We start from the raw sequence: 288,358 nt of genomic DNA on the forward strand, positions 1-288,358 counted from the left end.
AACACAGATGACTGAAGGTATTCACTTATATCTTGAAGTCCCTTTTCTATCAGCCTATTTCTTTCATTCCTCATTCATTATTAGACCTGTGCACAATCCACAAAGATTTGCAGTTAATGCAGGTCTTTAAAATTATGTCAGGAAGCATCATGACTACAAATTCAAAATTCCAGATTCAGCAACTTTTCTCAAAACAAATTTGATTGTTTTGTTTCACACTGTGTTCTGAGTCACTCTGCAATAGTTCAGTTGTCTCGGTTACTTAAGATGTGTACTCACCTGTTTTCTAGATGGCATAGTAAAATTTCTGGTCAGTGCAAGACTGGTAACTGCACTGCATAGCATCTGACATGTACAATGGAGCATGTCATAGATATCCTTGTTTCCTACTCTAAAAACAGATATAAATATGAACAGAGTAGAAGACTAGAGGTGTTCACTTATAACCCTTGTAGTCTGATAAAAAACTGAAGTACAAGCACTTAATTAGGAACACAGTAACAACTAACTGTACTTGCTCCATTTACCAACACAACAGTTCCATGATATGGTATGTTTTACACTGGGTTGATAGAAACTCTGCAGCCTTGCTTTAGCTACAGTGATTCTCTTTCCCAGTAACACTAAATGTGTGTTTATACCGTAAACTGATAAAAAATCACAACATTTAAAAAATTTATAAGGGATAATTTTGATTCTAATGGAGATATTTATTTCTGGTAGCTTCACTGCTTTTGTGGTAACAAATGAATTCCGTAAATATCTATATATCCGAAGCTGCACAGTCACCATCTAAAGCTACACAATGAGCTTACATTATATTTCATTGATGGCCAATAAAAATTTATAAATTACAACTGTTAAGGAACATATAATCAAATGGATTTAGGAGTTCATACCATCAGTTCATTATAAAAGACACATTTTGCATTTCTAGTCATGCTTTCTGTGTCAGGCATATCCAGTACCATAACTGTTTTCATAGTCATCTGTTAAGGGTACGATATTGCTCTGTAACATCTATATTAATTTAATCTCACCCAAAAAACTAGGTAATTAATTTTCACTGTGTATGACATGTGAATGAGAAACATTAATCTTAAACAAAATAAGGAAAAGGGGGGAACAAGAAAGATGCTATATTGAATTGTATTGCTGAGCTGTTGCTTTCTTCAAAGCTCTGCATCTAGGACTACTTGTTGCTTTAACTTGAACACCAACGTCATTTATTTGTGCTGTGCATCTTTTTACCAGTGCTTCTGCTGAAGATTTATAATCACAATACTGATATGCATATTTTTGGTGATCAGTCTTCTTGCAGAACCAATTATTTGGTAGACTCCTGATTTACATTCTGTGTTGGTGTACATTCCTTTCATGCATTAACCCGATGCAAATTCCAGCTTGTAATTTTGTCTGCAAACACTACCAACAACTGCAGATCTTTGCCCACAAGGGTAATTTCGAGGGAAATGACACTTGTTGTAGGAGCACACTCTATAATAGATACAGCAAAGTGCATAGAGAGATCTGTACCTTGCTTTACACATTTTCAAGAAAAACATATAAGCTACATCAGTCACTGTACACTCATGATAACATTTTTGTCATTTGGCACCAACTGATCATGTAAAAACAGTAATTTCCATTGTGACTACAGCATCATTGGTTTCACTGTATTACATTTTGAACAAAAGTATAGAGTTCTGAATGACAAGCTTTTCTACAGTCTTCTTGTGCTTTCCGCCTCCACAATTACCCGAGGAGAAACAAAATTAACTGTATCTGTTATTCCTTGCAGACACCTACAGGCAAAAAAAAGGGTTGTGTAACATGGAGAATATAAATAAATATGAGCCAATATGAAAACTGCAGTTATAAAACACAATATAATGTGTTCATTTTTCAATAATAAATAACAATACAAATTTGTTTTTTGTTCAGAATAATCACCATCTATAACCCCTAATGGTAGTTCATTCCAATCCTCATTTACATTCATACATATTTATTATTTTTTGAAGATACTTATGACCTACAACACCAACATATTACGAAGTAGCAACGAAATTTAAATGCCGCAAAAATTCCCCGCTTAGGGCCAAATCCTTTACGTGATGAGGAATCTCATTTCAGATTTTTTTTTTTTTTTAATGGGGAAGCAAATGCAATCCTAACCTTCTTCCATAGCGGAACAAAAAACTTATGACACGTAATCACTATAGGCCTACGAAATAACGCATTTCTTTCGTTAGAGGCTAAATAGCAAGGAGTACGTATACAAAAGCTTCCTGGGGTTTCCATTGTTTGATTTCACTATAAACGTGTGTACACTAAGCTCGCCAAGTTCTTTCACAGAAGACAAAGCGGCTTTTAATATCAAACTTTAACCGGTTGTATTAAGATAGGTTCCGTCACATTTGTGCGTCAGGATTTTTTTTTTTTTCACCCACGATCGATGTTGCACAAAACGCAAAGTGACAATACATTTTCTCTGTACCCAACTGAACACGTTAAGTGGTTCATAATTAGAAGCATGATAATAATTAAGTCAATTTGGAGGACACCATACATAAGGCCAAAAAAAAAACGATAATCCGCGGGGCCTTAATGGCATCCTTGTTCTACACACATATCCCCGTGTTGTAGCGGATAAACAGCTACAATTACCAAGCATCAGCAAGTCCTCCCGTTAACAAAGTGATTGCATTACAGTTTGGGGTACATTAGTACTCCTCTTTCAAATAAGTTTCTTTTTTTTTGCATTCGCTGTTTTCAAAAGCGTTCTTGAAACCCTCTACACAGCTAATGCTTTTGGCAAGGAGGTTTAATAGCTATGCGTTGCCTGAAGCTAGTAATTTCACTTCATAATGTATACATAACAGTTGTATCCCGATTTTCTTTCCATTTTCCTACATTACAAGCCAAATAGCTGAGAGGTCAAACATATTAGAATCTTGCCAAGATCACAGATATAACAGTCGAAGACTATGATATTTCGAGTACAGATGTAAATCGATTGGCTCGTTTCACACAGCTCTTCCGTCGAACTATGAAAATTTGATTGATTCGGCTAAAAGTCGAAAAGTTAAGTAGTGTTCACCATTGGTACTGAAATATGTGGTCTTTAAGATTTCTTCTAGCACCTTAAGACCGTCGCTTCACGAAAAAATTCCGCAATGCATTTCAATGGCAGCTTTCATACAAGTCGTAAAGAGAACGTTGCGTCCTGTTAAGGCAATTCACACTGGCTGTCACGTCTCGTCCTGTCAAAACATTCTGTCTTGCACTTCAAATGGCGGTATCCACTCTGGCCATCTCGTTACGTCACGACACCACAGTTTAACATAACAGCCGCGACACTTCGGCTGATTTTTGCTACCAATTGCAGTAGCAGTGCGCCAAACGACCAGCAAGTGACGCTTCTGAGTCCGATATCGGATGAGGGCTAATACTATGATTTACATTGATTTGTAACATAGTTTTTACAATAGAGAGCGTATGTAGTGAAACAAAAATCGACAATAACTAAAAGAAAAATGATACTACATATGCCATCCTTTAGTTTCTTCAGGATACTGGGAGATATGAAGCTCCAGCTTACAGGACGGTTTCTATACGATGTTCTTGTAGCGTTCGGATACTTACTGAAGGTTTGTCCATAAACCGCCTTGTATGTATAGAATGTCATTACATCACTAGTACAGAGTCTCTTTGTAGGTGCCATGGATCAGACATAGACACTTCTTAAACATAATTACAGTTTTCATTTGATACCTGGAATAAACTAGACTCTTTATTGCTGAAAAGAAAAATGAAGGGTTAATTTTGCTTCTTTGTGACAAGTGTCAAAGCCCGGATGCACTCATTTATCGATATCAGGGGCAGCCACTACTTTCTTTGGGTTTTATGAGGAACTTTATCATATTGCCGAGTCTGTATTTTGGTAAATGTTTCCTGTGATAGCATTGCAAAACTGCTTAACAGTAAGTCAGTGCCTCTGAAACTCTCCAAAAAAAATACTGAGTTGGCCACATTTTAGCGATTTTACCTTCTGCTTTGTTGTAATTCCTCCAGTTTTTGAAATATTTATTTTCGTCTTTTCTGCAGGCTAAAGCACAATTTTGCTTACTGCCACCACTTTGACATAGTTATTTAGTGCATTTAACTTACATATTCCCACTACATTACAGACTAAGCAGAACTGAAAAAAATTCCGATTGCTGGTTAAATGTACCACAAAGACTAAACACAATTTTGCTTACTGGCACCACTTTGACATAGTTATTTAGTGCATTTAACTTACATATTCCCACTACATTACAGACTAAGCAGAACTGAAAAAAATTCCGATTGCTGGTTAAATGTACCACAAAGACTAATGTAATGTTCCACAAATATTAAAAATATATGTTAAATACTTCATTCTCCTCTTGCTCCCCGCCGCCCCCCCCCCCCCACCTCCCCGACACACTGAAGATTACATGAACTTGCAATACAGTTGCCTCCATGACACTTGTTTTAGCTCTTCAGTATTAACTGCTGAGACATATGTCACATAATAGCATGAAGGGAAATGGACAGTGATACATATAAAGAAGTTTGATAGCATCTTATGCACTAATATTTGAAGCCTGTTAATCAGATGGTGAAGACAAGTACTTGAAAATAATTCCAAAGAGGCAAATGAATTTATACTTTAATTACAGTGCGTGTGTCTGATTTTTGTTCTCTATGATTATAATTTATCTTCAGTATCTTGATTTCTTATTGACTTACTTGTGAAGCAGAGTGTGTAACTGAGGTGTGAGAATGTCAGCGTTGCAATAAAGAGAAATTAAGGAAGTGTACAGAAAATTTATTTAAATTCAAAGCAGAAATTTCACTCAGTAGAACACATCATAATATATTCAAGATTTCATCTAATTCACAGATCTTCATTTAACCTTTTTATTAGTATACATTTCACTTCCTGTCTACTTTAAAATCTCTCTCTCTCTCTCTCTCTCTCTCTCTCTCTCTCTCTCTCTCTAACACAAACACAAGCAAATTCACTGAAGCGCCAAGGAAACTGGTATAAATGGCTCTGAGCACTATGGGACTCAACTGCTGAGGTCATTAGTCCCCTAGAACTTAGAACTAGTTAAACCTAACTAACCTAAGGACATCACAAACATCCATGCCCGAGGCAGGATTCGAACCTGCGACCGTAGCGGTCTTGCGGTTCCAGACTGCAGCGCCTTTAACCGCACGGCCACTTCGGCCGGCCGAAACTGGTATAGGCATGTGTATTCAAATACAAGGTGGTGCTATAGTCAGAGCGTGAGCGACGGAACACAGCATCTTTGAGATAGCGAGTGTAACGTGAATATCAGGAATCCAGTAAAACATCAAGTCTGCGACATCGCTGCGGCTGTAAAAAGATCCTGCAAGAAGGGACCAACGACGACTCAATAGAATCTTTCAACGTCACAGAAGTGGAACCCTTCTGCAAACTGCTACAGATTTCAGTGCTAGAACATCAACAAGAGTCAGCATGCAAACTACTCAACGAAACATCGTCGATATGGACTTTGGGAGCCGAAGGCCTGCTTATGTACCCATGATGAGTGTTCCAAACAAAGCTTTACACCTCGCCTAGGCCCATCGACATTGGACTGTTGATGACTGGAAACACGTTGCCTGGTTGGACGACTCTCGGTTCAGATTGTATCGAGTGGATGGATGTGTACGGATATGGAGGCAACCTCATAAATCCATGGACCCTGCACTTCAGCAGGAGGCTGTTCTAGCTGGTGGAGGCTCTGTAATGGTGTAGGACATGTACAGTTGGAGTGATATGGGACCCCTGATACGTCTAGATACGATACAGGTGGCATATACACACGCATTCTGTCTGATCATCTGCATCCATTCATGTCCGTGCGTATTACAACGAACTTGGCCAATCCCAACAGGACAATGCGACACCCCACACGTCCAGAATTGCTACAGAATGGCTCCAGGGACACTCTTCTGAGTTTAACACTTCCGCTGGCCTCCAAACTCAACAGACATGGACGTTATTGAGCATATCTTGGATGCCTTGTAACGTGCTGTTCAGAAGAGATCTCCACACCCTCGTAGTCTTTCGGATTTATGGACAGCCCCACAGGATTCATGCTGTCAGTTCCCTCCAGCACTACTTCTGACATTAGCTGAGTCTATGCCACATCGTGGTGCAGTACTTCCATGTGCTCGAGGGAGCCCCACATACACGATATTAGGCATGTATACCAGTTTCTTTGACTCTTCAGTGCTTGTATATATATATAAAAATAAACAAGGTGTTTGGGGAGGAAAGATCAATATTTTACACAGAGACAGTATAAGTAATTCTGAATAAAAAAGTTATATGAACGTAGGTCCACAAATGTTTTGCTAGGGAGGTATGGGTATTGAAAGGAACTTTAATCCTGCAAAACTGATGTGCACAACCTGAGCGTATACGCAATACAACTGGACTGTAACGTGATTTTCTTGCAAACAATGTTACAGAGAAGTACAGTTATATTACAAATTTTTACATAATGTTTATTTAGTTAGCATTTAGTACATAATGCATTACAACATGCATGTTACATGCATTCAGTTGAAAAAGACGTACCACGTCTTTTACAAATGGCTTTAACACCTATCGTACAGATGTTGTACAGTTCACAGAACAGGTTCGAATATCCCACCATGAACGTCAATGCACTTTTGCGCTCTAGCGATAATGTGTTGCTTGTTCAATTGCATGTGGTTGCTTCCTAATCAATTCAGCAGCGTTCATGATGCAATGAAGCAGTTCATCTGATTTACTCCAACCCCATAAACAGAAATCTAAAGGTGTACGGTGAGGTGATCTTGGAGGCTAGTTAATATCACCGCCATGGCCAACCCGGCAATTAGGGTAGGTGTGGTTGAGATGGTCCCTCACACTTAAGGTAACATGTGGAAGGGGACCCTCATGCTGAAAGTACATTCCAGTTCACTTGGCTAAAGGAACGTCTTCCAATAGTTCCACAAATGAATTTTCCAAAAAATGCAGGTACCTCTCTCCCATCAATCGCTGATTGATACTAACTGGACCTATCAAAAGGTTACCAATCATGCCGCAGCGAACATGTATGGCAAAACGAACTTGGAAATTGCCATCCACTGAAGCTTGTGTATTTTCCTGTGGCTATCGATGATTATTGCATGTGTTGTTTATTCCATGTCGTGAAAACTGGGCTTCATCAGTGAATATTATGTATGGAAGCAAATGACTATTCTCAATTACCCAGTGACCTAATCTAAGTCGTCGCGCAGTGTCACCAACATGGAGATTTTGGATACACTGTATGTGAAATAGATACATGTTTTCTGCATTTAATGTTTCCCCTACATGTGTCTGTGGGACATTAATATGCAGGGGCATTATTTGTATGCGCATACTGGGAGTTCACTCAACACTTGCGATAATTTCTTCCTGTTCTTGCAAAGTTTGTTGACGTGCACGCTCCCACGAAAAATGTCTACCTGGAAGAGAGCCTGTTGCAGGCAGAGTGATAAACACTTTGGCAAACACCCTGCGATCAGGTAACCATCGAGTCGGAAATAGCCTGTGGTATTCTTCTCTTGCAGCGGTAGCACTACCGTCGCAGAAGCGATAAACATACACCATATGTGCGTATTCCTCATTACTACAGACGTGTGGCATTGTTAGCAGCAGTTGTACGACCACAGTTAACACCATACTCTACACAGCTAACCAATCTGTCACCAGTACACTACACAATGCGGCTTACACGGCACAACTGCGCAAACAAGTGTACTACGTACATCACATGACCATAATATGTGGTAGGTTGCGTAGTGTAAACATGGCATGTACCCATGAGTTGTTTGCAAGAAGATCACATTACGGTCCAGTTGTATTACATATACGTTCATGTTGTGCACATCAATTTTGCAAAATTGAAGTTTCTTTCAATACCCATACCTCCCTAACAAAGAATTTACGGAGTTACGTTCATATAATATTTTTTGTTCAGAATTACTTGTACTATTACTGTTTACAATAGTGACCTTTCCTCCCAAAACACCCGATATATTTAAAACTTGGAAACATCCAGACTGGAAAAAAGGAGAATGGCAACTGGACCATGTCTGCATGGATAAGAATTACCACAAGGAAATTTACAATGTGAAAGTACTGAGAGGGACAGATACCGGATCAGATCATTACATGATAAAAATTAAAATTAAATTAACCCCATTAGCAAAGAAAAAATCCCACCAGAAGAAGAAGAGAACCTATGACCCTCATAAACTGATACAAAATGAGGATTATGAAGCACAAACCAGGGATATAAAAATAACAGATGATCTGGAAGAAATAATTCCCAAATTGAAACAAATAGCTGAACAAGTTGCCCCTATAAATCCAAGGAAAAAACACCAGTGGTGGAACGATGAATGTGATGAAGCAGTGTTGGATCGACACCAAGCCTGGTTAAGGCATCAAAATGAAAAAACAGAAAAATCATATTTGGAACTCACAAAACAAAGGAAGACAACACAAAAAATAATAAGGAGAGTTAAACGTCAGTACCAAAAAGATATACTTCTAATGATAGAAACAAATAGTGAAAAAACAAACTCAAGAGACTATTACAAAATATTTGGCAGACAATTACAAAGATATGATCCTCCAACATTAATGTTAAAAGATAAAGATAATAGCCTAGCCCATAGCAATAGTAAAAATACAGAAATTCTAGCAGAAACATTTAACAAGTTACTAAATTGTGAAGATCCCCCAGAACTTCTTCAGATAAACACAGAAACCCCAATTAAAACACCAGCAGAAAATATAAATCCACCTACAATTAATGAGGTCTACAGAGCTTTGAAAGAACTCAAAAACTACAAAGCAAGTGGAGAAGATCAAACGTTTGCTGAACTTTGGAAATATGCAGCAGAACCAGTAAAGATAGCATTACACAAATGCATAGTAAAAATCTGGAATGAAGAGAAATTACCAGAAAATTGGACTACTGCTATAATACATCCATTACATAAGAAAGGAGAAAAATCAAATCCAGAAAACTATAGAGGAATTTCCCTTTTGGACTGCACGTATAAGATCATGTCAAGAATACTATACAACCGCTGTAAAGATCAACTAGAACTGGAACTGGGAGAATATCAAGGAGGATTTAGATCCTGGAGAAGCTGCCCAGAACAGATAATCACCCTAAAGTTAGTTATGGATGTCTACAAAAGAAGGCAAAAACAACTAGTCATAACCTTTGTAGATTTCAAAAAGGCGTATGATTGCATCCATAGATCTTCAATGATGAAAATATTAAGGAATTTTGGACTTCATCCTAAATTAATAAAAATGATACAGTTAACCTTAACAAACACCAAATCCAAAGTAAAATTTAGAGGAGAAATATCTGAACCATTTACGATTAAAACAGGGTTGAGACAGGGAGATTGTTTATCACCATTGCTATTCAATTGTGCTCTTGAATATGTAATGAGAGAATGGTACAAGGAAAATCCTATGAATATTAAAATTGGGACTAAGAAAGATAAAATAAACCTAAATTGCTTGGGATTTGCTGATGACCTAGCATTACTAGCTAATAATATTCAGGAAGCCACGAAACAAATAACAAGCTTACAAAATATAGCACAAAAATTAGGACTCCAAATATCATTTGAAAAGACTGAAATAATGGTAACGGATCCACTTGTAATAGATCACATCACAGTGAATAATAGGGAAATTAAAATAGTGAAACAATTTAAATACCTGGGTGAAATTATAACACATAAATTGGACGAGAAACCTGCATGGCGAGCAAGAACTAATAAAATGATAAAAGCTCAAAAACTAACGTGGTCTACGTACAATAAAAAATGTCTATCGATTAAAACAAAATTAAAACATTACAAGACGGTGGTTCAACCAGAGGTTACATACGGAAGTGAAACTCTTTTTAAAGTCACCCAGAAAAACAGAATTGACAAAATTTTAAAAGTAGAGAGAAGAATTGCTAGAACATGCATAAATAAGAAATATCAAAAAGCTGGGCAATGGCGGATAGTTCCAAATGAAGTGGTATACAGAGAACTGGAGCCCATCACTGATACTATACGAAAGAAAAGGATCTCTTTTTGTGGTCACATTCTGAGGACACCAGAAACCAGATTATCAAGGAAAATTATTGAGAAACTCTGGAAGTTGAAACAACAAGGAGGATGGCTTAAGGAAATAAGAGAGGTTATGGAAGAACTGGAAATAACCCTGGATGATTTGCAGAACAAAACGCCAAATTTAAAGAAGTTGAGGGACACAGAAATAAGATTTAAACCAAAAATTGACAAACGACATACAATGAAAAGGGTATTTACAGATGAGGAACGACGAAAAGCATCGGAACGAATGAAGAGATACTGGGCCACTCGGAAGGGGAAAATACCAAAGAAGAGGACCAGAAATGATTGACTGAAGTGGTCCAATGAGGCCGTAAAAGCAGAAGAAGAAGAATATATATATATATATATATATATATATATATATATATATATATATATATATATATGTGTGTGTGTGTGTGTGTGTGTGTGTGTGTGCGTGCGCGCGCGCGCGCGCTGACCATGCCTGCCTGTGCCGAATGCATGCATGCACGCAGTACAACTACTGGAAACAATAAAGTGATCAATAGGGAATTTGATGTGGCGATTGGGGTTTTAAAGCGCGGTAGAATTCCTAAGTTGGTTCTCTCCACTATATTCGGAAGGAGGGCCGGCCGTTGTGGCCAAGCGGTTCTAGGCGCTTCAGTCCGGAAACGCGCTGCTTCTACGGTCGCAGGTTCGAATCCTGCCTCGGGCATGGATGTGTGTGATGTCCTTAAGTTAGTTAGGTGTAAGTAGTTCTAAGTCTAGGGGACTGATGACCTCAGATGTTAAGTCCCATAGTGCTTAGAGCCATTTGAACCATTTTTCGGAATTGAGAAGGCCTACTGCATGGAAGAATAGAGACAACAGCAATTACCACTGCAAGACTGAATTTACTGCGATGTATTGACAAATGCTAAACATGACACACTTAGATGTCAATCCAGATCGTAGTAATAAGTTTTTATGGCAAGACATCAGAGATCGCTATCAATTGGAATTTGGCGTCGTGACTATGTTTTGAAAGCACTATAGAATTCCTAAATTGGTTCTCTCCACAACATTAGAAACGAGGAATGCATGATAGAACAGAGACAACAGGAAATAGCAATGCAAGGTAAAATCCACTGTGGTGTATTGAGAAGCACTAAACACGACACACTTAAACCACGACCCAGTCCATAGCAGTAGTTGCCGTGCATAGATGTCAGAGATCGCTGAAACACTCGTACATCCCACGCACTCACTTCCCAGACGTCCAAACATAACGTACCCATCCCCTCGTACACTGCAAGTTCTTAACGTCAGTGACAACTTTTGCCACGGGTGCAGCCGCAGTCGTGGAAGCGCGTAATGTCAGAGTGCACCAACGCCTCCCATGAAGGGCATACGAGAATGACTGGAATCGTAGGAATTTGGAAGTTATCAATGTGTCCACTGTAACTGTACATAATTTTGAATCTTCTCTCACCAACACACACACGTCCGCTTTCGTCGCTCTCTTCCAGCACACTGGTCGCTTCGTCAACCCTCGTAGCCGTGAGCAAGATCAGACAGGCCTGCGCATTCTTTGAATCCGGCCCAAGCTGATCTAATCCGTTACTTCCGGTTGCCGACTCCTCGAGATCATCGCTGCAGCCAGCCGCGGTAGCAACTGTAGCTTGGACATATACAGTAGTTCTAAACAATTCCACACCAACGTAGACCCATCAGCTTAAAAAATCCACTTTACCCAGTCCGAGACAGCGATATTGTTGACCATATACCTCGAATTTCTCACGCGAAATGTACATTCCTCCAGTTTATACGAGATAGAAGAAATCGGACGATACACTCTATTTCACATCGCTAAAGTATCGTTACCTGTTGTGAAAATCCTGTACAGGACTATAGCATAGTATTCTTTCATCACAGGACTAGAATATTAAACTCATTTTTGGCTCATGATGAGGTGCTAAGATCTACCACTGTCACAAGACTCCTCCTCGCTTTCAGACTCTCTCTTAAGGTAGCAGTACAGAGAAGTTGTAAATATCGGGTTTATACTATCACTTTATAAATTCGGTAATACATCTGATTTTATTATGATGGTCGTGTCTCCCTGTGTAGTTGAGAGATTCAACTATTGTTAAAAGATATCGCAGCAATGAAAAAAGAGTAATATCCGTGGTGCCCTAGAGATCGTCTCCACCCTCCTGGCGGCATATCACTGATATAAAATTGATAGGCTAACTAATTAAATTGATCATCAGAATCACTTCAGACGGCGAATAACTTTTCTTTTTCAGTAGTTGGATTGCACTCAACAGATAGTTTAAATGGGAGTCCCTGGAGGGAAGACAATTCTCTTTTCAAGCAACACTATTGAGAACCGACAATTTAAACTGACCACAGAAGGACTCCACCGCTAGCAACTTACATTTCGCGTAAAAACCGCGCTGTTAAAAAAACGATTACAACGACTATATTACTGTTACCCTGCATAAAACCGGTATTAGTTCTACAGGTACACACAAGAGTCGCTGATAGCGTTATGCCATTTGATAAAAAATGCTATCCGTGATTTGGAATCAAGTCTATCCAGTCAACAACATACTTGTGTTGGGTCTTATAGAGATGTCTTTAATGATTACAGCCACTGGTGAATCAGATTCATGCCACTCTCATGTATCGAAACAAGTAACCTTTCTCGAACCTGTCTGCTACAGCAAAACTCCAATGTGGCTTTAGACAGTCCCTCTGCGTCTTGTAACTGTTCCTCAGACTCTGCCCTGCCCTCCCTGCAGCTTTGTCCATGTGATCCTCCCAATTTAAGTGGAACTGAACAGAAGTCAGAGATCGCTACATCTACCACCTCCTGCAACCTATGTATTTTGTCACTCGATCGAAATGGGAACATGCTGTTGTAGCTCCACCAATCGTGTACAGTGTGTAACGCCAGCACCAAAACGAAGCTTTCTCTTGCAACTTGAGGTAGTACAGTACAGGAACTGAAAGAAGGATGAGGATTTTGCTACTGCATTGCTGTGCATCTCCAAACTACGTACTGGTGCTACAGTCTGAAGGAGATCTGCATCCTTCAGGGTGCATTCACGTGCGTCACACAAACATTCTCTCTATCGTCACTATATTGTACCATCCAACAGAGAATATAAAACTATGAACTATAAAAACTCCGCTAACTTCATCCGACAGAGAACTCGATAAGATTTTACCGCATCTCTGTCTTCTGATATATCGAAAACAAATACCGTGTGTGCTGGCATCGACCATATGTGGCGATCATATTAAATATACAGATATTGATCCACTCAGTGATAGAAATCGCTTGCACAGACCGGTGTAACCTCTCATCGCCTGTACTGTGTGAGGGCCATATGCCACAGACTGTCATTCGCAAGAGAGGGACCCTGCTTTATTATCTGATACAATGTTTTTTCTGCTGTAAAAGCTGGACATCACAAGGTGTCAATCATGTTGCTGCTACTACCACAACGCACATTAGCTGATTGATATAAAAACAGTCACAACGTAAAGGAACTTGAAGAGTATTGCGACATTATGGAGCATTTCCGAACATTCAAATAACTTCCGGGAATTCAGCCAGGTAACACTTTCAGCGACCGCCGATATTTCGGCGGGAGAACACCCCGCCATTTTCAAGGCAAACTGCAACGGACAGGCGGCGTGCATGCAGTTTGCCTTGAAAATGGCGGGGTGTTCTCCCGCCGAAATATCGGCGGTCGCTGAAAGTGTTACCTGGCTGAATTCCCGGAAGTTATTTGAAAGTTGTATACGCCAGGAGAAACTCAGGTCTCACATTTCCGAACAGTTGTCCAAAGGTGATTGATGACCTCTACATTTAAACTCATCTTTCACAGTGATAGGGTATCAGATGGCTCGGCGTTCTGTTTCGACTGATTCCTCACATTGCGGTCATGTACGCGATCATTGTTTCGTAGCTGGCCATCCCCAGAAGGTGTTTCCCTCCACAAAGACTCTTTCTCCATCTCAAACAAGTGATGTGAGTCAAGAATTATGTGGTAGTCAACGGCATACCATTGGATGGATGTGGTAGAAAAGACATTGTCGGTACACTATAGTAAGCACCACAGTTGATAGTGCGATCAATTTTAGAATTGTACCAGTTTTTCCGTAATTTCAGCGCCGACCAATGACACAGCAGCATGCTTCCTAATATCTGCACCGTCCCTAAACATCCCCTCTAATACTCTGTGAGAATCACTGCGAATGTAGATAGATGATGGTGCAGTGGCGTCCATTCATTGTCAATGTTAGATCATATACAACAAAGTATACCAAACAGCGATCTACATATTTCTAGCACTTCGATCATAGGGCGTAATTTACGATTACGATTGCCCATCTTTCCTTCCTCCCCCCATGAACCATGGATCTTGCCGTTGGTGGGAAGGCTTGCGTGCCTCAACGATACAGATAGCCATAACATAGGTGCAACCACAACGGAGGGGTATCTCTTGAGAGGCCAGACAAATGTGTGGTTCCTGAAGAGGGGCAGCAGCCTTTTCAGTAGTTGTAGGGCAACAGTCTGGATGATTGACTGATCTGGCCCTGTAACACTAACCAAAACGGCCTTGCTGTTGAGCTACTGCGAACGACTGAAAGCAAGGGGAAACTACAGGCGTAATTTTTCCCGAGGGCATGCAGCTTTTCTGTATGGTTAAATGATGATGGTGTCCTCTTGGGTAAAATATTCCGGAGGTAAAATAGTCCCCCATTCGGATCTCCGGGTGGGGACTACTCAAGAGTACGTCTTATCAGCAGAAAGAAAACTGGCATTCTACGGTTCAGAGCGCGGAATGTCAGATCCCTTAATCGGGCAGGTAGGTTAGAAAATTTAAAAAGGGAAATGGATAGGTTAAAGTTAGATATCGTGGGAATAAGTAAAGTTCAGTGGCAAGAGGAACAAGACTTCTGGTCAGGTGAATACAGGATTATAAATACAAAATCAAATAGGGGTAATGCAGGAGTAGGTTTAATAATGAATAAAAAAATAGGAGTGCGGGTAAGCTACTACAAACACCATAGTGAACGTATTATAGTGGACAAGATAGACACGAAGCCCATGCCTACTACAGTAGTACAAGTTTATATGCCAACTAGCTCTGCAGATGACGAAGAAATTGAAGAAATGTATGATGAGATAAAAGAAATTCTTCAGGTAGTGATGGGAGACGAAAATTTAATAGTCATGGGTGACTGGAATTCGACAGTAGGAAAAGGGAGAGAAGGAAACATAGTAGGTGAATATGGATTGGGGCTAAGAAATGGAAGAGGAAGCCGTCTGTTAGAATTTTGCACAGGGCATAACTTAATCATAGCTAACACTTGGTTCAAGAATCATAAAAGAAGGTTGTATACATGGCAGAATCCTGGAGATACTAAAAGGTATCAGATAGATTATATAATGGTAAGACAGAGATTTGGGAACCAGGTTTTAAATTGTAGGACATTTCCAGGGGCAGATGTGGACTCTGCCCAAAATCTATTGGTTATGAACTGTAGATTAAAACTGAAGAAATTGCAAAAAGGTGGGAATTTAAGGAGGTGGAACCTGGATAAACTGACTAAACCAGAGGTTGTACAGACTTTCAGGGGCAGCATAAGGGAACAATTTACAGGAATGGGGGAAAGAAATACAGTAGAAGAAGAGTGGGTAGCTCTGAGGGATGAAGTAGTGAAGGCAGCAGAGAAACAAATAGGTAAAAAGACGAGGGCTAATAGAAATCCTTGGGTAACAGAAGAAATATTGAATTTAATTGATGAAAGGAGAAAATATAAAAATACCGTAAATGAACTAGGCAAAAAGGAATACAAACATCTCAAAAATGAGATCGACAGGAAGTGCAAAATGGCTAAGCAGGCATGGCTAGAGGACAAATGTAAGGATGTAGAGGCTTATCTCACTATGGGTAAGATAGATACTGCCTACAGGAAAATTAAAGAGACCTTTGGAGAAAAGAGAGCCACTTGTATGAATATCAAGAGCTCAGATGGAAACCCAGTTCTAAGCAAAGAGGGGAAAGCAGAAAGGTGGAAGGAGTATATAGAGGGTCTATACAAGGGCGATATACTTGAGGACAATATTATGGAAATGGAAGAGGATGTAGATGAAGATGAAATGGGAGATACATTTGACAGAGCACTGAAAGACCTAAGCCGAAACAAGGCCCCGGGAGTAGACAACATTCCATTAGAACTACTGATGGCCTTGGGAGAGCCAGTCCTGGCAAAACTCTAACATCTGGTGAGCAAGATGTACGAGACAGGCGAAATACCCTCAGACTTCAAGAAGAATATAATAATTCCAATCTCAAAGAAAGCAGGTGTTGACAGATGTGAAAATTACCGAGCTATCAGGTTAATAAGTCACAGCTGCAAAATACTAACGCGAATTATTTTCAGATGAATGGAAAAACTGGTAGAAGCCGACCTTGGGTAAGATCAGTTTGGATTCCGTAGAAATGTTGGAACATGTAAGGCAATACTGACCTTACGACTTATCTTAGAAGAAAGATTAAGGAAAGGCAAACCTACGTTTCTAGCATTTGTAGACTTAGAGAAGATTTTGACAATGTTGACTGGAATACTCTCTTTCAAATTCTAAAGGTGGCAGGGGTAAAATACAGGGAACGAAAGGCTATTTATAATTTGTACAGAAACCAGGTGGCAGTTATAAGAGTCGAGGGGCATGAAAGGGAAGCAGTGGTTGGGAAGGGAGTGAGACGGGGTTGTAGTCTCTCCCTGATGTTATTCAATCTGTATACTGAGCAAGCAGTAAAGGAAACAAAAGAAAAATTTGGAGTAGGTATTAAAATCCAGGGAGAAGGAATAAAAACTTTGAGGTTTGTCGATGACATTGTAATTCTGTCAGAGACAGCAAAGGACTTGGAAGAGCAGTTGAACGGAATGGACAGTGTCTTGAAAGGAGGGTATAAGAGGAACATCAACAAAAGCAAAACGAGGATAATGGAATGTAGTCGAATTAAGTCGGGTGATGCAGCGGGAATTAGATTAGGAAATGAGACACTTAAAGTAGTAAAGGAGTTTTGCTATTTGGGGAGCAAAATAACTGATGATGGTCGAAGTAGAGAGGATATAAAATGTAGACTGGCAATGGCAAGGAAAGCGTTTCTGAAGAAGAGAAATTTGTTAACATCGAGTATAGATTTAAATGTCAGGAAGTCGTTCCTGAAAGTTTTTGTATGGAGTGTAGCCATGTATGGAAGTGAAACATGGACAATAAATAGTTTGGACAAGAAGAGAATTGAAGCTTTCGAAATGTGGTGCTACAGAAGAATGTTGAAGATTAGGTGGGTAGATCACGTAACTAATGAGGAGGTATTGAATAGGATTGGGGAGAAGAGAAGTTTGTGCACAACTTGACTAGAAGAAGGGATCGGTTGGTAGGACATGTGTTGAGGCATCAAGGGATCACAAATTTAGCATTGGAGGGCAGCGTGGAAGGTAAAAATCGTAGAGGGAGACCAAGAGATGAATACACTAATCAGATTCAGAAGGATGTAGGTTGCAGTAGGTACTGGGAGATGAAGGAGCTTGCACAGGATAGATTAGCATGAAGAGCTGCATCAAACCAGTCTCAGGACTGAAGACCACAACAACAACAACAACATCTTTCCTTATGTGGATGGGTATCACAGAGCATAAAGCTAGAGATTGAAAGATTTCCTCGCATTGTCTTTGACCAACAATGCCTGCAGCACTGTCGCCGATTTAATTTGCAGCTGACCAGAAGTAGACCACTACATTCCATGTCCCGTGAAGAACAGAGCGAGCCGAATCCGTTACTGCTATTCAGCTAACACTGTTCCACACCAATCTTACTCACGGCACCCATCCAGGTGCACAAAATTTTTCCAGATACGCGCATGTCGAGGAGGTATATAGTGGATATGAGAGTGTTGTAGTTATATAATAGACGGTTACGAAGAAGAAACCTATGGTTTGTGAGTGATAGAGCTCCAGACGAACGTAATTTGAAGCATTTTACGTAAATCAACTGCGTTATTGATTCAGAAGTATTGTTCTAGTGTCTGATGTCGGTACCGAAAATGTACTGATAAGAGAGAAATGACACGTAAAACACGCTATAACGCTAGAGCGGTGCGGTTTCCGATCTATTAGTCATGCGGAATGCAACGCTGTTAATATTCCAATGTAAGAAACATATATGCCCAGCGAATGACACATTCTCCATGCAAGTTTATCTACGATAAACTATGGTGACAAACTGTAAAATGATAAAACTACTGCTTTGCACAACAAAGAAAACATCGATTTTTTGTAACACAAACACTACATAGGTTTCCAGAGGTGTATGACAGCTGCAGCTTATGAGGAAACAGTGACATCTTAGACGGAAATAAACACTACGATTAGTGATCAGTGGAGATGTAACAGTCTTACTGCAGTTTACCACCGCCCCTGGTAACCTGCCTCTTGCACATGGAACTCATTGTCCGATATTAGACAGTATTTCTCATATGTGGGATAATATTGCCGTTTTGCCTTGACGTCACGTCTCTAGAATGCCTCCTTTCCACAATTAAAGTGTGTATATATGGCATCAGTCTACTCTCCTCCTCGAGAACACCCAATTTTATTGATTTTGCTAAGTACTCTTTTCATGGTATTTGTATCTAATTTTATGCATTCTGTCAGTTTCCGTAATTTTAGTAGCTTTTCGCGATTTTACATATTTGATAGTATTTCCTTCAATTTTAACGTATCTCACGTCAATTTTTTGTGATTATACCAGGTTTTCCTCGAATTTTACCGATTTTATGTCGTCTTCCATGTTTTTACCACAGTTTTCCACATGTGTATGCTAATGTTGTTAACACACCCTTATACTCTTCGATTTTCTATGAGAATATCTTCACTTCTCATACACCAACCGACTAATAAATATTAAGACTTACCCTCTCCATAGTAACAATCATTATCGACTTGCATGAAACTGAAGACTCGATATACGTCCAAGATGTGGTAGAGGAATAGCCTACTTCGCATACATCTTCTCTCGTCTCGAAGAGGGTACCGAAACAGGTTTTCCATCGATGGACACGTTTCATCACATATGAGTTGGAAGTCCCCTGATTACTGTGATTTGGGGAGATTTGCCGTTAACGATCAAATATAGCTAGCGCTCTAAGTCTACACAGAACATGCAACTGTATATGAGTCGATTGCCAGTTACACCATGCAATCGATGCACCCCGAGAGAACACCGGTAAAAATGGTTAAATGCGTGATAAATGACCTGGAGCGAGATCTCCCTCTCTCCCCCTCAATTGATCACTCCATCTACCTTCTATCGTCCTTTAATACGGATCCATGTAAGTTTAGAGGGAAATTTTCCAGGAAAGCATCAAAGACAGAAGTCATCTTGCATGTATCACTATTACCTCAATAGCCATACAGTAGAAAGTTGCCATATACAACTGTTTCTGAGCTGACACTGCAAGGCTGTAATTAATGGAGAGTATAGAGAAGCCCAGTGTAAATACAGTTTCTTAGGGTTTAAATCACCTAAACAGTCCTGCACAGGGTCAAGCAGGCAATCCCTTCTGTAGTTTTATACTGCAATCACCCCAGCTGGTAATACACCGTTCTTTAGCTAAGGTCACTTTATACCACGGCTTGTGATCCGAAATACATTAATTTATTACTCTGCATTTGGTGGTCATCCACGTTATGTCATGTGTGGGGATATATTTCTTACATTGGAATATTAACAGCGCTGCATTCCACATGACTAATAGGTATTAAGCCACACCGCTCTATAGTTATAGCGTGTTTTAAGTACAGAACCATGTAATCAGGAATGCTTGTGTTTATGTTCCACAATCATTTCACTCTTACCAGTACATTCTTGGTACTGACTGCAGACACTAGGCAATACTTCTGAATTAATAGCGCAGTTGATTTACGTGAAATGCTTCACATTACGTTCGTCTGGAGCTCCATCACGCATAAACCACAGGTTTCTTCTTCATAACCCTCTATTATAAAACTACAACACTCTCATATCCATTATACACCTCCTCGACATGCGCGCATCTGGAGAAATCTTGTGCACCTGGATGGGTGGCGTGAGTAAGATTGGTGTGGAACAGTGTTTGCTGAATAGCAGTAACAGATTCGGCTCGCTCTGTTCTTCACAGAACATGGAATGTAGCGGTCTACTTCTGGTCAGCTGCAAATTAAATCGGCGACAGTGTTGCAGGGAGCGTTGGTCAAAGACAATGCAAGGAGATCTTTCAATCTCTAGCTTTATCCTAAGAATGCGAGAATGCTCTGTGATACCCATCCACATAAGGAAAAATGGGCAATCGTAATCGTAAATTACGCCCTATGATCGAAGTGCTAGAAATAGGTAGATCGCTGTTTGGTGTACTTTGGTGTATATGTTCTAGAATTAACAATGAATGTATTTACTGCACCGTCATCTATCTACATTCGCAGTGGTACTCACAGAGTAGTAAAGGGGATGTTTAGGGACGGTGCAGATATTAGGAAGCATGCTGCTGTGTCATTGGTCGGCGCTGAAATTATGGAAAAAACTTACAAAATTCTAAACTTGATCGCACTAACAACTGTGGTGCTTACTACCGTACATCGACAGTGTCTTTTCTACCACATCCATCCAATGGTATGCTGTTGATTACCACATAATTACTGATTCGCATCACTTGTTTGAGATGGAGAAAGAGTCTTGGTGGATGGAAACACCTTCTGAGGATGGCCAGCTACGAAATAGTGGTCGCGTACATGACCGTAATACACTCCTGGAAATTGAAATAAGAACACCGTGAATTCATTGTCCCAGGAAGGGGAAACTTTATTGACACATTCCTGGGGTCAGATACATCACATGATCACACTGACAGAACCACAGGCACATAGACACAGGCAACAGAGCATGCACAATGTCGGCACTAGTACAGTGTATATCCACCTTTCGCAGCAATGCAGGCTGCTATTCTCCCATGGAGACGATCGTAGAGATGCTGGATGTAGTCCTGTGGAACGGCTTGCCATGCCATTTCCACCTGGCGCCTCAGTTGGACCAGCGTTCGTGCTGGACGTGCAGACCGCGTGAGACGACGCTTCATCCAGTCCCAAACATGCTTAATGGGGGACAGATCCGAAGATCTTGCTGGCCAGGGTAGTTGACTTACACCCTCTAGAGCACGTTGGGTGGCACGGGATACATGCGGACGTGCATTGTCCTGTTGGAACAGCAAGTTCCCCTGCCGGTCTAGGAATGGTAGAACGATGGGTTCGATGACGGTTTGGATGTACCGTGCACTATTCAGTGTCCCCTCGACGATCACCAGTGGTGTACGGCCAGTGTAGGAGATCGCTCCCCACACCATGATGCCAGGTGTTGGCCCTGTGTGCCTCGGTCGTATGCAGTCCTGATTGTGGCGCTCACCTGCACGGCGCCAAACACGCATACGACCATCATTGGCACCAAGGCAGAAGCGACTCTCATCGCTGAAGACGACACGTCTCCATTCGTCCCTCCATTCACGCCTGTCGCGACACCACTGGAGGCGGGCTGCACGATGTTGGGGCGTGAGCGGAAGACGGCCTAACGGTGTGCGGGACCGTAGCCCAGCTTTATGGAGACGGTTGCGAATGGTCCTCGCCGATACCCCAGGAGCAACAGTGTCCCTAATTTTCTGGGAAGTGGCGGTGCGGTCCCCTACGGCACTGCGTAGGATCCTACGGTCTTGGCGTGCATCCGTGCGTCGCTGCGGTCCGGTCCCAGGTCGACGGGCACGTGCACCTTCCGCCGACCACTGGCGACAACATCGATGTACTGTGGAGACCTCACGCCCCACGTGTTGAGCAATTCGGCGGTACGTCCACCCGGCCTCCCGCATGCCCACTATACGCCCTCGCTCAAAGTCCGTCAACTGCACATACGGTTCACGTCCACGCTGTCGCGGCATGCTACCAGTGTTAAAGACTGCGATGGAGCTCCGTATGCCACGGCAAACTGGCTGACACTGACGGCGGCGGTGCACAAATGCTGCGCAGCTAGCGCCATTCGACGGCCAACACCGCGGTTCCTGGTGTGTCCGCTGTGCCGTGCGTGTGATCATTGCTTGTACAGCCCTCTCGCAGTGTCCGGAGCAAGTATGGTGGGTCTGACACACTGGTGTCAATGTGTTCTTTTTTCCATTTCCAGGAGTGTATGAGGAATCAGTCGAAACAGAACGCCTAGCCATCTGATACCCCATTACTGTGAAAGATGAGTTTAAATATAGAGCTCATCAATCACCTTTGGACAACTGTTTGGAAACGCTCCATAATGCCACAGTATCACTAGTATTAAACTAATCTTTTAAATATTTGGATGCAACGTTGCAAAGCGATATGAAATGTAACGAGCATGTGAGGAATGTGGTAGGGTGGGGGAATAGCCGACTTCGATTTATTAGGAGAATTTAAGGAAGGAGACCGCGTATAGGATGCTGGTGCGACCTGTGTGCGACCTATTCTTGAGTGCTGCTCCAGTGTTTGGGATCCTTTCTAGGTCGGATTGAAGGAAGACATCGAAGCAATTCAGAAGCAGGCTGCTAGATTTGTTACTGGCAGGTTTGAACAACACATAAGTGTTACAGAGATCCTTCAGGAACTCAAATGGGAATCTCTGGAGGGAAGTACTATTGATAAAATTTAGAGAACCGATATTTGAAGCTGACTGCTAAACGATTCTACTGCCGCCAACATACATTGATTTAAGGACCACAAAGATAAGACTCGCGAAGTTAGGGCACCTTTCCTTACTCTGTTTTCGAGTGGAACAGGAAAGGACATGAGTAGTCGTGGTACAGGGTACCCTCCATCACATACTGTACAGTGGCTTGCGGAGTGTCTGTGTAGACGTAGGTGTATTTCTATCAGGTCAGGTGTGGAATGGAAGTGGATTTTGTGGACATTTAGGATGTTGGTGAATTGACACCACCACTGTTTTCCAGTTTTCAGCTGGTGTGCAGGAGTGCAGGCTAAGATCAGCAGCGACTATGTACATATTAAAGATGGTCTTTCTGAGTTAGGGAATCGTTAGGGATGGGATGATTAGAGTGGATGTGGCTGATGTCAAGAGTTAATCTTGGGAGAGAGATGGTTAAGACGATGCTCAGTTGGATTATTCCAGTGGTTGAGGAGCAGAAAGTATATTTTCGAAGATGGTAATGGCTACTCCACCAATGAGTTCATCAGTTCAATGCAGGATGTAAGGTGACGTCTTTAGGGAATATTGGGGTTGGAGGAAGGTTTTGTTGAGGAGCAGAGCATGGATTTCGTATTGTCTGAGGGTATGGGTAAGAAGATGTTGATTAGAGTGGGGGGGGAGGGGGGGACTGGCAGGTATGACCAGTTAAACACAAGCAAGCACGTATTTACCTGTGGGGAACTTATTTATTTCTATAAAACTGTAAGTTGTGAGAAGGAATTTGAGAGTTTCCTGTTCATGAAGTAACAAAAGGCTTTCAAAATTACAATGAATGTATCAGTCGGAGATATAGTGAATTGTTGATTCACTTCATCTGCAAAATAGCTGCCACCTTTTAGGACCATACCAACTTTCTTGCATGATACCTTGACTGCAGAGCATCCATCAGTGTCTTCTTGAGTACAGACTCTGTGGTCAGACTTTTCAAGGCGGTCGTGGGTTCTCCCTGGCCTCCCCCAAAGTTCAGGCGTCTCTGGGGGGATTCTTCTAACTTCCTTGTCTCTATACATCAGTGGTCCAATACAGCACTGCAAACTTGACAGATTCCCGTCAAAACTGATGGAATTTCAAGTTGTGTGAAAGGTAAAATTTAGCTTTGACAGTTGACAGATTTTTTTATGGATATTATTAGAAGTTAACTCTTTTGACGGATTTTTTCTTTTAATTCAATTTTGAAAAAAATATTATATTTTCATTGTGCACCTGCAAGACAGTGGCACGGCGGATTAACGAATTGTTCCACTAAAACACTACGTTTCACTCTATGTTTTTCAAAAATGAGCTGTATTTCCAATTTGCCCATTGATATTAAATACATGTAGGATATAAGCGAAACTGATTTAATATTAATATCTTTGATTTACTTCCTTTTGAGCAGCATACACAGCTATCTTTTGTTTAGAACTAACAATAACAAACGTCTCGGATGCCTGGCAAACACAGTACAGCAAAGTAATATGATGGTATATGGCTCCAATTTTTCTCATAATCAAAGATACATTACATGCCTCTAGCAGCAGCACATGGCTTTATTTACATATATGTTACGAGAGGTATGACGTTACGAACGTTAGCCAGATACTGATGCACAGTCTCGCAGCGGTGAGTCACAGTACAGCCACGGTACCTCTCGGCACGAACAAAGATTGCTTTGCTTCATGAGTGTTTGCCAGAAATTCTGGATAGCGAGCGTAGTTCATTAGTCTAGTGTTTCAGTATTGCAGTACATTATTGTGTGTTCCTTAACAACTACTGTATGCTGTCCAGTTTGTTTTACCGACTGACTGAACACATCAGAAAAGAATATTAATGGCCACATATGACGTTTTTAGAAAAAAATGGTTAAATGAGAAACAATTAAAGGATTGGTTGCTAGAGGTGTCCAGGGAACCTAGCATTGCGCAGTGCAAATATTTCCAATTTGTACGTGTTCTATTTACCTTGTTATGTAAAAAAGTAACAAACATGTAAAAGCAGCTGAGTCCTTTTCATCTTCAGTGCAGTCAAAATTGCCATTTCAGCCTATCAAACATATATATGAATGTGCAGCTACTGAAGCTGGCCTTACATTGTCGTTAATCACAGTGCATTTAGATCCATTGATCATCTTTCATGTCTAATCAAGAAAGTGCTGACCATGAATCTCTTTCATGGCTACATCAGACAAAGTGCAGTGCATTGACTAGGAATATTCTCTACATGCACTTTAAATCAGAACTACAAAACGACATTGGTTAGGCGCATTTTAGTCGTCTTGTAGATGAATCTACAGGCATTTCTATCATCAAATTATTGGCTGTGTGCATAGTATATTTTTCAAACCAACAAAGTGGAGGTATTTCTACTATGTTAGGAATTGTTAACTAGAACAGGGGAATGCCGATTGTGTTGTTACTGCAATAGAGCCATTACCTTAAGATTATGGTTTAGACAGTAAGCAAATGAGAGGAATTGGTAGTGATAATGCGTCAGTAATGGTGGACATTACCAGTGGTGTTTATCAGAAACTGAAAAGTGAGGTCGCTAATTTTCTATAGATCCCTGTGCTTGCTATTCATTTCAGTTACCTGTGTCCTCTGCTGCCGACCAATGAATCTTAAGTTATTAATTTGTGAACACATTCTTTGTTTCCTAAGTCTTCTCGGCAAATTATGCATAGGGAATTGTTTAAAGCAATAAATAATGCAGTCGAGTGACTTCAAATTGTACACCAATGTGAGACAAAGTAGCTGTCACTAGAAGTTAGTGTTAACCGCATTTTAAGCCAGTAGCTCTTGAAATATCCAGACTTTATACTAAATGCTACTGTTATATACAGTAGTATGTACTCTGACGTCATCAATAATATTTGTCTTCTGTTTCTTAGACCACCTCTAGGATAACGCCCAAAGGTCAATAAATCGTTCAAGTCAAGCACAGCAGACCATACAAATCTATTGCAGTACATTGTTCTTCTTATTGTCGGTCTTACGTGGTGGATTGTTGTCCCCAGTTATAGTGGGATTTGCTAATGGCATTTCACTAAAAGATATTATGAAACAACATAAAATCAAAGCAGAAAGTGAAAACGTTTTTTGCAGTAGGTGCAAAAACTTTGTCCTTTGCTTAGCACAGGAGCACCAGCAGCAACTGCTGAATAATGTAAATTTTTATAAAATCCAACTTTGAAGGAATGAAAGTAGGTACTCGTTAATCAAAATTAACTACTGATCAATGGAAAAACATCAGTAATACAACAACACTTTTGTGAGAGGTCGCATCATATAAGGACGCTAGTTCCTGAAATGGACTTCAGGAGTTCTCAGATTTTGTAATTATATTTTATGGTCTTACTGTGGTGAAATGCGGAGGTTCAAATCACATTTAAAGGCCAATTCACATTAGTTGTTATGGCACCATCACAAGGTGTGTTCACACTGTGCATCACATCACGGTACGTCAAGTCAATTCAGGTCACGTGACATCAACATAACTGTCCACAACCGTTTTTTCGTCAGAATTGTGGTCTTCACAAGGTGATTTTAACTGTTTTTATACGCCAAAGTGCACATACACAATGTGGTAGCTTATATACATGTATGCTTGAGTCAACATTAGTATGAAAATGACATTATTTGGACACAAATAGTTTGCACCTTGCAGGGATAGCATGTGTATTAGAGAAGGAAGAGGGAAGTGCGAAACAAACGCAAAAAAAGAACATGGGTCCAAAAAATGACATTACATGGTACAGAAGGGAAATTTCACACACTGCGGAAGGAGCTCAAGGAGGAGTAATTTTCATTTTATGTTTTATAAAGTCGAAGCATTAGTTTTTTTTCTTTGTTACATCAAATTGCACCCAGAACCACTAAAAGGAACACTGTGTTACGAATTGCCATAACATCCAATGAAAAAGTGGTTTGTTTAAAGTTAACTTTTGTCTCTAAATCAGTGCAAATTTTTTCACAATAGTCACCTCTCCCTCTCTACCTTCCCCTTCAAGATTTATAGATTTTCTGTAAGCTTTGAATTTGGTTTTTAAAATTTCGAGTGCCTAATTTGTACTGGGATTAGGTAACGAAACCACATATGTGTTACACACTTATTCTTGCAAAACTGTTTCACAGACAAACCAGAGAGCTGCTTAAGGGGAATTGGATGGTTCTATCTTGGTCATGTTATATGACTTTAGGAACATTTTTCTCCCTAACCAATTGACATATTATCAGGATTTTTTTGTTGAGTTCCTTATATATAAATCTTCATTTTAAACTGATAAGTCTTAAAAATAATAAAAACTTAGATTTAAAAAAATATTTTTAAAGTAGCCATAAAAACTGCAATTTTTTTACTTTAATTAAATTTATACCACAGTTCTTTAAAAGATATTCATATTTCCTCAGTTTAAATCAAAAACTAACAAATAAGGAACAATTTTTTATAAAATCATGTTGATAACATTAACAGTAGCCAAGAAAAATGTTCCTAATCATTGAAAAACACAGTTGTTGCGGAAAAGGAAATAAGGATAAGACTTTTAAACAATGATTTTATTGAAACTTCCTGGCAGATTAAAACTGTGTGCCCGACCGAGACTCGAACTCGGGACCTTTGCCTTTCGCGGGCAAGTGCTCTACCAACTGAGCTACCGAAGCACGACTCACGCCCGGTACTCACAGCTTTACTTCTGCCAGTACCTCGTCTCCTACCTTCCAAACTTTACAGAAGCTCTCCTGCGAACCTTGCAGAACTAGCACTCCTGAAAGAAAGGATATTGCGGAGACATGGCTTAGCCACAGCCTGGGGGATGTTTCCAGAATGAGATTTTCACTCTGCAGTGGAGTGTGCGCTGATATGAAACTTCCTGGCAGATTAAAACTGTGTGCCAGACCGAGACTCGAACTCGGGACCTTTGCCTTTCGCGGGCAAGTGCTCTACCAACTGAGCTACCGAAGCACGACTCACGCCCGGTACTCACAGCTCTACTTCTGCCAGTACCTCGTCTCCCACCTTCCAAACTTTACAGAAGCTCTCCTGCGAACCGGGCGTGAGTCGTGCTTCGGTAGCTCAGTTGGTAGAGCACTTGCCCGCGAAAGGCAAAGGTCCCGAGTTCGAGTCTCGGTCGGGCACACAGTTTTAATCTGCCAGGAAGTTTCATATCAGCGCACACTCCGCTGCAGAGTGAAAATCTCATTCTGGAATGATTTTATTCTTACTTTAGTACATTCCAGCTTCATATGAAGATCTATCTGGATCTTCTAGTTATTCAAACTGGTCCTGAATCTTTCTTATTGCTTACTGTGTGGCGTGGTGACACTTTTTCTCAATTTCTGTGACAGCTTTGTCTGCTTTTTTTAATCCGAAGTTCGCCGTCCTCTTTCAAAAACTTGACATAGTTCTTGCCTGGAGATATACCTAGATGACTCAAAATTTTACACTTTGCTAAATTTCCTTCATTGAAACTTGTAATAGCTTCATACACTCCCAACTGAAATGTAGTCATCAAAATAAAAGTTGTATTTGGTAGCCGTGAGCATAGAACATCGTTGAACGACTCTGACGGATTTTGCGTTCCACCATGTAGGCACTTACACAAAAGGTCAGGATGGGCCAAGTTTCTAAATATGGGTTTTATTTGTTCCATGACAGCGAAAGGAAGATGAGTGTGGTCATTGGGGTCATAAGGTTCATTTTTCTCTTGCGATTTTCGGAATTTGCACCAGTTTGTCTCACCTTCGGGGCATAGTCCGTGTCCAGATGTGTCTTTGTTGGTAGCCGTCAAATGAAAAAATTCTGCCCACACCGCTGCCGTCATGTAGTTTAGAGTTTTTGTAGCATTCCTTGTTATAGCCAGGCCATAATATAGTTGTGTTTGATTGATAGCCTCACCAGTAAGGCGGCCATGAACCCTGATGGTTTTGCTGTCGGAAACTTTTGTTTTCTGAAGTTTCTGTTTCAATTTCCTGTACGTGACCGCAACATTCCAATTTCTCAATTGAGAAGTCGGTGATTTGGCCTCGCAAACCTTAGGGTAAGATGCACTGTCCCCGTATCCTAAATAATACTTGTACCGCACTTCGTATTTTGGCAGCGATTCTTGGAACATTTCCACAACTCGTTTTACCTCCATTCCTCCACTTACTCCAGAGTAGATAGCTAGGCAATCGGCATCATGATTGTTGGTCATTCTATTTTCGCATTTGCAATTTTAACATCAGTTATCTTGCCTGTGTTTTCTGCTATTGCAGTTACAGTTCCATTGAGTGAAGTGTGGCCCCTACGTTGCCACGATCCATCAAATATTGCTGTCACGTCTTTATTACCATCACTTTCACCAACACGTTCTTCAACAACAGCCTTCATACTCTCTTCACAGGCCTCTTTTGCAGCATCTCGAAGCATCTTATTGTAATATTTGAAAGCTGGTGGAGTCGGCAAGTTCATTACACCGCAGAAAGTTTTCGCCGCTTCTTCACCTTTTCCAATACATCAGAATGCATAGGCTAATCGAATAGTCACTTCTGATTGTTTAGAGTCTGATAAGCATGGAAAATTAGTAGTGGACACTTCAAAAGAACAGTCACTGCACTTTATTACTATCGGTACTTGTAAGCCTAGTCTGGTTCCAGTAGAGACGGTAAGGGATCCTTTACATTTTATGCACACCACAATTTGGCTAACTAGGCTATCTATACTGTTGATAGTAACAATATCATAGCAACCTTCTTCTTTTCAATATATCTCATATTTAGCCAAGTTACAGGTAAGCTTCTTAGAAGAATAGCTTGTTTTAGAAGCACAAGCACCTTCAGTACTAGTACTAGGCCTAGGCTCACATACAAAAATGAACTTCCACTTCAGATTCACCACGATGAAAAAACTGGTTTTGGTTACATCTCCCCCCACTGAACTCACGTTTTCTTTTCTTCTTTTGTATTCGCGACATTTTTACATAATATAAACGTATTTGCTGAGATCTAAACACTGAAATACGAATATCGTAAACAAACTTCACTTTCAACCACCAGAAACTAAGAACTGAAAACCATAAAGTAAACTGGCAGCAATTTTCATCATTGTTGCCAACAGTATTATCAGTGTTACCAACTAAGCTTTCAAACAACTGTACTATAAGAAGTAGTCACTAACGAGTAAAAAGAAGGCTGAGTTCATGAAAAGTGTGCGTTGCAGGATTTTACTAAAACGCTTGTAAAACGGAAACCACTCAACATAAATTAATAAATTTGGTATCAATTTAAACCAAAATATATGCGAAACAAAAAAAGTGCAAAAATCAAAATCAAAAATTTTGAACCAAACAACATCCAACTCTCCTTAACAACAAATAAGCCCACCGAAAACACATATTTAAACAAACAACTTGCAGTGACTGAAGGCTTCACTCCATTTCTTTACAAAACGCTACAGATGCCTGATAACATACAGTAAATCCCACCTACTCATCAATCTGGTTCTACTTACAATACATTTTCCACTTCAAATTGCAGTGCATTTCATTGTAAAATATTAAATACCATACCGGTCAGTATTAAAATCCACTTTATAAATGTAATAGATGGCAAGTAATTTAATACACTCAAGTCGTATAATTCAGACCGCTGCCTCACTGCTTCAATTAAATTTTCGTCATTTATTAAAAATTTTAATAAAATAAAGAATGAAACGAAACAATTTATAACAAATAACAAACAAAAGAAAACTGATGTTAACCACAAAAACAGCAACAAAAAGAAATATATAGATTTGTGCATGGCTCTATATCAGGGAGAAATGAGCTTGGGGGTCATGTGATCAACAATGGGATGACGTCAACCATCAAAACTTTTTTTTTTCTGAATGCTTCTCTGCCTCGTGATGACTGGGTGTTGTGTGATGTCCTTAGGTTAGTTAGGTTTAAGTAGTTCTAAGTTCTAGAGGACGGATGACCATAGATGTTAAGTCCCACAGTGCTCAGAGCCATTGGAACCTTTTTTTTCTGAAATACCTTGATGGTGCAATGACATGGTGGGATGGGACAGCCAGTGTGCCTGCCTCCATTTGAAATGCATTGCAGGATGTTTTGATGGGACAGGAAGTGACATGACCTGATGGCCTGTATGAGTTGGCCAATTCACACTGGCCCACATAAATCCATTGTTAATCATGTAACCCTCAAGCTCATTTCCTCCCAATATGTCATGTGCTGATCTCCATATTTCGTTTCGTTGTGGTTTTTGTGGTTAATGTCAGTTGCTTTTTGTTTGTTATTTGTTATAAATTGTTTCGTTTCGTTATTTATTTTGTTAAAATTTATAATAAATGACAATAGTTGAACTGAAGCAGTGAAGCAGCAGTCTGAATTGCAGGACATGAGTGTACTAAATTACTTATCTCCACTGTAATTATAAAGTGTATTTTTATACATATCAATATGGTATTTAATATTTCACAATAAGATACCTCACAATATGGCTGCAACTTGAAGTGAAAAAGTACTGTGAGTAGAATCAGATTGATAAGCAAGTGGAATTTACGAGGGCCGTTCAGAAAGTAACCTCCGGTTGATTTAAAAAAATACACCAAGTTAAATAAAAATATTTTAATATATACATCTTACAACTACATCTTTGCACTATTTTTCTACATAGTCACCATAGCGATTGAGGCACTTATCGTATCTCTTCACAAGCTTTGAAATTCCTTCTGCATAAAAATCACCCGCTTGTGCCTGGAGCCAGCCTGTGACCGCATCTTTGAGCTCTTCGTCGTCATCAAACCGCTGTGACCCGAGCCATTTCTTCAAATGCATGAAGAGGTGATAATCACTTGGCGCCAGGTCTGGGCTGTAAGGTGGATGGTTGATAACGTCCCACTTGAAGGACTCAAGAAGGGCCGTTGTTCTGCGAGCAGAGTGAGGACGGGCGTTATCATGCAAAAAAACGATACCGGAAGTCAGCATACCACGGCGTTTGTTCTGTATAGCCCGTCGTAACTTTTTTATTGTTTCACAGTACACGTCTTGATTAATGGTCGTACCACGTTCCATGAATTCAACCAACAACACCCCTTTGGCATCCCAAAACACCGTTGCCATCAGTTTTCTGGCAGAAAAATCTTGCGAGGCTTTTCTTGGTTTGGTAGGCGAATTTGAATGTGCCCACATCTTTGATTGTTCTTTTGTCTCAGGGTTCACGTACTTAATCCAGGTTTCGTCACCGGTCACGATTCTGTTTAACAATGGTTCTCCTTTGTCCTCATAACGTGACAGAAAGTCTAATGCAGAGGCCATTCTTTGAGTTTTGTGGTGGTCGGTAAGAATTTTGGGCAACCATCGTGCACAGAACTTACGGTAACCCAATCTTGCTGTCACTATCTCGTACAAGAGAGTCTTAGAAATCTGTGGAAAACCAGTAGACAACTCCGACATTGAGAAACGTCGATTTTCACGAACTTTTGCATCAACTGTCTGAACGAGTTCGTCAGTCACCAATGATGGTCTACCACTCCTCTCTTCAACATGAACGTTTTCTCGTCCACTTTTAAATAAACGTACCCATTCACGGACAACTCCTTCACTCATAACTCTTGGTCCGTACACGGCACAAAGCTCACGATGAATAGCTGCTGCAGAATATCCTTTGGCTGTAAAAAACCTTATGACAGCACGCACTTCACATTTGGCGGGGTTTTCTATTGCAGCACACATTTCAAACTGCCACAAAAACTAAACTAGCGCAGGTACGACGTTCACTCGACCACGGCTTGATGCCGACTGACCTGTTGAGTGCGTGAACGCACAGATGGCGTCGCTACTCCCCCCACAACCCGCACTGTGACCAATCAGAGGTTACTTTCTGAACTGCCCTCGTATTTGGGTGGTGTCAGGGATTTATAGCGTTTCATAAAGAAATAGACTGAAACCTTCTGACATTGTAAGCTTTTTCTTTAAAATATGTGGTTGTGCCAGGTTTGTTTATTATTATGTAGCTCTCTGGTTCGTGTGTGAAACAGTTTTGCAGGCGTTAGTAGGTAATATTTATGTGATTTCACTAAATAACCCCGGTACAAATGAGGCAGTTGAATTATTAAAAGTCAAATAAACGACATAAAAAAAACGTATTAATCTTGAAGAGAAAGGAGTTGAGCGAGATATGACTAATACACAATAATTTGCACTGGGCTAGTAACAAAACTTAGCCTTACAAAAACCATTTTTTCGCCAGATGTGGTGGCAGTTCGTAACATTATGTTCCCTTTAATAATTCTGGGTACAATTTGATGTAATCAATAGGAAAAAACTGATGCTTCGACTTTCTAAAATATAAAATGAAGATTCCTCTTTCTCGAGTTCCTTGTATAGTGCATGAAATTCCCTTTTGTACCACGTAATGACATTTTTTGGACCCACACTTTTTTGTGTTGTTTTGCACTTCTGTCTTCCTTCTCTAATATACAAGGTATCCCTGCGAGCTGCAAACCATTTCAGTTCAATAAATATCGTGTGAAATCCAGCATCCATGTACATAATGACCACGTTTTATATGTGCACTTCACGTTTAAAAACAACTGAAAATCATTTTGGAAAGATACCAATTACCAAGGAAAAAAAAGTTGCGGGGAGCCATGCGAGTTGATGGATTCGTTTAAATAGCTGCCAGACAGCTTCATGCGCATGCGCAGAGTTGAAATCGCTTATGAACAGTGCCTCTTATGTCTTGCAGCTATTTGAAACATGGCTGTTTGGTGTATAAGCAGTGACAGCAAGCAGCCAGAATCTACCTGATTCGCGCATGCAGATAGTTGAGTTAGAGCGGGGGTACAATTCAAGTGACTCCTGTTTTGTTTGTGGCTCGTTTTCCAATTGTTTCGAAGCTGTTGCATGTCCCGTGTTCCGCTATTTTACATTTACACTTTACTGTTAATGGTAAGGTAAGAATTTTACTTATTCCTTTTATCTCTCCTATATTTGAAGAAGTGCAAGAGAATTGGAATTGGTTGAAATATGAAAATTATATCTGCCATTTATTCCATATATCCAGCGAATCAGAGTCTGAGGTTTTGTCGAGTGACGAGGAATTTGAAGAGTTACATCACACCAAAAGACCAAAGCCGAAAATTAACTCGAGTATGTTGTGCTGCAGTATAGTGAGACACAATTCGTGGAACATTTTCGTGTGCAGCGTCAGGTGGCAGAGGAGTTGTCCGAAAAATTAAGAAACTCTAACTATTATAACTATCAAGGAGGGGGAAATGCGAAGCTGCTCCCACGGCAGCATATTTTCACCTTTTTGTGGTCTGCCGGCCACGAAGCGACAGCTCTTAGAGCTGCCTCAGACGGGTTTAATACCTGTATTGGTTCCCTGCACCATGTCATAAAAGAGTGACCTATTTTGTTAGTGCTTTAGTAATCAGTGTTAAACTAATGTTATGAATGTTGAATATCGAATGTATCTTACCAGAACCATGTATCAATATTTACGGGTGAATGATACATATGTCTTGACATACCTCGTCCATTTCTTTCCTCTTGTAAGGGAGCAACAGACTTCTACATTTATTCTCACACGGTCCTGACGAAAACGACTTTCCCAATGTGTCTTATAAATGCAGGGACATAGCTTCCCAGAACTGCTGTTTTCGTTTCAGGTTCTTACGCAAACTGTTGTTATGTTGCCGGTAACACTATATGTAATCTTTAACGTTGACTCCATGTCTCACAAGGGTTCCGTCAAAGTTCAATTCTCGTTTGGTTCTTGTGCGAGACGTGGGTGGGATCTCAAAAATTCTTCCATTATTTGGAAGTCTCAAAAAAAGGGGCTACTTTACAACAAAATGTCTGTATGCTCTGACATAAATAATATAGACGAAATATAGCGCGAAAACATTTTTCAAATTGTTTAACTAAAAAATTTATCTAAATTACCTTACCTTCGGACATCTCTTACCCACAACGTATACAACTGCTGCTGCTGCTACATATATCAGATGTTTCTTCACCACTATGGGCGGGAATTTAACGAGAAATGGGACGAGAAGCGTTTAAGCAGTGCAAAGACGAAACACAGATTTCTACATCATATTGGCATTTAGTGTGCTAATTTTATGAAAACCTCAGAAACAGAATTAAAACTATTGTGCTAAAAGTAATTCTAATTGTGCGGGCGAGATAAACGTGTGTGAACAAGTGTTGTCATTATAATGGCTGCTTACCGAGGAATAGAACAATCCAGTCTCCAAGTGAAGAAGAGGCAGTGCGACGATGTAATTTGATTCTATTACTTTAATCAAAATAGATGAGTAAATATATTTAAGTATGCTTGTTCCTCTTGCGTTAAAATATTATACTATATAATAATAAACGTTTCATATTTTGGCTGAGATTGGCTGCTTTTTAAATGTTTGACCGACTCATGAACGAAGTAATGGGTATAATGTTTAAAATAAATTTTAATTTTATCTTTATTTTTGCTAGAAAATATGGAGATACGTAATTTTAACAGATTTTGGCGGATTTTTAAATGATTCCCCAACGCTAAAACAAAGCAACCCGTGTAATGGTTTAAAATAAGTTTTATTTTATCTTTATTTTTGGAATAAAATAGGGAGATGTCTAAATATTGATAGATTTTTGGGTGATTGTCTGAGGGAGAAAATAATCATGTGTTGGCGAGACTGCTCCTAAGACTAGAGACTTTGGCAGAGGGACTGTGGAAAGCCTGTCTGCGGTGTGTTTATGTTTTTATTCGCTTGTAAACATAAAATGTTGTGAAGTGTGGAAGTTGACATGGATGAAGTAGAGAAGTTGGAGCACCTTTCTCTGGTGTCGAAAATTTGTACGGAATTAGAAAACCATTTGGGCTTGAATGACAAAGATTTAGGTATGGTGAAAGTTACAGTGTATTTTAGATTGATTGACAGTGATGATTAAATGTTGCTATATAATTATATTTCGCTTTACAGCCGAATTCATAATAGCCCTGTCAGAACAAAACTCGACCTTTGAGGCTTTCAAGAAAGTACTGATCGAGAATGGAGCAGAATTCTCTGTAAGTTTTAATCAGTTTTAGTTCGTCTTTTATAATTAATCTCTTTTTTAAACATTTCTTAAGTAAGAGTATGTTATGTTTCCGTAGGATTCTTTTATTGCAAACCTCCTACGCATTATTCAACACATGAAACCAAAGCGCAATGAGAAACAAACGGATCCTGTGAAAAGTGACAAAGATAAATTGGCAGAAAAATTTCCTGGTCTCGCAATACCTAATGATGTTAAGTTCCTGGACACAGATTCACTGCCAAAAGCCAAAAAAGAAAAAAAGAAGAAAACGAAAAAATCGTCTGCAGATGACATAGTAAATGATGCTATGGCCGAACTGGAAGCACTTGCACCATCTAATATCGGGTACGTGAAATATTGTGATCCTACCACTTTCGTCAGTGGCTAGCTCAAATTCTTTCACATACTTTTTTCTCCTAAATGGATAATAACTTGCGTGTACTTTCCACAAGACACGTGTTGGGGTGACACACTTTTGTGCAATCACTAATTAAACAGTGTTGAGTGTTGGCATCTCCATAAATGGAAAAATTAATTATTCCTCTACAATTTTCATATCACACAGCCATCATAAAGAGAGTGGGAAGAAAGACTTGATATACCTCTGTGATGTCTTCATAGTGCCTATGGAGGTGATACGTAATGGGCTGTAGTGTATTCCTAGATTCCTCACTTAATAGTAACTCTTGAAATGTTGTAACTAGGCCCAAGCTTTGATGGAATATTTTGCATCCGTCTTCAAGTAACTACCAAGTCAGGCCCTTCAGCATTTTCAGAATGACCTCCCCTTGAACTGTCAAGCAGATCTGTAACAATTTATGTTAGGTTTCTGTATATGGATTCAATATTCAGGTTAACTGAACCTACCAAAGTCAGATTCATCCCATATTGTAATGCTGATGTGGTGTGTGATGTCATACATGCAAAACAACAGAATATGGAGAGTATTTTTCTTCTGTCTGTTGTAGTTTTTGGGACGAAGGTTGTGGTGACTGTTTAACCTGTAGCACAGGGTGACATGTGTTTGGTTGCAAGGTGACAGTGGTTGTGAGTTGGCTAGTGCAACGAATGTTAGTACATAATCTTAGATGTGGTGTCATACTTATCTGTAGTGTAGCTGGAGTGCTAAGTTATAGGCTACTGAAAAGTAACAAGTTTGATTTTGATTTGGTGAAGCAGTATCAAACATTTCAGTTAGTGCCAGTATTGCCCATTAGTCTAATAATTTGTTTTGGATTCCATAGACTTGAGCAATATCTTAGGATGGATTGCATAAGGGTTTTGCAAACAATCTCTCTTGTAGATTGCATATTCCCTGTATTCTATTAATGAATTAAAGTCTGCTACCTGCTTTACCTATGACTGAACGCTGAGCACTGTGGTGAAGTGATCAGCACCCTGGACTCATTTGGGAGGATGATGGTTCCAATGCCCGTCGGGCCATCCATATTTAGGTTTTCTGTGACTTCCCTAAATTGCTTAATGTAAATGCCATGGTGGTTCCTCTGAAAGGGCATGGCCAGTTTCCTTCCCCATCCTTCCCTGATCCAAGCTTATGCTCTGTCTCTAGCGACTTACTTATGGGTGGAACATTAAACATACTAATCTTCTTTCCCTTTGACTGAGCCTATCTACATCTATGTATGTACTCTGCAATCTACCATGAAATATGGGTGGAGGGTACACTGAACCACTTCTAGCTATTTTCTTTTCTGTTCCACTTTCAACTAGAGCGAGGGAAATATGATTGTCTGTATACCTCCGCATGAGCCCCTAATTTCTTGTATGTTATTTTTGTGGTCCGTACACATAATGTATGTTGGCAGCAATAGAATCATTCTACAGTGAGCTTGAAATGGTGGTTCTTTAAATTTTCTCAATAGTGATCATGGAAAAGAGCATTGCCTTCACTCCAGGGATTCCCATTTGAGTTCTTGAAGCATCTCCATAATAGCAATACCTATCAGTAACAAATCTAGGAACCCGCCTCTTATTTGCTTCAATGACTTCCTACAATCTGACCTGCTGTTTATCCCAAACACTCAATCTATACTCAAGAATAGGTCACACTACCTTGTATATGTGGTCTCTTTTGCAGGTGAGTACTTAGGTGCACCAGGAAAATACCCACTGGGCAGGACATTTATAAATGGGCATTTACCCAAAGCAGTTTTAAATGCCCAAAAATCTGGATATTTATATTAAAGAAAGTACTTTTTAAATTTTTTATTGTTAGAATGTATAATTTACCAGTTAAAATAAGGGATGAGACGATACTGCCAACATTAAAAGTTAGTAAATGTTTACACTTAAATCTACGTATGTCATTCATTGCCTTTATTACTAAGAAAAAAATTAAGTAAGAGAGAAGCTTTCTTCTTCTTTTTCCTGAATTCCATCATGAATTAAGGAAGTGCATGTGTTGCTGACAGCTGCTTATAATTTATAATGTTACCAGTTCTACTCTCCACTCTCGGTTTCTCTCTGTCACACACACACACACATCACGTTGAACAGATGTTTAGTAATAAGCCGGTATTTAAAAAAAAAAGTCCTTAAATTGTCATCACTTTGTAGTGTAAAACACTTTATAATCCATGTCAAATCTCTGAACAGTATTGAAGAATGATTACTGATAACACCAACGGCCTTGCCGCCATGGTAACACCGGTTCCTGTCAGATTACCGAAGTTAAGTGCTGTCGGGATAGGCTGCTACTTGGATGGGTGACCATCCATTGTGCCCAGTGCTGTTGGCAAGTGGGGTGTACTCAGCCCTTATGAGACAAACTGAAGAGCTACTTGATTGAGAAGTAGTGGCTCCAGTCTCGTAAACTGGCATACGGCCGGGAGAGCAGTGTGCTGACCACATGCCCCTCCATATCCACATCCAGTGATGCCTGTAGGCTGAGGGTGACACAATGGCTGGTCGGTACCGTAGGGCCTTCATGGCCTGTTCGGGCAGAATTTAGTTTAGTTTTAGATTATTGATAACAAAATTAATTACTGTATGTATTAAACAGCTTACAAGTGGTTCTTGATGATAAAGTCATCCTTAAATGTTAAATTGTTTTCAATGAAGGAAAAAAAAAGTTTTATTATCAGGTGTAGTGACATTTGCAATAGACTGTAGTTTTCTGTTCTGCTCGTTTTTTTATCTGCTTTTGTATGATTGCACTGCTTTGAAGGTAAAATGACAACATTAACATAAATAGGATTTAATAACAAAGAATCAATGCCCACCTTGTAGCTAATCATTTTAATCACGCAGTACAACATAGTAACCTGAAGCCTTTTGAGGTGCTTGATGTAAAAGTCTTATTTGTGGCACATCAAAGAACACTGGGCTAAATGTTATTTAGGTTAGAGAGAACCTGGCTGATTATAGGGACAAACAAGGAATTTGATCCAGACAGTTTTTATGGGAAGGAGCGAGTCCTTACCCTCAGGAAGATAAAGTCCTTTATTGTGGTATTGATGTGTAAGAGGAACTTGTCGATTGACAGAAGTTGTCATAAAAGTTCTGGGCACACTAGTTACATCTGTTGCTACAGAGCATTCCTTCAGTACTTTTTGATGGTTCCACAGTAAAAAAAGAAACAGACTCACATCAGAGAAAGCTGCAAAACCAACATATCCCTTCCAGAACTGGAGTTTGATGAGTGGAGCAGGAACACAACATAAGCTTGCTGATCCCAAGGAAAAACCCATAGGCCCTACTTATCTATATAAACCAAAGACAATATAGAAAAGAAACCAGTAGTCAACAAGAAATCAGATTCAGAAGAATCTGAGGCATTGTTGGCACTTCATGATTCTTCTTCAACCTATGAAGATCAAGAAACTGATTGAGAATAATTTTTTAATGTTTTTTCCCAGTATTATAATGCAAGTCAAAGTACTACCTACAGGCTAGTCAGTATAAACTGTACTTAACTTCAAAAGTTACTCTTGAACTTGAGTATTGTTTTCTTTTTTTGACCTAATTAAAGATGTAAAAAAGTTATGTTTACGGTCCAGTTTATTTCCCTTAATAATTCTTCTCTAACTGCCAAGCAGATTTTTCAGCTTGGTTACCCAACTGCTTCTATTCTCTTCTTGTCCAAACTATTTATCGTCCATGTTCACTTCCATGCATGGCTACACTCCATACAAATACTTTCAGAAAAGACTTCCTGACACTTATACCTTTACTCTATGTTAGCAAACTTCTCTTCTTCATAAATGCTTTCCCTGTCATTGCCAGTCTACATTTTATATCCTCTCTACTTCGACCATCATCAGCTATTTTGCTCCCTAAATAGCAAAACTGACCTACCACTTTAGGTGTTTCATTTCCTAACCTAATTCCCTCAGCATCACCTGATTTAATTCAACTACATTCCATTATCCTCATTTTGCTTTTGTTGATGTTCATCTTGCATCCTCCTTTCAAGACACTGTCCATTGTGTTCAACTGATCTTCCAGGTCCTTTGCTGTCTCTGACAGAATTACAATGTCATCGGCAAACCTCAAAGTTTTTATTTCTTCTCCATGAATTTTAATTCCTATTCCAAATTTTTCTTTTGTTTCCATTACTGCTTGCTCAATATACAGGGTGGTCCATTGGTAGTGACCGGGCCAAATATCTCACGAAATAAGCATCAAACAAAAAAACTACAAAGAACGAAACTCGTCTAACTTGAAGAGGGAAACCAGATGGCGCTATGGTTTGCCCGCTGGATGGCGCTGCCATAGGTCAAATGGATATCAACTGTGTTTTTTTAAAATAGGAACCCCATTTTTTATTACATATTCATGTAGTACATAAAGAAATATGAATGTTTTAGTTGGACCATTTTTTTGCTTCGTGATAGATGGCCGCTGTAATAGTCACAAACGTACAAGTATGTGGTATCACATAACATTCTGCCAGTGCAGACGGTATTTGCTTCATGATACATTACCCGTGTTAAAATGGACCTTTTACCAATTGCGGAAAAGGTTGATATTGTGTTGATGCGTGCCTATTGTGATCAAAATGCCCAACAGGCATGTGATATGTTTGGTGCTCGGTGTCCTGGACGACATCATCCAAGTGCCCGGACCGTTCGCCGGATAGTTACGTTATTTAAGGAAACAGGAAGTGTTCAGCCACATATGAAATGTCAACCACGACCTGCAGCAAATGATGATGCCCAAGTAGGTGTTTTAGCTGCTGTCACGGCTAATCCGCACATCAGTAGCATACAAATAGCGCGAGAATCAGGAATCTCAAAAATGCTGGTGTTGAGAATGCTACATCAACATCAATTGCACCCGTACCATATTTCTATGCACCAGGAATTTCATGGCGACGACTTTGAACATCGTGTACAGTTCTACCACTGGGCACAAGAGAAATTACGGCGCAATGAAAAATTTTTTTGCACGCATTCTATTTAGCGACGAAGCATCATTCACCAACAGCAGTAACGTAAACCGGCATAATATGCACTATTGGGCAACGGAAAATCCACGATGGCTACAACAAGTGGAACCTCAGCGACCCTGGCGGGTTAATGTATGGTGCGGCATTATGGGAGGAAGGGTAATTGGCCCCCCTTTTATCGATGGGAATCTAAATGGTGCAATGTATGCTGATTTCTTACATAATGTTCTACCGATGTTACTACAAGATGTTTCACTGCATGACAGAATGGCGATGTACTTCCAACATGATGGATGTCCGGCACATAGCTTGCATGTGGTTGAAGTGGTTTTGAATAGCATATTGCATGACAGGTGGATTGGTTGTTGAGGCCCGCACGTTCACTGGATCTAATGTCCCTCAATTTCTTTCTGTGGGGAAAGTTGAAGGATATTTGCTATCGTGATCCACTGACAACGCCTGACAACATGCGTCAGCGTGTTGACAGTGCATGTACGAACATTACGGAAGGCAAACTACTCATTGCTGAGAGGAATGTTGTTACACATATTGCCAAATGCATTGAGGTTGATTGACATCATTTTGGGCATTTATTGCATTAATGTGGTATTTATAGGTAATCACACTGTAACAGCATGCGTTCTCAGAAATGTTAAGTTCACAAAGGTACATGTATCACATTGGAACAGCCGAAATAAAATGTTCAAACGTACCTATGTTGTGTATTTTAATTTAAGAAAACCTACCTGTTACCAACGGTCCGTCTAAAATTGTGAGTCATATGTTTCTGACTGTTACAGTGCCATCTATCAGAAAGCGAAAAAAGTGGTCCAACTAAAACATTCATATTTCTTTACGTACTACATGAATATGTAATAAAAATGGGGGTTCTTATTTTTAAAAAATTCAGTTGATATCCGTTTGACCTATGGCAGTGCCATCTAGCGGGCCAACCATAGTGCCATCTCGTTTCCCCCTTCAAGCTAGACAAGTTTCGTTCTTTGTAGTTTTTTCGTTTGACGCTTATTTCGTGAGATATTTGCCCCGGTCACGATCAATGGACTACCCTGTATAGATTGAATAACATTAGGGATAGGCTACAACCCTGTCTCACTCCCTTCCCAACCACTGCTTCCCTTTATTGCCCCTTGATTCCCCCCATCATCAGTCTTCTGCCTGGTTTGATGCGGCCCACCACGAATTCCTCTCCTGTGCTAACCTCTTCATCTTAGCGTAGCACTTGCAATCTATGTCCTCAGTTATCTGCTGGATGCATTCCAATATCTGTCTTCTTTTACAGTTTTTGCCCTCTACAGCTCTGTCTAGTACCATGGAAGTCATTCCCTCATGCCTTAACAGATGTTCTATCATCCTGTCCCTTCTCCTTATCAATGTTTTCCACATGTTTCTTTCCTCTCCAATTCTCCGCAGAACCTCCTCATTTCTTACTTTATCAGTCCACCTAATTTTCAACATTCGTCTGTAGCACCACATCTCAAATGCTTTGATTCTCTTCTGTTCCGGTTTTCCCACAGTCCATGTTTCAGTACCATACAATGCTGTACTCCAGACATACATTCTCAGAAATTTCGTCCTCAAATTAAGGTCAATATTTGATATTAGTAGACTTCTCTTAGCCAGGAATGCCCTTTTTGCCATTGCTAGTCTGCTTTTGATGCCCTCTCTGCTCCGTCCATCATTGGTTATTTTACTGTCTAGGTAGCAGAATTCCTTAACGTCATCTACTTCTTGACCATCGATCTTGATATTAAGTTTCTCACTGTTCTTATTTCTACTTCTACTCATTACCTTCATCTTTCTTTGATTTACTCTCAGTCCATACTCTGTACTCATTAGACCGTTCATTCCATTCAGCAGATCATGTAATTCTTCTTCACTTTCACTCAAGATAGCAATTTCATCAGTGAATCATATCATTGACATCCTTTCACCTTGAATTTTAATTCCACTCCTGAACCTTTCTTTTATTTGCATCATTGCTTCTTCGATGGACAGATTGAACACTAGGGGCGAAAGACTACATCCTTGTCTTACACCCTATTTAATACGAGCACTTCATTCTTGGTCATCCACTCTTATTATTCCCTCGACTGTTGTACATATTGTATATGACCTGTCTCTCCCTATAGCTTACCCCTATTTTTCTCAGAATTTCGAACATCTGGCACCATTTTATATTGTCGAACACTTTCCAGGTCGATAAATCCTATGAATGTGTCTCGATTTTTCTTTAGTCCTGCTTCCATTATTAACTGCTACATCAGAATTGCCTCTCTCATGCCTTTACCTTTCCTAAAGCCAAACTGATCATCATCAAGTGCATCCTCAATTCTCTTTCCATTCTTCTGTGTATTATTCTTGTAAGCAACTTGGATGCATGAGCTGTTAAGCTGATTGTGCGATAATTCTCGCACTTGTCAGCTCTTGTTGTTTTTGGAATTGTGTGGATGATGCTTTTGCAAAAGTCAGATGGCATGTCTCCAGACTCATACATTCTACACACCAAAATAAATAGTCATTTTGTGGCACTTCCCCCAATGATTTTAGAAATTCTGATGGAATGTTATCTATCCCTTCTGCCTTATTTGATCTTAAGTCCTCCAAAGCTCTTTTAAATTCTGATTGTAATAATGGATCCCCTATCTCTTCTAAATCAACTTCTGTACTAATTGTAAATAGCCTTTTGCTACCTGTATTTGACCCCTGCCACCTTCAGAATTGTAAAGAGAGTATTCCAGTCAGCATTGTCAAAAGCTTTCTCTAAGTCTACAAATGCCAGAAACATGGGTTAGCCTTTCCGTAATCTATCTTCTAAGATGAGTCATAGGGTCAGTATTGCCTCACGTGTTCCAACATTTCTGCAGAATCCAAACTGATCTTCCCCGAGGTCGGCTTCTGCCAGCTTTTCCATTCATCTGTGAAGAATTCGTGTTAGTATTTTGCAGCCGTGACTTGTTAAACTAATAGTTCGGTAATTTTCACACCTGTCAGCACCTGCTTTCTTTGAGATTGGAATTATTATATTCTTCTTGAAGTCTGAGGGTATTTCGCCTGTCTCATACATCTTGCTCACCAGATGTTAGAGTGTTGGCATCTCTGGCTCTCCCAAGGCTATCAGTAGTTCTAATGGAATGTTGTCTACTCCCAAGGCCCTGTTTCGACTTATGTCTTTCAGTGCTCTGTCAAACTCTTCACGCAGTATCAGATCTCCCATTTCTTCTTAATCTACATCCCCTTCCATCTCCATAATATCTCCTCAAGTACATGGCCCTTGTATAGACCCTCTATACACTCATTCCTCCTTTCTGCTTTCCTTTCTTTGCTTAGTACTGTCTTTCCATCTGAGTTCTTGATATTCATACAAGTGGTTCTCTTTTCTCCAAAGGTTTCTTTAATTTTCCTGTAGACAGTATCTATCTTACCTCTCGTGATATATGCCTCTAAATCCTTACATTTATCCTCTAGCCATCCGTGCGTAGGCATTTTGCACTTCCCATCGATTTCATTTTTGAGACGTTTGTATTCCTTTTTGTCTGCTTCATTTACTGTGTTTTTATATTTTGTCCTTTCATCAATTAAATTCAATATCTCTTCCATTACCCAAGGGTTTCTACTAGCCCTCGTCTTTTTACGTACTTGATCCTCTGCTGTCTTCACTATTTCATCTCTCAAAGCTGCACATTCTTCATCTACTATATTTCTTTCCCCTGTTCTTGTGAATCATTCCCTAATGCTCTCTGTGAAACTCTCTACAACCTCTGGTTCTTTCAGTTTATTCAGGTTCCATCTTCTTAAATTCCCATCTTTTTACAGTTTCTTCAGTTTTAATCTACAGTTCATAACCAATAGATTGTGGTCTGAGTTGACTTCCACTTACTTTTGATTCAGTGGTCAGTACTACGAACAGACTGATGGAGTTGCAATGGGAAGCCCGTTGTCACCTATTGTGGCCAATTTGTTTATGGAGGACTTTGAAGAACGTGCATTGGAGTCAGCGACCTTGAATCCTGTTGTGACAGTGCCACGACATTAACAGTGCCACCACGACAGTACGCGCAAACGGCGATAGAGGCGCTCCGCAACTCGGCTGAGCGCGGGAGCGCCACCTAGCTACAAACGGCGCTGGCCGCATGTCACGGCATGGCAGTCGAATGAGAGATACTGAGTTGTTATCATGTAACCAGCTATTGTTTCTAAGTGAGTGTGTTTGAATATCCACACAATTATTGGTGATTAAAGGTTATAACACTTTTTGGCGACGAGGATGGGATATTTTCACTGCGTAGTGGATTTGTGTGTTCGTGACGGGGCAGACATGGAACAGCTTATGCAAGCGCTCATTGATTAACAAACACAGCTGACAGCTGCTATTCAGGCACAACAAACACAGCTGACGGCTGCTATTCAGGCGTTGTCGACGTCGCTTACTCGTCGTCTGTCTTCCTCTTCTCCGCCTCCATTCCCTCCTTACGACAAGGCCGCTGTAGACTGGGAGGATTATGAGAAGTGTTTGTGGCAACACTTCTTGGCTTTCGGTGTTGTCGACGCTCCTATGTGTAAGTCGTTATTTCTATCTTGGATTTTCCCACGGATCTATCAGCTGCTATCTCAGTTAGCCCCTCTGCGGGAACCTGCCTCCCAATCCTTCCAAGAAATGTGTGACTTAGTGTCTAACTATTACCGCAAAAACACCCACGTCGTTGCCGCCTGCGTGGCGTTCTACCGGTGTCGTAAACAGCCCCATCAATCTTACCGGGCTTGGGCGGTGGAACTACTCGGTCTGAGTAGGAAATGTCAATTTGTCACGGACACTCATCATGAGTCTAATGCTGATTCAATGGTTAGGGATGCTATTCTACGGCTTGCTCCTGATAAAGAAGTTCGGCAACGTGCCCTACAACTGCCAAACCCGTCGTTGTCGGAAGTTCTAAGCATCTCTCAATCCTTTGAAGTGTCTCACGCTGCTGCCGCGCAAATAGACGTGTGGTGTGATGTAGGCGCTATACAGTCAACTTTCAACACGGACAATTTGCCTGTTTCACAGGAGAACGAAGATGTGGCGGCGGTTCACTCGCGTAAACAACGTCGCGTTGGCCGCAACGCTCGCAGCGAAAACAGCAACCACAGAAGCAGGTTCGTTCTGCACTTCCTTCTTGTCCACGTTGTTTCGTACAGCATGACAGGGCCGCGTGTCCAAAACGTTGGGCCATGTGTAATTCATGTAGGAAAAAAGGCCACATTGCTTCTGTGTGTCAGTCCCCTAAAGTTCCTGTCGACGAGGACGAGGCATCGGACATGGATGTTAACTGTGTGCTTTCGCAAACAAATAAGTTGTTTGTTACTGTTCGTGTTCTGGGTAAAGACATTCGCATGCAAGTGGACACTGGCTCTGCAGTAACTCTCATTAATTCTCGCACGTATTTGGAGGTGGGCTCCCCTCCCTTGTCTCCAGTTACGCGAAATCTGAGAATTTATAATAAACAGAAAATTCCTATCATTGGCCAGTTTGATGCTTCCACTGCCTACAAGTCTGTTGTTAGGCCCCTCACGTTTTATCTGGTGGATCATGCAGGCATAACCTGTTGGGTTATGATGCTTTCCAGTTGTTCGGGTTCTCCGTTGATGATGATGTGCACCTCATATCAGAGGATATTCCGTGTCAACAGCTGGATGGATTGTGTTCTGAATTTTCGTCCGTGTTCTCTGCTGGTCTGGGTCGTGCCAAGGATTTTGAAGCCCACATTACTCTTAAACCTACAGCTCGCCCCAAGTTTTTCCGGGCACCCGCTATTCTGGTGGCGTTGCGTGCACCTGTCAAGGCTGAGATAGACAGGTTAACAGCTTCAGGGATTCTCCTTCCTGTTACCTCCAGCAAATGGGCATCGCCAATCGTGGTGGTTTCTAAACCAAACGTGAGTCTGCGATTGTGTGGTGATTTTAAAGCCACCGTCAACACTCAGAGCCTCATTGACACTTATCCTCTTCCCCGTCCTGAGGAGTTATTTACCAAGCTCGCTGGGGGCCAGTTCTTTTCCAAACTTGACTTATCGGAGGCGTACCATCAGTTGCCGTTGGATGCTTCTTCCAAGGAATTTCTTGTCATCAACACTCCTTGTGGGTTGTATCAGTACCAGCGGTTACCATTTGGCGTCGCTAGCGCGCCGGCCATTTTTCAGCGGTTTTTGGAACAGCTCACGGCTTCCGTTCCCGGCTGCATCACCTATCTGGATGACATTGTTGTCACGGGGGCCTCCACTGAGGAGCACCTTCGCAATTTGCGTTCACTGTTTCGGGTTTTGCATTCGGCTGGGTTGAAGTGCAATCTGGACAAGCCCCAGTTCTTCCAACCCTCCATTGTGTATCTTGGTTTCCACTTGTCCCGTGAGGGTATACGTCCTCTACGTCAGCACGTTGCGGCCATTAACGCTCTACCCCGGCCGTCTACGGTCAAAGAACTTCAGGCGTTTCTAGGCAAGATTGCTTATTATCACAAATTCAATCCATCCGCGGCGGCGGTAGCTCATCCTCTGCATCACCTGCAGGCTCATTTGCAGTCGGCGCCTTGTCTTGCCACATTCCATCCGGGTCAGCACTTGGTTCTGGCGACTGACGCGTCACAGTATGGCCTCGGGGCTGTTCTTGCCCATCGGTATGAGGATGGGTCGGAACGACCCATCGCCTATGCTTCCAAGACCCTCAACGATGCGCAACGGCGTTACTCTCAAATCGAAAGGGAGGCGCTCGCTATCATTTATGCTCTAAAAAAGTTCAGCGTTTTTTTGTATGGTTCTAAGTTTCACCTCATCACCGACCACAAGCCGCTGGTCTCTGTGTTCACACCATCGGCGTCGCTTCCAGATAAGGCAGCTCACCGCCTGCAACATTGGGCCTTATACTTGTCTCGTTTTCACTATGAGATTCACGGCCCAGCACGCCAACGCTGACGCATTGTCGCGATTGCCGATGGGCCCCAACCCGGTTTTCGATCGTGATGAACTACTGTGTTTCCACATTGATGAGGAAGAACGTCGTGCGGTCGAGGGTTTTCCACTTACAGGTTCGCAGGTCGCGTCGGCTACTGTGCGGGACCAGGTCCTGCGTCAGGTGACTGGTTTTGTTCAACGGGGTTGGCCGGACAGGACCAAGGGCCGGGCATCGGATCCCCTTCGCACCTACCATGCCTTGCGCCTTCGTCTGTCTGTTCGTGATGGTGTTGTTCTTCTGGCCACGGATGGCGCATCTCCACGGGTCGTGGTGCCAGCCTCTCTTCGCAAAGATGTTCTCAAACTGTTGCATGAAGGCCATTGGGGGATTTCTCGGACTAAGTCCCTTGCCTGCAGGCACGTTTATTGGCCCGGTATTGATTCGGACATCGCCCACATGGTTGCTGCGTGTGGTCAGTGTGCTCAACAACTGGCTGCACCTCTTACAATGCCCTCTCCGTGGCCTGATCCGGCGCAGCCATGGGAACGGGTGCACGCTGACTTTACCGACCCCTTCCTCGGTACTTATTGGCTACTGTTGATTGACACCTTCTCGAAGTTTCCGTTTGTTGTTCGATGTCCGTCGCCCACCACTGCGGCGACGACACTGGCTTTGTCCAAAATCTTTGCGCTAGAAGCTCTTCCATCCACGATCATCACGGACAATGGCCCTCAGTTCTCTTCGCAGGCCTTCCATGATTTTTGTACTGGACAAGGGATTCATCATGTTACAGCACCGCCTTTCCATCCGCAATTGAATGGGGAGGTCGAGCGCCTTGTCCGCACTTTCAAAAGCCAGATGAAAAAATTCCTTGGTGATTTTTCCACAGATGACGCTCTGCTGCAATTTCTGAGTTCTTATCGCTTCACGCCTCTGGGTGATCGCAGCCCTGCTGAACTCTTGCATGGCCGCCAACCGCACACTCTACTACACCTGCTTCACCCTGTCAGGCCTTGTGCTGTGTCCCCTAGTGCGGGAAAATACTCGGTGGGCGCCGACGTGTGATCACGAGGGTATGGATCTCGCCCTGAATGGATTCCAGGGGTGGTCAGGGCTCTTCGCGGCCGCTGGCTTTGTGAAATACGTATGGACGATGGCATGGTTGTTCGCCATTACGACCAGATGCGCCCATGAGTGGTGGCCACGCCGGTGCCACCGCCCCTTCCTTCACCTCCACCAGCCCGAGAAGCCAGTCCTGTCACTGCTGCCGATCTACAATACGTGTTGATGCAGCCGGCGTCGCTACCGCTTCTGAGTACGCCGGAACTGGCCCCAGTCGCGACGCCGCCTTCTCTGGGACCCATCTCGCTGGAGCACACCCCCAGGTCCACGACACCTATGGATGCTGCTCTGGAGTTTTCACCAATCATCTCGGCCAGGAGTCACGTTCCACGCACGAGCTTCCATCCTGGACATTTTCGACCATACTCTCGTGTGTCTCCGCGGGATCTTCTCGGGGCCTCACAAGAGGCCATGGATGTCTCCGCACTGTCCATGTCTCCAAGGAAGTGAGAGTTTTTTTTTTTTTTTTTCAAGGGGGGAAAAGTGTTGTGACAGTGCCACGACATTAACAGTGCCGCCACGACAGTACGCGCAAACGGCGATAGAGGCACTCCGCAACTCGGCTGAGCGCGGGAGCGCCACCTAGCTACGAATGGCGCCGGCCGCATGTCACGGCATGGCAGTCGAATGAGAGATACTGAGTTGTTATCATGTAACCAGCTATTGTTTCTAAGTGAGTATGTTTGAATATCGACGCAATTATTGGTGATTAAAGGTTATAACAAAACCTGCCTGTTTTTTTTTAGATATGTAGAGGATACTTTTGTTGTTTGGCCTCATGGTAGTGAGAATTTAAACCGGTTTTTGGAACACCTGAATTCAATCCACCCAAATATTCAGTTCAATATGGAGGTGGAGAAGAATGGATGCCTTCCCTTCCTTGATGTGTTGGCCAGAAGGAAGACTGATGGTATGTTGGGACATTCTGTTATAGGAAGCCTACTCACACTGGCTTGTATCTGGGAGCTGATAGTTGTCACCATCCAGCTGAGCGTGAAGGAGTACTTCATACCTTGGTTCACAGGGCCCATGTTATCTCAGACCCTGAAAGTTTGGCAGCTGAGCTATCACATCTCGAAGTCACCTTTCGTCAGAATGGTTGTAGTGAGAGGCAGATCAAACGTGCGATGCGCTATCAGCCTTCTGTGCAATGGGTGAGTGACAATAGCAATGAAGTGGCACCTAAATCTACGGCCTTTGTGCCTTACGCAGGGAGCATTTCCAACAGGATTGGCCGTATTTTGCAGAAATATGATGTGAAATGTGTTTTTCGACCGCCTTCTAAGATTAAGGCCCTGTTGGCATCGGTAAAAGATGATCTTGGTTTGCGTAAGGCTGATGTCTATTGTATCCCTTGCAGTTGTGGCATGTCATATATTGGTCAGACAATCAGGATTGTGGAAGACTGATATATTGAAAATAAGCGTCACACATGCATACAACAGCCGAGCAAATCCGCTATTGCAGAACATTGCCTTGACACTGGTCATCCTATGGAATACAACAACACGGAGATTCTGGCTTGCACGTCCAGCCATTGGGATAGTGTTATTAAGGATGATATTGAAATCAAACTTTCCAGCAACCTTATAATCAGAGGTGGTGGATTTTGTTTAAATGCTGCTTGGAATCTGGCTCTGTCTCTCATCAAAAAACAGAGGGACAGAATTAGTGCTACTTCACCTGTTGATTAGTAGTCACAATTGATATTTCTGATGTTGGCTATGTTTGTTTCTGTTGACACTGGTTCTGTGTGTGGTATCTTCCTTGTTTCTCCTCTGTGAACTGAGGTATTAAATTCCCTTGCACATTGCTTCCTCCTTGTATTTGTGCCCTGAGAATGGCAGGGTGTGCTCCTGTCGAAATATTGGCAGTGGTCGATGACATCACCCGGCAGCAAACTTGTAAGATATTTGAACAGCAAGTAGTTTTCTGTGCATATGGGACGATCTCTCTCCAGTTCAGTGTGACAAGTCAAGGTTCTTGCATCTAGTACTAGGTGCACACCTCTTGTCGCCTTTCTGACGAATAACAGTGTACTGTTGTATACACTTGTACTTCTTTCTATAATATTGTTATCTACAATTTTATCCATTTCTTTCTGTACGTCCTTTTTTATGTTGATAGGTACAAGGTAAGGTCTACAGAAAAAAAGGTTCGTTGTTTTTATTTCTAAAACTACACACATAGTCTCCTGTATTCCATGGTTTGTTTGAAAATACATATGAATATCTGCATAATATTCCACATAGCTCTTACTATTGAGTAAGAATTAGCAGTTCTGATTCCTAAGCCTTTGCATACAAATCAGCTTTATTTGCAGTTTGTTGTAGATTACTTACATCCTTCTCCATTAAACTCATATTCGCTATTAACCGTAAATTATTATTCCCGTTTAGTCCTTGACAGTGACATGTCTTAAATAAGATCTCTTTATTGTAGTTATCTAGATTGCACTTAAAAGAACCACTGTGAAAGTCTATTACCACTGCATATTTCATTAACCAATCTACTCCTAGCAATACTTGTGTATTTATTTTAGGGACTATTAACATGGTTTGTTCAAACACCAATTGGTGTATTCCAAAAGTAATCCTTGTTTCCTGTTTCACTACATTACTCTTAACACCTGTAATACCTACAGTATGTACTCTCATAACAGGTAAATTAGTAAATTCCTTTATTCTTCCACTTAATAGCCATTCCTCCGAAACTATTGATACTTTGCTTCCTGAATCACTGTAAGTTTCCACTCCTATTCTTCAGATTACAATTGGTTTGCATTGCATCTTTTCTAAATTTTCATCTTCCACAAATAACCAATTGTCGGGTTGTTATTCTGTGTACACTTTCTTGTAAATCATCTATTAACATTTGTACTTGGTGAACCTCTACTGGCACTGATTCTCATAATTCATTACTTTAGAGTTTATCTTCCTTATTTTAATGTTTCGAATATTAATTTGTGTGTTTAAGTTAGATTGTAGGTTAGCTTTAACCTCTTGCATTTTATGGCTTAGTATGTCATCTATTGATTCAGTAATTTGTCCCTTAATGGACTTAATTAATTCTACTTGTTCCGCTTTCTGTCCTTCCATATCCTTCTCTGCTTGTTCTTTAAGTATCGATCTTAACCCCTCGTTTTGCATTGCCATCTTTCTTGTGATCGGCATGCGCTATTTATTACCAGTTGACAATATTAACATTAACACAGAACTGTTTGTACTTTTTAAATGTTGACGGCTCACCCTTCTGTGGAACAGAGAACTGTGTGCTCATTATAGAACAGTCCAAGCTGAAGCCGGTGCTGAAGCTGAAGCCGACATTTGCTCTCGTGCTGTGCACTACCACTGACTGGACAACACAGCACCCTGTACTCGCGTAACTGCTCACCACTCTGTGTTGCTAACTCCCGCTGGCATATGAATTATCCAGTCAAAGCAATTTTGTTAAATTTTGAACTAATTCCGTGCACTCATTGCTTGTAATATGGGTTCACTTTCTACTGCCACTGTCTACTTCTTTCTCTCTGTTTCAGATTATATTTTCCATTCATTGTATGTTTACTATTCTTTCCTAGACAAATTGTTCGAAAGTAGATCTCAGTTATTTTTTATTTCTTGTTACATGTATTATAAGGCACTGTTGTTGATTGATAGTTGCCAGGGGCAACTTCTCTGTCTTCTATTCTTTGGAGTTGTAATTCTGAATCAAATCAGTTTTCTGCATTCTCAGGGTCATGTCACCATATGGGGTGTATTTTTCCTTCTTTTCCTGCTGTTGTTTATTTTGTAAGATTTGTAGTGGGTGTTAGGCCAATATAACAGGTCAGTATTTTGCCGACACCAATACACTGCCAGGTGAAAGTTGTTTGTTGTGGTCTTCAGTCCTGAGACTGGTTTGATGCAGCTCTCCATGCTACCCTATCCTGTGCAAGCTTCTTCATCTCCCAGTACTTACTGCAACCTACATCCTTCTGAATCTGCTTAGTGTATTCATCTCTTGGTCTCCCTCTATGATTTTTACCCTCTACGCTGCCCTCCAATACTAAATTGGTGATCCCTTGATGCCTCAACACATGTCCTACCAACCGATCCCTTCTTCTACTCAAGTTGTGCCACAAACTTCTCTTCTCCCAAATCCTATTCAATACCTCCTCGTTAGTTATGTGATCTACCCATCTAATCTTAAGTATTCTTCTTTAGCACCACATTTCGAAAGCTTCTATTCTCTTCTTGTCCAAACTATTTATCGTCCATGTTTCACTTCCGTACATGGTTACACTCCATACAAATACTTTCAGAAACGACTTCCTGACACTTTAATCTATACTCAATGTTAACAAATTTCTATTCTTCAGAAACAGTTGAAAGTATTATTACCTTTATACTCTCTTCTCAGAGTAGTTTTTTCTCTTTTGGTGCTCCGGATCTTTCCATGCCACCTCCCTGTCAATGCAGCTGTGGTGAAGATCCCTGGAATGCATCCGCAAGTACTCTCTATTGCACTACTAAATAAATAGCCACACTTCTCTCAAACAGGGGTATATTTTGCCCAACATTTTCATTATTTCTTTTCACGACACACTGCACTTGCTGCACCATGGCACAAATGACTCCTGGACGACTTGTGGTTGTAATACCATTTTTACTGGTCCCCTTCTCACTGGCTCCACCACTGCTCCACATTCAGTGCATACAAGAAAGGAAAACACACAGTTTCCCTTTCCCACTACATTTATCCTTATTCAGTTTACTCACAAGCATCTCTTGTCGACGGGTTTCCAGTGGTGTGTTGGGATGTTTACAAATATCCCGAAATACTACAATTCCAACCTTAGGGAAGATCAGTTTGGATTTCGGAAAAATGTAGGAACACAGGAGGCCGTACTAACCCTATAACGTATCTTAGAAGATAGGCTAAGGAAAGGCAAACATACGTTTATAGCATTTATAGAGTTAGAGAAAACTTTTGACAATGTTGACTGGAATACTGTCTTTAAAATTCTGAAGGTAGTGAGTCTAAAATATAGGGAGTGAAAGTCTACTTGCAACTTGAACAGCACAGATGGCAGTTATGAGAGTCGAGGGACATGAAAGGGGAGTGTGGTTGAGAAGGGAGTGAGACAGGATTGTACCCTATCCACGATGTTATTTATGTGTAAATTGAGCAAACAGTAAAGGAAAGCAAAAAAAAAAAAAAAATTGGGTTAGTCGTTAAAGTCAAAGGAGAAGACATAAAAATGTTGAGGTTTGCCGATGACATTGTAATTCTGTCAGAGATCACAAAAGATGTAGAAGAGCAGTTGAATGGAAGGACAGTGTCTTGAAAGGAGGATGTAAGATGAATGTCAACAAAAGCAAAACAAGGATAATGGAGTGTAGTCTAATTAAATCGGGTGTTGGTGAGGAAATTAGATTTGGAAATGAGACACTTAAAGTAGCAGATGAGTTTTGCTGTTTGGGCACCAAAATAACTGATGGCAATCTAAATAGAGAGGATATAAAATGTAGGCTGGTAGCGGCAAGAAAAGCGTTTCTGAAGAAGAGAAATTTGTTAACTTCAACTATAGACCTAAGTGTTAGGAAGGCTTTTGTGAATGTATTTGTCTGGATTGTAGCCATGTATGGAAATGAAACATGGTTGATAAACAGTTTAAACAAAAAGAGAATAAAAGCTGTTGAAATGTGGTGCTACAGAAGAATGTTGAAGATTAGATGGGTAGATCATGTAACCAATGAGGAAGAACTGAATCGATTTAGGGAAAAGGAACTGAATCGATTTGGGGAAAAAAGAAATTTGTCTCACAGCCTGACTAAAGGAAGGGATTGGTTGATAAGATGCATTCTGAGACATCAGTGGATCACCACTTTAGTACTGGAAGGAAGGGGGGCGGGGGTAAAAGTTGTGGAGGGAGAGCCAAGAGATGAATCCAGTAAGCAGATTCAGAAGGATGTAGGGTGCAGTAGTTATTCGGAGATGAAGAGGCTTGCTCAGGATAGAGTTGCATGAAGAGCTGCATGAAACCAGTTTTCATATTGAAGACCACAACAACAACAACTGATTAATTATTGTATTACTGTGTCTTACCCAATTGTTGCTTCTGTAGCAGCAATGCCATGAGTCCTCGGTTGTACTTGTGAACTTTAGTACTTGCTCTCCTTTTTACACCAGTATAGCCCTCTTGTACCCAGTAACAGGCTTAAGTGTTGACTTTTCAATTAAATGGGAACCCTTCGAGCATATGGAGAGGGAAGTTCAGATATGATGTCATAAGACCTGCTGGCGAATTTAAAGCAAATTGTGGAGCTTATTTATGATGTCTAGTATTTAGTAAACAACTGCTGTTTATGTATACTGCGTGGCTCTTCCTTGTGTGACTACACCAGGAAGTCCAGAAGGATAGCAGTTGCTTGTGTACGAAATGAATTAGTGCCTATTTACTGCAAACATTGCTTATTTTTGTAGTACTAACATCGAATTTCAAACCACGGATCTAGGTAATTGTACAGTTCATTGATTGATTATCTAATAACATGTGATTTTTAATTGTCTTTTCTTATATTACCTATTACATGTTTCTAATTTTAGATACAAATCAGTTGCACCTTTTCTTTTGACCTTCTTTGTTAAATTATTGCTAATGTACTATATAGCCTATGGCTCCTCCATCAAGATAATATAACTAGGGGGACCACGAAACTGTTTTCATTCAAAATACTTCAAGAAAGATCATTGATTTCACTTTAAATATTAGCGTTTCTCTTGATGTATAAAATGCAGTAGTGAAAAATTCTAATTTTGTGGGTAGGAAGATCATTGCTGCTAGCCTGCATAATTAGTATAAAATACCAAACTGACTAATGTCACCCTTGGCCTGTTATGGACTGCACATATACCTATAGAAAACATCTTTCATTTAATCCAGTATTTATTTTGGTTATTTTTTACTTTAAATTATTTGTAAGTATCATTCATCTGTACCATCATATGTATATGTTCTGAGCTTTAATTCATTTTTCACTGTAATTACTTTAATGCAGATCACGGAAGGTGAAACAAGAAGTCATGTCAGAAAGTCCAAGTGGAACAGATGAAGAAAATGAAATAGATGCCAAAAAAGTTACTGTACCTGATCAGTTGTTGGCTAAAGTGTCAAAAACAGATGGCACTGATGAAAATGTGGACACTGAGGTAAAAAAGGAAAAAAGAAGCCCCGATAGAGAAAAGGATAGAAGCAGAAGGAGTTCTAGTAAGGGAAAGTCAAGATCAAGAAGAAGCAAAAGTCGTGACAGGAGAGAAAGAGGAAGAAGGAACAGAAGAAGCAGAGACAGATCACGTGATAGACGAAGCAGAAGTAGAGACAGATTACGTGATAGACGAAGCAGAAGCAGAGAAAGGTCATTTGACAGACGAAGTGAAAGCAGAGACAAATCCAGGAGGCACAGCCGTGAAAGGCATACTGACCGAAGTGAAAGGCACACTGACCGAAGTGACAGAAACAGACAGAGGAAACGAAGCAATAGTAGAAGTAGAAAAGAAAAAAATAGAAACAGAAGCTCTAGCCCTGCTGAAATAAAGAAGAGACGGCGTTCAGGAAGTAGAGAATGGGAGAAAAAGTTCTCTGAAACCCAAGGAGAATCATGTGCTCCTACAGAACCAGAAATAGGCAAGGTTAGTACTCTGCCTCATAATCATTGTAAGCAGTTACATTATTATAAGTAATGGTATGTGTGACAAAGTTACCATTGTCCTTTGGAATAGAAAATAATTTTAAAAATAAGTCAAAGTATAATCTGTATTCATGTTTTTAATAACATTGAGAGATTTTGTTGTTTTATGGGCAGCTACTTTCTTGTAATAAGCTGAACACTGCAGAAAGACTGTAATGTACCCTTTTTCATATTAATGTAATGGAAGAAGTTAAGATAATAACTGACTATATAGTTTAGGCATTGTGTCATCAGCAGATACTGAAACGAGACTGAGAGTGATCCAAGCTGTTAGATGAATCCTTCTTCATTAGTAATAGAATGAACATACTACAGATACACAAACATATCACACTAACATACACGTGCACAGTTACAGTGTTGTGGCTGACTGTATTGTGCATTCACTTCAGCTTCATTGGGATGTGTGGCATAGAGTGGATGAGTGGAGAAAGGAAGTGGGAAGCAAAAGGGAGGGTATAGAAGGAGTGTTAGAGGCAGCAAGCACTTAGGATAGGAATGTGGCACTGGTGAGTGAGTTCTGGCTGCAGGCAGAGTTTTGCACAGTGATGTGGTGGAGCAGTGTGGGAGGAGGAAACAGAAGAGAGGAAGAGGGTTACTGTGAAGTGGGAGGTGCAAGTGCAGGATGATTGGAGTCAGGCTCTTGGGGCAGTGGTGGATGTGGGTGTGGGCCACAGGGGCTATCAGAGATTGAGGCCAGACAGATTATAGCATTAAAGGATTGTGTTGCAAGAACAGTTCTCATAAATGTAATTCAGAGAAGGTTGTGTTTGGGGGAGGGGGGAGAGGATCCATATGGCACAAGTTGTGGAGCAGCCATTGAAATCAAGCACGTTGTGCACGGTAGGGTGTTCTTCCACTGGGTAGTCAACTCTGCTCTTGCCCAAAGTTGACGATGACCATTCCCTCCGATGGACAACTGTTAGGTGGTCATTGGATTTGTTATCTGCCACAGAGCCAAAACTTTCTGATTATTAATTTTGCTAGTACACATTCAGAAATAAATAATTATTGTGAAAGAATGGGAAGTCCAGGATGAAATTAACATCAGTATGAAGAGGACAAATTGCTACTCACCACATAGAAGAGGCATTGAGTCATAGGCAGGAGAAAGACTGCTAAACATTTAAGCTTTTGCACAAAAAAGTCTTCTTCTGAAATAGAAAACACACACATTGACACAAGCACATCTCGCACATAGCCACTGTCTCCAGGCCCTGGGGGCTGACTGTGGGCAATGACTGCATCTGCACCTCCACCCTCCCGTACCCTGCTGTCCCTCCTCTTTTCCCATGCTGTGCATCGTTCTTACCTTCACCACCCAGTCCAGCAAATTGCTGCTCGCATCAGATGCAGTCATAGCCTGCAGTTGGGCTGCAGTACTCGGAGACAGTGGTCATGCATGTGTGAGCTGTGCTTGTGTGACTGTGTGTTTTCTATTTCAGAAGAAGGACTTTTTTTCTGAAAGCTTAAATATTTAGCAGTCATTTTCATTGTGCCCTCAGTGACTCAAAACCTTCTCTGTGTGATGAGAAGGAATCTATCCTTTACATATCATTACTGTTTTGAAAGAAATAGATACTATTTTCCTTGTTTGATCACACTTTACGTAACATTTCGTCTTTGAGGCGAACTCATTCTGAGTTTTATAAATGCAGGTTACCTTACAAAACAATCCTGTTATGGATTACATAACCAAAATTCTGTGACAGCTTTTACTATACTGGGGCTCTGGCTTTTCTAGGTATCTTTCTACTATGCATAAAATGTTTTCCATCTGGGGACACAATGACTGTTTTAATTTCTTAGTTACGAAAGAAGTTTGCTAATAAGTCATGGCATTGCCTGATTCTTGCTAGACAAGCCATCTGACACATCTCACAGCTGTGAACCAGCATATTGGTGGAAGTGGTTTTTGTTTGCACACAAACATTTTTTTAATAACAAAACACTAGTTTTGGGCTACAAAATAAAATGAGAAGGGAGAAAAATGTGCTTTTCCAAGATCCTAAAGTTAATGCCCACTATACACCAGCAATTTGTGTACCATGGTTTCTGTATGGGGGAGCTTGGAACACACACACACACTATACCACTTCTCACTTAATTAATGTATTGTTCTTTATTACAGATTTATTCAGGAAAAGTTGCAAACATTGTTCCCTTTGGTTGCTTTGTGCAATTAGAAGGGCTTCGACGGCGATGGGAAGGTCTTGTTCATATATCCCAACTACGACGTGAAGGGAGAGTAACGAATGTTTCTGATGTTGTCACCAGAGGGCAAAAGGTCAAGGTAAGAAGATTTCTTTTCTGTGTAATTGACGATTTTAAGTTGTACAGAGACAGATATAAATTGCAAGGAGTTTTGAAAAAATGAAGAGTATTATAAAAGATTTCATGAAAATTCTGGTCCGTTGGAACAGAGATTTTCTCTTTTTTGCATGCATAAGTGCTAACTTATGCTGTAGCCTTTTCAGTAGTTGTAGGTTCTACAGTCTGGATGATTGACTGATCTGGCCTTGTAACACTAACCAAAACGGCCTTGCTGTGCTGGTACTGCGAACGGCTGAAAGCAAGGGGAAACTACAGCCGTAATTTTTCTTGAGGGCATGCAGCTTTACTGTATGGTTAAATGATGATGATGCGTCCTCTTGGGTAAAATATTCCGGAGGTAAAATAGTCCCCCATTTGGATCTCCAGGCGGAGACTACTCAGGAGGATGTTGTTATCAGGAGAAAGAAAACTGTCATTCTACGGATTGGAGCGTGGAATGTCAGATCCCTTAATCGGGCAGGTAGGTTAGAAAATTTAAAAAGGGAAATGGATAGGTTAAAGTTAGATATAGTGGTAATTAGTGAAGTTCGGTGGCAGGAGGAACAAGACTTTTGGTCAGGTGAATACAGGGTTATAAATACAAAATCAAATAGGGGTAATGCAGGAGTAGGTTTAATAATGAATAAAAAATAGGAATGCGGGTAAGCTACTACAAACAGCATAGTGAACGCTTTATTGTGGCTAATATAGATACGAAGCCCACGCTTACCACAGTAGTACAAGTTTATATGCCAACTAGCTCCGCAGATAACAAAGAGATTAATGAAATGTATGATGAGATAAAGGAAATTATTCAGATAGTGAAGGGAGACGAAAATTTAATTGTCATGGGTGACTGGAACTTGATAGTAGGAAAAGGAAGAGAAGGAAACGTAGTAGGTGAATATGGAATGGGATTAATGAATGAAAGAGGAAGCCACCTGGTAGAATTTTGCACAGAGCATAACTTAATCATAGCTAACACTTTGTTCAAGAATCATAAAAGAAGGTTGTATACATGGAAGAAGCCTGGAGATACTGGAAGGTCTCAGATGGATTATGTAATAGTAAGTCAGAGATTCAGGAACATAGTTTTAAATTGTAAGACATTTCCAGGGGCAGATGTGGACTCTGATCACAATCTATCGGTTATGAACTGTAGATTAAAACTGAAGAAACTGCAAAAAGGTGGGAATTTGAGGAGATGGGACCTGGATAAACTGAAAGAACGAGAGGTTGTAGAGAGCTTCAGGGAAAGTATTAGGAAACCATTGACAAGAATGGGGTAAAGAAATACAGTAGAAGACGAATGGGTAGCTTTGAGAGATGAAATAGTGAAGGTAGCAGAGGACCAAGTAGGTAAAAAGATGAGGGCTAATAGAAATCCTTGGGTACCAGAAGAGATATTGAATGTAATTGATGAAAGGAGAAAATGCAGTAAATGAAGTAGGCAAAAAGGAATACAAACATCTCAAAAATGAGATCAACAGGAAGTGAAAAATGGCTAAGCTGGGATGGCTAGTGGACAAATGTAAGGATGTAGAGGCGCATATCACTAGGGATAAGATAGATACTGCCTACAGGAAAATTAAAGAGACCTTTGGAGAAAAGAGAACCACTTGCATGAATATCAAGAGCTCAGATGGAAACCCAGTTCTAAGCAAAGAAGGGAAAGCAGAAAGGTGGAAGGAGTATATAGAGGATCTATACAGAGGTGATGTTCTTGAGGACAATATTGTGGAAATGGAAAAGGAGGTAGATGAAGATGAAATGGGAGATATGATACTGCATGAAGAGTTTGACAGAGCACTGAAAGACCTAAGTCGAAACAAGGCCCCGGGAGTAGACAATATTCCATTAGAACTACTGACAGCCTTGGGAGAGCCAGTCCTGACAAAACTGTACCATCTAGTGAGCAAGATGTATGAGACAGGCGAAATTCCCTCAGACTTCAAGAAGAATATAATAATTCCAATCCCAAAGAAAGCAGGCGTTGACAGATGTGAAAATTACTGAACTATCAGTTTAATAAGGGATGGCTGCAGAATACTAACATGAATTCTTTACAGACAAATGGAAAAACTGGTAGAAGCTGATGTCGGGGAAGATCAGTTTGGATTCCGTAGAAATGTTGGAACACGTGAGACAATACTGACCCTACGACTTATCTTAGAAAATGGATTAAGGAAAGGCAAACCTACGTTTCTAGCATTTGTAGGCTTAGAGAAAGCTTTTGACAATGTTGACTGGAATACTCTCTTTCAAATTCTGAAGGTGGCAGGGGTAAAATACAGGGAGCGAAAGGTTAGTTACAATTTGTACAGAAACCAGTTGGCAGTCATAAGAGTCGAGGGGCATGAAAGGGAAGCAGTGGTTGGGAAGGGAGTGAGACAGGGCTGTAGCCTATCTCCGATGTTATTCAATCTGTATATTGAGCACACAGTGAAGGAAACAAAAGAAAAATTCGGAGTAGGAATTAAAATCCATGGAGATGAAATAAAAACTTTGAGGTTCGCTGATGACATTGTAATTCTGTCAGAGACAGAAAAGGAGCTGGAAGAGCAGCTGAATGGAATGGACATTATCTTGAAAGGAGGATATAAGATGAACATCAACAAAAGCAAAACGAGGATAATGGAATGTAGTCAAATTAAATCAGGTGATGCTGCAGGAATTAGATTAGGGAATGAGTCACTTAAAGTGGTAAAGGAGTTTTGCTATTTGGGGAGCAAAATAACTGATGATGGTCGAAGTAGAGAGGATATAAAATGTAGACTGGCAATGGCAAGGAAAGCGTTTCTGAAGAGGAGAAATTTGTTAACATCGAGTTTAGATTTAAACGTCAGGAAGTCGTTTCTGAATGTATTTGTATGGAGTGTAGCCTTGTATGGAAGTGAAACGTGGATGATAAATAGTTTAGAAAAGAAGAGAATAGAAGTGTTCAAAATGTGGTGTTACAGAAGAATGCTGAAGATTAGATGGATAAATCACATAACTAATGAGGAGGTATTGAATATAATTTTAGAGAAGAGGAGTTTGTGGCACAACTTGTCTAGAAGAAGGGATTGGTTGGTAGGGCATATTCTGAGACATCAAGGGATCACCAATGTAGTATTGGAGGGAAGTGTGTAGGGCAAAAATCGTAGAGGGACACCAAGAGATGAATACACTAAACAGATTCAGAAGGATATAGGTTGCAGTAGGTACTGGGAGATGATGAAGCTTGCACAGGATAAAGTAGCATCGAGAGCTGCATCAAGCCAGTCTCTGGACTGAAGACCACAACAACAACAACAACAACAACAAGTGCTAACTGTGTAAAATAACCTATTTTAGTCAGTTGGAGATGAAGTTCTAAGTTTTGGAAGCAATGACTGTGTTATAGTAGTAAAGGCAAGGAAAAGTGTGTTATGAGAATACAAGGAAAGGAGAAATTTCTCAGCCCTACTCAAACTGATAAAATGAAATTTTAGTTTTGTTATGTTGGTATCTCATGCAAAATATGTCAGTCAGGCTTCAGCTTTATCTGCAGCTTAGATTTGTTCACACAGTGTTTTTACACTAATAATATCCTTGACCACCCTGAAGTACTCGACATCTTGCACCATTGGAAAAGCGACAGGATTGCAAATTGTCATGCCATACCACACCACACCACAACTCTCCTCTCCTCTCCAGTCAGTTACTGTCTAATTTCTGTGTTGTTTAGCACTTTCAAGACTTTTTGCGGGGTAGCCGACTCCAAATGTCTGTTGCACACAGTTCCGTACACAGTCTTCACTCGGAAAGCAGTTGAGATGGATCAGCACTCTCAGACAGCAGCAGTTCCTGACAAGTTTGAAACCAATTGTTATTAACAAGGCACGTCTTCAGTTCCTGTTAGAACCATTTTACAGCCACTGTACTTATGCTGTGTTACATGGCTCTGAGTAATACTCCATTCCTTTCAGAAATGTTGGACAGTCCATGTTGATACACCAAAAAGTTTGACATCTTCACTCGCCATGTGGTCATGGACATGTCCAAACATGATGGCTCATTTCTTCCATTTTGTCACATCCCCCATCATCCCAAGTTATTACCCTGATTTAATACAACCTGGAGACACATACACACCATTTCATTGCAGTAGAGGATCGTATGACCTATTGGTGGTAGTAATTCTACACCATATGTTCTAGAGTGACCAGTGTGCTCTTTTAAGTAGGTGATGAATATTTTGTCCAGTGAGCCTAAATTTTATTTGACAGACTAAGATTATGGGTACTCTTTGTGAAAGATGGTTGTTACATTTGTTGAATGCTGACCACACAAAAAAGTGAAAATTACTCATCAGTGTTAGGACCACTGTAAAAATAATCCTGTTGCTTTTGTGCGCTGATTTGTGTCTTTGAATGAAACATGGGTCCACCACTACAATACTGAAGTGAAAGAACAAAACAAGTGGTGTTGATCCAAAAAAGATGAAGTGTGTCTCATCTGCCATGACCCTTATGGTCAGTGATATCTGGAATGCAAAAGAGATTCTTCTTGTTAATTACTTGCCAAATATCAAAACATTAACTGGCAAATACATTGTGCACTTTGTGGACCATTGGATGGAAAAAATATATCAGAACAAATGTAAATTGCAAAATAAATAAAAATGAAGATCTTTAATCAGGGCAATACAGCTCCTCCCGAAAGTTATTTACCATTATGAAAACTAATGGATCTAAAGTACAAATTGTTATAACACTAAAATTATGAACAACAGAAATTGGAACACTCACATAAATATTATTATAGAGAATGCCAACCAAAGATTGCATTATTGGCAGAACACTTACAAGACGCAATAGGTCTACTAAAGAGATTGGCTACACTATACTTGCCTGTCCTCTGCTGGAGTGTTGCTGCTCAGTATGGGATGTGTACTAGATAGGATTGATGGAGGACACCAAAAAAGTTCAAGGAAGGGCAGCTTGTTTTGTCTTATTGCGAAACAAGGGAGAGAGTGTCACAGATATGTTATGCAAGTTGGGGTGCCAATCATTAAAACAATGGTGTTTTTATTTCTGGTGATATCTTTTCACAAAATTTCTCCTCCAAATGCAAAAATATTTTGTTGGTGGCAACCTATGTGGGAAGAAATGATGATCAAAAGAAATTATAGAAATCAGAGCTCGCTTGGAAAGATTTAAGTGTTCATTTTTCCTGCACTCTTTTAGAGTGGAATGGTAGAGAAATTATGCCCCATCTGCAGAGAACATTATCGAAGGTGATCGTAGCTTCTTTGAATGTCTGATTCCCACCCTGGCTTACTACTGACTGCAACAAAATTCTGTTTCCACATGTTTCCTTGCAATGGCATTACGCCACATCTTGAATATCCGAGCGCAATTGGTTGTTATCGACTGCCCTCATCTGCTGCTGCTATCACCCTATGGTGGAAGACTGGTTCATATCTTCAACACCAGACTCCAGATGTCATTAAATTTCATGCTCTCATCCTTCCTGTCAAAATTCCTGGTATGTTTTACTACCTCTATGGCCTCTCTGTACAGCCTCTCATGGTATCCGCTTGTGGCTACCAGTACTTGATTACTACCAAAATGCATGTGGTAGTTTTCTGCTGCAAAGCAACAAGCTGGCCACAACGGCTGATCCATCAGTCTTCCCTCTTCTGTAGTTACCCTTGTGCTCTTCTGGTTGTTTTTGTTGTAGAATCACTATTCACTATGGTTCCGTTCAATGAAGTGTTGCAGCAACTGTCAGACTTTTCCTTCCGATATTGCAGAACTGTTTAAATGTTGCCTCACAACCACTTATTTCAAATGGAATGATGATTTCTATGAACAGATGGATCGTGTCACTATGGGGAGCCCCTTAAGCTCACCTATAGTGAACCTCTTTGTGGAAAAATTCGAGGATCAGGCATTGGAAACTGGAACAAGAAACTGAATGTTTAGTTCTGGCATATGGATGGTATGTTTGCTTTGTGGCATCATGGCGGGGAGAAACTGGGTCATTTTCATGAACATCTCAACGGAATCAATCTGAAGATTCAGTTTATCGTGGAGGAAGAGGCAGGTAGAAGGTTAAATTTTCTTGGTGTGCTAGTTTTGAAGGAATAAGATGGTAGCTTGGGCCACATGGTTTACTGGAAACCCATGCACACAGACTGTTTACCTACACCAAGATTCAAAGCACCATCCACAACAAAAGTAAGGTATCATAAAAACAATGGCGGATAGAGCAATGAAAATCTGCGAACAAGAGCTGCTTGATGCAGAATTAATATATCTCTCCAGTGCGTTACTCAAGAACGCTTATTCATTCGCTGAGGTAAAAAGACTGTTAAGATCACCATGTAAAAATCATAGCAAAGCTCAAGTGCCAGTGAAATTGAAAGTTTTCCTGTCTTTCATTAAGGACATTACTAACCACATAGGAAAAAATCTTGAAAAAGTGGAACATCGCTGTAATCTACAAACTCACCTGGAAGTTACAATATCACTTAAAATCGGCCAAGGATGTTCACCAGCCACTGGAAAAAGCTGAAATTGATAGGATTCCATGTAGTTGTGGGGAGGTGTACATGACTACTATAAAAAGAACGGTCAAAAATGATTAGAACAGCACAAGGGCAGGTGCAGAAGAGGCGAGATTGACAGATTAGCTGTTTCAGAACATGTGGGCAGCCAGGAGATCACCATATTCATTTTTATAGGATTAAAGTTCTGGCAGCCACAAGTGGATACCATGAAATGCTATACAGAGACGCCATAGAGATTGTAGAACATCCCAGGAATTTCAGTAGGGAGAAAGCCATGAAACTGAATGAGATCTGGTTTCCGCCGCTGAAGGTGTATACCAGTCTTCCACCATGGGCTGATAGCAACAGCAGACAGTGGAAGTCAATAATGGTCAGTTGTGCTCAGGTACTCTAAATACGTCATGTCACACCACTGCACAGAAGTGGAATTTTGCTGCAGTCAGTAGAGAGCCAGGTTGTGAATCAGACATTCAAAGAAGCTACAATCCCCATTGAAAATTTCCGCCACAGATGGGGTAGAAATGTTGGGTTTTAATGTAAAATCCATTCGACCACAACATAAGAGCACAGAATGTTTTATTAATTGTGACATTTCCAGCTGTGAAAGTTTACATTCTACAGATCCACCTTGTTTACCATAATCTTCACTCTTTGGCTTCCACCTATTCCCACATTAGTTGGGAGAGGTTTTGAATCTAATGAAGGGTTTATGGTAGCCATAGATAAATATTTTGCAGACTTTTGGGGTTGCAATAATTGTGGAGAAAGTCTCTTGATCTAAAAGGAGATTATGTTGAAAAGTGTGAATTTTCTACCTAGTAAAACACATTATTTGTCTGCCAAACCAATAAATTTTCTTTTTGTTCTTTTGGATTATGTTACTTTAACATCAAAGAGTGTGAGAAAAATATTGGAAAATATTTTTTCTGAGACTCATACATAAACAACCACAGCTACAATTGAGGTACGGAAATATTAAACGAGATGTTTGAAAATGATTTAAACTGTGGTTGGCAAAGTAGATACAGTCCTTTGTTATTCTTCATTCTGTATTCTTCTTAATCTTGTCTCATATCCTTCCTATACATTCATGTGATACTGGGGAAAAATCTTACCCTCCTTTACCAATTGATATTTTTTCATGGATTCTGTAGAATTGCTAATTATGATGGATTTTAGAATTTCCATTGCCATTTTCCATTGTGATATATTTAACCTTGACTGGCTACAGCAGCAATCCAGCAATATGATTGAGATGTAGAGGCCTCTGTGTTATTACTACTATTTAAAATCTTTGGCCTTTGCATAAGTAGCTACCAGATGTTTTTTAAGGATGACGTGAAAATATTTGTGTCTCCTGGAATGAGCTTATATTGTAGAAGGAAACAGTGTTAATGTGAAATCCTTCACATTATTTTCTCTCTTTCACATACCTTCTAGTTCCTACCAAATGCCAAATCTAACCCAGTGATGTATGGGGTTGTTGGTACTGTGAGCCACAAACCCCTCAGTGTGACTACCTAAGGGTAGAAAAAAAAGTTTCCAGACTTTTTTTCACAAGTAATCATTTCATGTAACAAATGTGATTACTACAATATATTTTTACAGAAGTGTCATTTCCATGATTTAATTTTAAATCTGACACTCAATTTATTTCACAGTTACCTTAAGTTTGGCTCAGTTTTAGTTGTGGACAGTCAGGAAACTTGACTCCTGATTGTCATTTGTCAAATGGTTCGTATTTTTTTATTGGTTAATATTCATTATTATTACAGAGACATAGAGACTGTGTTGAAAAACAGTGTCATGTGCCTATGTCACTTTGAAGTGTAGTGCAGCATTCAATAAAAATTGGTCTTCATATTAATGTGTAAGTTACTTTTTGAAGGCCCCTTGTATATTTCAGAATGGAAGATCTAATAACTCACCTTTCAGATCTGCATTTAGTTACTCGGAAGGAAATGTTCTGAGCATATTTTGTTGCTTGAACAACAAATATGTTGATTTTCAAAGTTAACCTATAAGTGCAGTTTTAATAGTTAATCTCCATCCAGTAATGTTTATGTTATGGTAACCAATTGAAGAATTATTTGTATGTTGCTCCTGTTGTGGAAAGAAGAGTACGTGTACAATTTTGCATTGCAGTGTGTTAGTGTAATTTTATTATTTTCTGGAAAAATGTGTGCTACTGTGAATATTATATTTTATTCATCAGTTTCTGTCTTTATACAAAGTAATGTGAAGTGGATGTATCAGTATAATGAAACTGTTGGATGGCAGGGGGGTGAGGGGAACGGGGCGGGGGGGGGGAGGGGGGGGGCAGCTCACCCCTTCATGTTTGTCTCTCAGCTTGTCCCTCCAACTGAAGGGTCCGTCTCATACTGGGCTGGGTGATTTGCGTTTCTGTGCAACCTCCACCAGACTATCCCCATTTCCTCCCTGCAGTAGCAACATATAGTTCCAAAAACTAAAATGGTTTAGTGTACTTGTGTATCTGTCTATTGGCAGCACTAAAATGTTCACCTCCTGAGGGTGTGAACTAGCCAGTGACTGTGTCTTATCATTTTATAGTTTTCTCAAGTGAATTTAACTTTTAATATAATTTACTATAAGTCAGTTACACATTTTTTTTATGTGCTCCAGGTCAAGGTACTTTCATGCACTGGTCAGAAAGTTTCATTGTCAATGAAAGACGTAGACCAAGAAACAGGAGAAGACCTGAATCCTACGGGTAACAATCTGCTTCTTAATAAGGACAGGTAAGATCAGATATTTATCATATGTAGTTATTTTACATGTCATTGCCTTCATCATCTACATAAAAACTGGTTATATCTTTAAGATTTTGCTTTTCACTAGAGTTATATATCATATTTGCAATTATTGTAAATACAGGATGTTTGACAGCCTAAAGATTTCTAGCCTTGAACTTTATGCATCCTCTTCCACTGCTTTCATACATTGCTTCTGTACAGTGTATGTCTTAGGAAACATGAAGAGCAATCTGGCTCTTCTTCTTTCCCTTTTGTTTACTTAAGAACTGAAATTGTACCAGTGCACCATCATTTTTGCTATGCATTACCAGTGAACAGAATGGAAGAAACACACATTTTAGTATTAATAGCACAGTGAACATTACACTGGATGTACAGAAAAACACTGACAACTCTCAGTGTGTTGTGCAGGATGGCAAACTGGTCAATTTTTTAAAGAGAAAACTCCTGCCCAGAAATGCATAGTTTTGACCCTGTGAAGCATCTCAGTGTGAGAATGGTGGTGGCCAGAGTTTCTTCTTAAACTTAGCAAGCAGATTAAGACTGTGTACCAGTCCTGGATTGAAACTTTGGACCTTTTCCTTTCACAAGCAAGTACTCTACCAACTGAGCTGTCCAGGCACAGCTTTACTTCCATCACTACCTCACCTTCAACCTAGTCCTAGAAGGTCAAAAGGAGAACTTCTGTGGAGTTTGGAAGGTAAGAAATGAGATATGGTAGAATTAAAGCTGTGAGGGAAGATTATAAGTTGTGCACAGATAGCTCAGTCAATAGAGAAGTGGTCTGTGAAAGGCAAAGGTCCCAGGTTCAAGTCCTGGTCTAGCACACAGTTTTAATCTACCAGAAAGTTTCAGATCAGTGCACACTCTGCTGCAGGGTGATAATTCATCCATTCTTCTTTGATTGTTTTGTGTTCTGAGTAATGCAAAGCAGTAGCCAAAGTTTAAGAAAGACACATGGACACCTATTAGTCTACCTACGCATGCACTACATCTTTCAGTGAGCATTTGTTCTCATCATAATTGGATACTTGTGTTCTGTACCAGTGCAGTACTGTTGTGACATTACAAGAGCATCACAGTGAACAATGTGCTGCCGGCATGCAGCAGAATTGATGTCAGTCACATAGTTGATGCCTGATTGTATGCGGAAACATTTCTGAATAGAAATACCATGTATCATTTATTGTTCGAAGCACTTGAGAGAAGAATAAGAGAGACAGAAAACTTGTAGGTAACTACTGTATTTTCTGCCTGGAGTGTTTCGAGAATTGCAACATGAATGTACAGGAGAGTTTCTTTTCAGTGCATGCTACATTTTAGTGTGCACACAGTAGTACTGCATGCTGTTGAAAAATTTACTGGACATATGGCAGGACTTTTGAATATTATATCAATTATTCTGCAATTCTGTTCTGTATCAGGTGTAAAAACCCTGAAATTGGCTACTTGCATAGGTCAAACAGTTGATACTGAGGAGGGCATTTTGAAACACCTCAAAGAGGAACGACCCACTAGCACTTGCTGAGTGGTGTGAGCACTGGGCATGTTTCATGTAAATGCGTGAAATGTTGACTACGATAAGTACGTCATCCATACCATCTGCAGAAAGTTCAGGCAACAGTAGTGGGGGGTTATTAAGAATGAGTACAGCTTGTGCAATGGTATTCACAATGCCACATACTTAGATTACATTTCTCCACTGTGGTGTTGTTCAACAATGAATGTATGTTCACTAAGGAGAGGATAGTAAATGCTCACACTTGAGCAGACAGAAATCCAGGTGTGCTGGGAGGTTAGAAGTAACGAGGTCCAGCTTAGTCTCTACATTGTATGCAACCAAGTTGTGAGTCCAAAATTTGAACCTATTTTGTAATTTACTGTGCTGTGGGGTGCCATTGTGTCTCTTAAGAAAATGAACACGTCACCATGTCCAATCTGTTCTCAAAATTTGACGCCCCACATGGCTCAAATAGTTCATTTCCGAACAGGAGTCCCCTCCTGAAAAAGACCAGTTTACCAAACCCCACAACACATTAAGCATTGTTTGTGTTTTCTCTGTATGCCCTATAGTTAATGTACTGTTACTATAATAATTACTATTATATTCAACTGCGTTCCTCTCTGACATAAAACCACACAATTTCTTCAGTGTTGCCATTGTGTTCCACTCATCATTTCAGTGAATTACAGTTTGTTATTCCTTGACATTATTATTTCCATAGGTTGACAGTATAATTGCAAAAAATGAAATAATTAATAAAGAACAGTGTCAGGGTATAACTATTGGGCAGTGTGTCCAGACTCAAGGGAATTTATGAGTAATAGTAAAGAGTTAGAAACTGATGGTGACATGGTTTTTGAAATTCCACAGGCTAAGAGTTTCTCAGTTTGTCTTCCAAGTTTGCTGGTGAGTGTGAGATTTCTATGTACTTCTGCAAAAGTTTAACCATATTTGCCAAAGAAATTTCCTGCCGTCAAAAAGCTTCATTTGTATCTGTGCAAACTAAATAAACTTGGTATATTGAGGCATGTCTTAATATGGCCTACAGCTGCTTGAGAAGATACTGTTAAGGGGATAACAACCTGTGCAATGTAGTGGGCACTGGTTGCTTTGCCCTGCAGAAACATCAAACGGGACTGTGAGCTGTAACTGATGCCTCCCACCATGAAGCCTGTGAGTCACGGACAAATGCACTCCAGAAAAAGCCGTTCACCACATCTATACTATGCATGTGTACGTCCATCACTTGCATGTAAACAGAACATGCTCTCATCACTGATGACAATAGGGTGCCATTCTACTCTTCAGTTGTTCTTTCAGGACTTTAGAGTAGCTGTGCTCATCAGTCATGGTGTCAGTGCTAGCAGTCTTTCCAGAGGCACACGTATCCTAGTCTTGCTGCAAGCAGAGGGTTAGTGGTCCTTGGTGACGCAGCATTTGCAGCATGTGCTCCTTTTTCTTTCTTGGGTGATATTCAGGTGGCCACTGCTGCTGACATGTCAATCTTGATGTGCATTTGCACTTCACGGACATTGAGAACTTGGTATAAGGGTATGGGAATGTTCCACAGATCACTTCTGCAAGCAGTGACATGCCACCGATACTTTATGCCCAACATGTTTGGCAATTTGTAGAAGGTGCTTTTTTTTAACATTGTATTACAGGCATCTAATTGTTGTTCACCACTATCTTGTTATGTGAATTGGTGATTACAGTAGGGGCTGTAATACACAGAGGAACTGGAATTCTGTTAAAATGTCATGGTCACCTACTATAGCACAGGACTGAGTTTGTGATAGTTGGGCATTGTATGTTTATAAAAATTTTCTTGTTGTTCAGTTCAATTTACAATTTTAAATCCATCTTGTATGTGGAAAACATATGCCAACACAGTAACCTGAGTGGACAAAGTGCCATTTACATTAGTCGAGTCAAGTATGATCATAATTTCTTCTTCTTCTCATAAGCACTTTATTCACCTCAGTAGAGATAAATATTCACAAAAGCAGCAGAACAGTCATATAAATCAACCACAAAAACTTTTTAAGTCTACCACTTGTCTATGGGATGGTCCTCCTGTCCAACAACACTACTAAAAAAGCAAGATATTTCCAGTAGCGAGAATCTTCTGTTGGTTCCAGAATTTGGTCATTCTTCAAACCTTTTAAAGCCACTTATTTGTCTTTGTGATAACATAGTTGTAATTAACATATTCTTCAAGACTTCAAACAGGGAAAAAAAACACATGCAGAAATATGATGTACAATTACTGGAAACAAGGTTTGTCCAGACAGTGGTCTAAAAAAGACAAATGCTATAAGAGAGGAGTTGTAAGGAACAGTGAATTAACAAGTTATATTTTATTTCTGAAACATTTTTCTTGTATGATTTGTAATGCATTTTATTGCCAGCTAGTCATTTTCCTGCAGCTCTCCCCATGTATACATTCAACACATATATTAAACACACTTCCTCCTCTTCCCTCTTGCTGTGTCCACCTCTTCTTCCCTCTGTCTGTCCACCTCATCTACCCACCTCTATCTTTTTGTCTCCTCCTCCCCACTCTGTATCTTCATCTCCTTCTCCCCCTCTCTTTGTTCATTTCCTCCTCCCCATTGTTCTGCCCATCCCCTTCTCTATCCATCTCAACATGCCCCAGCCGTGTTCATCAGTACATGTTGCCCTTGCAGTACAGTTCAATAAACCATGGTGATACTACTCCCACACTGCAGAGCAAGGCAGGCTACACATCGGAGGGGGGGGGGGGGGAGTCATGAAAATCATGTTTGCCCCTGACATATAGGCTGCCATACAAAGCTGGTCAATAAAGCAGGCCATGGCCAATATTACTCCAGCACATCACACCTGTCTTGCAGGGCAGCCTGCTTGTCAGGGCCTGGAAAACTCTCTTGTCCATGACATGTAGGCTGCCCTGCAAAGCAGGTTGGTTCGGTAGGTCAACAGGTGAACTCCATTCGTAGTCCACGAAAAACTTTAGGGCCACCCATAAGCTGCTGTTTATTAAACTGTCCAGTCAAATCAATGTCTATTGCTCTCAGTGTCTTATACACTGGAGCAGTGCGCCGCCAGCGACAACGATACGCTCGTCGCAAAGGCATTGCTGAGGCACGTTAACACAAAGTGAACCAAAGACTGAAAAGAAAAGTTTGTGCCAGTATCTCCTCTCCTATTAGAGCTTGGAGATTATGAGGTGTGCTGTTTCTGTGCCAAATTTGTTTATAATTGATCCTAGGGGCATGGGAGGAAATCCTGGATATATTTACACTCTGCTTTCTATTTACAACAGACAATAGTAGTCTCCCACCACCACTCATCATTCCAAATTGTCTGTATGTATGAGTATCATCTTTTTATAATCCACAGACCTGAGCTTGCATCCCCTGTTGGCACTGTAATTTTTCCTGGCATATAAAGTAGTTTTAATTTTTGACACTATTTTGTGTACATGAAAAAATCAGATTACATCATAGTTAGCATCTACATTTACCTACATACTCAGGGTTGCCACAAGTTCTGGAACTCAGGGAATATCAGAGAAATCAGTGCAATATTAGGGAAATTTGAAAAGAACACTGGAAAAATCTTGTTTTTGTCTCAGTAGATGAAATGATTTGTTTACTGAGATGTCATGCATAGTCGCTGGCTGGATGCAGCTGAGTACATGCACTGCTTCCCTATTCCGTCATTCTTACTGCTTCTCCCCTTCCTACCATTCCACTCAGCTTGCAGTCAGTGCTGCCACTACTTCTTGCTGCTAGCCTAGCAGCTGCCAGCAAGAGGCAGGGAGATGTGAGGAGTGGTTTGTTTGGATGTGATTCTCAGAGACTGTTGAACAGCAGCCAGAGGCAGCAGTTATATGTGCATGAGTTGTGTTTGAGTGCTTATGTGAAAGTGTTTGTGCGCTCATTTTCTGACATGGCTATGGCTAAAAATTTAGTTGTGAAAGTGTGATTGTCTTTTCTGTGTGCCTGTTCGGCTCCACGAATGTCTTCATGGTGCCTTGTTACGTATCCTCATTAGTATTAATTCTCAGAGTATTCACACAAGTTATCTGTTGTATGGATTGATCACCACAATTTCATTTCCTCAATGTGGTGTCTGTGACACATGGCCACACGAGTGGAGTTCCACGATGGGCCAAAACTGCAGGCCATTTCTGCGGGTATCTCTAAAGGATCAGGCCTGCCAGTGAATTTCAGGAACCGCGACTGTCTCATCAGAAGTACATTGTACAGTGCGGCGTTTTATAGACATTTTATTTATGCTTGTACATTTTGGCACTTTGAAAGTAGTTCATATATTAGAAAGTATGTTCGGCCACCGGGTTGCAAGTCTTTGTTCAGGTGATGCCACAATGGGCGACCTGCACGTCTGTGATCATGAAATGATGATGAGGCAACACAACACCTTGTCCATGACCGGAGAAAATCTCCAACCCGGCCAGGAATCGAACCCGGGCCTGCTGCATGGTAGGCAAACACGTTACCACTCAGCTAAGCGGGCGGTCACACAGTACCTCTAAAATAATAGATATAACACAGTGGGTAATAACTGACAATAATGAACATAGTAGAACCAACATTTTAGTGACTATCGTCTATAGTGTTGGTTTATGCAACTCGTCTCCGCCTTACACACTTCTTTCAAGCGGCTGACTTTTTTCTGAGGTCATTTATGAAATCAGTGAAGGTATTTTAAATCTGTCTTGCGACTCTAAGGAAATGTGTATTTTTGTTACCAAATATGTTTTGTTTTGTTGAAATAAAATAACATCATTAGTCTTAATGAAACACAGATACCTTTTGGCTTGCTTTCTCCATCTAAAAACAGTTCATTACAAAAGATGTTGATGTGAGTACTTAGATTTTTACTCACATATTTAGAAATACAAAAGTCCCTATATTTTTTGTCAGCTTAAGTCTTTACTCACCCTTGAGATCCCAAAATTTGTCAGGGAAAAATGCTAAAAGTTGTCTGGAAATTAGGAAGATATTAGGGAATTTTAATTGGGGAAGCTTGTGGCAACCCTGATACTCTGCAAGCCACCCTGTGGTGTGTGACAGAGGGTACCTTGTACCATGCTAGTCATTCCCTTTCCTGTCCCACTGACAAATAGGTTGAAGGTAAAACAACTGTCTTTATGCTTCCATACGATTCTTGATCTCTTATCTTGTCCTTACAGCCCTTACATGGGATTTCACATTAACGTATAGTTTCCTCTGTAGCTGCGCACTATAGGAAGGATAAAGAATACGATCTACAATAGGGCAATATCCAGTCAAACATTGTCACTCTCAACCAGTTTTGTGTTGAGGACAGCTTTTCTCAACATCTTGAACCAACTTTTCTGAGCATCTTGAACATAAGTAAATCTGTAAACTATTTAATAGGAAGGTTCACAATCACTCAGCTTCCCTTATTTCTATTCTTTCTTCTAACATTCAGTTTCATCAGAAACAGTGCATAACATGAATGCGGGAAAACTGTGGAGTTTATAAGGTAGGAGACAGGTAAGGGCTTCAAGAGTAGGTGTGACTGTATGGCAGCAATGGCAGAATCCAAACTTCAAGATGAGTCATGATCGTATAACTCAGTTGTCAAGTACATGCCCTGCGAAAGGCAAGACTCTTGGTTTTGAGTCCTGGCACACAGCTCTAACCTATCAGAAAGTTTCAGTGCATAAGTTTATTTTATTTTATTTGCTTATTTTTTCACTTGAGCCCCCAAGCACTCATACTCTTATGTAAGCACCAAATAATGAGTTGGGGAGAGTGTTTTGCGTTGGTTCACTTTTTAGACTTTCGCCTCTAGCCAGTTGTGCAATAGAACTTTAATATATTTTCTTATTCCATTTTTAAATAGTGGCATTAGCTTTTTATGTCATGAAGTCTTCTTCTGCATAACAAAAATTAATCCAGAAAATTAAGATTTTCCCAAATGTGAAAACTCATTCCTAGGCACATCATAGTCACATACCTAGGTGCAAATATTTGATTGAAAATTTTTTCATAAAAGTGTCACAGGCAGGTAAATCTTGACAGTGCTGTATTTAATAGTCTATCTGTTACATTATTACTCTACTACACACCAATAATCAGTAGGTAAAATTAAGTTAAGCAGAAGTATTATCAAAAGTCAGATGTAAGTTTAAAACATTTTGAAATAGGAGCTTTTGGAAACTAACACAGCTTTCCATTTTCAAGACAGGTGAAACTGTTAAGACATTAAAGAAATGCAGTTCATTTGCAAATATCATATGTTTCATGGTAAAAGACCTTCTTCTGTTCCAAGGTACAAGACGGTGCATGGTTGATGATATATGGCTTAACAGTCAACATGTTATATAAATATTTCTAAAAATATAAAGAATTTTACTCACCATAAAATTCTTTACCTATAGAATTAACATTATATTCCAAATAGTTTCACTATATTATACAGCATTTAAATGTATAGAACGTGAAATATGTACAAATGCTGCACAAAACAAAACCTCATGTGCAGCAGCAACAAAAAATGGTGGAAATTGCTTCTGGTGATCTCTGGTGTGCATTACTTCACGTGATTCTAAAATCATTCACTAGACTAAAGTACTGACCAAACAGCTCACATGTTTCTAGGTACACTAACCTCTAGTTGTGACACACTCTCCTACACTTTTCATTTCAGTAGTAGATGTTGTACTCTAACAAGGATTAAGCTCAGCAATTACCGTAGCACCACATGCATCTGCTATTGTTTCTTCCTGTATTAATTTTTTTTAAAAAAGGGACATAAAATATTTTCATTAAAATCTCTGTTCCTGTACAGAACAAACTACACATATATCCACATAGCATAGATGATAAATACATTACTGTTATAACGTCAAGTTGAACACATATACACATTTCAAAAATGACACAACACATGTAAGTCACAGAGCAAGTAGACAAGGTAAGACATGCGTACACAGTAACAGTCAAATCAGCACTGAGTCCAAGTCTAGTGGCCGCTGGCTGGCTGGCCGCTTAGGTGGCGCAGCTGCTGCATGGCTGGCAGACAGCACCGCATGTATTGGATGTGCGTAACTGCACGGTGGCACTTTGAAAGATCGGCGAGTCACAAGACTCTTCCCCCTTTGATTTGTTTGCACTGGTCTTGATGGAGGTGGCCTGGCTAATGTCCATAGGTGTTGTTTGACTGGCCATAAAGTCTCGAGGAGGCGGCTTCCCGTACGGACGGAAGTGTCCCCTATGATAACAGGTCGAGATGAGAGGAGACATAGGGGTCAAATCTGCTGGGGCCCCGTGCACCAGTCTGCCTTTTGTGGCAAGTCCGGTTGTTATAACAGGAGACATGGGCGATGTGTCGGTGTCCGTAGGAGAAGGAGGCAGGTAGAGTTGCTCCGACAGATGATGGTCATCTGGTTCCTGCATGGGCACATCTCCTGGTGTTGTCCGTTCTTGTGCTGGCACCGAGATGATGGTGAGAGGGCTGCGTTGTGAGTAATGAGAGATGCTAAGATCCCAAGCGTCATGTAGAGCCGAAGGTGGTGTAGCGGCATTTGGAACAGGCGTTGCCGGCACACGAGGCCGAAGCTGGTCTGAATGACACACTGCAACACCCGTGTCTGTCTGGATTTCATACAGGCGTCGGCCATGGTGTCGTAAGATGCGATCAGGACTCCATTTTGGCCGCCTGCCATATCCCCGTACCCATACTAGGCAACTTGCGGTTGCCGCAGTGGTAGGCGACGTGCAACGGACAGTGAAAGGAAAGTTAGAGTAGGCATCAATTATGAGTAGCCAATAAGTACCTAAAAAGGTTCCACGAAGTCAGCATGAATACGCTCCCAGGGCTTCTCAGGCGAAGGCCACGGTGACAAAGATGACTTCAGGGCGGTGGCCTGTGACGCACAAGGGCCACAGGCAGCGACCATGTGTGCGATATTAGAGTCAATGCTGGGCCAGTACACATGACGGTGCGCCAGAGATTTTGTGCGAGAGACACCCCAGTGCCCTTGGTGAAGGAGGCACAAGACCGAAGCATGCAAAGATGCAGGTACCACCACACGTGGCGAAGCATTTTCGGTGGAAAGGAGGATAACCCCATCCCTAGCTGTGAGGTGGTAACGCAAAGCGTAGTAGTTCCATAACGGATCATAAGTCTTAGCGGACGGACAATCTGGCCAACCCTTCTTAATACAGTGTAAAACCCTTGAGATGGTAGGGACAGAACCCGTAGCAACCGCCAGCCAGTCCCCGGTGATGGGGAACCCGTCCACAACCCGCTGCTCAGCAACATCCAGGTGGAAACACAAAAGTTCGTCCCTATCAAATGCCAGATCAGGACCCATGGGAAGGCGAGACAGTGCATCAGCATTTGCATGTTGAGCCATCAGCCGGAAATGAATCTCATAATTGAAACGAGACAAGTAAAGAGCCCAACGCTGGAGGCGGTGTGCAGCCTTGTCGGGAAGTGACGATGATGGATAAAACAAGGAAACAAGTGGTTTGTGGTCCGTAACAAGATGATATTTGGATCCATAAAGAAAAACACCAAACTTATGCAGAGCATAAATAATGGCCAAAGCTTCTTTTTCAATTTGAGAATATTTTCGTTGGGCATCCGTGAGCGTCTTGGAAGCATAAGCAATGGGTTGTTCAGAACCGTCAGAAAAACAGTGCGCAAGGACTGCACCAACCCCGTATTGAGAGGCGTCCATGGCAAGAACAAGATGTTGGCCAGGTCGATAAGTAGCCAGGCACGGGGCCTGTTTCAGCATAGTCTTCAGTTTCTGGAAAGCCACATCGCATGACGCGGACCAGTGAAAAGGCACGTATTTAGGCAACAGGCGATGCAACGGCTGAGCCACCGAAGCAGCAGACGGTAAAAACCTGTGATAGTATGCTATTTTTCCCAAGAAGGTCTGCAGCTCCTTAAGGGGCTCCGGAAAGGCTCAAAATCATGAAAAGTTCAATTTTTACTTTTTTGCGTTTTCTGAATCTGCAGACTATTACCTTTTAATAGATATATAATTTATTCAATTCCGAAGACTACAACTATTTTTAAATTTTTTTTTGAAATGTGTTCTACATGGGCGTAACCCACTGTGGCGCTGTTAAACTGCTGTCAAATGGTGTTATTATTAACGTCCGTGTTCATCAGGTACATTTTAGTGATGTGAGATAAAGTATGTGTTGTGGCTAACCTGTGATGGTTCAATATATATCGCTGGTGTGATTGTCGATTGTTTCATGTTTATTTAGTCTGTCGTTATCTCGAAAATATTCGTAATTAATTCTGTTTCTTGAGTCTCTGTTTTGTTGAAGTATAATAATGAGTAAAAGTAAAGTTATTAGAAATCCTCTGAAGGCTTTTAAGAAAAGGAGAAATGTTGGAAAGCCAAAGGTATGTGTTATTACTGTAAACAATAAAGACGATAACCAAGTGAGTGAACCTAACCTCTCAAGTACACCTGCCCATAGCAGTCAAAGTGGGAAAGAAAATACTTCACAGAAGAAGCTTGGTTCAATGAGTGAAAACTATGAATGTTTTATGGGCGAATCGGATGTGAATGAAATATTTGATATGTCGGTTCTCAAAGGAATTTTTTCAAACTGTGTAAGATGTATTCATTGTAGTGAAGTTGGTCTAGAACTCTCCATAATAAAGCACGTAGGACTTGCTAGTGAAATACAACTGAAATGTGGTAAGTGTTCATACATGACCACCTTTTGGAACAGTGTTGCAGTAACTGCAACTGAAGAAAATGGTAGCAAAATCTACGAACACAACAACGAGCGATGCTTGCTTTAGACAAGGAACGCCTTTGGGCTGCAGACAGGGCTGTAAAGAGTCTAGAAATACAAGCAAGAGTAAACAGGAGGAGGAACAAGAGGAAGCTGGAGGAGGAGTTTGCAGAGGATGAAGATAATCCATCCTATGGACCTGGAATGCACTAAAAAGTTAATCCAATCTTTGTCGCTCGATTCCCAAAACTTTTATTTTCTCATACTAATTACATGTTTTCTAAGGATCTTCCAAACATATTTGTTTCAAACTTTCAGTAAATGTTACACAGTACCTTCTGCATAATTTAACACAGCCTTTTTCCAAAAAACTGTATATTTTTGAATATATAAATAAAAAATTGCAAAAAAATGTTGTGAATTTTCATTACAATTGAAAAAAAATCATCTTTAATAGCTGAACTAAAATTTTGTAAAATCCCTGTGTTAAGTTGTAGCCCATATTCCAATAAATAATCTGTAAAAAGTTCAACTTCCTACCTCAAATACTTTTTGAGGAAAGATGTAATTTATAAGCGTTATTTTAACATTGCAAGTATAGGGCGTTCCGGAGCCCCTTAACAGATGTAGGGCGAGGAAGGGCATCGATCGCAGCGACAGTTTGCTGAAGCGGACGAATACCATCCCTAGAGATTTGAAACCCCAAGTACGTGATAGAGGCCTGAAAAAATTTTGGTTTTTGAAGGTTACACTTAAGACCATCAGTCTGTAAGACATGAAAAAGTTGGTGCAGATTCTGAAGATGGTCTTCAGTGGTGGAGCCAGTGACAACAATGTTGTCCATGTAATTTATAGACCCAGGGACAGGGAACAATAATTGTTCCAAGAAGCGCTGAAAGAGAGCAGGGGCGCTGGCAACCCCGAATGGGAATCGTTGGTATTGATAGAGGCCGAACGGTGTGTTAAGTACCAGGAACTGCCGGGAAGCAGCGTCGAGAGGAAGTTGATGATAAGCTTCTGACAGGTCAAGTTTAGAAAAATACTGGCCTCCAGCAAGTTTAGTGAACAATTCTTCAGGTCGGGGCATAGGGTAAGTGTCGATGAGGCATTGGGCATTTACAGTGGCTTTGAAATCGCCACAGAGACGAATATCACCATTAGGCTTAGCAACGACAATGACAGGAGTGGACCACTCACTTGAAGAGACAGGAAGAAGACCCCTGAAGCAGTGAGACGATCCAGCTCCCATTTGACCTGATCACAAAGGGCCACAGGAATGGGCCGAGCCCGAAAAAACTTAGGCCGTGCAGTGGGTTTGAGCATGATATGAGCTTCAAAATTGTTTGCACGGCCTAACCCAGGAGAAAAAAAGGGATGAAAATGACGTCGAAAAGGAATCCAATTGAGCATAAGGAATGGCATCAGATATGATATTGGCAGAGTCATCTATGGGGAACCCAAAAACGCGAAAGGCATTGAAACCAAAAAGGTTCTCTGCGTTACTATGGTCGACCACAAAAATGGGAACAGTGCGAACGACGGATTTGTAAGATACCTCAGCATCAAATTGTCCCAAGAGAGAAATCTTCTGTTTATTGTACGTCCGTAATTGCCTAGTGACAGGTGATAGGGTTGGAGAACCCAACTGAAGATACGTCTGAGAATTGATGATAGTGGCAGCAGAACCAGTATCCACCTGCATGTGAACATCTCGACCAAGTATTTGGACTGTGAGGAATAACTTCCCTGAAAGGGAAGAAGTACAATTGATAGACAACACAGTATTAGAATCAGCGTCATGTTTATGAACATCAAGTATGCGGCAAACGGATGACACATTACCCTTCTTTTTGCAATTGTGACACATGGCCCAACGTTGGGGACAATCCTCCCGTGAATGTTTCATAAAACACCGCGGACATGAAGGAAGTTGCCAGGGGTTTTGCTGCAGTTTCTTAGAGGTTTGTATACGGTTAGGCCGAGGCCGCACTTGGGAGCGTACTGCGGCCATGTCGGCTGGTGGGGACACGCCGCACGCGTCGTCAACAGCGCACAGAGGTTGTATTTCCCTGATGTCACCCCACACCTCTATTTGCGCTCCAGCGGTGCGAGAAATTTCAAACGACTGCGCGATGGATAGGACTTCATCTAGAGTTGGATTTGCCAACTGAAGGGCACGTTGCCTAACTTCTTTGTCGGGCTCCGACCGGATAATAGCATCCCGTACCATGGAATCGGCATAGGATTCTTTGTGAACTTCAGTAACAAATTGACACTTTCTACTGAGGCCATGAAGTTCAGGAACCCAAACGCGATAAGATTGATGCGGTTGTTTTTGACAGCGATAAAAGGCAACATGAGAGGCTACCACATGTGTATGCTTTTGAAAATATACAGACAGAAGTGAGCACATGTCAGCAAAGGACTAGACGCAGGATCTTTCAAAGGAGCCAATTGCGACAACAACCGATACATTTGAGGTGAAATCCATGAAAGGAACAGAGACTTACACGTTTGTTCGTCCGCGACATGAAATGCCAGGAAGTGCTGTTGAAGATGTTTTTCGTAATCAGACCAGTCTTCCGCCGTCTCGTCGTAAGGAGGAAAAGGAGGTATAGACAACGACAAGAAATGCCCCGCATTGGATGCTGCGACGAAATCGCGATACGCCAATGTAAGAAGCGTTTGTTGTTCAATGAGACCTTGCAATAGTTGTTTTAAAGTAACCATGGAAACCTGTGGGTCAACGATGAAAAGGAAAAATCCACTACCTCGTCGCCAATTGTTATAACGTCAAGTTGAACACATATATTTCAAAAACGACACAACACATGTAAGTCACAGAGCAAGTAGACAAGGTAAGACATGCGTACACAGTAACAGTCAAATCAGCACTGAGTCCCAAGTCTAGCGGCTGCTGGCTGGCTGGCTGCTTAGGTGGTGCAGCTGCTGCATGGCTGGCAGACAGTGCCGCATGTATAGGACATGCGTAACTGTGCGGCGGCACTTTGAAAGATCGGCGAGTCACAACAATTATATTCTTTTGTAACCACAGCAGATTTTCCAGATACTTTTTTAAGACCTGCGGTGCATGTCTTGTAGGTAGCAACTGTTACCAGCTGTGTGTGTGTGTGTGTGTGTGTGTGTGTGTGTGTTTCCCAGAAGTCATACCTCATTTGTAGAAATCTGTAGTTGTAAATAGAAAACAAGCTTAAGAATTTAGGCTTTCTGCTTTAAATACACCAATGTTTGTATTAGAAGGCTGAAATTGAATAGGCAGGTGAAGCTTCAGTAATATTTATTGCAGAAAGAAATGAAAAAGAATCATTAGTCAAATAAATAAGTAAACAGCTCACCTTTTTGTTTAAATTTCATTCATAGTCAGTTACATGAGATACAAAAACATAAAAACACAAGATCAAAGTGAAATTTAGCCTTCATATTGCATTATGTTGTACTACCACTTTAACCAAAGGTAGATATACTGTCTGCACTACATTTGCTGTATTCATATGGAGTGTCCAATGTGTCAGCCTTCCCTGTTAAAAATTTTCCTTTTTATACTCCATACTACACATCTTTTTTGTCTTATTTTCTTCCTTTCTGTGATGATGATATGATTTGGAAACAAATTTTCTGAAAGTCCAGTTGCTTTTCATAGACCCTGTGAAAAGTTCTCTGTTGACTCTCCTGCAAATGACACCAAGCTTGTATATATTATCGGCACAAACTTTGTTGTAGGGAATTTTTTATTTGTCAATATGGTGTGTGGTATGCATGCATTTCATACAGCCATTATAATGCAATAAAAATCCTGCTTTCTCCACTTATTCATTGTTGTAAGGTCCAATGGCCCATATAACAGACTTTGCTCAAATAGGTTACCCTTTTGGTAGTCCTCTCCAGTTATTCATTGCTGCCCTAAGAAGACCAGTATTTGCTACAGGTAAGTGTTCAGCTAGCTGCACATTTGTATAAGCTTCTTCGGATTAATAAGTGTTTTCAAATTTTTCTGTCGATGAATTCAGTTGAAGTGTAACTTTATAAAATGGACAAATCCTTTTTCATCTTCCTTTCTTTGCCTTAAGTTGTCATTCATGTGAAAGAAGAATATATGCTAATAAACATATCATTTGGCTAGAGCAAAACCTGTAACCGACAACAGTGTCGGTATTCCAATGACTCTTCGTATCCTACCTGTCACTTATTGTTATATGCAAGGATCTTTTTTCCCTGCTGTAGTCAGAGTTTTCTATAGTTTGAACTTAGAACTAGGCAGAAGCTTATTTGCATTAACATTGTCCTCGGATTTGCAAATAACAATTTGTCTATCCCTCTGTGTCTGTTATTAGTGGATTGTCAAATAATATATCTAAACATTTGCTTTATGTGTTGTCCTACATTTTGTTTCAATCCATTGTACCTATGTACACAGTTACGAGGGGTGGTTTGAAAAGTTCTCAGAATCACCACAAGAGGTCGGCACTACTGCAACGAGTTGTTCACATGATATTCATTGGACTGTTGCCTGTAAACACATGCCACATCAGTGCTCTTGGAAGAGAGCTGTGGTGGTGATGTGGCTCTGTTGTTGTTTCTGCATAGTGATTTATGAAGATGGAAAAAAATCAAGATTCGAGCAGTGATTGAGTACTTTGTAAAGTAAGGTATGAAAGCAAAGGACATTCATGCTGATTTCCAGAATACACTGGAAGACTCTGCTCCTTCATATTCATATGTTGCCAAGTGGACAAATGAATTTAAATTTGGTCGGGAGAGCTTAGATTATGATCAGTGCAGTGGTCGGTTAAGATGTGTCACTACTCCAGAAATCATTGCAAAAGTGCACAAAATGGTCATGGAAGATCGCCAATTGAAAGTAATTGAAATTGCTCACACTTGCCAGATGTTATCTGATAGGGTATATCTTATTTTAACTGAAGAATTAGAAATGAAAAAATTATCTGCAAGATGGGTGTTGCAACTCTTGATGTGTGCCCGCACACATGTGCCGCCGCCATGACAAAATTACACAAACTAAGGTATGAGTTGGTGCCACACCTGCCTTACTCACCTGATATTACCCCGTCAGACTTCCATCTCTTCCCAAAATTGAAAATTTTTCTTGGTGGACGAAGATTCACTTCAAATGAAGAATCGATAGCCGGGATTGACAACTATTTTTCAGGCCTGGAGGAAACTCATTTTCGAGATGGGATCAAGGCACTGGAACATCATTGGACCAAGTGCATTAATCTACAAGGAGACTACATTGAAAAATAAAAAAAAGTTTCAGTGATGTAAGTACTTTTTTTCTATTCCATTTGGAGAACTTTTCAAACCACCCTCGTATTTCATCCACACCTGTCCAGTTCTCATCAAAGTCATTTCACACTTTTTTTCGACATTGCATGGGTGTATATGAAGAAGACCAAGCAAGTTCTGCTTCATCCTGATGCACTTGCAGGATATATTCTTATGACAACACATTCTGTGAAAATTATACAAGAAACAAATGCAGCAGTTTCACTTCAAATAAATCTAGACATACCATATAATAATGAAATGTGGTTCTGACAAACTGCCTATTGGCTTCTGTCTCGGGTTCTTCGGCCGACGTTCATCTAATGATTTTTCTGACGTTTCGCCAGCACGAGTGGCTGGCATTGTCAAAGCTTCACCCTCCATTGCCGGTGGATGGTGAGGGTGAAGCTTTGACAATGCCAGCCACTCGTGCTGGCGAAACGTCAGAAAAATCATTAGATGAACGTCGGCCGAAGAACCCGAGACAGAAGCCAATAGGCAGTTTGTCAACAAGTGGCCACGAAAGCCTTAACAATTTTGTAAATGTGGTTCTGCCTTGACCACACACAATTTTTCTTGTGTTAGTACCCAAACATGTTTTGGAAAAGTTTCTCCATCTTCATTGTGTTCATTTTTCTCTGTTAAGTAAATATTATCATAATGAGTACATAACAATTTTTGAGGTTATGGTATTTACATTAATACATGTACTGACAGAAATGTTAACAGAAAAATACATGTACATATTAATATTACATATTGGTGTTCACATGGCTGGCTGATGTTTGCAGCACAGCTACGATTACTGCCTTCCAGTATTTCTTCTGCAGTTAATAGGCATTTGTTGGCGTTTTGTTATCTTAATTTGCCAAATTCTAGGCCTAATATGACATTATCATTTTTTATATTGACCTAAAATGAGACAAATTACATAACAAGACAATGGTTATCATTTTTTCTAGACTTTCTCCTATTTACTGCACATTTTAAACTCAAAATCAACCTGAAAATATACAAAATTCCAGAGAGAATCTGCATGCCAGCTAATGTCTGTGAAGTTTCAGTAGTGAATTGTTATGTTGGTGCTGGTCGCTACTGATATCTGTCAGTCACAATAGCTTGGATTCTGTGTATATTCAACATCACAGGAAAACATCTTCACTGGTGTATTGAAATATTACACCCACCACACTTTCCCATTTACCAATCACTGTGATATTGTGTCAGTGGCATGCTAAGTATTAATAAAGTATTCTTATTTCACTTGACCTCTTTCTGTAACTTGTCAGAAGTTTATTTTATTTTATTTTATGAGTCATCAATTGGTTGCTTATTTGTGTAACAGTCGACTTCTTCCATTTTTACTCTATATTTTTATAGGCTGACTACATCATCTTATCTCAGCGAGAAATTTCTTTTTTTGTAGATGCATTCTCATTAATGCTTATTTGTTCTGCACCCCAGTAAACATATATACCAACACCTACTAAAGTACAAGTATTTTAAGTATGAAGTTGATGATTACAGTTTGTGGTAAACTTACATATGAATCAATTATGTGTCAAACCACACTCTCTTGGAATTATTATCAGAAGAAAAGTTATTTTGAATCTTGGATGTTAGCCAAAAAACCAAATTCTTGACAGATTTGGAGTATGCTGTTTACATGCTCACCAAATTAACTGTGAAAATAATAACAGTGTAATGACAAGGGTAGTTGCTACTCACCATATAGCAGAGGTGCTGAGTCGCAGAGAGATACAACAAGAAGACTGTTGGAAAGTTAACTTTTGGCCAACAAGGCCTTTGTCAAAAACATGCAACATACAAACATTCACACAAACACATCTCTCACACTCATGACCACAGTCTCTGGCAACTGGAGCCAGTCTGTCTATTTTTGGCAAAGGCCTTGTTGGCAAAAGCTAACTTTCTGACAGCCCTTTTCATTATCTTGTTACATTTCATTATGAAAATAATACATGCACCGAATTTGCATATTAACTCCAACAGAAATAAGATTAAGAAATAGAAAGCAAACAAAAAAATTAGTAATTCTATATGAAGTGGAATATGTGTGAGAACTGTGCAGGAAAAAGCTTTGAGAGCCTTCCATTGGAGTTATTAAATTGAATGTTTGATCATTTTAAATTTTTGTCCACAGGGATGAAGAACAGGCTCATCGTAATCCTGATAGGCCCACATCATTGTTGGAGCTGCAAGGTTCATTAGCTGAAGAAGATGAAACTAACAGCCGCAAACGTGTCCACCGTATTTCATCTCCAGAAAAATGGGAGATTAAACAGGTATAATTTTGTAAAATGACTTATGACCGTTTGTGAGACAGTTAATGTCTGTGAGACAGCTAAGGGACATGCAGGGTACCTCAGTTGTTAGCTAGTTTCATGATCCATGGATCATTTGTATGATTAACCCTAATGATGTGGAGCATGTGTGCGTGTGAGAGAGAGAATGGGTGGGCAGGCGCAAGCGCACCAGTGCCCATGTGTGTGTGCATGCCCATGCATGCGCCTCCACATTTGAGTCATCATCGCAACTGACTATCATGTAAGAACCCGAGTTTGATTACCAGTACTACCAGCGATTTCATTCTTGGCGGGAGGACTCTAACTGGGTGTATTTAGCCTTTTTGTGCCAGTTGAGAAGCTACTTGACAAAACAGTAGGGGCTCCAAGTCACGAAAACTGACATTGGCTGAGAGAGAGGTGTGCTGACCCCGCACCTCTCCATATCGCATCCAGCGATGCCATTTGCGGAGGATGACATGGCGGTCTGTCAATATTGATGGACCCACCAGGGCCTGTAAATCAAGTTTTATGTTCTCTCTCTCTCTCTCTCTCTCTCTCTCTCTCTCTCTCTCTGTGTGTGTGTGTGTGTGTGTGTGTGTGTGTGTGTGTGTGTGTGTGTGTGTGTGTGTGCCGGCACATCTGTCTTTTTTTTTTTTTTCCTGGAATTGTATTTATGTACTTCGTTGTCCCTTTTGAACTGTAGTGGGTTATTTACAACAAACATGGGATTTGCTCCATATATTAAGCAGTATGTTTTTGTGCGGTGAAGACATTCTTTCATAAAGATGAGCTAGCACAGAACATTACTGAATGAAAATATGTAAAATATGATAAGTTATTGCAGTTTCTCTTCCCAAGACTTGCAATGATTCGAAATGCAAATATGGCTGAACTAAGCTATTTTCTTCTTCTGTGGTGTATCTGTCTTACGACAGATTTCAACTGGAGGCTCTTGTTCTGAGCATCTTCCTTCATATGTTTGTATGTTCATCCACTTCTAATGTCATCCATCATTCCAATTCTCTTGCTACCCCTATCTTTCATTAATTCCACAATTCTCCCTATAATTTTTTGTTGTTGACAATTCCTATGCAGTTTATTTTCCAGTGGAGATTTTTTTTTCTCATTCTTTTTCATTTTCGGTAATCTTCTTTCTTCCTCTATTTTATTCATTACTTCTAAAAACAAAGATGATGTGACTTACCGAACGAAAGCGCTGGCAGGTCGATAGACACACAAACAAACACAAACACACACACAAAATTCAAGCTTTCGCAACAAACTGTTGCCTCATCAGGAAAGAGGGAAGGAGAGGGAAAGACGAAAGGATGTGGGTTTTAGGGGAGAGGGTAAGGAGTCATTCCAATCCCGGGAGCGGAAAGACTTACCTTAGGGGGAAAAAAGGACGGGTATACACTCGCGCACACACACACACACACACACACATATCCATCCACACATATACAGACACAAGCAGACATCTCACAAGCAGACATATTTGAAATATGTCTGCTTGTGAGATGTCTGCTTGTGTCTGTATATGTGTGGATGGATATGTGTGTGTGTGTGTGTGTGTGTGCGCGAGTGTATAACCGTCCTTTTTTCCCCCTGAGGTAAGTCTTTCCGCTCCCAGGATTGGAATGACTCCTTACCCTCTCCCCTAAAACCCACATCCTTTCGTCTTTCCCTCTCCTTCCCTCTTTCCTGATGAGGCAACAGTTTGTTGCGAAAGCTTGAATTTTGTGTGTGTGTTTGTGTTTGTTTGTGTGTCTATCGACCTGCCAGCGCTTTCGTTCGGTAAGTCACATCATCTTTGTTTTTAGATATATTTTTCCCACGTGGAATGTTTCCCTCTATTATATTATTCATTACTTCCTCATTCTTAAGTCTTTCTAAATATTTTCCTTCCTTCTTTTTAACTGTCCATGATTCATACACTCCAGATGTAACATTTAGTAAATCTTTGTTCCCCTTCATCTTCCAAACCCATTCTAGTTTCATCAGCCTGTGCAACACGTAACTCTTCCACAGAATCCATCCAAACTTCAGGCTTCTCTTCTATACACAGTGTTTTCTTCCCATGTTCATTTAACATTCCTCTTCTGCTTATTTTCATTACTTCTTTCCTTGTTAAGAATTTTACTGTTTTGTACGTTTCTTCCAATTTGACTTTGTCATCCATTTATTCTCTTTTCTTACGTTGTTTTCTCATCCAGTCCTTTCTAGCCTGGTCATTTAAAATTCTTAGTTCATTGATTATTTTTCTGTACTTTCTTCTGCCTTCTTCCGAATTGTCATTTTTCTTTTTGCTACATTTATTCATTTTATCGAACTTACTTTCTGTTATCCACTCTTTCTTAATGCTTGTTCTTTTCTCCTCTCCAGTTTCTGTTTCTGATCCTTCCAACACTGTATTTCTAATGGTATACCATTCTTCAGTGTAGTCTACACTTTTCCTTGTGTGTTCCGGTGTATTTTTGACGTTGTGACTGCTCTCTTTCATAAAGTTCTCACTCTTTAATTTCCCACAATACCATTTCTGTATCTGTTGTATTTTCTTAACAGGCTTTAATCTTGTCCTGATGTCTGTTTATAACAAAGGCCAACCGAGCGAGGTGGCGCAGTGGTAGCACACTGGACTCGCATTCGGGAGGACGACGGTTCGATCCCGCGTCCGGCCATCCTGATTTAGGTTTTCCGTGATTTCCCTAAATCGCTTCAGGCAAATGCTGGGATGGTTCCTCTGAAAGGGCACGGCCGACTTCCTTCCCTAATCCGATGAGACTGATGACCTAGCTGTTTGGTCTCTTTCCCCAAACAACCCAACCCAACAAAGGCTATTTGATATCTAGCAATATCACCTGGAGCTTTCCATGTGTATAATCTCTGTTAATGGTGCTTAAACCAAGTATTTGCAATCCAAAGATCAAATCATTCACAAAAGGCTATAAGTTTTTCTCCCTTTTCATCAGTCTTCCCCAGTCCATGATCTCCTATTATGTTTTTCCTTCTTCTCTTTGTTTTAAGAGTTCCAAAATGTGTTTTTTCCAGTTTCATTTCTCATGAATATGTACACCTAATTTTTTTTAAAATTTTCACTTTAGTTATTATTTCCTCTCCATTTAATGATGTAAGTACCTCTAGATGTGCAGAACTGAATACGAGGGTTAGAACATTAATAGTGGCAACCATTTATTTACAGCTCATACAAAATAGATACGTGTTTCAAAGTTTTACTGACCTTCAGAGTAGTCACCAGCAGTGTGTACCCTCTGTTGCCAGCAATGTGGAAGTCGTAGGATACTCTTAGCAGTGCCAGTTGTGTTGACAGTTCGAGGGGCGCAGTCTATTGCCCAATGACTTTGTAGCAGTTCTGAAGCAAATGCTGCGAAATGTTTTCTTCAGTTAAGAAATAGAGTTGAACTGACGAGGGCTTAAGTCAGGGGAGTGCAGTAGGTGGTATAGCTCTCAGCAGCCCCCATCAGTCAAATCAGTAACAGCAGAGGTTGTAAATACCGATTCAGTTGTAAGTTACTTTATTTTCATACAGCTGGTTTCGGACTGTTATAAGCCCATCCTCAGGGGTCATAGCTGTGCTGTGGTCCCTGAGCACCGCGTGTACCAGGCGCGGTGTGCTGCCTATGAGCAGACGTCTCGTCTGACGTATCGGATGACTTGACTGAGTGGGAAGAAGACATTGAATATCAAAAACATGAAAGTGAAGCAGAATCATCGGAAGGTAGTGAAATACGTCCAAGAAGAATTCGGCGAATGCTATGGTTGCCAACTGATTCGGCTGAATCAGAAGAAGAGACAGTGCACAGTGGTCAGACTTTGATTTACCGAGGACCAATAGTAAATTTGAAGGATCTCCCAGTCCAAACATATTTCCCGAATATACACAGAGCGTCAAGGATATCTTAGAATTGTATATTGGGAACGATCTATTTGAATATCTTAGCAATGAAACCAACAAGTACTACAGTCAAAATTGCAATAGAAGGAAACGGGATTTTAAAAAATGCCAGATTTGTCGATGTTACAGGACCTGAACTTAGAAAATGGTTTGGGCTTGCTATCCTTATGGGAATTGTAAAAAAAGCAAGGATCGATGATTATTGGTCAACGAATCCATTGATAGACACCGAAATTTCGCAAAACGAAGTCCCGCAACTGATTCAGACACATAGTATCATTTTTACATTTTTCCGACAGCAACTATAAACTGGATAATGCTGACTGGCTTTTCAAAGTGCAATTTGTAATTGATTATTTTTCCAAAAAATTTAAAGAAACCTTAATCCAAGCCAAAATATCTCAATTGATGAAGGAATGCTACCATGGTGTGGATAGTTAAATTTTAAAGTTTAAAATCCATCGAAAATTACAAAATATGGCATACTTATTTGGATGCTATGTGATTCAAATATGAGATACATTTCCTCATTCAAGATATATAGCGGCGCTGGACAGCCTTTAGCAAAAACAGTGCTGGAACTATTGAAACCTTCTTATGGAAAGTGGCACCACCTCTACATGGATAATTATTATAACAGTGTAGAATTTGTAGAGAAGTTACTTGAAAAGAATATAGGATTTCCGGAAAAATTAAAGCGCACAAAAGTCAATGTGTTTGAAGTTTGTCATTAACGGAAAGGTGAAGTACTCGCACAGATATGGAGAACTTCAAAAACTAAAACGATACGAATGATACCTACTATATATAATGCCACTTTGACTGACACTCAAAGAAAATGTAGGAAAACCAATTATACAATAAAAAAAAATGAAAATATATTAGACTATAACAAATACATGAAAGGAGTGGAATGGGCAGACCAATATTTGAGTTATTACCCTATATACAGAAAAATTATGAAATGGTCAAAAAAGGTTTTCATGTACCTCTCTAACTGCACATTATTTAATGCATTCTGTACACGGCAATATTTCAATACAGACCACAAGAGTCTCCAATTTCAGGATTTTTTATTGAAAGTGTCTGATTCATGGATAAAAGACCATGTACCTGCTTCTGACCAAAGTTTGGGGGTTGCCACTACATCGCTTATATCTCATCATTATCCGGTTGACAGACTTTCCAGTCACATAAAGCAACAGTAGCTAATACTTATTTCCGAAACGAATAAACAAAAACGAAGGAACTGATATGTATGTTCCAAAAACAAAAAAAGCAGAACAACAAACTTAATGTGCAAGTCTTGCGGAGTTGCGTTACATCTTGGAGACTGTTTTGCTGCATATCATACAAAAAAGAAGTATTAAGTACCAAAGACAATGTAAATAAATATATGAAACAAACAAATTTTGTATTTATTTACATATGTATATCTTCGAAATTTTATGAAAGTAGGGGAACAGGGTTGTGAACTTATGAGAACTAACGACGAGATTAGTAAAACATAACAATCTCTAAACTCCCGATAATGTCAAGAATGGCCGGTGACAAGCCAAGTAATTGGAGCTAGCACTGCCAGTGCCAAGCGAATACATTTGTATGAGACGTGCAGACGCCAAAGTGTTAAGCATTCTTTTGTTTAGATAAGATTTTATCTATTGGTTGGCTGTACCACGAATTCCATAAAATCTCAGTTGGTTTAGGAGACTATCGTATTCACACAGTCAAATGCCTTAGATATGTTAAGACAATTTCCGGCAAATTCATGGATTCGTTTTTTGTTTCTAATGATGTGACGACTAAGAGTGTGTGAAGTTGGACTGCAAACTTCCCACTTCTCTTATGTGAGTCGACTTACTTGGTGTACCCAGCGGATCTTCTTCTCTGGGTAGCCAGCTTCTGGAATCTCTATAAACTTCTTCTCCGAAGAATGATGCTAGTTACAGGAACTTTAAAGACTCTCTCTCTACTTGTGAAATAATTAGGTACTCGAAGAATAGCTTTCAACAACTATCGGTATATTTGAGCTTCAAAAAGAACAAAATTCACACTTCGCATATAAACATTTGACTCTTGTAAGTCGCTCGTATCGTCTCACATTAGAAACAGATTTAAGTACATTTTAGAAAGAAGTTGGCTTAACAACCATAACTCTGTTACAAACAAATTGTGAAATTTGTCTTGCCTCCAGCAAGTCCAAGATAAGAGCTTTTTCAGAATTCAGAATCTCAAATGTTCGTGGTATTTATAACAATGGTCACTGATATGATTAACACAGAATAACCCAGAAGTTTCATAGTTCTTCCTAGCTCTTTCACTATGACTTCCATGGATTGACTGACAAGTACTTGTCGGTGCCGTTCGACTACCGTGTCTACAGTCTTTTCATGACAAACATCAAACCTGCACACACAAACATGTGACACGCAGTACTTAGGATTCTATCATCCCACTCTCACATCTAAAATATCGTGTGTTCGAGATGATAGAAGGCCAAGTGGTTCTTGAATTTATGCAGAAATTCTTGAAACACTACATGTTCTTGCTTGGCATACAGTGTTAACCTGTCTGAAAGCTTTAGGTCTAATTTTTTCCACTTGTAATTTCAGTACCTTAATACTATTTCATATTTTTAATAGAAGATTGCTGCATAATTGTGTCAAATATTTTAAATTCTGTATGTTTTTGATAGATGCTGTCTGCTGCGTGCATTGACAAATCTGAACTGCCTGATTTTGATGATGAAACTGGCCTCCTGCCAAAGGAGGAAGATGAAGAAGAAGACATTGAGATAGAAATGGTGGAGGATGAACCACCATTCCTGCAGGGACATGGTCGTATGCTACATGATTTGAGTCCTGTTAGGATTGTAAAAAATCCTGATGGGTCACTTGCACAGGTATAATTAAAGTTTAGTCATAAGTTAATCTTTCTTTCTGTAAAATGTAAGAAAATAAGTTATGTTCCTATTGAATATTGTGGCTCAAACACAAATTTTCTGATTTAGTTAATTTGACTAAGGCATACAGAGCATATAGATGTTAGCTTGCACATGCAATAATACTTTGCTATTAACTGTTTCATTCTCCATAGGCAGCTATGATGCAGAGTGCGCTTGCAAAAGAAAGAAGGGAACTTAAAATGCTTCAGCGAGAACAAGAAATGGACTCTATACCCACTGGCTTGAACAAGAATTGGATAGATCCCCTTCCAGAGGGTAAGAACTATACATGCACATGTAGGCAAAAACTTTTCCATATTTTTAATTTTGTAAAATTAAAATTGAGTTGTAAAAGTGTAGGCATATTGCTTTAAATATTATGTTGTAAGTTCCATACTAAAAGATTACCTTTGAAAAAAGGTGAGTGTTAAAGACCCCCATCCACATGTTTTCAGAAGAGTGGTCATGTTTGGAATTGTAGGATCTGTGTACAAAATGGCTACATAATGCGTGTATTTCAACTAAAATATTTTTTTAAAAAAAACTAAGAATGAAGTTTTTCAGGGAAATGCATAGTTTTGGAGATATGATATACAGTTGCCATTTTAATACTATAAATGGAAGTACAACTTTTGATCATTTTATTATGGCTCACTGTTACTTAAATTACAGAAGGCAAAATCCCAGTACTGCCAGTAAGACACATTTAAATGTGCGTAAGTACTGGCCATCCATTCTACCTCTCTATAATTTTATAATTGTCTCAAGTTATGTTTTCTTTTGATTCTATGATTTTAGTATGCATCTTACTACCATGTTTATCAGGAAACTGACCAGCTTGAAGAAAAATCTGTAGTCTTAGCAGCTTCCATTTTGACAAGGCAATAATATTAATGATGCCATACCAGATGGCAGAAAATGATTGGTTGGATGTCACAAAATTCTAGAAATTGATACTGTGGTCCTAGTTGGAACAGATGAGGATCATTTACATCTAAATCTGCATAGATACTCTGCAAGCCACCATATGGTGCATGACGGAGGGTACTCTGTACCACTACTAGTCATTTTCTTTCCTGTTCCACTCACAAATAGAGCGAGGGAAAAACAACTGTCTGTATGCCTCCATAAGAGCCCTAATTTCTCGTATCTTATATTCATGATCTTTATGAGCTGTGTATATTGGTGGCAGTAGAATCATTCACCATTTAGCTTAAAATGGTGGTTCTCTAAATTTTCTCAGTAGTGTTTCTCGAAAAGAACGTTACCTTCCCTCCAGGGATTCCCGTTTAAGTTCCTGAAACATCTCTGTAACATTTATGTGTTGTTCTAACTGGCCAGTAACAGATCTAGCACCCTGCCTCTGAATTGCTTCAGTGTCTTCCATCTCTATATTTACCTCAGAACTAAGCAAAGGAACATTTGTTATTGCTGTGATTTTGGCAGTTATTTGCAGAAGGGATGGATAAAGACCTGTTTTAAATAACACTTGTATGCTGCGATGTGACTGTCACTACCAAAACTGCTTGTCACATCACCCAGAATAACTTTCATCCATCCCCCAATATCTGTAACACATATTTTAAATTATTTGAAAACTCTTAACACTGAGTATGGCACCTTACACCATTTTTGTCACTGTTTGTGTTGTCACATTGTAAATCTATACTGTGTGCCCTAGGCATTAAATGTTCCATGGCTAGACCATTGGCAAAGAGTATGTCATCAAGGGCAGAACATCGTAAGAGAGCACTCATATGACTGACTGCAATTATTGACCAGAATTTAATATTGTCATTGTCACCACTAAGCTTTGTTGGAATCACGGGTCATAAAATCTTGCTCAGTACTAGCAATATCCAGAACCTGATGGTGGTCATGGTTTAGAACACGAAACACTTGGATTGTTTCGGTGCCTCATTATGAGACAAGATCATCCGGGAATCAGGAAGTAGGAATTTGTTTACCCAACACATTATTGGTCTCCCTTTTTACATCCTATTCTGGATTCAAAAAATTTTGAAGCTCACTCAAAAGAAAAATGTTATTTAAATTTGGGTATACACAGAAGACCATACCTTCCAACATGTTAATGAAAGCAAGACTGTACATTAACCTTGCCTTAGTATTATACATCATTGAGAGATACCTCTTCACTTTGAAATAGGACTCCCTAATGTAAAATCGTGTAAATGCTAGTAAAGGCTATTTAAGTAATTTGTCTGCATGAAGACATTTTTTCCCGTCTGAGGACATGTGTCACATTTGTAAATCAATTGCTATATGCCACGTAATAGATTATATCCATAGAACATCCAAATAACAAACAATGGAAAATCCAGGAAGGAGAGAAGGAAAGTTGTTACTCACCATATAGCAGAGATGCTGAGTCGCGATAGGCACAATAAAAAGATTCACACAATCATAGCTTTCGGCCATAAGGCCTTTGTCAGCAGTAGACACACACACACACACACACACACACACACACACACACACACACACACACAAGCGCAACTTGCACACACATCTGCAGTCTCAGAGAGCTGAAACTACACTGCAAGCAGAAGCACGAGTGCATAATGGGAGTGGCGACTGGGTGGGGGTAAGGAGGAAGCTGGGGCGGGGAGGGGGAGGGATAGTATGGTGGGAGTGGCGGACAGTGAAGTGTTGCAGTTTAGACGGAGGGTGGGAGAGAAGGTGTGGAGGGGGGAGGGGGTAAGTAGTGGAAAGGAGAGAAAATAAAAGACTGGGTGTGGCGGTGAAATAACGGCTATGTATGTGCTGGAATGGGAACAGGGAGGGGGCTGGATGGGCGTGGACAGTGACTAACGAAGGTTGAGGCCAGGAGGGTTAGGGGAACATAGGATGTATTGCAGGGAAAGTTCCCACTTGCGCAGCTCAGAAAAGCTGGTGTTGGTGGGAAGGATCCATATGGCACAGGCTGTGAAGCAGTCATTGAGATGAGGGGTATCATGTTTGGCAGCGTGTTGAGCTACAGGGTGGTCCACATGTTTTTTGGCCACAGTTTGTCGGTGGCCATTCATGTGGACAGACAGCTTGTTGGTTGTTATGCCTACATAGAATGCAGCACAGTGGTTGCAGCTTAGCTTGTAAATCACATGACTGGTTTCACAGGTAGCCCTGCCTTTGATGGGCTAGGTGATGTTAGTGACCGGACGGGAGTAGGTGGCGGTAGGAGGATGTATGGAACAGGTCTTGAATCTAGGTCTATTACAGAAGTATGAGCCATGAGGTAAGGGTTTGGGGGCAGAGGTTGTGTAAGGATGGAGGAGTATATTGTGTAGGTTTGGTGGACAGCGGACTACCATGTTAGGAGGGGTGGGAAGGATAGTGGGCTGGACATTTCTCATTTCAGGGCATGACGAGAGGTAATCAAAACCCTGGTGGAGAATGTAATTCAGTTGCTCCAGTCCCAGATGGTACTGAGTTACGAGGGGAATGCTCCTCTGTGGTGGGACTGTGGGACTTTGGGAGGGGGTGGGCGACTGGAAAGATAAGGCACGTTTTTTTTTTACTACGATGGGAGGATAATTATGCTCAGTGAATGCTTCAGTGAGACCCTCGGTATATTTTTAGAGGGACTGCTCGTCACTGCAGATGCGACGACCGTGGTTGGCTAGGCTGTACGGAAGGGACTTCTTGGTATGAAATGCTTGGCAGCTGTCAAAGTGGAGGTATTGCTGGTGGTTAGTAGGTTTAATATGGACGGAGATACTGATGTAGCCATCTCTGAGGTGGAGGTCAACATCTAGGAAGGTGGCTTGTTGGGTTGAGTAGGACCAGGTGAAGCAAATGGGGGAGAAATTGTTGAGGTTCTGGAGGAATGTGAATAAGGTATCCTCACCTTCAATCCAGATAGTAAAGATGTCATCAATGAATCTGAACCAGGTGAGGGGATTAGGATTCTGGATTTTTAAGGAGGATTCCTCTAGATGGCCCAGTAATAGGTTGGCATAGGATGGTGCCATGCGTGTTTCCATAGCTGTACCACGGATTTGTTTGTAGGTAATGCCTTCAAAGGAGAAGTAACTGTAGGTGAGGATATAGTTGGTCATGGAGACTAGGAAAGAGGTTGTTGGTTTGGAATCAATAGGGCATCTGGAAAAGTAGTGTTCGATGGCAGTAAGGCCATGGGCATTAGGAATGTTAGTGTTCAAGGAGGTGGCATAAATAGTGACGAGCAAGGCACCATGTGGTAAAGGGAAAGGAACTGTGGAGAGTCGGTCGAGGAAATGGTTGGTATGTTTTATATAGGAGGATAGGTTCCGGGTAATAGGTTTAAGGGGTTGGTCTACGAGAGCGGAGATTCTCTCAGTGGGGGCACTGTAACTGGTCACAATGGGGCGTCCTGGGTGGTTGGGTTTATGGACTTTAGGAAGCATGTAGAAGGTGGGAGTGTGGGGAGTGGTAGGGATAAGTAGAGAGATGGACTGTGGGAAGAGGTTCTGAGATGGATTTGAGTGGTGACTGGAGATCCTGGTGGATTGCTGGAATGGGATCACTGTGGCATGGTTTGTAGGTGGAAGTATCTGACAGCTGATGGAGTCCTTTCACTTTGGCTTTCTTTTGTCAGTCCTCTGCATCTCTCGTCTGTTTTGTTCTATCCGTTCTGATCTCATACTCTTCACCTATTGAAAATAATCGATATAGCTGAAAGTGACCTTTGATGTATGGTCATGGAATAAAACGTGAAAAAATGTGCTATCACATTTTGATATGATAATTACTTAATTTGAAAACTTTACATTCTGTTTCTCGATTGTTTTCTGTTCACTTTTCCAACTTTATAGTGAGTTGAATTGAGTAAATGATGATTTCTTTTGCCAAACCAGAAAGGTAGGTTCTATTTTTGCAGTTGTATTCATTCTGTTCGTATAACTTTCCTTTGTAGTAACGAAGAAAAAATTCTCAACCATAAATATGGTATGCCTTGCAAACATCTGTTTATATGTAGTGAAATTATCATAACACTATTTTGTACATATTTTTGTGTTGAATTTTTTATTTACTGTGACTTGCTTTACTTTTTTTATTGTAAGAAAGGTCGTATATTTGTAACATGTGATTTATGGTCACCTATTTTAGGATACTATCCGAATGTGGATCTTACAGATATTCCATAAATTTAAGGAGCACAATATAACCTTAGAGTTCACCCATCAACATATAGCTTCATTTGTATGCAATATTCTATGAGATTAATTTTACTGGCCATCAGTTTCAGTTTGTAATTGTTTATTTGTTGTTGTTGTTTTTCATTACTTTAGCGATCATATTGTCTTATTATACTGTGTTACATAAACTATTTTACCACATGTTACATTCATAAAAAATGTTTATTTTTAAATAGCTGTAATTGGGTGTGCAATGCTATATCTAATTAATTTCTGTACAGGTTGTCCGGGTATTAAAATACAATAATATAAAATGTAATAACTTGAGCAATAATTGAAATTTTTATTAACGGTATGTTTCTACGAGTATGGTAACTCAGCATGTTTTTATACACACCTAACACACCTCAATATGCACCCCATTAGTGGCGCAACAGACATAATCTGTATTCCACTTCTCTCCAAGTGTTTTGCAGCTTTGCATGCATAACATTTGCAATAGCTGCACAAATGCGATGGTGCGTATCTCGCAGATTACAAATTTGTATCTGCTACACTTTATTCTTGATGAACCCACGCAGAAAAAAATCAAGTGGTGTAATGTCTGGGCTTTTAGAGGGGTAACCACTGATCTGCCAAATCATGAACCAAGGAATCCCTCACAGAGTTGGCATAATGATATGTTGTGCTGTCTTGTTGAAAGATCACAACATGATGTTTTATCAGTGTGACAAACTTTGGCTCCACAAGAGAAAGCACACAGCATACCTATTGTGAAGTCCACTTGGCTCATGACAAGCATTTACGTGAACAAAGCAGTTCAGTGCATCTGCATGTTGTACCAACTGCCGCAAGCAAACACAGAAAATTTTTGGAGTTACCATACTTGTAGAAGCAAACCGCTAATAAATATCTCAGTTACATGTCTAGTTATTACATTTTATATTATTATATGTTTAAAATGACATCCTGCATTTCTCATCTTATTTGATGAATATAATGTTATTGAAATCAAACAATGGAAAATCCAGGGTGAAATAACCACCATGTTATGAAAAGGATAGATTGCTGCTCACATATAGGCTCAACAAAAATACTGTCAAAGTCTTCTTGTTTTGCCTACCCTTTTCATATCAATGTTATTGAAAAGCAGTTTATATGTTAAATTTTTTGTCTGATATTAATGTCCTTTTTTCTCTTTTTCATTGATTAGCTGATGGCAGGAGTTTAGCAGCAAATATGCGTGGAATTGGTTTAACTAACCAAGATCTACCTGAATGGAAAAAGCATGTCATTGGTGGGAAGAAAAGCTCTTTTGGCAGAAAAACTGATATGACACTTCTTGAACAGAGGCAGAGTTTACCTATATACAAACTGAAGGATGAACTTACAAAGGTATTGGGATATTCTTGAAGGGAACAGTACAGAACATTTGTTCAAGCTTTATTTATACTATCCACTAGCTGAGAAATCCAGCGTTGCCCAGGTATTTATTTGTAGCTGTGCCCAAGACTTCATATGAGTGGAATTTATTTTTGACTTATAAAGCTTCTTTGTGTACAATGTTTAAAGTAGTGTGATTTGAGGCATGAACAGTGAGCTTGTCTGCTTCACAAACTTGGGAGAAACACACAGAGTTGACCATGCAAGAAGTGACTGTCACTAAGGTCCATGCTGCCTTTCAACATGCAGCATCTATAATTGTGCTTTTTTTTGTGCTAATCGCATAACATAAGCTCCCCGGGAATTGTACACACGTAAATGGTAAATTGTTACGAATAACTGGAATATGAGGTATAAAAACTTGTTCACCTAGACCACTTCGTATAATAAATTTCAGCTTCTATGATGATACGGTGGAGTGAAGTAAATTTAAGCCTTTGTGAAGGAAGGTTTCTGAGGAGCAAGATAATGCATGACACTCTTGATCAGAGTTACTTCATGCCTCACTCTCAGAAGGAATTTCCAAAACAGTGAATTAAAGCCTGATGTTCTCAAGCCGCAGCAAGTCTCACCTCACAACCTGCTTTGGATTCATGAGACCACATAGTCTCAGTTGTTTAGTTGCTCTGGTGTATTCAGAAGGACTCTGCTGTTTTGTAGGCTTTTTTATTCATAAAAAAAATTAAATCAAAATGTTATTTGGAGGCACTCAAATCAGAGAGCAAACTTAATCAATTCTTTTTTTTCCCAGCGAAGAATATGAATGAAACATATCAAAAGAAGCAAATTTTTTAATACTCAAAGTTTTTAATACACAAAGTGCAATCAGTAAATCTGTTTACCCTGGCTAACTACATTTGATAAAGATAATATTGCAGCCCTTAATTCTCTCACCAATGTAATCTTCTGAAAATACATCTGTTACTGAGTTGAAAAGAAACTGACAGTGCCATCCATTGGTTCTTTGGTGCAATATGTCATGATGATTAAACATCCAGACTACTAAACTAGAAGGCAATTTTAGACAAAACTTTAAATTATGATATCTTTCTTTTCTGTGTTCTGATTTTGAATCAATAAAGCCTATATGTTGCCCCAAGCTACACTTAAGTTATCTGTGAAAACCTCTTGGAGATTTGTCCAGTAGTTTTCAAGATATAATGTAAGTGGATACATAAAAAAATCTACTCACCAGGCACTGGCAGGAGAACACACATAAAAAATATTAAAGTTTGCAAACTTTCGGAGTCAGTGGCTTCTTCGTCTGGCAGAAGGTCTCTAAGAGGAAGGAAGAGGGGTGAAGGAAAAGGACTGGTGAAGTTTAGGAAAGGGGGTACAGTTCAGAAAAGTCACGCAGAACCCTGGGTCAGGGGGACATCCTGCCCAGTACGTCTCCCCTGACCCAGGGTTTGTGTGTCTTTTCCGAACTCTACCCCTTTTCATATACCTCACCAGTCCTTTTTCTTCACCCCTCTTTTTTCGACTTCAACCCTACTGTCAGAAGAAGGAGCCACTGGCTCTGAAAGCTTACAAACTGCAACATTCACCATGTTGGAAAAGACAGATTTCTACTTAACATAAAGAAGACACGTTAAGTTTCAGAGAGAGTCAATTAAAAGAACTTACATACAACTTTCAGCTACAGCCTTCGCAAAGATAAACACACACCATTCATACACACAAGCAAAGCACACCTCATGCACACGACCGCCAACTCCAGCATCTCAGGCCAGAATGAAACTATCATCTGGGATACAAGCAGCTATCTGGAGGGTGTTCAGAAGGGGAAGGGATAGTAGTGTATGAGTGGGGAGAGAGGCAAATGCTGCCTGGTGGAGTGTGCAGGGACTAGAATGCCAACAAGTGCAGCATCAAGAGGTTGTGGACAGGTAGGAGGGGAAAGAAGGAACGAAAAAGGAGAGGAGCGAGGAAAAGTGGGTGCATTGGCAGAGAGTGCCAAATAAGCAGGGTGGGAAACAAGAATGGGGAGGAGATGGTAGGACATAAGTGGTGGAAACTGTTGGGTGGAGGGTGGATGTAGTATGGTACCAAAGGCTGAGTCTGGGATAAGTAAAGGAGCGGAGAATGTGTTGTAAGGATAACTCCATCTGCGCAGTTCAGAAAAGCTGTTGGGGGAGGGAAGGATACAGGTGGCTCGGGTAGTGAAGCAGCCATTGAAATCGAGTATGTTATGCCACAGGGTGGTCTACTTTGTTCGTGGCCACAATTTGCTGGTGGTCGTTCATTCTGGTGGACAGCTGGGTGGTAGTCATACCAATATAGAAAGCTACTCACCACATAGTAGAGATGCTGAGTCACAGATAGGCACAACAAAAAGACTGTCACAAGTAAAGCTTTTGGCCAACAAGGCCTTCATCAAAAATAGACGACAGACAGAAACACACATGCATGCAAATGCAACAGGACTGCAGTCTCTGACAACTGAAGCCACACTGCGAGCAGCAGCACCAGTGCATGATGGGAGCAGTGACTGGGTGGGGGTAAGGAGGAGGCTGGGACAGTGGAGAGAGGGTAAGGCAGCTATGTGTAGTGGGGTGGTTAGACGGATGGCAGAGGAGGGGGGGGGGAGGGTTAGTGGGAAAGGAGCAGTAAAAAGACTGGGTGCGATGGTGGTATGACGGCTGTGTACTGCTGGAATGGGAACAGTGATGGGGCTGGACGGGTGAGGACAATGACTAACAAAAGTTGAGGCCACGAGGGTTATGGGAACGTAGGATATATTGCAGGGAAATTTGCCACCTGTGCAATTCAGAAAAGATAGTTTTGATGGGAAGGATCCATATGGCACAGGCTGTGAAGTAGTCATTGAAATGAAGGATGGCACGTTGGGCAGCGTACTCAGCAACAGTGTAGTCCACTTGTTTCTTGGTTACAGTTTGTCGGTGGTCATTCATGCAGACAGATAGCTTGTTGGTTGTCAGCTTCAGTATTATATCATTTCTTGAGGCAGTCTTTATAGCTGTACTGAAAGTGCTGTTTGTTGATGGGAGTCATTTCCAGTGTACTACCTAGACAATTTGGGCAATATTGTATTTGATTTGAGAGCCATTAAAGTTTATTTGCAGTTTGGGATTAGCCATTTAATTAATTCAGATGGAAACATGAACATTCCATCTTGTTACATTTGGGATTGTTTTCCATTTTATGTTGTATTCTTCAAGGCTTGCTAGATCATTTTATAATGCTTGTTCAGTCACTTCTATTGAGTTATGCGTTGTTGTAATTGCTATGCCATCCGCATATGCAGATTTTGTAGAAAATGTTTCCACAATGTCAGCTCTGCATAGGTTGAAGAGAATGGGGTCCAGTATCAAGTCCTTGAGGCAGCCCATTATTCAGAATTTTCTGTGAGTCTTTATTTTGGCCCAGAACTATTTGAGAGGATTTGCCACCAAGTTGTTCGGGAGCTTGGCTATTGTTCTACATGAAGAAATTTACATAGCACTCTTTCTGTCCAAATGATATCATAGGTGGCAGTGATGTCTATAAACATGGCTGATATTTTTGTTGTTCCTGGAAACCAGCTGCAGTATATTTTGATAGACAGAGAACCTGATCTGTGCAGTTTCGGTCTTGTCTAAATCCCGCTTGTTCGATTGGAGTGCTTCCATTAATAACCTGCATTATTGTGTTAAGAATCAAGCTCTCCAGTAGTTCGTAACAGAAACTTAGGAAGGCTGCAGTTCATAAGCTCTCAGTTTTGTCTTTTGTTTCCCCTGGCTTTAGGATGGCCATCACTTTTGCTTTCTGGTGAGCTTTGGAAGATAGCTTGATTCCAAAACATCAGAGCAGGAACTGGCTGACCTTTTATTGGCAATTTTACTGAGGTTAGTAAGGAATTCATTGTAGATTTCATCAAAGCCAGGAGATTTGCTTCTTTTTGAAACTGTGTTCCGAAAGGATAGGGTGAACACAGTGGGTGATGGCGTATTTGTTGCATTAGAAGCAGTTTGTCTTGTAGAGAAATTGCAGCAGATAGTTCCTGTTAGTTATTATGGGCAGAGTTCATTCTTGGCAGCCGGAGTAAAATAATAATTGGGTCCTTTTACCAACCTCCCAGCTCAGATGATGCAGTTAGTAAAAGGTTCAAAGAAAATTTGATTTTAATTTCAAAAACGTATGTGACTCAAATAATTACAGTTGGTGGTGACTTTAATTTACTCTCGATGTGTTGGTGAAAATACATATTTAAATCCGGAGGTACACATAAAAAACCATTCAAAATTGTGCTAAATCCATTCTCTGAAAATTATTTTGAACGGTTAGTTCATGAACCCACACAAACATTAAACAGTTGTGAAAACACACTTGACCTCTTAGCAACGAATAATCCTGAGCTAATGATGAGCATCAAAATGGATACAGTGACTAGTGAACACAGGGTGGTTGTAGCAAGAGTGAAAATTGTAATCGCCAAATCCTCCAAAAACAAACAAAAAATATACCTATTCAAAAAAGCTGACAGAAATTCATGTGATATCTTCCTGAGGGACAATCTCCACTCCTTCCCAATTAACAATGTAAATGTAGACCATATCTGGCTTGAATTCTAAGAAATAGAATTGACAGTTATTGACAGATTTATACAAAATAAATTAAGAAACGACGGAGCTGATCTCCCATGGTACACAAAATGGGTCAGAACACTGTTGCAGGGGAATAAGTAAATAAATGCAAAATCTCCAAAATTGGTGATCTTTTACAGAACCTCAAAATTTAGCATGGACTTCAATGCGAGATGCTTGTAATAGCTTCAACAATGAAACTTTGTCTTGAAATCTGGCAGAAAAGCCAAAGAGATTCTGGTTGTATGGAAAGTGTGGTAGCGGCAAGACACAATCAGTGCCTTCTCTGCGCAGCAGCAACGGAAATACTATCGACAACAGTGCTGCCAAAGCAGAATTTTTTGACACAACCTTCCGAAATTCCTTCACCAAAGAATACAAAGTATGTATCCTAGAATTCGAATCAAGAACAGCTGCCAACGTGAGTAACTTAGAAGTAGATATGCTTGGAGTAGTGAAGCATCTTAAATCACTTAATAAAAGCAAGTCTTCTGGTCCAGACTGTGTACCAATAAGTTTCCTTTCAGGATATGCCTCTGCAATAGCTCCCTACTGAACAATCGTATACAACCGCTTGCTTGACAAAAGATTCGTACCCAAGGACTGAAAAGTTGCACAAGTCACACCGATATTCAAGAAAGGTAGCAGGACTAATCCACTAAATTGCAGGCCAATATCATTAATGTGAGTTATAAGAGTCGAGGGGCATGAAGGGGAAGCAGTGGTTGGGAAGGGAGTGAGACAGGGTTGTAGCTTATCCACAATGTTATTCAATCTATACATTGAGCAACCAGTAAAGGAAACAAAAGAAAAATTTGGAGTAGGAATTAAAATCCATGGAGAAGAAATAAAAGCTTTGAGTTTTGCTAATGCCATTGTAATTCTGTCGGAGACAGCAAATGACCTGGAACAGCATCTGAATGGAATGGACAATGTCTTGAAAGGAGGCTATTAGATGAACATCAACAAAAGCAAAACGAGGATAATGGAATGTAATGTAATTAAATCGGGTGATGCTGAGGGAATTAGATTAGGAAATGATACAATTAAAGTAGTAGATGAGTTTTGCTATTTGAGGAGCAAAATAATTGATGATGGTCGAAGTAGGGAGGATATGAAATGTAGACTGACAATGGCAAGAAAAGTGTTTCTAAAAAAGAGAAATGTGTTAACATTAAGTACAGATTTAAGTGTCAGGAAGTCTTTTAAGCTTTCGAAATGTGGTGATACAGAAGAATGCTGAAGATGAGATGGGTAGATCATGTAACTAATGAGGAGGTACTGAGTAGAATTGGGGAGAAGAGGAATTCATGACACAACTTGTCTAGAAGAAGGGTTAGGTTGATAGGACATGTTCTGAAGCATCAAGGGATCACCAGTTTAGTATTGGAGGGCAGTGTGGAGGGTAAAAATTGTAGATGGAGACCAAGAGATGAATACACTAAGCAGATTTAGAAGGATGTAGGGTGCAGTAGTTACATGGAAATGAAGAAGCTTGCACAGGATAGAGTAGTTTGGAGAGCTGCATCAAACCAGTCTCTGGAATGAAGACAACAACAACACGAAGTGTAGAGTGCTATTGACAAAAGATTTCAGATTGATTTCGTATTTCTAGATTTCCAGAAGGCTTTTGATACTGTGCCACACGAGCAACATGTAGTGAAATTGCATGCTTATGGAATATCATCTCAGCTATGTGACTGAATTCATGGTTTCCTGTCAAATAGGTCCCAGTTCATAGTAATTGATGGAAAGTCATCAAGCAAAACAGAAGTGATTTCTGGTGTTCCTCAGAGTAGTGTTAAAGGCCATCTGCTGTTCATTATCTATATAAATTATTTAGGAGACGATCTGAGCATCCATCTTAGGTGGTTTGCAGATGATGCTATCATTTATTGTCTATTAAAGTTATCAGAAGATTTAAACAAATTGCAAAACAATTTAGAAAAGATATCTCTGCAGAAACTGGCAGTTGACCCTAAATAATAAAAAGTGAGAGGCCATCCATATGAGTGCTAAAAGGAATCTGTTAAACTTCTTATGTAGTAAATCAGTCAAATCTAAAGGCTATAAATTCAACTAAATATCTAGGACTTACAGTTATGAACAACTTAAATTGGAAAGAACACACTGAAAATGTTGTGGGGAAGGCAAACCAAAGACTGTGTTTTATTGGCAGAACACTTAGAAAATGTAACAGATCCATTAAAGAGACTGCCTACACTATGCATGTCCATCCTCTTTTGGAGTACTGCTGTGTAGTATGGGATCCATACCAGATAGGATTAATGGAGTACATCGAGAAAGTAAAAAGAAGAGCAGCAAGTTTTGTATATCACTAAATAGCAGAGAATGTGTCACTGACGTTATAAAAGATTTGGTGTGGAATAATTAAAACAAAGATGTTTTTCATTGCACCGGAATCTTCTCACAAAATTACAATCGCCAGCTTTCTCCTCCAAATGAAAAAATATTTAGTTGACACCAACCTAAACAGGGAGATTGGATCATCGTAATAATATCAGAGCTCACACAGAAAGATATAGGTGTTCATTTTTTCCCGTGCACTGTTTGAGAATGGAGTAGAGAATTATTGTGAAGATGGTTTGATGAAACCTCTGCCAGGCACTTAAGATGTGGTTTGCGGAGTATCCACGTAGATGTAGATGTGGAGTGTTAAAGATGTTGCATTGTGTTTTCTTGCAATTTTTTAAGTGTTTAAGTACTTGTTTAATATCCCTTGTAGGAGCTTAGTCCTTTGGAACTTTTTCTAGTGGTGTTATAAGGGTTTATACTTGATTTGCAATCACTCCTTGTTCTACACGAGATATTTGTTAACTGGCTCCCTGCTTCATTAATAGGCTCCATGCATTTCTGCTGGAGTTCTTGAAGTCTGTGTTCTCAGACAATTCAGCTCATTTTATCTTTGTGCATCATTCTAACATGTAGAATAGGTCATCTGCAACTTCAGAATTTCCACTGTCCAGCTCGTACAAATTGCTTGCTGTTTCTTTTCTCAGGGGATGGGGTATCCATCCAAGGTATTTATCATGATCAGATGTAAAATTAGTCCAGCAAGGCTTCTTGAAGTTCTGTCAGGGCCTAGGAAAGGATCTTATTATTGAAATTAAGATTCCCATTTCCAGTACTATAATGGCATGACCTTAACATTGTAGGCTTCAATAATAAAACTTAAAGACTGGGACAGCTTGGAGCTTGATGACCCTTCAAAGTTCATTACTTGATCAGCTATTGTTGACTTACATAAAGGATCACTACATTTTCTAAATGATTTTTTGGAAGGTGCAATTAACTTCTTTATTTTATGTTTCACAATCACTACAAACATGTCAAACATCAAAATCATGCTTCCACAGAATCTGTAAGCTTTCATAAAAAACTAAAATTTATTAGTACATCATTCTAGCCCGATGCCAAAAACATGCTCAGTACGTTGTTTGTCATAATTTTGTAAACAGGGCACTGCACTTGTCTCAAATTCATGCCAGTGCAGCTAAATACATCATGTGACATTTATGACACAGAATGCGGTACATACATCAATAAATGTTTACAATAAATGTTTAATTCCATTCCTAATTGAATGTTCAGAGAACTGAGAAATGTAAGAGATGATCTACAACTTTTGAAATCTAAGTGAAAAGAGTGGAAAGGCTGCCTTGTGGCACACCCCATTTACTGCCCTCTAGAGACAGTGATTTGTTACCTGACCTCATGGACTGCTCTCCCCTCTTCGTCCTTCTTCGTACATATTGGATTTATTTGAAGTTAAGTACACAGACATCAGTTTTCAAAACAGGACACACTTCTCAAAAACACTCGAAAAAACACTGTAAAGTATAAAGCAGTGCTAGTATTTTAACAGAATAGTCTTTAGCTAAATTTGTAGTGTTATAGCCTTCAAACTGTGAAGTTGTATGTTTAATTCTCACTATAAAAATTATTTTTCTTTTATTTGCATTCTATATTTTTCAAATTAAAATAACGGGTTCCTATTGTCATGTCCTAGTTCATGAACCACGGGTAACGTATGAGTGGCCAAGTAAGTGGTCCCGACAGTAGGGATACCAGTTACTTTGGAATAAGGCTGGGCATCTCGGACATATTCTGAGTCGTGGTCACCTTTGTGCTCATATGGCAAAGACTACCAAATCCACCGGTTAGTGCCTCAACCATTAGGGGTAAAACTCAATGGGACTCGGGCCAAGTAAGGCTAGCAACCTGCTTCCCTGGTACTTTAAATATGATGCTGGCAACAATCAGAGCAAAATGCCTGGGACCTTTGGAGGTGACGGAGTCCCACCTCTAACTGACAAACCAGGGACTCGTAAGATACGACTTGGCAAACAAATGGCAATGAGATGGGGAGCTATTAATATCAATGGGGGCTACTCTGGGAAGAAGGCAGAGCTGGCAGAGGCTGCAAGTAAGATGGGGCTGGACATTTTAGCTGTTAGTAACGTTCGGATAAGGGGTGAGAAAGAAGAGGAAGTGGGAGAATACAAGATCTACCTGTCAGGAGTCAAAGCAGGAATAGCACAATGGGGTGTAGGGCTTTACATCAGGAAAGAAATGGAACCCAGCGTAGTTGCAATAAGGTATGTAAACGAACAACTGATGTGGATAGATTTGACAGTGTCTAGCAAGAAAATTAGGATTGTGTCAGTATATTCACATTGTGAAGGGACAGATCAAGATAAGATGGACAGTTTTTATGATGCACTCAGTGATGTAGTTGTTAGAGTAAAGGACAAGGACAGTGTTCTGCTCATGGGTGATTTTAATGCCAGGATTGGAAATCAAACAGAAGGGTATGAAAAGGTTATGGGTAAATTGAAGAAGATATGGAGGCCAACAGGAACGGGAAACTACTCTTGGATTTCTGTGCCAGTATGGGCTTAGTAATCATAAACTACTTTTTTAAACATAAGAACATTCACCGGTATACTTGGGAAGGCAGGGGAACCAGATCTGTCATTGACTATATAATAACAGATCAGGAATTCAGGAAGGCTGTGAGGGACACATGTGTATTCAGGGGATTTTTTGATGACACTGATCATTATTTTATCTGCAGTGAAATTGGTATTGTGAGGCCGAAAGTGCAGGAGGTCAGGTCCATATGTAGGAGGATAAGAGTGGAGAAACTTCAGGATAAGGAAATCGGGCACAAGTACATAACAGTGATCTCAGAAAGGTACCAGTTAGTTGAATGTAGTCAATTACAGTCATTGGAAAAGGAATGGACAAGGTAAAGGGACACAGTACTAGAAGTGGCTAAAGAATGTCTTGGAACAGTAGTGTGTAAAGGTAGGATGAAGCAAACAGCTTGGTGGAATGACACAGTCAAGGCAGCCTGTAAAAGGAAAAAGGAGGCGTATCAAAAATGGCTACATACTAGAACTCAGATAGACAGAGAAAGTTATGTTGAAGAAAGAGAAACAAAGCCAAACAGATAATTGCAGCATCCAAGAAGAAATCTTGGGAAGACTTTGGAAACAGGTTGGAGACTTTGGGTCAAGCTGCTGGAAAACCATTCTGGAGTGTAATTAGCAGTCTTCGAAATGGAGGTAAGAAGGAAATGACAAGTATTTTAGACAGGTCAGGAAAACTGCTGGTGAATCCTGTGGATTCCTTGGGCAGATGGAGGGAATATTTTGAAGAGTTGCTCAATGTAGGTGAAAATATGATCAGTAATGTTTCATATTTCGATGTACAATGGGATAGGAATGATGATGGAAATAGGATCACATTTGAGGAAGTGGAGAAAATGGTCAATAGACTGCAGTGCAATAAAGCAGCTGGGGTGAATGAAATTAAGTTGGAACTCATCAAATACAGTGGAGTGTCAGGTCTTAAATGGTTACACAGGATAATTGAAATGGCCTGGGAGTTGGGACAGGTTCCATCAGACTGGACAAAAGCAGTAATCACACCAATCTTTAAACATGGAAACAGAAAAGGTTGTAACAACTACAGAGGTATCTCTTTAATCAGCGTTGTGGGTAAAATCTTCTGAGGTATTGTTGAAAGGAAAGTGCGAGTATTAGTTGAGGACCAATTGGATGAAAATCAGTGTGGGTTTAGGCCTCTTAGAGGTTGTCAGGACCAGATCTTTAGCTTACGGCAAATAATGGAGAAGTGTTACGAGTGGAACAGGGAATTGTATCTATGCTTTATAGATCTAGAAAAGGCATATGACCGGGTTCCCAGGAAGAAGTTATTGTCTGTTCTACGAGATTATGGAATAGGAGGCAAACTTTTGCAAGCAATTAATGGTCTTTACATGGATAGTCAGGCAGCAGTTAGAGTTGACGATAAATTCAGTTCGTGGTTCAGAGTAGTTTCAGGGGTAAGACAAGGCTGCAACCTCTCTCCACTGTTGTTCATATTATTTATGGATCATATGTTGAAAACAATAGACTGGCTGGGTGAGATTAAGATATGTGAACACAAAATAAGCAGTCTCGCATATGCGGATGACTTAGTTGTGATGGCAGATTCGATTGAAAGTTTGCAAAGTAATATTTCAGAGCTATATCAGAAATGTAAGGACTATGGTATGAAGATTAGCATCTGCAAAACGAAAGTAATGTCAGTGGGAAAGAGATATAAATGGATTGAGTGCCAAATAGGAGGAACAAAGTTATAACAGGTGGACGGTTCCAAGTATTTAGGATGCATATTCACACAGGATGGCAACATAGTGACAGAACTGGAAAGCTAATGCAGTGAGCGCTCAGAAGGAAGTCAGTACCAAGACTAAGTTATCTGTGCACCATTCAATCTTTCGACCAACTTTGTTGTATGGGAGCGAAAGCTGGGTGGATTCAGGTTACCTTATCAATAAGGTTGAGGTTACGGATATGAAAGTAGCTAGGATGATTGCAGGTACTAGTAGATGGGAACAATGGCAGGAGGGTGTCCACAATGAGGAAATCAAAGAAAAACTGGGAATGAACTCTATAGATGTAGCAGTCAGGGCGAACAGGCTTATATGGTGGGGTCATGTTACACGCATGGGAGAAGCAAGGTTACCCAAGAGACTAATGGGTTCAGCAGTAGAGGGTAGGAGGAGTTGGGGCAGACCAAGGAGAAGGTACCTGGATTCGGTTAAGAATGATTTTGAAGTAATAGGCTTAACATCAGAAGAGGCACCAATGTTAGCACTGAATAGGGGATCATGGAGGAATTTTATAAGGGGGACTATGCTCCAGACTGAACGCTGAAAGGCATAATCAGTCTTAAATGATGATGATGATGATGATGATGAATAATAATTATGTGAAATTTGATCATGGTTTTTAAATTTTTGTTAAACAGGTATAATTCAGTATTTGTTATTAACATTTCAGTTTGATAATAAATATAGAAATAAAATAAAACAGTTGCTTCTAGCAAAGAATCAAACATATATCCTTGGAATATGAAGACTAGAATGCTACACAGTTAGTTATGAATGATACTGTTAAAATTCAAATTTTAAATTTTTAAGAAATATGTTGTCATATTGTTTTTGGAAAATGATGTCCAGGCGCTGACCTCCAAATCTTATAAGTATAAAGAAAACTGAAGAGGGCCAATCTATAAGAGCCTCTTGGAAGCTATATGTGACCTTTGTAAATATTGTTTTTGGAAACTGATGTTCGGGCACTGACCTTTAAGTCCTATAAGTAAGAAGAAAATTGAAGAGGGCTAGTCTATAACATCCTCGTGGGAGCTATATGTGATCTTTGTAAATGACTACTGATTTGCAAGACATGCAGTACTGTTTATTTATTTTTGCTTGCAGGCTGTGACAGAAAACCAAATTCTTATTGTAATAGGTGAGACTGGATCAGGAAAAACAACCCAGATTACCCAGTATTTAGCCGAAGCTGGTTTTACAAGCAGAGGGAAAATTGGCTGTACACAGCCCAGGAGAGTCGCTGCTATGTCTGTTGCAAAGAGAGTTGCTGAAGAATTTGGATGTCGACTTGGTCAGGAGGTGGGTTACACCATCAGATTTGAAGATTGTACCAGTCCTGAAACTGTAATCAAGTGAGTCAGTCCTTCCTCTATGTCTATTTTGCAAATTCTTTTAACCATAGATTAGTAGCATACATTTCTCTTAGTTATGTACAAGACTTGCTTCTACCATAATCTCAAGTAATTACATGCTTCCTGCAAAAAATGGAAGACTTGACATTTGTCACAAGTTAAAATTGTTTGCCAAGCTGGGGCTACAGTCTGTATCCCTACCTTTTCTGAGCACTGCACTACTAATTGCAATATCCATGGACATGTCACAGATTGACTCAAAACTTTTACTTGCATGTTGCACTTTCATAGAAAGTCTTGTGCTATGCTGCAGCACTAGCACCTCTGGGGGAAATGTATACAGTGGAGTGTTTGACTCAGCTGCAGCTTCAGGGACACTCAGTTTCAATTTGTTGCAAATGTTCATTGCATTGTATACTTCACTGAAGAGTAGAGAATAGTGCCTCAGTGGAAGACTAACAGTTTATATAATTAATATACCTAAAAACAAAGAAGCTGTAACTTACCAAACGAAAGCGTTGGTATATTGATTGAGACAATATAAACAATAAAAAACACACAAACACACACACAATTTTCAAGTTTTCGCAACCCAAGGTTGCTTCATCAGGAAAGGGGGAAGGAGAGGGAAAGACGAAAGGATGTGGGTTTTAAGAAAGAGGGTAAGGAGTCATTCCAATCCCGGGAGCGGAAAGACTTACCTTAGGGGGAAAAAAGGACAGGTATTCACTCGCACACAGACACACATATCCATCCGCACATATACACCACCACCTATTCCAGTCCGGCCACTAACATCACCTATCCCATCAAAGGCAGGGCTACCTGTGAAACCAGTCATGTGATTTACAAGCTAAGCTGTTACCTCTGTGCTGCATTCTATGTAGGCATGATAACCAACAAGCTGTCTGTCCGCATGAATGGCCACCGACAAACTGTGGCCAAGTAACAAGTGGACCACCCTGTTGCTGAACACGCTACCAAACATGATATCCCTCATCTTAAATATTTTATTTTTCATTCAGTGACTAGATTCAGGCCGAGACCCATTTTCAAATTAACCTACAGGGCAGAAATCAAATTTACACTCGTGCATAATTCAGTAATTACTGAATACTTAAGTATATACCAAAGGTACAGAACATATCATTTTAAACTTACATAACAAAGTCAGAAACGGCATTTCCGAAGATGTCAAAAAATTTGTAATGTACATTCACAGTGCTTGCAGATAACTGGCAATTTACTCCTCCCTCTGTCGTAAGGAAACTGCAGGAAGGGGGCGCCCTGTCAGGATACAGGAAACCTTTTTATTTATTAAAATCTTCTCCATCCATCAGTAATACAATTCATACAATAATCATACAGGTCCATAATAAAGTTCATACTTTTTTAAAATCTGTACAAAAAAGAGTCAAATACTTAAAATCACTGACCAGTAGTACACAACAGCACCACATATGGCGAGTATTACAGATTTGTTTATCATGTAGGCACATAACAATCATTAAATGTGAACAGCAACAACAGTACTGAAAAACAGTTGAACTTTTTAAATCTTTACCAAAAAGAGTCAAATAACTAATACCACTCACCAGTAATATACGGCAGCGCCATATACGGCTTGTATTACAATGTTGTATGTTGGTACGTAAAAATCATTAATTGTGAACAGCGACATTAATATTAAAGGAAAACAAAAAGAGATTAAAATCCTCATCACTGTCAACCATTTACAAGCATAAAAATTTTTATCACACTGAACTTAACAAATTCCAATTACATAAAACACCTATTTCATAATATGCCCCATGTAAAACAGACATTAAACCACAAATTGTCCATTTTCAAAGCATCAAAAGTGTACACCCACAGACATGTAGAGTGGGAGTGTTTTTATAGGGGGAGAAGCGGGGTGGGGGGTGGGAGGGGGGATGGAAGCACAACTTGCTGGCGGCAGCCTTATAGGTAAAAAACCTGTAAACTGAATTCAGTACATGACAATGAACCCAGGAAGCAAAATGCCACTATGAGAATATTAGAAAATGAGTAGAGAGTAGAAGGGGAGGGGGGATGAAGGAAACAGCATTGGTGGGCGAAGCCCCAGTGTACAGGAGTTTGTGGTCCAGAGGTTGTTGGAAGTAACAACAGTATTGGTAGTAGGGGTTGAGAGCATAAACCACACATCATTCTGGAACAGAGCAAAGAACCGACTACATTGAAAAATGACTCGTTTGTTCAACGCTTTATCTGGCTCCTTTATTTAATGCCTAAAAATCTCAAGCTTCTCCAAAATATTCTACTGCTTACATTTTGATGCATGATGCAATACTTTAAGTGTATTATCTATAGTACCAACCTGATGCTGTCTGAACGCAGTCCTATTAGAAGGAGCTACATGTTCTTTAAAGCGGATGACAAAACTTCTACCCATTTGTCAAATATAAAATGGTTCACAGGATTCACATTGCAACTTATATATGCCGGATCCCAGCTTGCCAAACCTATGTTTCAACTTATACCTTAGTTGCCCCCTCGTATGGAATCCTACCTTAAATCATTTTGGGCAGGAGCGGGCCAACTTTTTGGAGATTGAGCCCCTATATTGCATCATTAGATACTTCTTTATATCATCTGTGGTTTCACGTGCCTATGCTTCCTGTACAAACCGGAGACCAGTGACTGCTTATAGCCATTAGCCACCACAACCTGCTTCGAAATTTTTAACTCTTTATTAACTTCTTTCTCATTTAGAGGCAAACTCAACAGTCATGCTATCATAGTATCTTCACCCCATTCACCATCTTGGTCCGTACCACTTCAATAATTTGCATCCTGACATTAACACATGTTAAACTTGTAGTAAATGCTTCAGTAAATGCTCCATTTCCCCCATAATAATGGAGAAAATAGTAAGCTTAAAACGAACTGAATTAACTTTATTTTTGCTTTTCTTGTCTTATTGTCATACAGTTGAATTGTGCCTTTCTGCTTTCTTCACTGACTTCATTGTGTCATCGTTTTTCTGCTTGTTTATTGTGTTCTGTTGTTTTAACTGCTGTCACCAGTTGTTTGGTTCTTTTTATTTTATTTTGCTGTGAACACTGCTTTGCATTTGCAAAATTATTGTAGCTGTATTACAACTCACAGAATTTTTAAAAGAGAGGAAAAGTCATATAGCATTGTTAGCTAAGAGACCACAAGGTGCATTAGAAGTTGTATCTTAAGTGTAGATGACTGCAATTTGTGTGTGTGTGTGTGTGTGTGTGTGTGTGTGTGTGAGCGCGTGCGCATGCATGTCCATTTTGTGTTGTATGATGATGATGATGTTCCAGGACTTTGCCTACCCTCTGCCATGCACTTAAATGTGATTTGCAGAGTATCTATGTAGATGTAGATGTACTCTGCTGGAGTAATACCAGTGGACTGTTGGGCTTAATTTTTCCATCGGAGGGATGTATCACTATCAATAGTGTCACATGCCCTCTCTTTATAAAACACCATGGATGTTTGAAATTTAATTCACTACATTGAGGCAACTTCATCCCAACATCTACTTTTCTCTTGTCAGCCAAATAGTGATGGCAAAAACTTCTTCTGCCCCCAGGGTTTGAACCAGTTACTTTGAATCAGGCATAGCAGCCTATATGTGTATTAGTGATCTCAGTCACTAAGGCAGGGTTTACAAGGAAAGCTAAGACAACTGTTGTATTTGAAATAGTCAGATGTATAGCAATTAATGACAGTACATAATGTACAAAATTGATTTTGTGATAGTTCTCAGATGTATTAGCTCACTTATTTATTGGTAGACCTAATAATTATTTCTTATGATAAGCTGGTACATCTTCTCTAATGTACATTTCTGCAAGTATTTCTTGACTTGTATTCATTCATTAAATGTTAGTATGTATGACATACTATAGTCTCATAAATTATTTCAGTAAACTGACACCCTTTGTAGAGGTATTGTATTTTCTCTGTGTTTAACAGTGACTTTCCATATATAACTTTCAGCCTCTCATTTCTCCATAATGTAGTTCAGACTTTGCATGTCACATAAGTTTCACTTAAAACCATTTCAGCTTAAAATTTCTGTCAGTTGTCCTCTGTTTTTCTAGCATTTCATTTCCAGTAAGTCACTTGCACTTACACTTTATTTAATCACTGATTTTCTTCTCACTTTATAAACATGTTGTAATAAATCTTTCTTAAGTTATTTTTGTGACTCTGCTTACTCTTCTCTTACTTTAGAACTATTTCTTTCTTGCCTAAATGTTGTGCTAACTGTGATATTTTCATTTTTAAGCAGTTTTTCAGACAGTATTGAATAAACATGTATCTTGTATATATTTTCCTGTCAGTTGTTGCAAGAGTAATGTTAACCACCTACAAATTGACGTAATTGTTTCTGCTTGTACCTCCATATTCATAAAGATCCTGACCATTCTTGTCATTCACTATATTTTCTGACAAAATGTTTCTTGCTTTTATGCTTGATGTAAATGTGTCGGACTTAACTAAGCCATCAGATTTCTAATTTTTAGCTCTCATCATGTTATGTTCTGGTTCAGAATTATACTGTTTTTGTAGCATCTATTAAAATATCTGTTTGTTATTATTTCCCTTCATCAGACCTTTAGAATGGCTTTCTAACTGAAAAATAATTGGGTGCACTAACTCTGTATTTGTTTTCATAACACTGATTGCAATGTGTCTTTACTTTTTTTTGCTGGGTTCATTTTTTTTTAAGAGTTTCACATTTTAAGGTAACCAGGAGAAATTATGTAAATAAATTCAATTCAGTTTCAATCCAATTTTTATTATCACATAACATGCCTTATACAATCAAAGATTGTGACATAGGTGACTTGTCAGTTTTACACTATATATAACAATACTAAAAATAGACAATAAACTAATAATATACATGGTGTAACATCTTCAAAGAGGTATTTTAATTACAATTATAATGCATTGTTACCATTCATGAAATCTTCTACGCTATAGTAACATTTATCTTTCTGATATTTTTCCAGGTCTCTTTTGGTACCTTTTACATTTGGGTCATCCATATCTTTCCATATTTTATTTACAAATTTCATGCCCATATAGTATGGGGTTTTTTCATATGATTTTTAAACAGTGGGTAGGTAACATGTAGCTCGTTCTATGTCTAGTATCATATTGATGCAAGAAGAAGTTGCCCTCAAAAAGTTGTGGGTTTCTTTTTGTGAAAGTGAGAGTTTCATAGATGTATATGCTTGGAATGCTCAATAGATCCAGTTTTACAAATAAAGGTTTGCAGTGTTGCTTTGGTTTTGCTCCCACCATTGCTCGGATGATTCTTTTTTGTAGTCTAAAAGCTCTAAGTAAATTTGTTTTTTCAGACCCCCAGAAAATTATACTATAGCTAATGACTGAAACAAAATATGCATTATATACAGTTTTTCTTACAGCTAAATCAGTAATACTATACAAGATATTCATAATATATACAAGGCTATTCAGTCAACCCAGTATGTTGTCCACATGATGACTCCATAACAGGTTTTTATTGACTAACACGCCAAGGAATTTGACACAGTCTGCAGTCTCTAATTTTTTGTCCATATACCTTATTTCACTTATAGACTGTGCAGATTGTTTTGTGATAAAATGAACAATTTCTGTTTTTGTAAAATTTAATATCAAGTTATTGTTTTTGACCCATGCCTCCACTTCCCCAAGTGTTTGTTGAATATGACGAATTACGTCTACCTCGTTTTTACAACAGACTACAGCTGTTGAGTCATCTGCATAGAGGATAGTATCAGACTGGACCTGACATGGCATATCATTAATATAATATAGAAAAAGCAGTGGCCCTAATATTGAACCTTGTGGAACACCTAATTGAGTGTTTTTCCAGCCAGAGAGAAATTTCTTACCGTTGATGTTAATAAGTACTCTTTGTTTTCTGTTTGCCAAGTATGATGACATCCAGCTAAGAGATTTGCCTTGAAAACCATAGCGTGCCAATTTTTGGAGAAGCAGGTCATGATTTACTGTGTCGAAGGCTTTGGACAGGTCACAAAAGATGCCTGACACACACATTCTATCATCAAGACATCTGCTGACTTTTGTGACTAATTCATTTATTGCATGGATTGTGCTGTGGCCTTTTCTGAAACTATATTGATTGCCTAAGATAATGCTGTTAGATGAATTGCGATTTTCAGTCTGATCGCATGCAGCTCTTTCAAATATTTTTGAGAAAATTGGTAACAGTGAGATTGGCCTATAGTTGCCCAATTCATCTTGTTTGCCTTTTTTATGTATGGGCCGAACTTCTGCATATTTTAATCGATCTGGGAAACATCCCTCATCAAATGATTTGTTGATTATGAAAGAGAGGAGATATGCAATACTGTGATGGACTATTTTTATTATTTCAGGGACATTATGATTTTGATGACATCTGAGATGGAAACATGAGAAAACTTAAAACATGTGCAATTGCTATCTGTCATAATGGGCTTTGTATTTGGTGGTGAACAGTCACCAAATTTGTTACAGTTTATGAAAAAGTCATTGAATGATTCACAAATGGCACTGGGTTCTGTAACAGCTCTACTAGAAGGGCATTTTCTCTCTGCCTCACTGCCAACTTCACTTCTTATAACAGACCAAACAGCTTTTTATTTGTTTTTTGCATTTGAAATGAAGTCGTTATTTGCAGTACGTTTTGCTAGTTTAACTATTTTGTCAAATGTATTTTTGTATGTGCTTACATACTTAAGAAATTGAGGGCTTCGATTTACTTTTGCCTCCATATGCAGTTTCCTCTTAGTAGCACTAGACACTCTAATTCCTTTTGTTACCCAGGATCTACTTTTTTGGGACCTGGTCCTCACTTTACAAAAGGGAAGCATTCATTGAATATACCCAAGAATTCAGTTAAAAAGTTATTGTAATTGTCACTTCTGGAAGTGTGTTTGCTGACTGTCCACTTGGTTTGGCTTAGTTTTTAGCAAAATGCTTCCACATTTTCTTGACTGAAATTCCTACATCTTTTTGTTGTGCAGACTGAATTTTGCTTCGGTAGTGATACAAATAGTGCTTTATGGTCTGATACTCCTAAATCTAGAAGAAACTTTTCTTTTGCATGATAATTATAACTACTTACAATATTGTCAATATATGTTGCAGAGCTTGCTGTAATTCTTGTATACTGATCGAAATTGAGATTTAGCCCATTTGTGGCTACCAGGTTCTTTAAGCGTGAAGAAAATTTGTCATCAGTCCTTACATCTATGTTGAAGTCAGCATATATAACCACTTTCTTGTACAGTTTCTCACATTTTAATTTATGTAGCAATGTATCAAACTTATCTAAAAATACAGAGCTTATGTGGTACCCAGGGGTGCGATATATGCTGATAATTAGTGTGTTATACTCTTTAAGTTCTATACAACAACTTTCAAATGTGCCTTCTTCATTCAGAAGGCTAAAATTCTGTCTGATATCATAGTCTACCGTGGAATGAACTAGTATGCAAGAGCCTCCATACCCATTGGTCCTACAAAAGCTGGTAGCCAGTTTATAACCTGTAAGTTTATTTAGGAGACTGATATTTTCAGATTTTAGCCAATGTTCATTAAGGCCATATTACTTTCACAGATTGTTTCACACTTTCTAGCAAAATTTCTATATCATAAAGCTTCCTGATCATTTCTTCAGACAGACCTCTTATGTTCAAGTGCATAACGAAATTACTACTGCATATATTATTAAGTAGAGGGTCTTTAAAACTAATTTGACTATAAAGTAACGGAACGTCCACCTGAGTGTTGACTGCTTGTTCTGGATTCATTGTATTGGGCCAAATTCGGAAAGAACTGGCCCCCTTCATCAGTTTCCCTGTGTGTGAGCATCTGGATGATGAGTAGGTACAGTTTTCTTAAATAAAAGCTTTAACAACGCCAAAGAGGCAAATTTCTTGCTTTAATATTATTGACAACAGAATCTATGAAAGGGAGGAATAGAAAAGTGTAATATAAGTGAAGTTTGTGGATTTGGAAATAGTCTTTCAATAAAGTTTTTTAAAATATGTAATCAATCTCCCTTGTAAGATGAAAATGAGATTCTGTTTTAAATGCACCCCCCCCCCCCCCCCCACACACACACACACCTGCAGCAGCACTGTGTAAACACAATTCTAATTAATAACAGTAATAATAACAATAACAATAGTAGTAGTAGTAATTGAAATGTCAAAAGCTATTTCAATTTTATTGTTTGTCATTTTTAAGTGTGAGCTAACTACATATGACTGGTTGTCAGTCTTCATTTTAAATGTAAGGATATTACATTCATGAAAGAAAAAATGTTTGTGTGTTTCTTTTCAGATACATGACAGATGGTATGCTGCTTAGAGAATGTCTTGTTGATTTGGATCTCAAATACTATTCTGTGATAATGTTGGATGAGGCTCATGAGAGGACAATTCATACAGATGTATTGTTTGGTAGGTAGTTCACTTCAGTCTTACAATAATAGTAATAATAATAATAATAATGGAAAATCTGGGATGGAATATAACAACAATATGAAAAGGATAGTCGCTACTCACTGTATAGTAGTAGGGATGCTGAGTCACAGATGGGCACGACAAAAAGACTGTCACAAAATGAGCTTTCAGCCAACAAGGCCTTTGTTGACTGGAATACTCTCTTTCAAATTCTGAAGGCGGCAGGGGTAAAATACAGGGAGCGAAAGGTTAGTTACAATTTGTACAGAAACCAGATGGCAGTTATAAGAACTGAGGGGCATGAAAGGGAAGCAGTGGTTGGGAAGGGAGTGAGACAGGGTTGTAGCCTATCCCTGATGTTATTCAATCTGTATATTGAGCAAGCAGTAAAGGAAACAAAAGATAAATTCAGAGTAGGAATTACAATCCATGGAGAAGAAATAAAAACTTTGAGATTCACCGATGATATTGTAATTCTGTCAGAGACAGCAAAGGACCTGGAAGAGCAGTTGAATGGAATGAACAGTGTCTTGAAAGAGGATGTAAGATGAACATCAACAAAAGCAAAATGAGGTTAATGGAATGTAGTCGAATTAAATCAGGTGATGCTGCGGGAATTAGGTTAGGAAATGAGACACTTAAAGTAGTAAATGAATTTTGCTATTTGGGGAGCAAAATAACTGATGAAATAGAGAGGAAATAAAATGTAGACTGGCAATGGCAAGGAAAGCATTTCTGAAGAAGAGAAATTTGTTAACATCGAGTATAGATTTAAATCTCAGGAAGTTGCTTCTAAAAGTATTTGTGTGGAGTGTAGCCATCTATGGAAGTGAAACATGGACGATAAATAGTTTAGACAAGAAAAGAATAGAAGCTTTCGAAATGAGGTGCTACAGGAGAATGCTGAAGATTAGATGGGTAGGCCAAATAACTAATGAGGAGGTATTGAATAGAATTAGGGAGAAGAGAAATTTGTGGCACACCTTGACTAGAAGACTCAGTGCTGGTTCCCATGCATTGCTGAGGTTATAATCTCGGTTGATGAGTCCGTACCTGGTAAGAATTTCGATAGCCTCTCTAACGACGCTGTCCCAGTATTTAGCTGTCTGTGCCAAGACCCAGGTATGTTAGTAGGCCATTTTGTGATTTTCAGATAAACAGTGCTCTGCGACCGCTGACTTGTTGGGGTGCCTAAGTTGAGTGTGCCTCTGATGTTCTCGGCATTGATCTTCGATGGTGCACACTGTCTGTCCAATATAAGTCTTCCCACACTGACATGGAATCTGGTATATGCTGGCCTTTCGCAAACTGAGATCATCTTTGACACTTCCCAATAATGCTCGTGTTTTATTTGGCTGGCAAAAGACAGTTCTTACTTGGGGTTTCCTCAATATTTGTCCTATTTTCCCCGATAGTGCACCAGTATACAGTATATATGCAGTGTCTATATCTTCACCCATGACTTCTTCCATCTCCACATGCTGTACTGTAGAGGTGGGGCGGAGAGCGTGTCTGATATGCCATTCTGAGTACCCGTTTATACGGAATACAGTTTTGAGGTGTTCCAGCTTATGGGGCAGACTCACTGCATCAGAGATGGTGCATGCCCTGTGCACCAGTGTTTTTAGCACCCCTTTCCTTTGCAAAGGGTGGTGGCAGCTATCTGCATGCAAATACAGGTCGTTGTGCGTTTTCTTCCTGTATACCCCATGTCCCAGGGTGCCATCCGCTCTTCTTTTGACCATGACGTCTGGGAATGGTAATCTTCCTTCTGCTTCGGTCTCCGTAGGGAATTTGATGTTCGGATGTGGGTTTCCATTTGGATGACGCCAAAGCTTCCTTCTCGAAGTAATCCATATAGAAATTTGCGACCACAGGTGAGAGTGGGCTCCTCATTGCGACTCCTTCTGTTTATTCATAGTATTCTCCATTAAAGAGAAAATGCATGGAAGTCAAAAGATGCCTGAAAAGTTCGGTCATCTTCTCGTCAAATTTCTGTGCAATGAGCTCAACTGACTCTCAAAGAGGCACCCTGGTGAATAATGAAATGTCAAAATGCACCAGGATATCTGAGTTTTTCAGCTTGAAGTTGTTGAGACGTTTTACGAAATCCACAGAATTGCGAATGTGATGAAGGCATTTACCCACATAAAAAAAAGCACTCGGTCTTCAGGCCACATGCGGCCCACCGGGACCATCCGACTGCCATGTCGTCCTCAGCTGAGGATGCGGATAGGAGGGGCGTGTGGTCAGCACACCACTCTCCTGGTCGTCATGATGGTTTTCTTTGACCAGAGCCACTACTATTCGGTCGAATAGCTCCTCAATTGGCATCACGAGGCTGAGTGCACCCCGAAAAATGGCAACAACGCATGGCGGCCCAGATGGTCACCCATCCAAGTGCTGGCCGTGCCTGACAGCGCTTAACTTCGGTGATCTGACGGGAACCGGTGTATCCAGTGTGTCAATGCCAGGTATTTGGCCAGCAAATATGTAGGTGCCTTAATGTTGCTGGCAATTGGGAGTAATGGTACCCTTCTTTGTGGACTTTAGGGAGTCCATAAAGTCTTGGCAGTACAGGTTCGTGAGGTGTCAATTTCTTGGTGACACACACTGGTAAATCCGTGTCCTTGAGAAGAATCCTAGTCTTGTCCTCCACCTTCTTTGTGGGGTCAGCGTTGATCTTCCTGTAAGATTCGTCATTTAATAGGCTCTGCATCTTCTCAATCTAGTCCTTATAGGAAAGAACAACCATAGCAGTGCCTTTGTCAGCTGGTAAGACAACAATCTCAGGGCTCTATCTCAGGTCTCGAATGGCTGTCGTCTCACTGCTGGTAATATTCGACCTTATCGGTTTAGATCTCGAGCACAGCAGGTTTCCTGGCATACTTCTTCAGCTGTTTCAGGTGGTAGTCGTGCAGCAACCTGTTCAACTGCACTGACAGTGTCCGCTACCAGCATGAACATAGGTGTGGGAGCAGAATTAAGTCCCTTCTATGGATTTTGTAAAATGTCTCGACAACTTCAAGCTGAAAGACTCAGATATCCTGGTGAGTTTTGACGTTGTTTCATTATTCACCAGGGTGCCTCTTTGAGAGTCAGTTGAGCTTATTGCACAGAAATTTGTGAGTAGACGACCGACCTTTTCAGGCATGTTCTGACCTCCACGTATTTTCTCTTTAATGGAGAATACTATGAACAAACAGAAGGAGTTGCAATGGGGAGCCCACTCTCGCCTGAGGTCGCGAATTTCTGTATGGAGTACTTCTAGGAGGAAGCTTTGCCGTCATCCAAATGGAAACCCACTTGTTTTCTCCATTATGTGGATGACATGTTTGTGACCTGGCCCCATGGAAAGGACAAGCTCCTAGACCTCCTTACACACCTGAACTCGATACATCCAAACATCAAATTCCCTATGGAGACCGAAGCAGAAGGAAGATTACCATTCCTGGACATCATGGTCAAAAGAAGAGCAGATGGCACTCTGGGCCACAGGGTATACAGGAAGAAAATGCACACCGACCCCTATTTGCATGGGGATAGCTGCCACCACCCTTCGCAGAGCAATGGGGTGCTAAAACCACTGGTGCACAAGGCGCGCACCATCTCTGACACAGAGAGACTGTCCCATGAGCTGGAAAGTCTCAAAACTGTATTCCGGTAAAACAGGTACTCGGAATGGCAGATCAGATGCGGTCTCTGCCCCACCTCTACAGTACAGCCTGTGGAGACGGAAGAAATCATGGAGGAAGAGATAGCCACAGCCTGTATACCATATACTGGCACACTATCGGGGAAAATGGGACAAATATTGAGGAAACACTGAGTAGGAACTGTCTTTTGCCTGCCAAATAAAACACAGTGTCAAAGACGATGTAGGTTTGCGGAAGGCCAGCATATACCATATTCCGTGTCGGCATGAGAAGACTTATATTGGACAGACAGTGCGCAGCATCGAAGATCATTGCCGAGAACATCAGAGGCACACTCGACTTAGGTACCCCAACAAGTCGGCGGTCACAGAGCACTGTTTATCCGAAAATCACAAAATGGACTACCAACATACCAGGGTCTTGGCACAGACATCTCAATACTGGGACAGCGTCGTTCGAGAGGCTATCGAAATTCGTACCAGGGACGGACTTGTCAACCAAGATTGCGGCTATAACCTCTTGAAGGCATGGGAACCAGCATTGAGTCTAATTAAAAAGATGCTCAGCAAAGAAAATGAACCAATGACCAGGACAGATGAGGCAATTTCACCAACGCCACCACAGACACTGACACCAGCATCTCAGCGACAGCCGACGTGCGCGCGGACCTCGGAGAGAATGCCTTGCAGGGGGAGGGGATTTAAGACGGCCGCCCGCCCTCAGGAGCTCAGTTCATCAGCGCACCTGATGATGGCGACATTTCTCTTCGCTGAAATATTTTGCCTGTTGGACACTATGGACCGGCAGTACACCCGTGGACTGTTCAAGCAAAATGGCCATTGTTTCGTATCTTTTTATTTATTTGTAGAAAGGGTCATCGCTGAACAAGTCAGTGCACAAGACATCGGACCTTCACATGAAGGATTACTTACGTAGTGCTGTGCTGTTCCCAATTCGGTAGTATTTTTTAGTTTGTCAATGTTTTCACACTAGCAAAAATTGCAATATAAGTTTGGCTGCAATGTGCAGGTGCTTGTTCTGCAATACAAGGGAAAAATGAGTAGTTCTTGACCTGCCATAGATATGGTATTGAAATTATCAAAATTTTGGTTTGTTGGTGTGTGTGCACCATGACACGAATTGTTTATGTACAGGATGGTTTTATTTATATTGCTCTTCAAAGAAGTCATGTTCTCTAGTCAACAAGTGGATAAACTTGAATGCTGAGCTGTCATAAATGTTGTCTTTGTTGTCTATCATATTCAGTAAAAATGTGTTTGAAGTTTCTTAAGTCTTATGAGTCTGTTTCTTCATTTCAGTACTTCTTCAGTACTTTTTATATTTTCAGTACTTACGAAACAGGGGACTGAAAATAAATGTAGCCTAATTTGTTTGTAAAATAATTCATAAGGAGGACATCTCAAAACTGCAAACACCGATGAAACCATAAAGAAAGTGCACCGTGTCATACTGGATGGTGCGCAGTTGAGAATGAAACAGCTGATGATATATTAATATCAGAAGGAAAAAATGTGGTACATCCACATCTACTTCTACAACTACATGAACATCAACAAAAGCAAAACGAGGATAATGGAATGTAGTCAAATTAAATCGGGTGATGCTGAGGGAATTAGATTAGGAAATGAGACACTTAAAGTAGTAAATGAGTTTTGCTATTTGGGGAGCAAAATAACTGATGATGGTCGAAGTAGAGAGGATATAAAATGTAGACTGGCAATGGCAAGGAAAGCGTTTCTGAAGAAGAGAAATTTGTTCACATCGAGTATAGATTTAAGTGTCAGGAAGTCGTTTCTGAAAGTATTTGTCTGGAGTGTAGCGATGTATGGAAGTGAAATGTGGACGATAAATAGTTTAGACAAGAAGAGAATAGAAGCTTTCGAAATGTGGTGCTACGGAAGAATGCTGAAGATTAGATGGGTAGATCACATAACTAACAAGGAGGTATTGAGTAGATTTGGGGAGAAGAGGAGTTTGTGGCACAACTTGACTAGAAGAAGGGATCGGTTGGTAGGACATGTTCTGAGGCATCAAGGGATCACCAATTTAATACTGGAGGGCAGCGTGGAGGGTAAAAATCGTAGAGGGAGACCAAGAGATGAATACACTAAGCAGATTCAGAAGGATGTAGGCTGCAGTAGGTTCTGGGAGATGAAGAAGCTTGCACAGGATAGAGTAGCATGGAGAGCTGCATCAAACCAGTCTCAGGACTGAAGACCACAACAACAACAACAACAACAACAACAACAACTCCCAATAAAATTTTGGGGATATCAATAAGTAAATGCACTCTTTTCCGTTGGTTGACATCACTGACCCAGCAGTGACATGCCTTAACCCAAGTGCTGTTTTTATGCAATAGCTGTGTTGATTCAATGAATAGCTCTATGTGTAGTAATTTAGAGAATTGTATTACGAGAGTCCCATTGTCTGCTACCACCAAGGAAGAAATGAGCAGAGTGCTTCTGTTTCTCTACACTGAATGGACTAATGCTATAGAGATGATTTGCAGAATGCAGCTGCAGTTTAGTGGCAGCTGTCTGAGGGGAAAAAGTTACGAGTGGATAAATAACTTTAATGTGATGAGTAGAACAAAAAGATTCATATTCAAGTCGATATTAGAGGGTATAGTCCTGTTTGAAACAGAGGCCTGGACAAGCAATCATAGATATAATGCAAGTCAATTATTAGAGATGGATTTCTGGAGAATATCAACATAAGGTACACTGAAATGATAAAGATAATGGAAATGGAAGAAGAAATAAGTGATGTGATGGATTGAAGAAAATGACATGCGAGAAGAATGGTGGAAACAAGAATACCAAAACTGATACTGGGGTGGGAGAGTGAGGGAAGAAGAAGAAGAAGAAGAAGAAGAAGACGACAACGATGGGGAATGTAGCGGTCTACTTCTGGTCAGCTGCAGATTAAATGACTTCTGGTCAGCTGCAGATTATGGACGACCTGTAGAGAGGTGCAGTAGAAGATACACAAGATTGATGACCTGGATGAACATCTTGAAGAGATAGTGTTGAGTACTTGTGTACTACTCTTTGTAATAGGTTTCATGTGAATTGTTATGTTGGAGAGAAAACTCTTACTTTTTCAGTTGCATAGAAACCATTGATGAGACATGGGGTCATCACTGTGAGAATCTCACATTTATTATATTGCTAGATGTTTTGAGAAAAGTAATATTATTGTCTGACATGATAGTGTGACATTTCCTATATTTTTTATTATTTTGCTTTACTCGGCTAAGTTGACTATTAGTTTTGGTTATCTAATATTTGATGGTCATACTTAACCATATCAGACTTCATACAGATGCAATAAACTTCACACATCAGAATAAATTTTCTTTTTGTTGTAATTCTTTTTTACATTACTTCTTGCAGTTTGCAGGTTTATTTTCACATCTAATGCAGATAACTGAAGACTTCTTACACTTAATAATAAGTTTGTTATTATGCAATCACAGTTCATTTTACTACCATTCATTGTTACAATTAAATGGTGTATTGCACTCCATGAGTGTCATAAGTCCTATCATTCATCTGATGAATGTCATTTATAGTGCTTCATTTCCATATTGATTTTTAATTCTTGTGCAAAATAAATGAAATTTGTCATAAATAAAAAATTCTGTTGCAAAAAACTTCTTTTTGAACAATTCCTGTGTACTTCATGTATATTTATCTCAACATTATAGGTAATGATATCATCAGTATTAATATATAGCAATACTGTACATTCATGAACCATCTCCTCAGATAGACGAGAGAGAACCAACCCATTTTGTGACATGCTAGAGTGTACAATTACAATTTCATTTTTATTTCATTAGAATAATAAAGCATAACGAGGCTCTTGCAAATACAGATGTCATCTCAAGTTGTTGGTTGTTGGATAATACATCGTGATGACCGGCAGTGGAAAGCTCCACATCAGCTGAGAAAGACATTACCGCATTCTCACGATCCCATAAATTCCACCTGTAACAGAAAAGAAACACATTTTTGTGAATATTGAAATGAAACTAATGTAAATACATGGAGAAGTATAAATTTATAAATATTTAGCTGATTCTTAGGTGTAAAAGACAGCAGTGTTACTGCCAGTGCTTGTAACACTACAATAGGTAGAGAAATTGCGGTGAGAGGAACAAGTTCACATCACATGAAAAGGGTGGTGACTGTTGTGGTTTTTTGCTCTGCCCTGTGCAAGCCTCTACATCTCTGCATAACTGCTGCAGCCTGCGTCAATTTGAACCTGCTTACAGTATTCATCCCTTGGTCTCCCTCTAAAATTTTTACTCCCCACAATTCTCTTCGTTGCAAATTTATGACTCCATGTTGCAGCATGGTGTGTCCTTTCAACTGATCCCTTCTTTAGTTACAGGATATTGTAAATTTCTTTTCTCTCCAATTTTATTCTATATCTTCTCATTATTTATCCTGTCTACCATCTAATCTCCAGCATTCTTCTGTAACACATTTCAGAACCTTCCATCCATTTCTTAACTGAACTATTTATCATCCATGTGTCACTTCCATATAAGGCTACATTCCAGATACCATGAGAATAAACGTCCTAACATTTAAATCTATCTTTGGTGTTAAAAAATTCTCTTTTCAGAAATTATTTCCTTGCTATTCCAGTCTGCATTTTAAATCCATTCCACTTCAGCCATCATCAGTTATTTTGCTAGTTGAATAGCAACACTTGTCTACTACTTTTGTTCCCAGTTTCTAATCTAATTCCCTCAGCATCACAGGACTTAATCCTACACTATTCCATCATCCCTGTTTTACTGTTGTTGATGTTCCTCTTGTAAGCTCTTTTCAAGATGTTGTGGGTTGGCAGGAGACCAACCCACTAAATTTAGAGGAAGCCGAAAGGCACGCGTTAAAGCTCACGCAGGCTGGCATGAGGTCTGGAACAGGACAAGGAAATTAGAACTTAGAAAAACGGACGCAGATGGTGGAATACTTAACTTTAATCCATTAATGTTGAATGTAGCTCTTGTCTGTACATTATTTACAATATCAATAGCAACTGATAATGGCGCCTTGCTAGGTCATAGCAAATAACATAGCTGAAGGCTATGCTAACTATCGTCTCGGCAAATGAGAGCGTATTTTGTCAGTGAACTATCGCTAGCAAAGTCGGCTGTACAACGGGGGCGAGTGCTAGGAAGTCTCTCTAGACCTGCCGTGTGGCGGCACTCGGTCTGTAATCACTGATAGTGGCGACACGCGGGTCCGACGTATACTAATGGACCGCGGCCGATTTAAAGGCTACCACCTAGCAAGTGTGGTGTCTGGCTGTGACACCACACAAGACATTATCCATTCTGTTTAACCGATCTCCCTAGTCCTTTGCCTTCTCTGAAAGAAGTACAATGCCATCAGCAAACCTCAATGTTTTTATTTCTTCTCTCTAAACTTTAATTCTATTTACAAATTTCTCCTCTGATTCCTCCACAGCTATCCTTCCTTACTTCCCTCTCAACTGCTGCCTCCCTTTCATGGCGTTCAATTCTTATAACTGCAGTCTGGTTTCTGTACTTGTTGTAGATGACTTTTCACTCCTTATACTTTATTGTGCTCTCTTCAGAATTCCAAAGAGAGTATCCCATTCAACATTGTCAAAAGCTATCTCTAAATCTAAAAATGCTACAAATATATGCTTGGTTTTCTTCAGTCTGTCTTATAAGGTACGCTTTAGGGTCAATATTACCTCACACATTCCTAAATATCTCTGAAACCAAACTGATCTCTCTTAAGGTCAGCTTCTATCAGTTTTTCCATTCTTATGTAAACAATTTGTGTCTGTATTTTGCTACCGTGATTTATTAAACTGATTGTTTGATAATAATCACAAGTTTCAGCATCTGTCTTCTTTGGGGTAGAAATTATTACATCCTTCTTGAAGTCTGAGGATATTTTGTCTGTCTCACATATCTTGTATACCAGATGGAATGGTTTTGTCATGACTAGTGTTCCCAAGGATCTCAATACTCAGATGGAATGTTATCTACTTGAGATACTTCGTTTCAATGTAGACTTTTCAGTACTCTGTCAAATCTTTTCCCAGTACCATTACTCCCATCTCATCTTCATCAGCATCATTGTCCCTTTTTTTAATGTTTTCTTTGTTTCCCTTGTATAACCCTTCTATATAATCCTTTCACCTTTCAGTTTTCCCTTCTGTGCTTAATACTGGCTTGCTATCTGAGCTCTTAATATTCGTAGAAATGCTTTGCTTTCCTCCAAAGGTTTCTTTAATTTTACTATGGCCAGCAGCTATCTTCCTACATTCTTAGGGGAAGTTAAAACAACATGGTATCTTAATCTTGATATGACATAAGAGTGAGATAAACTGTAAAGAACTATACTGGATGAAGGAGGTGTCTGACATGAAAATAGCAAACTGACATGTGACAGAAAAGACATGTAGGTAGTAGATGGGATCAGAGGAGAGACGAAAACATAAATAAAACAATTTTAATGCAAATTTAAAGTTATGTTTTTTAAAAAAAATTATTGTATGAAATAATGTTTGAGTAAAATAAATGTTTCAAGTGCATACATAATGGGGATATCTATCACTGCTTGCCTCAACTGTGATCTTTATGTTCTCTTTACCAATGTTTCCATTTCCAGGTCTGCTTAAGCAAGCCGTGAGGAAAAGGCCTGAACTTAAATTGATTGTGACCTCAGCTACACTGGATGCTGTCAAATTTTCCCAGTATTTTTTTGAAGCACCAATTTTTACAATTCCTGGAAGAACTTTTCCAGTTGAAGTTCTTTACACAAAGGAACCAGAAACTGACTACTTAGATGCTTCACTCATCACTGTAATGCAGATACATTTGAGGGAGCCACCTGGTGAGTTAATAAATGTCTTGCAATATTGCTAAAACCAGCCTCCTACTCTCCCTCCTCCTGCAGTCTCCCTTTTCCCCTCTCCCACTCCTCCTAACAAGGGAACCTCCCCATCGCACCCCCTCAGATTTAGTTATAAGTTGGTACAGTGGATAGGCCTTGAAAAACTGAACACAGATCAATCGAGACAACAGGAAGAAGTTGTGTGGAACTATGAAAAAAATAAGCAAAATATAGAAACTGAGTAGTCCATGCGCAAGATATGCAACATCAAGGATAATGTGAGCTCAGGAGCGCCGTGGTCCCGTGGTTAGCATGAGCAGCTGCGGAACAAGAGGTCCTTGGTTCAAGTCTTCCCTCAAGTGAAAAGTTTAACTTTTTATTTTCAGACAATTATTATCTGTCCGTACAAGTTAGATGGGTCGACAACATATTCCTGGCATGTGGCACACATGCCGTCACCAGTGTCGTATGGAATATGTCAGATGTGTTTTCCTGTGGAGGAATTGGTTGACCTATGACCTTGCGATCAAATGTTTTTGGTTTCCATTGGAGAGGCACGTCTTTTCGTCTACTAATCGCACGGTTTTGCGGTGTGGTCGCAAAACACAGACACTAAACTTATTACAGTGAACAGAGACGTCAATGAACGAACGGACAGATCATAACTTTGCGAAAATAAAGAAAGTAAACTTTTCGCTCGAGGGAAGATTTGAACCAAGGACCTCTCATTCCGCAGCTGCTCACGCTAACCACTGGACCACGGTGCTCCTGAGCTCACACTCTTTTTGATGTTGCCTATGTTGCGCATGGACTACTCAGTTTGTATATTTTACTTATTTTTTTCATAGTTCCACACAACTTCTTCCTGTTGTCTCGATTGATCTGTGTTCAGTTTTTCAAGGCCTATCCACTATGCCAACTTATAACTAAATCTGAGGGGGGTGCGATGGGGAGGTTCCCTTGTAAGCATTAAACTGTTTGAAAATTGATTTTGATATACAAGTGCTTTATATTTATAATAGTTGTTACTTTCTTTGAACAAAGAATTACACTTTATCATTTATGTCAGTTCCACTGTAAAATTGAAAAAGAAATCAAGTGTTCCCAAAATATGTTAGACTTAGCACTTAATCAGACTCTGAAAGGGTCAGGTAATAGAAAATTTTGTTCTGATTAAAAATTAGCCTTCAGTGCACAGAGTTGTGATTTTCCTACAGACAGTGCACAATAAATAATATGAAATAGTTACTAAAATTCAGGCATTTGTATGGGAAAACTGAGATGTATATTGGTGGTAATATATGTTTGTGAAAACTATATTAATAAGGAACCATTGCTTTAATGGTGTGGGATAAATAAGACCTCCTTAAACAATATCTATGACAGCAAATTACTACCTGCTGAGAGTTAGTGTGGTTTAATGTCAGTAAAGGGTGACACAAAACATATCAGAAAGAGGATAATGAATGTACAGAAGGAAGAGGGCTGAAGGAAAAGGACTGGTGAGATTTAGGAAATGAGGAAAGTTTGGAAAAGTCACCCAGAATCCTGGGTCAGGCAAAACGTACCAGACAGGATGAGAAGGGAAGACTGATTGTTGGAGATGGCACCAGATGACATTAGAAAACCTGTTAGCCTAAAGGTGGAAGGTAGGGTAATAAGCAAGACAGATACTTTGTGCAAGAATTAATAAGAGTGGAAAGCAAAGTGCATTGTATGTCATAGAGGTCTGGGGGGCAAATAGGTCAGAAAATAAAGGTTATAGAAAATTAAAAGGAACTGCAGAAAGGAATAGTCACTGGGAAGAAATGATGAGATTGAAGCTCTCCACTCTTATTAACTCTTGCACCATGTTTTGTGAGTAATCTCTGTCTTGCTTCTTGTTGTATCTATCTGGTGCAGTCCCCAACAGTCAGTTTCCCCTTACCCATGATTCTGGGTGACTTTCCCTAACTCTACCCATTTCCTAAGCCTCACCAGTCCTTTTCCTTTACCTCTCTTCCTTCACCTCTGACCCTTCTGCCAAAAGATGGAGCCACTGGCTCTGAAAGCTTGCAAACTTCTTTAACCTTTATATGTGTGTTCTCCTACTGCTGCTATGTGAATAGATTTTTTATCCATCCATTACATTATATGTAAAGAGGATTTTCAAGTCATCTTCACAGATGGCCACCCTAGTTTTATTTGTTTGCCTTTCCATGTGTGTGCATACCGTAATCACCTGCCTGAGCACAGTATGTACACTGGCCTATTACTGACTATGATCACAATACCAACCTGTAAAATCAGAGTTCTTGACAAACTTGTGCTACCCACAGTACACAGTACATAATAGAGAAATTATTCAGTTCTGTACCTCCCCAGAAATTGACAGACAGTAACATTACAAGTTGAATGAGGACATCTATACTGATAAGGTAATGAAAAAAACTGATTTCAAATTGGTTTGTAATTAAATTAAAAAAAAAAAAAAGGACAAGATGCACGATGCCATAATGCAGCTAGCAGTGACCTTGATGTAAGGTGTAGACAGTGAGTATGATACCAGGAAGACGGTGCAGTAGTCAAAATCTCAGCGTGACTATTGCCGTTGGCAGCATATCTCAAGGCTGGAGTTGCGACATGCTGTAGGCAGCGCAGAAAGAACAGTTTTTCTAAATGAACTGGCTCTTTGTAGGTTGAGTTGTGACATGTATTTTGATTAGGAGCAGGTACATGCCAGATATTTGGAGTAAATGGTAAAATCAAGTTCTTTGGCCAGTGCAGCTGATTTAAATGTCAGTAAAGGCAGCCACAGGAATGGTTCATAGTAGCAGGTGTCCACCCAATTGCTGATCCTAGAATGGTTCACCAGTTGCGTATTGTATGGGGTAGCAATAGCTTATTTCCCAAGATGGCAGCTGCAGCAAGTGGAGTACGGTACTGTAAGTACTCAAAAATAAAGAGCAGTCACCATTATTGATTCTGTCATTCCCTTGAGTGTGGTAGTCTTAAATGAAATAACTATCATCTGAGACAATGGAGCGTGGTAGTCTTAAATGAAATAACTATCGTCTCAGACTGTCCCCTTTGATTATGAGTGAAAAATGGGTTGTCATCACATGGATTATTGGGTGGCATGACCAGGTGTTCACTCTCGGTTTCAAACCGTAACTGGTTTATATGATGCCAAAACTTTCATGTTGGTCATATTCCAGTGTCAGAGATATTGTAGAATGGGATAAAAGTGTGTAGGGATTGAGGAATAAGCAAGTATGTCACACGTTTGATGCTGCATAGTAGGATGCTATCAACCAATACAAGCTGGTGTTGGTTTGCAATATAGTAGCAGAAAAATTCATGCCTGACTTGTTTTGTGATTCTGCTTAGAAGAGTGTTGGCTATAGCCTAAGCGAAGTTGTTGTTTGTCTTAATTGGAAAGCCCTGTGTTGTGTGGGTACTGGGTAGTTGGATAATCCTTGAAGGTCACTAAACCTCCACATCTAACTGAAAACATACCACCACATGGGCATTAAAATCCAATTTGGTGCTAATGGGAGATGTAAAAGGCTGATATATGCGACATAAAAAAAAATGTACTGCACAAGTTGCAGGACACATTCCTCACACACAGATGAAAAAATTATGTTATATGAACATGGGTCTGGAAATGCCTTGTTTCCATGTTACAACTCACTTTCTCCAACTTATTAATTGTTGTAAACACACACAAACACAATGCATGAACATACCTCATGCAAGCAACTCTTTCTCACAGAACATGTTCAATATGCCCTCCATGGGCATTGATATATGCATCAACCCACTGTCATAGTGAATCTTGGATGCGCTGATGTATCCCTGGTGTATTGAATATGGTTTCACAGCCATCCATAATGTGGGTGTGGTGATTCTGAACATCTTGTACTGGGGTTCCATACGTAAGAGCTTTCAGATGCCTCCACAAATAAAAGTCCAGTGAGTTTAGACAACGAGGAGGCATTCCATCATGCATGAAGTAGATGTCTTGTTGCACAGCTAAAGACACATCTGCTAAAAGATCAGGTAGAACATTCTCTACAAAATTATATAACTTTGTACATTGAGCCTCGGTGGAACAGAGTGGGGCTCTACCAGTCACCAACAATGCTGGCCCAAACATTGACAGAAAATCTTTGTTGATGACGTGCTTCAGCAGTTGCATGAGAATTGACATCTGCCCATACAAGTCAATTGTGAAAATGTACACTCTTATCTCACTGAAAAGAGGCCTCATCTGTGAACAGCACCATTGCACTAAAATTAGAGTTGACACTTCGTTGAATACACCAATCACAAAAGAGTACTTGTGCAGGGAAATCAACTCTTGATAGTGCCTGCACTCACTGTAAATGGTATGGATACAGCTTGCCCTCATGTAACATTGCCAGAAAGTCATGCGGTCAACATTCAGTGTTGCAGCTACATGTCTTATACTGACACTATGGTCATTGTCAACTGCATGAATTTCTGCCTTCCGTTGTATCCTCTTCCTTCTAGACCTCCCCCAGTCATGAGTCAGGTTTAAATGGCCCCATGTTCCCTAAGTCAATGATCAGTACGTTCAGATGGTTTCCAGTGGAGGCACCTTCATCCTAGAAATCTCTCCTGGTACAAAAGGTGAGTGTGAGTGCCATTGCTGTCAGCTAAACCATACATCAAATGGGCACCTGCCGTCTCTGCATTTGCCCACACCGCCATTGCACGAGCCAAATCTGTGTTTAACTCTACTACTTGCAGCTGTTGTCCTGAGCACTGGAACAGTGTAAACCTGCAAACAAGCAATGGCTTACGTTACATGGCGACAGGGGCATGTAAAACATAACACTGGCAGTGCACAATATAACCAGACGTCACCAAAAGTGCATGTTGCACATGATTCTTACATTGTGTTCTTGTGTGTTTCCCTTAATTAATGAATTTGAGAAAATGAGTTGTAACATGGAAATAGAGCATTTCCAGACCCATATTCATGTAACATAATTTCTGTGTCTATGTGTGAGGAATGTGTGCTGCAATTTGTGCCATACATTTTTATTAAACCCCCTATGTTAGCATGTTGGGATGGCAGTTTGAAATTAATTTCACAGGTGTACTTGCTTTCAGGTAATGCCCTGTAGTGTAGTTGCTATATAATCTTTCAGTGAAAGTGAGCTGTGAGCCGAGAGAGGCCCAGCAGCACTTAGGGGCCATCACAAGATGAAATTGTTTTCCTTGAAGGAAAAATACTGATGGTGATTTCTTTCCAAGTTGATTATTTGTGTAGCAGTGAGCAGTTTTGCAGTTTTGATGTTTTTGATGCATGATGTTCCACCAAATCCGAATCTCTTATCATCATTTCATCCTCATCGATGCGCAAGTTGCCGAAGTGGCATCAACTAAAAAGGCTCTGCACCAGGCAACTGGCCTACCCGACTGGAGGCCCTAGCCACATGACATTTCAATGGAAGCACCAACATTTTGCTTGGCTTGTACGTCAAACAGCATGTGGATCCAAGTATCTCCTGTCATGAAATTGCTTGTGACAATCTAGCGGGTATCTGAACTTTGCCCTTTTCCTATCGAGGTCATTGAGGGGATTATGTGCACCAACAACATTGCAATAATGTATATTTCCAAGAACCCCCTTTTTTTTTAGATACAATAATTTGAGAATAAGACCTATTGTAGTGAAGTACTGCTGTATGGGCTGATCACTTGTTTACTCAAGATGAGCCAGAAGTAATCAACAGAAGACTGAGAAATTTGAAACTTCCTGGCAGATTAAAACTGTGTGCCAGACCGAGACTCAAACTCGGGACCTTTGCCTTTCGTGGGCAAGTGCTCTACCAACTGAGCTACCCAAGCACGACTCACGCCCCGTCCTCACAGCTGTACTTCTGCCAGTATCTCGTCTCCTACCTTCCAAACTTCACAGAAGCTCTCCTGCAAACCTTGCAGAACTAGCACTCCTGGAAGAAAGGATATTGCAGAGACATGGCTTAGCCACAGCCTGGGGGATGTTTCTTGGGTAGCTCAGATGGTAGAGCACTTGCCTGCGGAAGGCAAAGGCTCCGAGTTTGAGTCTCGGTCCAGCACACAGTTTTAATCTGCCAGGAAGTTTCATGTCAGTGCACACTCTGCTGCAGCGTGAAAATTTTATTCTGCATACTGAGAAATTAGCTTTTTAATTGTTGTCTTTTAACCCTCTGCTTGCAGTCGTGAGAACAGAGCATGCCATTTCAACATGTGCCTTGCCTTGGTGGTCTCATTTGTGATGTTTTCCAGGTTGTTTCAAGATCCACTCATTATGCAGGCACCCTGACCTTTCCAAATGAAAAATGCTGCTTATAACAGAGGCCAAATAGCGTGTTAATTACTATGAAATGTTTTGATTGTTCATATAGAGGCAGTTGGAGGTATGCATCTGTTAAATCTATTTTAGAAAAACATTCACTTCACTTTATTGTGACAGTTATTCATCAGACCTTAGAATACAGTAAGTAATGTTATCTGGGGCCTTAAATATGAGCTTCTATTTGGCTTCGTAACAACAAGACAAAGTGTAGTCCACGCCCTAGAAGATATGGATTCAGCTATCCCCAGGGTAGCCAAGTTGTATAATTCTACAGTTACATTATTTTTAATAGTATAAAGGATGGGGTAGGTACAGAAAATTTGTGGAAAATGACCTAGACACTCTCAGCCATTGCAAGACCAAGTGGGTTCTTCTTCTTCTTCTTCTTCTTCTTCTTCCTCCTTCTCCTCCTCCTCCTCCTCTGCATTTGTCCTGTACTGTAGTGTGATCCACTCTTTTAGTTCTCTCTCTCCACTTGACACGATCTTGTGTTGCATCAGGGTGGAGGCTTGATGTCTTGAGATTTATATGGACAGTATCTAATCAGTGTTGCCTCAGGCTCTCAATAGATGGTTCACCATCAGCCTGTGATGAAAAACTGTGTGCTGCTATTGCAGCTTGGTCTGCTCAAAGTATGCGACCATACCACTGTATCATCTCAATGATAGGTGCCACTCAATACCACTTGCATATTTTACCACATGATCATTAAGTGTCAGGCTAGGTGTGCACTGAAGCATTTTTGTTTCCATTACAGCAAGTAGTTGCCGTGGTTCTTTTTTGCAGGCTTACTCTGCACCATAGGGGCAACTGGGCATATTGCGTAGTGATCTATTTTCCATTTGATTCAGATTCAGTCTCGGGCCTTATTATTGCAAAGCACACCAGTCATTGTCTGCCATTTAAGCTATTCACTGCTAATGCAATTAGTGATTTCAGGAATGAGTGAGCCATTGGTATCAACTTTTGAGCCATGATGCTTGAAGGTATTTGTGTTCGGCAGCTCTATGCCATTCATATTGATAGTGCCTGTGTTATTTGCATCTGTTGACAGGTATTCAGTTTCCTTTATATTGAGGCAGTTCTTTCATGCTTGGACTTCTCGTTGAAAGTTGTTCAGTCTCAGCAGCCAGTAGAACGTCATCAGGATACAGCAGGGTCCAAAGTGCTAGTTTCTGAAGATCTCTAGTGACTATGTCCATTATCATGATGAACAGAAGGGGATACAAAGCACATTCACAGAAACAGGGATGTCAGATGATACTATAACACCAAAATGTATGCAACTTTTGGGATAGTGCTACAATAGCTGGACTCATTCAGTTGATTCTTCAGGTACTTCATGCTCTGAAAGAGCAAACCATATGAGTTCCATGGCCCTATGTTGAAAGACTTTTCCAGGTCCAAGAAAGTGAAAATGCTTAGACTTCTCACAGTATTTCTCAGGAAGCAAGTTACTTGCATTGATGGTATCTGCTGCCCCACAGCCTTTCGCAAAGCCACGCTAATTGGTGGTGCTATTGACAATCTTACATATTCTGCTGCAAGGCATACAGGTCATTAGTTAGAATATTCAGCTGGATTCCTCTTCTGTTTACAAGTTGGAACTGTGCTCAGTATCCACTCCATTGGTATCTTCTTTGTTTCGCTGATCTTGTTGAGGAAACCTTTTAACCAATCAGCTGCCTCCCTGTGCCTGATATCCACAGTTCTGCTGGCAGACCATCTGGCTCAATCACCTTCCCAAGTTTAATATTCTCTGTGGTTTCTAGAACTTCAGGCTTGATAATCAATATGATGGGATCTTGAACAGGCACCAACTTTTGTACTGGGGAATGTGGGAATACTTCAGTGGAGACCACTGGTGCTTTGCAGCTTTCTTTTAATCAATGTTCAGTTACCTTCTTCATCACAAATGCCACAGAATTTTTCTACACGTGCTGTTCATCTGTGCCGCTCCTTTGCTCAGCAACAGATATCTCACATGTCAGCTGGTGTGTCAAGCCTTTCATACATCTCATTGCAGTGGGCTTATATGGCTTCACCTCATCACAGCTAGCAACACAGTAGGTGTTCCAATGCTGAGATGCCTTTGAAACAACCAACTTGTAATAGTACATTTTTTTGCTCTCTCTTTGTTCTTAACATATCCTGTCCACAACAACATCTAACGATCTATTTTATGGTATCCAGGTTTGGAAATGAGGCAGTTTTTTCATGGGTACCTGCTTTAACATGCTTTTTAATCACTTTGATTGATGTAATGGAAATGGATGAAGATCAGAAAATTCATGTCACACATTACTTGGGGGCTGGAAAAAGTATAACTCTCATTACCAAACTGACCTGTTCAGTCTTTGATACAAGACTACCATCAGAAATTACTCCAAGTGGTATGCAAGATATACGAGAGAGACAAAACATCCACGGACTTCAGAAAAACGTAATCATTCCAGTTCCAAAGAGGGTAGGTGCTAATAGATGTGAATACTACTGAACCTGATCGAAATCTCTTGACCTCTTTAACTTAAAAAATTATGGTACATCCGTGTAACCTTAGGGAAAACGTGACGAACATGTGTTTATTAGAAACACTGATGCACTTGTGTCCACTTGGAATGGAACACAAAAATGTTAATTTGCAAGTCAGTCATTAACTTTGGCATGGCTGTTTCTGGCTTCCTGAGTCTGTTTGCAGTCAGTGTGCTGCTGTTAAATGATACACACTACTATGTAGAATAGCTGTGGGAGGCACTGTGCTGTGTCTGTACAGTGCAAATAAATGCAACCCTTTCTCCAATGAGATTAGTTGTGTTGAGCATATTGCAAAAAACCTCTAGGGCAACAAGACTACATTGACTTTTAATGCTTTTGCTGTGGCAACAGAGACAAAGACTTTGGAGATAATGTTGATGCCGTGGACCTCCTCCACAGGGAAGCAGTTGTGGATTTTGCTGCAACACTGGTATGGCTCATCATGCTCTCAACTATATTGAAAAGGACTTTGACATTGGCTGTTTATCAGTGTGATGCTTTGCTAGTACCACATTGCCACATATGTGAATTACAGTAACTCGCCTTGAGAGAAGCAGCCATAACAGAATTATTCCACCTGGTATGCAAGATATATGAGAGAGGCGAAACATCCACAGACTTCAGAAAGAATGTAATCATTCCAGTTCCAAAGGCAGCAGGTGCTAACAGGCGTGAATACTATTGAACCACCAGTTTACTAAGTCTTGGCTGCAAAATGACAGGAATTATTTACAGAAGAATGGAAAGAAGCTGACCTCAGGGAAGATCAGTTTGGGTTATGGTGAAATGTTCGGAACACATGAGGCAACTCTGACACCATGACTTATCCTAGAAGATAGATTGAAGAATGACATCAATAGCATTTGTAGGTTTGTAAAAAGCTTTTGACAGTATTAACTGAATGACACCCCTTGATATTTTAAAGATAGCAGGGATAAAATGTAGGGAGTGAAAGGTAATTTATACCTTGCACAGAAACCAGACTGCAGCTGTAAGGGTCAAAGGACATGAAAGGAAAGCAATGACCGAGAAAAGAGAAAGGTAGTGTTGAACCTATTGTTGAACATAACTGTGATGTTATTGGATCTGTACATTGAGCAAGCTTTGTGAAAGAGAATTATAATTGAGGAAGAAGAAACAAAAAGTTTAAGGTTTGCCAATTAAAAATCCTAAAATGATTAGGAAATAAGACACTAAAAGTAGAAGATAAGTTTTGCTACTCAGAGAGCAAACTAATTGATAATGGCTGAAGCAGAGAGGATATAAAATGCAGACTGACAACAGCAAGAAAAAGATTTCTGAGAAAGAGGAATTTGTTAACATCTAACATCAATAGAAATGATAAGACTTCTTTTCAGAGTTTAGTTGTCTGGAGTGTAGCCTTGTATGGAAGTGGACTATAAGCAGTTCAGGCAACAAGTGAATAAAATCTTTTGAAATAGGGTGCTATAGAAACTTGTTGTAGATTAAAAGGGCATAACAAGTAACAAATGAGGAGATTGAATTGAATTGGGGGGGGGGGGGGGGGGAGAGATTTATGGCATAACTTGATTGAAAGAATGGATCAGTTGATAGGTCACATCTGAGGCATCAAGGGATTGTTCAGTTTGCTAATGGAGTGAAGTGTCATGGGAAAATATTATAGAGGAAGACCAAGGCTTGGATACAGTAAGTTGCAACAGTTGTAGGTTGCACTAGTTACAAGAACTAAAGCGACTTTTCATAGGATAGACTAGCACGGAGAGTGACATTAAATCAGATTTTTGGCTAAACAACAAATAGGAATTCTGATATGGTATACAGAGAGCCAAATGATACATAGGATGTATACAAAATTATAGTGTGTGTAGAGGAGATAAAAAGAAAAATCTTTTTATGTGACATGAAGATTTTGACGCTAGTAATGTCCAGAGACAGTGTTCAGACTCCTGTGTGATGAATATTGTTTTAGAGATATTGCTGAAAATGTCATCCATTTCATTAAGACATTACTTGTGTCTGTTCGCTAATGATTGTATAACGTGCTCAAAACAATCAGGTGCTTCACAAATAATGGCTGCAGCTTCAACCGAATGGGCAACCAGCTGTTCTGGAGTGCCTATCAATGCCTCATGCACCAAATACTCCATCTGACCCCACAAAAATAAATCTGTAGGAGTGAGGTCAGGAGAATGAAGTGGCTACAGTAATGACCCATCCCTCTTAACCCAACAATTGAGCAAAACATTGTCTAAATGTTCTTTCAGATGAATGGCAAGTGTGGTGGCTCCCTTTCAGGCTGGAACCATAATCATTGCTTAACTGCTAGCAGAACATTTTCCAACATTCATAATAGTACTTTGCAGAGAAAGATGCAATGAATTCCTCCATTGAGCATGTTATGTACAAGATAAAAACCAATCAGCTGGCTTACCCTTCCTAGTTGTAAGATTTAACTGTGTTGCAAATTAGATTTGAGTGTCAATGTGTTGCATATGAAGCAGTTAGACCAACTGTGAATGTTGGCCTAAGAGAATTCTTAAAGGACGGCTAGTGGGGAAAACGGTGTGCCTGTGATGTTTTTCTCACATAAAAAATGTTTCTTTTCATCACCTCTAAACACTAAAAGTTCTGAGACAGACTTTTATACACCATGTGTACAGATTACATATGCCACTTTTGGCACTTAACTTTCATGCTCTCCTCCTCTTGCTGGCTTTTTCTGATGGTTCTTATAGCAGTCAATGATACACCTGAATCAGACAACTTACAGTTCTTGATAAGAATGTGTGGTAAAATGCTGTTTATTAAGGAATTATGACATAACATTTTTCGTGAGGAACTTTAGCAACATTGGGCAATTCATTTTACTCAGATAAATTGGATACCTTCTCCAGGCAGGACTGGTGGAGATCTTGACTGATGGAACTGGCTGCACAATGTTTGAAGGAGTCCCATATTGCAGAAAAATGATCCTACATTCGCACATCCATGCGGTTGAAATGTTGGAATGACAGTAGTGTGCGAAAGACTCTCATCTTTTCAGGATAAAGTGGTACCGGATGATATGCTTGCAGATTTTCTGTTGCCCATATTCTTCGATTCTGTGTATTGACATGTCCTTGGAGATGGAAATCGGTGTTGTATGTCCACAGACTGTTCCATGGGCATTCGTTCTCCATTTCCATGCAAGCAAGAAATGCCAGAGCGGATGTTTGTCTTTCTTGCAGATCAACAGGAAGCAACCCCTGAACATGAGTGATTTTATGTGGATAGCAATGCAGGATGTTTCATAGGATTTTATGCTCTGTGCTCACAGGTGTGTCCAATGTTCAGGCATTTCCCCATGCACCACATGTTTGCACACGACTGTTCGACCCCTCCTGCAATGCTGTGGCCACATATTTGGCAGACTTTGGATCATCTGCTTTCCTCCCTATGCCACATGACACTTCGGAAGAACCTGTCTTTTCGAATTTTGTTATCTTTTTTCCAGATTCTTAGCAGATAACAGACCGATGCCCTTTTTTATACCCTCGAGTGTACCTGAACTTCTGCAGGGCTACTGGCACACAGTTACTTTTCATGTAAAAAAGCTTTACCAGCAGCACACGATCCTTCATGGAGACAGTCACGTTGGACATGTAGGATGCAAATTGAGGAACAGGGAGGGTGTCATATTCTGATGCTTACAGCACCATCTATTCATCAAATTTTTGTTAATTTTTTCTTGCCTCATTAATTTTCCCCCTGTGTCAATAATATGCTGTTCAAATTTGACCTCATTCAGAGCAGTGGTTCTCTTTCTACGGTGTTCTGGAATTTTAGTTATGGGCGCCCTGTAGATTGTGATCCTCATCTCGCAATTAAATTGTACAAGTTTCTTTCGTTATCACCTCTCCTTTCTTTTCTTTCATCGTCTCTGCGGCGCATTATTTCTTCTAAGTAGATCTATGTAGCTCTCTGTCTCTCTTTTGTGTGTGTGTGTGTGTGTGTGTGTGTGTGTGTGTTTTTTTTTTTGGGGGGGGGGGGGTGCATTTCATTTTAATGCTGCGTTACTTACTGTTGTGGTCCCAGGGCTATGATTTTCATGAACTAAGTGCATGTGTTTTCATGTTTCCTTGCTTAATTGTTTTTCAGTGTCACTGACGACTTTTCCCATGTTTGCAGGTGATATACTACTATTTTTAACCGGTCAGGAAGAAATTGATACAGCTTGTGAGATTCTATATGAAAGAATGAAATCATTGGGGCCTGATGTACCAGAACTTATCATTTTACCAGTGTATTCTGCTCTTCCAAGTGAAATGCAGACTAGGATCTTTGAGCCAGCACCACCAGGATCACGAAAGGTACAAGAAAGACTTATAATCAATATGTTTTTTGTAAATAAGGCTTCATAAAACTTTTATGTGAGCATTTATTCAATTACATTGGACATCAAATGTAATAAAGGGATGGAGAAAAACACACACACACACACACACACACACACACACACACACACACACACACACACACACACACACAGAGAGAGAGAGAGAGAGAGAGAGAGAGAGAGAGAGAGAGAGCTTTATGTGTTGGCATAAAGTGATTAAAAAATGATTTCATGAGTAAATGACACACTATTTTTAAGTACCAGATTGAATGGCCATATACTGTATTTTATTCAGGTATTAAGAATTATGAAATTACAGTTGGAGATTACATGGTAAGAGATGCTCTGCTCCAGTAACTTATGCAGAAAACTCTTGCAAAAAGTCAAACAGAATCGAATAAGAACTACTATTGTCTCAGGATCTATCATTTCATCATCACCACAGTCCATTACTGGACCACTTGTAATACTTTATTTTAAATATCTATGTTTGGCCTTTCCACCTCCCCTAAGAGTTCTATTAGTTCAGTCATACTCTATACTTATAACAGTCTTTTTTTTTTAAGGGCAGTTAATATAAACGTCACTGACTGATGGTAAATTTTGGCGTTAGTTCAAAAATTGAACTGTATTCAGAGTCCCTCTCTCTTGTATAACACTAAACTTGGATCCACTGAAAGAGGTTCAGTGTTGATCTAAGTTAGCATAAAACATGCTTGGCAACACAGCTAAAATCCCCTATTGACATGAGTATCACACTTCTGCTTCAGATGTTAATCATATGGTACTTCATAGATATGCAGTATTTATTATCGATGGTGTTATGTTGTAAAGTTGGAGGAAAGTTAACAGATAAAGCAGTGACCATCAAACTTCTCCCAGTACAAAAAAAATATTTGTTGTTGGAAATCAAGTTGGGCTAATATAGAGACACAATAGAATGGGAACAAAACCTAATAAAGCCACTATGGCCAACAGGAAAAGGAGTAATTGGATTTTTGTAAATACATTGTTAGTAAATTGTGCACTCATTGCATTGTGACTCCTGTTAGCTTCATTTTCTGTTGGTAATTGAATTTCTTTGTAGACAGATTTTCAGTGTAGTTACATGCGGTGCTTTGTATACATTTGAATTAAGTCTGATTACACTTCTCGTCTGACAGTGCTTGTATGTTTAATGAAAACAACTCATGACTATTCCTAAATATTTGTACAATATCACCACCAGGAGATTTTATGGGGACATGGGTAAAGACAGTAACACCTAAAACACCAGGAAAATGGGCTATTTATAAAATTTATGCTGGGTTTTCCTCACATCATTTTCTTTTGTAGGTTTAGTATCCCCACCAGCAGATATCGCAATGGAAGCAGATGAACTGGCGTGTGTAGAACAGCAGAATGCAACCTGTTATGGAGGGAACACCCATCGTATCTTATGGGCAGACCCGCTGATGTCAGTGTTTCCTTGTGAGCAGCAGTAAGTGTAGCATGCAGTGCCCATGCAGAGTTAGACCACTGCGGACCTAGCCAAGCACTCATGCTGAGAGTTGTTGTGTGCTCAGTCATTAGCTACCAGTGCCAGCTGCACGCCGAGTTATTGTTATGCGCATATCGCTGTGGGTATGATTGCTCCACTTCACATAGTTCAGGGCACACGATGAACTAGTGCCATTCATGGGGTTCTTTTTCCCAGTTGTTACCGAGTCACTGTTGGCCTGAACTACCATGTCGACCATGTTGAGTAGCAGTGTTGTCACGCCTTTGGCAGATACTAAAGTAAGTATTTTGATGAATTCTTTCTTCAGTGAGGCAGTGTAGGCCAATACCTTGTGAACAATTCTGTAAACAGTCGCAACATTTGTTTTAAATAAATCACCAACCACCATCTGAAAGTGTCCTGTAGCATAAAATCTTAATGCTGAAAGTAGCATCTGCATTTTAGTCAGTGACTGGTTTCTTTTGATTGGTTTCAGCAGACACTCTCTCAACCTTAGTTCTAACTGCTGCACAATATTTTGTCCAGCTGAAACTTCAGCTTAAATGATTTATCATTTAACTTCAAGAATGGATTCGTCCATTGTCATCCTCACTAGACTCTTTGGAATACTCAGATATCTGTTAAGTAAATAAAAGGAACCAGTACAATTTGCATCATGTAATGTTCTTGCCTGCAGAATGCTGCCCACCACAGTGTTTGGAAAATAGGAAGTATGATGTGGTTTCAAAACATAATTTGTTGTTGTTATATTTGTGACCAGTACAGTAGAGAAACTAATATGAAATGGAAATAAAAATCCAAGTGTTAACCTGGGTTCAGACTTGAACTCTTCTGCATTGTGCACCAGAATGCAACATCTGAGCTACTAAAACACTCATACAAACATTGCTGATAAATATCACCTTGCTACAAATGACTTATTTAGTCCAGACTATGCTTATGTTTTATTCATCAACATGTGTGTTTAAGTAGCTGTTCAAAAATTACTATGCATTATATTGTTTGTTACTGCCACTCAAGCCAAGAGAGCACATTTATAAGAGATGGTCAGTCATTATTGGTTGTTGTAAAAATCAACATACTTAAATGTTCTTGGCAAATATTTTTAAATTATCTTTCTTACTTTGCCACCTAAGTGTCTATGAAATGTCTTTAAAGTAATCACAAAAACTACAAGACATCCCCAAGAATGGCTGTGAGATCAACCTTCATTAGTAGGTAGCTGACAATTTCCTACACTCATTAGTACATAGCTGATAATTTCCTTAACCTAACCTTTTTCAATAAAATATTTTGAGCTTGTAACAGTGTGGGAGTGGCTTGATCACATATTTACATGTTAATAACAACTTCTTTATTATGCCAATTTGTATTTGCACAAAACAAAAATGTTGTTTTGTAATTTTACTACATTGTAAGGTGATGATTAGATTTGAACATGACTCTGATCCATGAATTTTTGCTAGTCTGACAAGGGGATCCTCCATACTGTAAAACGTGGATTTTGATGTGCTTCAAATATGTTGTTGAGGCACTTTCCCTGAGTACTTGGCTATCTGGTTTTAAGCGACAGGCCTTGACTTTTGAGAAAATCAATTTTGAAGATCATTGCGTACTCTGTGTACCCGTAACATTGCATATATTGACTGAATTTTTCAAATTTATTTCAAAGAATATCAACAAACAGTGTAAGGTGTGCGAAATTATAAAGAAATATTCAGTTATTAATTCTGTCATACAATATTACAAAATCTTATTTTTCATTGTTCATGTCCACATTACTTGATGTGTCAGAACAATATTGTGGGTGATACTTATCATAGAAACAACCAAAGCACAAATTTTCGCAGCACCACGCGCATTTTATGAAAGCAGCCGTCTTGCAGGCGCACGGTTTCTTCATGAGCAATACTAGGAAACACAATTCTTTTGCATTAAAAAAGATTTCGCTTTCATCTGCTAATTTCAATGCGAACCATGCGTACCTAATCATGCTTCCAAAATTAGGTGCGCTGAATTGATGGAGGAGTAGCGAATGTAGTTTTATTGAATCTTCCCTAGAAGTGGTCCCTCTATCGTCTTTTGTCAAGCTGGGAGCATTCTGAATAATTTTCATGAAGATTTTCACCTGTCGCTAAAAATAAACATCGCAGGGCTGGCAATGAGTGCATTTTGGTGGGACCACTTTTAGGGTGCAGGTGCTCCCTTTTCTTTCATCAGTGAATAGATGATCGTATAAAGTTGAATCGGTTTGCCCTCCCCACAAATCGATAATGTACAAAAAAAATTTCTGTCCCACGTACGGAATAATTACCGAATGCAAAAATTCTTTGTACACCAGTTTTGTGAACTTCCCGGATTTCATGCAGTACATGACTACATTTCTGTATTTCCCAGTTAATTCATCTATTCGTTTTTGACTGTTAGGACCAAATTTTCCGGATGGCTCTTGCATACATAAAAAAACATATGGGATCACTTTTCCTGAGGCTGTTATGGTGTACTGGGCTGTATAAGAATGAGTAGTCGTGTTTAAATTATTTTTTTTGGACGAGAACAGTTTTCATTCCTTTTCCGAAAGTGATCTATTATATGTTGCCTGATACTGGCAGCCAGTTTGATCAGTGTTGATTATGAAGTCAAGGTCGAAATTCTCCATAAGTATTCTTGTTTGTATGTGGAATTGTTCGGCAGCTGCTAAAACTTCGTCTATAATCACAAATTTTTTTGAGCTGATGAACTTTGTAATTTTTCTTTGCCAAATCTTATGTTTTTTCTTGAATTGCTCAACCCAAGCATTGCCAGCCATGAAATTGAAGGTTTCCAATAAAAAGGGAAGAACAGCATTCGTCGCCCACCGCTGTAGAGTTATTGTTGTCACCTGATCTCAGAAAAGCCATTTTCACAAGCCATTCTCCTTTTTACAATATACTCAACATATATTTCATGTCAATATGATTTACCTATTCCAAATTCTGCCTCGCTTTGACAAATCTTTCATAAGTCTTACAATGAATGGTTCTCCATTTATCGAGACGAGTTCCACCTCATTTTACATCCTCTTTCCATTGATATCATATTGATTTATGTTTCAGTAAAGAAACTCCATGGGCCATGGGATTGCAGACTTTTCAAGTTCCATTTAGGATGAGCTGCTGCAAGAGCGACTGCTTTTTCCTTGTAGGATAGACGCACATAATGTTTTGGTTCTGATGCAAACTCTTCGGGAACGCAATCACCATCTTCCTCTATCCCCATACACTGCAAAGTGAAGAGTTTTATTTATTTATTTATTTTTTTTCATTCGTCCAAAACAGAAAATATTCATAAAAAAGTAAAACTTACCGCATCATATTCTCCCAATCTTCTTTGTTGAAATCTATCAATTCATCATCAATAATGATCTGTCTTTCAGCCAAGAGATCCTGTATTGCGATACATATCTCATTGCCAGTTGCAACAGAATTGGCAGAGATCACGCTAGGCGGTGCATTCATTACGAGATTCAAATCGCAGAGTAGATTTTCGGCGTATTTAATAACATTTGTGATTTCGCCTTTTGATTCTTCGTTCAACTCCTCTACTTGTGGATCTTCTTCTGTCTGCACTACTGCAGAAACACTTGGTTCTTTCATTTCACAGAATTTTTCTAACACACGGCACTAGAGACACTTTGCGAGCAACTGACACTGTAGTCAGATGTGAACGTAAAGGAATGCAACTCGCATCCTCATTGGCCGCAACTAGGAGCTGGGGTTCCTGTTACGGTTAACGGTATTCACGGGAGAGGGGACGATAATGGGCGGAGATCCATTTCAGGTAATACAAGAAGCGACCATTGTACGAACATTTGGAACTCCAACTGCGAACCAAAAATGGAATGAATATTTGAAAAAATGAATAACTGAGTATATATTTATAATTCACACACCTTACACTGTTCATTGATATTCTTTGAAATAAAGTTGAAAAATTCGGTTGATTTTGAAAAAAAAAGAAAAGTACACGAGCAGGATTCGAACACGGTACCTCCAGTGTGGTAGTCGTGAACCTTTACCGCTGCACTATGCTGACTTGCTTGGAATATATGTAATGTTACAGGTATACAGAGCACGCAATGAACTTCAAAATCGATTTACTAAAAAACCAAGGCCCGTCGCTAAAAAACCGGATAGCCAGGTACTCAGGGTAAGTGCCTCTACAACATATTTGAAGCGCATTAAAATCCATGATTTACAGTATGGAGGGTCCTCTCGTGAGTTGATCCTTCTTCAAACAATGGAAAACCGAGGTTGGAATTGTAACAATATAATGAAATTGCCCTGCTGCTCACAGTGTGGTGCCAGCTGCCAGAGCCTGTGATCATGTGTGTGTGATTTGTGTTTGCATGAGTGTGTGCGTTTGTGTGTGTTATCTAATTTTGACAAAGGCCTTGTTGGCCAAAATCTAATTGTGTGACAGTCTTTTTGTTGTGCTTTTCTGAGACTCAGTGTCTCCATTATATGGTGAGCAGCAACTTTCATTATATTGATCCTACTTCACAGTGATACGACCTTGGATTAACATTTACACAACACAGAATTTCAAGTTCAGCTTGATCTGAGGTCATTTTCTATGTTAATCTAAGGTCAAATATTTCACACAGTTTCACCTTAAACATCCCTTTAACAGCACTAAAACTCCCAACTATATGACTCAAACTTTGCTGTACACTTCTGTGTTACAGTATGTGCAGCTTTTTATTCATCTAATTTGATAGATCTGCAATAGAACAAAGGTGTAGATGGCATGTTTTCAAGAAAAACTGTACTTATTGCCAAGCCCATTCTACAACACTGGACAGCAAGCTTTTATATAGACTTTAGAATGAGACTACTAGGACTGCCATAAAAGTAACTGGGCATTAGTTTGATAAAGTAGGCCTGCTTCTTTCACTGTAAGTCAAAGGTATCAACAGCAGCAACAGATCTTCTGTTGACCTACTCCCAGCACTGCAGACTTTGACTAAGTCAACAAATTAAGATGGCAACAAACATTCGTGAAGTTGGAATTCAAAATATTCATATTAAACCTGAAAAATTAGTTTTTGACAAAAACATGATATTTGTGATCCATGAACACAAAAATTGTGTGCATTGAACAAGAAACAAAATATTTATTGTTTTCATTTGATACAACTACTTTCGTTCCTGAATTAGAGTCACATATCAACCCTTGTCATATGTCTTACACGTGTAAACCTGTATTCTCTTCTGATATTGGTTCACTCCTGCACATCAGGCTGCCCCTCGTTTCACAGCACATCGCTCCATGCCTCGCCATTGAGGCTGCGAGTAGTAGTTTTGTTATTGCATGCACACTCTGCTGCAATGCAAGGCAACACCAGTGCTAACAACATCTACATCTACAGCTGCCTCTGCATCTACATCAATACTCCACAAGTCAATGTACAGTGCATGGTGGAGGGTACCCTGTACCACTACTAGTCATTTCTTTTCGTGCTACACTCTCAAATAGAGCGAGAACTCCCATTTGAGTGCCCTAAGCATCCCTGTGACACTTACGTGTTGTTTGAACCTACTGATAACAAATCTAGCAGCCCACCTCTGAACTATTTCAATGTCTTCCTTTAATCCGACGTGGTACGGATACCAAACACTCAAGCAATATTCAAGAATAGGTCACACCAGTGTCCTGTATACAATGTCCTTTACAGATGAACCACACTTTTCCCAAAATTCTCCAAATAAACCAAAACCAACCCAACCATTTGCCTTCCCTACCAGGGTTCCTACATGCTCATTCCATTTCGTACACCTAGATTCTACAAAACACTGTTAAATGGATGACAGAGGGTACATCCTAGTTTACCAGCTATTAGGGTATCTTCCAATTTCATTCACTTATTGAGCATGAAAGAATGATTGTTTACATGTGTCTATATGTGCTGTAATTAATTTAATTTTGTCCTCACAGTCCCTATGTGAGAAATGAAGTAGGAGGTTGTTGTGTATTCCCAGAATCATCATTTAAAGCCAGTTGTCGAGACTTTGTAAGGTAGCTTCTTAGGGTTAGCTTACGCCTATCTGCAAGAGTCTGCCATTTCACTGACCATTCGTGCTGCCCTTCTTCGTGCATGTTCAGTATCTCCTGTTAGTCCTGTTTGGTATGGGCCCGACACACTTGAGCAATATTCCAGAATGGGTTGCGCGAGTGATTTGTAAGCAATCTCCTTTGCAGACTGATCGCATTTTCCCAGTATTCTACCCAGAAACTGAAGCCTACCACCTGCTTTACACATAACTGAGCCTGTGTGATTATTCCATTTAATACCCTTACGAAGTGTTGCACCCAGATATCTGTATGAGTTGGCCGATTCCAACTGTTACTCATTGGTATTTTAGGCATATGATACTATGTTTTTCGGTTGTGTGAAGTACACAGTTTTACATCTCTGAATATTTAATGCAAATTCTCAGTCTTCACTCCACTTAATATTTATACTTCTTCTTTCAGACGGTACTTCACTATAGATAACTGTGTCATCTGCAAGCAAGCTGAGATGAGAATATGACTGTGCCATGAATTAGCAATTCATGGCATACAGTCTATCCCCCAAGGAAGGACATAAAATACTGGAAGCTAGGATAGTGTCATGTACTTTTATATGTGTCTATCAATAATACTAAATATATTGCCTTATGGAGGTTATACAGGCCACCAGTTCTGTTCCATAATTTTAAGTGGCTACACTATGACTAACCTTTTAATAACTTTTGTTATTCTGTTTATTGCTTAAATTACTTTAAAAGGATGCATTACAGGGTTTTCAGCCATTTGTTATGTTTTCTGTTTACTGAAATACCGGCCGGAGTGGCCGAGCGGTTCTAGGCGCTACAGTCTGGAACCGCGTGACCGCTACGGTCACAGGTTTGAATCCTGCCTCGGGCATGGATGTTTGTGATGTCCTTAGGTTAGTTAGGTTTAAGTAGTTCTAAGTTCTAGGGGACTGATGACCACAGCAGTTAAGTCCCATAGTGCTCAGAGCCATTTGAACCATTTACTGAAATAATTTTTTATCTTATTCATTGTTCTGCACCACATGCATTTCATGTTCATTTGATTGTATTGATTTCAGTGGCACACTTCTTCTTCAGAATAAATTGCTATTTTTAAGAGATAATACCTTTAAATTCATTTACACAGACTGTGGGTAGACAAATATTGAATGTTATTTTTCAAATTTATGCCTTTCAGTAATGAGTAACATTTGGTTTTTTTGTAGGTTGTTATAGCCACAAACATCGCAGAAACATCTTTGACAATTGATGGCATTTATTATGTAGTTGATCCAGGATTTGTGAAGCAGAAAGTGTACAACTCAAAAACTGGTATGGATTCTCTTGTTGTTACACCAATCTCTCAGGTAAGCTCTTCTTTTTAATGAATTCTGTAATATTGCTATGCACTGAGTTTTATTCACCTGGAAAGTTTAATCTTCCCTGCCTGTGCGACCTGTAACAACATTTTCAGCTACATTTCAGTAAATGTATTGTTCATAACTTAGGCATACATAGATTGTAGAAGATGTTCACCTAGTTATACAAGAAAATAGGATGAAGCTGACAATTAGGAACCAAACTAAGACTGGGCAATTAGGCTGAAAATATTCTGGCTGCTGGTTAGCAACTTGTATAGCATAAGTTAACTTTAGATAACTATGTCATTTGTTTTGTGAAATGAAGTCATGATCAGGTATCAGAGAATTAGGGATCATGTGTAAGGGTTTTGGGGCTGAATTATAGTGATGAATGGTGCTAGTGAAATAAGAGCAGAAACTAGACATAAAAGTGTGAGTATCTTGCAGTACCATGACTAGACCTGTGTAAACATACATGTTGTCTGAATGTAGGTATGAAAATACTGATTAAAGTGACAGTCACATTGGTGCTGTGGAAAAAAGAATACATGCTGTTCATAGCTTAAGCCTAATAAGTAAGAGGGGAAAAGGATCATGTTACTTGTGCATCTGGCAGGAACTTCTTGATGATACCATCACACAGGTCATGTTACCTTTTATAGCTGAAGTCAGATTTGTACTTTTTTAAGGTTGGATTTGCGATTTAGGCTCTCAGTTGTGAGGTAAATGTACTGACAAGTAAAGGACGTCACAGAACTTAGAAGCAAAGTACAAGATTTTCTTGCTACATTTCAAGAGTTTCAGATTCAGGAAAAGTAGGTATTCTATACATGTTTGAATACCATGGTATCACAGAGGCAGAAAAATTAAATACAGATGGTTATGTAAGTGCATCTTCATCACGAAGAGTAACAACGAATAAAAGAGAAGTTGCCGTATATATGAAAGCAAAACATAATTGTAAGAAATATACATTTTTTTTGTGCTGTATTTAGGTACTGTCCCCTTTAAAGTAGTTGTGTTACATACCATACACAGTACATCTTCCATTCTTGGAGTGGTTTCTGAAATATATTGAGATACTGTAAAGATCTTTTGTCAGGTTTTCTTGGTTTCTTGGGACACATCAGTCTTTAGAAATGATGTGGTTTTGAATTGGGGGAACAGAAAGAAGTCTGTCATAGCCTTTCCAGGAGACTGGGTTGTGCTGTGATCCAATGCCTGCAGTCAATTTGCGAACAATTTAGGCCTCCGCCTGGATATAGCCATTTTTATACATTTTGGTCCGCTTTAGAACAGTTTTTGGCTTATGGTGTGAGGACAGTGTATGAACTTTTAATGATGCATCATTTGCACTTTCTGTGTATTCATGATAAACAGTTTAATGAGAGACTAGAAGCTTTTAATATGTTGTACCAGAGAACAATGCTGAAGATAAGGTGGATTAATGGAATAATTAATGAGAAAGTGCTGAATTTGGGAGAAACAAAATCTGTGGCATAACTTGACTGAGAGAGGATTCATCATTTTGGTTATGGGAAGTGGTGTGAGGGAGACAAATTGTAGAAGGAAGACCAAGATTTTAGTGTGACAGCTGTCTGATGCCAATGTTGCAGGGTAGCTACTTCTGACTCAAGAGTGGCAGGTGGGGGAAGCTGTGAGATGGATGCCCCAGTACTGTGGCAAGCACAAAGCTTTGAATGCTTACTCATTAAAACAATCTTCATTATTCAACACTTCTTAACAAGCACTCTTATGGAAGTGGCCCCGGAATCTGTTACACCTTGTAAGTAATAAGTGATGTGGGTCTGAAGCAGCGGATTGTGTGGCAGGCAGTTCCCTCATAGATGAAGTTGGGGTGTCAGTTCTGGAGACTGGCTGGACTGTCAGGCGGTGGCACATACTAGGCAGCCTTGCGTCTGCAGATCCAGTTCAAATTCTGGAAACATCAGGGCTAGCTGACAGCTCGAAGAGCAGCAGCTGTTTCACCTGATTGATGACACTGCGCATTGAGGCTGAAGTAGATCAGTGACACATTTGATCAGTGACTACCACGGAGACTGCACCTGCTAAATGCATGTTGCCAAAGTAATGCTGCTACCAGCCGAGATGGGATCATTTACACTCGCTCCGATTGGTCGTGTTATGACAAGAGCTAGACTCCCGTCACACAGCCAGCTGTAGAAACATTGCATTGTGCTACAGCATGTGGCTATCTAACCCACTGCTGATGGTAGAATGTTGCATTTTAGGGTGTTGAACCATCAATATTGCAGAACGCAGCTGCAGAATTACGTCACTGGCTGACCTACACATTCTTTGGCTGGTTATGCAGCCTGTCTAAAGCTGATGTCACAACACTAAGAAAGCTGGTTCAAATGAATGTTGGTGGCAGCAGTTACACAGAGATAGAGATATTTGCACGCGTAGACTGGCATGGAGAGCTGCATCACACTGGTCGTCGTACTGATGACCACAACAACAACAAGAATATTGACGCCGATGACAGCAACACTTTGATAACCTCATTTATGTTCCCATTTTACTTTTTCCGTAAAAAATTGAATACCACAGATTCGCATCTTTTTGCTGTGCAATTGTTCTGAAATGATTGTAATCAGTCATACATTATGTAGGCAACTTGCATTTCTCTAACCAGTTATCCAGCCAGGGAAAGAGGACCTATAGTGTAATGTGGAATCCGAATCACATTTTATTTCTGGCGAATCTCCACATTGTTAAGAGGTGAATGCTAGGTAAAAGGTAGTGTGTGCATGGGGGTGAGGGGGGGCAATGATAATAATAATAATAATAATAATAATAATAATAATAACACACAGAACAAAATTATAAATGAAGAACAAAAAGGCTGTTGCAAAGGAGCACAAGGATGTAAAGAGCAACTGATAATAGATGCAGAGGTGACATATCAAGCTAAAACTAAACAAAGGTCGCTACACTACGCATACATTGATTATCAAAAAGCTTTTGATAGTGTACCCCACTCATGGTTACTACAAATATTGGAAATATACAAAGTAGATCCTAAATTGATACAGTTCCTAAACATAGTAATGAAAAATTGGAAAACCACACTTAATATCCAAACAAATTCAAATAATATCACATCACAGCCAATACAGATTAAGCGTGGAATATACCAAGGAGACTCATTAAGTCCTTTCTGGTTCTGCCTTGCTCTGAACCCACTATCCAACATGCTAAATAATACAAATTATGGATACAATATTACTGGAACATACCCACACAAAATCACACATTTGCTATACATGGATGATCTAAAACTACTGGCAGCAACAAATCAACAACTCAACCAATTACTAAAGATAACAGAAGTATTCAGCAATGATATAAGTATGGCTTTTGGAACAGACAAATGTAAGAAAAATAGCATAGTCAAGGGAAAACACACTAAACAAGAAGATTACATATTGGATAACCACAGCGACTGCATAGAAGCGATGGAAAAAACGGATGCCTATAAATATCTAGGATACAGACAAAAAATAGGAATAGATAATACAAATATTAAAGAAGAACTAAAAGAAAAATATAGACAAAGACTAACAAAAATACTGAAAACAGAATTGACAGCAAGAAACAAGACCAAAGCTATAAATACTTATGCCATACCAATATTGACCTACTCATTTGGAGTAGTGAAATGGAGTAACACAGACCTAGAAGCACTCAATACACTTACACGATCACAATGCCATAAATATAGAATACATCACATACATTCAGCAACAGAAAGATTCACATTAAGTAGAAAGGAAGGAGGAAGGGGATTTATCGATATAAAAAACCTACATTATGGACAGGTAGACAATTTAAGAAAATTCTTTATAGAACGAGCAGAAACTAGCAAAATACACAAAGCAATCACTCATATAAATACATCGGCTACACCACTACAATTTCATAACCACCTCTACAACCCTTTAGACCACATAACATCAACAGATACGAAGAAAGTAAATTGGAAAAAGAAAACACTTCATGGCAAGCACCCGTATCGTCTAACACAGCCACACATCGATCAAGACGCATCCAACACATGGCTAAGAAAAGGCAATATATACAGTGAGACAGAAGGATTCATGATTGCAATACAGGATCAAACAATAAACACCAGGTATTACAGCAAGCATATTATTAAAGATCCCAATACCACAACAGATAAATGCAGACTTTGTAAACAACAAATAGAAACAGTAGATCACATCACAAGCGGATGTACAATACTAGCAAATACAGAATACCCCAGAAGACATGACAATGTCGCAAAAATAATACATCAACAGCTTGCCTTACAACATAAACTTTTAAAACAACAAGTTCCTACATACAAGTATGCACCACAAAATGTACTGGAGAATGATGAATACAAATTATACTGGAACAGAACCATTATAACAGATAAAACAACGCCACATAACAAACCTGACATCATACTCACCAATAAAAAGAAGAAATTAACACAACGAATCGAAATATCCATACCCAATACAACAAATATACAAAAGAAAACAGGAGAAAAAATTGAAAAATACATCCAACTGGCTGAGGAAGTCAAAGACATGTGGCATCAGGATAAAGTTGACATCATACCAATTATAGTATCAACTACAGGAGTCATACCACACAATATCCACCAGTACATCAATGCAATACAGCTACATCCAAACACATATATACAACTACAGAAATCCGTAATTATTGATACATGTTCAATTACCCGAAAGTTCCTAAATGCAATATAACACATACCGTACAGTTAATAGGAAGTGACGCTTGATCAAGGTCCGCGTCACTTTCCATTCTCAACCAGACTTAACGTCTGAGAAAGTAAAGAAATAATAATAATATTCCAACTGGGATTCGATCCTGCAGGCATTCACTTCACCGCTAGACCACCAGGTGCGGCACACAATCTGGATAAGATTTGCTGTTCTCTCAAGTTGCTGCTGCCCTCTCGAGTTGCTGCTGCTCTCTAGGATTGTGGTAACTGTAATGCTAGGTGACAATGGCATGTGTTTTCACAGTGGTGGGAATCTTCAATTCATCATAATTCAGGCAACTTCCATGAAATTATGTATATAAATCTTCCTCATGAACCAGTATATCTATTAGTCAAAACCTGATCAAAATCCTTACAGTAATTCCTGAGATTAGCCTGAATATACAAACAGAAGTGAGCAGGTGATTTCTGTTTATATATAGAGAGAGGGAAGATTGGTAAACAAAATGCAACACTCAACATAAGAGATTTTGTTTTCAGTTAATGTAGCTGCTGTGAGCAAGGGCATGGTAAACTAGATAGGATTTCAATGGATAAACCTCAATATATGCAGTAATATATATAATCAGTAAAGAAAACTGAACTAATGTGCTGTCTTGTTCCCCAAAATAAAATATTCCTTCCACTATTACATACAAAAAGTAGTCTGAGTAAACAGTTTGTAAATTCCGAATGAAAATCAACTCACTTGAAACTGTAACTCAAAACCTGAAACCAGCAGTTTTTATAGTCTGTCAATAAGAAAACTTGTAAATGATACATGTCCTAGGAATGTAAGTGCTTATCATTCCTAGTTTGCATTTGCTTTGGTTTTGTAGTTTTGTATTTAAAGACAGAGTGCTTATTTTCATGAAAGCGAATGAAAGAAAGTTTTCAAATTGCATAAAATAAGGGCAGCTCTCACTATAGTGGAAGAGATGTATGAAACAAACTAATTTGTCTTTCAGAGAATCAGTTGAGAAGGTTGTCTTCTTTTTTGTGATTTGAAGGATAATAAGCTTAGGGCGCAAATTATTGCAATGGATCAAATAGAAGAGTAGCAGCAACTTACCAATTGATGAAGCAATGACAACTGGAGAATGATAGAGATAGGAAATGGAAAAGTAAAATAAAGTTGTGCAGATGCTGTAAGGAAGCAATAGTGCCTCCTAAATGGGTCAAGGGAGACGCAAGGTTTAGGAAAGGCAAGAGATGTTATAATGCTAATTTTCAGATTCTGGTGAGTACTAAATGTGAGTTGCGAGCAACAGATAAATCTGTGGTAGGAGGTAACTGCTGAGGCAATTCAGACTATAGTGAGGCAATTCAGACTATAGTGCTGTAATGTCTGTGTTGTTCAGAAATACAATGCAAAGTTCCCTTGGTCATGCATGTGTGTATGAAGAAACAAGCACTGTGGTGACTACAGCTGTTATGAAATACATGAAATGTATTCGCAGTTGCCAGTATGGACAACTATCAGCTGTATAATGGAATGGCAGCAATGAAAGTTTGTGCTACACTGGGACTCAGACTCAGATTTTCTGCTTACCACAGGCGGTCACCTTACCTTTAGGCTATCCGTGCATTACTCACTGCCAGATCCAAACTTCCACATGTCATCAACCATACATCAGCAACCTGTACTTGTACATTCACATGTATATTCCCATACAGGGAAGTCATTTTAGTAGAAAATCACATGTCCAGTGTCAGCAGGTAAATAAGATGTTGCCATGCCTATATTGTTCAGAAAAATGATGCCAGGTTCCTTTGGAGGTGCATGCATATACAAAGGAACTGGCACTGTGGCGACTATAGCCATTATGAAATGCATGCTGACAATGGGTAAGAGACTTTCAATTAAAATGTGTCCCCTGTATGGAAATATACATATGAAAGTATGGGTTGGGTTGTTTTGGGGGAAGAGACCAAACTGCGAGGTCATCGGTCTCATCGGATTAGGGAAGGACGGGGAAGGAAGCTGGCCGTGCCCTTTCAAAGGAACCATCCCGGCATTTGCCTGGAGCGATTTAGGGAAATCACGGAAAACCTAAATCAGGATGGCCGGACGCGGGATTGAACCATCGTCCTCCCGAATGCGAATCCAGTGTGCTAATCACTGCGCCACCTCACTTGGTATGAAAGTATGAGTACAGGTTGTTGACACATGGTTGATGACATATGAAAGTTTGGTTCTGGCATTGAGTCATGCTCAGATAGCCCAGTGGTAAGGTGACCACTTGCGATAAGCGGGAAATCCGAGTTTGAGTCCCAACCCAGCACAAATTTCCATCATAATTCCATTATACAGTTGATGGTTGCCCATATTTGCAACTGTGAATACATTTCGTGTAATTTAGGATGCATCTGGAGGAGAGTGTCATGAATATGATGTGGAGATGAGGAGGCAGTCATTAACGCAAAAATATTTTTCATTCTTGTAAGACATTTTCATCAAATTTCAATCAACAATGTTCTCCTTTGAATGCAAAAATATTGTTTTGGTACCCACCTATGTAGGGAGAGATGATCATTGTAACAAAATAAAAGAAATCGGAGCACAGAAAGATTTTCCTGCATGCTATTCGAGAATGGAACACTAGAGAGATAACTGAAGGTGGTTCAGTGAACCCTCTGCCAGGCACTTAATTGTGAATTTCAGAGTAGTCATTTAGATACAGATGGAAATACATTATTTTCTACTGTTATTAATGTTGTGTCTATTTCATACAGCATAGACACAATGAGGTAGCTAGGTGCACGCTAAACTAACGCAGACGGGCTTGAAGTTCTGGAACATGAGACTTATTAATGAATAAGAAGAAAAGTACGTTGCGTTTTAATACTTATCTTTAATTCTCTTGTTGGAATACATCTCTCTTGAATATTAGTAAGCTATAAGCACTGATACAAATGGCGCCTTGCTAGGTAGTAGCTATGGACTAAGCTGAAGGCTATTCTATCTGTCTCTCGGCAAATGAGAGGAAGGCGTCGTACTTCTGGTCGCAAGCTATGTCGTCCGTACAACTGGGGCGAGGTCTAGTCCGTGTCTTCTGACCTGCCATGTGGTGGCGCTAGGTTTGCGATTACACAGTGGCGACACGCGGGTCCGACATGTACTACAGGACCGCGGCCGATTTAAGTTACCACCTAGCAAGTGTGGTGTCTAGCGGTGACACCACAATTAAATTCTATGTATCTGAATCATGAGTCAAGACATTTCATGCTACCAAGCAATTAATATGGATAGCAAAACAGAGTAGTCTATTATTGCATACACTATGTCTAATTCCAATGAATACCCAGAGTAACTGGTTATGACTATGGATCACATAGCTAAATTGCAACTCAGTGAATCCAGAATCAGAGCTAATGTTTTTCCGTATCAAAATGTGAATTAAACAGTAAATTAATTTTGTTTTTTCAGCAATAATTCTTTGTTTTCAACAGTAAATTGCAATGGTATGAATAAATCTTCAAATGTTCTGCACTGTATTAAATACTGAATCTATGTATATCCATGGTCTTTTTCTGCCTTAGGCACAGGCCAAGCAGAGGGCAGGCCGTGCTGGCCGAACAGGTCCAGGAAAATGTTACAGACTGTACACAGAACGTGCATACCGAGATGAAATGTTGCCTACTCCGGTGCCAGAAATACAGCGAACCAACCTTGCCACAACAGTGCTTCAGCTGAAGACAATGGGCATTAATGACCTGCTACATTTTGATTTCATGGATGCTCCTCCTGTTGAAAGTCTTATCATGGCTCTTGAACAGCTGCACTCATTAAGTGCTCTTGATAATGAAGGTCTTCTGACTAGACTTGGACGAAGGGTAATTATAGTAAATCCTTTATGCATTACTCTTAATGAAAACTGCAAGTACCTGTAATGTGTTTTAGAACTAAAATATGTTTTATTTAAAGTAATGTACACATATTTCTTGTGAAGAGTAGATAAATGATAAAATGAATATACTGAGAATACATTACAGATGTGAATAATGTACATTGCCAAATAAAAATAAGTGAATCCGCTGTATGCAGTACCTACTTAATGCTCCCTGTGATTAGAAACCAAGTATTTTCGTTATAGAATATACGGCTGACACATCTAACATTAGGGCAGTTAGTGAGAACGGATCAGTCACCAAAAGGATTACTGAAAACTCTTTTTCTTTTGTGAATGAAAAGTAACTTGTTTGGGTTGAAGGAGATATTCCTGAAATTGCTCAACAGGAGCAAGAGAATAAATATTTTTTGTATTGTTGCTACAAAAGGATATAAAAATTAAATGGATTGATAAATGTCCACAATATGGAGAAGATATTGGAAGTATAGATTGCTACTCACAACATAGTGGAGGTGTTAAGTCACAGGCAGGCACCAGTCTTTTCCATTGTGACTGTCTGCGATTCAATGCCTCCACAATGTGATGAATAGCAATCTGTCCTTTCAATGTTGTTGTTATTCCATCTTGGACTTTCAATTGTTTGAGACATTACGAAAAGTGATGGAGAATGAAGTCTATGGAAAACTCTTACCTCAGGGAGGCAGGCTGGTGGGATATACAATATCTAGGAACTGAGTGGAAGAAATCATTGTAGGGGCAGATATAGGATCTCTTACTTGTTTCTGTTTGACTGATAAAGGGACTCTCTTTCTTCAGTGATGCCAATTTGAATTTCTAAGTTCATAGAAGCAAAGAAAAAGCATTCTAAACACAAGTACTTCAAGGGCATAGTGTAAAAGATCAATGTCAGTGTATTTATAGTTTGTTTCTGACAACTGCATGAATTTATTGATATCACATAATAAGTGTATTTGAGTGGAGCAAGTTGCAACTGTTTCAACTGCCTTAGTGATGCCATATTGTTTAAAGCAGCAAGTGTTAAGTGATTCTCCAACAGAAAGAGGTTCCTACTCAATGGTCTGAAGATGACCACAGTAGTGGTTGAAACTGGTCACCTTGATAAATAAATCGTGATCAAGACTGTTTTTAATAGTAAATATTTGTAAGACATTGATCACTGCCTTTCCCGTTATGTATTCCAAAGTAATGTTAAGAACCAGTTTTAACAAAACTGCTACGGGAAAGGGAAGGCACTTTTTATGCTGATTAAGAACAGCTTAATACTCCATGCATTTCAGAAACTACTGAAGTCTGTAAAATATTATCAACACACAGGTCATAAACTGTCCACAACTTATGTAAGAGTTTAAAAAGTGTAAAACATCCTTTGTGACACGGCTGTTCATATTTTCTATAATCAAATGAGGCTCTCATACTCAACATGAGCACAAGAAGTGAAAGTACGAGGGTCACTCCAAACGAAATGCACACTATTTTGTAAAAATATAGTTTGCATTCTGCATGTGTGAAAGTTTTTCAGTGTGTAGATACATCCTTCCCACTTGTTTTCAAACTTAGTTCAACGTGTTCCCGTGAGTGTCGCCGTCACAGCATGTCTTCAAGATGGCTGCTACACTTGACGTTCATCAGAAGCAATGTGCTGTCATTGAATTCCTGTGCCGTGAAAACAAGACAGGGGGAAACATCCACAAGAGGTTGAAAAAGGTGTATGGAGATGCTGCTGTTGATCGCAGTACAGATAGTAGGTGGGCAAGCAGGTTATGTGATGAAAGCGAGCATGGCAATATTGAAGATTGTCCTCGCAGCGGCAGGCCTCGTACTGCATGCACTCCAGACAATGTGCAGAGATTAACGAATTGGTGACTGCTGACGGACGCATCACAGTGAACGAATTGTCACGCTATGTTGGGATAGGGGAAGGAAGTGTTTGCAGAATATTCAAAGTGTTGGCACTAAAAAAGGTTTGCGCCAGGTGGGTTCTCAGGATGTTGACAGTGGCTCACAAAGAAACAAGAAAAATGGTATGCAGCGAACTTTTGGAACAGTACGAGAATGGTGGGGATGAATTTCTTGGAAGAATTGTGACAGGTGATGAAACATGGCTCCATCATTTTTCACCAGAGACGAAGAGGCAATCAATGGAATGGCATCATGCAAATTCACCCAAGAAAACAAAATTCAAAACCACACCTTCTGCTGGAAAAGTTATGGCTACGGTGTTTTTCGATTACAAAGGACTCTTGCTTGTGGACATCATGCCAAGTGGAACCACCATAAATTCTGATGCATATGTGACGTCTCTGAAGAAACTTCAAGCTCAACTGAGTCGTGTTTGACCACATCGGCAAAAGCAGGATGTTTTGCTGTTGCACGACATTGCACGGCGACATGTCAGTCAAAAAACCATGGAAGCGATCACAAAACTGGATGGACAACACTGAAACACCCGCCTTACAGTCCAGTCCTGACCTGGCTCCATGTGACTCTCATCTCTTTGGGAAACTGAAAGACTCTCTTCATGGAACAAGGTTTGAAGATGATGACTCCCTTGTCAACGCTTCCAAATAGTGGCTCCAACAGGTTGGTCCAGAATTTTACTGTGCGGGTATACAGGCGCCGGTTCCAAGATGGCGTAAGGCAGTTGAGAGGGATGGAAATTATGTGGAGAAATGAAAATATTGTTCCTAAAGGATGTATCTACACACTGTAAAACTTTCAAACATGTAGAATAAAAGATGGATTAAAAAAAAAATAGTGTGAATTTCTTTTGGAGTGACCCTTGTAATAACTAAGTTAATTTAAAATGTGGTAGAAGACATTTTTCTCATCTTTTATTCAAAGACATGCCCTACTATAAATTAAGGGAGTACTGCTCTTATCTTTTGTTCAAACAAAACAGTAGTCTTTCCAGTAGAAGACATTTGACATATCACACCCAGATGAACGTCACATTATTCAGTGTAGTATGACCATCGTGTAAATGGAGAGAATTCTGAACAAAGTATGGTTGATGGCCCTGATATTGAGTGCTTGCCTGGTCATAATTTACAAATTGATACTCATTGTTTTTTGATTGATTAATTTTGTAAATGTCATGTGAAATAATGACTCTTGTAATGTTGGTAAAATGACATACTACACACGTTTATTTGGTGTGAACTTTAAGCTTATTAAAATCAGTGTAAGATGCAACAAGAGAAAGCTTTGGATTCACAATTTAATATATTTGTCAGTGTTAGTAACACCTTTCTTTGTGTGTTTTTTCTCCATACATCTTCCTCTCTTGACACTTTCCAGCTACCTATTCTGAGGAGACTCACTGGGCAGAAAAGCAACTTATTTCAGATTAGATTAGATTAGTACTAGTTCCATGGATCATGAATACGATATTTCGTAACGATGTGGAACAAGTCAAATTTTCCAATACATAACATAATTAAGTTAATTTAACAACATAATTAAGTTAATATAACAACTTTTTTATTTTTTTGTTTTTTATTTTATTTTTTTATAATTTTTGTTCGTTATTTTGTTCTTTTTTTTTCTTAATTTACATCTAAAAATTCCTCTATGGAGTAGAAGGAGTTGTCATTCAGAAATTCTTTTAATTTCTTCTTAAATACTTGTTGGTTATCTGTCAGACTTTAGTGGCAGTATAATATTTCATGAATGCTGTGATTTGTGTTTCAGATGGCAGAGTTTCCTCTTGATCCCAATCTTTCTAAGATGCTAATTATGTCAGTTCACCTTAACTGCTCAGATGAAGTGCTCACAATAGTATCAATGCTTTCTGTGCAGAATGTTTTTTACAGGTATGTGAGGTTTGATATTTTGCTCACTATGTTGATTATTTCTTTTAATTATAGGTAAAATATTTGAGTGAGAGATGTAATAATCAAATAATTTCAGAAATTGTGGTACAGTTGCCAGAATAATAGCTAAGACTTTTGCAAATATTTTAATATGCAGCCTGTACATTTACAATTCAAAAAATACGTAGTCATCAACTTCATTACAATGAGGTTGTTTTAGTAAAGAATGTGTTAGGCTTGTTTCCCACAAATAATTTTTCATTATGGAAGACTGCCTTCTCTAACTAAACAGCTTTAATGCTGTTTGGAATTTTTGCCTACAAATGCAATAGCTTTTATTGTTATTACCATATTCTCAAAACTGTATTTCGGTTAAACCATCACTTTCTTCTACTTTCACTTGTACACTTGTGGTACAACTGTCAGTATTATGAGAAGGAAAGTTGCTACTCACCATATAGCAGATATCCTGAGTCGCAGATAGGCACAACAAAAAGACTCTCACAATTATAGCTTTTGGCCATTAAGGCCTTCGTCAACAATAGAACAATACACACACACACACACACACACACACACACACACGAGCTCCGAACAGTATTATTTTTCTATTTTAATTAGTTTTATCTGAATACATTCATAATATATCCATGTTCCTTTGTGTAATACAAACCAACATAAAGACTTATCATAAAGAAATTTGTAAGTGACTGAACTCATTAAAGAATGAGATTTTTAGTAACTGAATTAAAAATCAATGTGATTTAAAATGCACATTTATGCTCAAAGACAGATTTGAAATTTTCAGAATAAATTATATGTTAAATTGCAATCCTGTGAGGGAAACACGAGGATGGCAAGTAATTCTTTTTATCTTTCAGGCCAAAGGATAAGCAAGCCTTAGCTGATCAGAAGAAGGCCAAGTTTAACCAGCCTGAAGGAGACCACCTGACGCTTTTATCAGTTTACAATTCGTGGAAAAATAATAAGTTCTCCAATGCTTGGTGCTATGAGAACTTTGTCCAAATAAGAACATTGAAACGTGCTCAGGATGTACGGAAACAACTTTTAGGAATTATGGATAGGTAGGACAGTGTTTTAAGATGCAACACATATTCAAGTTTAATTTTCTTGAACAAGAAAAGCTTCTAGAAAGAAATTATCTTTCTCTTTCTAATGTGTATGAAATGAAAATTTTACATTGATTGCACTAATTTATTTATTATTTTGAAATAATTTTCTAAATGTTCATTATTATGTGCAGGCATAAGTTGGATGTAGTCTCTGCTGGGAAAAACACAGTACGTGTGCAGAAAGCAGTATGTTCAGGATTCTTTCGAAATGCAGCCAAGAAAGATCCTCAAGAAGGATACCGAACTTTAGTGGACAGTCAAGTGGTTTACATCCACCCATCAAGTGCACTTTTTAACAGACAACCAGAATGGTATGTTATTAATTCCTTAGTTACTAATAAGGTAAATCCTGCATTGACAAAGGCATTGTACCACCTTCAGTAACTGACAACTTTTATCTCCTGTTTTGACTTTTGTGACTTTCTTCCCATACTTTCTTGTCAGCTGTGTATGTATTTTCTGTTTATAAATTTAAAAAAAGGGCATGAAGAAAAGTTATGGAGGAATGGTACTAGCTCAATCCACTCAAACAAAAATAACTACTGTTATAGTACATAGTAATTGCAGAACTATGGTGCACCACCTAAAAAAATCTATCCCATGTCCACAGCTGTTGCTACATTGAAGGATTATTCAATATGTAGGGTTCAATGAAGAAAAACATAATATAGAAGGCTCCATCCATGGCTCTAAAATAAATCCATGAAAACTCAAAATCGTACTTTGTACATTCTGTCCATACTAGGTAAACCCCATCCTTCTCCATCTGAGCATGTATTCTATCTTTAATGACTTTATTGCAAATGTGTCAATATCCTCTTAACTGAAGTCGTGGGTTCTCATTTTTTTGATTCAGTCAAAACTTATAATCCAAAGTATAGGTGAGAAACTTAACAAGAACTACTAGAAAACTGGACCCCACTTACTTTCCTTTTATGGTCATCATCCAGTGTTTTACTGAGAGAGAGCATTCTGTACTGTAGGTGTAGGTTTGCCAACTAGGTTCTGGTTACGCTTATCACCACTAAAGGGCACCTCTTATGTGTTTCCGTATAGTCAACAATAAAAGGTAGGTTCCCAGCCTTGTATTGTGGACTATTTAGTGTCTTCAAAAATGATAATTATCATTAGTTTAATGTTGAATTTAGTCCTTCAGAAAGGTACATAGAGTATGATATTTTGCATCCAGGCACAGTGATGATGTTTCATCTGATACTTACTTGACAGTGGTTCATACATCTGCTGTACTATTGCCACCTCCTCTGATACTTTCATTCACAATATTGCTACATAACAGTTGTGCAGAAGCTGTCATGTACTTCATATATTTCTTCATTGATGACAATTTGATAGGCATTATAACTGCAGGCTAACAGAAAAAGGAAACTTATTTCTCAGTGGAAAGACTCAGAGGTTACTTCAAAGAACTGTGAAAAACTTGAACTATCAGATATATTGTAAAAATTTTGTGCATACCAGATACAGGCACAAATCAATCTAGGGTGTGAAGATTAGGTTGGGTGTATGTCCGTTGCTGAAGAGAGAATCTTTGGGATCCAGGCTGTCAAGCTTTGTGAGTCCCAAAGTTAGTCTGCAATATTTGCATACACACGGGAAAATGAACAGAGTTCAATGAAATCATTATGACACAGTTCTGGCACTTCTATGCAAAAGTTATTGATGATTGGTAATTATTATTGCACATCCCCTTAACTGCTGATCTGTTTATTGAAACAACATATACAGAGCTGTATGCCCATTCACAAGCCTTAGTCACAAACTTGAAGTGAAACTCGCGAGCAAAAAGTATGAAGAACTGATAAGACCAGTAGCAGTCATAGCATTTAACAACATAATAGTGAATGGATAAAGTAGGCCAATACTTAACCGACACATCATTGCTGTCAGCTGCAGTGGGACATTAAGCAGAATCAGCAACGATGAGTGAAAATTTGTACAGGACCGGGATTCGAACTCGGGATCTCCCACTTACTAGGCAGGTGTGATAACCACTGCACCATGCGGAAGAAAGCATTATCACAACTGCACGGACACACTCAGCATGCCTCACGGTCGATCCACACTCTCACCGAGCGCCACCTGTCCACAGTCCCCTTTCGTTATACTCCCGTTCACTACTCAGAGATTCCCACAGGAGTTGGACATATTTGTGCATTTGCACTGAAGAAGGGATCCATATCCCAGCTAAGTTTATCAGTTATATGAATGCGTGGTGTCTGTCCAAAAGAATCCACTTAATGTCCCGCTGCAGCTGACAGCAATGATCTCCCTTCAATTTACATATAATGTTTCACAGCTATAGATTCTGCTTGGTGTCTGTTCTTTCAGACAGATACCATGCATTCATATACTTAACCAACAGCCTAGCAACTCATAAAGCTATAATAAGTATTACAAGCAGATTTTTTTCCATCTTCTTGAGCTTGATTTGTATAATGTGTTGGCTGTCTTTTATAAAAACTGTGGTTATAAGAATCTGCTTAGGCTTACCTTATGTTATTGAGAACATAAAAATAGGAATTTGATTAAAATGCAGCAAACATCTGCCCCAGATTACTGATTGGTCAAAATTCCCAGTACTGATTCCACCTACTGCAAAAAATCAAAACCCGCAAGCATATGTGCAATATACAGCCAAAGTTAGAAAGAAGACAATAAGAGCATCAAGATATTGTTGTGAAGGCTGTAATGTGGCACTATGTGTTGTTCGTTGCGTCTGCCCTTGTCATACAGCTTCAAACATTAAAGCTGTTAAAAAATCCACATTTGAATTTCCAACATATACAAGAACTAAAAAATAAAAAAGGGAAACAAATAGTTTTTCTGTGCACATTTATATTCAGGATTTAAATACAGTTATTATTTAAAATTCGGAAGCTGTTTTGGTAGCTTTCTTATGTCTTTTCTGTTCCTGTTTATGTTTTGTTTAACATCTTCCCCCCCTCCCCCCAAAAAAAGAATCTTGTAAAATAATCACTGCTGACCAGTTAAACTCTTAACCTCCTTGACATAAATATGCAGGCTTCCGTGGCTGGTGTCATGATGATTAAAATTCTTCTGGGTGTTGTACCACATCATTGTATAAAATACTACCATGAGGAAGGTTGTTGTAATATGGTCAAAGCATTGGTTTTAAGTTCATAATTAAAGTATTTTATGCAGTACTACACCCAGAAGAATTTCAGTCAGTTTAATCTCCTTCCTCTTCACTTACACACAAGTTTAAGCATTTGCACACTGATCTAACATTCAGATTTGAGAGCTAAACTCAGAATCCTTTTATATAGCTTTTGTCCTTTGCAATTACTGAAATACTTGTTTCATTTACCCTCCTTTCCATTTTATGACAATAGTCTTTTCTTATTACAGTTTTATATTTCTGTTTGACAAGAGCTGATAAAATCAAAAGTGGTGGCTAAGAAAGTGAGTGTTGTGCAGCAATTAATTTACTATGACTTTATAATTATCATTGTTTGAATTTTCAGCAGTAAATTTTCCTTTCATTTGCTGTTCTCTGTTTAAGTTCCCTAATTCTCTTATTCTCTGTAGTCTAGCTTTAAATAATTTGGTATATGTTTCAGGGTTATCTATCATGAGCTTGTGCAGACAACCAAGGAGTACATGCGTGAAGTCACAACCATAGATCCAAAGTGGTTGGTTGAATTTGCTCCGGCATTTTTTAAGTTTTCTGATCCAACGAAGCTGAGTAAATTCAAGAAGAACCAACGTCTTGAACCTCTATATAATAAATATGAAGAACCAAATGCTTGGAGAATTTCAAGAGTCCGTAGAAGGAGAAACTGAAATATGTTCACTCTATTCATCTTAAGTTATAAAGTGTGTATATATTGTACATAATAGACTTCTTATGCTGAAGACTGCATAATAATGTACATATTTTGAAATAATTATACTATCTACTATGAATTAGTCATTATTTAAACAAAACAAAAGTTAGCCTGAAGCTGACGTGAAAGTTCAACAAAAATTAGAGACAGTGCATCATAATCGTCATCTTCCCAAATACCTTTTACATATTTGCCAATTTAACTTATTTTAGTAGTCACTCGTAGGCCATTGAAAGGATATAGTTGAGCCACTTTTGGTTGTATTCTTCAATTTTTCTAATATTGATAAAATCTTCGATTTTCTCCTTCTGTCTCTATTTGAGGGTGTAATTCAATGTATTACAGCCTTTGATTTCTCTCATAAACTTCATTTCTGTTGCTTGAGTCCAGGTCTTATATTGTGCTGCACAATACGTAATAACTGGAGAATACATCTCACAGCTTAACAGCCTAACAGATTTTGAAGATGAAACAAATCACGCCGTAGTGTCCTTAGTTTTCAGTCTTTAGTCACAGAATGACTCACCAATGCATTGACTAATACAGTAATTGCAGAGACCAAGTGGTGGGGAGCATAGAGCATACGCCAAAGAAATGTTTTCGATTAAAAATGGTTGATTAAATGTAACAAAAGTTATTAATGCCAAGCTGGGCAATGAAAGCTATGGACAACTATAAAAATTCTTAATGTGAAAGTACTAAAAACAGTTACTTTAGATTCAACAAAAGTTATTAACAGTTAGGTCTAATTTGTAATTATGTAAAAGTGAAAATAGGTTCAAACAGCAGCAGAGCGAAACTAGTAAAGCACAAGGAAAACCAAAATAAAGCAGTTACACATGGAGGACTTACTAAACAGATAGCTACTCAGCCTGCAGACAGAAGTGCAAACCACATCAAAGAATAGTAGTAGCTATCTGTAGGATAGATAATTCCCTGTTTAGCTTTCACATCGAATTCTGAAACATTGTTTTGTGTACTAAATATGCTGTTCAATACCTCCCTCACATCACATAGTATGTTTTTTCCATCTATAATGAAAAAAATAATTATTCGGGGTTTATGTCAGAATGGATTAAAAAGTGTTCACGCATATGGTACATTAATAAACAGAGCTAAATGCAATGAAAAACTGAACTAGCAAGGTAATATAAACATATATACTAAAGATATCTCAAAGTAACAGTCTCTCAGCAATTAGCAGATTAAAAGAAATTATGTACATAAGCAAGACAAGTTGGACTGCACTAACACAGCATCCGACAAATGCCTACAAAATGATGTGTTTAAAACATGCATGTGTTTGATTTGCACATATGAAATTTCAAGATACTGAATTCCTAATATTTACAGTACACATGAATAAAACAAGTCCTCACTCAACTTACCACAACACCCATGACTTTATCCAAAAGAGTTCATGACAATTAAATTAAACCACTTTGTGCAGAGTACACAAAATAATAATAATAATAATAATAATAATAATAATACTTTTATACCAAGGAGACTCATTAAGTCCTTTCTGGTTCTGCCTTGCTCTGAACCCACTATCCAACATGCTAAATAATACAAATTATGGATATAATATTACTGGAACATACCAACACAAAATCATACATTTGCTATACATGGATGATCTAAAACTACTAGCAGCAACAAATCAACCAATTACTAAAGATAACAGAAGTATTCAGCAATGATATAAATATGGCTTTTGGAACAGACAAATGTAAGAAAAATAGCATAGTCAAGGGAAAACACACAAAACAAGAAGATTACATATTGGATAACCACAGCGACTGCATAGAAGCGATGGAAAAAACAGATGCCTATAAATATCTAGGATACAGACAAAAAATAGGAATAGATAATACAAATATTAAAGAAGAACTAAAAGAAAAATATAGACAAAGACTAACAAAAATACCAAAAACAGAATTGACAGCAAGAAACAAGACAAAAGCTGTAAATACTTATGCTATACCAATATTGAACTATTCATTTGGAGTAGTGAAATGGAGTAACACAGAACTAGAAGCACTCAATACACTTACATGATCACAATGCCACAAATATAGAATACATCACATACATTCAGCAACAGAAAGATTCACATTAAGCAGAAAGGAAGGAGGAAGGGGATTTATCGACATAAATTGTTTACCTGTCCATAATGTAGGTTTTTTAAGAAAATTCTTTATAGAATGAGCAGAAACTAGCAAAATACACAAAGCAATCACTCATATAAATACATTGGCTACACCATTGCAATTTCATATCCACTTCTACAACCCTTTAGATCACATAACATCAACAGATACAAAGAAAGTAAATTGGAAAAAGAAAACACTACATGGCAAGCACCCGTATCGTCTAACACAGCCACACATCGATCAAGATGCATCCAACGCATGGCTAAGAAAAGGCAATATATACAGTGAGACGGAAGGATTCATGATTGCAATACAGGATCAAACAATAAACACCAGATATTACAGCAAGCATATTATTAAAGATCCCAATACCACAACAGATAAATGCAGACTAATAGAAACAGTAGATCACATCACAAGTGGATGTAAAATACTAGCAAATACAGAATACACCAGAAGATATGACAATGTAGCAAAATAATACATCACCAACTAGCCATACAACATAAACTAATAAAACAACTTGTTCCCACATACAAGTATGCGCCACAAAATGTACTGGAGAATGATGAATACAAATTATACTGGAACAGAACCATTATAACAGATAAAACAGCACCACATAACAAACCTGACATCATACCGATGAAAAGAAGAAATTAACACAACTAATCGAAATATCCACACCCGATACAACAAATATACAGAAGAAAACAGGAGAAAAAATTGAAAAATGCATCCAACTGGCTGAGAAAGTCAAAGACATGTGGCATCAGGATAAAGTTGACATCATACCAATTATATTATCAACTACAGGAGTCATACCACACACTATACACCAGTACATCAACGCAATACAGCTACATCCAAACGTATATATACAACTACAGAAATCTGTAATTATTGTACATGTTCAATTACCCGAAAGTTCCTAAATGCAATGTAACATATACCATACAGTTAAAAGGAAGTCACACTTGATCAAGGTCCACTTCACTTTCCATTTTTAACCAGACATAACATCTGAGAAAGGAAAGAAATAATACTTAACACTAATAGCATTCTAAAACTAGAAATCTATCGCTAGATATTTAATGGCATTGTCACACTTCAAAATTGTAAAAGGATTTGTCCATTTTGTCACAATCCATATATGTATCAAAATCTAGAACACAAATCTATTATGCAACAGAATTATATAGTTGTAATATAGTGTGGCATAAACTTAAACTCAGTCAATAGATACGACAGAACTTTAGAAATCACATCTTACATACTACATCCTTGACAAAAAAGAAAGAAAAAAAATTAAATACTTATGGATAATGTCTATAAGTTATCAGTTCAGACTGCATAATCCAGACAACTTATTAGATTTAGGATACACAAGTCTGTATGCCTTATAATGCAGATTTTTAAGACTTTGGAATGGTCCTATAAAATATCGAAGAATTTCTTTGTCTCAGATGTCAACACTTTAGATTCCTCTTCAGCTTTCACAAACACAAGATCTCCTACCTCAGACTTACAAAATCCGCATTTACCATTGAGTCTCTGAGTTCTCCTATCCCTTTACTTTATCATCATCTTCCTGGCACACTCTTCTCTCTCTTGTGGTGACAGAATTGTACTTGGTGGAAACTCAACATTCTCAGAAATAGAGTTAGCTGATCTGCGATTAAACATGATTTCAAATGGTGAAGAACCTGTTGAAGAATGTTGTAAGCTGTTCACAATATCCTCAAAATCACTGACATAATCTATCCAACTGGTATGATTCTTTCTAAAATATGTTCTAAACAGTCTTCCAATTTCTCTCTTATATCTATCTGGAGGATTACTCAATGGGTGGTTCATAGAGGTTAGAATGTGCTTTCTTTTTCCATGATCAAAAAAATCTTTCCAAGCTTGTGATGTAAACTGAGAACCATTGTCAGGTAAAATTGTTTTAGGAGTATCCACCTGATGAAAATATGTGTTTTCAAACTTACAAATGATTTTATTGCTAGTAGCTTTCTTAAGGAAAAACAGCTTTTTGAACTTTGAAAATTCATCAGCCACCACAAAAATATATCAAAATCCAATCTTAGACTTAGGCAAAGATCCGTAGACATCCACAGACATGAGGTCTAGATTACTATTAGGGAATATGTGTTGCATTTGTCTTGTACTTGTTTCGTTACTTACCTTTACTCTTTGATATCTATCACAACTAGCATTCTCCCTCTCTTGACTCTCCTTCCTGTGTTATAAAAATAGATGTTTTTCTGAATCTTTTGTGTACATTTGGTTGATTCACAATGACCAAAACTCCCATGTGTATAAGTATTTATAGTATCAGTACAGTGTTCTGGCCAACACAGTTTCCAATCATCTGAGTCAGTCTTATGTCTCCTGAATAAAACACCCTTGTGTACCTTATAATATTGTTCAATCTTTTCCCCTCCTTTCTTACCCAAAATGCTCCTAACCAATTTCCCATTTTGATCATGATTTTGACACCTGCTGATGTCTTTGCAAATGTTGAAGATCTCTTTTTCCTCTTCCACACCTGTAATGTACATAATTGTAAACTCTCTCTCCTCCTCCAAAGTTGTTAGATGAGTCACTCCCTAAAGGTAGTTTAGACAAAGCATCAGCAACTACATTGTCTGTGCCCTTAATGTATCTGATTTTGTAACTGAACAGCTGTGAAAACAAGACCCAATAAGTAACTCTGTTATGGTACAGCTTATACTTCTGAAGATAACATAATGCTTTGTGATCAGTATAGATGATGGCTTTTTGACCTGGTATTGCTTCTGCAATACACTACTAGCAAATGTAAGTGACCTGTGTTCAATAACACCTTCAACTTCATCCTCTGGAAGTAAATGAGCATCCAAATGAACATTACTACTGTCTGTCATAATACAAAAAGGGAGAGACAAATCCAGTCTGAACAATATGTGACTTTGACACAACTGTCCATTGATCTCATGGAAAGCATCATGACATTCCTGATTCCAATCCCAAACAGTATTCTTCTTCAAAAGTTCACACAGGCCTGTAGCATTCTAAGCTTGGCTGCAATTTTCTATAGTATCCCGTTAACCCAAAAAATGATTTAAGCTATTTTTTGTTGTGAGGAGCATAAGCAATAGCATCAAGTTTCTCTTTATCAGGTGAAATTCCTTTCTCAGATATAACATGCCCTAAAAATTTTACTTCTTCCACACCAAATTTACACTTACCTATTTTCAAAGTCATATCATCCAATTCCAATTTTGAAAACAGATCTCTTAACAGATCCAAATGTTGTTCCCAAGTCTTTTCAGTGACCAAAATGTCATCAACATACACAATTAATTTTGAACCCACTTCACTTCCCAAGACAGAATCCAAAGCTCTTATGAATTCAGCTACAGATACATTTAGCCACATTGCACCACACAGTATTGAAAACACTTACCTCCATACGAAAATGCAGTATACTTTCTAGAATTAATTTCAAGTGGAATCTGGTGAAATCCAGAGGTCAGGTTCAAACTACTTATGAATTTTACATAATCAAATTTGTGTAACAGCTTGCTCATGTTCCCAGGTTGGTCATTCTCTCTGAAAAGAAACTTAAGATAGCTAGAGTCCAAAACAATTCTCACTCTACCATTTCTCTTACATACCACAACCGAAGGATTATTGTAAGCACTCCTACTTCTCTCAATTACTCCCCACATTTACATTTCCTTAATTTCTTTCTCTACATCTTTCCTTTTTGAAAATTGTATACTATGTGGCTTGAGAAAGAAAGGTTGATGATCTGTAAGGTGAAGCATGCACTGATAGCCTTTCACTTTCCCTGGTCTTTCACTGAACTCATTTCTAAACTCCAATAACAAATTCCTAAGTTGTTCCTTTTGTTGATCATTAAGAGTTTTAGCTTTCCTCGCTTTAGAATCTACTACACTTTAAAAATTCTGATCCTCAGTCTGATCAAAATTTATATCATTATGAAATGTCTGGTACTCACCTTGGTTCACAGTGTTTTGCAAATAGTTACAACTTTTCCCACAGTTTAAAATACGAAATTAGTTTTCACATAAGTATTACTTTTAGGTTCCAAAATAAACAATTATTTAACACTCCATCCAAAACAAGCTTCAACTTTCACTATCCAATCCATACCAAGAATTATATTTTCTTCCAGACTAGGGATCACTAGACACCCCTGTTTAAAAATATTGTCTTCTATGCTAAAAGTTAAAAGTACCTGAGATTTTACCAATTTGCTTTGCTTACCTGTAGTTCCTCTTGTCTTTACACCTACAATGGGCATTTCCACAAAATTCTTATTTGATCTTGTCTCTAAATTGTTCAAATATATCAAAAATCAGTCTACCTGTATCAATCAAACAGTTGCATTCCCACTGATCAATCTTAATTTTAATGGAAGGACACCCAAAATCTGAATCATTCTCTCTCTTGTCAGACACTTCATGCAAAAGATCTCTTTCAATTCATCGAATGCTATATCCACTGTGTCTTCACTTTTATCAACTTTACAGTACATAATATTACTCTGATTACTCATATTGTCAGCTAAAGATTGAATACAATGAGTTGATTCCACGGCACAACTACCATCATTTGTTACAGAAGGAACACGAAACAAATTACTGTCAAAATTACACTTCCCGCTTAGATCCTCTTTCACTTCATTCCACTAATTTGGATACAAATTCCAAAGCTAACTTATTCCAGAATGCACCTTTATCTAAGTTATCATCAATCTGGCCCCAAAAAAAAACTTCAAAAAGTTTTCACCTTTATTCTCCAGGCTCACAGATACCCCACCTTCACTGTTTTGATCATTACTCTGCATGACATTAATGAAATCTGTTTTCACTGGACTGGTATTCCATGACCCTCGCTTACAGCATCATATACATCACTTATCTTACCTGTATTGCCAACATAATTTACAAATAACTCCGAAACTTCATTATTCTTAAACTCAACAAATACCTGATAATCATCATCATATTCCTCCAAAATTACTTCAACAACAACATCACTGACAATACAAGTCTCATATCCACTCAGTCACTTACCTCGCCTGCATTCATTTGTAATAACGCACCAGTCTCAGACTTGAGCAGCCTCAGTTACATCACAGCTCTCATTCACGTCTACATCAAAAACACCACCTAGTTCAGATCCAGTATAGTCATCACCTGATTTACACACATCAACAACACTGTTTTCCACCCATGAGAAGAAATCATTAGTACATACTACACCAAAATTCTCACATTCTGGTTTGTGATTAGCACTTACATCAACATAATTAAACATAGTATCCCAAAACTTTTAATCAAAATATAAATGAGAAATCTGATATTCCTCCTGTTAAATTTCAGATACATGCGCCACATCATTAACACTGTTATTACTATCTAACTGCAGGTGCAACTTAGGGGTCATGTGCTTGTTATGTTTTCTCACCCCCAAACTGTGGGCCTCCATTGAGGCGAACTGCCATTTCCCGAGTAGGTACTTCTATGATTGTTTCTTCTATTAAATTCTAATTTTTTTAAGTTGATTCCTACAAAACTCTTTCAAAGTGCCTTCCCTATTCCTGTAATTAGGACCATTCAAAAATTCACTTTTGATTCTCCCGTTCTGCTTCCAACCAAAATTTATTTAAAAAAACTTTTCTCAAAACTCTGATATGTTTCCCACAGACTTAAATTTAAATTTACCCATGACGGAGTTTCACTTTCAAGAAATATTTTAATAAATTTATTTTTTTGATTGTAATTCATGTCTGACACAAAGTTACCTCTGCAGTGGTGCAGAAAATCCACTGGATGTAAATTATGTGATGGGGAAACTTTTGACACTAGTGTTCGACCATGCAATACCATTGTTTGCACACAGATTTTTTTTGATATGACTCTTTGAATGTCTGAATTTTTTTTTATCTAAAATGGTTACATTATTTTGCATATTGTGTTCTACATTTAAAATTTTTTGATTTAAATTGGCAACATTTTGTTGGGTGGTAGCTCCCAACTCGCACGGTTTTTCCACTATGGCCTTCTGTTCAACTCTGATGTCATCAACATTCTTTGATTGTTTCACTGACTCAGCTACACTCTAATTTTCTAAAACAATAAATTTAATTTCTGAAACAACAACGTTTTCATTCACACTTTTCAACCCCTCAGACAACCCATTTTTAACTCTGAAACTTGATTACTAAGTTGACTTATCTGATCTTGTGTCCTGTCCATTTTTCTAGTGTTTTCAGTTTTCAAGTCATTTAATTGTCCTTGTAGTGAAGCAAATTTGCTATCATTATCTGTTCTTATTTCAGTTAACTGATCATTAATTGCACTAAATTTGCTATTGATATCTGTCTTCATTTCCTCTAGTTTTGCCAAAATTAATGGCAAAACATCAATCTTTATTTTTTCTTTACTGTCTATGATTTCACTCAGCTCAAACAAGTCCTGACTGGCTCCTGCAGCTTTCATTTCTATCTCGCTTTTGCTTGAAACAAGCACACGAGTCCACAAACAAATTAACTTGACAAGTAATATGTACCTGTCTTTCCTTTTTGATGTCCCTGGTTGTAAAATCCTTCTCACTTACATTCGATCCGGTCCATCATATTGGCAGTACATTGTCAATGTAGGTATAAAGATCCTTTGTTGGGCAGCCTTCAGTTTTGCTCCATGCGATTGAAAATTTATTCATATATAAATTTCGAAAACCAACTAAATAAAACAATGTCTGCAACAGACAAAACTTCATTATTAGTCAATTAATCATGGACGACATTCACACTTGTAATTTACCCCTTCTTCCTGGTTCTCTCTATTGTCCACATTAGTAAGCAAAGTATTTTATGAAGATTTGAGAGGAAGGAAGATTACAATAAACTTTCTAGTTTACCTAGCTTGTCTAGGGGTTGATTCTTGAAGCTGAAAATTTCACATTTTAGAGCCTCACAGTTGGACTGAACTAAATAAATTTGAAGATTGTTGTTTCAGAGTTTTTGTTTTTACTTAAATATATTTTCTTACATTTTAATACGTATATGGTCTTTTGATATTTCACATTAACAAATCCGCAGTTATGTTGTTTGCACAAAAATAAGTCCGATCACATGAGAGGCATGCTTACGACTCTCACACTCTGTGGAAATAACAATATTACAAAGGGTTTACAATTTTTCTTAAAAAAGGAATTACTACAAGTTTCTGTTATATTGTTAATTTCGATTATTATTTCATAAAGGAATCCAGAAATAAACATAGTAAACAATACAGGATTGCGTAATTAATAATAGAAATTTTAAGTGTGCCAATAATTCATAATTTCAAATGTTTGTAAAAAAAATTTAAATGTACATTCAGAGATAGTACTTATCAATAGTAACTTAAGAGACTAACATTTTTAATAAAATAATTCCTTTTCATAAATTTTAGTTTGAAATATACTGTGTATAAAATTATATGAAAGTGTTCAGAAAAGCAACTGAGATAATACTGGCCTGTCCAAAATTCAAAAAATAATACTGGTATTGACAACTACTATTGTGGGAAAGTAATGGTAGAGGAGGATACCCCATTACAGTGTGCCTCTCTGCTACTCCTTCACATTCATTTTCCCTTTCTTTGTATTCAAGCCTCTCACAACTAGCAATATGCCATGTTTTTGTACTTTATTACATTTACTTTCAAGCTCCTCATAAAATTCTTCTGGTACTACTACTTCTGTTTCCTCTGTTTGGTTGGCACTTCTGTTGTTGTCATTATAATTCATGAGTCCCCTTTTATTCTCCGTCTGCTGAGCCTTTCATTAAGAGGTTCAAATTCCGATAGATTTTCACTTATCATTTTTAGTACAAATCTTCTTCTTTTACACAGCAGAGAATATTGATGCCTATTTGTTTGTCCTTGTCATTTCCATATCACTACTTGTAGTGCCACAAATACTTAAATTCAGCACCTCTTTATATCTTTAATTTTTCTAGGTTTCAGCACACTCTGAATATTCCAAGTTGCTATGGCCATTTCCTGTGCTAAAGTCATGTTTTGTATGTCCCATCCATTATCCAGTGTTAATATTATTGCTTCATAATGTGACAATCTGTTGATTTACTGACCAACTAACTGGAACATTCTCTATAATCCAAAATAACTCTTACAAACCACTCTGATGTATCAAAAATGTATGCAAATGTTTCATTTTGTGTGAGACAAAAACTCAGCAACACCCACAAACATTGGATAAACCTTTATGTATCTTGAAACATTCACAAGCTTTAACTAACATATGGCACTCATAAAGATACTGATAGCAACTTCCACATTATGAGACGGAATTGCTAGCCATTACTTATCTGCAGGTGGTTGAATGTGTAATACTGCCAGTAGGCATATGTAAAAGTGAGAAACTCCCCAACTTTCAGGACTAGTAGATCCTATTTTTGACAACTACATCCACACCTACATCAATACTCTGCAAGCCATATGGTGCATGGCACTACTACTCATTTCATTTCCTGTACCACTCGCAAATAGAGCGAGGGAAAAAGGACTACATATATCCCTCCATATGAGCCCTAATTTCTCATCATGGTCCTTACATGCGTTGTATGTTGGCAGCAGTATAATCGTTTGACAATGAGCTTCAAATGCCGGTTCTATAACTTTTCTCAATAGAGTTTCTCGAAAAGAAAGTTGCCTTCTCTCCAGGGATTCCCATTTAAGTTCCTGAAGCATCTCTGTAACACTTACATGTTGCTCAAACCTACCAGTGACAAATCTAGCAGCACACCTCTGAATTGCGCAATGTCTTCCTTTAATCTGGCTATATACGGATCCCAGACACTTGAGCAGTACTCAAGAATAGGTTGCACTAGTGTCCTATACGTGGTCTTTCTGTACAACAGACCCTTCTGAAGGAATAATCTACTCTAAACCTAATCTAAATACTGATGATAATTATGAAATGAGTGGAATATACTACAATCGCTCACGAACTGCACAGGGGGGAAAAGGGTACCATGTAACACTTAACACTTACTACAAAAATTACTTATAATATAAAGAAAACTCTTTCCTAAAATTCTCCAAATAAACCGGTGTCAACCACTCACCTTTCCTGTCACAGTGCTCACATACTCATTCCATTTTGTATCACTTTGCAACCTTACACCCAGTTATTTAAACAACTTGATTGTGTCAAGCAGGGCATTATTAATACTGTATCCGAACATTAAAGGTTTGTTCTTCCTACTCATTTGCATAAACTTACATTTTTTCACATTTAGAGCTAGCTGCCATTAAAGGTTTGTTCTTCCTACTCATTTGCATCAACTTACATTTTTTCATATTTAGAGCTAGCTGCCATTCATCACAACAATTGGAAATTTTGTCTAAGTTGTCTTTTATCTTCCTACAGTCACTCAATTTCAGCACCTTACAGTACACTGTAACCTCCTCCTTCCTAACTGGTCTACTGGATAGCACTATGGCTAATGAAATTTTACTGTGAGTAAGGCCATTGTTACCGAAGGAAAATAACACCAGTTAGTTGGAGGAAAGTGTATAACAGACCCTTCTGAAGGAAGAATCTATTCTAAACATAATCAAAATACTGATGACAATTATGAAATGGGTAGAATATGCTGCCATCACTCACAAACCACACAGGGGGAAAAGGGTACCATGTAATATTTACTACAAGAATTACTGATAATATAAAGAAAACACTGATTAGCTGAAAAAGGGACAATTAAACGGTCACCAGCCCACTAGGGCAATGAATCTGCAGAATCTTAAGAAAGATAATGGCAAAGAAATTCAAGCAAATAATCACTGGCGTGGAAACAGAAGGTTGTCATGCTTTTCCACAACACAATAGTTCACAAGAAAACAAATTTCTTGGAAAGCACAGAGTTTGCAGTTGCTTATTCTGAAATATTAAATTTTGGAAGTAAAGTTAAATGGAATTACTGATTAAATAAATGTAACTAAAACTTCATTATGTAAAAGAAACTACTTTCAGTTACCTCGGTGTAACTTAATGCAAAATTTAGAAAGAGGCAAGCAATTTACTTTTGATTCTTGAAAGATTCTTTGAGCAAACAGGCAACTGACTTCATGCTTAATATAACAACAATAAAGTACATACTAAGCCAGCAGAAGGCACTCATTATGATGTTGTTGTTGTTGTGGTTTTCAGTCCTGAGACTGGTTTGATGCAGCTCTCCATGCTACTCTATCCTGTGCAAGCCTCTTCATCTCCCAGTACCTACTGCAGCCTACATCCTTCTGAATCTGCTTAGTGTATTCATCTCTTGGTCTCCCTCTACGATTTTTACCCTCCACGCTGCCCTCCAATACTAAATTGGTGATCCCTCGATGTCTCAGAATATGTCCTACCAACCGATCCCTTCTTCTAGTCAAGTTGTGCCACAAACTTTTCTTCTCCCCAATCCTATTCAACACCTCCTCATTAGTTATGTGATCAACCCATCTAATCTTCAGCATTCTTCTGTAGCACCACATTTCAAAAGCTCCTATTCTCGTCTTGTCTAAGCTATTTATCGTCCATGTTTCACTTCCATACATGGCTACACTCCATACAAATACTTTGAGAAACGACTTCCTGACATTTAGATCTATACTCGATGTTAACAAATTTTTCTTCTTCAGAAACGCTTTCCTTGCCATTGCCAGTCTACATTTTATATCCTCTCTACTTCGACCATCATCAGTTATTTTGCTCCCCAAATAGCAAAACTCCTTTACTACTTTAAGTGTCTCATTTCCTAATCTAATTCCCTCAGCATCACCTGACTTAATTTGACTACATTCCATTATCCTCATTTTGCTTTTGTTGATGTTCATCTTATACCCTCCTTTCAAGACACTGTCCAGTCCGTTCAACTGCTCTTCCAAGTCCTTTGCTGTCTCTGACAGAATTACAATGTCATCGGCGAACCTCAAAGTTTTTATTTCTTCTCCGTGGATTTTAATACCTACTCCGAACTTTTCTTTTGTTTCCTTTATTGCTTGCTCAATAAACAGATTGAATAACATCAGGGATAGGCTACAACCCTGTCTCACTCCCTTCCCAACCACTGCTTCCCTTTCATGTCCCTCAACTCTTATAACTGCCATCTGGTATCTGTACAAATTGTAAATAGCCTTTCGCTCTCTGTATTTTATCCCTGCCACCTTCAGAATTTGAAAGAGAGTATTCCAATCAACATTGTCAAAAGCTTTCTGTAAGTCTACAAATGCTAGAAACGTAGGTTTGCCTTTCCTTAATCTTTCTTCTAAGATAAGTTGTAGGGTCAGTATTGCCTCACGTGTTCCAACATTTCTACGGAATCCAAACTGATCTTCCCCGAGGTCGGCTTCTATCAGTTTTTCCATTTGTCTGTAAAGAATTTGTGTTAGTATTTTGCAGCTGTGACTTATTAAACCGATAGTTCGGTAATTTTCACATCTGTCAACACCTGCTTTCTTTGGGATTGTGATTATTATATTCTTCTTGAAGTCTCAGGGTATTTCGCCTGTCTCATACATCTTGCTCACCAGATGGTAGAGTTTTGTCAGGACTGGCTCTCCCAAGGTTGTCAGTAGTTCTAATGGAATGTTGTCTACTCCGGGGGCCTTGTTTCGACTCAGGTCTTTCAGTGCTCTGTCAGACTGTTCACGCAGTATCATATCTCCCATTTCATTTTCATCTACATCCTCTTCCATTTCCATAATATTGTCCTCAAGTACATCGCCCTTGTATAAACCCTCTATATACTCCTTCCACCTTTCTGCTTTCCCTTCTTTGCTTAGAACTGGGTTTCCATCAAAGCTCTTGATATTCATGCAAGTGGTTCTCCTTGCACCAAAGGTCTCTTTAATTTTCCTGTAGGCAGTATCTATCTTGCCCCTAGTGAGATAAGCCTCTACATCCTTACATTTGTCCTCTAGCCATCCCTGCTTAGCCATTTTGCACTTCCTGTCGATATCATTTTTAAGACGTTTGTATTCCCTTTTGCCTGATTCATTTACTGCATTTTTATATTTTCTCCTTTCATCAATTACATTCAATATTTCTTCTGTTACCCAAGGGTTTGTACTAGCCCTTGTCTTTTTACCTATTTGATCCTCTGCTGCCTTCACTATTTCATCCCTCAAAGCTACCCATTCTTCATCTACTGTATTTCTTTCCCCCATTCCTGCCAATTGTTCCCTTATGCGCTCCCTGAAACTCTGTACAACCTCTGGTTCTTTCAGTTTATCCAGGTCCCATCTCCTTAAATTCCCACCTTTTTGCAGTTTCTTCAGTTTTAATCTACAGTTCATAACCAATAGATTGTGGTCAGAGTCCACATCTGCCCCTGGAAATGTCTTACAATTTAAAACCTGGTTCCTAAATCTCTGTCTTACCATTATATAATCTATCTGATACCTTTTAGTATCTCCAGGGTACTTCCATGTATACAACCTTCTTTCATGATTCTTAAACCAAGTATTAGCTATGATTAAGTTATGCTCTGCGCAAAATTCTACCAGACGGCTTCCTCTTTCATTTCTTAGCCCCAATCCATATTCACCTACTATGTTTGCTTCTCTCCCTTTTCCTACTGACGAATTCCAGTCACCCATGACTATTAAATTTTCGTCTCCCTTCACTACATGAATAATTTCTTTTATCTCATCATACATTTCATCAATTTCTTCGTCATCTGCAGAGCTAGTTGGCATATAAACTTGTACTACTGTAGTAGGCGTGGGCTTCGTGTCTGCCTTTGCCACAATAATGCGTTCACTATGCTGTTTGTAGCAGCTTACCCGCACGCCTATTTTTTTTATTCATTATTAAACCTACTCCTACATTAACCCTATTTGATTTTGTATTTAGAACCCTGTATCCACCTGACCAGAAGTCTTGTTCCTCCTGCCACCGAACTTCACTAATTCCCACTATATCTAACTTTAACCTATCCATTTCCCTTTTTAAATTTTCTAACCTACCTGCCCGATTAAGGGATCTGACATTCCACGCTCCGATCCGTAGAATGCCAGTTTTCTTTCTCCTGATAACAATGTCCTCCTGAGTAGTCCCCGCCCGGAGTTCTGAATGGGGGACTATTTTACCTCCGGAATATTTTGCCCAAGAGGACGCCATCATCATTGAATCATACAGTAAAGCTGCATGCCTTCGGGAAAAATTACGACTGTAGTTTCCCCTTGCTTTCAGCCGTTCGCAGTACCAGAACAGCAAGGCCATTTTGGTTAGTGTTACAAGGCCAGATCTTGTCAATCATCCAGACTGTTGCCCCTGCAACTACTGAAAAGGCTGCTGCCCCTTTTCAGGAACCACACGTTTGTCTGGCCTCTCAACAGATATCCCTCCGTTGTGGTTGCACCTACGGTATGGCTATCTGTATTGTTGAGGCACGCAAGCCTCCCCACCAACGGCAAGGTCCATGGTTCATGGGGGGGGGCTCCTTATGATAAGTACGGAATAAATGAAATTGCACACTCTTAATTTGTGCTGTATCTTTTGTTATTAGTTTTGCCAGAGAAATTTTACATTTAAGTGAATGAAGTTAACACTCAAAATTGCAAGTTAGTCAAGCCTCTGTTATGAAACACGAGAATGAACAGTTACTGAGGCATAAAAGTAAGACTGAAACTGGTAAACACACAAAACTGGCAGTAAATAGTTAATCAGTTTTCATATTCTTATGACACTTGGTGATTGTATGGAAAGGAAAGGGACCTTGCCTCATAATAATGTCTGAGAACAATGACAACACAGGTGCCCTACAAGTTTTAACTATTGCAAAATATTATCCAAGTTAGTCATACTTTCTGAAAGAAATGCAACTGGGTAAAGCCTCCACATTATTATATCTGTCAGTTAACAGTCTTATGATGTAGCTGTGCGGACAACAAAGAATGTAGCCGATGACAATGCTGATTTGTTGCTGTTGCTGCAGTTTGAGAACCCAGTGACATCTCCAGAGCCATAGATAATTATGGGGCAGGGAATAGCTAGAACTGCAGCTTCCTCCATCTTTCCACTCCTGCTCTCAATACTCATGGGTTAATGAATCAGGTGCACAAGCATAGCTGCACACTGTGCTGCAGGAGCACCTAACAAACACTTCTGCACTATTTCATCTCTCAAGCTGCTCTCTTCCTCTCTGCTCGCAATGCGACAGAGACTCTCCATACACAAAGATAAACAATGGTACAGCTATTGCCATTTCGTCATTGCTATCAATACATTTAAATAAAGTTCCCTTGGCTATTACCCAGCAATTTACAATATTTTCATTATAATAACGATCAATTATATACAGTCACAAATAAATACACTATTACATTGAGTACACTGTTTCTGTAATAAAGCTTACAGGTTCAGAACCAGAAGTACAGTACAGGTTATCAATGAATATTAAACGGGAAAAATTTTGGATGGTGCAGAAGGTATTTTATCTGCATTTTCAGTGTTGCAACACCACAGCATCATCGGAAAACCACCACAGATTGCTGCTCACCCTGTCCGCCAAATCATTTACGTATACAGAGAACAACAGCGGTCCTGTCACACTTCCCTGGGGCACTCCTGACGATACCCTTTTCTCTAATGAACACTCGCCATTGAGGACAACATACTGGGTTCTATTATTTAAGAAGTCTTCAAGCCATTCACAAATCTGTGAACTTATTCCATATACTCGTACCTTCGTTAACAGCTTGCAGTGGAGCATCATGTCAAATGGTTTCTAGAAATATGGAATATGCCGGTTGCCCTTCATCCATTGTTCACAGTATATCATGTGAGAAAAGGAAAGCTGAGTTTTGCACATGCAATGCTCTCTAAAACCATGCTGATTCATGGACATAAGCTTCACAGTCACACGAAAGTTTATTACATTCGGACTAAGAATATGTTCCAGCATTCTGTAGCAAACTGAAGTTAAGGGTATTGGTCTGCAATTTTGCAGGTCCACTCTTTTAGCCTTCTTATATACTGGAGTCATCTGCACTTTTTCCAGTCACATGGGACTTTGTGCTGGGCAAAAGATTCGTGATAAATGCAGGCTACGTAAGGGGTCAATGCTATAGATTTGAAAAATCGAATTGGGGTTGCATCCAGGCCAGGTGATTTGTTTGCACACAAATCTTTCAGTTGTTTCTCTATGCCAGGGATGCTTGTTGCTATGTTGTTCATAAGGGAGTCTGTCCAATGGTCAGATGATGGTATGATAAATCCTCTACATCCATATTACTGGAACTAAGTGATGTCAGTTCAGGGTCTAAGTGAGATGCTAACAACTGCTTATCTGCTCTATCTAGCTGAAATAGTCTGCTAGCCTTCTTGACTGATTTACTAACTTTCATAATCACAGTTGCTATAATGACATCATGATAGCAGTCCCTGTTTCTACAGTGACACTATCGATAAGGTCCAACCTATTTTTACTACCAGGTCTAAGATATTTTTATCGCGCGTGGGATGCCAATCTAGCTGCTCAAGACAGTTTTCAGAAAACATGTTCAAAAGTATTTTGCATGACTGTCTCTGTCTGTACCACACACAATGAATCCACATACACCGCAGTCTATACTCGGTAGATTAAAGCCGCCCCCAACTAGTATTGCGGTGGCGTAAAAACATCCGACAATTACCTTGGTTTCACCTACACCTGTTATACGTGACCAGATAACTTCACTGTCACACTCAACTTTGACCTCAATAGAGACAATATTTTTGTCAAATGTAATGAACACTCCCCCTCCTATGGCCTCTAATCTATCTTTCTGATACACATTCCGTAACTCGCTAAATTTCTCGGAAGTTTCCACTTTGGGATTCAGCCAGCTCTCTGTCTCGAGAGTAATTTGAGTGCGAGAACTTCGCTGGAGGGCAGTAAATTCGGGAACTTCAGTATGAGTACATTGATGGATTACGGATAAAATTATGGCACTCAAAGTGTCTTTGTTCCGGATGCCTTTTGACTTCTCTTGCCGCATATTAATTGGTGAGTGTTCATCAGAGCATCTCAAACTACTGTCAAGGCCACCTCCACATCTTGGATGTGGCCCCCCAGCAGACACACCAAGAGCACATTGGCTTTCTTTGCAGCCCTGAACACTATCTGCCTAAGGGGCTCCATAATTCAACTAACATTGTAGCTCACAATAACTAAATAACTGTAAACCCCCCCCCCCCCCCTCTCCCAGTGCCTGCACGGACCTTGCTGAAGGAGAAGCCAACTGTCCACACAGAGTGAATGGGTGAGGCCAGGCAATCAGTCTCCAAATTGGCCCTCCGCCTCGAGTGATGCGAACACATTACCACCCAACCTTACCCTGTTGTCAGGGCAAATCCACTGTGTTGGGTGCACTAAGAGGAGCCTTGGAAGCAGAGCCCTGGGCAAAACAAGCGACACCTGAAGTGTCCCATGCAACGTGCCACTCTCTGCCACTGCTACACCAGGAGGCAGCAGCCCTGAAGGTGACTGATCATAGCCAAAGCACATTCAGCTGTTCACAAACTGTGGCCACCTCCTTCTGCATCCTAAGTATCCCAGTAAGACTAACTGAAGAAGTAAACTATAAAAGCAGATACAATCCTAGATATGCAACTTTCTACCCTCCTCATGAGGCAGCAATGGACACTGACACATTAACAAGCTATGTAGCTGGCTGTTCAGTGAGCAACTACCGCACTACAGACCGAATGAATTTACACTTACAAAAATGAGAAATTAAACCTCTTAAACAGAAAAACATGCATGAAATTTAATAAATTTACTATGAGGAAAACACAGAAAAAGATAAACACTTGACTTGCCACTTTGTAACTGTATATCAGCTGAGAGCTGGAGCCTGACAGTCTGCCTTACAAAGCAAATGGATGGTTAATTTCGAAACAAACCAAATGAGAAACTACCGCGTTACAGACAGAAATAATTTACATTTATGAAAATGCAAGATTAAAACTCTTAAACACAAACACATGCATCCTTGAGGATAATGAGGTGATATGTTGGGAAAATTTAACAGCACAGGTACATCACTCAGAATTAGGATAAGAGGGACTCACCGGAAGTGGTGCTGAGGGTAGACAAAACTGAAGGTGGAGGCTTCAGAGTCTATCTCCTCTCTCTCTCTCTCTCTCTCTCTCTCTCTCTCTCTCACACACACACACACACACACACACACACACACACACACACACACACGTGTGTGTGTGTTGGTGTTTTCATGTCTATGAGTGCAATGCCTCTTACAATTATTTCAGTGCAGATGAACATTACATGCAAACTCCTGTGGGGATCAGGATGAGCTGCCAGCAGCAGGAGAATGGATAGTGACACTGCTTGCTTATGACAGTATGAGAATTTGAGTCAAATGGGAACAGCACAACAGATTAAAAGACAATCAGCAGACTTAATTTAAAGCTATTTGTTCACTGCTTTAGAGTATATTGCACGAGCAAAAATGCAGCCTCACTGTGAATGCTGTTCTTGAACATGGGATGAGCTGGTTCACATTCGTAAGCAGCTGGAAATTGCCCTGACTACTGTGAAATGATTGGCAGGTGCTGCGAATTGGTGTCTTGGGAGAGCTCCTGAGCGTCGTGTATCTGTGATATCTTTACCAGAGGTATTTCAAGTGCTGTCATCTCCCCTGATCCTGTCTCCTCTGGATAAAGTACAGGATCTGTCATTACTCATCCGCTTGACTGCGAGGGCGTGTCAATGGTAGATCCAGGTGGCCTAGCCAGGGTGGACCAGGACCAAGGAGGACCCAGGGTGTTGTACCGAACCCACTAACCAACAAGTTTGAGGTGCTTTCTTTCACTGAAACTGAGCCAGTGGGACTCACTTCATCTGCTTTGGGGAAACCTGTTTTGTCCAGTGTCAGAAACAGTCAACACAAAAGGGTAGCAGTCTACTAATCATTGGAAGTTCAAATGTATGGCAAATGATGGTACCCCTGAGGGAAATGGCAGCAAGGGACAGGAAATGGAGCCAAGTGCACTCAGTGGGTACACCTGGGGGCCTCATTCAACATGTTGAAGAGGTTATTCCAGCAGCCATTGAGGGAACAGGGTGCAGTCAACGTTGGAACAAATGATGCCTTCCGTCTGGTCTCCAAGGTCACTCTTGGGTCATTCCAGCAACTGGCAGAGAAGGTTGAGAAGACCAGCCTCGTGCATGGAGTTTCAACAAAGCTCACAATTTGCAGCATTGTCTTCAGAATTGATCTTGGCCATTTGGTTCTCAGTCGAGTGGAAGGACTGAATCAGGGACTTCAAAAATTAAAAATTCTGTGACAGGCCAGGCTGTGACTACATGGACTTGCGCCATAGGGATGAGAATTATGTGGTCCCCCTAAATGCTAAGTGGGTAAAGGGTGCAGTACATATCAGAGGCTGCTACTCAGGTAGCACACAAACGTTTTAAAGATTAGGTGACTCTCCATCCAATCCAGGTAACGATAGCTGTAGCAAACCCAGAACTATCAGTGTAAGATCGAAAGAAAAGCCTTCCACAGTTGAGAGTATTAAATTCCCAATGCTAAACTGCCGAAACATTCACAACAAAGTGCTTATGAAAAACAATGGAGCTCAGATAACACTAGGTACAGAAAGCTGGTTGAAACCAGAAATTGACAGCAGTGAGATTTTTGGGGAAAATTTAAATGTACATATATGGAAAGGAGAGATAAGAGGGAAATGGAGGTGGTGTATTTGTTGCAGTAGACAAGAAATTTGAGTCCATCGAGTCAGAAAGTGAAGTTGCATATGAGACTGTTTGGACAAGACTCAGTATCAGGGATGGGCACAAAATAATAATTGGATCCTTCTATTGCCCACGAGACTCATCTCCTGATGTAACCAAAAACTTTAGAGAAAACCTCATTTCACTTGTACGTTAAGTTCTCCAATCATACTGTAATCTTCGGTGGAGATTTTAATCATTCAACAGTTAATCGGGAAACTTACAGTTTTGTTAGTGGTGGCCATGATAAGACATCCTGTGAAAATTTACTAAATGTCTTCTCTGAAAACTACCTAGAACAGATAGTGAGGAATCCTACTCATGATGGAAATATATTGGACCTAATGGCAATAAATAGACCTCTTTGAGGATGTCCACATCGAAACTGGTGTCAGTGACCATGATGTGGTTGTAGTAACAATGACTGCCAAAGCACAACCAAACCAAGCTGAAAGATATGGATGTTCAGTAAACTAGACAAAAAGTCAGAAGTGTCATATCTCAATGAGGAACTTGAAACTTTCAGCACAGGGCAAGAGCATGTAGAGTAAATCTGGCTCAAGTTTAAAAGAATAGTTGACCATTCACTGAACAGATATGCAACCAGTAGAACAGTTCATACTGAGAGGGAACCTCCATGGTATGCAGTCACTGTAGAGAAACTTCTACAGAAACAGAGATTACTGAAAAAGAGGTATAAAACAAAGTGTACAGCTATAGATAGAGAGATGCTGAATGAAACATGTTTGGCTGTCCAGAGAACAATGCACGATGCCTTCAATGACTACTGTAGCAGATTACTGTCAAATGATCTTTCACAGAACTCACAGAAATTCTGGTCATATGTGAAGGCTTTTAATGGTATCAAAGTTAGTGTTCAGTCCCTAGTAAATGAAACAGGAACTGAAATTGAGGATAGCAAAGCAAAACTGAACTGCTTAACTTCATTTTCAAATGTTCCTTTACAAAGAAAAATCCAAGAGAATCGCCCCAATTCATCCTCATACCACTGGAAAAATGGATGAAATAAGTATCAGTGTCAGTGGTATTGAGAAACAGCTGAAATTGTTAGAATTGAACAAAGCTATAGGGCCTGATGGAATCCCTGTCAGATTCTATACTGAATTTGCAACTTAATTAGCCCCCCTTCTATCATGGATCCCTCGAATAAAAAATGTGTGCCCAGGTCTTGGAAAAAGGCACAGATCACACCCATCTACAAGAAGGGTAATAGAAGTGATCCACAAAACTACTGTCTAATATCCTTGATATCAATTTGTTGTAGACCCTTAGAACATATTCTGAGCTCCAGTTTAATGAGGTATCTTGAACAGAATGATCTGCTCAATGCAAGCCAGCATGGATTTCAAAAGCATCAACCATGTGAAACCCAATTTACCCTTTTCTCACGTGACATACTGAAAACTTTGGATAAAGGCAATCAAATAGATGCTGTATTTCATGATTTCCAAAAAGCATTTGATCAGTACCACACCTATGCTTATTGCCAAAAGTACGATCATATTGGGTATCAATTGAAATTTGTGACTGGATTCAGAACATTTTGGCAGGGAGAAAACAACATGTTATCTTGTTTGGCGAGTCATTGTTAGATGTTGAAGTAACTTCAAGTGTGCCCCAGGGAAGAGTGTTGGAACTGCTGCTGTTCATCTTGTATATTAATGACCTTGGAGTCAATAACAAAATCAGTCTTTCTGCAGTTATCCATAATGAAGTACTATCTGAAAGAAGCTGCATAAATATTCAGTTAGATCTTGATAAGATTTCAAAGTGGTGCAGAGATTGGCAACTTGCTATAAATGTTCATAAATGTAAAATTTTGCACTTAACAAGATAAAAAACATAGCATCATCTGACTATAATATCAATGAGTCACTGCTGGAATCAGCCAACTCATAGAAATATCTGGTTGTAACACTTTATACTGATATGCAATGGAATGATCACAAGGGTTCAGTTGTGAGAAAGGCAGCTGGTAGACTTCGGATTATTGGTCGAACACTGGGGAAGTACAATCAATGTACAAAGAAGGCTGGTTACAAATTGCACATGCGACCAGTTCTACAACATTGCTCAAATGTGTGAGACATGTACGTGATAGGACTAACGGGGGATATTGAACATATACGGAGAAGGGCAGCATGAATGGTCACATGTTTGTTTAATCCATGTGAGAGTGTCACAGAGATACTGAAGGAACTGAACTGGAAGACTCTTGAAGATAGACATAAACTATCCTGAGAAAGTCTATTAACAAAGTTTCATGAACTGGTTTTAAATTATTATTCTAGGAATATACAACAATCCCCTCCATACTGCTCACATAGGAATCATGAAGATATGATTAGAATTATTACTGCACACACAGAGGCAATCAAACAGTTATTCTTCCCTTAATAACTGTTGTAATGGGATGTACCCTCTACCATGCACCTCACATTGGTTTGCAGAGTATAGATGTAGATGTAGATGATCAGGATAGCCAAGGCAGTTAAGGTGACTGCTCCTGCTAAGTGGGAAGGCCGGGTCTGAGTCCCGATCTGGCACAAATTTTCACGTCGTCTTTGGATTTATTACAAAGCCAAAATGCGGGTGGTGTCATTGATTTCTCTTAACTCATTATCTTTTATCTCTTATTTTTTGACCACTCTTTCAGTGTTACAGTTGCCCATGTACAGATTAATTAAAAAAAAAAAAAGTAAAATATGTTCTGAGCTACTCCCTCTGACACTTTCCCCATCTTTGTTTACCTTTGTTCTCCCTACAGGTGGGTCCCTCTTATGCTAGGGTCTGAAATGACCAACACTTTCTTGTAACCTTCGCCAACCTGTCCCCTCTTCTCCCCAAGGAAGGAACTATTAGGTCTGAAAGTTATGAAGCATCTCAATTAACCCTTGGATGGGAGTGCCGTTTTTCATAACATGGGTGAGTACGCGGCGCACTTCATACACAGGTGAAGAATGGCTGTCTTTATATTACCAAGGTATGTACGTATGAGAAAAATCACAGCCTAATCTTAATTTAATTAAACAACGATAAGACAAAATTACCTAATATGAGTTAAAGGGTTGGGGTTGGGTTCTCTGGGGAAGGAGACCAGACAGCGAGGTCATCGGTCTCATCGGATTAGGGAAGGACGGGGAAGGAAGTTGGCTGTGCCCTTTCAAAGGAACCATCCCGGCATTTGCCTGGAGCGATTTAGGGAAATCACGGAAAACCTAAATCAGGATGGCCGGACGCGGGATTGAACCGTCGTCCTCCCGAATGCGAGTCCAGTGTCTTAACAACTGCGCCACCTTGCTCGGTGAGTTAAAGCACTGTTTAATTGAACAATAGTGAAATAGCCTTTCATTATATCACTCTGTTGCCATGAACATGTTATCCCACAGTACTGACCCACTCAAAGCAATGAACAGTGCAGTTGCATCAGATCTCAGCCAACAGGTTATTCGATTGCCAGTTATCTCGTAGACAACTGCCTCATTGTTGGACTGTGCTGCTAGCTCATAATATGGGGCATTTTCTTGCACAGATCATTGTTTATTTTATACTGCTGCTGCTCACTTGGACGTATGACAACGCAATTTATCACTGTGTTAGCTGAAGCAATAATGGAGGAATGGGTATGAGCTTGCAATTGTGAAACAACAATGGAACAGTGCAAAATAATGTTGTTTGTTGATTGGTTGGTTTAAGGGGGCGGGGAGGGGGGGACGGGACCAAACTACTTGGGCATCGGTCCCTTGTTCCTATGAAACAAGACTGCAGGAAAGAATAAAAGAAACAAGATTTATCACACAAAACCTGGAGAAAAGAAAAGCCATAAGAACTACAGAAGGGCAACAAACACTACAATGGACAAAATAAGACAAGAAAACCACAGAGAGATGCAAGAAACAGGTAGAAGGGATTAAAACAATAGAGCACACAACTGTGGCTGGCTGATCATGAGAATAAAAATTAAAACCTCCATCCTAAAAGCACTAGGGTAGAGAACACAGATTAACTATGGACATGCACTAAAACTTAGATGGAACAATAAAAACCACCCAGATGGATAAAATGTAAAACTAAATCAGCTGATGAGGCGTTATCAGCTTAAACAAATGGTAATGAGTCCCGTAACTGAAAATTCCATCGCAGGGCAGCTAAAGCAGGACAGTGTAACAGAATGTGGGCCACCGTAAACCACCCACCGCACCAACACTGGGGTGGGTTTTCATGGTGGAGGAGGTAGCCATGGGTCAGCCAAGTGTGGCCAATGTGGAGCCGGCAGAGGACCACAGAGTCCCTGTGAGAGGCCCGCATGTAGGACTTCCACACATTTACAGTCTTCTTTATGGCAACAGTTTGTTGGACGTACCTAGATTATGCCATTACGTATCCTAAATCCCACTAGATTATGCCATTACGTATCCTAAATCCCAAAAACCTTGCAGCGTAATACTGAGCAAGGACAGTTTCAGAGATGCCGATCTCCAGAAGCGGTTTCTGAGTAGCCTGTTTGGCCAGCCTGTCAGCAAGCTCATTTCCTGGGATTCTGACGTGTCTTGAGGTCCAGACAAACACCACTGAGTAACCGGACTGTTCCATGGCATAGACGGACTCCTGGATGGTCGCTACCGAAGGATGACGAGGGTAGTACTGGTCAGCAACTTGTAAGCTCTCAAGGAGTCACTACAGACCAGGAAGGACTCACCAGACCACGAATGGATATGGAATACGGCCACTAACTGTGCAGTGAAAACACTGCAGCCATCCGGCAACGAGTACTGTTCAAAATCTCCTGTGTGAGCATAAGCAAAGCCAATGTGACCATCAACCATTGAGCCATCGGTGTAGACTACATCAGAGCCCTGGGATGTGTCAAGAATCGAGAAAAAGTAACAGTGGAGAGCCTTAGGAAGAACTGAGTCCTTATGGGCATGAGAAAGTTCAAGCTGAAGCTGCAGCCTAGGTGTACATCATGGAGGTGTATGTGAATGACCCGGAGGAGAGGTGTCCTATTCAGACAGAAGTGATCACATGTGAACAGCAGTTATAATCCCTGAACTGGGCCGCCAATGCGGGAGATGAACTGCTGTGGTTGGGAAAAGGAGACAGTAATTTGGATGTTCACGAGAGCTACAAATGTGCGTGGCATAATTGGCGAGCAGTTGTTGGCACCTGATATGCAATGGAAGGACAACAGTCCCCACCAGTAGGCTGATCACCGTACTCATCCTAAGAGCTCCCGTTGCTAGTCGAACACCACAGTGGTGCTCTGGGTCTAGTAATTCCAACACTGAGGGCACCGCCGAACCATAAACCTGACTCCCATAGTGAAGGTGGGACTGAACAAGGGCATTGCAGAGCCACAGCATTGTAGAGCGATCTGCATCCTAATTGGTGTTGCTCAGGCAGTGGAGAACATTAAGGTGCTGCCACCACTTCTGCTTAAGCTGACAAAGATAAGGAAGCTGAGTCAATCGGGTGTCAACAACTAGTCCTAAGAATCAATGAGCCTCCACTACAGTGAGTGGATCGTCATCAAGTTAAAGTTCTGGATTAATGGTACGATGTAGACAGAAGTGCATGATGCACGACTTCATGGCTGAAAACTGGAAATCATGGGTTAGAGCCCACGACTGCATCTTGTGGATGGCACCTTGTAGGTGCCGCTCAGCAACACCAATACTGGAAGAGCAGTAGGAAAGGCAAAAGTCTGCATACAGAGAAGGTGAGACAGATGGCCCCACAGCTGCTGCTAGACCATTAAAAATAAAGGGACGCTCAACACTGAGCCCTGCAGGACCCCATTCTTCTGGATATGGGGGGAACTACAGGAGATACCAACTACAACATGGAAAGTATGGAGCGACAAGAAGTTTTGGATAAAAATCAGGAGCGGGCCCCGGAGATCCCTCTCACGTAATGTGGCATGGATGTGGTGTCGCAATGTCATGTAATAGGCTTTTCTTAATTCAAGAAAGACAGCTACCATGTGGTGGCATCTGGAAAAGGCTGTTCAGACGGCAGTCTTGAGGAACACTACCTTATCAGTGGCAGAGCAACGCTGGTGGAAATTGCCCTGGCACAGAGCCGGTAGGCCCCATGACTCCAGGAGCCAAGACAACCACTGACTCACCATACGCTCCAACAGCTTACAAAGAACGTTGGTTAGGCTGATAACTATCCACATCAATTAGGTTTTGATCAGGTTTGAGCACAGGAACAATGGTGCTCTCCTGCCACTGTGATGGGAATATGACATCGTTCCACATGCTTTGAAGGTGACAAGGATATGTCGCTGGTAGTCCGACGAGAGATGTTTAATAATCTGAATGTGGATGTGATCTGGCCCAGGAGCTGTGTCAGGGCAATGTGCAAGGGTGGTTATTTGTGGTTGGCACACTTTATACATAGGAGCACCTGCTCGAAGGTTAACTGTAACTATTAATAGTACTACACATTTCACCTGCTAAAAGTAAGTACTGGGCAGCAATTCTATTTCATAATTTATTAGCTTTTCTTGATCAATTTGATAAGCTGACAATAGCTCCTCTCTGTTACATCTAGACTCATTTCAAATTTCTTTGTAATTCTCCTGAACAAGATCTACAACAGATGAACAAATCTACATAGTACATGCACTTTATCCGTAACAAGGTTCTAAATGGCAACAGTATTACTCTGCACCAAAGTGCTTGATTATTCTTCTTCTTCTTCTTCTTTCGATTTCGGCCATCTTTGGACCACGTTCAACAATTCACTTGCCCGGCTTTTTGATCTTTTTTCTCTCTTCCCAATATTTCCTCATCATTTTCGAATGGTTCCTCCTCCGCTCTTCCGACCATTTCCTGTTATTATTCTTTAGTTTCGTTTCTTCTGGAAAACACTTAATTTCGTTCACTATTTGTCTAAACTTTTTCCTGTCCCTGATTGACTCACGGGTGACATTAAAATAGGCCAAATCCTTTTTCACCATCTGTATCCATTTATTGTTGGTTTTTTCGTTCCTGTTACTATGTTCAAACACTTTTCTTGTTAGTCTGTTTCCATCCATCCTAGACAGGTGACCATAAAACGTTAGTCTGCGTTTACGCATTGCATCACTCATTTTCTCAATAGTTTTGTATATTTCCTTATTACTCTTTAGCTTGTACTCTTCTCCAATCTTTCTCGGTCCTAATATTTTTCTCAAAATTTTCCTTTCTTTCCTTTCCATGTTTTCTATTTCCCCCTTTTTGTTAAGAGTTAGGCACTCCGATGCATACAGGCATTCTGGTCTAATGACAGTTTTATAATGTCTTAATTTAGCTTGAATCGAAATGTTTTTTTTGTTATATATGACTTTGGTTTTTTGAAAAGCAAATTCCATTTTCCTTGCTCTCGCCTGGTTTGCACTCTTGTCTAAACCATTCACTTGGATTATTTCACCTAAATACTTAAATTTTTCTACTCTCTTAATATTGCTGTATTTAGTAATAAGATTTTTCTTGTTATTTCTATGATTAGACATATACACGGTTTTTTCAAATGAAATCTGCAGTCCAGCTCTGGCCGAAACTTCTTGTAGTTTCTCCAAGTACTTCTGAGCTATTTCTTCGTTTTCTGTAATTATTGCCAGATCGTCTGCAAAAGCTAAACAGTCCACTTCTATTTTTTCTTTTTTTGTTCCAATTCTGATGTCATTCTTGGTGCCTTTGAGTTCTTCTTTCCATATTCTCAATATCTTTTCCAGTACGCAGTTGAAGAGGATTGGGGATAAACCATCACCTTGTCTAACACCTGTTTTAATTTCGAACTTCCTTAAAATTTCACCCATAAATTTAACTTTGGCCTTACTGTTTGTTAGCGTCTGTTTGATAATTTGAATTGTTTTCTTATCGACCCCAAATTCTTCCAATACTTTCAGTAGTGTTTCTCTATCTACCGAGTCGTATGCTTTTTTGAAATCTACAAATACTATTGCAAATCTCTGGCCTCTTGAGATTCTGTAACGAATTAGTGTTTTCAGGTTAAATATTTGTTCAACACAGGATCTACCTTGTCTAAAACCTGCTTGATATTCACCTATTTTTTTTATCCAGAACTGGCTCCACGTGCTTGATTATATTATTAACATTTCGAATAGAATATTGAAAGATTTTCCAATGGTGTATGTCCTTATTTCACAGTTTTTCCTATGTGTAGGGAATACTGTTATGTGGGGCTCATCCTTCCTCTATATATGTTAAGACGACAACAAAATTAATAAGAAATAATATTGCACTAAAATAATCAAGGCCTATATGGGTTTAAAGTTACAACAAATTTAACCTCAATTTAAAATGACTGAAATTTATCTGGTTGAAATATCCTGGCATCAGCAGTTCTTATTTCATCTTATGAATAAACATTATATAATTCCTGTACAAAGTATACAATAAATTTTTACTTGCTTTATCCTATTTTAGAGAGAAGAGACTAAAGATACTAAACACACAGCAACTTTATAATAACACTATTCAATTGTTTTAAGGTGCAGCATGTTTTTATGGTTATGACTTTCTCAGATTGAAATGAATAACAGGATGCCATATGTTACCTCTCACATTGTACAGATGTGAAAATTTGGCCACACACATTGTATCAAAATAAATAATTTAGAACTCCATGAAGTGATAATTTCTCTTAGTGGCAGTGCTAGATGTCAAGGTGTTAGCAGTAACAATGTTTTTGTATAAAATGTAGCACAGAACAGATCGTCTCTTGATGTTTCATGTAATTAGTGCTGCATTAATTATGTAATTAGAAAGACTTTAAGGTTACATTTATGCTGTAGCATTGCTGATCACCAGGAGCCTCGTTACATTTACTCTATAGCCGCACAGCTCACTAAGAGTAATTACCCTGCAGCTTTTCACATAGCAGAGTCCAAGTTACGGCAATGCTGGAGTGACCTTGAACCAACCAATCACAGCTCAAGTTTCATGACATGTGATGAGGGGTCAAGGTGTGAAACACAAGACAGTTTGATATAACTGCCTGGTGAGGATTGCAATGAGCAGCGATGATGCAGGCTAAATGGACTGATAAGATACTGTAGGCTAGTTTCATCATTGTCAGGCGAGGCTCACAAGCTGTGAGGTGGCAGCAAAAATGCAACATTGTTACAAATTTAGTGTTTCACATAAGCCGCTATGTTATTGTGTAGGAAGATAAACAATGTGTAACATTATGATGGTCTACACTACAGCACAAAAACTCCATAAAGTGAACTCTTGAGTAAGCACATTATTCCAAGAACACTATTATGACATGGAGGATGGTGAATGGAATACATAAGAATGAATGGCAAATGATGGTAAAAGAAACATTGTACGATGAGTCACCTTTCACAAGGTCTTAAACATAATAGCTGAGATGAATCACATTTGATTACAGTGATTTAAGTAAACTTTAATATCTATATATACATATTATAGTGTGTCTGGTAAAATGTTATTGTAAATGTGAGAATGGTCAAGGTAAACAAAATCTGATACTGCTCAACAAATTCATATAACAATTATAAGGTTAGGTAATAAGTCCTCAGGCCTAAGACAGTAAAGGACAGTAATGACGGAGGATGGAGTGTAAAGATAGTATTTCACAAGTGTTGCTCTTTTGTGTTAACTGTTACATATGAATGGTATTGTTGTACACTTAACAGGAAGTGCTGCATAAAACTATCACAAACTTTATGTGGATGAGGACTGCTGTTCCAGCGGGTTATGGACCACCAATTTACCACTGCCATGGGTGGTAATTCTCGAATGGAACATTTATAGGGAGGTGAATAGGCTGTACTAGAAATTCTGAATGCTAAGACATATTCATCACTTGTTAGATTTGTATCCATGGAGCACTCTCCAGGTCACAGCAAAAGCAACACAAACGATAAAATGAGATCACGTAATGAATTTCATGTGAACCCATTACTGTTGAAACTGCAGCTGCTGATTTGGTGTTTCCTGTAGCATTTATCTTGGAACATACGCAAATGTAATGGTTCTGATATAAATGGTTTTCATGCTTCCTGAGATTATTAAAAACCACAAATGCTGAATATGAATTTTTGCCCTCCACCACTTAGGTAAATATTTTTCCATTGGTTTTTTTTCCATGCAAGTTTATTACTATACTGTCCTCAAGCGACAGTTGTATTACACTCCATGAACTTTACATCAGAGCTTTCTAAAAATTCCTTTCTTGATCAATGCAAATAATCATAATTTGTTATTTCCTGAGACCTTATTTTTAATACAATGACATTTGTAAATATAAGCTCCTATTTGCTTTCTATGCCAACTAGCTCTGCAGATGATGAAGAAATTATTCAGATAGTTAAGGGAGATTAAAATTTAACAGTTATGGGGGACTGGAATACAGTAGTGGGGTTAGGAAGAGAAAGAAAAATAATGGGTGATATGGAGTGGGGAGGGATGGGGGGAGGGGGGGGGGGGAGGGAGGGGGGGGAGGAATGAAAGAGGAAGCCACCTGGTAGAATTTTGCACAGAGCATAATTTAATCATTGTAACATGAGGTTTAAGAATCATGAAAGAAGGTTGTATACAAGGACGAGACCTGGAAACACTGGAAGATTTCAGTTTGATTACTTAATGGTAAGACACAGATTTCGGAACCAGATTTTGAACTGTACAACATTTCCAGGGTCTGACGTGGACTCTGACTACATTTTATTGGTTTTGAGCTGTAGATTAAAATGAAGAAATTGCAAAAAGCATGAAATTAAGAAAATGGGACTGGGATAAACCGAAAGAACCAGAAGTTGTTGAGAATTTCAGAGGGAGCATTAGGGAACGACTGACAAGAACAGGGGAAAGGAATACAGTAGAAGAAGAATGGGTAGCTTTGAGAGATGAAATAATTAAGACAGCAGATGATCAAGTATATTAAAAGACATGGACTTAAAGAAATCCATGGGTAATGCAAGACATTTTGAATTAATTGGCAAAAGAAGAAAATATAAAAATACACTCAGTAAAGCATGACAGAGGAAATACAAACATCTATTAGAAGCATATATCACTAGGGGAAAGATAGATAGCACCTAAAGGAAAATTAAAGAGACCTTTAGAGAAAAGAGAACCACCTGCACAAATATCAACAGCTCAAGTGGAAAACTAGCACTTAGCAAAGAAGGAAAAACTGAAAGGTCGAAGGAGTATACCGAGGCTCTGTACAAGGAAGATGTACACGAGAGGAATATTATAGAACTGGAAGAGGATGTAGAGTAGATGTTAAGGGAGGTATGATACTGCATGAAGAATTTCACTAAACACTGAAAGACTTAAGTCGAAACAAGGCCCCGGGAACTGATAACATTCCGTTAGAACTACTGAGAGGGGTGCGAGAGCCAGGCATGACAAAACTCTTCCATCTGGTGTGCAAGATGTATGAGACAGGCGAAATACCCTCAGACTTTAAGGAAGAATGAATTGAAAAGTGAACAGCTGTTGACAGATCAGAAAATTATCGAACTATCAGTTTAATAAGTCAGTTGCAAAATACTAACATAAATTCTTTACAGACAAATGGAGAAATTGGTAGAAGCCAACCTCGGGGAAGATCAGTTTTGGTTCCAGAAAAGTGAGAGAGCACGCGAGGCAATATTGACTCTTAAAACTTCTCATAGAAGATAGGTAACAGAAAGACAAACCTATGTTTCTAGCATTTGTGGGCTTAGAGAAAGCTTTTGACAGTGTTGACTGGAATACCCTTTTTGAAATTCTAATGGTAATAGGGGTAAAATATAGGGAGCAAGAAGGCTATTTACAACTTTTATAGAAACCAGCAGGCATTTACAAGAGTCAAGAGACATGAAAAGGAAGCAGTGGTTTAGAAGGGACTGAGACAGTGTTGTAGCCAACCACCAATGTTATTCAATCTGTACACCGAGCAAGCAAGCTGGAAACAAAAGAAAAATTTGGAGTATGAATTTGAGTCCAGGGAGAAGAAATAAAAACTTTGAGGTTTGCTGATGGCATTGTAATTCTGTCAGAGACAGCATAGGACTTGGAGGAGCAGTTGAATGGAATGGACAATGTCTCTAAAGGAGGATATAAGATGAACATCAACAAAAGCAAAACAAGGATAATGGAATGTAGTCAAGTTAAATCAGATGATGCTAAGAGAATTAGATTGGGAAATGAGACACTTAAAGCAGATTAACTGATGAAAGCCTATGAGATGATATAAAATGTAGGCTGGCAATGGTAACAAAAGCTGTTCTGAAGAAGAGAAATTTGTTAACATTGAGTATAGCAGGAAGTCTTTTCTAAAAGCATGTAAGGAAATGAAACATGGATGATAAACAGCTTAGACATAAAGAGAAGAGAAGCTTTTTAAATATGGTGCTACAGAAGACTGCTTAAGATTAGATTGCTAGATCACATATCTAATGAGAGGAGGTACTGAAAAGAAATGGGGAGGAAAGAAATTTGTGGCCCAACCTGACTAGAAGAAGGGATCAGTTGGTAGGACACATTCTAAGAAATCAAGGGATCACCAATTTTGTACTGGAGAGAAGTGGGGTGTAAAAGTTGTAGAGGGACACCAACAGATGAATATAGTAAGCAGATTCAGAAGGATGTAGGTTGCAGTATTTACTTGGGAGATGGAGAGGCTTGCACACGATGGAGCGGCATGGAGAGCTGCAGCAAATCAGTCTTCAGACTGAAGACCACAACACAAACACTGGATGAATTAACCTCCAAGTTTGTATTCTCTATATAATTTATATATAATAAGTTAACAGTGAATTACATTACTTAGAATGGATAATAAATATTATTTACTTTATTGCATGTAACATAGCAATTTACATTTCTAAATTCCAAGCTTATTATTTTGCATATCTTCTGTATGATTAAGAAGCTTGTGAACAGTACTTATCAGACAAACATAACAGAAAGTATAAAAATATATGAAACACTCAACTTATAGTTACACAGCTCACAAGTACAAAAAGAGTTAAGAGTAGTAACTCTGATGTGTTACTGCAGCGAATAACAATAGTTGCAATTTATTCACTTTGTATTCCAAGCTTTCCTAACCTCCACAGGTCTTCTAAATTCATAGTTATTCCTTCCTTTTAAAAAAGCTGTTTCCCTTTCTGCTGTCATAATCAGTTTCCTTCTAGGTACAAAAGACAAAGATTTCTCCCAGTCTCCGCTTGTTTTGATTTCCAACAATATCTGTATCATCTGGTTCAATGTAAGAGATTTTCCACTACCTGCACCCCAAGTTAGGTACCTGTCAAGAGGAAGTTTTGCCATTTTCACACCTTCGCGTTTGGCTTTTGCTAAGGAAACAGGGCCTAAACTTGATTTATCAACTACGGCGCCTATAACATAGACAGCTTCATGATCGTAATTTATTAATTCTTCTCGACAATGTGGTGTTAAATAGACAATTTTGTCTTTGGGAAACAAGTCCAAGTAACTATTTTCCGTTAAATTAAGTGGAAAATGGTCTTCATACAGCGGGTTAATAAATTTGTGCAACTCTTGCATTGTTACACTTTCGCGGTTAATATTACACAAATGTAAATCAAACGGATCATCGTGTAACCGATTCTCTGCAAATGCCATCATGAGCTGCTTCGCGCAATTTTGCGCCTCACGCTTCACCATCTGCGAATCGTAACTACAATCCATCACAAGCTTCTGACCAAACATCATAGCGGTCAAAAGCCTACTGTTATAAAATCGGTTTATGGTCGTATCATACACACGCAAAAACAAAGTATTTTTGCCTAAGCCGTACTGAATGTGAGCGGTCTCTTCTTGTCCAGCACGTTCCAACCCCTTCAATCTTTCCTGTTGTCGCATCTGTTTTTTCTTCAGCCTGCTCAACTCCTTCATTTCTATTTTCCAAAGGTACTTCAGGTATTTTAGTCTCTTACTTCTTGTTGGCATCGATAATAGTTCTTTCCATTGTTCTGTATTCACGTTCTCAGGAACTTGCGCGCCTTCTTGTCGCAAGACATCTATCTCTAAGTTAAGAATTTTAAGTTTTTTCTCCAGATCAGGGTTTCCGTTTGTTATACTTGCCGCATCTCCATTAATGTTATCACTCTTCTGTGTACAGTGCAACGTAGAACTATTGAACCGTACACTACCCAGAATTGTCACGTGTGGGCACACTTGGTGTTTCGCTACCGCAGTATTTTTAAAAACTCGAGTAACGACAGATACAATTCTTCTCACGAAATGGACTTGTCTGTGAATGGTATGCATCATTATGTTTCAATACGAAAGGTGTCATTCCATAAAATACAGTAACTTCACTCAACGCACTTCCTATAACAACAACACACAACTAACCCATACATTCACGGCAATCGCCATTATGTTTTGTTTTGTGTTTTGAGGCAAAGGTATATTACAAAGTAAAAGGCATATATCAAGGAGGTTCCTTCTTGGCAGCTTCGCGATATAGGGAGCCAACCTACGGCCGGTATTACACTATCAAATTTCTTTGTCAAAGATTTGATCAAAGATGTGATCCAATATTCCGTCCAATATATTTGACAAAGATCTTTGACGTACCCGTATCAGGGAGGTAGAAGAAAGTGCTCTGAGAAGAAAATTCGTAGTTTACAGTTGGCTACAATGGGAACAAAAACGAGCGCCATTTCCTTGACGCTGTGTAATTGGTTTTGGTTGTAAAAGTTGTTTTCTAGTTATTGCAGTGCGAACTGTTGATATTTCTTAAACAATCTGTAATTTTTCTAAGTTTTGCAATGAGTGGTAAGACATCATCAGTGACCTAGATTAATGTTTGTTTGTGGTTAGTGAAATTATCGTGCATAATGTCTGTTTGTGGTTGATAAAATTGTGCATTGATCCCTTCATTCGTACATTGCCTTCCGTGAATCCCTAAATGGCGGCGGAACGAGTCATCCATAAACAGTCAGTAACAACGACTGCTGAAATATTAATAGTCGTGTCGGAATAAAGCTTACGTTCGCTCATTCATAATTATGGGGAAAAATTCTGCATGATTTTAAAACAATTGGAAAGAGCCAAATGCAGTAAAACGCTGTTGCCCTTACACTATGTTGCTATTTTTATCGTTGCTGACTTAGCCACTTTTTCATTTAAAACATCGAGTATTAAATGGTTACACAATTTTGTTTTTACCACCAGCAATCTCGGTTTTCTGTACTATTATGTTTAAGAATCACAAAAACTTTTATTTTTAAATTAAGTTATTTATGTAGGTTAAGAACTTACATAGCTGGTCAGTATTCCGATCTGCATTCTGTTACGGACGTTATTAATGCAATGGTATTTTTAAATTCCCAAGTGAATTTTATGTGCCTTAAGCAACTCGTAATACAGCAAAGATAACAATTTTGTATTAAATATAGCTTTTTCAGTGCACAGTGCTAGGTTTCTTTGTAGAGATGCCAAATGGAGACTGATACCAACTTTTGGCCAGAAACAAATGTAATTATTTTGTTATAGATCGTTTTTAAAAAACTTTTGTCCATAAATAACTTTGTATATGACGAATTATTGTAGGCATAATTTCTAAAAAGTGATACATCATCGTAGACAGGGTGAAGGGAATATATTTTTGAACTGTTGCTTACATTTTGACTTTTCGCATTAAGCAGACGTTTGTGGTCACCCAAACCCGATGTCGACTCCAACCTGCAACATAAAATGACGACATAGCCTGCGACATCATATATGTGCAAACACAGAGAGAGATAGAACGCTTGACAATAGTGCTATATCTGTTGTATGTGTGCTACTTTTTGAGTAAAAGTTACGTATTGAAATCCCCTTACATAAACATTAGTGTTTGCTACTGGTCAGTTAGCACATCCAGATTTTCTACTTTCATATTTGTTGACTTGCCAACTCTCAGCCAGATTCCCACTTTCCAATCTAACCTAGACTTTGGGCTGTGGTCTACAGATGTCTGTCATCACAACCAAGATTTTAGGCAGGCTGCAATACACAACTTAAGGCAGGTTTCAGGATGTGGGTAGTGACAGACAAATTTGTAACATATCCAGAGATCTAGGGTAGGTTAAAAGTGATAGGTTTTGAGGTGGCGAAGTCAATGAATGTGAATACAAATATTACATGTAGGGATAAACTGATCTGTAGTGCAGTTAGAGATCTAAGTTGGATTGAAAAATGACAGTTTTTTTTCCGAGTTGCCGAAGCGGTATTGAATGCTTCAGTTCATCTGACGTATATTGTTCATACATCCACATGAGGAATTAGCTGATTGGCAGACCACACAAGATGGAGAAACTTGCTCGACAGGCTCATCATGTTCCAACCTTTCATCAGACTCAAAATTTGGTTCAGTTCAAGGGCATTTTGGTATCTCTACAGAGAGTAAGGGTTTGTCAGGAGAGAGACACTTACCTCTGTCTTCAGATTGTGTAGTTTGTCAATAATCACCTTCAATTCACAAGGAAGCTCGATTAAAATATATGCTTCAGAGTAAAGCTTACGTTTTTGAATTGTAGAGGAGGAAGAGGTAGATTTGAAGAATGGCAGAGGAATATTATATTAGTTGTACTTTTTGTTTCATAGAGAGTAGATCCTCAGAGATGTAGAACATATCATAAAAAAAGAGTAGACTGTATAAGTTTACAAAATGAAAAAAAGATGTGCTTGTAACCCTTCCAAGGTACTAAGTGAAATAGGTACTACAAATTTCTCAGGAAAACGTAAAAACACACAATATACTACGGTGCATATATGATAATTCTGAGGCTCTTATAGTTGCTCTTAATGAAACAGAAAATCAGTTCACAACTATTGTATACACTGCCAACATTACGGTGCTGGATTGTATGGAACACATTATTTGATAATTTGTAGGTATTTTGCACATTGATTGGTTCTACTCGGAAATAATACGAAAGAGTAGGAGGAGTTGGCCACCAATAAATCCTTTTATCTCTTCTTAAACTGAACTTCATTACCAGTTATATTTTTTTTTTGCAGCTGCTGCCAAGTTATTGAAAAGGCATGTTCCTGAATAATGGGCACCTTTCTGGACCAAAGTAAATGTCCTGAAATCCTTATGAAGATTATTTGTATTTCTGGGTCAACAGAAAGGTCCGATCTTACTCGTCGGCTTTGACCCGTGACGTAAGCGTGTTGTGGTGTGTGACGTCATTACGGCGCGGAAAACCTAATACATGGTGTGATGTACTCTTGTTTAAAGAACATGTATACGTAATATGAAGCAATTTGATGAACATATTGATCTGTAGCGTAGCCCACTTGAGGTTAGGTTGGGAGTTTTTTTTTTTGGAATGCGGCCGCGGCAGCGGCCGCCTATGATTCGAAAATATTGATTTGACACTAATGAAGCCTGTGGGGGGATGGGGGGGCACTGCAGACTCCCCCCACCGCATAACGACATATTTAGTTTCTCCCCACCCAAAAACCCCCAATTTCCCACGCTTGTCCCGTTACAGTCATTAGGCTTTTTGTGAAACTTGTGTATTTCAGTGTTTACAATACGTATTCGATGTTTTTATATCCGCCATATTGGAATTGTTGTTTATGGTCGTTTCCGCGGTATTTGTGACGTCATGGGTCAAAGCCGACGGGTAAGATCGGACGCTTCTGTATTTCCGTATTTCTAATATTGATTCCATGAACTGAGCAGTTATTTTACAATGACAGATTTCCTCAGTGAATAAATACATTGGAGGCAGTAGTTAACATATCCAGCAGGTATATTGGGAGGAAACTTATTAAGCCTCCTTTACACTGGAGCAAATGGAAGTAAAAGAGCATTCACAGACAACTCACCAGTGTTCATTACAGGAAAGAAAATGAGCTGTGCAATTGCTTTTTGCTAATAATGCTTACCAGACAGGTTTCACTTGATTTTGATGAAGGAACAAAACAGTGTAGGAAAAGAATGTAAGCCTGTTTGTCTGCTTTTGTACACAAGTGTGAATGTGTGGAATGAGTGTATTTAAAACTGAATTGCAACTCCAGCCTTAGCATTATTCCAAAACTTTGCACGTATATCAGTTAGAGCCTCTTTGCTGGATTGTCATAATTATTGAGGGGGAAATTTAAGGGAGAAATTAAAATTGTTTCACACTTAGATAACTACTCTGTTTCAAATATTTTCCAATGTCTCCAGTGATATAATGCAAAGCACTTCTAGAACTTTATTTAAGTTCATATAAAGAAAATAAAAAAGATTGTTAATGAAATGTGAACATATATGCAGCCTGTCATATAACCTACTTAATAAAAATCTACTATAAAGTTTGTTAGAGGGCAGATAGTATGATCACAGGTAAACAGTGTTTATTTATTTGCTTATTACTGCTGAAATAGTTCGGTGATACGTCGTCCATGTAATTACAGCTACAATGAATGTACTGAGCACGGTGGTGCAGTAGTAATTGCAGCTACAATGAATGTACCAAGTGGGGTGGTGCAGTGGTTAGCATACTGGACTCAGATTTTGGAGGATTATGGTTCAGACAAGTGTCCAACCATCCTGATTTAGGTTTACCATGATTTCCATAAATTGCTTCAGGCAAATGCCGTGATAGGTTCTGTGAAAGGGCACAGCCAACTTCCTTCTCCATCCTCCCCTAATCCGATGAAACTGATCACCTCACTGTGTGGTTCCTTCCCCTGAATCAACCAACCAACCAATGTAAGGAATAAAATCAGTCAGGTCTTGAGTAAATTTATTTTAAGCAGTGTGATACATACGTATTTGTAATTGTTTCCCTTCAAAGAAATTTATTGTGCTATTTGTAATAAAAATAAATACGAAGTTTGTGCTTACTCACTCTGTTCATGCCTGATGGAAGTGTCTAAAGAATTTATCATGTTTCTCACATTACATTCTCATCAAACCACTCCATCCCTCACACAACTTATGCCAACTACAAAAATCAACTATGCAAAGTGCCCAACAAATTCCCTGTGTGCTGCTAGCACCAAAGTGGAGAGGATGCAAACTGCCTTTGAAGTTTCTCTGAAAGACCAATAACCAGCCGAACATGACCAAATACCAGCGAATTTGAACCAAATGTGGCCAAATGGTGCCTGCCCATATTAGTCTACCATTTATACCAGAGAAAATTCTCATTTGTTTATGCTCGTTCAGTTCTACATCTATATATGTGTACTCTGCAAACCACTGTGAGGTGCATGGCAGAGGGTACGTCTGCATGGCAGAGGGTACGTCCCATCGTACCTGGTATTAAGGTTTCTTCCTGTTCCATTCGTGTATGGAATGTGGGAAAAATGATTGTTTGAATGCTTGTGTGTGCGCGTGTGCGTGCAGTAATTATTCTAATCTTATCCTCACAATCTCTGTATGAGCGATACATAGGAGGTTGTTGTAGGCCTATACCCTTACAGTAATCACTGAAAGCCAGTTCGTGAAACCTTATTAATAGACATTCTCAGGATAGTTTATGTCTGTCTTCAAGAGCCTTCCAGTTCAGTTACTTCAGTATCTCTGTGGCGCTCTCCCAAGGATTAAATAAGCCTTTGATCATTTGTGCTGCTCTTCACTGTATGTGTTTCAATATGGCCTATTGGTCCTATCAGGTTTGTGTCCCACAAACGTGAGCAATATTCTTGAAATGGTTGTACGAGTGATTTGTAAGCAGCCTTGTTAGATTGATTGCACTTCCACAGTGTTCTACCAATAAACCAAAGTCTACCACGTGCTTTACCCACGACTGAACCTATGTGATGATTCCATTTCATATCCCTACAATGTGCTACACGCAGGTATTTGTACGAGTTGGCCGATTCCAGCAGTAACTCATTAATATTATAGTCACAGGATAACTAATTTTTTTTGTTTTGTGAAGTGCAAAATTTTACATTTCTGAATTATATCAAGTTGCCAATATCTGCACAACATTGAAATTTTATCAAGATCTAAGTGAATATTTATGCTTCTTACTTCAGATAGTACTTCATTATGGATAACTGCATTGTCTGCAAAAAGACTGATTTTACTATTAATATTGTTTGCAAAGTCATTAATATACAAGATGAACAGCAAGGGTCCCAACACAGTTCCCTGGGGCACACCTGAAATCACTTCTACATCTGATGACTCCCCATCCAAGATAACTTGCTGTGTCCTACCTACCAAAAAGTCCTCAATCGAGTCACAAACTTAACTTGATACCCTCATATGATCGTACTTTTGGCCAATAAGCATAGCCTACATGCGTTACTGAGTCAAATGCATTTCGGGAATCAACAAACACTGCATCTACCTGGTTGCCCTGATACAAAGCTTTCAGTATGTCATGTGAGAAAAGTGCGAGTTGGGTTTCACATGGTCGATGTTTTCAAAATCCATGCTGGTTGACACTGAGAAGATCATTCTGTTCAGGGTATCTCATTAAACTGGAACTCAGGATATGTTCTAAGATTCTACAACAAATCAGTGTCAAGGATATTAGATGATAGTTTTGTGAAGCATTACTACTTTTTTGGTAGACAGGTGTGACCTGTGCCTTTTCCAGGAACTGTGCACGGTTTTTTTGTTCGAGCTATCTATGATGTGTTATAGTTAGAAGAGGGGCTAACTCGGCTGCAAATTCAGTACAGAATCTGTTCTGTCTGCGTCAGTGTAAAGCGGGCTTTACAAGATGTGAATGATATATAGTGTGTCTTTTAAACTTTAGGGACAAGGGATTGGCTAGTAAGTAGTTTACATTATCCAGTTACATTAATGTGACCACCACCTATAGTTGATGTCGGCATGCAATAACTGCTCACAGGTGGAAGGACTAGCCGTGGAAGGTATATAAAGCGTGTTGGGCTGCACGGAAAACAGTGCATTTGTTGTCGTAATGCAGAAGTGGAGCAATTTATCTGGTGTCCACAAAGGCATGATAATTGGCTCTCGGGTCAAGGGTGACAATGTTTCCGATATGACTGTAAGTTTGTGAACTGTTCACATGCTGCTGTGATTGAAGTGTACCATGGATGGCAGAATGACACTATCCAAACTGGTGCCAAGACAACTCCGGTGCACCACAAGCCGTAAGTGACAAAGTGAATAATGGCTGTGGAGATGTGTTTGGGTGAATACATGTGCAGCTGTTGACAGGCTGATCACTCAAGTAAACAAAAGGGTTACCAACAATGTCTCCTCAAGGACCATTCAGTGAACATTCAGGTGCCTGGTTCATGCACCCGTGTTGACTACTGTTCATTGGCAATGCGGGCTGGAATTTACATACAAATACTGCAACTGGACGTCGGTTGAGTGGCGACAGATGACCTTCCCTGATAAATCACATTTTATGTTCCATCAAACAGAAGGTCCACTGTTTCAGATGTGATAGCGAAGTGGAAACATGAAGGGACACACGCAACACAAAAGCGTACAGGCCAACCTTGTCTGTTGACTGACAGAGAGCGCCGATAGTTGAAGAGGTCGTAATGTGTAATAGACAGACATCTATCCAGACCATCACACAGGAATCCCAAACTGCATCAGGATCCACTGCGAGTACTAGGTGGGAGGTGAGAAAACTTGGATTTCATGATCGAGCAGCTGCTCATAAGCCACAAATCATGTCGGTAAATGCCAAACAATGCCTCACTTGCTGTAAGGAATGTAAACATTGGACGATTGAACAGTGGAAGAATGTTGTGTGGCATGATGAATCACGGTAACCCCCCCTCCCCCTGTGGGTCCGGGGGTTTAGAACAGGCCCAAGGTATTACTACCTGACGTAAGAGGCGACTAGGAGGAGTCTCACACGTTTTGGCCTTTATGTGATGGTCCCCTGTAGGGTTAGGCCTCCATTTTTCAAAATTTTCCCGAAGAGCGAGCCAATTGGGGTAGGGCGCCTTACATGGTGCATCGTGTCCATTGTGCATTGAGATCTTTAGCCCACTTTCTTGTCACCACACTGCAGTCCTGCTCATTCTCCATCTCTTGGGCGAGGACACCTTCCTGGGTGTGTTTTCCACCATGCCTATGCAGTGTCACTTTCTGTGCCGATTATGAACATCGTCTTCTTTGCAAGTCATGTCCAGCATGGTAGCCAGTCTGTTGTGGTAGGTCCGCCGCGTACCCTGTTGGTTGTAGCCCCCCTGACAACGCAGGGATCGCTCTGCTGATGTTTGCGCCATTAAATCCCCACTTATGCTGAGCAGTAGATGCCTGTCACCCTGGGGTATCGGGACTCCCTGCAATGGTCATCCTTACATGTGGCCTTTGCCGCGGCTGGGTGGCACCCATGGGGAGGCCCCCTGGTTGGAGTGGGTGGCATCAGAGCAGATGACACACTGTGAAGAGTAGTATGTCACCTCTAGCTGGTGGTCTGCCGCCAGCAATCTATCTCTAAGTGGGCAAAGTCTAACTTCAATACCAAGAAATGTGACCCCAAATTGTTCCTTTCCCTGGTCACACCACGGGAGGAATGCCAGGCTAAGGATGGCAGTGAAGATTATTTGTGCTGGTATCTCGTATGTGTGAGAGTTGATGGGAAATCTTTCAAGTCCATGAAGCCTCAGTTTTTTGTGGAGCATCTGGAGGACAAGTTTGGGGAGGTGAAGGGCTTGTCCAAAATGTGCTGTGGGTCAGTTTTGATAAAAACAGCATCCTTTGCCCAGTCATGGGCATTAATTACTTGTGGCAAGTAGTGAGATGTTTCTGTTATCATCACACCTCATAAGACCTTAAATATGGTCCAGGATATTATATTCCACAGGGACCTTCTTTTGCAGTCTGATGATGAGCTGCATACCAATTTAGAGCGATGAGATGTTCATTTCGTCCATCGAGGTCTGAGGGATAATCAGGTTGCCAGCGGTGCCTTCATCTTGGCTTTCGTGGGCGACACATTACCTGAGAAGGTCAAGGTGATGGTCTACCGCTGTGACGTCAAGCCATATACCCCTCCCCCGATGCGGTGCTTTAAGTGCTGGAAGTTCACCTATATGTCTTCCCGCTGTACTTCCAGCCCCACCTGTCGAGATTGTGGACGTCCATTGCATCCCAATACACCACGTGCCCCGCCTCCCATGTGTGTCAGCTGCAGAGAGTATCATTCACCTTGCACGCCAGACTGCAGGATTTTACAGAAAGAGAGGAAAAACATGGAATATAAGACCCGGGACCGACTGACCTACACTAAGGCTAAGAGGAAATTTGAGCACCTACATCCTGTGGATATGACCACCTTATATGCCGCCCCTATGAGAACAGTTGTTGCCCCATCAGTTCCTCGTATTCCTGTCGCCTCTCAGAACCGGGAGACTACACCTGCCCCCTTGATAGTGGGGGACACTTCCTTCCCTGTTGCTCCTCCACCATCTACTTCAGGAGTAACATCCCCCCCCCCCCTCCCCCCAACCATTGGGGATCTCAGTCCGCACTTCTGAGCCAGTGAACCATAATGCTTCTTTGGCTCCTCTCGCTAGGAATGGGTCCCTTGGGTGACTCCTTCCCAGGTTTCTGCTAGTGGGAAAGAGCCCAAAAACAGCTGGTCTTAGGGCTTTACACTCATCATCAGGCCCGGAGATTGATTCAGTGAAGTCTTCCCAGCCAGGGAAACCCAATGAACACCACAAGAAATCGGAAAAGAAGACTCCCAAGAACAAGGAAATTGTGGTGGCCCCCACACTACCGCTACCTACAAGCCCTGCTTCTGCGGATGAGATGAAGATTCTGGTGTCTGCTGAGGACCTAGATCTCACCAGACCCTCAGAGACAATGGATATAGCCTGTTCAGGAAATAAGTTGGTGGCAGCAGGTGAGCCTGGGGCGTAGACTGCCTCATTGGGTGTTTCATGCCTTCCCAGTCTCATGGTCACGTCATCCTCCAGTGGAATTGCGGTGGTTTTTCCCACCACCTGGCTGAGCTGTGGCAACTGTTGAGCTTTACACCTGCTTTCTGCATTGCCCTCCAGGAAACCTGGTTCCCGCCAATGTGGACCCCTGCCCTCCGTGGTGATAAGGAATATTACAGGAACCATAGTGACTATAATTAAGTGTCTGGTGGAGTAGGCTTTATGTCCTAAACTCAGTCTGTAGTGAAACAGTGCTTCGTCAAACCCCTCTTGAAACTGTGGCTGTCAGAATACGGACGACACAGGGAATAACTGTCTGCAATGTATATCTTCCTCCAGATGGTGAAGTACCCCGGAATGTACTAGCAGAACTGGTTGATCAACTCCCTAAACCTTTCTTACTTTTGGGAGATTTTAATGCTTACTGGCTGAGGCAGAGATGTCGAAAATTTACTGTCACAACTCGACCTCTGCCTCCTAAATACTGGGGCCACCACCCATTTCAGTGTGGCTCAAGGAAGTTATTCGGCCACTGGTTTATCAATTTGCAGCCCAGGACTTCTCTCACTATCCATTGCAGAGCACATGGTGACCTGTGTGGTAGTGACCACTTCCCCATCTTCCTGTCACTGTCGTGGTGTCAGGCCCATGGATGCCTGCCCAGATGAGCTTTAAACAAGGTGGACTGGGAAAGTTATCTCTGATGTCACCGTTGACTCTCCCCCACATGGTAACATCGATGTCATGGTTGAGCAGGTGACTACCACAGTTGTTTCTGCAGCAGAAAACGCGATCCCCTCTCATTCACTACACACCACAGTGAACCCTGTAACATCCCATTTATGGAGTGGGAGCTCCTCAGTGCCCTTGCACATTGCCCTGTCACTGGTTCTGGGTCAGATTGGACCCACAGTCAGATGATTAAACATCTCTTACCTGACTACAAGCGCCATCTCCTCATCATCTTCAACTGGATCTGGTGGGACGGTGTCTTTCCATTGCAATGGTGGGAGAGTACCATCATTCCAGTGCTCAAACCCGGTAAAAATCCAGTTGAAGTGGATAGCCATCAGAACATCATCCTCACCAACATTGTTTGTAAGCTGCTGGAATGTATGTTGTGTCGGCAGTTGGGTTGGGTCCTGGAGTCACATGGCCTACTGGCTCCATGTCAGGACCGTTTCTGTCAGGATCGCTCTACCACTGATAATCTTGTGTCTCTCGAGTCTGCCATCAGAACAGTCTTTTCCAGATGCCAACACCTTGTTCCCGTCTTTTTTATTCTACACTAAGTGTGTGACACCACCTGGCGACATCATATCCTTGCTCACATTATACGGGTGGGGCCTCAGAGACGCACTTCCGATTTTTATCCAGAATTTCCTGTCGATCCTTACTTTCCGTGTCAGAGTTGGTGCCTCCCATAATCACCGCCCCCCCTCCCTCTCCCCACCCCCATATCCATAGAATGGGGTCCCGCAGGGCTCTGTATGGAGTATATTACTATTTCTTGTGGCCATAAATGGTCTAGCAGTAGCTGTAGGGCCGTCCGTCTCACCCCCTCTGTATGCAGACGACTTCTGTATTTCGTACTGCTCCACCAGTACTGATGTTGCTGTTAGCAACACAGGGATCCATTCATAAGGTGCAGTCATGGGCTCTTGCCCACGGCTTCCTGTTTTAGGCCACTAAGTCGTGTGTCATGCACTTCTGTCGGTGTCGTACTGTTCATCCGAAATCAGAACTTTACCTAAATGACAATCCACTTTTTGTAGTGGAGCCATCTCGATTCTTAGAACTGATTTCGACGCCTGAATGACTTGGCTACCTCACCTTCGTCAACTTAAGTGGAAGTGCTGCCAGCATCTCAATGCCCTCTGCTGCCTGAGCAACACCAACTGGGGTGCAGATCGCTCTACACTGCTGCAGCTCTACAAAGCCCTTGTTCAAACCCCCCTTGACTATGGGAGTCAGGTTTATGGTTCGGCAGCACCCTCAGCGTTGCGTGTACTCGACCCAGTGCATCACTGTGGTGTTCGCCTAGCGACGGGAGCTTTTAGAATGAGTCCGGTGACCAGTGTTCTTGTGGAGGCTGGAGTCCCTCCATTGCAGATCCGACATGCACTACTGCTCGCCAGTTATGTTGCAGACATTCGTAGTTCTGAGCATCCGAATTACCATCTCCTTTTTCCACCCGCGGCAGTTCATCTTCAGTATCTGTGGTCCAGGTCAGGGCTAATGATGGCGGTTCGCGTGCGATCCCTTCTGTCGGAACTGGAGTCCTTCCCTTTACCACCTCCCATCCAGGTCCATTTGCATACACCTCAGTGGTGTACACATAGGCCACAGATTTGTGTGGACCTTTCACATGACCCTAAGGACTCAGTTACTCCTGCTGCTCTCCGCTGTCACTTCCTCTTGATTCTTGACGTGTTCTGGGCCTCTGAAGTGGTTTACACCGATGGCTCGATAGCTGATTACCATGTTGGCTTCGCCTACATCCACAGAGGCCATTTTGAACAGCATTCCTTGCTCAGTGGCTGCAGTATATTGACTCCAGAGCTGGTGGCCATCTCTCGTGCACTTCAGTATACCCGTTCATGCCCAGGGGAATTGTTTCTTCTGTGTACTGACTCCTTGAACAGCCTACAATCTGTCAACCGGTGCTAACCTCGTAATCCTTTGGTAGTGTCCATGCAGGAGTCTGTGCTCTGGACCGGTCCCGTCGTTCAGTGGTGTTCGTGTGGACCCCAGGACATGTCAGCATGCCAGGCAACGAATTTGCCGACAGCCTACGCGGAAACTGCTTCTGGAGATGGGCATCTCTGAACCTGACCTGCGTTCTAATTTACGCTATAGGGTTTTTCAACTTTGGTAGATGGAATGGCATAACAGTACACACAACAAACTGCATGTCATTAAGGAGACTACGAATGTGTAGAAGACTTCGACGCAGGCCTCTCACAGTGAATTAGTTGCCCTATGCCGACTTCGCATTGGCCACGCTTGGGCGACCCAAGGTTAACTCCTGCGCAGTGCAGACCCTCCTGAGTGTCTGTGCGGTAATCGGTTGACAGTGGCCCATATTCTGGTGCACTGGCTCACTTTGACTCGTTGCCGCCAATTTTATCTGATAATGCCTCATTGCCTGATTTAGTTTTATGTTTTATTCGTGAGGGTGGGTTTTATCATTTGATCTAAGTTTTAGTGTATATCCTTTGTGCCTGTGTGTCCTCCACCCTAGTGCTTCTATAGTGGAGATTTTAATGTGTTGCAGAGTGACTGGCTTCTCCTTTTTTATTCACATGGTCAGCCAGCCATGGTAATCTGCTTTGTTGTTTTAATCTTTTCATCCTGTTTCTTGTGTTTTTGTGGTTTTCTTTGCCCCTTTTGTTCATTTACATGTTTGTTGCTCTTCGTCGTTCTTGTGATTTTTCCTTTCATTCTGTTTTGGCTTGTCAGTCTCGTTTGTTTTATTCTCACACTGTGGCATTGTTTTATTCGGAACAAGGGTCTTATGACCCTGTAGTTTGGTCCTTTTCCCCCTCTTTTAATCCAATCTACCAACCACGGTACACAGTGTGGCGATCTGATGGCAGGGTGTGGGTACGGCAAATGCCCGGTGAACGTCATCTGCCAGTGTGTGTAGTGCCAACAGTAAAATTCGGAAGTGGTGGTGTTATGGTGTGGTCGTGTTTTTTATGGAGAGGGGCTTGCACACCCCTCCTTGTTTTGTGTGGTACTATCACAGCACAGGCCTACATTGATGCTTTAAGCACCTTTTTGCTTCCCACTGTTGAAGAGCAATTTGGGAATGGCGATTGAGTCTTTCAACATGATCGAGCACTTGTTCATAATGCATGGCCTGTGGCGAGTGGTTACAGGGCAGTAACATGCCTTTAATGGACTGAACTGCAGAGAGCCCTGACCTTAATCCTATAGAACACCTTTGGAATGTTTTGGAATGCCGACTTCATGCCAGGCCTCACCAAACCAACATTGGTACCTCTCCTCAGTGCAGTACTCCAAGAAGAATGGCCTGCCATTCCCCAAGAAACCTTCCAGCACCTGAATGAACATATGCCTATGAGAGTGGAAGCTGTCCTCAAGACTGAGGGTGGTCGAACGACATATTGAATTCCAGCATTACCGCTGAAGGGTGCCACGAACTTGTAAATCATTTTCAGCCAGGTGTCCGGATATTTTTGATCACATAGTTTATGTCTGTGTCTACATCCACATCCACACTCAGCAAACTATTGTGAAGTGCATGGCAAAGGAAACATCCCATTGTATCAGTTATTAGGGTTTCTTTCTGTTCCATTCATGTACGGAGCACAGGAAGAATGATTGTGTGAACACCTCTGTGCATTCTGTAATTATTCCAATCTTGTCTTCACGATTCCTATGTGAGTGGTTTGTAGGGGATTGTAGTATATTTCTAGAATTATCATTTAAAACTAAGTCCTGAGACTTTCAGGCTAGTTTACATCTCTCTTCAAGAGGTTACTAAACCTGTAACAATTTGTGCAACCCTTCTCTGTACATGTTCAATATCCTCTGTTAGTCCTATAAGGTACATCTCCAATACATTTGAGCAATATTCTAGAACTGGCTGCACACATGATTTGTAGGCAACCTCCTTTGTAGATGGATTGCACTTCTCCAGTATTCTGCCAATAGACCGAAGTCTACCAGGTACTTTACCCATGATTGAGCATGTGTGATCATCCCATTTAATATCCATACATAGTGTTACACCCAGGTATTAATATGAATTGTTCAATTCTATCAGTGACTTATTAACAATATAGTCATAGTATATTATGTTTTTTCATTTTGTGAAGTGCACAATTTTACACTTCTGAACATTTAAAGTTGCCATCTCTGCACTTCTTCCAACTCTTGTCAAGATCTGGCTGAATATTTATGCAGCTGCTTTCAGACTGTAATTCATTGTAGATACCTGCATCATTCGCAAAAAGTCTTAGGTTACTATTAATATTGTCCATGAGGTCATTATTAATACAACATGAACGGGAAGGGTCCTGACACACTTCCCTGGGCCGCATCCGAAGTTACTTCTACATCCGATGAAGACTCTCCATCCAAGGTATCATGCTGTGCCCTCCATACCAAAAAGTCCACAATCCAGTCATAAATTTCACTTGATAACCCATATGATCGAACTTTTGACAGTAAGTGTAGGAGTGGTACTGAGTCAAATGCTTTTCAGAAATCGAGGAATACAGCATCTACTGCATCTGCAAACTAGGTTGACACTTGGCGTGATGGCTGCTGGGAGCAACGACAAAGGCATTTCTCATATAAAGGCGGTCCCATCAGACACCGCACAGAATGTCAATTTATTTGCTTGTATATTACCTGATTGCCTTGATCCAAAGCTTTCAGTATGTCATGTAAGAAAAGTGCGAGTAATTTTCACATGTTTGATTTTTGCGAAATCCATGTTGGTTGGCATTAAGGTGGTCATTCTGCTCAAGATACCTCATTATGCTGGAGCTCAGAATATGTTCTAAGATTCTACAACAAATCATTGTCAGTGATATTAAATGGTAGTTTTGTGGATCAGTTCTACTACCTTTCTTGTAGACAGGTGTGACCTGTGCCTTTTTCCAAAAACTGGGCATGAATTTTTTTTCGAGGGATCTATGGTAGACTGTAACTAGAAGAGGGGCTAACTAAGCTGCCAATTCAGTATAGAATCCGACAGGGATTCCATCGAGCCCTATGGTTTTGTTCAATTTTACCGATTTTAGCTGGTTTTCAACACCTCCGACACTGACACTGATACTTATTTCATTTATCTTTTCAGTGGTGCAAGGATGAATTGGGGTGATTCTTTTGGATTTTCTTTTGTAAAGGAACAATTGAAAATGAAGTTTAGCATTTCAGCTTTTCCTTTACTACCCCAATTTCAGTTCCTGTCTCTTCTGCTAGGGCTGAACACTAACTTTGGTGCGATTAAAAGCCTTCACATATGACCAGAATTTGTGAGTTCTGTGAAAGATCACTTGACAATATTCTGCTACGGTAGTCATTGAAGGCATCACACATTGCTCTCTTGACACGAAACACATTTCATTCAGCGTCTCTCTATCTATAGCCATACACTTTGTTATTCCGTAATCTCTGTTTCCGTAGAGGTTTCTCTACAGTCACTGTATACCATGGAGGTTCCCTCCCATTATGAACTGTTCTACTGGTTACATGTCTATTCAATGCATGGTCAACTATTGTTTTAAACTTGAGCTAGAGTTTCTCTAATGTTCCTGCCCTGCGCTGAAAGTTATAAGTTCCTCATCGAGATATGACACTACTGACTTTTTGTCTAGTTTACTGAACATATATATCTTTCTGCTTGGTTTAGTTGTCCTGTGTACTTTGGTAATCATTGTTGCCCCAACCACTCACGGTCACTGATACATGTTTAGATGTGGAAATCCTCAAAGAGGTCAGGTTCATTTGTTGCCATTAGGTCCGCCATATTTCCATCGTGAGTGGGTTTCCTAACTATCTGTTCTAGGTAGTTTTCAGAGAAGGAATTTAGTAAAGTTTCATAGAATGTCTTATCATGGCCACCACTAACAAAACTGTAAGTTTCCTGATATCTGTTGAATGCTTAAAGTGTCCACCGAAGATTACGGTATGATTGGAGAACTTAACGTACAAGTGAAATGAGATTTTCTCTAAAGTTTTTGGTTACATCAGGAGGTGAGTCTCGTGGGCTATAGAAGGATCCAATTATAATTTTGTGCCCATTCCTGATTTCGAGTCTTGCCTAAACAGTCCCACATGCAGCTTCACTTTCTGACTCAGTGAATTTGAGTTTCTTGTCTACTGCAACAAATACACCACAGCCATTTCTCATGTACCTATCCTTCAGATATACAATTAAATTTTTTAAAAATCTCACTGTCGTTATTTTCAGGTTTCAATCAGCTTTCTGTACCCAGTGTTATGTAAGCTCCATTGCTTTTCATGAACACTTCGAACTCTGGTTCTTTGCTGCGAATGCTTCGGCAGTAATGGTGTATGATTATGTTATCGGTAAAAATTCATTAATATAAACAAGAAAAAGTAACGGTCCTGAAATGGAAAGTTGTGGGAAATCACATGTGATTAGTTCCCAGTTGCATGATGACTGATTAATACTGGACTGTTTTCTATGAAGTCTGTTGTCTGTCGTCAAACAAATATGATTTGAACCATTTTTGCAGCTCTTCTTGTTACATAATAATAATAATAATAATAATAATAATAATAATAATAATTCACTGAAAAATATATTGTAATTGACATATTCAAGTACCTTTGACAAATTACAGAATATAACAGTAGAGTGTATAGTTCATTATCTAACGATTCAGGGGAAATACTACATCATCATCATCACCACCGCCACTGTTATCCCATGCCATTTCATCTTATTCAGTGGGTTGACAAATGAGGCTTCTTCACCAATTTTGTCCTCAAATTTCTCTTCCTCTTCAGTCCTGTCCCATGTGTGTCCACTTTGCTCAAGTTCAAATTTCATGATACGTATAGCCTTGTACCTGTGCCTTGGTCTTCCTGTTGGTCTTTCCTCTGCGAGTTTCAAATCATACATTAGTCTTGGTAGCTTGTTTGCATCCATGAATCACTTATTTCTGTACCATCTCAGCCACTGCAGAATTATTTTGTCTTCTCATTCAGGATTCTATCAGTCTGTGTTTTTCCAACTGTGCTCTGAACAAACTTCATCTCAGCTGCCTGAATTGTGCTGATGTCTTTTCTTCTCAGAGTCCATGTCTTACAACCATATGTCTAAATGGGTATGGAGAGGGTTTCACAGGTGACTTATATTTTAATGGTACTTTCTTGTTCCTGATTACACCTTTAACTGTTTGATAGAAGTTACTACCTGCTTGAATTATGTGTGTGATTTCCTTGTGTATAGAACTAGTATTGGAGACAACATTGCTTCTGTCCAAGGCCTTGCTTAGTTGTAATAGCAGTTCAATTTGTTCAGAAGCTGCCGCAGGGTAGGCTTATCACTTCCAAAGATTTGTCTTTCAGCATTATCTGCCGTAGCCATTGGAATTCCCACTTGACCACAAGGCAGTAGTTCCCTTCTCATGCATCCCTAGAAAAAGTGTCTCATCTCATCTGCTAACTCTGTTTTATGAAAGTCTCCTCCCACACCACAGCTACTACTAAAGTGTTCCCCCATGACCTTGGGCACAGGTTTCATACTATATCCCATAAGATTGAATGCCTGCTTGAAGTCGGCTATACTATCCCTCCAGGCTACTGAAATGTAGGATGCTCACCACCATGACATGGGCTCATCAGACAGGAAATACTCAAGTGGAGGAATAGGGGAGGTGACTCTATCTTCCTTGAGCCAATTTAATGATTGTGTATGGTGTCACAACCAAAGGCAAGTACTTTCTTGCTGTATTTGTAACAAGCCTTCTTAATATTGGAAGGTTTGACAGTATTTGCTTCTTTCTTCTCCCTTTTTTTTTATACTTAGGGTGAACTGCAGCACATTTCAGCCAATCAGGAAATTTCCATCAGTGATAGACAACTGGTTAGACAAATAATCTAAACTGTTCCAAAACTCAGACAAATGCTCCTTGATCAACTTAGTAGCTATTTTATTACAACCACTAGAGTTTTTTGAGTTTAAACAATTTATGGCTCGCATTGCCCTGCTAGTTTGTGAGATCATATTCATATTACGTAAGTTATTTGCAATGGCTGGTCCGAGATACTCCGTAGCAGCATCTACTGAACCTTATGACCCCATCTTTTGAGTAACAGTTATGAAATTCCTTTTTAAAAGTTTTGCAGTTTTCAAGGTGCATCAATTGCAATAAAATTATCTAGCTTTTGATGGCAGAGATAGCAATCAAAAGTTCGAGAATTTTATTGGAATTGATGCAGCGTGAAAACCAAGATTTTATTTTCAGATTGTTTACAAAACAACATTATTTATTTCAAAATACTCTCCATTACAATTAACACATTTGTCCCATCTGTACTTCCACTGTTCGGTTTGATTGACAGTCTGACATGGAGGAACAAACTCTGAATGATTGGGGCAGTTGATGTACGTCCAGAACGAGGCTTATCATCAATTGACATTTTGGCATTTTTAAATCAAGCAGACCACTCACACACTTGAGTTTTTCCCATGGTGTCATTTTGGTAAGCTGTTTTCAACATGAAAACAGTTTCAGCAGCCTTCTCACTGAGTAGAATATAAAATTTCACATTTGCACATTGTTCACTTAAACTTGCCATCATAAAAGAAAATGAAACAAGAACAAAACAGTGCTAGCAAAAACAATCACTGCAGATGAACAGAACTAGCCAGGTTGACAACACAGGTGGCACTGAACTGGCAATGAGTTGCACTATACATGACTAGCGGTAGAAATGTGTATTGCACAAACTCCACTGAGGGAAATGTTATTCCAGTTTTTTGAGTACACCCCCATGCCTCACTCCACTCGTATTGCCTTTGTTTTGTTACCTGATGGGACACACCTTTATTATTATAATGCATGCCTTGATGTCTAAACCACTGCATTCAGTAGTTTACAGTATGTCAGAATACTGCTCAAGTGTGCAGGACTTATACCAAATAGGACTACAAGAGCTGTTTAATGTGCACAAAGAATGACAGAGCAAATTGTCACAAGTATTTTTGACTTGCAGGACACACTTACTATAGCAGGCATTTGAAACTAGATGTCAGCTGAATTGTGCAAGCCTGTGTAATCAGTATTTGACTGAATATTTGTGCCATCATCCTCAGATAGTTCATTATAATTAACTGTATCATCTACAGAAGGTCTGAGGATAATATTGCCCGCCTGATTATTAGTGTATAACATGAACAGCAAATCCCCCAAAGTATTTCCCTGTGATATAACTGAAGTTGCTTCAACGTCTGTCGGTGACTCTCCATCCAGTATAACATGTTGTACCGTGTGCATTCTGTAGTTGTATTTCTGTTTTTCCACTGAAAAGCGTTCTTCTGCTGTGGTCTAACATTTTCAAGTTTTTAAATTTGTTTGAAGGCATTAATAACAAAACTCTCTCCATTCAAAACTGTTACGGTCTGCTGGGGTTCTGATACTTCAGTAACTAAAGTGTGTGTCATTGTATGAAGTAATAGTTACCATACTGGTTGGTAGTTTCACTGGTCAAAACTGATCGGTTGCATCATATTCTACCTCTCGTGTTAAGAGTCAATCTGTCACAATGTCAGTGTAAGAATTTACTTTTATTCATTCATTATGCCCCCTTTTGGCCCTCCAGGCTAAGTATGGAATCCCAGACTCATTGCTTCAAATATTGGCCGATGATTTAGGGGTGGTTGATCTAGTCCAGTTTTCTCTGTAAAAGTAGTTTTTATTCTGTTAAAAGGTTTTAATCTACCTCTGGAGCAGGGGCAGCTTGGTTGGGCATGGGGTGTCTCCTGCTGTATACTTAGTCTGGGTGTTCCCCAACTCTACCTCCTTCACTATGCTACTCTTTCATCTCTCTTTTGCTCTATTTGATCGCATTTAGATTCGGTTTGGCTTCTTTCTGCTGTGTCCAATTTTCTATTCTGGGTGTCGCACTCTTTTTAATAGTGGGTACTCTTGAATGAAATGGCCAGCAGTGAGAGAGTGGGTGAGACGTTTTCTGTTACATGTGGGGTCTTGGGGATTCCCACCTGCTGATTTCCGCATTTCCTTCATCTTGGGCTGTTGTTGTGGCATGAAAGATGTCCATTATGTTTCTAGCTTTCTCACTTTTACTGTTATCAATCTCCCAACTAGATCAGAAAACATTCTCAGTAAATGTCTTTACTTCTGGATGCACAACTCTTGGATCCGGGCACTAATGACCATAGTAGTTTTGCGCCCTAAAACCATAACAAAAAACCTCTTGGATCAAGGGACTCATGAATGTGTTCGGTGCCTTACCCCATACCCGCCTTCGCACCCTCCAACCAGCCAACTTATTCATTTATTGTGTTCTATAAATCTCTTTAAGAAAGAGAACCTTCAGGGAAGAAGTTTAGATATATCTATTAGCAATAGCTGTCGCAACTCTTAGAAACGCAGGATGTTTTACAATTCCTACTCCAGGCTTCCAGGGGCTGTAGAGCGGACTTAGTAGATAAAGTTTTGATAAGGAACTTGATGTCTGGAAATGTACTGTTTAGATGTAACATAAGTTTAAAGACAGGATCACTTTCGTATCTTCCACTTCACAGTATGCAAACAAGAGAGACGGTGAGCAGTAACCTGTGCGTGCCATAGAAGCCCATATCATTTTCAGAATACTGATCACTGGGTTCCCGTCCATTTGAGAAAGGATGTCCTCTTCAGAGTTGATAGTGTAGCACAACAGATGACCCACCTAGTTGTAAACATTTTCTCACAGTTGTTGTTATAGTGTGTCTTTACCATATGAGCTGTGATTGATTTCTGTTATTTTGTTACAATGACCATTTCTTTCTTTGTAGGTGGGGGGGGACAAAATATTTTCACATTTGGAGGAGAACATTTAAGATTTAAATTTCATGAAAAGATCTTGCTGCAGCAAAAGACTCTCGCTCCTTTTTTTAAATGATTGCCACCCCAACTCACATTTCATATCTGTGACACTCTTGTCACATATTTTGAGGTAATGCAAAACAAGCTGCCTTTCCTTGAATTTTTCAATGTCCATAAATCTTATCCGGTAAGGATCCCTTGCCAGACAGCAGTACTCCAGCAGGGTATATGGACAAGTGTAGTGTAGACAGTCTCTTTCGCGGACCTATTGAAACTTCCAAGTGTTCTTCCAGTCAAACAGTCTCTGAGGAGCTTTCTCCACAACATTGTCTATGTGATGCTCCAATTTAAGATATTCCTATCCGTAATCCATAAGTATTTAGGTTAATTCACAGCATTTAGATTTGTGTCATTTAATGTGCAATTGAAATGTAGTGCTTTCCTTTTAGTACTCATGTGGATGCCTTCACACTTTACATTATTTAGAGTCAATTGGCACTTTCTGCACCATTCAGGTACAGAAAAATCTAAGAGGGTTACTCAGATTGTGTCCTAAATTGTTTATATAGATTAGGAGCAGCAGAGGAACTATTAACACTTCCTTGAGGAACGCCAGATATCTCTTTTGTTTTACTTGTCAACTTTGTCATTTGCTACAAACTGTGAACTTTGTGACAGGAAATTACAAATCCAGTCTCACAACTGAGACAATATTCCATAGAAATGCAATGTGATTTGGAGCCACTTGTGAGGAATGATATCAAAAGCCTTTCAGAAGTCTAGAAATGTAGAATCATCCCCCGTCGATGGCATTCATTACTTCAAGTGAATAAAGTGCTGGTTGTTTTTCACGAGAACAATATTTTCTGAATCCGTACTGACTGTGTATCAACAGTTCCTCGAGGTAATTCATAATGCTCAAACACAGTATGTGTTCCGAAATCATACAACAAATCACCATCAGTGAGACAGGTCTGTAATTCATTGGATTTTTCTTTGGTGAAGGAATTTTGGAAAACAGTATTTAGTAACTCCACTTTAGTGGCACAGTCATCTGTAACATTTCCATCACTATTGCACAGTGAGCGTGTTGTTTCTTTGTGCTGGTGTACTTCACATACAACCAGAATCTCTTTGGATTTTCTGCCATATTTCAATCTTGCATTGAAGTTTGGGTTACATTTCAAGCTTCTGTAAAACGTTGGCAGCCTTGGGGATTTTGCATTCTTTTAAATTTGGCATGCTGCTTTTTTTTTTTTTTTTTTTTTTTTTTTTTTTTTTTTTTTTTTTTTTTTTTTTTTTTAGCTTCTGCAACTGTTCTGATAAGAACAGGGGAGAGGGTGTTGAGATTCTGGAGAAATGTGGGTAGGGTGCCCACATCCTTGGTCCATATCACGAAGTGTCATCAGTGAATGTGACCCAGGAAAGGGTTTGGGTGGTTAGGAAGGATTCCTATAGATGGCCACGAATAAATTGGCATAGCATGGTGCCCTTGTAGGTGATGTCTTCAAAGGAGAAGTAATTTTGGGGGAGGATATAGTCGGTCATGGTGACCGGGAAGAAGATTGAGGGTTTGGAGTCGGTCAGGCATTGGGAAAGGTAGTGTTTGGTAGTGGCAAAGCCATGGACATTGCTAATGTTAGTGTAGAAGGAAGTGGTGGTGGCATCATTAGGGATGAGCAGAATGCCATATGGTAAAGGAACAGGAACTGTGGAGAGTCAGCGGAGAAAATGGTTGTTGTCTTTTATGTAGGAGGATAAGTTATGGATAATAAGCTAAAGGTATTAGTGTATGAGAGCAGAGGTTCTCTCAGTGGGGGCACAGTAAACGACTGCAGTGGAGCATCCGAGGTGGTTGGATTTATGGACTTTAGGAAGCATGTAGAAAGTGGGAGTGTGGGAAGTGGTAGGGGTGAGGAGGGAGGTAGATTTGGGTAAGATGTGGGATGGGCCTAAGGATTTGAGGAGAGACTGTAGATTCTGTTGGAATTCTGAAATGGTGGCAGGGTTTGTATGTGGACGAATCTGACAAATCCCTCCACTAGGTGATGCCTCTGGTTCAAAACCACAATGATGGAGCCTTTGTCTGCAGGTGAGATTATAAATCAGGCCTACCTCTGGGGTAGGGTTCTGGACCCCACCCGAGTTCATCTGTCCCCTCACCTCTACCATTTCTCGCCCTCATACCTTGTACATGCTTTGGAAAGTCTGTAAACCCAACCATTTAGGATGCCCCGTTGTGGCCAGTTACTGTGTCCTCGCTGAGATAATCTCTGTTCTCACAGACCCAACACCTTTGGCCTATTACCCGTAATTTACTCTCCTATATGAAGGACACCAACCATTTCCTCCACCGATTCTCCACAGTTTGTGTTCGTTTATCACACTATGCTCTGCTTGTCCCTATTGATGCCACCATCTCCCTCTATACTAACATCCCTAAAACCCATGGCCTTGCCGCTATTGGACGCTACCGTGCTGAGTGCGCAACTGACTCCAAACCTACAACCTCCTTCCTGATTACTACTCCTTTGAAGGCATGATCTACAAACAAACCTGTGGTACAGTGATGGGCACCCACGTTGTACCATCCTATGCCAATGAATTTGTGGACGATCTAGAGAAATCCTTACTAACCACCCAGAAACCCAAAACTCTCTCCTGGTTTAGATTCATTGATGACGTCTTTGTGATTTGGACCAAGAGTGAGGACATCCTATCCACATTCCTCCACCTCAGTACCTTCTACACCTTCATTTCACCTGATTCACCTCAGCCTAACAAGCCACTGTCCTCGATGTTGACCTCCACCTCAAGTATGGCCTGTCGGTATCTACTAACCACCAACAGTACCTCCACATAGTTAGTTGCCAAAGTACCTTCCATATAGCCTAACCACCCTTAGTGAACATCCTACTCACTGCCCTCCCAACCTCACCAACAGTGATATTATGCCACCCACCAAACCTACGGAATATCTTTGCCCATCCATATTACACCCATACTCCCAACCCCCTTGTCTCATGGCTAATTTCCTTGTAGTAGACCTTGATGCAATACCTGTCTGATACATCCTTCCACAACCAACTACTCCAGTCTGGTCTCAGGTATCTCCTATCCCATCAAAGGCAAGGCTACCTGTGAAAGGAGATATGGTCTACAAACTAAGCTGGAGCCCTGTGCTTTCTGTCTACATGAATAGCCACTGACAAACTGTGGCCAAGAGACAGCTGGACCACTCAGTTCCTGAACACGCTGCCCAACACAATGTGCTTCACTTTGACTGCTTCATATCCTGTGCCATCCTTCCTACCAATACTAGCTGTTCTGAATTGCATAGGTAGAAACTCTCCCTGCAGTACATTCTACATTCCCATAACCTCCCTGGCCTCAGCCTTTGCTATTCAGTGTTCTTCACCTACCATTTGCATTCTCTGCTCCCAGTACTACACTGCCTTCTATTTCACCAATGCACCCACTATTTGTTTTCCCCTCCTCTTCTTCTTTTCTGTTACTCTGATACACCTCCCTCTCTCCACCTCAGCCTCCTCCTTACTTCCATAACCCACGTGCAATTTCTCCCATCAGGTGCAATTGCTGCTGTACATAGGCTGGCCTCAGTGGCCAGAGTTAGTCTGTGTGTTGTCCTTGTGTATATTAGAAACAGAGAGAGAGTAGTCATGAGAATATGAGTGGTGATTGTGTATTTTCGGAGCAGACCTTTTAATGGAAAGTTTATATGTATAGCAGTCTTTTTGTTGAGCCTGTCTGAGACTCAGCATTTCCTCTATATGATTAGTAGAAATCTAGCAATGGAAGATCCAGGATGGAATGTAACAATAAAATTGAAACGATAGTTGCTACTCACCATATAGCGGAGATGCTAAGTTGCAGAAAGGCACAACGGCACAACAAAAAGACTGTCAAAAAGTTAGCTTTCGGCAAACAAGGCATTTGTCCAAAAAATAAACAAACAAATAAATAAATAAAAAAATGCGGTCATGCATATGCACGTGCGCGCGCGCTCACACACACACACACACACACACACACACACACACACACACACACACACACACACACACACAGACGACCACAGTCTCTGGCAGCTGGAGCCAGACAGCAGCAGTGCATCATGGGAGAAGGAACTGGGTGTGGGTGAGGAGGTTGGGTTGGAGAGGGGGAGGTATAGCAGGGTAGGGGTGGGGGAGGGTAAAGTGTTGTTGGGAGCGTGCAGGGTTGGTGGAGAGTAGGGCAGCAAAGTGCAGTTGGGAGGTTAGATGGAGGCCAGGGGGAAAGGGGTGGGGGGTTAGCGGAAAAGGGGAGAAGTAAAAAGAATAGGTTCATTGGTGGAATAGAGGGCTGTTTAGTACTGCAATGGGGAATAGGGGAGGGCTAGATGGGTAAGGCCAATGACTAATGAAAGTCGAGGTCAGGAGGGTTACGGGAACATAAGATATTGCAGGGAGAGTTCCCACCTGCGCAATTCAGAAAAGCTGGTGTGTGTGTGTGGGGGGGGGGGGGGGGGTTGGTGGGAAGGATCCAGATGGCACAGGCTGTGAAGCAGTTATTGAAATGAAAGACACCATGTTGGACGTCGTGCTCAGCAACAGGTGGCTCAGTTGTTTAGTGGCCACAGTTTGTAGGAGGAGGAGGAGGAGGAGGAGGAGGAGGAGGAGGAGGTAGTGGTGGGAGGATGTATGGGACAGAGCTTTCGTATAGGTCTATCATAGGGATATGAGTCATGAGTCAAAGTTTTGGGAACACAGGATGTGTAGGGATGGACAAGGATATTGTGTAGGTCTGGTGAGCAGCAGAATACCACTGTGGGAGGGTGTGGGAAGGATAGCGGGTAGGACAGTTCTCATTTCAGGGCACGACGAGAGGTAAGCGAAACACTAGCGGGAAATGTAATCCAGTTGCTTCGACTACCTTGCGTCGTGCCCTGAAATGAGAAATGTCGTACCCACTATCCATCCCTTCCCTCCACAGTGGTATTCTGCCACCCATTGAACCTACACAATATAAGTGTCCATCCCAACACTATCCGTGCTCCCAACCTCTTGTCTGATTGCTCATATCTCCGTAATAGACCCAAGTGCAAGATTTGTCCCATACATCCTCCCACCACCGCCTGCTCTAGTCATGTGATCTTCAAGCTAAGCTGCAACCACTGTGCTGCATTCTATGTGCACATGACAACCATGACTGGCCACCAACAAGCTTGGTCAAGAAACAACTGGACCACCCTGTCGTTGTGCACACTGCCCAGCATGTTGTCCTTTGTTTCAGTGACTGCTTCACAGCCTGTGCCATCTGGATCCTTCCCACCAACACCAGCTTTTCTGAGTTATGCAGGTTGAAACTCTCCCTGCAATATATCCTACATTCCTGTAATCCTCATGGCCTCAACCTTCATTAGTCATTGGGTCCATTTAGCCCTTCCCTGTTCCCATTGCAGTACTACACAGCCCTATTCCATCAATTTTTTATTTCACTCCTTTTCTGCTACCCCCCATCTCTCCTTCCTCCATCTAATTTCTCGACTGCATCTAGCTGCCCTACCGTATTTACTCGAATCTAAGCCGCACTTTTTTTCCGGTTTTTGTAATCCAAAAAACCGCCTGCGGCTTAGAATCGAGTGCAAAGCAAGCGGAAGTTCTCAAAAATGTTGGTAGGTGCCGCCACAACTAACTTCTGCCGTCGAATATATGTAGCGCTACACAAGCATGCTTTATAGGCACAAAGATAAATACTAGCGCCAAAACCTCTGCGTCAGTAAATAAATTTTTTAAAAAAGGTGGAAGACGAGCTTTTTTTCTCCGCCCCTCCACTGTATTTTCATACATTATCCAACGAAGTAAATACAAATTCCGTATTGTTCATCTTCGAATGTAGCAGAATTTCAATGTACTGCGAAAATCCGACTGGCAAGACTGTTCGGGATGTTTGTCAGTATGGCCAACTCTACGTTCTGAATTTTTTCCTACCTGTGAGAAGAGATGGTTGCTAATAAATAGGAACCTGATGAAATATGAATCACATACAGTATTCTCTTCACCATAAGAATAATACGAATATAAACATTTTGCCATGTATTCTTTCGTCTTTGCTGCTATCTCATTTAAATCCTGTCTGCCTAATAAACTACGAAACTAGAGTGAGACAACAGCAAACGCGGAAGAATATATGTATCATTTCATGTTTATATTCGTATTATTCTTATGTCTAATAGTGATACAGTCAGAAATGAAGCACGACAACTGACTAGATTTTTAAATCTAAGATGACTCTCATATATGTGCGGAATTTGATGTACCAAAGAAGCGGCCGCAAAGATTTTCAAACGGAGAAAAATTTTCGACGAACTCTCGTTCAGAACATGTTCTATCATACGCAGTCTATTATTTGGTTCTTGTTGATCATTATCAAAGAAAGCAGCAGAGTAAGTAACAAAAAGTAGCAGTCTCTTGCCATTGTTTCGCCAATGAGATGATTCCTCTCCTTTTTTTAAAATTTTTTTATTTATTTTTCTTTTTATTTTAATTGTAAGCGGCGGTAGCACAAAAGCAAGCCATGCCACGAGCAGCGACAAGCCATAAACATGCACTATCAGAATGCGACGAACAATGAATGACACAGTACAGTAATGTATTTTCAGCTTACAGTGACATAAACACCTATAACACAGAAAACGGCACTTATCAGATCAAAGCAAAATAAGTAATCGATTCAAACCAGACGAAGCACGTGAAAAACAAAGGGTACCCGTATAAATACGGACGGAGCGCCTGACGCATAGCAGTGGCTACCTGGTAAAGCTTAACTGCTAAGCTTACGACTCGAACCAAACTACTGTAGCTGTATCGCCATTCATTCGACCTAAATTGTGTCTCATATTACAATGGACCAACTTTGTTTCGATTTGGAGGTGCGGCCTTAAACTATTCTCTCCCCTTGAATTTCGAGTCTCAAATTTCATTTGCGGCTTAGATTCGGGAAATTTTTTTTTCCTTGATTTCGAGTCTCATTTTTTGGGTGCTGCTTAGATTCGAGTAAATACGGTATTCCCCATTGTCTCTGCAAACTCCCAGCAGCATTTTATAATCCTCCACCCCCTACCCTGCTATCCCCCACTCCCACGATGATGCCACATCGACCACTGGCTAACGCTCACTTATAGGTAATACACAAACAGACATACCAAGGTGTCTCACAAATGCTGTTAAAGTGTAATGTAGAGTAATATTGGAAGGTCAAAAAAGTGATATGTTCTGTCAATAGCTAATTTTAAGTGACCGGTGACTGAACTGCGGCAGGAGACATGTTTTGTAGCTCTGAATTTATACTTGTGTCTGGAACTAACTACAGTCTCACGATATGTAATGTATCCAAGAAAGCGGCAGTCAGCAATCTGCAGAAGAACTGAAATCGCAATTGCTTTGTTCACGGCTATTAAAGCTAACCCCTATGAGCAAACTGAAGACAGAAAAAGTTCAGTTTCAGCACTAAAAGGAAACTTTAATTTTTTTGCTATCATTGGTTACCAGAAACTTCTCACTGGCTACAAGAGCTCCCACATTACCAACCGAAGAGCAGGCCTCGTTGGCGCTTGGTTGCAGATTATAGATGACACAGGCAGATTCCAGACGAAAAGAGAGTAATAGCTAGAAAAATAAGAGCAAATAAAAAAGTCGATATAATGATGAAAATGATGTGGCAAAGAATTAGAAATAAAAAATTACATTTAAACCAATTAATTGAATAAAAATGATAATTAAACTCATTTTATTGGATTCAGGAACACAAAAATTTCATATTTGCCGAGCTCTGAACTTACAACCTTTAGCATTGCAGGTTAATACACTAACTGTTGCACAAAGTACAACACTGAGCCATGTTGTTATATTTTTGACTGTGGTCACCCGGTCGCAACGATGAATTGCAGGCTACAAAAACTCGGTTTCACACAATGTTGTGTGAAGCTTATCTGATGTAAGCCAATCTCTATAATTATGATAACCGCTTATGTGACACTGAATCACATCTTTTATGGAAGTATCCAGCAGTGTTTTGTTAGTGTTGTGTATGAAACGTGTATTTCATTAGACTCTGTGTGTGTGTGTGTGTGTGTGTGTGTGTGTGTGAGTGAGTGAGTGAGTGAGTGAGTGAGTGAGAGAGAGAGAGAGAGAGAGAGAGAGAGAGATTGATTGATTGATTGATTGAGATTACCGGTCAAGGAATTGGAAGTAAACTGACCAACTGTTGTGGCAGTTTGGTGGCGGCGAATGGTTCAGGTGTGATTTTGAGTGGTCTGATTGGAGGAAACCGGCTGCCAACACGTGAAGTGGAAACTGTCAAGTAATTTTAATTAGACTCTAGTGTTGTAGAGTTGCTCCAATGGAAGCAGTGTGGACCATCACTGCCATGCAGATGAGGTTTTTGACATGCAATACTGAAATTACATTATGTTTTGTTGTGCTGCATTACTAAATGTAACATTATTCCTACTGTAACATTGCACCCGGTAATGACAAATCATATTCACAAAGGGTTAACCATCCTTTCCCATTCAAATTCTCCAATTTATCAATGTGGTTCCCTCTTGCATTGACAAGCGTAATGATGATTTTTTTCTCTCTTGCTGTTGGCAGGTAATTGTATGCAATAATAAGTTATGCAGCCCAGTATACTTACATGAGACACAGCTCTTAATAACAATACCATATAGCGGAGATGCTGAGTTGCGATAGGCACAATAATTATTAATTAATTGTGTGAATCTTTTTATTGTGCCTATCGTGACTCAGCATCTCCGCTATATGGTGAGTAGCAACTTTCCTTCTCTGGTATTGTTACATTCCACCCTGGATTTTCCTTTGTTTGATTTTTGCCTGACAGCTCTTAATAAGACATACTCAATCCTTGCATGGACTACAGGTCTGTTGTTCGAATCATTTACTTTGCCGTACCTTGCTTTAACTATCTTTGAGATACGTGTAAATTCCATGATTTCCTCATTCTGCTTCAGTTTTCACAAAATATTGTAGTTGTCTTCCTTCGATTTACTGCGTCTGTGCTACACCATGATAAACTTAAGGTATTCTCCAAGATCATCTCATATCATTATACAAGAATCAGATGAGTGCATGCAGTGTCATCCATGACAGTGTGTGAATCTTACTCTATTTGGACCATGAAGATGATGGTTGTAGTGGTGGTGGTGATTACGTTTTCATTGAACTTGATCATCACTATAGTACTCCATGTATTTTTACTCATTCCACCTCACATACCCCCCTGCACCACTGTCACTCATAATATGTTCTCCAAACTTGCACCTAATTACTACTGTTTGTTTCCAGACTATTTGAGTGTTGTTTTATTTTTTTGTGACATTACATGATTTTGATGAACACTTGATTAACATTAACTAAAATATACTACTTACATTACGTATTTTTCTTATGTGAACTGCAAGATACTCAGTTACAGATTCCATTTCAGTCTAAGGGACAAAAAGTAAACATATCTGCTGTATTCTTATGGCTTGAAAAACATATTTTCATGAAATTATATCTGTTTTCATTTTTTACAGATCTGGATTTTTTAAAGTGGTCACCTGTATATTGTGAAACAAATTTGCCGTTTTGCAAGAATCACCTGCTAGAGGACAAAAATTGGTACATGGTAAGCTATGTGTGTTTCTATTTGTCATTTATTCTCCACTTACACAGGCACTTGGATGTACTGACTGCTTTTGAGTGTTTATTTTACTTTGTAATTGAGACTATGCTTCATTTTATTTTTGCAAGTATTTAGTGTTGAAGGACGTATTCATCTAAAAGCATTTGGCTTTTTTGTTCACCACCATACCACGACAATGGAGACAACACACCACTTATGAATATTTTGTATGCTTACAGTTGCCATTGATCAATGGAATACAACAGAAATGTTTGAAAGAGAATCAACTGGTTCGATTCCAAGGTATGATTGTCGACATGCCTGATCCAGAATACTACTTGAGTTCATATGAGGTACAGAATAACACAGATGGACACAGAACAGTTAAATCCGGAAGATATTGTGAGATTTTAGATATTGGGGTGAGCTATTACATAATACTCTTTCCTGTTGTAATTTTTTCTTTTATTTAGGATTCAGCATAATTTTTTAGCAAACTTAGCAATAATCTTTTTAGAATAAAAAACTGGCTACTAATATTAACTGTGATTTGATTGTGAACTTATTATGTAACAGAAAATCAATGTCTGACATTCTTTTTTCAGTCCGAGGAACGCCTTGTAGAGGAATCTCCAAATAATGTTACCAGTGAACGACATCAGTTGTATTGTATAACTGACCCAACACTAAGTCCATGGGTTGTGAATGTATCCTTAAAGTAATTTGAGTAACAGACCTAGATTGTTAAAACTTGTGTACCTTTGTGTTTTTAATCTCAGAGCTTCTTTTATAGCAGATAATCGTACTTTTTAAAAAAAAAAAAAAAAAAAAAAAAAAGTTTTGACATGATATATAATAAATTGCAACTGTTTTCTTTTTTAAATGAGTAAAGTCCATAAAACTTCTAATTGATCTTCTTTTGGACTGTATTCCTATTTTTTGTGGTTGTATTGTACTTCTCTATGGATTAAATAAAGCTTTATATCTCGTCTTCATAGCAGGAAACACTGGGATGCTTTGCCCTACAGTGGAGTTCAGACTTAAAAAAGTAGAAAAATTTGCTATGGAAGTTTATTCATATTGCTCATTTTCAATAATTAAATGGTTTTTATATGTTACCTGATTTATTACTAGTTGTCTATAGCTTAGTGCGAGAACAATTAATTATTTCTGACCTCTTCTGCAACATTGAGACAAGAAAAAAAAACATACGCTAAGTACAGATATCTTAATTTGTTCCTAATTAAGCTAAGTGAGAGTTTTGAAAACATCTCTGGGGAAAAATATTATTACTGCATCTGAAGGCCAACCCACTTAAGTCTTTGACCAAAATAATCAAGGTTATTAATAATAGCAAATAGTTGCCTGGGCCCATTCCAAACTTTTCTGTTCACTTCTGATACTAACGCATGATCTGTAAACAAACCCAAGTTCGTTGAGAGCAGAATACTGAATGAAAGACTGAGAACATCCAGGTACAATGCAGTGTTGAAATCCAGTAGGTGGAAAGTTGTGATTGATGGTTCATGCAATGGATGGTACTAGACTGGGTCAAGGCTACCATAATGGCCCTGTTGTGAGCAGCTCATCACACATGAAATACCCTTGTTGATGACTGTCAACTGTAGTAATGCCTCTGAGCCACGGTTGAAATCAGCTATTCGGGGGGAGGATATTAAATCTGCCCCCCCCCCCCCCCCCCAAAAAAAAAATCTCTCTCTGTGTGTGTGTGTGTGTGTGTGTGTGTGTGTGTGTGTGTGTGTGTGTGGTTTTTGTTTTGGGGGGGGGGTGTTATCATAACATCCTGCTAACAGATGAGCAGGTCCAGAACCATGAGGTTGGGCCCAGCCAACCCACTGAGACACGCAGCGAGCATGAGAGTCACAGCTGCTGATGACGCTGGTGTCCGATCTGGAAGTTGAAGGTAGTGACAGGGGTGCCACTTGCGATTGTGGTCACAGCCAGAACTGGTTGCAATGGCAGGTCAGATAGACATACCCAAAGTCAAACACCTGATTCCTCCTCCATAACTGACAATCACTCCTTGGGCCCCCTCTGGACATCAGCCTAATGTGTGTGTCCAAACACAGGTTCCTTGAATATACGTGGGCCTGTATACAGGCTGGGAATTTTGCCCAGGACACAGGAGGTCTAACAGTGTCTTATGGCAGTGCCCCCATGCAGTTTTTTGGCCAGATTGACTCCTATATTAGGAGTGGACAAATACATTGCAAGGAAGCTGCACAGGCCTTCCTTGGTAGATGATGTCTGCAAGGCCTTCCACACGTGGTTTCAACATAGTGGACCATTAGCTCGGATTTCGCATTGAGTCTGGATGAAAACAGGCAGTTGTCAGGTGTCCGGTTTTGTTGACAGAAAGCCTGGAATTGCTTCAATGTAAATTGAAGCCCATTTTCGCACGCCAAGGTGCTGTCGATAGTGAATGTCATTGATACGTCATGGACGGTAGTAGAGGTGGTAGCGAGTGCCATCCAGTCCACAGAGCACTCTGAAACAGCCCTATAAAACCTGTGTGGGTCCTCTCCAATATATGGTCAGGGCAGTGCCAGGGTGAAAAAATTTAACACAGGGGACCATGCTTGGCAGGAGCAGCATGCAAATTTAGTGTTGGCATTGATGCCGGTCCAATAGATGTTTTGCTGGATCAATACCTTCATGAACATCATCCCACAATGTGAAGCATCAAGAAGCTGAAGGATGTGGGGCCAGAATGGAGGTGGAACTTGCATTCAGAGTTCTCTGTGGCAAATGTTAAGAAGCCCTTAATGGCATTGAGCCAGTACCGCAACACACAATAATTGCAAAAGGCCGGGTCGTACTGGCTGGAAACATACTCAAGGCACCCCGTCTGTACTGCAGACAAAACTTTCCACAGGCGCAGGTCGCGGAATGATGCCATGGCTATCTCATGCATGGTAAGTGGAATTGATCAAGGGATTCTTGTAGTTCTTGGTACAGGGCAAAACAAACTGTTTCTTAGCCATCGAAGTTCATGTTTGGGCTAAGAGGGAGGCAGGACAGGGTCTCTGTGCTGGAATGTTTGTCTGTAGGACAAAAGTCAATTTCATGGTGGTACCTGCTTAGAAACAATGTACAGGGCTGCAAATGCTGCACTGTCTTCTCTGGGAGCTTAAAATGATGCCCAAACTATGACACCAGGGATTTGTGGTCAGTTAACAGGTGAAATTTGATACCATATGAATTCATGTGAAATTTTTTGATCCCATAAATGACTGCTAACCCTTCTTTTTAATCTGGAAATAGTTACGGAGGTGAAGGCAATTGACTGTTCAGTACTTAGGTGACAAACCTGCCACTATTCTGTAGTGGGAATGTGTCAGTCACAGGAGTCCACAGCACGCCCAGTGTATGTGGCATCAGACTGGTGCCGCCATGAGAGCATCCTTGAATTGCTGAAAAGCCTATTGACAGGTGGCTGACCACAGATTTTTGGATTGTGTGATTTGCATAGCTTGGGGGAAAAACTTGCCATAGTATGTGATTTTACCCAGAAATAACTGCAGCTGTTTAAGGATACTAGGGGTCGGTATCTTAACAGTCACACTGTGGTGGTGCTTGCGTGTAATATCTTCATGACTAAGAATGTTCTCCATCAATTTGACATGGAGAAAAAGAAACTGCAGTGTTCCAACTGAAAGTGAAGCTCTTTTCCTAGAGTCATTTGAAAAGGGATCAGAGATTCTTTGGAAGTTATTGCATTGCTCAGCTTGCATCAGACCTGTAATGGTGATAGTATCCAAATAAACAACACAGTGCAAAATACCTTGAATGGATTGTTCTAAATACTAGCAACCCTAAATGGTAAGCGATATTACCTGTATAACGTGAATGGTGTATTTAAGACTAACAGCTGGCATGATGCATCATCAAGCAGCAGTTGTAGATATTCTTTATTTAGATCTATCTTTGAAAAACAGTGGTCCGCAGCCAGTGCATTTAAAGTTTAATGCTGATGAGGTATAGGATAGAGATAAAGATTGGCCTGGGAATTAATAACGGCAGTTCATGGCTGTCCGCATCCTCTGTTTCTAAAATAATGATCCTGTCTTTCTTCAGCCAATGTCACTTTCGTCTTCTAAATCATTCACAGTTATATCACGTTGGTTGATTATAGCCATGTTGTTTTCTTCTTCACTTTCACTACATCTCATTCACTTGGAACATCAGAACAATTGTCCACAAACAGTTCAGCAAGAATCTCGCTTTCCGTCAACTGTTTTCGCGACATACTGCGCAAGGCAACAACTACAGTACTGACTATTTTGCGGTACTGATTGTTGGTGGTAAAACTGAAGCTCAAAATAAGTTCTTACTGTTGTTCACTGCACTGAATCCTCCAATTAATTTATAACCTTTTGTTAAATTCAAATAGTTATTGGAATGAGCAACAGGTCTCAGAAAATGCACACAGAACGAAAAATGTAAATTTATATGATCCATCCCCAACAGTTGGATGTGGAAACATGAGACATATGCAGTGTGTTGAGGACAGCTATTGGCATTGTCCATTGACTGATTGAAGCAGGGGAAATAACACCTTGATCCAGAAACCAAACCAGTTCCTGTGGCAAGACTAGTACACTTGACCACTGAGTGGCAGAATATGCTGTTGAGCGAGTGCAACATGCCCCATTTCAGTGGGTGGATCACAACCTGTGCCACCTGGATCCTTCCCCACACCTGCCTCTTTCATGGGCATACATAAATGGGAGTTGTTCTTGCCACACAGTTTTCAACATTATAATCCTTACGGTCTGGATCACTGTCAGCTTCTGTCCCATTCACGCTTCCGCTGTTGACGTATTGTGCACTCAAACCTCTCTTCTTCAGTCTCCCTCTTACTTTGTTCTATCTCCCCCTCCCAATCCATTCTTCCACATCACACATGTGCACCCAGAACAAGCTCACTGGTGCCACATTCCCATGCTATGTTCGTACTGCCTCTTCCTTCTAGCTGTCAGTCCTCTTCCCTGTATCTCCTTCCCATTACAAGTGTGCAATCTTTCTTCCCTCACCCACTTCTCGTGATAGTGAGTCTCTCTCTCTCTCTCTCTCTCTCTCTCTCTCTCTCTCTCTCTCTCTCTGTGTGTGTGTGTGTGTGTGTGTGTGTGTGTGTGTGTGTGTGTGTGAAAAGGGGGGGGTAGTACTACATAGTTCGTTTAAAGCAGACCCACAACATAAAGGTTACATATCTTAACAGTGGTAACTACATTTTTGTTTTTGTGAACCTTCTTCAGCACCATTTAGAATACATCAAAGCTAGGTTTCTTTTGTAACATTCCATATATTTCATCATTGTAGTAGCACCGCAATTGGTAGTTACATTTTTTGTTGCTTTTCAGTTAGTCTCTGCCAGCTTGGACGTGTAGGTTTCTTTTTTTATTGGTTTTATTTTTGTCAGAACAATAGGAAATGGATAATGAATGCACTTGTGTGGACATTCAAGAGGAATTGGCTGCCCTCTGGGAAACAGATAGAAACTGCATTGGCCTAGGGTCGATGGGCTTAAAGTTACTCCGTTAAGCTCCAGCAATGTTGAGGCACCTTACATCAAAGCTGCAGCACCTCTGGTGTTGCTGGAAACTGTAATGACACTGCATCTTCCGAAGTGTAAGATTTGACCAGTTTGCTCGTACTTTTTTGTGAATGACAGACAGTGGTGGAATTCGCATCTCTATTCAGAAGCATAATGGTCGCATTGTTGTATGACTACCAATACCAAAGAGTGGTGGGAATTGTTCTTCTGGTCTGTAAGGATGGCATTCTGTTCTCCATTGTGGAAAACATGAGTCAGTGGGGGTGAGAATGGCTGCAGCAAGAGAGGAATGAAGTTCAAGAAAACACATAATTATTCATCAAGCTAGGGCAGATACAGCTGTCTGCTCTCATTTGTTGGGTGCAGCCTGGTGTTGAATCATAGATTCTTTATGTTGATGTAGTGGCGGCAGTTGTTTGTGAAGGTCACACACACAGCTGGGAGGTAGCACAATGATAATAAGTTAGTGCAGCAGTCTTGCAGACCCGAGTGTCTGCGCTTAGTGATGGTCGTACTGGATTCCATGAGCAGCTTAACAGTGTGGAACGTCAGACCCTGACAAGTACGATCAGTGGTTGACAGATGAAGGCTGTCTAACCTGCCACACAGGTCCACTGCACTGTGTTGCTGAACTCTTCACTGACTGGTTCACTGCCAGTAGGTCATTGGACCTGTCTTTTCGTAGTGTTCTTGCGGCAATTTATTTTGCTGTTGGGTGGCAAATGCATGCATGCCAAGTGACACAATGCTATGTCACCTAGTCGTTACCAGTCTCGCCACATTGGTGTTATTTGCTAGTTGAGTGTGTCATTAGCTACCTGCGTTTGGGATGCTAACTGGATCACTGTGTCCTTTACAAATGTCTGCTTGTGTGTGTGTGTGTGTGTGTGTGTGTGTGTGTGTGTGTGTGTGTGTGTGTGTGTGTGTGTGTGTGGGGGGGGGGGGGGTGGGTGCGCGCGCGCGCGCGCGCGCGCGAGAGAGAGAGAGAGAGAGAGAGAGAGAGAGAGAGAGAGAGAGAGAGAGAGAGAGTGAGTGAGTGTATACCTGTCCTTTTTCCCCCTAAGGTAAGTCTTTCCGCTCCCGGGATTGGAATGACTCCTTACCCTCTCCCTTAAAACCCACATCCTTTCGTATATAAAAACAAAGATGATGTGACTTACCGAACGAAAGCGCTGGCAGGTTGGTAGACACACAAACATACACACAAAATTCTAGCTTTCGCAACAAACGGTTGCTTCGTCAGGAAAGAGGGAAGGAGAGGGAAAGAAGAAAGGAAGTGGGTTTTAAGGGAGAGGGTAAGGAGTCATTCCAATCCCGGGAGCGGAAAGACTTACCTTAAGGGGAAAATAGGACAGATATACACTCGCGCACACACACACATATCCATCCACACATATCCATCCACACATATCCATCCACACATATCCATCCACACATATCCATCCACACATATCCATCCACACATATACAGACACAAGCAGACACATTTAAAGACAAAGAAATTAGCGGAGATTGAGGCCTGGTGGATAACGGGAAGAGAGGATATATTGAAGAGCAAGTTCCCATTTCCGGAGTTCGGATAGGTTGGTGTTGGAGGGAAGTATCCAGATAACCCAGACGGTGTAACACTGCCAAGATGTGCTGGCCGTGCACCAAGGCATGTTTAGCCACAGGGTGATCCTCATTACCAACAAACACTGTCTGCCTGTGTCCATTCATGCGAATGGACAGTTTGTTGCTGGTCATTCCCACATAGAATGCATCACAGTGTAGGCAGGTCAGTTGGTAAATCACGTGGGTGCTTTCACATGTGGCTCTGCCTTTGATCGTGTACACCTTCCGGGTTACAGGACTGGAGTAGGTGGTGGTGGGAGGGTGCATGGGACAGGTTTTACACCGGGGGCGGTTACGAGGATAGGAGCCAGAGGGTAGGGAAGGTGGTTTGGGGATTTCATAGGGATGAACTAACAGGTTACGAAGGTTAGGTGGACGGCGGAAAGACACTCTTAGTGGAGTGGGGAGGATTTCATGAAGGATGGATCTCATTTCAGGGCAGGATTTGAGGAAGTCGTAGCCCTGCTGGAGAGCCACATTCAGAGTCTGGTCCAGTCCCGGAAAGTATCCTGTCACAAGTGGGGCACTTTTGTGGTTCTTCTGTGGGGGATTCTGGGTTTGAAGGGATGAGGAAGTGGCTCTGGTTATTTGCTTCTGTACCAGGTCGGGAGGGTAGTTGCGGGATGCGAAATCTGTTGTCAGGTTGTTGGTGTAATGGTTCAGGGATTCCGGACTGGAGCAGATTCGTTTGCCACAAAGACCTAGGCTGTAGGGAAGGGACCGTTTGATGTGGAATGGGTGCTTGTGAGATGTCTGCTTGTGTCTGTATATGTGTGGATGGATATTTGTGTGTGTGCGCGAGTGTATACCCGTCCTTTTTTCCCCCTAAGGTAAGTCTTTCCGCTCCCGGGATTGTAATGACTCCTTACCCTCTCCCCTAAAACCCACATCCTTTCGTCTTTCCCTCTCCTTCCCTCTTTCCTGATGAGGCAACAGTTTGTTGCGAAAGCTTGAATTTTGTGTGTGTGTTTGTGTTTGTTTGTGTGTCTATCGAGGTGCCAGCACTTTCGTTCGGTAAGTCACATCATCTTTGTTTTTTGATATATTTTTCCCACGTGTAATGTTTCCCCCCCCCCCCCCCCTCTCTCTCTCTCTTATATATATAATGTGTGTGTGTGTGTGTCTATTACACTGGCAGTTGACCAGTTCCACCTTGTGTTCTATGTAGAAATGGCTGCTTTAAGCTGCTTTAACAATTGAATTTTGTCTCTGATGACATATTGAAGTTTCAGCAGCTAAGTAATCAACTGCCAAACAACAGATTCTAAGTCTCATGTTTGATCATTAGGATTTTTGTCTGTCACTTATAACTTCTTTTGCTTTTGGCAGTGTTTGTTGATGTGAAAAATGCTTAGTTAGATCATGGTTGGTAATCTACATTAAACTGTACGTCCCTCTATAAATTGCCAGCCAAGTCAGTTCTAAGGCCAAAAGAAACAACGGAATACCACGTCCTATTGCAGTATGCTCAGTAAATCACTGTGGTCTTCAAACCAGCCTTGGATTGATGACAGGTTTACCTTTTTCATATTGTTTGTTTTATAATTGTTAGTGTATTTGCAGCATTCTGCAATGTTTCCATCATACTGCTTTCTGTCATAAAGAAATGTAGACATGTCATTCTGCTTGTAAAGGATGTATTTGTCCTTAATTTGCTTGAAGTACTTACAAGATCAGCAAATGATAATGACGCCTAATGAAGATGAGAATACTGAAACTGTGTCGAAGCGTCAGAAAGGGTCAAATGTCGATGCCTGCTTAATAAAGGTAACTGTTAATTTTTATTTGTAATTGGAGTCTATAAAGCATTCAGAAAATTTGAAGAGATTGTTGTTGAAACACTTTCTCATGTTTTGTTGGTTTATAAATAAGACATGATAATTTTATTTGTGACCCAAAGTAGGACACTGTACTAGACGGAGCAGTGATTAAGACATTGAATACCTGTTTCGGAGGAGTAGGCTTCAGATCACTGCCGAGCCACACAGTATTCCATTGTTGCTCTGAATTGCTGCCAGGATGGATCCTTCATTGAGGCCTGCTGTCAGCCGACACACTAATGCTCTGTCTTCAGTGACTTTGGTGTGAAGATGATATTCATCTGATAACCTTCACCTCTTTTAAACAGCAAGATTTTGTAAAAGATATTTGAACCTTGTCGATTTGCCATATTTTGACCAGTCAGTAACAGTTGTGATATTGTTAGTTGTCATTTGGAACAATCAGCAGATCCTATTTTAATTGTACAATGTGTATGAAAAACTTAAATTTTGCAAAGTTAGTATTGTCTGGATGCTCACCAACTTGACAGGTAATCAGAAAACCTGGTGAATGAGAACATGTGGACGTAAAGGCATAAATCTAAGGAATTCCATGGCAGAAGTGCACACTCTGAATGAATCATAACTGGTGCTGTATCCTAGTTATGTCAAACCATGCATGAAGTGAACTACTTTATAGAGTGGAAACAGAGAGGTTCCCATGAAGAATATGGAGCTGTGTATATGGCGTGTGGAAGGGGAGGGGGGTGGACAGTTTTCAGTGATAGTTTTTGAGAGAATGTGTAGCTTTCTGTTGTTACACAATTTGTGGAAGAAAATTGGTAAATTTGCACGTTTACGTTATCCAACCCATGGCAATAGTCTGCATGTAACATGGATTCTGTACATAAAATTTAGGCAGGTCTTCCAGCACTTGCATAAATCATCAAACCTTGCACCATCATGCATTCAAAGCTATTCAGTGCTCCAACAGAATTACTTTGTAATTAACCCTTCAGTTCAGATGAATCACTTAAATCAGTTGTTGTTGTTGTTGTTGTGGTCTTCAGTCCTGAGACTGGTTTGATGCAGCTCTCCATGCTACTCTATCCTGTGCTAGCTTCTTCATCTCCCAGTACCTACCGCAACCTACACCCTTCTGAATCTGCTTAGTGTATTCATCTCTTGGTTTCCCTCTAAAATTTTTACCCCGCTACACTGCCCTCCAATACTAAATTGGTGATCCCTTGATGCCTCAACACATGTCCTACCAACCGATCCCTTCTTCTACCGTATTTACTTGAATCTAAGCCGCACTCGAATCTGAGCCGCACCTAAAAAATGAGACTCGAAATCAAGGGAAAAAAAAAAAATTTGCCGAATGTAAGCCACACCTGAAATTTGAGACTCGAAATTCAAGGGAGAGAAAAGTTTTAGGCCGCACCTCCAAATCGAAACAAAGTGGTCCATTGTAATATGAAACACGATTTAGGTCGAATGAATGACGATACAGCTACAGTAGTTTGGTTCGAGTCATAAGCTTAGCAGTTAGCTTCACCAGATCGCCATTTCTATGCGTCAGGCGCTCCGTCTGTATTTATACGGGTACCCTTCCTTTTTCATGTGCTTCGTCTGGTTTGAATCGATTGCTTATTTTTCTTTGATCTGATAAGTGCTGTTCTCTTTGTTACAGGTGATTACGTCACTCTAAGCTGAAAATGCGTTATTGTACTGTGTCATGCATTGTTTGTCACATTCTGATAATGTGTGTTTACGACCTGTCGCCGCTCGCGACATGGCTTGCTTTTGTGCGCACTACCGCCGCTTACGATTAAAAAAAAAAAAAAAAAAAAAAAAAAAAAAAAAAAAAAAAAAAAAAGACAGGAATTGTCTCATTAGCGAAACAGTGGCAAGAGACTGCTATTTGTTGTTACTTACACTGCTGCTTTCTTTGATAATGATCAACAAGAACCAAATAATAGACTGCGTATGATAGATGATGTTCTGAACGAGAGTCTAGCTAAAATTTTTCGCCGTTTGAAAATCTTTGGAGACTCCTCTTTTGTACATTACATTCTGCACAGAAATTAGTCATCTTAGATTTAAAAATCTAGTCAATTGCCGCGCTTCCTTTCTGACTATCACTTTTAGGTATAAGAATAATACGAATATAAACATCACTTCATATGTATATTCTTCCGCGTTTGCTGTTGTCTCACACGTTTCGTAGCTTATTAGGCAGACAGGATTTAAATGAGATAGCAGCAAACACGAAAGAATACATGGCAAAATGTTTACATTCGTATTATTCTTATGGTGAAGAGAATACTGCATGTGATTCACAATTCATAAAAGTTCCTATTAGCAACCATCTCACCTCACAGGTAGGAAAAAATTCAGAACCTAGAGTTGGCCATATTGACAAACATCCCAAACAGTCGTGCCAGTCGGATTTTCATAGTACATTGAAATGCTGCTACATTCGAAGATGAACAATAAGGAATTTGTATTTACTTAGTTGGATAATGTATGAAAATACAGTGGAGGGGCGGAGAAAAAAAAGCTCGTCTTCCACCTTTTTTTAAATTTATTTACTGACTCAGAGGTTTTGGCGCCAGTATTTATCTTTGTGCCTGCAAAGCATGGCTGTGTAGCGCTACATATATTCGATGGCAGAAGTTAGTTGTGGTGGCACCTACCAACATTTTTCAGAACTTCCGCTTACTTTGCACTCGATTCTAAGCTGCAGGCGGTTTTTTGGATTACAAAAACCGGAAAAAAAGTGCGGCTTAGATTCGAGTAAATACGGTAGTCAAGTTATGCCACTTCTCTTCTCCCCAATCCTATTCAATACCTCCTCGTTAGTTATGTGATCTACCCATCTAATCTTCAGCATTCTTGTGTAGCACCACATTTCGAAAGCTTCTATTGTCTTCTTGTCCAAACTATTTACCGTCCATGTTTCACTTCCATACATGGCTACACTCCATACAAATACTTTCAGAAATGACTTCCTGAAATTTAAATCTATACTCGATGTGAACAAATTTCTCTTCTTCAGAAACGCTTTCCTTGCCATTGCCAGTCTACATTTTATATCCTAACTATTTCGACCATCATCAGTTATTTTGCTCCCCAAATAGTAAAACTCCTTTACTACTTTAAGTGTCTCATTTCCTAATATAATTCCCTCAGCATCACCCGACTTGATTCAACTACATTCCATTATCCTCATTTTGCTTTTGATGATGCTCATCTTATATCCTCCTTTCAAGACACTATCCATTCCGTTCAACTGCTCTTCCAAGTCCTTTGCTGTCTCTGACAGAATTACAATGTCATCGGCGAACCTCAAGGTTTTTATTTCATCTCCATGGATTTTAATACCTACTCTGAATTTTACTTTTGTTTCCTTTACTGCTTGCTCAATATACAGATTGAATAACATCGGGGAGAGGCTACAACCCTGTCTCACTCCCTTCCCAACCACTGCTTCCCTTTCATGTCCCTGTATTTTACCCCTGCCACCTTCAGAATTATAAAGAGAGTATTCCAGTCAACATTGTCAAAAGCTTTCTCTAAGTCTACATATGCTAGAAATGTAGGTTTGCCTTTCCTTAATGTAGCTTCAAAGATAAGTCATAGGGTCAGTATTGCCTCACGTGTTCCAACATTTCTTCGGAATCCAAACTGATCTTCCTCGAGGTCCGCTTCTACCAGTTTTTCCATTCGTCTGTAAAGAATTCGTGTTAGTATTTTGCATCTGTAACTTATTAAACTGATAGTTCGGTAATTTTCACTTCTGTCAACACCTGTTTTCTTTGGGATTGGAATTATTATATTCTTCTTGAAGTCTGAGGGTATTTTGCCTGTCTCATACATCTTGCTCACCAGATGGCCGAGTTTGTCAGGACTGGCTCTCCTAAGGCCGTCAGTAGTTCTAAGGGAATGTTGTCTACTCCCAGGGCCTTGTTTCGACTCAGGTCATTCAGTGCTCTGTCAAACTCTTCACGCAGCATCCTATCTCCCATTTCATCTTCATCTACCTCCTCTTCCATTTCCATAATATTGTCCTCAAGTACATCTCCCTTGTGTAGATCCTCTATATACTCCTTTCACCTTTCTGCTTTTCCTTCTTTGTTTAGAACTGGGTTTCCATCTGAGCTCTTGATATTCATACAAGTGGTTCTCTTTTCTCCAAAGGTCTCTTTAATTTTCCTGTAGGCAGTATCTATCTTACCCCTAGTGAGATAAGTCTCTACATATTTACATTTGTCCTCTAGCCATCCCTGCTTAGCCGTTTTGCACTTCCTGTCGATCTCATTTTTGAGATGTTTGTATTCCTTCTTGCCTGCTTCATTTACTGCATTTTTATATTTTCTCATTTCATCAGTTAAATTCAATATATCTATATCTAAAAACAAAGATGATGTGACTTACCAAACGAAAGCGCTGGCACGTCGATAGACACACAAACAAACACAAACATACACACAAAATTCAAGCTTTCGCAACAAACTGTTGCCTCATCAGGAAAGAGGGAAGGAGAGGGAAAGACGAAAGGATGTGGGTTTTAAGGGAGAGGGTAAGGAGTCATTCCAATCCCGGGAGCGGAAAGACTTACCTTAGGGGGAAAAAAGGACGGGTATACACTCGCGCGCACACACACACACATATCCATCCACACATATACAGACACAAGCAGACATATTTAAAGACAAAGAGTTTGGGCAGAGATGTCAGTCGAGGCAGAAGTGCAGAGGCAAAGATGTTGTTGAATGACAGATGAGGTATGAGTGGCGGCAACTTGAAATTAGCGGAGATTGAGGCGTGGTGGGTAACGGGAAGAGAGGATATATTGAAGAGCAAGTTCCCATCTCCGGAGTTCGGATAGGTTGGTGTTAGTGGGAAGTATCCAGATAACCCAGACGGTGTAACACTGCCAAGATGTGCTGGCCGTGCACCAAGGCAAGTTTAGCCACAGGGTGATCCTCATTACCAACAAACACTGTCTGCCTGTGTCCATTCATGCGAATGGACAGTTTGTTGCTGGTCATTCCCACATAGAATGCATCACAGTGTAGGCAGGTCAGTTGGTAAATCACGTGGGTGCTTTCACACGTGGCTCTGCCTTTGATCGTGTACACCTTCCGGGTTACAGGACTGGAGTAGGTGGTGGTGGGAGGGTGCATGGGACAGGTTTTACACCGGGGGCGGTTACAAGGGTAGGCGCCAGAGGGTAGGGAAGGTGGTTTGGGGATTTCATAGGGATGAACTAAGAGGTTACGAAGGTTAGGTGGATGGCGGAAAGACACTCTTGGTGGAGTGGGGAGGATTTCATGAAGGATGGATCTCATTTCAGGGCAGGATTTGAGGAAGTCGTATCCCTGCTGGAGAGCCACATTCAGAATCTGATCCAGTCCAGGAAAGTATCCTGTCACAAGTGGGGCACTTTTGTGATTCTTCTGTGGGAGGTTCTGGGTTTGAAGGGATGAGGAAGTGGCTCTGGTTATTTGCTTCTGTACCAGGTCGGGAGGGTAGTTGCGGGATGCGAAAGCTGTTGTCAGGTTGTTGGTGTAATGCTTCAGGGATTCCGGACTGGAGCAGATTCGTTTGCCACGAAGACCTAGGCTGTAGGGAAGGGACCGTTTGATGTGGAATGGGTCGCAGCTGTCATAATGGAGGTACTGTTGCTTGTTGGTGGGTTTGATGTGGACGGACGTGTGAAGCTGGCCATTGGACAGGTGGAGGTCAACATCAAGGAAAGTGGCATGGGATTTGGAGTAGGACCATGTGAATCTGATGGAACCAAAGGAGTTGAGGTTGGAGAGGAAATTCTGGAGTTCTTCTTCACTGTGACACAGGCAGACAGTGTTTGTTGGTAATGAGGATCACCCTGTGGCTAAACTTGCCTTGGTGCACGGCCAGCACATCTTGGCACAGTGTTACACCGTCCGGGTTATCTGGATAATTCCCACTAACACCAACCTATCCGAACTCCGGAGATGGGAACTTGCTCTTCAATATATCCTCTCTTCCCGTTATCCACCAGGCCTCAATCTCCGCTAATTTCAAGTTGCCGCCACTCATACCTCACCTGTCATTCAACATCATCTTTGCCTCTGCACTTCTGCCTCGACTGACATCTCTGCCCAAACTCTTTGTCTTTAAATATGTCTGTATATGTGTGGATGGATATATGTGTGTGTGTGTGTGTGTGTGTGTGTGTGTGTGCGCGCGCGTGCGCGTGCGTGCGTGCGCGCGCGCGCGCGCGCGCCAGTGTACACCCGTCCTTTTTTCCCCCCTAAGGTAAGTCTTTCCGCTCCCGGGATTGGAATGACTCCTTACCCTCTCCCTTAAAACCCACATCCTTTCGTCTTTCCCTCTCCTTCCCTCTTTCCTGATGAGGCAACAGTTGGTTGTGAAAGCTTGAATTTTGTGTGTATGTTTGTGTTTGTTTGTGTGTCTATCGACGTGCCAGCACTTTCGTTTGGTAAGTCACATCATCTTTGTTTTTAGATATATTTTTCCCACGTGGAATGTTTCCCTCTATTAATTTATATCATAAATTCAATATATCTTCTGTTACCCAAGGATTTCTACTAGCCCTCGCCTTTTTACCTACTTGATCCTCTGCTGCCTTCACTATTTCATTCCTCAGAGCTACCCATTCTTCTTCTACTGTATTTCTTGCCCCATTCCTGTCAATTTTTCCCTTATGCTCTCCCTGAAGCTCTTTACAACCTCTGGTTCTTTCAGTTTGTCCAGGTCCCATCTCCTCAAATTCCCACCCTTTTGCAGTTTTTTCAGTTTTAATCTACAGGTCATAACCAATAGATTGTGGTCAGTCCACATCTGCCCCTGGAAATGTCTTACAGTTTAAAACCTGGTTCCTAAATCTCTGTCTTACCATTATATAATCTATCTGATACCTTTTAGTATCTCCAGGGTTCTTCCATGTATACAACCTTCTTTTATGATTCTTGAACCAAGTGTTAGTTATGATTATGTTATGCTCTGTGCAAAATTCTACCAGGCGGCTTCCTCTTTCATTTCTTAGCCCCAATCCATATTCACCTATTACGTTTCCTTCTCTCCCTTTTCCTACTCTCGAATTGCAGTCACCCATGACTATTAAATTTTCGTCTCCCTTCACTACCTGAATCATTTCTTTTATCTCACCATACATTTCATCAGTTTCTTCATCTGCAGAGCTAGTTGGCATATAAACTTGTACTACTGTAGTAGCCGTGGGCTTTGTGTCTATCTTGGCCACAATAATGTGTTCACTATGCTGTTTGTAATAGCTTACCCACACTCCTATTTTTTTATTCATTATTAAACCTACTCCTGCATTACCCCTATTTGATTTTGTGTTTATAATCCTGTAGTCACCTGACCAGAAGTCTTGTTCCTCCTGCCACCGAATTTCACTAATTCCCACTATATCTAACTTTAACCTATCCATTTCCCTTTTTAAATTTTCTAACCTACCTGCCTGATTAAGGGATCTAACATTCCACGCTCCGATCTGTTGAATGCCGGTTTTCTTTCTCCTAATAACGACATCCTCTTCAGTAGTCCCCTCCCGGAGATCCGAATGGGGGACTATTTTACCTCCGGAATATTTTACCCAAGAGGATGCCATCATCATTTAACCATACAGTAAAGCTGCAAGCTGTATGCAGATGAATTGCATTCAATTTTCATTGTATTTTCTTGGTAAATAGTTTGTTTAAATAATACTTGTGAATCATTTGTTGATAATATTGTCATATAAGTAATGCATTCAACCTTTCCTTGTTTCACATTGAATTAATGTATTTTCCTGCTTCTGATTACTTTTGCTTTCTCTCTTAAGATTTATTATAACACTAGAATCATATGAAAAAAGTTCCAATTCTGCTTGTTGAAGTTAAGTGGGTGGTTGTCCAAGTATATAAGGAACAGGAGTGGACCCAAAATTCAACCATTTGGGGTTCCCTTTGTGTTTTTTCCCCAGACACTAAAAATTTCTAAGCTCACGACATTGTTTGTATTATTCAGCACAACCCTTTGCATTCAGTTTGATAAATATGAGTCAAACTTTTCCCTACACACTCATGTGAGGAAAGAAGAAACTAAAATAGGGGATAAAAATTTTCAAATTGTATTTTGCTGGGTGATTTATGTATGACTTGCATCTATCTTGTACGTAAAGCGCAAAAATCTCAGTAAATAATGTTTTTGTTCCATGAAGGTTCAGGGAAACTGCCACATGTCAATAACTTGATGTCATGATATTTTGGCCTGTCTCCTGGCCATCTTCAGGTGTTGAAATTTCACCGAGATCCCCTGTTGAAAACCATAGTGGCACATGGATGGTGTAACCAGTCATCACTGCTTGTGTATTGCTAGAATGCGTGTGTCGCTGCTCCAAGTCTTTGCATTGGTGAGCGCCCTCCTTGGTGAAAGGTTGCTTCGACGATATCAGATTGATTATCTTCACTTGGTAAAATCCAAGAACGACTTAAGCTGTGCAAAGCACGAAGTTTTTCTATAATAGGATTGCATGCACCATATAACTGGAAACTGCGGTCCCAATTTATAAGGGTCTTAGACAGCTGTGTTTCTAATGATTAATTGATAATATCATCCAAAAAGTTTGAAGTATGGACCACAATGTTTGTTTCGTTGTGCTTCATTAAATGACCAGTAGATTTAGTGTTTTGCAGTAGCTGATTTGCTATCTTGGTGTAAGTGAGTACATTGCTGACATTCCACTGAGCACTCTATAACAGTGTGTGTAGTTTGCCCTATTTATGATTTGCCACACTTACATGGAATCTTACAAAACATCTGCATTGTGCAGCTCTACGTTGTATTTGTCAGATCCCAGTAGCAAGAAGTGCCGAGATTTTTGATTTAGGGCAAAATTTTCTTGGAAACATTTCCAGTGTACGGGATGTCCCTGGAGGAATGGTCAATATTTAGGGGTATGACGGGAATGATCTTCCAAAGCAAAATAGTGTAGTAAATAAGGACTCTAAAATACATATCTTAAGAACTATGAGCATTTCTTCATCTTCGATACTATGAAAGAAATCTCTTCTACTGCAACCTCTTAGCTTGCCATATTTTCAGGTATACATTGGCTTTGAAGTGCATACCCTTAAGAGCTTTGAGCACTTGTTCAGAAGAAGAGATGTTTCACAGTAGCAAAGGTGAACAACAAGTGCTTATAGTTCTTAAGATGTGCCTTTTAGAGCCCACGTTTACTGGACTTTTTTTGCTTGAAATTGTTGTTCTTTTCATATCCCTGAATATGTACCATTCCTCGTGGGTCACCCTATATAACAGGTAGGCTGTCATCTTGAAGGCCTCAGCCTCTACCTTGTTGTGTCATTTGTATGTTTGTAGCATTCTGTGTATCTGGTGAGATGAATACACATTTTCCTGGAACATAGTTGAATGTGTTACAACTTCGCTTGCAGGTTACCAGCATCTGAGATGATATGGGCTTGAGGTATTCAGAACACCCAGTGTTTGTGTCAGTTGCAGGATCTGTATGAGTGGACTTTCGAAATATCGGGTGTCCAACTCTGCCATTAATCATACAATGAACTAAGACAACTAAACAAGGGTAATGACCTCCGTTCCCATAGTAAATTTTATGTTTTCATGTATGGAGTTTCAATGTGGAAGGAACTCATGGAAACTGTTCAAACCATGAGGCAAACTTTAGAGGTATCATCAGTGTATCACCAAAATACTGTTGATTTTGAAAGTGCTGAGTCTAATACCTTAAAGTCTTCCATCTACTGTTAATACAAGACTGTAAACATGTTTCACATACTAGCTCATGAATTTCTTTGGTTACCCCATTCGGATCTCCGGGCGGGGGCTACTCAAGAGGACGTCGTTATCAGGAGAAAGAAAACTGGCGTTCTACGGATCGGAGCGTGGAATGTCAAATCCCTTAATCGGGCAGGTAGGTTAGAAAATTTAAAAAGGGAAATGGATAGGTTAAAGTTAGATATAGTGGGAATTAGTGAAGTTCGGTGGCAGGAGGAACAAGACTTTTGGTCAGGTGACTACAGGGTTATAAATACAAAATCAAATAGGGGTAATGCAGGAGTAGGTTTAATAATGAATAAAAAAATAGGAGTGTGGGTTAGCTACTACAAACAGCATAGTGAATGCATTATTGTGGCCAAGATAGACACGAAGCCCATGCCCACTACAGTAGTAAAAGTTTATATGCCAACTAGCTCTGCAGATGATGAAGAAATTGATGAAATGTATGACGAGATAAAAGAAATGATTCAGGTAGTGAAGGGAGACGAAAATTTAATAGCCATGGGTGACTGGAATTCGTCAGTAGGAAAAGGGAGAGAAGGAAACATAGTAGGTGAATATGGATTTGGGGGAAGAAATGAAAGAGGAAGCCGCCTTGTAGAATTTTGCACAGAGCATAACTTAATCATAGCTAACACTTGGTTCAAGAATCATAAAAGAAGGTTGTATACCTGGAAGAATCCTGGAGATACTAGAAGGTTTCAGATAGATTTTATAATGGTGAGACAGAGATTTAGGAAGCAGGTTTTAAATTGTAAGACATTTCCAGGGTCAGATGTGGATTCTGACCACAATCTATTGGTTATGAACTGCAGATTGAAACTGAAGAAACTGCAAAAAGGTGGGAATTTAAGGAGATGGGACCTGGATAAACTGAAAGAACCAGAGGTTGTAGAGAGTTTCAAGGGTAGCTCTGAGGGATGAAGTAGTGAAGGCAGCAGAGGATCAAGTAGGTAAAAAGACGAGGGCTAATAGAAATCTTTGGGTAACAGAAGAAATATTGAATTTAATTGATGAAGGGAGAAAATATAAAAATGCAGTAAATGAAGCAGGCAAAAAGGAATACAAACGTCTCAAAAATGAGATCGACAGGAAGTGTAAAATGGCTAAGCAGGGATGGCTAGAGGACAAATGTAAGGATGTAGAGGCTTGTCTCAATAGGGGTAAGATAGATACTGCCTACAGGAAAATTAAAGAGACCTTTGGAGAAAAGAGAACCACTTGTATGAATATCAAGAGCTCAGATGGCAACCGAGTTCTAAGCAAAGAAGGGAAGGCAGAATGGTGGAAGGAGTATATAGAGGGTTTATAAAAGGGCGATGTACTTGAGGACAATATTATGGAAATGGAAGAGGATGTAGATGAAAATGAAATGGGAGATAAGATACTGCGTGAAGAGTTTGACAGAGCACTGAAAGACCTGAGTCGAAACAAGGCCCCAGGAGTAGACAACATTCCATTAGAACTACTGATGGCCTTGGGAGAGCCAGTCGTGACAAAACTCTACCATCTGGTGAGCAAGATGTATGAGACAGGTGAAATACCCACAGACTTCAAGAAGAATATAATAATTCCAATCCCAAAGAAAGCAGGTGTTGACAGATGTGAAAATTACCGAACTATCAGTTTAATAAGTCACAGCTGCAAAATACTAACGCGAATTCTTTACAGATGAATGGAAAAACTGGTAGAAGCGAACCTCGGGGAAGATCAGTTTGAATTCCGTAGAAATGTTGGAACACGTGATGCAATACTAACGTTATGACTTGTCTTAGAAGAAAGATTAAGAAAAGGCAAACCTACGTTTCTAGCATTTGTAGACTTAGAGAAAGCTTTTGACAATGTTAACTGGAATACTCTCTTTCAAATTCTGAAGGTGGCAGGGGTAAAATACAGGGAGCGAAAGGCTATTTACAATTTGTACAGAAACCAGATGGCAGTTATAAGAGTCGAGGGGCTTGAAAGGGAAGCAGTGGTTGGGAAAGGAGTGAGACAGGGTTGTAGCCTCTCCCCGATGTTATTCAATCTGTATATTGAGCAAGCAGTAAAGGAAACAAAAGAAAAATTCGGAGTAGGTATTAAAATTCATGGAGAAGAAGTAAAAACTTTGAGGTTCGCCGATGACATTGTAATTCTGTCAGAGACAGCAAAGGACTTGGAAGAGCGGTTGAACGGAATGGACAGTGTCTTGAAAGGAGGATATAAGATGAACATCAACAAAAGCAAAACGAGGATAATGGAATGTAGTCAAATTAAATCGGGTGATGCTGAGGGGATTAGATTAGGAAATGAGACACTTAAAGTAGTAAAGGAGTTTTGCTATTTAGGGAGTAAAATAACTGATGATGGTCGAAGCAGAGAGGATATAAAATGTAGACTGGCAATGGCAAGGAAATCGTTTCTGAAGAAGAGAAATTTGTTAACATCGAGTATAGTTTTAAGTGTCAGGAAGTCGTTTCTGAAAGTATTTGTATGGAGTGTAGCCATGTATGGAAGTAAAACATGGACGATAACTAGTTTGGACAAGAACAGAATAGAAGCTTTTGAAATGTGGTGCTACAGAAGAATGCTGAAGATAAGGTGGGAGATTACGTAACTAATGAGGAGGTATTGAATAGGATTGGGGAGAAGCGAAGTTTGTGGCACAACTTGACTAGAAGAAGGGATCGGTTGGTAGGACATGTTTTGAGGCATCAAGGGATCACAAATTTAGCATTGGAGGGTAAAAATCGTAGAGGGAGACCAAGAGATGAATACACTAAGCAGATTCAGAAGGATGTAGGTTGCAGTAGGTACTGGGAGATGAAGCAGCTTGCACAGGATAGAGTAGCATGGAGAGCTGCATCAAACCAGTCTCAGGACTGAAGACCACAACAACAACAACAACAGATGCACTTTACTCTAAGTTTGGTAAAAGGAAATGAAAACTTCAGTTTGGTGAATAAAAAGCTAGTTAGATGGCAGTCGTCAAAAAAGGGTTCATTGGTGTAGTAGATACTGCAATGGAAAACAAAAAAATATTTTCAAGTGAAGCCTTCAACAATTGTTGAAGCTGCTTCATGCCAACACTTGTAATTTTACTGACCTGTCCAACTCCTCATACATCTTCTTTCGTTGTCCAGTTGGTGTTAGATGCATTTTTTAATGTTTCAAGTCAGTACTGTTGAAGTTGATTTTCATTTGATACTTATTTAATGTCATTGCCCACACTGATGATGACCAGCTCAATAATTTTTACTAGAAAGGTTACGTAGCTGCATAGACTTTGAGCAGTCTCAATTAAATGAGGAAGTGGCTGTGATACAGGACCCATTTTTAATGACTATTCAATTTGAATTTTGCACAGCTGACTGTGTGTAGTGCTGATTATCATGAAATTTACTCTGCTTGCTCAAAACTCACTGACTACGTACACCTATCTGTACTCTACAGTGGAAACTCCATGATGGAATAGCAACAGATATGAAAAGGAAACACTGCTACTCACCATAAAGATGACACATCGAGTTGCAGCCCTGTACAATGAAAATATTACAGTAACAGTCGTTCTGTTGTGCCTATCTGCAACTCAGTGCGTCATAGTTATGGCGAGTAGCAATCTATTCTTTTCATAATTCCTGATATCTGTGCTCTACTATAGTTTGGACTGAATGGCAGTGCCAGTGATTGTAGTACGTGTTTAAAAATGTGTGGAAAGGGTTTTATAAAATGTTAAAATACATTGCTGTTATTCCGGAAAAGAACAGATGTCCGGAATGATAGTAGGTGTACACATTTGGTTGTATATCCGTAAAATTGCATTATTATTTTACGTGCTAATTTATTTAGCGGAATTTTGAGTGTTCTGGCAAAGTCCTCAAAAATTTAAATGGAAACTCGAATGTTACATTTGAAATGTTTTATAAATGAACATGTTATTCTAGTATAAGTATGCACTTTTGGAAACTGAAATAAAAGGGTTATAAACCAGTAACATTGGCTTTTTGGTATGATGACTTTTTAACATTCAAACATTGTAATTCTCATGGCAAGAATTTTATATAAAGATACACGGAACAGCCAAAGAAACTGGTACACCTGCCTAATGTTGTGTAGGGCCCCTGCGAGCAAGCAGAAGTGCCGCAACATGATGTGGCATGGACTCGACTAATATCTGAAGTAGTGTTGGATGGAACTGACACCATGAATCCTGCAGGGTTTTCCATAAATCTAAGAGAGTACAAGGGGGTGGAGATCTCTTCTGAACAGCATGTTGCAAGGCATCGCAGATATGCTCAATAATGTTCATGTCTGGGGGGTTTGATGGCCAATGGAAATGATTAAACTCAGAATAGTGTTCCTGGAGCCACTTTGTAGCAATTCCGGTCATTTGGGGTGTCACATTGTCCTGCTGGAATTGCCAAAGTCTGTTGGAATGCACAGTGGACATGAATGGATGCAGGTGATCACACAGAATGCTTACGAATGTGTCACCTGCCAGAGTCGTATGTAGACGTATCAGGTGTCGCATATCATTCCAACTGCACACGCCCCACACCATTAAAGAGACCCCAGGGTGTCCACAGCTCTTTTGTGGAAATGTGCGTGGCAAGCATGGGACTGCGAGCTTGTGCAGTGCTCTGTCCTTGCTCCCCCCTCTCCCCACCCCTTCCCATCTCCTTCTCATTCTCTTCTGCAGTATGTTTTGCACCTACGTCTGGAGACAGGTGCTTGTGAACGAATGAAGTGATTTCTCTTCTTTTATCTCTACAATGTAAAGTATCTGTCCTTACTTTGTCTTTCTCTTTTTTTTTTATTCTTTTCTTTTCCTTCTCTGCTGCAGCATTTGAGAATTCTATTCTCTTCTCTTCTCTTCCTTTTATTTGTTCCTCCTGTTTTCTTTCTTTCCTGTCTGTGCATGTCTGAAGGCCGGCCCACGTGTTCCCACGTCGGTGACGGGGTAACGCGTAGCTCCCCGCCCTAGGTAGACAAGTAGTGCATGTACATACCCCCTGGTAAAGGCCAGGCCCAGGGAGGGGAGATTACCCGAACTGGTACCTTCCGAACATGCAGATTGGTCCCTCCGTCCATTTCTTGGTAGATGTGACCTGTGGTGTGGACAATCGCCTATGGTGGGAGTGCCCTCCGAGAAGGTCCCCACTAGGTAGGACACACAATTGGAGATGCCAGTAATCACGGGGAATACTTTTGTGATGGTTTCTTCTACTTCTATAACTTCTGCCCCCAAGAGAAAGCTAGATGAGTCTCAGCTACAGAAAATTCTTCCATCAGTGCTGATGTTCCTAGTTATTACTTGGTCTGACGAAGATCAAGACTTCTCAACAGTACACCCTTTCATTATTCAGAAAGGTGTCGACGCAATTGCAGATCCTGTGAAGTCTTGTTCCCCATTACGAAATGGTACCTTGTTGTTAGAAACATACAGTGCCCTCCAGGCACAAAAATTGCTTTGACGCCTTCCCCATCCGGGTGGAAGCGCACCTTACTTTAAACTCATTGTGTGGATGTAGTTTATATAAAATAACTCAATGGATTATCAAAGGAGGACATTCAAAATTACCTGTCTGATCGGAGGGTGATGGCCGTACATAGAGTACTGAAAAGTGTTGGAAAGGAATTCGTACCGATTTGCACTTTCTTTTTTACTTCCATTGAACAATGAATCAGTATATGAGATAATTTCAGTTCGCCTTACATCCCCAACCCTACGTGTAGCCATCAGTGTAAGAGGTTTTATAATACCAGGCAGTTGTGTTCCAATACGGCCAAATGGATTACCTGTGGCAGGGATGCCCATGAGGGTGACTCTCCACCCCCATCCCCTCGTTGCATCAACTGTATGGGTGACCAAGCTGCTTCCTCTAGAGATTGCCCTATTTTTAAAGAGGAACAAATTATTCTGGAAATCTGAGTGCTGCTCATAAGTTATTCACCAGTAGAAAGCCCACTGTGCTCCCAGTGGGTAAGTATAGCACTGTTCTCACCTCTGCTCGATCTACTTAGGAGGTAGCCATGCAGACTTGATCTCACCTTTAGCACCTCGGTCGTCAGATCGGCCAGCCCAAAGAACGCCTGTTCAACCTCCCCACTATCACCTGCTCACTCTAAGGCTCAACCTTCATTGGCTCCTGCTAAACCACGGCCCCCAAAATTGGATGCCCTGACTTCCAAACAACAAGCTACTCATGAAGATTTTTTACGTACTCAGACCTCACACCTCACAACCATCATTTCCTCCTTCATTTCTGTGTCCTGCTTCCAAGAAGGCTCATAAGAAAAACAGTTCCTCTCCTTCCCTGCCTCAGCATCTCTCTTCAACAGCACCACCAAGCAGTAGCCATCCTCGGCCATCTTCCATGTCGCCAAGACGCACTGCCGGCGGCCGATCGACCAGCTGATCACTGGCAGTAGAAGCTGCCACCGAACACCCTATGGATCAGAATATTCTGCCTTTGGCTAAATGCCATTCCACACTGTCTGTCACCAGCTTTCAGCAGTCGCTGAGTTGATGGCCACTGTGGTGAGATTTTTCCTTTTTTCATCCACCCTATGTCAGTTATCCATTGGAATATCCGCGGAATTCGCTCCAAATCGGGATGAACTGTCGATCCTCTTACAGTCCTCCTCCTCAGTCATCTTCTGTCTTCGGTAAACAAAGCTATGCCTCCATGATTGCTTAGTCTTCCTTCATTTCCAATTGATCTGGTTTGAACTCCCTTCTGTTGTCAGCGTTCCGGCACGTGGGGGACTTATAATTCTTCTCCATGATACTATCTGTTATCACCCAATCCACTTACACAGTTCCTTCCAAGCTGGTGCTGTATGTCTTTCCCTTTCTGGATTCACCTTCTCTCTTTGTACCATATACATTCCATTGTCCACACCAATGGCAAGAGCCATTCTCCTTCATCACCTCCCACCCCCACCCCCTATTTGCTGGTTGGGGACTTAAACGCCCACCACCCGCTTTGGGGATCTTCGCGTCCTTATCCGAGAGTCTCTGTATTGATTGACCTCTTCTACCAAGTGGATCTTGTTTGCCTCGACACTGGGGAACCTACATTTCTGTCTGCCTCCACGTCAACCTACTCTCATTTGGACCTTTCGGTCGGCACTGTTTGGCTGGCTAGGTGCTTTGAATGGTTCGCTCTTGCTGATTCGCACTGAAGTGACCATTTTATGACCACCAATTTCGATGATCAGGTCACTCATATTACAGAAGTTATTCTTACAGCCGCGGACTATTCAGTACCTCGTACCTCCTCTTTGCCCTGGTGCCCCCCCCCCCCCCCCCCCCCCCAGTTCCTTGGTGGAACGAGGTGTGTTGTGATGCAATACAAGAGCAGAGACTTACTCTTTGCATTTTCTGCCATCCTCCCTATGTTGGCCAACTGCATCTGCTATAAGCAGTTAACTTGCACAATGCTGTCTCATCATACGCAATAGCAAGAAGGCAAGCTGGGGTTTCTTTACTAGCTCCTTTAATACCTTCACTCCCTCATCAGTTGTTTGGAGTTGAATCCGACGGATATCCGGCATATCCAGGTTTTCCCTGACCTCTGGGCTAATTGTCACGCAGGATACCTTAGTGGACCCAGTCGCAATCTCTGACTGATTGGGTCGACACTTTGCTGAGATTTTGAGTTCTTCTAATGACCCACCAGCCTTTATTCTGAAGAAGTGGGTAGCAGAATAGCGACCTCTTCCTTTTTCCTATCAAAATCGCGAAAGCTATAATACGTTTTTTCTATGCGGGAACTGAGACATGCACTCTCCTCCTCTCGCTCTTCTGCTCTGGGACCGCACAGTATTCACATCCAAATATTGCTGCATCTATCATACCCTAGTCTGTGTTACCTCCTTAGCCTTTGTAATCAACTTTGGGTCGACAGTACCTTTCCCAGAAGATGGTGGGAAGCTATTGTCATTCCTGTTCCGAAACCTGGAAAGGACAAACATCTCCCCACCAAGTAATGCCCAATCTCTCTCACGAGTAGTGTTGGTAAGGTTTTGGAGCATATAGTAAATTGCTGTTTAGGCTGGTGGCTGGAGTCCAGAAACCTTTTAACAACTGCCTCATGTGGTTTCCAATAGCGTCATTCCGCAGTTGACCATGTTGCTCTCTACATTTATATCATGAACAATTTTCTTATAAAATGCCAAACAGTAGCCATATTTTTTGATCTGGAGAGGGCATACGATACCTGTTGGAGGACAGGCATCCTCTGCACACTGTTCTCTTGGGCTTTCGAGGTTGGCTACACCTTCTCATCTGTGAATTTATGACAGCGCGCACATTTGAGGTGCAGGTGAACACTACTATATCCTGTACTTTCTTCCAAGAAATCGGGGTGCCCCAAGGCACCGTGTTAAGTGTTGTACTGTTTGCTATCGCCATAAATCCATGTATGTATTGTCTCCTTCCTGATGTCTCAGGCTCCCTCTTTGTTGATGATTTTACAATCTACTACAGCTCTCAACAAACCAGCCTTCTTGAACGACGTATTCAAGGATGTCAGGGCAGTGTAATAGGTCCTCTGCTTTTTATGATTTACCTAAACGATCTCTTTGATGGTATTGACAGCAGCCTTAGACGTTTTCCGATGATGCTGTAGTCTACAGGAAAGTAGTCACATGAAAGTTGTGAACAAATCAATGAGGATTTGCAGAAAATAAATGCGTGGTGTAATGACTGGCAGTTATCTCTCAATATTAGTAAGTGTAACCTACTACGTTTAACAAGGTGAAAATCCCCATTAATGTAAGAGTACAAAATAAATGCCCAGTCTTAGGAAGTAGTAACGTCCGTCAAGTATCAGGGTGTGACTATTTGAAATGATCTCAAATGTGGAATGATCAGATTACACAAGTAACGGGTAAGGCGAACTCTAGATTGCGGTTTATTGGTAGAATACTGAAGCGATGCAGTCCTTCAACAAAGGAAATAGCTTACAATACATTAGTTCGCCCAGTCTTGGAGCATTGTTCTTCTCTATGGGACCCTTACCAGTTGGGTCTGGTTCAAGAGATTGAGAAGGTCCAAAGAAGAGCAGCAAGATTCGTGACTGGTACATTTAGCCATCGTGAGAGCGTTAGAAATCTCGTAGAAAGTTTGAAGTGGGACACACTTGCAGATAGTAGACGGCGCGCTCACTAAATTCCGAAAACCAATCTTCACCGAGGATGTAGAGCATATATTATTACCACCAACTTTCAAATTGCGCAATGATCACCATTCAAAGATAAGGGAAATAAGAGCTAGTACTGAGGCATTCAGACAGTCGTTTTTCCCTCGCGCGATACGCGATTGGAATAGAGGGGGGGGTATATGACTTTGGCACAAATTGTGCCCTCCGCCACACACCGCTCGGTTGCTAGCGGAGTATATATGTAGATGTAGATGTCTCGATCGCCTTCACTCATAGAACATTGAAACCGGTTTCCGATTTTCTCCCAGTAAGACCGTCTGTGTAAATTTATGGCGTCGTAAGTAGTTTTATCCATCTTTTCTACATCTAGGCCTGTTGACCTTCCATTCGCAGGCATTGCCAAATTATTGGGACTTACGTTTGACAGAAAACTGTGCTGGTCTTCCTACAATCCATATCTTTCGGCTCGCTGTCTGTGATCCCTCAAAACCCTCGGTGTTCTGCGTGGTACCTCCTGGGGAGTGGCCCGAGTGGTCCTCCTCCGTGTATATCACCTTAGTGCACTCGAAATTGGACTTTGGAAGCATAGTTTACTCCTCTGCAGGGTTGTCTATTCTTCAGCGCCTAGATTCTGTCCACCACCGCGGATTGCGTTTAGCGTCTGGAGCTTTCTACACTAGCCCCTTGGACAGCCTTTACGCTGACATTGTGAACCTCCACTGTCCAGTGGGCTAGCTGTCCTGAGTCATTATGCTAGTCATCTGTCGTCGATGCCTGCTCATCCGACCCATGCCCTTTTTTTAGACTCCTCCTTGGATTTAGGGTATCCAGGCAGCCCTTCCTCTCTACTACCACCGGGAGTCTGTCTCCGTCAACTGCTACGTTCACTTTCTTTCCAATTTCCTAAAACTTTCTTGACAAATGGGGGTGCGATGCCACCTTGGCTTCACTCCCGGACCTACCTTCTCTGTGACCTTTGTCAGCTTCCCAAGGATAGTAACCCCCCCTCCCCAATAGTTTATTGTTGGACACTTGCTGCTCTATGCACACAAGTGGAGGATGCCACATTTATTGACACTGACAGCTCCAAGACCACCTTTGGTGTCGGGATGGCTGTATTATTGACGATACCCCAATTAGAATTCAGCTTCCCGACCAGTGTTCGGTTTTTACTGCGGAGCTTTACGCTATTTTTCAGACTGTCCAATACGTCCATCACCATCAGTGGATACAGTATATTATATGCTCGCATTCGCTTAGCTCTCGTCTCATTCTCCAAGCTCTTTATCCCGTCCACCCTCTGGTCCACCGGATTCAGCACTGCCTCCACTTGGGAGGCATCTCTGTGGCATTCCTCTGGGTCCCAGGACATGTTGGTATATGCGGAAACGAGGCAGCCGATATAGCAGCAAAGGCTGCTGCCTCTCTTCCTCGGCCTGCTGTTCGCATGGTTCCCTTTGCCGATCTACAGAGCATTTTATGTTGTCGTGTTGCACCTTTATGGCACACACATTAGTCTGCACTTTAGGGTAGTAAATTACTGAACATAAAACCTCTTCCCTGTGTTTGGACCTCTTTCTCCTGGCCTCGTCGTCTGGAGGAGGTAATTTTAACTAGACTGCGGGTTGGGCACTGTCTTTTTAGCCATCGATATCTTTTAAATGGCGATCCTCGACAGATGATGCACGCTCAGCCGATTGTGTCCTTGAGTTTATATGTGTAAGTGAGATGACATCAGTCATTTGAAGCTCTTGTCAGGGAAAACAATCGCCCTTCGTTAGCTAAGATTTCCTTCCGTTTTTAGTTTCCCTTCTTCTTGAGTTTCGCTCCCATTGCTGCTGATTTATTCCCGTTTTTGCCCTTCACTAAGCCACAGAATGGGCACTTATGACCATAGCTGTTTTGCCCCTACACACACACACACACACACACACACACACACACACACACATTTACCATTAAAGAGCCTCCACCAGCTTGAACAGTCCCCTGCTGACATGCAGGGTCCATGGATTCAGGAGGTTGTCTCCATACTCGTACATGTCCATCCGCTCGATACAATTTGGAATGAGACTTGACCGACCAGGCAACATGTTTCCAGCTGTCAACAGTTCAATGTCAGTGTTGATGGGCCCAGGCGAGGCATAAAGCTTTGTGTCATGCAGTCGTCAAGGGTACATGAGTGGACCTTCGGCTCCAAAAGCATATATCGATGATGTTTCGTTCAAAGGTTTGCGTGCTGACACTTGTTGATGGTCCAGCAGTGAAGTCTACAGCAATTTGTGGAAGGGTTGCACTTCTGTCATATTGAATGACTCTTTTGAGTCATTGAACCCATCCTTGCAGGATCTTTTTCTGGCTGCAGCGATGTCAGAGATTTGATGTTTTACTGGATTCCAGATATTCATGATACACTCGTGAAATGGTCGTATGGGAAAATCCCCACTTCATCACTGCCTCATAGATGCTGTGTTTCATCACTCGTGCGCCAACTATAATACCACGTTCAAACTCACTTAAATCTTGATAACCTGCCGTTGTAGCACCAGTAACCGACATAACAGCTGCACCAGACACATGCTGTCTTATATAGGTGTTGCCGACTGCAGCACTGTGTTCTGCCTGTTTACGTGTGTGTGTTTTTGAATGCACATGCCTATACGAGCTTTTTTGGCTCTTCAGTGGATTTTTGTAATTATATATGTTAAAGAAAAAATAAGATGTACTGTAAAAACAAGGAAACTGCTTGTGAATAAGTTATGTTAATTCTAAAACAAACAGTTATTAGTGGGGTCAAACTTTTAAAAGCTCATATTTTCTTCAAACTATAAATTTTGAATATTTGTTGAAAGAAACTGTTTCAATACAAAATGTTAATACTATTGTCAGCTGCATGTAAGTTTTACACTGAATAGTAAGGTTACAGCATGGAAAACAATGAGATTTCATGTTTACATAGCGTATGTATTGTGTCGGGAAAGAGCAGAATGCAGAACAGGAAAAAAAAAAAACCACACACACACACACACACACACACACACACACACACACACACACATTAGGAATGGTACCGTAGGAAGTGGACCTATTCCACTTTGCTACATTTTATATTGAAATTTCCTTCAATTTTTCATATTTTGTGAAAATTATACATAAAAACCTTAACTTAAAAATTTTTTTCTGATATTTGCAGACTGTTAAATTCATTTTTTGTATTTACAGATATATGAAAAGCAAAGTGCTACATTTTCCTTGAATGATGTCATTGAAGTGGCTGGATTCATTGGTTTTGACAGCAGTAATGATGATACAAATGAGGTCACAGATGTTCGGTCAGACATTATTATTCATGCCTTGGCTGTCAGAGGACTAAAACACTGTAATCCATTATTGCCGCCTGTAATCAATACAGGTAATAATATATATATATATATTTCTTTCAAGAGGAGAGAACAACTTATTATGCCTAGCTTTTTGGTTGTTGAAATCTGTGAATTTCACAAGTCTAGTTTTGAGATGTTTTCAACATTTCTAATTGAACACAGTAGTTTCTGTTGTTTTTAAACTGAGCTATACTTTGTCAGTAGGTAGGAGAGTTCTGAGAAAGACATGAATACGGTTTTGTTGCAATGAGAACTTGAGCCATTGGGAAAGTGATCATGTGAGGTGAGAGTGATAAGTACCTTTGGGAGAGGGGGAGGGCACTGAAAATTAATATGTGGAGAGGAAAATGTAACAGAGTAAGCTGCAAAAGACATGGATACTGAGGTTAGCCAACACTGAACACTAATCTTTTTTATGGTGACCTGGGAGGGAAATTGATTGGCGGCTGTTCTGTTAATTTTTAATCACCATTGAAGAGTATTTGTTCAGATCCAGGGCAGCTACAGTTTGAGAAAAGACTTTGAGAAGGAAGTAAGTACTCTAGACAGATTAGATTTTGTTGGAATAAGAACATGTATATGTCCATATTAGTGAATGAATTTGTACAGTCATAAATAAAATGTGCATGTTTCAGATTTTCTGCTTAACAATATGTAACTACAGTAGCTGCATGACAATGAAAACTGTTGTTTAAACATAGCTAGTGATTTTATATGACATGTTTTGGACAGGATTATGAAATTTGATTTTTTTCATAACATAGAAATTTATTTTGTTTTGAGGAATCATTTTAAACATAGTGATGCATCTTGCAAAGAGGTAAAATATTATCTTCACTACAAAGATATTCTTACTGGGAACAGTGCCAAAAGTGGGCTAGAAGAATAAGAATGTGTAAATAACCCATACCTCAGAATGAGTCTTTCGCTTTGCAGAAGTGTGTTCACTGTTTTGAGACTTCCTGGCAGATTAGAACTGTGCGCTGGACCAGAACCAGACGCTGGAGCCTTGCCTTTTTCACGTCACTTGCTCTCTCGAATTGTTTTAAATTGTTGCTCTTTGGTTTATTTATTTATTTTTTGATTATTGGCGTAACAACGCATATATGGAAAGAGTTACGTGAAATACTTTTAACAATGCTGTGCTTTGAATTTCTTTATCATCGTTACCTTTTTGCAAAATAAAATGTATCTATGGAAGTCTTATTGTTCTGTATCTGGCCTACAATTTAAAGAACGATTTTTCTTAACTGCAACTCATGCTAAGGATCAATATAACTTCCCTACTTCATAGTTATTAAAAGTTGAAATTACTTTTAATGAACACTGATGTTACAGTTCGTATGATCGTTCAAAAACACAAGTTCGCAGTGGATTTTATTTCTTGGTGAAATACTATTTCATACCACGACTAGCCCAAGAACATGAGACTCTCATAAAAAAAATTACGTTATCACTATAAAATTTGCCAGATCAGAACGGAGCACAGCAAGATTACTATCAGATTTTGAAGGTACATTAAATTATTTGCACTGTAAATTATACCCTATCAGCAGCCCGCGTCAACCTGCAACACATCATAAAATCTGCTGATCTTCACTGCCAGCCTGGGAGCTAAAAGAAATAATATTATTTTACTATTATTTTACCGCTTCCTTGCGGTATGCTCGACTATATTGTAAGTCGTTTAAATACGCCGCGGCAGCGGCTCTTCGTTCTCCACGCAGCTCAGCACCACAGATAATATTTATATAACTGAAAAATGTCTCAACAGGATGGGATAATAGGCAAGCAAGCTTTAACAATTAATAATACAAGTTTTCATTTAAACAACTCTATTAAAACATTTAAATATCTCATTGATTACAGACCTGTGTGAATTCACACGTAATGGCGTACATTTCCCAGTCTCGACAAAAGAATGCTACATTCGCGTTCTCCATGACAACAACAGGAGATCTTACTCTCACAACTTCCAGATTAAGAAGACAAAGAATTTGATTTACATCACGCATTATATACTAGTTCCTTTTGTAATCTCTGTTCAACATTTATCTTCTGTGGCGGTTTTATTACTCGCCGACGCAGACGTTCTCAAAAATAAATAATAAAAAAAAATACATAATTTTACACAATGACACAATATGATACATCTAATTTTCTAATTACTACATAATATGTTGTTTTTGTTTCTTACTAGACGTTACACCTTTCATGATAAATGCTCGTGCCAAACGAGTTATCTAGGAACTGTTCACAATCCGCCCTCACTTATTTACTTCTGTCTGTATCTCTGTCCTACCTTCCAAACTTCACAGAATTCTCATGTTCTGGTGAGACTAAAACTCCTAGAAGAAAGGATGAAAAGAGTCCCACCTCATTCACAGTTCTAAGCTGCTGAGGAGTTTTAAACGAGTGCATACTCCACTGCAGGGTGACAGATTTATTTTAGGGACAATCCCCTACGCCATGGCTCACCCATTTTTCTGCAATCCTTTCTTTTGGGGAGTGCTTACACCACTATAGTCTGCTCCACAAACGATGGCAGTTTTTGCATGTCGGTCACAGGCAAGGGTTGCATTGTTGCCAACTCCAAGTGGTAGTTACGGTTCGCACATGCATGTGTTTTGTGCTTGGAGGAAGAGTATATCCTGCAAATTATGTCTCTCGCTTCCTTATGAAGAATTTGTTACTTGCCACCACCATCAGCGATAACAACTCACAACAAATGAAGTAAAAATTCACTAAACGACTTGCTACGATCATGTTTAATGCTCGCATTGGCTACAGTATTCACAGCATAATCAGCACTACTGAACTCTGGCTGCCAGAGAATATGTGACATAGGTTCACAGAACAAGCCTAAACTCGACCACTATCATTCGTGACTCCAACTGTAAGTAAGTAGGAGAATGTCTGCGAAATTTGGATGGTAATAGAAAGGTGCAAGCAGAAGTGTATCTGTGAGAGTGGGTTGTGATTCAAGCCTGGGTAACTTAGTTGCCCACAAAAAGCTAGGTTTGATGATCAACTCCCTGACACACAGTTTTAATCAGCCAGGAAGGTTCAATACATCTTCCTTCTCCTGCTACAAATGGCGTATATGAAAACAATATGCTGCCATTATAAATTGGAGTAGGACATTTTGGACGTGAGGCTATCACTTACAACCCAACTCCCTGACTGTCCCACCAGCTAGCCTGTAGGCTTCTGTGTGCCAGTTGACCATTTTTGAGGATCAGAAAAATGTTCAGGATTAAGTGAAACACATCATGAGTGTAATCCACCATGCCACTGAGTTCTCCTGTTCTCAAGGCACTTGGGGAGGGGGAACCCTTTTCATTGCAATGAATCTCAGTCATCAGTATGGACCATCCATGCTACATTTCAACAGATCAAAAGTTGGTTGTGGAGAACTTCTTAATGGTGAATTTTTTGTGGAGTCAGTCTCTTGTTGAATTTTCTTAGTATGTGTATTGGAAGCCATGGAATATTTTAGTTACATACCATGTCAAGAAACATCACTCAATAGTGGAACAGTTTTCCATGACTTTTGGATAACCAGCTATGATCTGGAATTTAGACCTCAGAGCCAACGATAGGCAGTCCTTAGAACTCTCCCTATGTGCAAACTGGATTTGGCAATGCCTGAGGGCAGATTGGGGCAGGAGAATAGTGCCTCTCAAGATTGGTTTTGCCCTGTTTTGTTGCTCTACCAACCCTACAACAGCAAGTAGCCAGGTATAACTTAATTACAGGTTGGGAGGAGGGAACGGAAGTTAATAGTGTAAGATTATCTACAGAAAGATTGGTTTTAACTATTCTTTTTATATTTTAAATAAATTACCTAATTGGGAAAATGAGGACACTGTTGTACATTTTTAAAGATTTTGTAAATTTTTCGGTTTCAATTTTATGCCATGCATTCATGGTTGCTTGCATCTAAGGAACTTGAACACCCTCAAAGTGTCTTAACAACAAATCTTCAGAAGCAGGTACTGGCCAGGTGCACATATTTTATAAAGTTACTGTGGAAACCCAACTAGATTCTTGGTTTATAGTGAGACTATGTATTTCAGGATAGTTTTTGTTATACACATATAAAGATTAGATTACCACACGTGTACAGGAAATGCTCCATACCTGTTTCCCGAACTGCAACTCTTCACATTCATTGGATAAGTGGACATGTTTCAGCTCTGTATTTTATGAAATGTTGTCTGAGAACTACAGTTATTTGGCAGTATTGATTTACTAAAGGAGGGGGACACTATGGGCTATTTTGTGTTTTTTCCTCGAACGTGTCATCATGGCCCATTTACCAAATGAGTATACAATATTCCATGCAGAATTATACACAAGTTTTTGGGCACTTAAGCAAATGAGCTCTTTTATTAATGAAATCTGTGGTATTCCATACATTAATTTTCTCAAACAGGTAGAATGAAAATACACACACACACACACACACACACACACACACACACACACACACGCTTTCTTGTGTGTACAGAATAAAATGGACTATTTGGAATATTTTTTGAAAGATTGATACCCTTTTCCTGAAAATTTTGAAGAAACATATTTGACACTTTGCTGCACCAATCCTTTAAAATAGTAAGGCTTAAAAAGTGAAACAAATAGTCCAAGAATAAGTAGAATACTTCAAAGGCTTCTGCTAGACATAATTTCAAAACAGTATGTGTGCCTTTGTGTTTTGTTTTCGTTAATAGGTAAAGGCATACTGGCAAACTGTAATTACACTACTACACATACTAGAATAAGTGTTCCCTTCATTAGCCATAATGTGTGTGATTGCCATACATTGTGTCCCATAGCAAATTGTGGTAAAGCACATGTATGACAATGTTCTCTTTGTAAATTACACTTTTTCAGATGAAATATTTGCCAATGCAGAAGCAGTCAGAATAGATCTACTTGAAATTCTGAAGGAATTTCTGTTGGGTGATGGGCTTGCAGCGGAATATATTTTGTGCCATTTGATATCAACTGTGTAAGTTTCATTAAAATTCTAATTTGTTGTTTTCTTGGAAAAGTATATATTTCACAATTGACATGCTATGCACTGTCCTTAATTTATTGTGTTCCTTATGTGTACCGATGTGGCATCCACAGTGTAAGACAATCATAAATATTCTAGACAGATCAGAACTCTTTAAGTTGATCTGTGACTGAGACATTTGCTTTCCTTTCATCAGCAACACATCCGACGAACAGAGCAATCCAGTCATATCCACTGCCCTACCCACATTTTCAGACTCCACTTACATCTTTGCTAAATTTACAAGGCTTTGGTAAGGCTTTGTGACAAGCTTTATTTTCTTAGTTTGTAAAGTGTTGCTCAGGAGAGACAAAGTGAAAGTGAAGGTCATGAATTTATTAAAGGAATGACTTTCTGTGGACATATTTTTGAGCTTTATGTTAGTACTGGTAATTCATCAGAATGATTTATTACTTTAGGCAAATGAAATTTATTTCCTTTTGGCAAAAAATATATGATTAATTTAAATTCTCTTTTCAGATATGCACGTAATACGCTCTTAACTCTAGGTTCGTTGGCAGTCAATATAAGTGGTGTTACTCAAGGTATAGCGTTATCATCAAAATTAAATAGTCTCTTGAAACGGCTGGTCACAAAAATCCACTTAATACCAATGACATTGGAAAACCTCAATGCCGGCTCTCTGATTCCAAAGTATGCAGATTAGATATTCTTACTTTTCTCTGTCAGTATTAGTATTTAAATGGGTTCCATTTAACCCAGTTCTGTCTTTTCATTTAAGAAGTAGGCATAGTATGAATTTGTGGAAGTAGGGGGTATGTCCATTGCCACTGAGATATAAATATATTTTATTTCAGGAAGAATTATAAAAATGATAGTTTGACCAGGGCACAGTTGCAATTAAGTCCCCACACACATCTCATTTTGGATGAGACGGCACTTTCAACTGGTCAATTGAACAGCACAGGTAATGACTTTGTTTCTCTAAACTACATGACCCTGAATCTGACAGCTTACATGACTCAAATTGTATAGGTGCAAATAAGACTGATTTTTTTTCTGTAGTAGAAGAGCACCATAAAACATACTGCTGTGATATATCAGTAAAAATGAAAAAAAAAAAAATCTTGCATTTCGGAAAAATAGGGTTTATATGAGAATGCATTGTTCTATTCTGATATTTGCTTGTGTCATGGGTTTGATTGTCATTAAATTTATTTATGTAGGAACTTCGGTGTGAATTTGTAGTGAGTGCAAACCATAACGAAAGAAATAAAAAAGATTATATCTTCATGAATTAGTCCTGTATTGCCTCAAGTAGATTGGTTGCAATCAGAAACGGAGACAATTCTTGAAAATGTTGCATTGTTTTGATGTAGGAGAAGAATAATACTAAAAAAGGAATACATGATTGTTAATTAAGATAACTTTTTCATATATATGTATTACTCACAGCATGTTTCAAATTTCTTTAGCCCATACTCAGTTATTAGATATGATCCGAGGTATTTCAAAGGCACAGAAATTTTATAATGACACATTTGCCTAATTTACCTGTGAGTCTTAATGTGGTTTCAACTTGCAATTATGATAGCCTTTAACACACAAAACTGCGATATATGCGCTACTGAAAAGAAAAGAGTTGTATACAATGTCTGTATTGACTTATATTTTGATACAAAATATTTTGTCAAAGGCAGCAAAAGCCTATGTACAGGGTGTGGTAGATAAGTAATGAGACTGGCCGCCGCGCGGCGCCCCAGTCGCTCGCAGGGCGGTCTCCACCTGTACGTCACGTGGTGGGGGATCTGAGCTAACAATAGAACCGGTTCGCAGTCGCGTCGGAGCTCTGGTGCAGTGAGGGTCGAGCTTCGCGTATTACGTTGTTTGTGTGCCCGTGACACTTGTGAAAACGCTGAAGATGGATCGCTCGATAGAACAGCGATATGCAATCAAATTTTGCTTTCGCTTGGGCAAAACTGCTTCGGAAACTTTTGCTATGATTACGGAGGCCTACAAAGAAGACTCCCTATCAAGAGCTCAAGTGTTCCGGTGGTTTAATGAATTTAAAAACGGGAGGGAATCCGTTGAAGACATGGAACGATCTGGACGCCCTTCAACGAGTCGTGTGGATGAAACGGTGGCCAAAGTGAAAGAACTCCTGGACTCCGACCGTCGTTTAAGTCTCAAAATGATCGCCGATGAGGTCTCCGTGAATAAATTTACGGTTCACCAAATTGTTACGCAAGATTTGATGATGAGGAAAATTTGCGCAAAATTGGTTCCCCGAGTGCTCACCGCCGAACAAAAGCAACAACGAGTGGACGTTTGCCGCGAGATGTTGAATGATTTGGAAAATAATCCACACTTTTTAGACAACGTAGTAACAGGCGACGAATTGTGGACATTCCAGTACGACCCGGAGACGAAAGCCCAGAGCTCGGAGTGGCACACACCGGCATCCCCGCGGCCGAAGAAAGCAAGAATGTCAAAGTCCCGCAACAAGACAATGCTGATTGTGTTTTTCGACAAGCGGGGGTTAATTCACAAAGAGTTTGTCCCTCAGGGGAAGACTGTCAATGCCGAATTCTACAAAGAAGTCCTTCAGCGATTGCACAGAGCCGTCAAACGGAAGCGACAGGACCTTGCTCAACGCTGGCGTCTCCACCACGACAACGCTCCGGCGCACACAGCGTTCCTCGTGACCTCCTACTTGACCCGAATTGGAGTTGAAGTTTTGCCACAGCCACCATACAGCCCTGACTTGAGTCGTCCTGATTTCTTCCTATTTCCGAAGGTCAAAAGATGCCTGAAGGGTCATCGTTTCGACGATATTCCGAACATCCAACGTGCTGTCACGAAGGCACTAACTGGGATAACTCAAACGGACTACAGTGGGGCCTATGAAGCTTGGAAAACGCGCTGGCAACGTTGTGTCGACGCCCAAGGCGAGTACTTTGAAGAATATTAACGTTTTGTACAAATTGGATCAATAAATTTGTTTTTCTAGACTGAGTCTCATTACTTATCTACCACACCCTGTACAGCTAGATCCCTTTAGCAGAGATGCTGAAGTCAGAAAATTAATATTTTTTGTAATGTTACTGTTAATTAGGTGCATCTCCAATGCTAATCCAATGTTGAGAAATAAGACTGGTATATACGAAGCAGAATGGCCATTCAAAGTGATCTGGCTTAAAAATATTCATTCCCCCATTGTTTCAAAATTTACCAATATTAACAGCATTCTGTATGAACGATATGCCCTATTGTTGCTAAGCTTTCAATGTCCTCTAGAGCTGACTAGTACAGAAATGTATTCAGGCTTCAGTGCCAGTGCAGTGTAGTCAGCAGGGACAGTGTATCTGGACTGTGTAGCTGCTGTCCATGTGTGTCTGTGTCCTATGCAAGTTAGCTATGAAGGAGGACATCATTCTAAAGCTTGTTAACATTTTCTGTCTTGTTGATGTGCCTGCAGCCTTAACTATATGGTTAGTTATTACTTTTACTTTTTACTTCAGACCTAAATGAACAAATTCTTTTCACTTGCTCTTGCAAATTTAGCCATGGAAAAGCTGTGTTTATATGGTGTGCAGAATATGTAGTCCAGCTTATGGTTCTTAATTCCAGCTGTTAAATTTTCTGCTGGGAAGTCTTTGGCTTTATGTTTGTTTAATGCAGCCAATGTTAAATCCGATGTAAAGGGTAAATTTATTATTTGTTTTCTGGCTATAATTAAAAATTTTTTGTCATGTGTTAAACTTTTTAACTTTATTCACTTTATTTTGCCTGCAGGTGTTCAAAACATATCTGCTTTGGGAAAATTGATTTCGCAGCAGAAGATTGATTATGATTTCCAGTTTTACCAACTAGGTTTTGATTATAATACACCTGTTTTAGTTCTTTCAGAGGGAAAGTCACTTCTGCCAGTGAGTACAAAAAGATTTAAAGTTAAATGAGAATTTTTGTCTTTTAAGTTGGGAGTTACAACAATGTTATGAAAAGGATAAATTGCTACTCACTATATAGAGGAGAGGTGGAGACACAAACAGGCACAGGGAAAAGACTCCTACACATTTAAGCTTTCCACCAAAAGGTCTCCTTCTGAAGTAGTACACACACACACACACACACACACACACAACACTGTGTCGGTTCACTATGGTTGGACTGCAACTGCGCCTGATGGAAGCAGCCATCAGCAATCTAGATTTGGTGGTGGGGATGAGGAGGAGGCAGGGATGTGGTGGTGACAAGGGTAAGGCTGTTAGGTGTAGTGAGCAGGTTTGGTGGCCCGGGAGGGTGGGGATCGGGAGGGGGGAGTTGAATGGAGTTGGGCAGAAAAGGAGGGTCGTAGAAAAGGGAAAAAAAGATTAGTGAGTGCATTGGTGGAATAGAAGGCTGTGTAATGCTGGTGTGGAACAGTATGAATCAGGCCCAAACTTCCTTTCAGTACTTCCTTTCCATGTAAAATTGTCCTGCTTTTCAATCCCGAATTCCTGCATCCCATCTCTCAGATTGAAACTGTTGCCCTCCATGAACTACAACAGCATGCACAATGCCACATCAAAAACCTCTCCAATCTGTTTACCTCTGAATCCCACATTGGACTATCATTAATTAAGTCAGATGATGCTGAAGGAATTATATTAGGAAATGAGACACTTAAAGTAGTAAAGGAGTTTTGCTATTTGGGGAGCAAAATAACTGATGATGGTCGAAGTAGAGAGGATATAAAATGTAGACTGGCAATGGCAAGGAAAGCGTTTCTGAAGAAGAGAAATTTGTTAACATCGAGTATAGATTTAAGTGTCAGGAAGTCGTTTCTGAAAGTATTTGTATGGAGTGTAGCCATGTATGGAAGTGAAACATGGACGATAAATAGTTTGGACAAGAAGAGAATAGAAGCTTTCGAAATGTGGTGCTACACAAGAAGCTGAAGATTAGATGGATAGACCACATAACTAATGAGGAGGTATTGAATAGGATTGGGGAGAAGAGAAGTTTGTGGCACAACTTGACTAGAAGAAGGGATCGGTTGGTAGGACATGTTCTGAGGCATCAAGGGATCACCAATTTAGTATTGGAGGGCAGTGTGGAGGGTAAAAATTGTAGAGGGAGACCAAGAGATGAATACACTAAACAGATTCAGAAGGATGTAGATTGCAGTGTACTGGGAGATGAAGAAGCTTGCACAGTATAGAGTAGCATGGAGAGCTGCATCAAACCAGTCTCAGGACTGAAGACCACAACAACAACACATCCTTCCCACCTCTTCTACAATGGTATTCTGCTGCCCACAAAACCTATGCAGTATCCTTGTCCATCTGTACTCCATCACTTCTTTCAACCCGACGCCTTATGGCTCACATCACTGCAATAGACCTAGATGCAAGACCTGTCCCAAACATCTGTCCACCTCCATCTACTTCAGTCCAGTCATAGGTATCTCCTATCCCATCAGAGGTAGGGCTACATGTGTACACGCGAAAGAAGCCGTGTTATCTACAGACGAAGATGCATCCACTGTGCTGCTTTCTACATGGGCATGACCAGAAACAAGCTTTCTGTCCACATGAACAGCCACTGACAAACTAGCCAAGACACAGTTGCTGACCCATTGCTGAACGTGCTGCCGAACAGAATATATGCTTCAGTGACAGCTTCACAGCCTGCGCCACCTCAATCCTTCCCTGCCAACACCCACTTTTCAGAACAGCACAGGTGGGAATTCTCCCGGCAAAAAATCCTACGTCCACATAATCCATCCCTGGCCTCAACCTTTGCTAGCCCCTGCCCTCCGCCTACAATTCCCTGTTCTCAGTCAAGTGCTAAACAGCTTTCTATCCCACTAGCACACTCCCTAATCATTTTTACCCTGCCCTGTTTTTCTCCTTTCCAGTTCCAACCCCTTTCCCGACCTCCTGATTGTTAGCAGCCGTACTTTTATCCCACCACATCCCTGCACACTCCTACAAGCAGCAGTTGTACACCTTCCCCCACCCCCACCCTGCTATCCCTCCCCATCCCCGCCCTGTGCTGCCTCCCTACTCACACCAGACTGCATCTTTCATCAGGTGCAATTGCAGTTCACACTCCAGTCACAGTGACCAGAGATTAGTTGTGTGTGCATGCGTGCGCAGTCTTTTCATTGTGCCTGTCTTTGATTCAACGTGTCCTCTATATGATATCAGTCTATCATTTTCATAATATTGCTGTTATTCCATCCTGGCTCTTGCATTGTTTGAAGTTAGCCATTAAACTGTTTCACCATCTTGCTTTCTTATGTTTGTTCTGAACTGTGTACACATCATCTTATGCCTGTGTGTTAGACAACACTGCTTACATTGCGCACATATTTTCTTACACCAGAAATCCATCCTTTCTCCACATGTGTGTCACACATTGATATAATAGCAAACACTTGGATTGACAATTAGTCCGTAGCAGTGTTTTGTGTCGCAGGAGAGCATTTTGTATTGTGATCCTGGTATATGTAACAGGATTCAAATCATGGGACTGTTCTAGTTATAAAGTATGAACTAAGTTATGTAGGGACAACCACTGTTGCCCTTAAATTAAAAAAAAAGTCATTACATTACAATACAGTACAATATGTTGCAAAACAATACAATACAGTGCACTCCAGAAAAACTCCAAACATCCAAGATTGTTAGTAAAGTATTTATTTAGATGACTGGTTTTGGTAAGACTGTTATCATCCTTGGATCTGCAAGGACAGAACCAGATTGACATGGTAATAATTAAAAAAAAAAAAAAAAAGAAAAGAAAAGAAAAGAAAAGAAAGAAAGACGACTCACAAAGTGGCGACAGGAGAACACACATAAAAAAAAGGCTTTACTTACGCAAGCTTTTGGAGCCAGTGGCTTCTTCTTCTGGCAGAGGTGTTAAAGGGGAAGGAAGAGGGGTGAAGGAAAAGGACTGGAAGGTTTAGGAAAAGGGATAGAGTTTGGAAAACTCGCCCAGAACCCCAGATCAGGAGAGACTTACTGAATGGAATGAGAAGGAAAGAAACATACTTTCCAGAGCTCTGTCCCATTTCCTAAATCTTCTAGTCCTTTCCTTTACCTCTCTTCCTTCCAATTCAACTGTTCTGCCAGAAGAAGGAACCACTGGCTCCAAAAGTTTGTGTGTTCCTGCTGCCAATTGGTGAGTAGATTTTTTTATCCATCCAATTACATGTCGGGTTGGGGTAGCAATGGTATGTCGCCACTTTACTCAGTCTTTCCACCATTCTTCTTCCACAATTTGGTTCCATAGCAGGTTTCTCCTCCTTAAACTCATCTTTATTGTATCAATCCATCTTGTTCTCGGTCTTCCTCTTGCCCTCATTCTTGAACTCCCTCTCCCATCCTCTCCACATGTCCAAACCATTTTAATCTATTCTTTTTAGTTTTCTCAGTCAACTTCTCCACTCCAATTTCCTTCCTTACATTTTCATTTTTCACTCTGTCTCTCCCTTTCTCTTCAAGGTTGCCCATACCTTTTCCCTGGAAAGGCTGTCATATGCTTTCACTAGGTCGAGAAATGTCACCACCACATCTTTCCCGTACTCTCAATGTCTTTCCGTCAGCTGTCTCATACTAAAGATTGGGTCCACTGTTGATCTACCATGAGGAAAGCCATACTGCTCCCCTTCTAGCTTGCCCTTCCACTTTTTCTCTCACTCTTCTTTCCAGTATCCTCTCCATTATTTTTGCTACTTGGGATATGAGAGTGATCCCTCAATAGTTGTCACATACTTTCCTGTCACCCTTCTTGAAAACCGGGATTATTATTCCCTTTCCCCATTCTTCAGGTAGACGTTTTTGGGTCCAAATGCATCTTATTAGTCCATATAGCCACTGTAGCCCAACTGGTCCAGCTGCCTTTATCATCTCCACAGTAATTTCATCTATCCCAGGTGCTTATCCTGTTATCATTTTTCTCGGAGCTAGTTCCACTTCTAACATCATTATAGCCTCCTCTTCTTCCAGACCCCTGCCCCCCTGCCATACATCTGTTCCCTTTCCATAGCTGTTCTTTACATTTAGTAATTTATCAAAGTACCCTTCCCATCTTTTCCTTATCTCCTCTGGTTGCATTAATAGCTCTCCACTTTCCCCTTTCACTAGCTTTGTGTATGTTTTTTCTTTCCTCATACTCTTTGTAATTCCATATATCATCCTCTTACCCCTGGTGGCATCCTTTTTCCAATTCTCAGGTGAATTTCTCCCAGCTTTTCCTCTTTTCTTCTGCTACCATTTTCTTACACTTATTTGTACTGTCCTGGTATTTCCTTTTACTTTCAGCTGTTCGGTTTCTGTTTCATTCATGCCAGGCTTTCTTCTTTTCTTTTGGTGCCTCCTTCACCCTCCCATTCCACCATGGTGATTTCTTTTTTTACTCTTCCAGATACTCTGCCACAGTTCTTCTCAGCAGAGCTTACAAACACTTGTGTGAACTGACCCCATTCCTCTTCCACATTGCCATACTTGGTGTTAGGGATTTTATGCTTAAGTAACTCCTTAAACTTTTCTTGTACCATGGCATCCTTCAGTTTCGACACTTTTATTTTATTTTCCCTTTCTTCCTTTGTCTTTCAGTTCATCAAATCTCATCTTTGCAACCACCAATCGATGATATACATCTAAAGCCTCTCCTGGGAGTGCAGTTACATCCATCAACTGTCTCCGATTTTTCTTTCCCACCACTGTGCTTTGTATCTTGTCATATCACAAATGTACGTGTAAGGATCATGGAATACATTGGATGTCGATATTCCATAATTCCATGATTACATACAAAACATAAAATTAATGTGCCAACTGCCAGTGTTAATGCTTATACCTCAACTGAATACAGACTACGGTGTCGAGTAAACATAATACTACGTCAGAAGATCTCCAGATGGTGCTGCAGTAGTACAGTTTATGGTTTAGTTTTGTTCTATACTAAGAATTGTAACCATTTTAATTAAAAAAGCTGTGCAATAACATGAATTTATTAAAATAGTAATTTAAAAGGTTTTATTAGTGATCATTTCTGTTTGGAGTTTTTCCGGAGTTCATTATACCACAGAATTTCCCCATTGTTGGCAATGTCAGGATTATATATAATGCATTGCAATGCAACAGAGTACAGCTGAACAACAGTAAGTTTACAGGATATTGTCTGCATTCCCTAAACTGACAAAGAATTGCTTCACATAACATGAATGTCTATACTTCCATCAGTCTTGATTACCTTCCGTAACACCAGTCTGCTTCTGTGATACAGCAAGGTTATTCACACAAATGTGAGGTTATTTCACATTTCATGTTCTCTATAAATGTGAATGAGCAAGCTCCTTTCTAGCCAGATGATAACAGAGTAGCCTAAGAAGTAAAAACTGAGATATTAAATATTTTGTATTTGTTAGCATTAAAAATCTGGATGCACCCTAAAACATTTTTCTGCAAATAATAAGAAACAACTTAATTATTATTACTACTATAACAATAAATTTAAAGTGAGAAAAGACCATACAGTGATAAAGGCTTATTTATCTTCATTATCATTTGTGTTACTACCACGAGCAATGGACCTAATTTTTCATCTTTTGTACATAAATAAAATAGTTCTAACATTTGGGTGGTATGTATTTCCGGGGATTCAACAATCTTTTCTTCTTATGAGTGCCAATAGATCTCTTGGTGTCATAAATTGAATGTTACAACCATGAGTTGCTTCAAGTTTCCCATAGTTTTTGATTTCAGAGCGAGAAAAATTTTTAAGTGCTAAAAGCTGTTTTGGCTCACAGACCACAAATGTATTGCTTTTCTAATAATGTTGTACTCGTGGATGCCAGACATAGGATTTTGCGGCAGACTCTGTGTTCTCAAATCTATGTCCTTCAGTTGGTAGAAATGACTAGCAATAAGGAAAGCCTCCTTACTTCTACCTATAAATGATGGCAACAAACCATCTTCATCCACATTAAACATACTCTTATGTTGGAATCATGACTCAGTGAATACAATTTGTTTTTGGTTGGCTATGTGCAGCTTGATATGATACGTATTGCACTCATTTTAATGCTAGGGTTTCTTCCCAGGCATACTTGAAAAGAATAACGAGAGGACAAGTCAGCAGCAACGAAACAAATAGCATAAATTACACATATAGTGTGCAAGTGAAATTTTGGATATTGGAAATGAATACAAAGTTTGAATGACAAAACATATGAATATATAATCATTATTTTTCCCAAATTATGGATCACTTTTTGTTCTAGACAGATAGATGTTTTTTGACCTTACATAAAATGCTGTTTTTATTTTAGTTTTTTGTCTTGTTGAATATAACATTGTGATTTACTTTTCAGCCATCACATTACTAGCAAATGTTTTGCAGTGACCTGTAAAACAGTTGTTTAGGTGGATTTCTTCTGTGAGTGTTAAATCATTTTCTGGTATTCTCATTCTTTAGTGCACATTTTATAATCCATTCTCACAGATACATACAGAAAATACATCTTGCAAGCTGTCAGTGCCTCTTTCCCATTTTATGTTTTCCAGCATAAGATTTATCATGCAATTTGTTTACTGTGCAAGATACAGTGCTTTTTATCAATGATGATAGTTATCAGTCTTTTGTTTTCCCCATATTTGTATTAGGTAATAATGCAACATAGCTGACATTCTGCAATTTTGAAAGAAGCAGACACTGCATTGAATGATAATGATACTGTAAAGAACAAATGAATTACTGTTAGGAGTAGAAACTGCAAGTTCAGCTTTTCATTAAGATTCTTAGCATCTTTGGGGTTATTACACTCACTCTGTTTTTTTGTGGATGCTGATAAATGTGTTTTAAGGTTGTGTCAGTACACCGGGATATGTGCAGAGAGAGAACTGTCCACAGGGAGTTATAAAATTTTTAATAAACAGCTAACTCAGACTCATATACATCTCTCATTTAAGAGTGTACCGCTGTGTTGCAAATGAAAAAGGATAGTTTCTGCTGTATAAGAGGAACAAAAGTAAAAATCTGAAAAACTGTAAAGTACTCCGTCACCAATAACTTGTAGTAATGCTGCTGAAGTGACGAATAGTAATTCTTGTGGTACTGGTGGTGCTGACTGTTGTGGAACTAGATTTAAATTGCTCATGTCTTAGATTTGAAATGCAAATTTTCTGCCTGAAATTTCCGAGTGACTATCATATAGAGAAGTCATGCTGTGTAATACTTTAATAAAAGCTTGAATTTCAGTAGTATTTAGTTTGTTATATCTGGCTTATCTTTCCTAAGAGATATGTTTCCAGCACTTGCAAATGTTTATTCAATTATATAGTCTCCCCCCAGGGGCTCACCACTCTTCGGCAGTTTCATGCTTGGCAACCACGGGCCCCCCAGGCTTTGCAGCATCTTTTCCCTTCCATGCTGCATGTCTATCCTCTTGCTATTCTTTTTCCCCTCCCTCGGGGAACATGTCTGTGGTGTTATTTGGAATGTTTCGCATTGTCTGTCACTGACAGAAGAACAGTCTCACCACTGTTTTTCATTCCCTTTTCCTTTCTTTGTTTCTCTTCTCCTCTTGTTCCTCTGCTTCAGCGTTTGAGGTTCCTCTTTTTCTTCTTCCTCTCTGTGCGCTCCTGGCAGCCATCCCATGAGTCTGACGCGTAACAGGTGACTGGGTAACACGTAATTCCCAGCCCCAGGTCGACAGGTAGTGTTCACGTGTACCTCCCTGGTACAAGCCAAGCCCAGGGAGGGGTGACTGCTTGAGCTGAAACCCTCCCAAATCGCCAATTGGTCCCTCTGTCAGGTGTTCGGGAGTTGTGACCTGAGATGTGAACAATCACTTAAGGTGGGTGCGCCACCTTGTGAAGGGGCCCCTGAGTTGGAAGGAGCGCGCCATCAAGTTGCTGTCAATCATGGGGGATTTTCTCGCAATGAGCCAATCATCTTCACAATCAACATCTATGAAATGTAAATGTAATGAGGCTAATGATTCAAAGACACTTCCAGCTGCACCACATTTCCTTGTGGTCTCATGTACTGAAGGTGGTCAGTCCTTTGCCAAGGTAAATCCGTTTATTATTCAGATAGGTGTTGATGCAATTGCCGGCCCTGTGAAATCCTGCTCTCGTTTATGGGTTGTCCCTTTGCTTTTGGAGACTACTTCTGATTCTCAAGCACAACAACTGCTTGTTGCCTCGCTTCTCCATGGCTAGCCTGTTTGTGTCAAGGCCCATGGAACTCTGAATTCTTCCCATGGTGTTATTTACACTAGACTGCTCAACGGTCTGACCAAGACCAAAATCCAATCTTACCTCTCTGATCATTGTGTCATTGCTGTCCATTGGGTGATGGAAAAGGTTGATTCCTCGTTAGTGCCCACTCGCATTCTTTTTATCACCTTCGATAAAATGGTGCTTCTGTCCAAGGTCAAAGCAGGCTATGAAATTATCACAGTCTTACCATACGTTCGTAACCTGATGCGCTGCTATCAGTGTCATCATTTCAACCACACTAGAGCATCGTATCAACACCCAGCCAAATGTGTAATCAGTGGTGGGGATGTGCATGAGGGCGACTGTCTGCCTCCTCTTCCTCTCAGGATTGTCTCATGTATCTTGTTGAATGGGCTGTCCAGGAGATCCGGGTAAAGGAAAAGGTGTCTTACCCAGTCTCTTGCAAGTTATTGGCTAGTCACAAACCCTGCATTCTCCCATTTGGCACTTATAGTTCTGCTCTTGTTACCAATTGCTCCATGAAGAACATGGCCATGCAGACATGTGACCTCAAGTTCATCTCTGAGATTGTGAAATCACCCAGTGTTAAGGTAGCATCGCCATCCCTTCGTCCAGCTGTGCAACAAGCCATCAAACTCTTGCCTTAAGGGGAGAAGCCTCCAGCTACACAACCGGCAGGCTGAAAAGGACAGGAGGATACTCCCTTGAAGACTTCCTACATTCTTCCTGCCAAACAACACTTGAGTCTTCCTCTAGTAACCAGAAAGGCTCGAAGAAGTCCAACAAAAGCAAACAGTCTTCTCCTTCGCTGACTCAGATCCTCTGGACAGTGTTGCCACATGATACCTTAGCGCAGCCAGCCTCTGTGTCGCCGGTGCGCACCACCAACCGTTCTTCTGCGTTGGACTCCACAGACTGACAGAACAGCTTTTATGGACTTCATGGAGCAGGATCCTCCTCCTTCTGTGCCCTGTAGCAGCGAGTCTTCGCAGGCTGTCACTCAGCAGCTGCCGATGTGACACCTCATCATTTATTCCTCATCATGACTCTCCTCCAATGGAACGTTCCTGGCCTTCGGTCCCGCAAAGAGGATTTATGCCTACTTTTAGC

General features: G+C 40.0%; 3 protein-coding genes across 3 annotated transcripts in view; 2 read left to right on the forward strand and 1 right to left on the reverse strand.

Annotated features, from left to right (window-relative positions):
- The first annotated feature begins 35,704 nt into the window (after positions 1-35,704).
- Positions 35,705-172,655, forward strand: LOC126251599 (ATP-dependent RNA helicase DHX8). The gene is made up of 20 exons (XM_049952132.1): positions 35,705-35,874; positions 35,957-36,042; positions 36,130-36,398; positions 56,574-57,204; positions 59,395-59,556; positions 68,758-68,873; positions 87,616-87,757; positions 94,372-94,578; positions 94,773-94,896; positions 100,972-101,153; positions 113,601-113,848; positions 122,240-122,358; positions 132,707-132,931; positions 145,971-146,152; positions 154,965-155,105; positions 163,447-163,740; positions 167,469-167,590; positions 168,472-168,675; positions 168,855-169,034; positions 172,326-172,655. Exons 1-20 carry the CDS (start codon positions 35,781-35,783, stop codon positions 172,546-172,548), a joined length of 3,951 nt encoding a protein of 1,316 aa, XP_049808089.1. The 5' UTR covers positions 35,705-35,780; the 3' UTR covers positions 172,549-172,655.
- A 33,775-nt stretch (positions 172,656-206,430) lies between these two features.
- Positions 206,431-208,082, reverse strand: LOC126251602 (mitochondrial ribonuclease P protein 1 homolog). The gene has a single exon (XM_049952134.1). It carries the CDS (start codon positions 207,851-207,853, stop codon positions 206,639-206,641), a length of 1,215 nt encoding a protein of 404 aa, XP_049808091.1. The 5' UTR covers positions 207,854-208,082; the 3' UTR covers positions 206,431-206,638.
- Positions 208,083-208,208: 126 nt separating this feature from the next.
- Positions 208,209-288,358, forward strand: part of LOC126251600 (mini-chromosome maintenance complex-binding protein) — a 93,834-nt gene continuing 13,684 nt past the window's right edge. The window contains exons 1-10 of the mRNA XM_049952133.1: positions 208,209-208,363; positions 238,577-238,668; positions 238,905-239,087; positions 239,271-239,372; positions 247,520-247,624; positions 269,826-270,015; positions 274,883-275,000; positions 275,529-275,702; positions 275,867-275,976; positions 278,805-278,938. Coding sequence (XP_049808090.1) covers positions 208,357-208,363; positions 238,577-238,668; positions 238,905-239,087; positions 239,271-239,372; positions 247,520-247,624; positions 269,826-270,015; positions 274,883-275,000; positions 275,529-275,702; positions 275,867-275,976; positions 278,805-278,938 — 1,215 coding nt within the window. The 5' untranslated portion in view covers positions 208,209-208,356. The remainder of the gene's footprint in view (positions 208,364-238,576; positions 238,669-238,904; positions 239,088-239,270; positions 239,373-247,519; positions 247,625-269,825; positions 270,016-274,882; positions 275,001-275,528; positions 275,703-275,866; positions 275,977-278,804; positions 278,939-288,358) is intronic.

Source organism: Schistocerca nitens, chromosome 4, assembly GCF_023898315.1.
Source record: "Schistocerca nitens isolate TAMUIC-IGC-003100 chromosome 4, iqSchNite1.1, whole genome shotgun sequence".
In the NCBI taxonomy this organism is placed as follows: Eukaryota; Metazoa; Arthropoda; class Insecta; order Orthoptera; family Acrididae; genus Schistocerca; species Schistocerca nitens.

What these genes read in the sequence shown, in the direction of transcription:
- LOC126251599 (XM_049952132.1), top strand. Translation starts at nt 35,781, where the DNA reads ATGGATGAAGTAGAGAAGTTGGAGCACCTTTCTCTGGTGTCGAAAATT. An exon ending in CTGCTTCTTAATAAGGACAG is followed by an intron (nt 68,874 to 87,615) that starts GTAAGATCAGAT and finishes TTTTGTCCACAG; the next exon opens with GGATGAAGAACAGGCTCATC. An exon ending in TCATACAGATGTATTGTTTG is followed by an intron (nt 122,359 to 132,706) that starts GTAGGTAGTTCA and finishes TTCCATTTCCAG; the next exon opens with GTCTGCTTAAGCAAGCCGTG.
- LOC126251602 (XM_049952134.1), bottom strand. Translation starts at nt 207,853, where the DNA reads ATGATGCATACCATTCACAGACAAGTCCATTTCGTGAGAAGAATTGTA.